The sequence below is a fragment of the Myripristis murdjan genome, chromosome 3 (assembly GCF_902150065.1).
Source record: "Myripristis murdjan chromosome 3, fMyrMur1.1, whole genome shotgun sequence".
In the NCBI taxonomy this organism is placed as follows: domain Eukaryota; kingdom Metazoa; phylum Chordata; class Actinopteri; order Holocentriformes; family Holocentridae; genus Myripristis; species Myripristis murdjan.
Genome location: NC_043982.1, coordinates 10,847,879 through 11,135,594, shown reverse-complemented (window position 1 = coordinate 11,135,594; position 287,716 = coordinate 10,847,879). Strand labels below are relative to the sequence as shown.

The following is a 287,716-nucleotide window of genomic DNA, read 5'->3' as shown; positions in this document are numbered from 1 at the left end:
CCTTCGCTGGGACAAGGAGAGCAGAGGCTGTTTTTGCAGTGGAGATGAATCAGAGCCCGGGACCATGCAGGTCGAGGGAGGAAGGAGGGGAGAGCGCTCGCTGTGTTCTCGTGAGAATGCGTGTGTCTGGGTCCTGGTGTGGGTGCGTTCATGTGTGTGTGTTTGTGTGTACACGTGTGTGTGTGTGTGTGGTGGGGCCCCTATGTGCCTCTATTTGGGGAGAGAGACCAGGGAGAGAGAAAGGGAGCTGGGTAAGCCCAAACTAAATGCTGGAGTGTGCCTGTTCAGTCGGCGCTGCTCCCTATCCCGAGGACAATCTCTCAGCGGCTTTTTAACAATCTTAGCTTCGAGGCAAGTACAAAGTACTAAATGTTTAGGCGCTATCTCTAACACTTCCCCAATCTAAAAGAGAGCCGGTCTAAAGGGCACCGGGAAGAAGACACTGTGAGAAACAAAGGAGGCTCATGAATAAGAGCTGAAAAATGATAGTACTTGGTGGGATTGATGAAACCCTGTTCAGCTTTTTCAACAGGCAGCGAGACACACAAATTCTTCCCCCTCAGGCTACAAGGTGTAATTTCCCCTTCCACTGTGACAAGGGCCATGTAAAAAATTATGTGTCGCTCAGTGACTGACTGCTTCTATTTAACTCAGTATGTAATGTACAACACGCATGTGTGCGTCTATCTATCTATATCCATCTATCCGTCCATCCATCTTGCACATCTAGGCACTCAGAATAGAAGCACTTGCATGCTGCCCTGCTGTAACACACGGTGGGATGCGGATGGAAATGCTGGCCCCACAGGACACACACGCACACACACACACACACACACACACAAACACACATACACACACAAAGAGAGAGGACTGCTGTGGGGCTGACGCAAGACTATCTCTGTCTCACGTGTCTCTCCCCTACAGCCGCCCGCTGCTCCTGACCTTCGAGATGTTTTTCTCTCTCCTTCCCCCCTCTCCCTTTATCCCTCTCTCTTTCACACTCGCACACACACACACACACAAAGACACACACTCCTCCCTTCTCTGCACACCTCCCAGCCACTCAGTATTTTGTCATTAAAAGGCATTGCATTTCAAGCCTGGATCAAACAGATGGGGCTGTGTAAGCATTGCTGCTCCTTCACGCAGCACCTTGGCTTAAGTACAGATAGCCCACATGCATTACAGCACTCTCGCTCAAATGCATGCGCGCGCACGCACACACACACACACACACACACACACAAGCTTTCCTGGAACAGCAGAATCAGAGCTTGGTTGTGGATGGCTGCTTCATGTGGGTACTGAGCACTGTTTCTTTTCTGCCGCGCTGATGCAGTTGAATACCTTAAGTGTGTTTCTCAAGGTGCGCTCGACAAGACAGGAAAACCAAGAAGTCAAAGATATCATTTCTTGGCAGAGGGAACATCCTGGTTAGTCACCTCTGTTCTAATGACTTTATTAGTCTCTTCTGGAGACCAATGGTTCACGCCTTGTGGTGGCAAAACACAGAGAATGTTAACAAAAAGTTCAACTGGGTTCATAAAACACGCACACACACACACACACACACACACACACACACACAATATAATTACATCTCTGCGCTATTATACACGTCTCTCTCTTTCTTTCACTTCTCTCTCTCTCTCTCTCTCTCAACATTTGCATATTCCTTTGGGTGTTTGAGTTGAGCAGCTCTTTCCCTTTTCTTTCTCTTGTCTTCCAAGCAACAAATGTCAGCTAATTACACCATAGCTGTTTGGATGAGCTCCATGTTTCCCTGTGCTCTGCTTGCTTGTTCTCTATGGGCTGCAGGAAGAGTCAGGCAGCCAAGACACCAGTTACCAGCAGCCAGCGACGAGGGTTGTTGTTACAGGCCTGAACCCCCCCCCCACCCCCAGAAATTGATTCCTCATGAGAGTGCAAATCAATATTTTTCACATATGATACAACCAGCGAGCACCAATAGAAATATATCATTCACAGGTAGAGATGAAATAGTGACAGCCAGTGCTGGCAAAATCAGTAATGGCTAAAGTGCGCTCCACATGTTCCGTAAAAACCTTCTTATCAAGGATCCCTTTAGATCTGGTGACACACTGACAGACACAAGGCCGTGTCAGGGAAGAGAGAAAAGTGCAAGTCATTGTCTGTGTGCAGAACAACAAACTGCCACCTTGGTGTGTGTGAAGTGAAGCCTTGAGGACGCAGCCGCGCCCCTAACTAAACTGAGCTCTCACACAGAGACACAGTGAGAGAGAGAGAGAGAGAGAGAGAGAGAGAGAGAAAGAGAGAGAGATCAAAGCTGTGCATAGCAATCCACAGTCACATCTAAACACAACCCAAGCCACAGCTAACCCAGCAACACTGTAGGGCACATTTAACAACCATTTACATTCAGCATTGGCTCTGAACAGATAGCAAACTCAAAAGATGTTTATTAGGCGCGCACGCTTCAGACAAATATTCTGATTAGAATAGGAGAAATCTAATTAATTGCTCGATTCACTGAATGAACCCCGAATTTGTAATGTAATCAAAACAACTGCTTTTCAAGGGGCTCTTGTTAAATTTAATTGGGGGAGAGAAAAAAAAAACATCCTCTTTCACTGAATGAATGGAAATCAAATTAGGCCTGAAACTGAAGGAGTCGGCAAGTTTGTTCTAGCGTGCCATAAAAAACTGTAAGTGTGTGAAGATATGTTTTTTAAAAAGTCAAGCATCAACTGTTTTATAACATGCGTGGCCGTGGCCGTGCCCGCGGCATGGGGTGGGAAAGAGCAGACCTGGGTATGGTGTGTACTCACTGTTACAGATGTCTTCAGCTCTTTGACATTACTGCTGTAACACCTGCAGGAACAAAAAAAAAAAAAAAAAAAAAAAAAAAAAGCAGAAACAAAAGATTTCTGTTATTTGGGTCAAAGATACAGTGTGAGTCATAAGAACACAATTGGCCTTTCCAGTATTCTTTGCTTGATATGACCATGAAATAGTTAGATTTTATACAGTGCGGTGATACTGATGAATGTGTTCCAGTCACTGGCCTGAGGGGAGAAAGCCCCTGAACTACCCGGATATCAAAGTTTCAGTCTCACAGCTCATTTGTGGTCAACGGACACATCAAGCAAAACACACTGTGACGTCGGAAACACAGCTGTGGCTACACGCACACTCACACACACAGAGAGAGAGATATTCATCCACACGAAAACTCTCTTTCTCCCTGAGCCCTTTTCTTGCAAAACCTGTTTGTTAGAAATGGATCTAGACACTGAAGCTTTTAGTGTGCGGATATTTTCCCCCAAACACAAGACAGTTCTTGCAGAGAGAACCAAGCCTTGCCAGCGTTCTCACGCCCATCTCTCATGCATTGTCTCCGAGGCCCTTCAGTGCTCTCACAGTCAGATCTAAACAGTTGGCCATAACAGACACCTCCCTCAATGCAGAATGCTGCTCACTGTGTCACATTAAAGCAAAATGCACACACACACACACACACATATGGACAGGGAGGCAGACACTTGCAGACACTGACAGACACTCGCAGACAAATCGAAGCGCAGAAACATACAGTGTTATAGCACATGTGTGGGCAGCCAGCTAACAAGGTTTTGTTGACAGTAAACACGTCCATCTGGTCAACAGCAACAGACTGGAGTCTGGTGGACGCTGAGTCAGCAAGGATAGGGTCAACCTCTTTCAATTAAACACTTCCAAATTTTTAATTCTGTGATCAAACGCCACACGCATTTAAGGATTCTTGAGTCGACTAATGAATCTTTTTCACCGCACCGCTTTAGCGATTTAATGAAGTGTCGAGGACAAACAGGGATGGATGCCTTAACCGTTAGATTGTAGTTAAAGACTAACTCTGTGTTTGTGTCCCTCTGGATGCCCTGCAGTCATGTGTAAGTCTATAGTGTGTAATGCAATGCACATCTGTCATTACGGCTCAATTTATCAGCAGTAGACATCACCTAGACTGACAGTATTCATAATAAGTGCACTGATCGAACTGTAATGGCTCCCCTCATCATCTACACCTTTTGCACATACACACACGCAACCTCTACACATGCGCCGACTACATACACACACACACACACACAAATACTTTGATTACTCATAGCAGTGATAATGATAACGGAGAGCCAGGTAGGCTGAATTCATCTTCAGCTTTTTCATAAAGGCTTATTAGTGGATGATTAAAGGATCTTTGCTCACAGGGCTTCAGCTCAGAAAATCATTTGCCAGCTACCAGGCAGGTGAATTACACTGGATAAGAAAGCCAATGCTGTCTGCCATCATTTACCTGAGTGAGAATCAGGCGGTTAGTGTATTAACCTCATCTTGCTGCAAGATCTTACCCAGTGCTACATCCATGGCAGATGGAGGGAGACAAAACTACACCTGAATCTAAAGCCCATAATTCAATCACAATATTTCATTGTGAAGAAATGGTGGTAAAGACAAACTTTGGCAGCCTATTAAAAACAAATCAATCCATTTAAAAAGCTGCGAGGCGAAACATCCCTCGACTCTTTTGCAATCACACACGCGAAAACCTGCTCACTTAATAAGGGAGAAGAGGTGCAATCGCCTTTTTTTGAATTAACTAATATAACAAATTATTGCTTTAGGTAATGTTATTGAATTTATTACCTGTTGAGTAGCAAGCCAAATACCGTTTCCTGCAATAATTACAGATTCCGTCTAATTAATGTTAGACGCACCCAAAAAAAAAAAAATAAATAAATAAATAAATAAAAAAGCTAAACAGGAAAACAGGAACGATCCTCAAAGTTATAATTATCTGCTTTTGCACTCCAGGCATGCTTGCACATGGACAATGCACAGCTGTCATGATGTTGTCTCTGAATCATCTCAGCGCCAACCTGTTTGGTTTCCCTAATCTACTCCCCACCCCGGCCACACAGGCGTTGGCTTTACTTTAAAGATAAATACAGTAGCTGAGGCATCTGCGAACGGGGGTTTAAATGCAAGGGTCAGGCTGTTGTTCCAGCCACGAAAAACTATGCCCGGCAAAATATTGTGTGTGACCTGATGACAGAGCTGGGAGAAGGAAAGAAAACAAGGGAGAAAATCACAATCTCGCTGCTCGGGAGCCTTCTTTACAAGTTACTGTGTTTGTATTCAAGCGCCGAAAACAAGTGTACTCGGAAAATACACATATCAAGATTGGCCTAAAATCCCTTTCTTGTTAATATTTGATGGCTTGTTAGGCGAGCGACACTGGTGAGGTGTTTGTCTCTGCTGATCTCTGGCACACGGGGCCTTGTGGGAGTGAGCGAGCGAGACTTGGCCGCAGACATTTTCCTGAAGCCCCCAGAACAAAACAGGCAAGTCTTGACAGTCTGTACGCCACCGAGTCGTCACACAATCAGTTGCAGGAAACCAATCCCTAAATAGCAGTGATTCATCTCTTCATCACACACAATGCACAGTACACAGCACACAAAGAAGCTCTCTCTTCCTCTCTCTCTCTCTCTCTGTCTTACCCTATCTGCCTCGGCCCCCTTCCCCCAGTGTGGTCTCTCATGCTGCTTAAAAATAAGTGCTTCTCCCAGCTTTCTTTGCCCTGTGATTTACTGGCAGTGTTTAACTGCAGGGCAGCATCTTTTATCGTTACATGATCTGGGGCTGAAAGCTGACAAAATGGAATCTGTGTGTGTGTGTGTGTACCTTTGTATGTGTGTGTGTGTGCGTGTGTGTGTGTGTGTGCATTCAGGGCAAAGAAGGAAAAAGGGTGGAGGAATAAAAGAACTTGTGTGTGAAACGTTTGTCTAAGTGCAATCCAAATCCTCCCAGCTTTCTCAAAAGTGATGTGTGTGTGTGTGTGTGTGTGTGTGTGTGTGTGAGTGTGTTTGTCATTCCACTAAATGGTTTCTTCCTTGACTTGATGGAGCAAGTCTCATCTCAAGGGAACGGGTTACACCACACACACAAAGTAAAGCGTTTTGAGACTGGCGAAAAGCTCAAAACATTAGTGCAATCCATTTGCGAGTGAGAGGAGACGCCATGCTCTATTGTGTGTGTGTGTGTGTGTGTGTGTGTGTCCATGAGTGCCTAGCTGTCTCTATGTATGGACGCATGTTTTTGCGTCGCCATGATAATTATAGTGTCATTATGGCCGAGAGCCAATTGCCGTATTAGTCAATCAACCTTCTTTCTTGCTCTATTCTCCATGAGATAAATCTCCGTCACTCGACAAATAAACCCATATGTGCGACATGACTTCCTGGCCTGATTGACAGCCGTCCATGGTCACATTTAGGCTCCATCCACTCTAAGCCAGGTAAATCTGAAAACATCTCTTGGCCTTCCACTCACACTAAGCAAATGTTTTCCATATATGAAAGCTTTCTGAAAACACTCCCTGTCGTGTTTAAAGGTCTCATATCATCAAATGCAATACATTTGTGTTTTGTTTTGTTGTTTAACTAAAGAGGTATAAGAGGCAATGAAAAGTAAAGTAGCTTACTACTGCCATCCCTCTAGCCCACCTACCACCAATTAACCTCACAGCTTTACAAGCCAAGTTTGATCGAGTTGCTACATCCCAGCTAACGCTAACCAAAAGTAACTGAGCTAAAACTAACATGACCCTGCCCCTTCACGACCCACTCCTTCAATAAATCCTGTTCACAGGCCACCCTGTGTGGTGACCTGCTGATCTTGGCATTGCATTTTCTCCTGAATATTAATTACTAATGGGACAGGGAACGGCCTTTAGAATAGCAGTGTAAGAACAAAGAAACATAATTTTTGTTGTGTAGTAGACAGGAATGGTACAAATATGCTTTTAGTTGAAGTACAGGACCTTGTCTGTTGTAGTGTGGACACGGAAAACTGAGCTTTTTGAAAACATGCCAAGTCAGAGTATCACACATGCTCAATAGGGGACATGAAGTATTTTGGGGCATGTCAGTGTGGACGGTGGGCTTTTGGAAAAACGGTCTCTAAGTGTTAGTGTGGATGGAACACCAAAACCGTTTTCAAGTGTACCTGACTTAGTGTTGAAGTCGCCTTAGAGCATTAATATCGGCGCAATATATGGCCAGACCATCAACAGGCCAGCAGAGGCCTACATCACTCAGGTTTAGAGTATCGTTACAGCTTTCTCGATCCATCAAGATGACGTGTGAAGGTCAGAGCAGCCGTGACCAACACAGCTGTCACACCTCTTCCCAGCAACCCCCTGGCTAACTGGCCTTCCAAAACACTCAGCGGCCCCTTTACACAAAACAGGGCCAACTGGGGAGCGCAGGGGCCGAGGCCAACTGAACATGCCTGTAACCCGGGCTGGACTCGGTGTCATGACACTGTTCCCCTCCTAGCAAACAATCTCCAGATGTGGCGAGGAGTCGCATCAGTGTTGGTTTGGTGAAATTACACTGCAACAGTGACAAGGAAACTGTTGGCCAACCTCTGCGTATCCCACAATGAAAGACATATTTTTCTCTAATCAACATTGTTTGTGAGATCAATTAGTATTGGCTTTTCAAAATTGAATTCACTACACAGTGTAACCACAATTCTAAATGACTGCCAGGTCTTTTGTGCAAGAGGAAAAGGCTACAGTCAGTGTAACTGTGTGGAGAGCAGATGTGAATCCCATTTGGTGTCTATGCTTCTGTGTCTGGAGCTTCTATTAAATGGATCTGCTGTCTCCTCGATCAGGGAGTCAATAAAGGGCCAGTCCTGTCAAACCCTCAGGGGTAAGTGTGTGTGTACATATGTGTGCACGTGTGAGTGTGTGTGCGTGGTTGTGGGTTCTGGACAGAATCTGAAGTACTCTGACAGGTGAGTGATTGAGTGCTTTCATTTCCCTCCAGCGACAACAAGACATGCACACACACACACAAGCACGTGCACACGCACGCGCACACATTGGAGGCTGGTGAGAGAGAGATCTGTTGTTTCCTAAAGGATGCTGCTCCTGCCTGCATGCTTAAATTAGCTCTAAATGTTTGGATTACATGTGGGAGCTCTCACAGAGGATTTAGCAGCCATAGCCTAGAGGCCAAGGGATGTGTAGATGCTTCTATCTCCATGCAAAACACATGCACACAAGCACACACACACACACACACACACAAACACGCACCCTCCCCTCACTCATAGCCTTCTTATATAGATAACAAACAAATGTGCAGGCAGCAGTGTCCACATACACTCTCACACATGCAAGTGCTAGGCAAGTATCACTGACCATATTCTGTAAAATAACACAATCACATCCATCTAACTCAGAACTGATGGACAGATGCTGGCTATTCTATTCCCCACAGTCGCTAAAATGAAATCACCAGCTCTCAACAGGAAACACACCCACCATTTCATCAGGTTTCTGCAATGGGGACACAACGCTTTTCACATGGCACTTTTTAGAAGTGCAGTCTTGGCCTCTGTTGGCGGGGTGGGGGGAGGATAGGATATACTACCAGACGCTCGCTGCTCCGTGGAGAGGGGGACAGAGAGGAGGAGAAAAGGAGAGGGGGAATGAGGGAGGTCAGCGCCCCCAGCTTCAGATAAAGGCCTCTCCCTCCCTCTGCCTCGGCTTTCCAAGCCCCTGCCAGGATCGAGAGGCGTCTCACGTTACAGCTGTCTCTCAGTGTCATCGTTCAGAAAGAGGGAGAGCAAGCGAGGGAGAGAGAGAAAGAGAGAGAGAGAGAGAGAGAGGGGGAGAAAGGGAGGGAGGGAAAGCGGGACAATGCCACAGCACAAGGCAAACTGAGCAGGCTATGTTTTCATGGTTGGATGGGAGAAAAACAACAGCAGGTTCAATTGCACGAGGAGCCCTCACTGTGGTTTGGTTACCTGCTGCTGCTTTAGTAGTTAAGTAACTGATGTAAAAGTAATCTAGACCTTCACTACACCGTGCCAGTACTCTGGGATCACTGAAATGTGCCTTGACCTTTTCATGGCAAATTATTTCTAAATGTGCTGCGAATAGAACTAGACAGGGCATTTTCTCCGTGGCACCTCACTGCGGTGTAAAGACTGGCAACACGGCCCGACAATTTCCTAAAAAGAGGAGGGAAATTTAGTTTTCCATTCTCTTGCTTTGTGCAAAGTGAGAACAGACTCAAGCAAACACATCTGACACCTGCTCAAAAGGAAGAGATGATAATGACTGCACTTAGTACAACAGTAAGTCTGTGTGCTATAGTGCTTCCGTGAATTAGACCTACTTGAGTCCCTTCTCCATACGCGGAGGAGCATCGATTCTTAACCTTAAGATGCTAAAAAACATCACATCAGCTTGTCTCATCTCCAAACATGACTAATCTAATGACTGCTCGCATTTCAGCCACCTCTGCTTACGAGGTAAAGACATGTAGCTAAGTACTGAGGGAAGTTCAGCTTAGGGAGTCTGCTATAGCTCTTTCTGGAGAGGAAAGGAAGATGCTCACAATAGTGAAACAAATATTCCATGAATATAAGATGGATAAGGTGCTGTACATGCAGATTTTTTATTTAAGCTGCACTGTGGCACAGACTCGCACAGTTAGAGGTGATTGTAGCAGCATGGTTTACACAAAACATAGCTCTGAACAAATATGCCTATTCTATAGTTCCAGACTGTTTTGCAGTTTGTTTTCCTCTGTCCTTGTCATTTCTCATGGCGTTCTGTAGGAGTTAAATATTTAAAATTCTGGCTTAGCTGGGAGCAGGCTTTGCCAGCACAGCTAAAATAAAAAGCCTTTGTGGCAGCAGTGACCAGATTTTAAATGCTGAAGAAGATCAATAAATGGGGGCTGTCGAGGCACAATCTCATGCATTTGTGTGTATGAGTGTGTATGACTGTGTGTGTGTGTGTGTGTGTGTGTGTGTGTCCTGTCCCTGCCTGTGTGAATGTGTGTTCTGACAGCGAGTATGTGTGTGTGTGTGTGTGTGTGTGAAAGAGAGAGAGTGTGTGTGCGTGCATCTTAACAGCCGCCGAGGCTCTCAGCTCCTCTGCCTGCTACAAGCTTTTCTATACTACCATCAAGAATCCCATTGACCCAGGAGGCACACCAATAGAGAAACCAATATCATTCCCATTCCCACATCCAAAACCTCATTCCCATTTCCTTTCCCATCCCAGTATCCTTTCCCATTTGAGCTGCTAGCATGAGCAAATTCCAGCAAAAGTGTAAAAGCAGGCCCCCTGCTACGGATTGAGAATGTCAAGGTGTGATAAACACCAAACCAAATAGTGGCGTTTTCAGACTTCATTTCCATTATCATAGGCTCCATTATGAAGTTCCTGCCGAACCAAAATGATCGTAATCTAAGCACCAGAGGGAGAGGGCTCACAATGACAAAGAAAAGACATGTTTGATTTCTGAGAAAAACAGAATCACCTCCATCAGGTTCAAGCTGTTTTAGACCCATCCTTGTCTGGTTAACCTTAGAGACCTACTGATTTTTTGTGATGCCATATGACACTGATGTCATTTTTCTAGGCAGAAATGCACACTTGTTTTGGCTCATGTTTGCTCTGCTCTCTGTGACTCAGTTTTGATAAGGCCAAATTAAATGGATGCTTTCAGCTCACATCAGGTGATCGTGTTCTGTGCTTTATCGGCATTGCATGAATATGCGATGGAGAGAGACAGTGAACTTTGAGGACTTAGCAGCATGCCGTACCCTGGCTCTGCCGACCGAGTAATGCATCTGTATTTTCACCTTCTCACTAATGTAGAAAACAAAAACAGCCCTGAAGTGGAAAAAATCATCAGGACCTTTTGAGACTTCATTAAAGAAACTAGCCTAGACTTTCCAAACACGGCATCTCTTTGGAGGGGAAAATCAACCTTTTCACCTTGCTAGTGGAAAAACAGGCATCCCAACGAGACAGCCCATGCACAAACAACCTTGACTTTCATCAAGGAAATTCTCACATTGAATGATAAATAGAGGCCCAGGGGACGAACAGCAAAGAAGCAGCTTATCGCCTTCCCCTCCCAAATTTGGCCGCTCTGTCTTCTGTGTCTCCTGAAAGTCAACATGGGGTGACCCACTTGCACTTTACCATGCTTGTTGTCTGGTAGTTAATCCACCATACGTAATGGAGACACATATTTAAAAAAAGAAAAAAAGAAATACAGTTGTTGCCTTTTTTCTTTTCTATCATATCATTTATATTTGCATTCTACATAGTACAGGAGGCAAGTTTCTCACTGAAATATCGTGTTACCATTCTGATTAGCCCAATCCTAACACCATTTCTCAAAGCGTAGACGCTTTTCTCATTGTGCACATATAGAGAAATACAGACAATGCTGATCAAAGACAACCACGATATTTTAAAAAGGCTCACATGTTAAGTGACTGTGGTTGTGCATGCACTTTAGACAATTATTTGTGTACCCTGATGATTATCAGGACATCGAGCGGACATGTAGTGTGACCAAAATAGCAAGGTAACGTAAGGTTAGGTAGATCATCTGAGAGCTAACCAACTTTCCAAATGAGAGAACATTTCACCTATAAGGCCACGTAAACACATATCAATGTGGGCGCAGCCTGCATGGGCCAGCAGCACAAGACAAAACTGCAGGCCAAGGCGTAGAGACACAGCAGCACCAATTTGATCATCAACAATAAGAGGCATTATCAATCTAATGCCGAGGAGCTTTTAGGGCTTTTGCGAAAATGCTGCTGCTTCTCAAAGGGCCATTAGCCCTTATAGGATTAATGTCTACTTCAAAAACATCTGTTAAAGTCCTTATGTCTTTGGTGCATTATTTCATTTGTCGTCATTGTTTGCTGTGTGTGTGTGTGTGTGTGTGTGTGTTTGTGCGCGCGCATATTCATATGTAAATGAGAGAAGGATGGAGAGGGATAAGGAAATATAAGCAGGACTTTGTCTATCTATTAATTCTTGGATCATTCTGTTAACACAGAGCAGACCTCTATACTTCCTCTGTGAATTTCACAGTTCTGTGTCAGCGCTGACATGGAGAGATTTGTCCAGGCGCCCAGATGGTCATTATTATCAATAGATTGTTTGTAAGTCTAATTAATCTCTGTCAAAATATGGAAAAGTGAAATCAATGCCATCAAACATGGAGAGTGGCGGAGAGATTGAGTCGTAAATGCTTTATGTAGTCTGTGCAGAAATACCTCACTGATAAGAGACAACATGTTGTCCGTTCAGGAAACATGCGATATGGAGTCCTTAAAGCTGCCATTTCCCACGTTTCCTGCAGAGAGGCCTATTAATATTAATGATAATCAGAGACAAATGAAGACTATCAAGCAGATCAATCTCACTTTACATCATTTCAAAAAGTACAAAAAGCAATGGGCTTCCTCCAAAATTGATAGCCCGAAATTCAATAGTAAAGGATTACAGAGAATACAGCCTTGTGTGCACATGGGATTGTCTTCTCAAAAGCTGTCCAAGTTCTGTCAGATTCAGCACCCCCAGACACAGAGCTCGTGAACCTAATTTCACCTAATCAGCTTAGTAAATAGCAACCGTTTGCTGTGACTTTGGTAGACATGCAAATAGGGCTTAACTATGTCTATCCTTAATTCCTGAATGTTCAAGTCAAGCGGAAGTCCTTCTTTATCTCTTCAAAAACAACATTTCCAATTTGAGAGCGAGAGAGAGAGAGAGAGAGAGAGAGAGAGAGAGAGAGAGAATGAAACTCCAACCCAGAGTTGATTTTTTCCCTTGGCCTGGCAAGGAGAGACATCTCTGATTTTAGTGTGCTTGAGGTAGCACAGTGTGCTTTCATTTCAAACCAACATCGCAAACACGCTCTGACAGATTTGTTCCCCCTTTCTCCCTTTTGCTCTTGCTCTCTCACTCAAATTATGAGGAAAACACACTGCACAAGTGTATTAGTCCTTCTCATTGGGCTGTGTGTTCAGCTGCAACACTTGCACATACCGAACACACACACACACACACACACACCCACACACATATTCAATACAAACACACGCAAAGTGAAGCTAACAATAGCGATTTGTAATAGTGGTGGAAAACTGCAAGAAACTGTTCCGTTTCAATTCACTGATACCACTAATGGCTTCTTAGCAGCTCCATGAAATCAAGCAGCTGTCATGTCGATGCATCAGCAGTGAGAGGAGGGAGAGTCATCCCCATAAGGACAGAGGCACCGCGCCTTCATGTTTGGCTAAACATCTGCTCCTCTGCACTTCAGCTTTGCAGCAATAAATGGGCAAACAAAAGAGGTGGGAGGTGAAATTATTAGATTTTCCATCTCAAAGCATTTGTTTGGTTTGTTGCCCCCCCCAACCCCACCCCCCACCCACTTCCTTAAACTGCTTACTGGACATGAGGTAGAAGTGCAGATCAAGTTCAATTCTGGAGGGCAGAGCAAATGGACAGGCTGAAGTAATACAGTTTGCGGTATGCTGATAGAAATTGTATAAGGACACCATATCCCAGTCACTCTGACGGTTTGTTCTTGCAAGAGTCCATCTCGTTTATAAACTCTTGTGAAACATTTGAGTGTTACAGCTCAGTCAGGGCTGATGCAAAACTTGTGTGTGTGTGTGTGTGTCTGCACATGTGAGACACAGAGAGAGAGAGAGAGAGAGAAATGCACGATGTGCTTGACTTCAGCCTGAAAAACAGGCAAATCAAGTCATACTTAAGTTCAATGATCTGTGCACACAAACATAAACGGTTTCTGGGATACATTTTTTTATAATCATGACATTACTATATTGACGACTGCAATTTGCAATTCTTGGCTTATCAACGACAAAAAAAAGTTAGGTTAAAGCCGTATGTTAAAATGACATCCTATTTCCAGGTTTCACTTTAACTGGACTCATTTAATTGGATTCTTGGTAATTAGTATTCCCTTCTTCCTTCCTTCCTTCCTACCTTCCTTCCTTCCTCCTTCCCTCCCTTCCCTCCTACATCCATCCATTCATTCATTCATTCATTCATGGTCAGTTGCACAGATATACATAAAACACAAGTGATCAAGCACTGAAACACTAAAATGATATTCAACATTTACGAAACAAGTACCATTTCGACTCAAAACGCAGCATTGCAAAAATGCCATTTCCACCTGTCCCTCAAAAAAAAAAGCACATCCTGACATAATATTCTACCACTACGTCACTTTATATTTGCTTTTCATGGCAAATGTCTTGCTCACTGTAACACTGACTGTAGCCCCCTATCCCTCCCCTTTCTCGCTGTTTAAATTTGTCACAACTCATCGTTGACTATATATTTTTACCCGGCTTATATTTTTCTCTGTCTACAAACTTCACAGCACGCCAGCCTCCGTGATAGCAACATTTCCCCCCCCTTCCTTTTACCAAGTCTAAAACTTTCTCTCTGTTAAAGAAAGAAGAGGAAAAAAAGAGACATGGATCGCATTCCTTCAAGTTATGTGTGAGGGGGAAACAAGATAGAGAGGTGCTTGGGGGGGACGAATTTAAATCAACCAAGATGGCGAGAGGCTTGTTGTTTTGCACGGGGCAGAAAAAATGGAGGATATTGTAATATACACAAAGGGATAAATTTCAACAACTCGGCCAAGCGGCTGCTAGCCTGCCTGCATGCCTCACGGTTTGAGGAAGCGACCGCGATAGTAAGCTCAGGCTGGCTGGCCAATATAGCAAACACGAAGCTCCAACTCCCGACACCGCAGCGGAAAAAGAAATTAATAAAAATACGTCCAAGTTAATCCGAGTCGAATGGGATATTTATGTATTTGTCGCTAATTGTTTTATTTTCGCGTTGAGGGACTATTAAAGTGGATGTATTTTAACGGACAGCGAGGACCAACGGCAGTCCACTAGCTGCCTCCTAGTTACCCCTTACGATTACAACATCAACACAGATATGCAGCCAAAAAACAACCGACAACCGTACACACCAGCCGTACACAAAAAGCAACAAACAATATCCGTCAAGCCTACGAAAGTTTAATTTCCGAAAGATTAAAAAAAAAAAAAAAAAACAAGTTGATAGCAAATACAACAGCTTAAGTCAAACGGCGCAAGAGACAGCCAAAGAGAGAGAGAGAGGGAGAGAGAGAGAGGGACACAAAGACGATTCCCACTATCAGGTCACCACTCACAAGAGGAAAAAAACACTTCGTTTTACATTAAGAAAAAAGAAAAACTTTATGGATTTGAGCGATTCTACCGCCGCCGACTGCGTGCTAGCGATTGAATGAAACACATCGTAACATTATAACAAGTTACTATCCAGTTGACACAAGCAGAAAAGCAAAGAAACTAGAAATCAAGCCAGCTACACTGCCCATCGCTTGTTCTGTGATGAAAAAAACCCCCACCAGCGTCTGTGAAATAAAACACTTACCTTTTTTTTAGTTTCGACACTTTACTTATTTCCCAACGTTTTAGTTCAAGTATCACTTCGGGTGACCTTCTTCTCGCCTCTTTTTTCCTTGTTCGATTTTGGTTATGAAAGAGGTCGGGGACGAATGATAAAGAAGGGAATTGGGCAGTAATTGAGTCTCGGTGTGTGAGTGTGTGTGTTAGTTACTAACAGCAGATTGAAGGAGACTCTTCTCAAGGTTTATTCAGCTCCACTTCAAGGAACCGACCTGACGTCAGCTCACTACTGCCACACAAAGAAAACTTATTATTTGTGCAGCGGCAGTAGTAAACGGAGGATACAATTATTGACCATTATTACTTTTAATGTGACATTGTAATTAGCTCTACAGCACGGACAGTGATGCAGCGCTAACTTTGATGATGTAGTGGCAACTTAAAAGCATGACCTGCGGTAGATCACCATGAAAACAAATCATTTATATATTTTTACAAACGTTATTATTTGTACACTCCCACCTTCGCCCCCCATAAAAAAACACGTTATAATAACTTTGATTGCTTTACTCTCATGTATTTATAAGGATGTACAGTAGGCTCCGAATTTCTGTAAAAGATTTATTTTATCTCAAAAGGTTGATAAATTGGACTTAGATGCATTTACCCTCAATGGCATCCCTGATCATGTTAGGCTATATCATATAGCCTGACATTATTTATGTATGATATATATAGATACATATAGCCTATATGTATCTATATATATCAGATATATATAGATGCACCAAACATGTCCACCTATACACATTTTTGAGGAAAGACAAGTTGTACAATCCAATATTTGCAAACATCTCTTTTTTTCTTCCTTGTAACTTGATGTGGCATACAAAATAAAGTTTTTGATGTTTATTATTACATCTTAGAAACCTGTTGTAATTTAAACTGAATCCTGGGGTCATGTTGGACTAATGTAGAATCTTCATTGATTTAAGCCATTTTAAAAGGCTATTAGGCATGTAATATTCCTATCCTCAGGCTACGGTATGTAATGAATTAATCACTTAATAATTTTCGTTAGTAAAGTCCTTGCCTTTTTTAATGGATTTCCAGTTTTAATTTTAAATTACTGTATTGTCATGTCTTGATACTGAGGCATGAAAATTGTTTTGCGTAGCTCTCTGTAGCAACTGACCAAATGACCACAGCTACAGTAGGCAATGTGATCAAACAGTATGCAAGTCCGTTTCACACAGTGTCTAAATTAGGAGGCATTTGGTGAACAAAAAAACAAAATGGGACAGATCCTCCTCAGGATAGGATCAATACATTGCCTGGCAAAGACAGCCATCTGTGCCTAATTGTATGCTTTACCTCCTCTTCTGAACACACAATAAGCAACAGGCTGAACGCAGGCCCTCTGACCCAGACTAGCTTTCCAGACGGAGGAAGATTATTTCATTCAACTGGAAAACAACAAGGGGGAGGGGGGAGTTTTGCAGATGGAATGGGCAACTGTTCTTATGCCCCACCCTGTTGAGGATGAGGATGGGTCACAGAGCCAGGGCCAACTGGTGTGTCCCTACATGTCACATCCCCACCAGTTGTATCCATTTTAACAGGTATTACACAGCATTAAGAAACTGCTCACTGTTTGTTTATAGACACCTCATAAATCAAACGCCGACAATGAGCTCATTGTTACCAGAGTGATGGAGCGTTGGTTTACAAGCGCATTCATATTAATGCTTCATAAACATTATAAATGACTATAAATAAATTCTCTATTCTTCTGTGGTTTATTTTTTTCCTGCTTTTTTGTGGCAGTGTCCAGAAGTATCACCATATCTTGACTTAATTGTAAAAGTTGCAAGTTAACAAATTAATTATTTTTTATATAAGGAAAAAAAAGAGAAAAAGCACATAACATGATGAGCAATATAAAAGGCAAGAAATCTGATGAAACATTCATGATCACCCGAGTTTGGAGGATGGACACAGAACCCCTTATTCAGCTTGTGGTGTGCAGTTAAAGCCATTTTATAAGCTTGCTCTCCATGCTCTTTGGTCATTGATTTTTCTCTCTCCCCCTTTCCATTACCTGTTGAGATGGGGGGCGGGGGTGCTCTTCTTCAAAGACACACACACATAGGCGCATACGCACTCGCACACACACACACACACGAGCACACTGAACCTCTCTCTCTAGCCAGTGGCACCCTGGTGTATTTCTCCACCTCCTCCACCTCATGTAGTAGGAATGACAGGCCATGAGGAATGACAGTGGCTGTGTTTGTCATACAGTAGCAGCAAGAAGCAAGGATTTTTAATTGCATTGGAGAATCTTCATTAAAGAGAGCGCATGGGGGCGGGTATTGGGGAGAGAGCTGTATGGGGTGGTGTTGGGGGGGCACACTGAGCATCGTCATTAGAAGAAGGCACTAGCAGCCCTAGAAGGGTGGGCCCTCTTTGCATGCACACTGAGAATGCCTGCCGTACCTCGGTCATTTGTAACATAATAAGTGCCAGCACAATGACTGCAATGCGAGAAAGCACACCACAGGGAAGAGAAGGGGGAAGGGAGACAGCATGTCTGTCTAAGAGAGGGACTTTTTTTTGTCTTGATTAGAAAGTATAATGAGCCACTAAAGAAACAGGCAAAAAAATGATCTCTCCTGAGACTGATGGAAAACAAATTAATCTGGTGATTTGGATTTAATTATTATTTTTCTATTAGTCCACCATGCTAAGACAGGGACAGCCGTCAGAAGCGAGGAGCTGCGCTAGCATTTATTGATTTTTGCCCAGACACATACAGGGAATACAGATTCATCTCCTCTCCTCCCCACACAATCCACTATGTGGGATTCCATTAACACAAGAAGCTTCCAGCAACTCTGAGATGTTTAATTTGAACAACACAAATGGAGCTTAAAATAGTGTTCACACACAAGAAAACTGGCCTAAGGATGTCTTTTTATGCAATTGAATTAGGCCTCACTTATTGTTGTGTCCTACATAATAAGCATTAAATAAACACCCAATAAATTAAATTAAGACAATGTTCTGTTGTACAGAATGAGACAAGCACTGTTATTGTTCCTCTTTGCATCTGACATCTTACAGAGCTATAATAGTTGAGCTTAATTTAATCTTTTGTTTTGGATTAATGTAAGAACCCTGCAACCAGACCATAATTATTCTTTCCATCCGTGTAGTATCTTCTCTTTGTAGGATCCTTTCAATACATCAGTAGTCTTGAACACAATTCCTTGTGAGATGTAACGATTTGCAAAGTCAATTCATTGAACTGCCTGGGTGATTGAAGCACCAGGGACCAATTTGCGCCTGCTATATGTAGAATATTGGTGAGCCTGAAGTAATGCTCATATTCTCTCACTGACATGAAATTCAGCAATTATGCCAGATGAACACAGCTATTGATTGGTATCCCACCATCCTCGGCTGAAAAAGGTTTGCAATAAATGTAATGGCGTCTAGTGGGTACAATTCAGTTGTAGATATTCGGAAAGCTGTGCAAGACACAAGGTGTCATGGGAATCCATGTGGCATTGAAGTATGTATTAACCCTTGACCTTTAACCCCAATGCAGAAACATCTACAGGAGGCAAGTTAGGAGATGTTGCACACCTTTTTGACATCAAGTGTTTTAGCCACACAAATGTTTTTTTGGCCATCCTATCGCACCGACACTACGAAAGAGCTCTTTCCAGCAAAGGCAGGTGAAATTACCTCAATAAACCATGATTCATGGGATCGACAAAACAATATTTGGCATGCAGGGCAGACAAATAAAGCTGTGCATAGGCTAAAATGAGTGTACAAGGCGAGTGTTTACTGTGGAGAATATAAGTGAGCAGAGCCCTCTGTTGTATGATGTAATACACAGAAGGGAGAAATCATCATAATAGCAGAGTAGTACAGTGACTCATTCGTTGATGAGGTACATTCACACTGTCACTCAGTGAGGAGAGGCTGTCTGTGTGCACGTGTGTGTGTGTGTGAGTGTGTGTGTGTGTGTGTGCGCGCAAGAGAGAGAGAGACAGAGAGAGGGCGAAAGAGAGAGAGAGGGAGAGGGGGAGGGGGGAGAATAGAAAGAAAGAGAGAAAAAGAGAGAGGGAGAGAGCACATTAGTATGTTCCTTTTCTGGGAATGAAGAGTCATTTGTGCCAGGAAAGTGGAGAAACAAGTCATGGCCTTACAGTGATGCATCTCCTCATGAAGGATGAGATCACAAGCAAATGTCACCCCAACCTGAGCAAAGCCAAATGACCTTGAATCAAATAAAAACACATCTTTACCCACGTGAATGTGTATACACACACACACACACACACACACACACACACACACACACACACACACACCACACAAATGTCAGCAGATTTTCCATTTGCTAAATCTACTCCTAAAGCACAGAGGTTTACCTAAGGCAAGCAAACTAGTATTTCCATCAAACTTCATAAGAAAACCACCCTGGAGAAACCCATTTGCTGACTAAAATCATTTACGGTTAGCCGTGTATTTACTTTTTAAAAATTCAGTTAACTCCAAAAATGTGGCACGAAATTGGCACGCCCCAAAGGATCAGTGACCTAAAAACTGACAACTATTTTCTGACCATATTCTGTGACAGTTGAAGGTAATGGCAAGTTTACAGGGAAATTACAGTCACAGCTGATGAAATTTCAAGCTTCACTGCATTACTTTATCATTTCTTATATACCTTATTATCAACTTTTATTCTTGCTCTCTGCAACTAGCCCATATATTTGATAATGAACCATACTTTCAAGTTTTCCCAGCATAAATGATGCTCAGCTATTATATATTCTTTTTCTTTTTCTTTTCTTTCCTTTTTTTTTTTTTTTTACAGGAAAATGCAATTATTTTTTAGTTTTCACTGTTCTCATATGTCTGCTCTGACTCAGCTGAGTTGGTGTACGGCATGTTGTTATCACTATTGATATGCCCAGCTGTAAGTCACATTTTTTCTTACATGACGGTTCACATGGTCAATTAAAATGTAAATCTGAGAAATGCGTGTCTTATTTAGAGAATAAGAACTGCAGTCTTAATTCCAGAAAGACTTTGTCCAACTTTTGGGAGATGTTAAATCATCCAGTGGCGATTTGTAATGAAAAGGTGAATTACCTTCCATACAGGGTTCCACTCAAATCGTAAGGCACTGAAATGGCTAAAGATTTGGAGCTCCTGCTGACAGACAGGGCCAATCCAATCATCAGAAATTTAACTAGAGTTCAGTTTCTACAGGGAAAGTGTTTCTTCCCCACGCAACAACTTTTCTAACTTTGATTTTGGAGAGAGTTCCTGAACTTCTGAATCAAAGCTTAGAACAAGGACATAAAAGTGCATTAAACTGGAATTGATGACTGTAATTTCTAATTAATTGCATCTTGCATTTCAGAACACCAACTTTTTATAACTCATGACTGAGGATCATGTCACCTTTCATTTAAGGAACTTAAAGGACCAGATCACAACAACAAAGCTGATGAATAATTTAAATTTAGAGATATGCTGAGTGAGCACCACTGGCCAAAAAAAAAAAAAAAACATGACATACGCTGAAACGTATTTTCAAATGTTTTTTTGTTTTTTTTTTGCACACTATGAATGTCGTTGATTATTCCCACAGTGTTTCATTACCTTTCCTTCCAAGAGCACTTCATAAAGTGCAAAAAGAGTAATTATACAAAGGCGAACCAGCTGCTGATATACTGTATTAAAATGTCACTGTATAGTCTAATTATAGACCTCACAGTCTAATTTAAACGTGGAAAAAATTTACACATTCCTATTGTCAGATGGAGTGTATCAACACTATCAAAAAAAAAAAAAAAAAAAAACATCTTTTGAACAAGCTTTCATATTTATCCTGGGCCTGTGTTTGAAGTGAGCATAAATCCTTAGAGCTATTATGAAATGTGCAAAAAAGCCTCCCCGCAACATCCATGTCAATAACACTTGCAACCTCCATTTCTTTTTAAATAAGCACATGAATAAAATAAAATGAAATGACGATTATTCCTGGCACAGTAATTGTTTCCAAGGCAATCTGATGTTTGTAACTGAGCTAATGTGAGGAAATGTGCTTTCATAAAACTTCATCATGCAGTGGCTGAGAAAAGGTTGGATATTAGACCGAGATTAATGAAGCTATATGTCCTGTGAAAACCACCCCTCAAAAACAGATTAAATAGATTTTTTTTCCAGGCATGAATACATAACATAAGCATTGTGCTGGTTTCTATAATAGGTGCTGCTGGAATATTGGGGTAGTGATGGCATTTATCAATCAGACTAAGATTTGTTTGAGTGAACGCTTCAAAATGAATAATTGCTGGTAAATAAGCCATTAATATATGATGGTGTCAAACAAATATGATGGCATATTTGTTTTAAAATAAGTGATCCTCTGTATTAAGTATGAATATAAATTAACAGTAACATAACACTAAAGGCATCTGTATTAGCCACCAGGCCTACCATTGTAAAATGAAAATACAGACTAAATATATCAAACCATTTAAAAGATCTTTGTGTTTTTATTGATATTTATTCCTATATACTGTTACCACAAATGTAAAGGACTTGTAAAGAACGATAATAAATGAAGTATATCAATTCTGTGGCTGTTTTTTATGATCTTGCTTTGTCCTTAAGCCAATTTCTAAAGACCCACAATTTGTCCCAGCAGGAGGCCTGACACACACAAGCTTGTACAGAGCAGAAAGCAGCGTCTGAAATTCAGGCCTGTTTCCCACATTGGTCCAATAACAGTCTGAGGGATTAACAGAGTACAGAAATACAAACTTGATTTCTATTGGAATCTGTAATCAATGAGCAAAAACATTGTGAGTTAAACTACAGAACTTGACCTCTTCAAAATATCTCTGGGTTTAAAATACATCCAAACCCTGGGCCTGATTTTTTCAACTTAAAGTGCTTATATTATCTGTTTGATGAAATGTATCTGATCCTAGACTTAGGTGGGCCTAAGGGGGCAGTCTAATCACACTGTTTTAAGACTGATGAAAACAGGTCCTGTGTTAATTAATACTGGCAGGCCACTGTTCCTCCCGGGAGCGTGCAGGCAGACATTCTGGACTGCCCTCAGTGACGCCTGGTCAAAAATAGGGCACCACACAGCACAGTAATGATCACAATGGTGACATCATCTCTGTCTTCAATGTGCTCTCCCCTCAGTGCTCTTCTGAACAAAGAGCAGCAGGCATGTAGGGAGGGAGGCAGATGTCACTTTACGTCTGCGGAGCATTAAGACCAACAATGATCCTCCTCTAATGAAGCTTTTAGTGGTTGTAAAACCTAAAATTCTGAATTGTATGTAATTCTGTCACTGATTACAGTACCTGGAAAAAAAAAAAAAAAAAAAAAAAAAAAAAACAGTTTGACTGAAAAATGGATGTCTCCTCTTTATGTATGCATCACATGGCCTATATGTCTTTTTCTTTGTCTGCAACATGTTTGCATATGCCGAATGTAATTTGTGAATTTATGTCATGGAGCAGGAATTTATGTATTTGTATAATTATATATGGATTTGTAATTTGCTGAAATACAGCAGAGCAAACCTACGGAGAATGAGGAATGCCTGTAAAAAGCTCACAAGTGTTTTAGCTGGTGCCCCTCGAACATGTGACCTAAAGTGTTAACACATGTGGCCTCGCTCCATGCCCATTGTTACAGATCTGTCCAGTCCTGCGTACGAACCAGATTCAAGACTTCATCAGCTCGTGCAAACTTTTATTACCGTCGAACTTAGTCATCAAGTAGACAAAGACTTCCTCATCAGAAAAACAGGAATATAAAGCAATTGCTATGCGTCTCTATCTTGTCATTTTGGCCGGAATTTAGCCTCAGGTTTCTTGTCTTATATAATTTTAGAAAATGGCTTGTCTTGGTCAGAGGGTTTCTCAGAGCACCCCTAAAACAGGAAATTCCCTTGGGACAAAAACTATCAGCGTGTGCTTAGTAAGGTCAAGCAACTTTTCTGTGTGTCCATATTCTTGCTTTTCAGTGAAACTTCCATTTGATTTACATGATGTTGCCATTTAGAAATGACACAAAACTTAAGCCAGGATGTTCCTTTCTAGAGGTTTCACGGGAGACATCAGCTCATGCTCTTTGTCCTCGAGAAGACACCAAGCTTGTATTGTCATTCCCTTATAAACCATCCTTTGTGGTATTCATGTGTCTCCACAAAGAGAAAGAGAGAGGGAGAGGGAGAAAGAAACAGGGAGAGCGAGAGAGAGGAAGAGAGAGAGATTCTCAAGACCTGGACGAGCCGTGGGAAAAGAGGGGTCTTGTAGAGGAAAAGCAGAAATGTCTCAGGACATTCCTTTGTGATTACACATCGCTGGAGAAATCCAGACATTCTTGAAGCCATTCTGTGTCTGAAGGCCCACAGTTGAGTAAAATTAAGACAAATTCAATTTCACAAACAGGGTGTAAATGTCCACATCTCCCCTTTCCTATAGATTCTGTTAGACACTGTCACAATTTAGCTTTTCAGTGATTTTATCAAGCCATTTGACTTGGATTAGCAGGAGAATGCACCAACAATTTGTAATAAGTTAGAAAATAATTTGTTTATAGCTCCACATGCCATACAGTGTGCTATCCTGCCCAGCTAGAATGACTGAAGATCAGCTTAGAGGGACAGTTACATGTCCATCTACCCGCTGCAGAGAATACAGGACTCAAGTAAGAGGAAGGCATTGTGTGAAATCTCAGGTTACATGCCCATAAGCTCAGCTGAAAGACTTAGCTACCCCCAATGGAAAATGCATGTTCCTCCCCTGCCACAGCTAGTATGAATGAGAAACAGCTTCAAGGAATGCTCCATTATCATCCTATCAGCAGCACTGGGGGAGGAGAGCTTGTAGTCTCTATTCACGTAGTGGTGTGCAGAATCATGTGTCTGGAGGAGGAACGGGAGTGAATGGCATTGGCCTACAGACCTGCAACTGGGTAGAGCACCCTCCTCCCTTACTCACCAGACCTTGCACTTCCTCATTTGTCTAGGTCATGCGTCCTTTTTGTCAGCAATTAATCTGCAGCACCGCCCCCCTATATTTATCCCTTTTACACTCTCTTTCTCCTTCACCTCTTGCTCTGTTCGCCTTGGGTAGATTTACACTTGGTTTGATCACTGTTCTGCTTTATACATGCAAGGCAATAACAGATCGGTGTGCCTGTCTAAGTGCTACGTTTTACTGAGTACATTGCACGTCTTGTTGGCCGTGGTATTATTATGCACCTGCTGTACAGCAGTAAGTCATTCTCTGCTACCAAATGACCTTTGTGGACTCCAAACATTTAACATGAATGCAGTGTGTATACAGGCTCAACATGACAAGTGTATTTTGTTGATATCACATGTTGTTCTAAAAAATAATAAATAAAATAATTATCATGGCTGCAACAGTAAAAAAAAAACAAACAAAAAAAAAAAAAAAGTAAATATTCTCTGATCAGTGCTTGATGAGGTCTGCCAAGTTAGATGTGGAGTTTAAAACTGCAAATCATATGTATGCTGCTAATCCTGGATTTACTCTGATGGTGGGATCTACGCTGCCTTTCAAAACAATTATTCAAATCAATCTAATTAAACCTGTTGAAACTGCCTTTAATTACCTCCCTGACTAAACAAACAGCAAGTTCTGGCATGCAAATAATAGTGCAGCTCAACCTGTTATGCCAAGCGGTGTGAGCAAAGAGTGAACTAATGCGCCCCCTAGTGGCTGCCAGCTCAACCTTTGCTCTCACAATGACGTCAGTCTTAGACTTTGTGTTTGTGTGGTTGTGTATGTGTGTGTGTGTGTGTGTGTGTGTTTGGGGGGGAGGTGGGGAGAGAGGGATATCTTCTTGTTTTTGCTTTTCTTTCACCTTTCCTTTTCTTTCAGATGACCCAGATTCCAGTAACTTCCCAGTAAACTTGGATCATCATCATCATCATCATCATCATCATCATCATCATCATCATCATCATCATCATCATCGTCTTCCTTATCATCATCATCATCAGCAGCAGCAGCAGCAGCAGCAATAAATAACAGCTGCTAACTAACAACAAACCTAAACCTGCAGAAGCAGCATTAGCACTGGGCAATCCACATGTCATTTGGATGGAGAGAGGAAGCATTTCTGATATAAAACACAGCCATCCAATCACTGGCATCTTGGTCAGAGGCTCTTTAGCGGTCCAGCAGCAGTTAACTAAGGGAATGTCAACAAAGCAATTGACTTTCTAGAGAGTTCAACTGCTGGCCATTTAGATAACATGTTTTGGGTCTATTATCAACTCCTAAGCAGCCTCTAAATTTAGAAAGACACACAAAATCTCCCTAAAAGGAATGGCTTGCCTTTCGATACTAACGAGCTTTTACTTCCCCACTCCACTTTTTAGGAAAGCAGTTTGCTTCTCTGATTTGGTTCATTTTTATCTCTTTCTTTTCCACCACTGCTTTCAGGAGCAGCCACCAGGCAGAACCATCTGTGCTTCAGGAGTGTCTGGCCTGTAGTGTCCTGCCCTCTGTTTGAAGGAGCCAACAAATACACACGGATTTATTTCTTACACAATCTTCAGTCTCGCTGCAGATATCAAATATCAGAGCATAACATTAGTTTAGTGCTACTGGCAGCTGTTTTCCACATATGTGCCCACGTCAGTGTGTTAAAACAAGTTACACCGCTTGAAACTAATTGAAACTAATCAGATTCTGAGGCTCGTCTTTTCCATATGTTTTGAACCGCAGGGCCTATAAAAATCAATGGTAAGAATCATTCTGTACACGCAACCCACCTCCTGACTGTGACTGTGATTTTAAGGGCATTGAGAACAACTTGAAATTTTTCAGCATGATATTCGTTCCTTGATAATAACAACAACAATACTACTACTACTGGTGCTGCTGCTACTACTACCACTACTACTACTACTACTACTACTACTACTACTACTAATAATAATAATAATAATGTATTATATTATATATACTATTATATTATTTATTTCTAGATAGATAGATAAATAGATAGATAGATAGATAGATAGATATACTTTATTGATCCCAACCAGGGAAATTCTGGTGTTCCAGCAGCAACAGTAGAAACATACAATAAAGTTAACTAAAAAAAAGAATAAAAGCTAAAAATATACAATAGAGACTATAAAGACTAAAGACTCAAAAAATACAATAAGGGCTAACCTAAGGAAAGGAGATACGAGATGTGAAAATATACATATGGAATGAGCATGACAATATACAGATGGCGCTGAAGTATATGCATGATTGTATAGATTGTATAGATAAGGAGAGTTAGTATGAAACCAGGAGACTAAGAACCAAATGGCAGAACCTTTAACGCCCGGGACTGGGACAAGGAACTAACCACCTTGATTCAGCCTAACAGGTCTAACAGGTGATTGAGCCAGCCTTACCAAATTTTAATAGATTTTCCTTAATCCCTATTAATGTGTATTGTGACCACCAGACAAGAAAAATACCTTGCTATTGTTAACTTTGCAAATGTCAATACATATATCAAATATTATAGCAAATATCACTACAGGATTGATCACTAAAAGAAATGTTAGAAATTTCGATACTAATGTCTTTCTGACTGATCTTAACCGATGTAACTGGGCTTATATTCTATATGTAATTCTGACGTAGAAGAAGCACTGGAATATGTCATTCACACACACACACACACACACACACACACACACAGACACAGACCTTTTTTTTTTTCTTTGATAAACTTGTTTCTTATTTAAAAGACTCTAAATCAAAGATAGGTTAAATGTCTCTGGAGGCATGGGTAACTGGAATCAAGTTTGGGTGATGAGTTCAGGAATACGGGCATATGGTTAAAGGAAGCAGGATCTTTATTTTGTGTGAGCACATTCTGGTAACACTGCATCTTCACTTCCTCATCAGAAACGCCAGACGTTTTTAATAGCTATTTTCTCTGTTTGAAAGTTTAGAGTGTTATCTGTATGGAGAATCAAATACAAATAAAGATACTTCAAATACACATTCATTTGTCAAATGTGACAGTAGTGATGAACAGATATTTTCATTTCTGCATTTTGATGAATCTGAAGTTCTTAATCTGCTTCTGAACTTTAATAAGTCCAATGGTGATGATCGGTTGGATTGAAGGCTTCTTCATTTTATCTTTCATACACTCACATAGATTTTTGATTAGATTATTATGTACAATCAATTAGATATTATGTACTGAAAATATAATACTTACAGTTTGAAAAAATTAGCACTAATATTGCATAGGGATTGTTATATTTAAATCACAAATATAAAGAGTTACATGTAAATCTCTGTATATTGTACTTTGCTCGGCCAAAGTAAATTAACACTTTGTTATAAAACTGAGATACATTAAAGTAAGATCTTATTTATGACATACTAATGTTTTAAATCCGTATGTCTAAATCCAGTCTGGGTTTGGACCAGACCACAGCACACTTTCTGCTGCCACAGTTGTTCTAAATAACATAGTCTCTTCTCTTGATGCTTATATAAATAATATCTGCTTGACAGTGGAACATGTAAAATTTCATTTTTATGCGGATGACACAATCTTGTATTCTAGTATCCCAACTACAGCCCTAACACTAAATAATCTACAGTTTAATGTCATGTATTACAACAGGATAGTGAGGGCTGAATGCAGAAAAAATAAATACATGTTATTGATAAGAAGTGCGACCGAGTATTGGTTTTGGTAATATCACTGTATGTAGTTCATAGGTTAAAAGGGTATCATGTTGTAAATACTTTGGTCCGTGAGTTGAAAATCATATTATGGCACTCACCAAAAAAACTATTGATGTGAGAAAAACTGTTTTTCTCACATCAATAAATTGCAGATTGTTCAATCTGCTTTTATGGCAGAGTTGGATTATAACGATACTATTTACATGCACGCAGCAGCCACCTCACTCAAATCCTTGGATGTCATTTACCACATTGCCTTGAGATTAATTACTGGTGATAAATTTGTGAAACATCTCTGTGATCTATATAAGTGGATTAAGCTGGCCATTCCTCTGTGAGAAGAAACTTTTTACTTATGAAGCCTCACTAGGAAAATTGCCTTTTTATCATGCATCACTTCTGATCGAGAGATTATCACATAGATCTCAAGGCTGCCTTGCTCTAGAGGTTCCTTATTTTAAAATGGCACTTGACAAAAGAGGCTCAAATGCCTTGCACCCATTAAATGGACTGAGCTGCATTTAATCTGGACTTTTCTTTTGTCACTGACTGAGTTCAAGGTTTTAGTTGCATTGCTCTTCATTGACTGGGCTCTTTCATCGGCATGGATCACTACTGTATGTATTGCTGAAGAAGACTACATATAAATATAAATATGTCTTTGCTGCACGCCTTATTTGAAATTGTTGTTTTTCATGCATATAGAATATTGAATTATGTTACTGCTGCTATTAAGGTTTTTATATACTCATTTAAAAGAGTTTTGCTTTTCTCACTGCATTGGACTATCTTGTATAAATTAAGGTTAGGTCAATAACAAAATCATATGTGAACAATATATGCACTGCAAAATAACAATCAATCAATCAATCAGTCAGTCAATGAACATTATGAAAGTGAGTAGATTTACTTGCTTAGCCAGTCAGAGATGAAAAGGGGGGTCCTAATTTCAGGCCTGTGATGTTAATGAGGTCAAAAATTCCTCCCTGTAGATGAGTCGACGGCATGATGAGTTGTTGGAGATCATTCTTGGTCATAATATTTTGTAGTCGCGTCATATTTTGCTCATCATGCAGGTCCCTTGTGAATCACCATCCTATGAGCACATGACAGAGTAATGTAGTCAAGATAAATGCAAAATTCTTGTAAAAGTTTGAAATATCACTGGAAGGTGGGTGGTTCATGGCACATGGATCTGATTACACACTGCGTGATATTTATTAAGACTGTCATAATGAAATGCAGAGATGTCCAGACTCTCCATCTGCTGTGTTGCCATGCCATGATTACGAGCTCCGTGGGGATGCAGTGTTGCATTGAAATCACTGTCACAGAGAGAATTGTGTAGTTAAAGTGGAAGGGGGAGTGATGAAAATCTCGGTACAGGTGATGCAATTCATATATTAAGTGATGATTGCATTGTTCATGAAGTGATGATTGTGGGCTTCAAGAGAGATTATGTTCACATGATGAGGGCTATGTTCAGGCAGCAGGGTGACAATCCACAACAGAAAACTGATTCTTTAAAACATTTCAGTGTTTGCAGCCTGGTTCAATCTTAACACTGTCACATTAAGATGTGTGTATGAGCCCTGCTGACAGCTGTGTGAGCGTGCTCGTCTTGTGCTCCAGTTTTGTTATTACATTGTGTGAATAGATATGTTTGCAATAAAACAGGTGACTTTACCGGCAGTGACTGACCAAGCTAATACAGTAATCACTTGCTGGGTCAGCTGTCCCAGGCCATGGGCCAAGAGAAGCCCCAAGACAGCCCAACTATCAAATAATCTGCTGCAATACTTTGTCAAAAATTCATATTTGTGCAACCTTTTTTTATTTATTTATTTATTTATTTATTTATTTTTTTATCAGGGATGTAAATGAATACAATGTTAGAAATGCACAATTCATCTTAAACATTATCCAGATGGCAGGCACAATATTACTTTTTAACAATAGCTACAATATAAGGCCAACTATGCGTGTTTCACTTTGTCCACTGCAGAGCAAAGACAAGCTCCCACCCTGCCAAGGCCTTTTCAGAATTTGCGTTGTTTGTTGCTGCTTGTGTTGTAAACAGCTGGGTGTACTTGGTAATTGTGTACACGTGTGGCCAGCTAGCTCCACAGCATGGATGGTTTGGGTTGCGCACATGTGATTTGTTATGTCTGTGGCTCAATTATAGGCCTGCATACGGCTATGAGGCTGTAAGTGGTTGTAAGGGCACCAACAACACTGGATGTCAAACTGTGTATTTATTTGCCTTCTGTAATATTTGTCTGATGACATATTCTTGGTTGCCAGTCCCACCTGTCTGATTTATCTTTATCTGAGTGCAGGTTTCTGGTAAAATCCATGGCGCCAACCACTGATCTATAATAAAAACTATAGTTTTAGTTGTATTATAGACCATAGGTTTAACTAAAGTATAACTATGGTACAGATCATATGGGTGTATAGATATAAAAGGTATATTATAGATCAGAGGTGCCAACCATGATTCTGAAACATTGTTATGATTGAACTTTGGCAGTGGGAGTTATCCTTTTATTTACATTTGGATTCATATCGATTTTGTGGATGTGTTGCTGACATAATAGAGCAATAAGACGGAGACAGATGCTCTTTATGACATTTCTTTTAGATCTTTTCATGGCCATTAACCTGCCACCTGTAAGTACATATTAGTTTGGTAGCCCATATAGTAGGTGGGTTGCTATCTTGTTTTGATACTCATTAACTTGTTGCCTACATTTTAAAATATCTTACTGAGGCACATTTCAAATTATAAATCATTCATGTTTTATTATGTTTCTGTAATATAGTTCAGTAAAAAGGATGAGGATAAGCAGCTTAAATTATTGAAAAATACATTGAAGCAAATATGGGTCATTCTTGACCTGTCATGGGAGAGTGTGGATTCCATGCACTTATGTGTCTAAGGGTTAAATATTGTGTGTGTAAGAGAGAGGGAAGCTCTTTTGTCATGCACAAACACAATACACCTTGTGTGTGTTTTATGGACAGCTGGCAGTCTGCTGTATGTGTGGTTGGGTTGAGGGTGTGGCAGGGCCTTGGAGACCCTCTTGTCCCAGGCATGGGCAAGACACATGGCATGGGATGCCTGTTCACACTTCATCAGTCTGATGGATATTAAAGTCAACTGTGACATAAACTCTTCAACATGGCATATCTCTGCATGTTCTCTTTATATTTACAAATTGGGAATTTACAATTATATATTATAGCCTACACCTTTTTGTATTTTTTGCAATTAGTTTTTTCAGAACTATGTTTTGGCTGCTCATCGGTTTGAATAATTTGTGAAATTTATCATGCACCGGTGTCACCAACTGTTAGTGGTTGTCAGGATTCTCCATCTACCAGTTTTGGACTCGCCTTATAAAATGATCTGACATGATGAGCTGCCAAAGGGTGCCAATTAACAAACTCCAAAATGTCCCTGAATAATTTGACTGCAAATTAAAATGTATTAAACACAAGCATCATAACAAACAGGCTGACCCCTCTGACTTGAAATGGCTAAATCAGCCAATCAGAAGACTGAACTGTTTGTGCAAACAGCAGCGTTATTCACATAAGACAATTATACCAAGGACTGAAAAAGATGACACCCCTCTCCTACTACTGTTGAAATGCTCTTTTATCATATTTATATAACTCCTGCTTTAGTCATGTGATATGCTACCACACTTTAGAGCCCAACTGGTGTCTTCTCTTCTCAGCCGGAGCCATTGGCTGGTATTTTAGGATGCCTCAGAAGCTGCCTTTGTGGCCTGCTGTAATCCCTGAATCCTGAGTAAACTCATAGTGGATGTGGCTACAAATCCATGGCACCCAATTTCCACAGGGCATACTCTGGCACTACAATTGCTGTTCATACTCAGCTGCTAGCTCAGGCTTCTTCCTTTCATAAGCCTCATCTACCATGTCTTCTCATGACACAGTGATTTCTATAAAGCAAGTCCTCCTCTGAATAGTAGGCCATTCCATTCGATTAAAGGTAACGTCTTAGACTGGCACAAAGTACCTCTGGTGGGCCTGTAAATTGTTGTATGTCTCCCCACATTTTTCTGTCTACAGATCGCTCCAACTGCCATTCATGCTCATGTTCACACACAAACCATATTTGAGGATCTCTGTCGTAACAGTTAAGGAATACATTTCTTTTTGTTTACTCTTGGATGCAGGAGTGTTAAATTTATATCCCTTATACAACAGGTCGGGGATATTATAGGTTCAGAATAATGACCTTTGCTGGGTCCACAGACCTAGCTGTCAGCGCAATAACTTTAATACCGTTTATCCAAATGTTCAAATTTGGTGACCCGATGACCTTTCCTCTAGAGCCACCATCAGGCCAAACTTTCAATTTGCGAATGTACCAACATTATTGCTAATGTTACCTAATGTCTTAGCTGCTTTGCATTGTGAAAGAGACTGAGACTGAATGATCTCATTAACGGGGACAGTCATATTTAACACAGTCCCCTATTGGTTGCCCATATGGTTGAAACAGACTGGGCACAGAGTCACAAGGTGTCATTGAGGATGTGGGTTGTTTTGGGGATAAACCCTGCTGTCATTCACTGACAGAAAGCACATGTCTAGCTTGAGAAAAAAATCACAACTTTGAGAATGAGTTGAGTATTTGAGAATAAAGTAGGAATTATGTTTTGAATAAAAACAGCATTTCTAGAATACAATTACATTTTGAAAATAAAGATCAAATGATGTTTTGAAAGTTAAGTCATAAATATCAGGAAAACATTAGTGATCGTAAGTAAGGTAACTATAGGCATACAGGAAAATATTGTTCACTGCAAAAACTCAAAATCTTACCAAGATTATTTGTCTTATTTCAAGTCAAAAATGTCTTATTACTAGTCAAAATATCTCATTACGTTTAAAATAAGACATGATCACCTCAGAAGTAACTTGTTTTTAGACAATTGTCTCTTGTTTCAAGTGAAAATTTTTCTTGAAACAAGTGAAAGTTTGCTTGTTTCATTGGCAAAATTTGTTTCTTGTTTCCAGCTAATTTTCACTTATTTCAAGTGAATTTTCACTTTTTCTACTGGCAAATTTGCCAATGAAACAAGCAAATTTTCACTTGTTTCAGGTAAATTTTCACTTGAAACAAGTGAAAATTGTCTAAAAACAATTTACTTCCGAGGTGATCATGTCTTATTTTAAGTGTAATGAGATATTTTGACTATAATAAGACATTTTTGACTTGAAATAAGACAAATAATCTTGGTAAGATTTTTTTGAATTGAATTGAATTGAAACCTTTATTTATTCTCGGAAGACAGTTGAGGTTTTCCTCTTTTACAATGCCGCCGAGATACACTTTAAAATACATCAACAACAAATAGGATATACCTCATACATTATAATGACAGGAAATACACATAATAAACAGAAGAAAGGGAAATACACATAATACACGTTAATAAATAAAGTTATAAAACTGGCTTATGTAAAATTAGAAATGTGCCTGGACTTCAATTAAAACAGTTACAATTAGAAACACAGTGGCTAGTGATAATAGAGTTAAATTCTGCATAAGTGGGTAGACTTTCCAGTTTTAAAAAGCTTTGGAGAGCATTCCAGGATTTTGGCCCATCATAACAAAAGGCAGTTTTCCCCAGTTCTGAGCTAGCCCGGGGGACTCTTAAAAACATTAAGTCATTGGAACGGGTCAGGTGAGGCCCTGTTTTCCATTCCAATAAGGATGTGATATAGAGAGGTTGCTTGCCAATTAAGGCTTTAAAAATAAACTGAAACCAATGTTTGTCGCGCCTTTCGTTAAGCGACGGCCAACCGACTGCATCATAAAGTATACAATGGTGAGTATCATATTTTGCACCAGTAATAAATCTAAGAGCAGAGTGGTAGACTGCATTTAAAGGCTTAAGGGTGGAAGGAGAAGCACCTCTGTAGACCACATCTCCATAATCTAAAACGGACAGAAAGACTGCCTCCACCACCCTCTTTCTGCTAATCATTGGAAAGCTGGTTTTGTTCCTATATAAGAACCCAAGTTTTTGCCTCAGTTTACTCACTAGATTTTCTATATGAAATTTAAAAGTGAATTTATCATCAAGCCAGATTCCGAGATATTTGTATGCTGTAACTCTTTCAATGCTGATTCCAGTTTTAGTTGTTAAACAAAGGCTATTGTGAGCTATATCTCTGGCCCGAGAGAACAACATGAATTTTGTTTTGTTAGCATTTAATACCAGTTTATGATCAATAAGTGCATTCTGGAGGACGTTAAATGAAAGCTGTAGGTTCTCAACAGCTAGCTGTGGGGAATCTGCAATGCAGTAGATAACAGTATCATCTGCATAGAGATGAGCTTGACAATCACGCAGAGATAGAACAATGTCATTAATAAAAATTGTAAATAAAATAGGGCCCAAGATAGATCCTTGTGGGACACCTTTAGTTAGAGGTAGTAACTCTGAGCGAGCTCTCCCAACTTTAACACACTGCTGTCTCCCTGACAAGTAGCTCACAAACCATCTGCATGCATTTCCATCCAGACCAATACTGTGTAATCTGTGCAATAGTAGGGAGTGGTCAACTGTATCAAATGCTTTGGAAAGATCAACAAAGAGAGCAACACAGTGTTTTTTTCTATCCAGGGCAGATATGATGTTATTTACAACTAGAGTGGTGGCTGTGATTGTACTATGCTTTGCTCTAAAACCTGATTGAAATGGGCTCAGTATAGAGTATTCTGCTAGAAATGCTTTGAGTTGATGATTTACCAGTGTCTCCATAATTTTTGCTAGGCAGGATAGCTTGGAGATAGGGCGATAGTTATTAAGGTCACTTTTGTCCCCCCCTTTGAATAGAGGAGAGATATGGGCCGTTTTCCAGATGCTAGGGACTATGCCTGTTGACCTGGAAAGATTAAGTATATAAGTTAACGGTTCTGTTATTAGTGGTGCTGCTAATTTAATAAATAATAGGTCCAAGTTATCCTCTCCAGTTGATTTCCTGGTATCAATGGATTGTAACAATTCATAAACAGCGTCACAGGAAAAAGGCTTAAAGGAAAACACAGGGAGGTGCCCTCTACTATGTGCAACAAAGGAGGGTCTGTTTTTAACAATATCATCATCACCATCATCATCAGCACCAGCGTCGGCACCGTCATCATAACCATCATCATCACCATCATCATCGTCATCACCATCATCATCATCACCATTACGGGCCTCATCACTAAACAAGTGACCGGCTTGGGCAAAGTGATTATTAAAGGCCAAACAGATCTCAGATTGTTCTGTTATCTGGCAACTGTTTAATCTGACCATTGTAGGCAGAGAGTTAATGCTCTTGGTTTTGTCAGATTTCACTGCCCTCCAGAATTTTGAAGGATCTGAATACGAGCTTGTGACCAATTCCAAGTAGTAATTTATTTTACTATTCCTGACAGCTGATGTGCACTTGTTTCTGATTTGTCTGAATGCCAACCAGTCGGATGGATCACCAGAGTCTCTGGCAAGAGCCCAGGCTCTGTTTCTATCTCTGAATAAAGATGACAATTCAGGTGTAAACCATGGGTTTTGCCTATCCTTCACTCTGAATTTTTTAAAGGGGGCGTGTTTATCAACAATTGAGAGAAACGAATTTCTGAAGAAATCCAGCGCCAGATCTACATCAGGTATTTCAGAAGTATGGTAAATATCACTGTTGAGCAGGTCAAGCAGGAAGGCTTCATCATTAAAGTTCTTTAGATTTCTTTTGATAACTATGCGGGATTTAGTTTTCTTTATTCTGCTATCCCTTATACAAGCTATTGGACAGTGATCACTAATGCCTAGATCGAATACACCACTAGCAGTAATTTTGTCTTTTCTGTTGGAGAAAATTAGGTCAATCAGAGCAGACCTGGAGTTATCTTTGGGATTAGGCCGAGTAGATTCAGTAATCAACTGGGTTAGGTTTAGATTATGTGTGACCTCTTTCAGGTAGCTAGAGCTGTTGTTAAACCAATTGAGATTGAAATCACCCATAATAATCACTTCAACATCAGAATACTGAGATAAAATATCTGCTAGTTTATCAATAGAGTCAGGATCAGCAGATGGAGGCCTGTACACTCCTATCACATTGAGTGAGTTACTGGGCCTATTTTGCGTTTTTGCAGTGTTCTTAGTATATGCCCAGAGGACTTCAGTTGTCTCAGTTAGACCTCAAGTACCTACAAGCCAATGCTACATTTTAGAAGCTAGGGAATATTCTCATGTATAGGTACAATAGTTAGTAATAAACTTTTTTTCAATAAATATTTCAATTATCAGCTCTCCTCTAAAACCTTAGAACAATTGTATTGTGCAGTTTCCTCATCAGTTGTAGTTGGTTCATTGCATAGAGAGATAGGGTATACTGAAATAAGAAAAGTCCCTCAGGTGCACACCACAACACAAAGCTGGTTTTCCTGGTGCTTTACATTAGGAAGTGGTTTAAGAAAATGTGTATTATTATTTCATATCAGAATTGTACTTTATACCACTGCTTTTTAGTGTAATCATTTACTCTGAAAATTGGTACTTTATGCTTGAAATTTCAATTATAATCTTAAAATGCTGACTTAATTAAAAAATGAATACAGAAAAATAAAAAAAAAATAAAAAATAAAAAAAAATTAAAAATTAAATTAAAAATGTTATTTTGACTTTACTCTCAAATGTTCAACTTTATTCTTAATGCTAATTGTGCTGTACATTATTTGGTCAAGACTAATTTGAAATCTGATGCAAAATGCCTGAGTGCTGCTGTTTCCAAAGGGAGGATGTGTGAAGTCCTCACCTGGATGAGGATGAAGTTGTGAGTAAGACAATTCATATCCCAGGACAACGACCTTAAACATGCACTGAAGCTGTATGTCGGGCTTGTTTACAGTCATCAGACCTCAATCTCACTGAAAAACTGTGGGGAAATTTGAAAAGGGAAAAAGGAAAACATTATGTAACATCATAAGACACTCTCAGGGATGCTCTAAAATAGAGAGCTAGGATGATGTGGCTTCTCACATTGTGCAAATGAATGCCAGACAGAATGCAAGCTGTGATTAAGGCGAACAATGGACATAGCAAATTCTGAGAAATTCTGAGTGGATACAACTACAAGCAAACTTTTAAAACATATATATTACTGAGAGAAAAAATCCTAAATTTACTTGTTTGTGATTGATAAATGATGAACCAATAATTTTGAGTAGAGAACTCAGACTTTTTGATACCACTATAGCCAATTTCACATTTCTTGCAAGTAAATGAGCCTGTGCTCCTGGCTGGGAGGATCTTATGTTTTGCTTAGGTGTGGCCATTCTGTTCATTTTGGATCTGTGAGTTGACCCCTCTGGAATGGCATTCACCTCCAGACTCCCCCATCATCATCGGATATTTTAATAGCTCTCTCTAGTCAGGCACAGCCACAGGGGGCGCTGCTTTGTGATAACAAATGTACTATCAGTTTTTATTTTGCTTAGCACTGGCGCTATTTGATGTTGTGTGGGTGGGAAATTTACCATTTATTCCCATCTTTGTTGGGAATAAATATGCTGATGATTAAACCAGGGTGCGTTTGGCAACGGCACGCCCACTGGGTCTACGGGTCACGGGCTCTGGCTCTCGGGACCATTATAAATCACATGACCTTCTCTGTCAACACACAGACGCCATCACCAATGCCGAACGCGAGGAGAGCTGAAATCAAAGGTGAGAATATAAGACGATATCAGTGTTTTGTCTTGAATGTGGCTCATGTGGCATGTCAGCTGCTTTAAATAAAAAAAAAAATCGATCGTCACAAACTAATGCCAGTATCGCTTAACGTTTGTTTTTCAAATGGCAAGACTCCGTAACCTTACCGCACGGGCAGCCCGCAGCTAACTTAGCTGCTGTGTCAATAACCCTAAAAAACAACATCTGAGCTAGCTACTGGAGATCAAGCAGCCAGGGTAGCTAGCGTACGTCGATCCACGACAACAGCCATCCTGTGAAGTAACGTTAGCGGATAGCTATGTAGGTTATAGCTAGCTCGACGTTAGCCGTAACCTACATGCAAATGAGCGTTGTTTTCCTGATCATATTTTTGCTTTGCTTCTAACGAGAGTTCACTAATAGTGTCGGCAACGACCAGAGAAGTTGTGGAAAACACCAAATAACAGTTGACATGGGTTGGAAATGAGTGACTTTAAAGGTTTAGCATAATTGCCTTAGGGCCGCAGAGCAACACGCCAAACTCTATTCAGATATCCGACAGTTACGCGTTGCTTTGCTTATTAATACAAATAATTTCGTCGCAGGGATGGATGGAGGACTTTAACCGTAATTTTATGATCCACTGGTAAATTCGGCATCTAAATAATACACCAAGCAGCACTTCATTTTAAAAAATGAAACGTTTAAAGTTGGCTCCCTTCCCTCGCCACTGTCATTATTTAGTGGAAAGGGCTACAGGAATAGCAGGAGAATCAATCCTAAAGCAATATTTTTATTGGATGCATTTCTTCCCGATGGATCACCTGTATGCCGAATTTACCAGTGGACATTTGGGGACTCGCTAAGGTCTTAAGTTCTGCCCCGCAGTGTTCTCCGTTGTCGAAAGCACAGGCATCTTCAGATTGACAGATTTCGACGTGGACTGTGGCGTGAAGCACTTGCCCTATATAGGGAATGACACGGAAAAGACTAACGTTAGCTCTAAGCTAGCGGTTGTTGTTGAGCAGAAATGACTTTATTTTCAATAAACACACAAAAAACAAGCTAATGTTTGCAATAATAGATGATTTTAATTAAAATAGACGTCTGTTGTCTTCAAATTTGGAAAATATTATAGACATTGCTTGCTAACGTGCTGCAATGCTTGTGTCATCAATGCTAAATGAGGGGAAAAGCACAACAGTGACATATTGCATAGCGGATTTCAAAACATTAACTCAGACACCAAATGGAGGACATTGGAGACAAGCAATACACGTGGCTAATAAAATGTAAAGAGGGAGAGCAATCAACCTGTAGAAGGAGGAAGGTGCCATAATATAGTTAAAATTACCATATCACAAAAATGATTACATTCAAGCATGAGAGCACGTTGGACACCACACTGTTCATAATGCAAACTGAGTGCAAACCAGAGTGAGACATCCATCTCCGGTAACAAGGTACTTCCTATTACAAACTGGTTGCTGACTGGCATGAAGTTAAACCTCACCATGCAGCACCATTTTAAGTGACTGGCTCACACAAACTTCTGCCTATGAACAAGGCATCCTCTATATTATATATGTGACATGCTGTATGTTCTTTATATAGCATTCTCAAATACGTAAAACTGAAGTGGCCTATTGGATAATAAATGATGCTGCAAAGAGGTGCACAAAGGTTAGAAGTCACCCTTGATGCAGCTTCCTAACTTAAAGAAGCGGTCATGTCAACATGTATTGGTTTGCTTGCAGATTTGGTTGATAACCTTTCAGTAAAAATCTGATGTCAGCCAGGTAGGTCTTGTTTAGACTGCCAGCCCAAATTTGCTTTTTGGCATATACATGTTGTATCCAGATTGATTTTGGAAAGACTAGAGAGCCAAAACCCACATGAAATGCTTTTTTTTGCAAATCAGATCCAAACCACATTTGGAGGTGGTTTGAAATGTGATTCCAATTGGATTTCTACAGATGTATCTCAGTCTGGATGGTCTGGACACTCAAATACAATTTCAAACTGTCTTTCGTGTCACTCTCAACACAGCACACAACGACAGTGTCAAATCCAGAGTGATCAGGTGCATCAGAGCAGCTGAGTAGAATCCATGCTGCTGCTAGCAGAGCGGCATGGAGGACAACACAGAGAACAACAGATGCTGAAATAAACTGTGTGCTGCCACTTTGGGGGGAGGCTTCTGTACATTTCCCAATCTTCCGCATTGGAAAGCCACGTCACGAGTGTACGCAGTTAATGACGCCTATGTCGTTACCACAGCAACCGATGCAGATTGGTGATGCCCGGACACACAAATCTGATCTGATCACTTGCAAAGAACAGCACGAACAGTGTCTTAAACATCTGATTTGAGAAACAGATCCGATTTGCCTGCAGTCTGAACAAGGCCTTAGTGGTGTTGACTGCCAATATTGAGGTCAGGGTATATTTTCACTCAAACAGCTTGAGGGATGGCAGCAGTCTGTAAAAACGTGGAATAAAACCCTCCCCACCCTGCCGACCAACCTGAGTGTTGTCTGAATAGTTTTTGTAATTGACAACTTCAGTTTCTCATAGGCTTCCCCAGTGTTTATGCAATAAAAATCTGGAGGAAACTGTAAAAAAAACAAAAAAAAACAAAACATAAATTATAGCCCTAAATAGTAAGGTAAACAGTAATATAGGTGTTACTGATGATATCAAGGTTCCGTTCCATTTAGATGTTAGAGCCATTTCAGTGAGCCAGCATGCAGATCACCAAGGCCCAAGCTCTGTTACACTTACATGGAACAAAACTAAAATTAATGCCACTAGTAACACCTTTGTTTCCACTTCTATCTCATGTCAAAATGACAGCTGTGAAAAATGTCTATGGATCTGTAAGCATTCCAGCTCCGTCAGTTTTGAATGAAAAATGTAAGCCACTTGTTTTTTCCTCTTAACAGTTAATGTTTGTCCACCTACACATTATTTTTTTTTTTGTTCTGAGATTAATCCACACTTGCTTATCTTTGCTATGAAATCCAGCAATGGAAATACAATGGCGAAAATGGGCCTATCAATAGCAATCGGTAACTTCAATCCTGAAATATGTCAGCCTTCAAAATTTGGTATTGGTTGAACCCCAATCCCTTAATACACGGAAATGAGCTGGAAACCGAAACTGCATTTTGTCCTCATCATATTCTAACTAAACCCTGATGCAACTAGCATACCCCAGATATTTTTTGGCAGTTGGTCTATAAACAGCCAACGTGGTTAGGGTGTCTACAGATTAAATATTGAACTGCTGGCAAAACAACTTATCTGCACAGTGCAGGAAGACTCCTCGCATGCTCACGGTTTGCTAAGTTGAGCATCACTCTTGTTTATGTGTGCATGTAGTAAAAAGACATGCAAGTTAACGTGAGACTTCTTTTACACCAGTGAGTCTACCGTAGCTCAATATCAGCTTTCAATCAAAAACACATGGGTCCAAAGGGAAAATATAGCTGGTTATGGATGTTTTGTATGGCTTTTTATTTTATTGATCAGAACTTTGATCTTTCAAGTGATGGGCCATAATGCTGGGCAATAAACACTGATGATTATACTGATACAAATTTTCTTGATTTTTTTTTTTTCCCCAGTAATGATAATACTAGCCTAAGCTTTGACACTAGCGGACTTCCTCTCATGTTCATCAGATAATTCAGTATTTCTGGCATTATGTCAAGTTTTGGCCATCATGACAACTGCATATTAATTATTTACTTTATTTACTTTGCTGGCTCACATTCAGATCTTATCAGAAGAAGTGTTAGAATGGTATTTCATTGCCTTGTTTTGTCATCCTGATTTAGACAATTTAGTGAGAAAATAAGACTAAAGCAGTTTCGTACCATACAGTGTTTTTAAATAGCAGTTAAGTGTGTTGTTGTTGTTGTTGTTGTTGAGTGCAAACATTAAGGAACTTCTTTCAGAGTTTATAGTTATAAAGGTTGTTGAAGGTCAAGCCAGGCTGGTGTCTGGTCTGTTACTTGCTACCTTTGGCTCTGTGATGCATTTTGGTTTCAGGAATCCAGCTTAATAATAAATTATCAGGGCAGCTTTTATAACTCACGTGGATCTGCTTGCTTGCTTAGACACTTGGCTGTCAGGACTGCTTGCTGGCTGCTTGAAAATGTCACACTGAAGTGACTGGGTTCATAGTCCTAAGGACAGACGCTGAGGCTTGATAACCATGTCTAGTAAGCAGCATGCTGGCGGGTTTTACTGTTTGCACACACTGTCCCTGAGCTACATCAGCAAACTCGGGCATGCTAGCACTCCTGCAGGACTGTTACTGACTTATCCGATCAAGATATTAAAGATCCTTATTTGTTTTCGATTGTAGCACCATGTAAATGGCATGCCCTGTCTTTTTGTGTGGTGGGGAACAGAGGATGTGCTTGTGAGAGGGTCTACTTCCTGCAGAGTTCCCACTGGTCATGGTATTTCTGGAAAGTCAGGGAATTGAATAAAGTCCTAGGACAAGCCATGGAATGTTTTTTCAAACTCAATCACCAAAAAAACAAAAACAAAACAGTTAGTTACTCACTCAAGGTAATATTTATTTTCCATTGTGTTCATGTCATGCTCACTTCCCTGGCAGCATAAAATGATAAATTTTTAAAATTTTAGTTAAGGACAGAAATGTCATGTTAATAGGCCGTGGAAATTTAACATTTTCATCAAGGAGACATCAGGGAAGTCTTATACAAAACTAAATTTTTGTTTCTCTTATTTTTGTTTTACAACAGCCAGTCCATGATGGATTCCAGGTCTCGCAGACTTCCTTTTTCTATGTCGGGCTCAAGGTCGTCCTACACGTCCCCCTCATCCTTCTCCTCATCCTCCTCTTCCTCGCTGGGCTCCAGTAGGTTATATGGTAGGGAGAGGGTGCTGAGTAGTGACTATTTACCCCAGGCCTCGTCAGCACTCAAACCAGGCCTAGACCACCAGGTAGGCGGACAACCAAAAACACATGCTTGAAATAGCTAAGGGTAGAAACCATGCCATTGCTATTTTGTTTTGTATCATCCAAGTGGACTACCACCTGGTGTACCGTGTCAAGTGGGGTGGCTATGGATTCAGTCTCACAAATGCAAAGTTATGCAAGTTATTTTAAGGATTTTTTTTGTTTTGATTTTTTTAAAATTATGTGTATCTGATTACGTATGTTAACACTGACTTTATTTTGGTCCATCCCTGATTAGCAAAGTAGTGAAGGACACGCCAAAAGTTATCCAGTCCATTACCTCAACTGCAGTAATGCCGGTCTAACTGGAATAAAATGGCCTGCAAGGCAAACCTAACAGTAAAAAACAATCCAGTTGCACTTATTAGGCTAGAGTCATCTTATTTGGGGTTCTGTTGCTCCAGTGGCTTAAACCATACATCTTTCCACCACGTTGCAGAGGCAAGGCACTCAAGCAAATCCTTTTCTTGGGAGTTCCCACAGGAGCATGGTAGCTAGCCACTTTATGTGTGGTGCCCCAGCAGCAGCAACAGTAACCACTTTAGTGGGTCTTTTAATAGGCCAGCCTAGATTCCTGGGCATACAGTGTGTGTATTTCAGCCTTGCTGCTCGTCAAGGCCCTCTCAAAAGATAGAGTTACTGCTTGGCCTGTGCCCTAGCTGGATGCTCCTGATCTTTCCAGAAGAGTCAGGCTAGATGCAAAGCCTCAACAGATGATTGCGATTGCTCTTCCTCTTTAATTACTGTTAATATTATTAATGAGTTTAGCGTCCATTTAAGTGGTGCTCTAACAGTTGTAACATTTCAGAAGTAAATGTACTGAATATCATTGCTACTCAAGATAGTGGTTTCGTCAGACTTTGGTTTTTGTCTTCTATATTTTAGTTTAACTCAAATGTGTGAGCACATATGTTCTTAGTCATCTGTAGTCATAGGTCACAAAGTTTGATAACTGTCATCACTGCTAAAGAAATGTGAAAAGCCGAAAATAACATTTCACCAAAACAAAAAGTGGGGTGTGATCAGTGTTGGATTTCTTGTATTTATTTATACACTCGTTATTTATTTTTCACACTCTTTCCATTGTAGAGTTCTCGTCACCTGAGCTCAGTGAGAGACTACAGTAGCTCTGATAGCCGCTCCAGCAGCTGGAAGTTGCCGTGTTCTCTGACTCCATCCTCTACATCATATGACCGCCCCTGGGCTGACTCTTCCCTCAGCAGCAGGAGCAAACTGGTACTGAGGATATACTGTGCTCTTTGTTTTAGCAGGCAAAGAAAGCCTGCTGAAATGTTTATTTCTCAAACATCTGACCATTTAGTTTATAGTTAACAATGTTAAATCACGCTGGTGAAATACTAAAGCTAAGTTTGACACTTTGATTGCTGTTTGTATTTATTTTTCCAGAGTGATTCAGAGAGGAGGTTAGGGACACACTCGGGACTGTTGAACAGCAGCGATGACGGTGACTCAAAAAGGGCCAAGCTGTCATGCACCAACAGAGGAGTCTACTCAAGGACGGCTTCCACCTCAGTTACAGGATCCACCTATTCCAGTAATGGGCTTGGCAGTGCTACAGGTACCCAGCTGCAGGCTCTTAGATCATCAAAAACACTGTTAGGCTTGTTCACCTCTCAGGTATTTGATATTGCTCATGTTATGGTTTTAGGGGGTTATGGGTTATCAGAGCCGATAGCTGGCCAAAATGTAAGTGGCATTGGTGAAGTGAGCCAGTGTCAAGAGATCCATTACTGCAGGCTGTGTGAAATGGTAAACACTCTTAGCTCTGGCCTAGAGTGTGCATTTTAACTTTTGTTAAATCCCCAAAATGTTACCTAAGAATCCAAAATGGCATTCAAGAGGTGGCATGTGCAGTTATCTGGTTAGTTAAGATAGCATTGTTGAAAAAGATGGAATATTGGTATATGTAATATGAAGTACTCATAATGGCACTCGGCAAGTACTCTAAATAAATAATTTGTACTTGGTCACAAAAAATGGTATCTGTACACCCTTATTTTGTTTTGACCCTGCCCTAAGTACTTGAAAATCTTAGTTCAGTTACTAAAATGAAACTGGTTGGTTTGAAAATGTATCCAACAAAGCTCTAATGAGGTTTTCCTTTGGAACATACCTTCTTTTAAACAGGTGCAGGTGAAAAACAAAGTGACTCCTGGTTAGACTCACCCTGGAGCTCATGTCGCTTACTGTCTCGGTCGTCCTCTTCCTCTTCGACGTCCTCCACCTCCTCCTCCAAGCCGCTGCTATCTAGGAGGGAGCTGGAGACGAGGCACGAGCCCAGTCTCTCTGGTTTGGGAGAAAGCAGGGTTAGGACTCCTGGACTGGCTTCCTCATTGTGTAGGGATATGTTTTGCTGTTTATACACACACACACAAACACACACACACACGCACATACACCCAATACTTCACTATAACATTTAAGCCAATTTGTAACAAATTGTCATTCTTTTCCCTGCTTTCAGATCAGCCAGACAGGGTAACCTCCACATATGCACAGGGAGCACGACCCAAAGAGACTGTTTACTCTTCTTCCTCCTCCTCCTCCTCTGTTGCTAGAGAAAGCTCCCTAAGTCGACATTATTCCCCCTCGTCCCCCTCCTCCTATCAGTCATCTCCTCTGGTTCGTGATTTCAGCAGCAGAACCACAGGCCGCTCCGTCACCAGCTCCTCCAGCCTTCACTCATCCCAGGAACAGACAGGAAACCCTCAATCGCCATCAGTCATCTCCTCTTCCTGGTACAAAGCTCCCCTGGCCAGACAGGACACCACCTCTCCCCCTTCCCTAAACACCCTTGCACCCCCTGTGCCGAGGCCGGCCCCTGAGGGTGGAGAGTCAGACGGCCGCCGCTCAACTCGGCGCCTTCTGTCCCGCCTCTTCTCACGCCGCTCCAGTCAAGACTCCTCCAGTGGGTCTTCCAGCACTCGCTCCTTTGAATCCACCGACGATGGTCCAGCAGGCGGTGGAGAGGCTGTGGATAGTGAAGAGGGAGCGAGGACCTCCAGCATTGAGCCTGACAGCAGAGGCTCAGAGACGGCTCAGGCCTTTGCCTTCCTCAGGCGTCGCAGACTCGACCTCTCCCCTGTCCAGGAGAGCTACAACGCGAACCATCGTGGCGGACCAGCCCAGTCAAGCCTGGAATCCTGGAGGGAACCTGGCGGAAGCAGTAGTAATAACGGTAGCAGTGGACGAGGAGGCAGCGGGAGCGGCTCCTCTTGGCTTTCATCCTCCTTCCGTAACCGCTGTCCTCCCCTCTTCTCACGACACAGAAGAGAGGGAAGGGATGAGAGTGCACACTCGGCTGCAGGCTTAGAGGACAGCTATAGCCGTCCCCAGCATTTACTGAGGAGATGGGATGACCCTGACCATAAAGCTTCGGAGGAAGATGACGAGAACGAAGAGGAGGAAGAAGAGGATGACGAGGAAGAGGTAGGAGCAGTTGGTGTGGAGGCGCCTGGCTCTGCTGGTGCAAGCACTGTCATGGTGCAGCGGATGCAGGGTCCCCGTGGGCAGCTTGTGTTTACACCTCCCCCAAGAGTCAGAGTGTATGAAGACATATTTGTTGCTGTGGACCCAATGGATGGTGTTGAGAGCCAATCAGAGGCCAAGGAGAAAGACAAACCTGTCCCCTCAAGGGATCCTGAGAGGCTGCGTAAGATCCAGGAGAGGTGTGACATTTTCACTTCTTACACAAAGCTTGCATGCATTTCTCCTATCCCTCTATGTCATACACTGTATGTTTAATGTAAAGGTGTAAGCAACAAATTTTAGCTTCCCAAAACCAAATGGGAAGATTTGCAAATAACTCCTGCATCAAAGTCACAGTAAGATTACAGTGTCCCCCTTCCCTGCTGTAGTCTGCTGCTGGAGGATTCTGATGAGGAAGAAGGAGATCTGTGCCGTATCTGCCAGATGGGTGAGGAATCTGAATCCAATCCTCTGATTGAGCCCTGTCACTGTACAGGCAGCCTGCAGTATGTCCACCAGGAATGTATCAAGAAGTGGCTTCGCTCCAAAATCAGCTCAGGTAAGCGCAGAATTCTCATTAGCATTTTGATTCTCATAAAGCATAGTGGTGATTAAATGTTTGTATGTTTAGCTGATTATAACAGTGTATAAGTTTTCATTTCCATGTCTTTTCCCTCTCAGGCACAAACCTTGAGGCTATCACAACCTGTGAACTCTGTAAGGAGAAGCTGCATCTGAATATAGACAACTTTGACATTAATGAATTATACAGGACACACGTGCAAGTGAGTCACTATTTCACTTTTTTTTTTTTTTTTTAAATAACAAGTGAATTGGAGTGATCAAATTTCATGTCTGTGCTCATGTTTGATATGCTGCACTCGTGGAAAAAAACATAGCTATCTGAAGGGCAGGCTATTCCTCAGCCTTGATTCACACTTGCACTTATTAAGTCAGGCCTTACAGTTAGCCCTGGGTCAAGGATTCACATTTGAAAATCAAAGCCGAGGGTTTATGTCTTCAGAGCACCGGTATAGCGTTTCCCCTACATTTTTTTTTTTTTTTTTTCAGGCCAGGTGGTAGGCCCCTAGAGCTACCATGTACATGGTGTTATCAAACGCCTTGGGTCAGGGTAGTATTGTTGTGCAGGTCAGGGCCACAGGAAGTCATTGTATGCATAGGCAAGGGTGTTGCTAATAAAGTGGTGTATTTCTCTAGTCCAAGATAAAAAGCATTTATAATTTTTTACAATTCAGAACTACAACCTCACATATAATTTAGATCATATATAATGCCTCACACTCATCCAACTCAACTCAGATATTATAAATGGCACTGGAACCATAAACCATTCTATGCCTCCAGTATCACAAAATATGTTTTGTTATTCTTGCGCAAAAAAGAAAAAAATAAAGCATTATACACTACTCACAAAAAGTTAGGGATATTTGGCTTTTGGGTGAAATTTATGGAAAATGTAAAATGTTCACGCTACAGTGATATTATATCATGAAAGTAGGGCATTTAAGTAGAAGCATACACTGGTGATTTCCTCATCTCAAACAATTTCTTGAAACAAAAGCCAACAACAGTGGTGGATATACCACAACAAAAAAATGTCAGTGTCAATAACTTGTCATGTGCCCTTGAGCATCAATTACAGCTTGACAACGACGTCTCATGCTGTTCACAAGTCGACTTATTGTCTGCTGAGGCATGGCATCCCACTCTTCTTGAAGGGCGGCCCTCAGGACATTGAGGTTCTGGGGTACAGAGCTCCGAGCCTCTACACGGCGACTCAGCTGATCCCATAGGTTTTCTATGGGATGCAGGTCTGGAGAAAGTGCAGGCCACTCCATTTGAGGTACCCCAGTCTCCAGCAGTCGTTCCCTAATGATACGACCTCGATGAGCTGGAGCATCAAACACCTGATGTGAATTTTGCCGTTAAACTACTTGTTAGAGAACAGCAACTTCTGCAAAAAGTACTGAAACATTGAACAGTTGGACATGTGCATTCAAAAGTTTACAGAAGGTCACATTAAGTTCACCTGTAAAGGTTATAATGCATTTTAGGTTCATCCTGAAATTTCACCCGAAAGCCGAATATCCCTAACTTTTTGTGAGTAGTGTATATTTTCTTTTATACATTTATCTTCTTACTGATTCTAACTGTTCTTTGTTCTTGTTCATTCTGAATATATATGTTCAGGAGCATAGCCACAGTGAAAACAGATTTTAATGTTCGATAAGAACAGTCTTTTTACTTTACAGTGCTATTGATATGTATAATTTACAGTGGCAGAGAATAAAACTAAAGCCAGAAGACCTGCATTTTTCTAAAAACTATGAAAACATAGTCAGAAAACAGTATAAAAGATTTACTCTTTTTTTCCAATCAGCTGACCCCAGGCGGATCAGCTGAGGGGGGAAATTTTTTTATTTGTACGTTTGGTTTAGAAATCTGTTCACCCGGGTCAGATATCTGAGGTCCTACTGTATGTGCCACCATGGAGGGTCAAGAATCTGCAGGTTTTCCTTCCAATCAAAACCTGTGCCAGGTGATTTCACTGATAATCTTCTTCCTCTGTTTGAAGGCAGAGATTTAAAAAAGCCAGACGGTTCTTCCATGGTTCCATGCTTCCCTGCTTCTGTTAATATTTCTGGAAAAAATAAGGACAGCTTGACGCTGAAACTTAAATTAGGCTGATTGTATTTTTTTTTATACCAATACAAGTCCACAAAGTGTATTTGTTTTAGTAAGTTTTTCTTTTTTGTTTGCTTGTTTGTTTGCCATTTCTGCTTTATTTGATAGTGACAGTAGATAGAGGCAGGAAGGGCAGAGGAGAGAGGGGATGACATGCGGCAAAGGCCCTGGGTTCCTATTCAAACCCGGGCCGCTGAGTCATGACTCAGCAGACGTTACAGTGTTTGAATCTCAGAGTTATTAAACGTTTGGGTGCAAAACAGTTTTCAGTGTCATATATGAAAGGGATGGATTTTCTTGCTGTAATACCAATGCATATTACATACAGAACATTTTAGCTTGTTGAATTTATAGAAAGTAACTGAATTATGCACAGGGTATGAATTGCTCACATTAGCCTTGTACATGAGGTCCACTATGGGCAGCACTTAACTCGTTGAGGACATTGCCCCCTCATTCAGCTCTTAATGGCTGCCATATTCAAAGTGCAAGTTATAATGTTGTGCTATAATAAAGATTGTGCTGCACAACACACTAAATGCATTAAGTCCGCGCTTCTGCTTGAGAGTGAGCATTCCTGACGTTACAAAACTCTAAACCTACCATTGAACGAATTTGTATTTTCCTGCTATATTACTGGTTTGGAAAATGCCAAGAAAATTCTTAGTTACTTGTCCCAAGTGCTGTGGTAAAAAGTAAAATTTATGGCACTAACCTTTATGTTTACTTGTAATGTTGATTTAAATGAAAAAGATGATTTATCCAAAAATCAGTGTTAAATTGAGTTAGAATTTAACATTTAAAAGCATTAAATTAACTCTGATACCTGTAGACACCCTGTAATATATAACATGGGTGTCAGCTGATTAGAGCCTTCCTGATGGGATCCTCCTCAGTTTCCTCACTCAAAGGCTCCTAGAGGTGGAGTCTGAAGCTGCTTTTTTTTCCTAAAGTATCAGGACAAGAGATGCAAGATGGAGATGTCAAAATCGCAAAGGAATAGAGGAGGCAGTGAAAGAAAGTCGGAGGTATTTAAAAAGTAACAGGATCCACTGTGTGTTGAAGGAGTGCTAATCAACAACCTCACCAGCAGCAGTGATGCAGGTGAACCTGCAGACTGTTGGTCCTCCATGGCACATGATGGGACAGGACCGCATTAATTTGAAACTGTCACCGGTGGAATTTGAAACTTGATGACCTCAGTCACCCCTTGAGTCTGTTAGTGGTATTTTCCATCACCTCCGCAGACTTGCCCAGACAAATATTTATACAACAGAGGTGATATGAAACTGGAATAATACATAAATGGAATGAACTTCCGTAAGCTGTTTTACTTGTTTGTTTTTTTTTGTATAACATTTATTTCACAAGGAGGCAAGTTGAGGTCAGCGTATCACTCAGACGGTATCAAATGGCGCCTCCACCTCATCTCGAATGATGCTCGCTCACCTCAAGTTACCTTCTCACTGAGATTTACAAAGGGTGACAGGATTATTTTCGGTATTCCAATGTGTGTTTGTAATTGAATATTCAAAAAAACATTTTTGCCTGCATATTACTTATAATGTGAGGGATTTACTCAGTTTCGAAATTCTAGTAACAGCTCTGACATAAATAGAGAATGCAGTATTTGTGCACCAAGGTGTGAAGAACTTGTTTTGTTTTCATGTAAAGGTAAACGTGTCATGTTCAAGGATTTCTGGTCATATTGCCAAGTCCTAACCTAAATCAGTCTTTGATTTGCTTGATCAGGGTACAATTTGTCCTTCTGCAAAAACGCTTGGTGCATGTGATGTCCCCTGTAACATTATGGACTAAAAATATGTAACAAAATCTCCTGAAAGATCAAATCAGACAAGGCTTCAGTGGCAAATGAAATCAGAATGCTGAACTGGGTGAAGTAGTGAAGTTGATTGCTCTTGATTCACAATGTCTGAATTGGCATTTCCTCCTTAGTCAGAGTACGAGTTCATCAGCAGTGGGCTCTATCTGGTGGTGCTGCTGCATCTATGTGAGCAGAGGTTCTCGGATGTCCTTGGAGCAGCCAATGAAGCTGGGGTGAGGACACACACACACACAGTTCAAGGCAAAAGTTATGATTTCTCACAGCAGTGAAGAGGAATCTTTTTAATTGCTTTGTAAAAGCAAGTTTTCATTGGGATTCCTGTTTAATAGAGAATTGTATTTGCCTTTCACTGGATTTTGGCATAGTGCTAATTCAATTTACCGTTGGTCAAATTAACTTTCATTCAGTGTACAGATACCATATATCAGCAGCATAGTACTGATACTGCTTGATGCAGGGTATTCATGAAGAAAAGGCATTTTTCAACTTTTGTAGTCAAGATTTGTATGTATTTGATGTGAATGATTTCAAATGTGGTAGAAATTCATCCTTTAAAAACAATCAAACAAACAAAATGTTCTTCCCTTCTCTCGCCCAGTTTTTCAACCTGGCGAGAACTCTTCATGAACACATGGACAATCTTCAAAGTACGTTGCACAATCCCTTCTCTTCTGTGCTTGACTGTGTGCATGCGCTGAAAGACTGCTTACCAAAAATGTTTTAACATTTTCATTCGGGTGCTGTTGAAATCAGTGAATGAAATTGACTTGTTAAATATTATTGCCGCTAAATCATAGAATACTGTCTCTACACGTTTGACAAGCACTCAATGGCTGGTCTCCCACAGGGTTTGCAGCCTGCGATTTTGTGACATAATGATCTATTTCTTAGACCATTAGAAGTATCTTATGATGAAGGGCTTTCCATCATAAATTTGAAAAAAAAAAAAAAAATATGTAGTGCCACTCAAGTGATTTTAATGCTTTTGTTGAAACACTAATGGGCTGTGAACACATTGGAGAAAACTGCCCCAATTAGCTTCAAGCAATGAATTTTAACATCAAACTCACTCTGCGAACGCAAGATTCAAAGCAGCCAGCCTTGTCTTAACCCTGCAGTTTACTGTACTTGTTATACCTTTAGATATTCCTTTGACTACAACCCTTACTATTGTTTAATACCTGTTTGAACCAAAGATTACCTTTGTATATGAGCACAATGTGGTTGCATTTTTTTTTTTTTTTAAAACCTTTAACAAGTTTCTCTCCTCTTGCAGGTCCTGAAGGGGAAACAGACGAGGAGGAGGGGGAGGTGGGGGTGCGAGACAGTAGGCCATCGATTGAGTTTTCTGACCTCGATGATGATCTTGAAGAAGAGTATTGACTATGAGAAAATGGAAGCATAAGGATAAAAAAATAAAGTGGGACAGAGGAACAGAAGTTGGCAGGCTACTCAGTGCCATGTGGTAGCTCACCTCGTTTCCACACATTTTAATGTTGTCATGTTAAAACTGAATGCTTGGGACAGGGAGAGGCTGTGGTGGGACATCCTGAAGAAAATTGTTAACAAAACGCCAAGTGCACAGAAAGAATCCTGCCTGTTTTTGGTAGGTGGCTTTCATAGATATGCAAAGTTTTGATGTGAACCGGCGGGGAAATATTTTGGTTTCCACCTCTGTATTTCCCTTCCCCTTTGAGCTTTGAGTGCACTTTAACAATTAAGATATAAAAAAATGCAAGTCTTTTGAACTGTTATACCATGAGTGCTTTAATGTTTACTGGGCTATGGCAGAAATGGCAACATTGTAATGTTCTAATTTTAAGCGGTGGGATTGAATGGGCCCACGGTTATTTGTATTTTAGCTGTGATGGAAGATGGATGCTATTAGGGGAGAGGATATAAAAAAGTGGCAAACAATTATTCCCTTTACAGTCTGGTTTCCTGTGTGATCTTTCCCCTGGAGTATTAAGTATGTGAAGGTACGAGGTGAAAACTGACACCTTTTCACAGGTAATTTGACCACCCCCCTTTCCCCCTCCATTTGTATTGTCTGTGTTGCTGTTGGAGATGCTGTATGCAAGATTCTAGTTTCATGCTTTAATTTTTGCAATAAAGATTTGAATGCAAATGAAAACTGATTTGAGGCTAACCAAGTGTCATCCTTCCACAGAGCTGTTGGTGTTGCAGAAAAGAGACGGTTAGAAAGACATTAACTTTTCCTGCTGCTTTGTTGTTTGAGACTCTATTGAGATTCTAGACTCTGGATTTAACATTTGAGGTTGTATAATTTCCAACAGTGCTCCCTGCTGTTGCTGTTCTGGTTTCAAGTTGCCTGACATTACCTCAGAGGTAAGCTGATGGAAGAGATTATGTTGTTCCCAGAAAGTTACAAATGGAAGTATGATTATCTCAGCTGGGAGAAAGAAATAGTGGTAGGACCAAGTCAGTTCCATTTGGATTTCAAGAAGAAAAATTCAAGTCAGGTGTGTAAATCCAAGTTTAAATCAAAGAGTGAGCACAAGTCCAATTAAATAGTTTTGAAAAGGATTTAGATCTTTTCATTTACACTACACAGTGTGTAAGACTAGTACCCCGGTGTCCAGAATGATGTAAACACTGCATCCACAGAAATACCTTTTGTTGCTGATGAATTTAATGCTACTATTCAAATTAAATGGCCTGTCTGATGTTGGGTGGGCTTTGGTTTTATGGATGGCAAAGGGTCAAAGTTGTGCCTGATCTCTCATGAAATCAGTTGGGGTACCCTACCATCTTATGAGCTACTTCTTTTGTAAAAAAAAAAAAAAAAAAAAAAAAAAAATCAATAAATCCCTTCATTGCTTCCAAGAGTCCTGCCATGTGATGCCAACTCCAGACTAACAGGAACTGCTTAATAACTTATCTAAACCAAAAATATTTAATTTTGCATTAATTTCCATCTTAAAGCTTGTCTAAAGTTTGGATTAAGTCTATATATTTGTCTTTTGAATTTTATTGAATGGCCTTATATATGTTAAATGGGTAGAAGTAGTCTACCAAGGCTATAATCAGCTTTATTATATGCTTGCCTTGAAAAGGCAACACATCTTATTCTCTTGCATACATATTATTATTATTATTATTATTATTATTAAATGGGTCACCATGAGTGGAACTAAACCTGTGTCATGTTAAAATTTTGGTATCTGTTTTAGTTTGGTGTAAAACGGTGCTTTTTTTTTTGGTCCGACTGAGTTCATAATGGGTGTGTATTGCATGGAGTTAGAGTGGGTGACATCATCGCTGGATTGGAGCAGGCCTGGAAAATCGTCTAAAAATCTTCTCTTTAACTTGCTCAAAGGCCCACAATTTTCACTCCACATCCATAAAAATTGATAATGTAGTAGGAAAATTGGTTGTGCTTCTGAAAATCTAACTACAGAAGCAAACCGGCTTAAACTTTTGGCATACTGAGCCTTAACGAGGCAGGAGTGCCTGCTCTTTGCCTCATAGACTTCCATTATAACTGGAACCCCAAATCCGGGGAGCGAAGGAGAAAAACACACTTTTTTACCTTGTTCATATTAGGACATTTTTGGGAGTTGGCACACAATTTTCACACAATTTGCCAATCAAAGCCTTACGTTTCTGCTGATACATTTTATTTTCTGATAGGACTTATAAACTTATAAACTGATTAATAAACATTTATTTGACCATTACTTGGAGGAGATTATCTCACAAGTAACACTGTCACTCATGCTGTGAACTTTCTAAAACATCACTTCTGTCTGTGGGCAGACAGTGACACACCTGCCTGTCATTGGCTACATGGCACACACGGTGGCATTTAGGGTTTCTGTAATTTTCATTTGTGTTCTTTTTGTGCTATGAGTGTATTTGTATGCTGGACATTTCTACAGTGCAGGGGTATCACTTTTACTTTAACAGAAGATCAAAGTATGTCTTTCATCACTGGCATTGTCCATTTGACTCTAGAGTTCCCAAATGTCCCTGAATGCCTCTGTTACTCTGCTGTTCTGTCTCAGTGGCCACAAGTACTGCTGCCACTACATCCCAGCCATTGCCCCAAAAACGAATGCCAGGCCCTAGCGATCACTCCAGCAACAAGTTAGTTGGTTAGGTGGGTGAGTGTTCCACCAAGCCTTCATTAGAAAGAGAAAGCACAAAGCGATGCCAGCAAGTGCGTACGTTTGTTGGTTCTTACAGATAATAATAATTGTTATTAAAGTCACAAATTGCCAAATGGACCAGATTTTAAAACCAGAAAATGTAGATGGGCAAGACATCCTCTGCAGCCAATTGATTTTTTTTTTTTTTTTTTTTTTTTTTTTTTTGTAGCTTTGGTACTGACAAATTTTTAAAATGCAGATGAATGTGGTTAAAAAAAAAAAAAAAAAAACTTTTGATTTTTTTTTTTCATTCACATGCTGTATCTGACCAGAAACAGAATTTAAAAACAGTAATCAGTGCACAGGAGCATAACAAGTGGCACACTTGTTGTTTCTCTCCTAGTGCTGGAAGTAACCACATTTACTCACGTTACTGTGTGGATAGCTTTTTTGTGTACTTGAATTTTTTTTTTTAATTAGTATTTTTACTGTTATTTAAAGGCAGAATGAGCAGGATTTCCACAAAAAAAAAATGTATAGACTTCTACAAAAATAACCCCTTGTCTAAATCATCACTTCTGAAGCACTAGCAGTGTGTGTTGGTGTGTGTGTGTGTGTGTGTCTGCAGAGACACTGCCGTCTGCCTGGACTTGTTTTGCTGAATTCGGGACTCTTCTGGGCATCAATCTTTGGGTAGTGGGTGAGTAGCCTCCAGCCAATCACAGCTCACAGTGTCAGATCAACAGCACCACATCCGATAGGAAGCCATGAAAATCCCAAACATGGACGGAAATGTAGCGAGGCGAAACATCAAGCAGACAAAGCTCGACCCACGATGAGAGTGAATCTGGGGTTGGCCTTCAGCTTTGAACGTGGTTACGCACTGCAACCGACAAATCCTACTCATTCTGCCTTTACGATTAGGGTTTGGATAGGTTTAGGTCGAGTTTAGAACAAAATTGCGGCCTATGCAAGAGATTAATTGACTGATTTCATCAAACAATGGTTTGAAATTTTTATCTTTTAGGAGCTAGTTTCACTGGTTACTGGCTTGTTTTGGTTATCTTTGGTTTTGGGTTGCTCCTATTTTATAAAAGTTTTGAGCGAGGAACATTTCATCACTAGTGTCACCACAAAATCATGGGAGTGTTTCCACCATTTACAAACCACACACTCTCATATGTGGAGGCCAGCTGCGGTGATCAAATCCGAGCTTATATTCCATGCCTAGCTAATTGTGTTATATGTTGCCAGTAACTTCATATTGTGTGATGCATTATACCTGTGGTGGAGGTCTCGAAAGTTGCCCACACCTTCTGTGTTGGCGAGCCAAATTGACCTGCTATGATTGAACTCAGCCCAAAACACTAAAAAAACAATGGTCATTCAATAGTTTTTTTTTTCCCTCATAACTAACCTATTATGAATTCATAAATATGAAATCCCTGTTTTAAGAAATCTCCAAAGTAAACACTCTTCAACTGCCTCTGGTGTTGCCATTGTTATGTTTCAGTCTTAGGGTAAGGTTAAGCTTGCACACATCTCTCATGAGAGTTTTGCAGAGGTTCCCTCTGGCTGCGCCAATCTAGCATCAACCTGGTCACAGGAGGGCTGGAGGCTATCCCAACATGCACTGGGCCGAAGGCAGGAGCTAACATAGACAGACAGACAATCGCACACACTCACATTCATACCTATGGGCAATTCAGTCTCCAAACCTTTTGACTTGCATGTGGACTGTGTGGGTAAACCAGAGCCCCCAGAGGTAAATCATGCCAAAATGGCTCACATGTCATGACATGCAATCTCAATATAGGAAAGTCTCCGGCACAGAATCAAACCCAGGTCTTTGCTGTGAGGTGACCATGCTAATCTATGAGACTACAATAAAATGTCACCTGTCAGAACTGTGAAATAATAGAATTTAAGTTAACCACACAATGTTTTGTGGGTTTTGTTGTTGCCTGAAATTCAGTACCACGGTGAGGAAAACAAAGCCATCACTGAAGAAGATCATGGAGACCGATCTGTCTCTGTCTGTAGCCAGTTAGCCTTAAAATTGAACAGATTTTTTTTTTTTTTAACTTGGTGGGCTAATTGGGCCTATTCTTCAGAAACTGTAGAAATGGCTCAACTATTTTTCTTAGCCAGCCTCACCAATATCACAATTACTGGCTTAACTAGCTTCAAAATAAACTCAATGCCAATCTCAGTTTATTTGATTTTATTTTTTTTAAGTAGAGTCACTGAGGCAAGATCTGGATTCAAGCCGCAGTCAGCAAGCATCTGCTCCACTCGAGTGTTGTTGAGCAACACATTACTCTCGAGGAACTGCTTTGCATTTCAGTTTGACCTCTGACCTTCCTATCAGCATGAGTAGGAGTTTCCCGTCCTAGTTTTGTTAGATTTTCCCCTCTTTTTCTGCCAGTACATCCCAGCACTCACCCCAAACACCAATGCAAGTCCCTAGCAATCACCCCAAACACCCTAGCAACCCCATAGCAACTGCCTAGCAGAACCTTAGCAACCATCAAGAATACCATAGCAACCACCTAGCAACAGCATTGCAACCACCAGTAACAGCATAGCAACTGCCTAGCAATGCCTTGGCAACCATCAGGAACAGTGTAGCAACCGCCTAGCAGCACGTTAGCAACCATCGGGAACACCATAGCAACCGCCTAGCAACACCTTAGCAACCATTAAGAACACCGTTGCAACCACCTAGCAACGATCAAGAACACCACAGCAACTACCTAGCAACGCCTTAGCAACCATCAGCAACACCATAGCAACTACCTAGCAATGCCCTAGCAACCACCCAATACACCATAGCAGCTACCCACAGACATCCTAGTGGCCACTCAAAATTGCCTGGAAAATATCAGAAACGCAATGGTGGCAAGCACATGTAAAGTTTCTTCAGAAACTTTAGCAAAGTCTAGTTTTAAATATCATTGCTAGCTTGGCAAGTTCAACTAATTGCATACAAAGAATTATTTTGCATGCATACTACTTAACACACACCTGTCATGTTAAGTAAATCAAAATGATTATTTGAAAGAAAACCACAGGAATGCGTCTTTGAAGACAGGTCATTTTATTGAAAGGACACTGTACCTGATGTGAGCTGAAGAGATGTGTTTATGACCAGTGTAATGGGAGAACAACATTTGGTCTATGTCTTGATATGAATGGGTTAGCAAGCAGAACCCACCCTACTGAGGCGATTCCTGAAAATCAGAGGAATGCCAAGGCTATCAACATTCAACAGATTCAAAGCATCTTTGGTTCAGTTCTCAGTTATAAAAACATACATCATATATTTACAAAGCATTTACAGCAACCACCAGTGCAATTCCAGAGTCCTTAAGAAAGCAATAATGAAAAAAAAATCATCTCCACACTTCATTGTGCTTGAATGCAGCAGGAACTGTTGCTCCATGACTTATTAAAGTGCTTACTTGCTCAGTAGTTTTAAGTGCATAGGAAAGGCTGATTTACAAAGGTATACATTCTACAAACAGGTGTGCTTCGGAGTCGTCTTGATGCTCAGACGACGTGGTGCACCTCTTAAATCAGCAGGATTACAAATGAAGCTCTTTCAACAATTAAAATTTGACTACTGAATGCCTACCATTAGGTCATTAAGAGGGCAACTGAATGAGTATATGTATATATAAATATTTCTTATCAGAGGAACAATGCACATAAACTATCCAGTGCTTTCTTCTGGAAAGCTGATCTTTTCTGAAATAACAGTCTTACAGTAAAAGGCACAGTCAGCAATATTTTCCATTAATAAGAGATGCTTCACATGCTGTTAAAATGCATGTTTGGAGGTGAAATCTAAAGGAGTTGATGAATAACAGTTTGGATAAGATTTATTGACACTACCTTTTAAAATTTAAAGCAAAACTGCATGATTTGGTTGTCTGATAACAGCCACACAAACATGGGATTTGGGCATAATCAGTGATAAATGAATGGGAGATTTAGTTATAATTTTGACACACTGTAGGCTATATTTGTTGAAATCAACTTAAAACATTTCCTGTATGAGACCAGGATCTCAAAAAATCATGTAAATCAATGGGCTGGATCAGCTTATTGTTGGAGGGGCAGGAGGATAATTATTGGTACCCTCCTATTTAAAAATAAATCTAATAAAATAACCAAACTTGGGGCATATTCACAATTTGTCAACAATGACGAGAGAAACTCAAATAAATAATTACCAAAAAAAAAAAATGGGCAAGCTGCATTTGCTGTTGCTGAGAAGTTCCAAAATGCAAACAGGGCAGGCACGTTGTTGCTTCCTGAGGCTGATTATTTAAGTAAGCTCAATCAGCTTCTGTTATAATACTGGTGGTGTCCGCTTCATCAAAGTTCCTCTTATAGCGGACAGTGGATGAGAAGTAGGCTCTCTTCTTCTTGTAGATGATGAAGCCGATGGCTGACAGAAGAGCGATGACGACCACCAGGAAGAAACCCAGAGCCACCGGAGAGCCTCCAGACCCTGAGAAGCAGAGGATGCAGGTCAGCCAGGGATGAGAGGAAATCTGTCGATCAGGTGTTTTCAGTGTAGCTTTTTTTTATATTATTGAGCAATGAGATGTGCCGTTAAGATCAAAACAAGCTTTAAAGGAATACTCCAATGTTTTGGGCAAAATGCCCTTTTTGCAGCTTACCCAGACTGAGACAAGATATTTGATACCTTTTTCACCTCTGTACATCCACTGGTTTGGTTCTTGTAAGTGGTATTTCATGTTAGCTTAGCATAGAGACTTGAAGTCTATGGGAGTCAACCTTCAAGCAACTCTGACACGTCTTATTTATACAGTGTACCACATGTATTTGAAATACACATGATAAACTGTGTACACATGATACTGCACCAAGTTGAAAATGGTATCGAACATCTCGTCTTAATCTGGGTAAATCGCAAAAAGGGTATTTTGTCCAAAACATATGAGTATTCTTTTAATTTCAGTAACCTCTTTGATATCCAAGTCCAGGTCACTTAGTGGTCATGTTATGCTAAGGCACTCTAATCAGCCTCTCAAACAAAACTTGACACAGCTTCTATCTTGAATGAATACCATCTGCACGTTGTCTGTGTCTATGACAAACATTTAAAATCTCATTTATCCCAGCTGCAAAACAGCCTCGTTGTCAAATATAATTTATGATCTCATGTCTTCTATGGCTGATGGCTGGTGGTTGGAGGTTATGATGATGCTGCATGTGCACTGTAATTTACTGGCCCTCTGATGTCATGTCATGGTGGATGGTTTAGGATTATGGGTTGCCAGAACACACCACATGTGAACAGATGTAATTTTGTGTACAGACTGTACAATATTTTGGTCAATGAAAAGCCAGACAACTTATTTGATTTCTGTATTGTATTCATACAGACAGAAGCCTGTGTATAATCTGATACAAAGAATCATAAAAAATTATGTGTCTGTAAGTCAGTTACGGATAATATTTCCATAAGGTAATATATGGAAATTAAATAAGCTTTCTGGCTCTTCATTGGTCAGTACCATGTGTACATGAAATTACATGCATTATATTTTTAGTATTATGGCCACCTGTAGTAGAGTATAATACTGGTATTTATACTATGGACGATGTGCTCTAGCTGCTTGTACAACTGTAGAGGACCCTGTTATATCCTATTGCCTATTGTATTAAAAATTGTTTATACTCTTCCATTTACTATATGCAGAGCATTACGTATTTTTTATTTTTTTTAAATCTTTTAAGCCTAAAAAGACACATTTAACCTCACTGTCCCTATTGCCTGCTCTGGTGGTTCCTTAAGTGAGGTCTGGAGACCCCTAAGTGTCTTTGACAGGGTTCCAGGGTCTCCAGCAATTTCATTATTTCTTTCATTCTTTCGCACAGCAGCAGTGTAAAACAAATAAAATCATCACAGGTTTCCTTTTCCTTTTACTGCCGTTATTCTTTTCCAAGTCATATCTAACAACCAAAATGGGTTGGTTGGATGGGTTTTGTGAGACAAAATCACAGTCATATTGAATCGGGGTCTGCTCAACCATTACTCTAGTACCTTGACTCTTAAGGTCAAGGTACTATTTAATTTTAACCAATCCCTATGAGCAAAAAAATATGAATTTGCTAAGTGCTCAATATAAAATGAGTTATGAAATCCAAAGGATGCCATTAGCAATTTGAATATTGAACATTAATTATCAGTCCAGTGTAGTTACGGTATGCACAATCAAAAGGTGGGGATGCGCAGTATTTACTCACTTGCTGCGACTTTGCAGACAACACGGCTGTGGTTATCCTTGCAGCTGACGTGATTCCAGACGCCTTTGTCTGCCGACACCATGACAGCGCAGGGAGCTTCTGAGCTCACCTTAGAAACAGCCTCCCCATTCTTCCAGTTAGAGAAGGCCAGAGCTGAACCATCCAACCAGGCCACAGGCTTGCCTGGTTCAAGACAAGGAGGTGGTGATGAAAGGTGAAGAGAGACGAAGAGAAACAAAAAAAGACAAACAGGCTATCATTGCTCACAATAGAAACCTCACATGGTGTGTGCTTGCATGTGTACACAGTTGTCAATTGTCCAGAGTAAATATCAGATTCAAATGAGAAGGTTAACACGACCACAGGATTATACATTAACGGCAATAAACAAAGTGAACAGTCCAGTCATGGGATACAAGTAAATGATGAAAATTGTGTTATCTTACTCAACAGGAGTTAGTGTCTTCAGTCATGGGTTATGTGATTAAATTAAGAGAGGAATGCACCCATGGTCTAATTTCTGCTACAGGCTGAAGGGCTGCCGTAATTACTTATTAGGTGTTTGCATGCATTTGTTTATTTTATTATTATTCATGACACTACTTTGCCTACTGTCTAGCTTGTATTTCAAATTATGGAGCTTACCTTGAGTATCAAGGTCCATACCCAGCCATACTCGACTGGTGATAAGAGGGTTATCGGACATGTACTTTGTAACAAACTCATTTTCCTCTTTGGTGTTTATAGTCAGCAGGTGAGCATCTGTCAGAAAACAAAGGCACCAACCTTAGAAGCCATGTTGTTTCTACAATGGACTACAAATCCACACAAATACTAATTATGGCCCTTCAGAATTCAATTTCTGGAATTCCTACTGTGAACACAACAATAGTGGTCTAAATATAAATAGTGCAATCAGGCAGACTCACCCAGATTCTGACAGATGTTCTTGGCCTTCTCCATGTTGTAGACGCTGTAGTTGAAGAAGCTCATGTCGAAGGCATAGCAGTGGTCCTGGTATTGCACCCAGCTGGCTGCACCACTGCTCTGGGGACAGTTTTTGGTCACTGGAGCTGCCTGCAGTTTGGCCCCTGATTCATAACAACACAGACACAGGTAGAAGACAGTTGAACTTCAACAGAAATAGGTGGAAGGGCAGATACACGACTATTATGACCACTGAAATGCCTGAAGGATTCAGTGGTAGGTGGGTCAACATAATTCAGTGTTTTTCGGATTTTCTATCATTTTCATATCCTGCATGTTGCAAGAGGGACAATGCCAGTATCTTACTCTGGGACAAGGTGGTTTTAGTGGTGTTGTAGCAGATGGCGCCTTCTACCAAGGTGTGGCAGTCGGCCCTCACCCAGCTTCCAGTGTGGGTAATAAATACACAGCCAGTCTGCTGATCCACTGAGCTGGACCCCTCCTGCGAGATGGCACTGTACTCATATCCAGTCCCATCAGACCACTCATAGGCTGAGCTGCTAGCCTGCATGGAGGAAGACAGTCATGTTAGCCCATCTGGTGAACAGGGAAATAGACGAGACATACAAGGTGCTGTGGTGTGTCTTCCACCACAACACTGCATTACAGCCCGGCGGATATACTGGCTGGCTGATGCTGGCTCATCAAGTTCTAGTTTTGGTTTATTTAAAGCCCTTAATCACAGTTACGGTTGAAAAGCTCTTTACAGACCCACAATTCAATAAAACTGACCTGAGCCTTCAAAGCAGACAAGAAACCTTGATTCTACAACTGTTGAACTCAACATTTAGACTTATTTTTTTTGTCAGTATATGTCGATTTCCACCAGTGTTGCCAAATTCCCGGAATTTTCAGAGTCGGAAAATTTCCATGGGCATTTTTGGAAATTAACAGGGATAAATGGGAATAAACGGGAATTTTCAGGGAATTTTCGGGAATTTATATTCACTGCATTCACCTGGTCATACACATGTATACATAATAAACATTTTGGTTTGTTATAAGCAGATATGCATGCAAACATGTTACATTATAATGAATTTCCAGGGAATTTTCGGGAATTTTCATAACTGGTAATGAGTCTTTTACATCGCTGTGGAGGAATTTTGCCCCACTTCTCTTTACAGAAATGTTTTAATTCAGCCAAATTGGAGGGTTTTCAAGCATGAAAGGCCTGTTTAAGGTCATGCCACAGTATCTCAATTGGATTTAATTCTGGACTTTGACTAGGCCACTCCAAAACCTTCTTTTTTTTTTTTTTTTTTTTAAGCCATTCAGAGGTGGACTTGCTGGTGCGTTTTACCCCAGGTGCGCTTGAGTTTGAGGTCATGAACTGATGGCCGGACATTGTCCTTCAGGATTTTCTGGTAGAGAGCAGAATTCATGGTTCCATCAATTATGGCAAGTTTTCCAGGTCCTGAAGCAGCAAAGCAGCCCCAGACCATCACACCACCACCATGTTTGACTGGTGGTATGATGTTATTTTCATGAAATGCTGTGTTAGTTTTATGCCAGATGTAACGGGATGCACACCTTCCAAAAAGTTCAACCTTTGTCTTGTGAGTCCACAGAATATTTTCCCAAAAGTCTTGGGGATCATCAAGATGTTTTTTTTGGCAAATGTGAGTTCAAGGTTCAAGTTTTCACCATTTGTGGATAATGGCTCTCACTGTGGTTCACTGGAGTCAAAAAGCCTTAGAAATGGCTTTGTAACCCTTTCCAGACTGATAGATGTCAATAACTTTGTTTCTCATCTGTTCTTGAATTTCTTAAGACCGCAGCATGATGTGTTGCTTTATCCTACTTCCCTTTGTCAGACAGATTGTATTTAAATGATTTCTTGATTAAACAGGTCCGGGTGTGGCTTGTGAAATTGAACTCAGCTTTCCAAAAAAAGTGGTCAATTACAGTTAAGTCATGATTTAACAAGGGGGGGCAATTACTTTTTCACATAGGGCCAGGTAGGTTTTGATAGCCTTTTTACCATAATAAACGAAATCATCATTTAAAAACTGTATTTTATAGTTACTCGGGTTATCTTTGTCTAATATCAAAATTTGTTTGATGATCTGAAACATTTAAGTGTGACAAATATGCAAAAAAATAAGAAATCAGGAACGGGGCAAATACTTTTTCACAGCACTGTATGTCCCCCTCAGCAACTAAAAAAAGTGGTGATATTGATGCTGACATTCATTTTACTGATTATTGTTTATTTTTTTCCCATTCACCTTAAGTTAACAACAACAAAAATGAAAATTTCCAAATTTCCCAAGCTTAAATTTCCATGGAAACTTTTTAAACACCTCATTCAAATGGATAACAAGAAAAAAAAAACAAAAAAAAAAACGAAAATTCCCAAAATTCCCGAGCCGAATATTCCTGGGAATTTTTGGAAAAATTGGAAAAAGAGTGAAAGCAAAAATCTCCTGAAAATTTCCAATATTCCAGAGTGAAAATTCCCACGGGAATCTTTGGAAACTTTCCGGGAAATTTACCGGAAACTTTCCACCCCTTTGCAACACTAATTTCCACTATAACTGAATCAGTCTACACCGCTAGGTCGTGGTGAATATTTGCAACAAACAGGATACAGTATGTTTCCCGTGGTGTTAATGCAAATATCAAAAGTCTTACAGCAGCAATACCACAAATCCTATCCCAATTCCTGCTGGTAGGATTGTTTTCAAAATTTATTTAAATTCTGGCAGATTACAGTGGGAACTGGTGGTATCAGGGCTGTTCCCATGCAGCACTTGACATCATTTGAAAACTGTGTAATCATTAGTTTTGCCAGCAGACTCCATTGTTTACAATACTTTGTTGAGCATGAGAGTTGGGAGAGTAGCCTGTTACAGCAGAGCAGATGGTGGTGCAGATTGTGTTAAGAAGTTAATACGTTTTTTGTTCAAATGTATGAAGGCTCCACCACATATCTGTTTTACAACTATTTGACTGCCAAAGCTGATTATTCCTTGGCAGAAACATGTGTTTTTGTGTATATGGAAATTAATGGAAATGGATTGAATAAAACATCTGACATTACATCGTTATCCTAAGTTTTTTACATCTCAAATACTGATACTGATTATCGGCCCCAAAAATCCACTACTGGTCGCCTCTACTGTGTAACACCAATGTAAATGGAAACTGAATGAAACATATGACATTACATGTTAACAGAAATGTGATCTGAATGGTATGCCTGTACAGGATCCAATATGTCATACTTAATCAAGTGAATGTAACTGAATCAATTATAAATCAATTAAAGCATTCTGTATAAGAACATTTAAAGCGCAGGTTCTGGTTGAACAGGGGTTCTTACGTCCTGGTTGGATAGGCCGATCCAGAGTGGGAAGCCATCTGTCCTGGCGATGTGCCCCAAATGTGCATCATGCTGGATGTCGTGGACACTTGCCAGGTGCCCTCCACGCCGACCGCACTCCTCCAGGGCCTGGAACCAACTCAGTTTTCTTTTAACAACTTGGTAAGTTAGGCTGCCATAGTTTTGGAAATCCTTCAATGTCTGGGAGTACTGCTCTTTTGACTCTTCAGAGGGGAGGATCAGAGCAAACAAATATGTAAAGGTAAAAAGATGTTAAGTTGATGCTGAAGATGTTGAAAGATGAAATGTTTGCAAAAAAGATAAACTGTGAGGATAAGGAAGACCAATTAACAGAAAAGTGGAGTCCACTGACCATTGTCCAGTTTGCAGGCCACAATGCTTCTCTGTTTGAAGTCCGCAAAATACGGCCTGTATGTGATGAGCTCCCATACACCATCAGGGTTCAGACCCGCCATGAAGTCTCCTTCAATGTCTGGTCTGCCATTTCTCCAGTTGGAGTATTGGACATTTGTATCATCATACCACTTCATCTGGTTATCTACAGCAGAACACAACGACCAAAAGACACAGACAATCCCATCAAACCTTACAGAACTCATTTCAAAAGAGATCACCTGAATTCAAACTTTTAAGCTACATAGCTACACTCATCCACTTGGTATGCTGGCAGAAGTTAGGTGAAAGGTGTTTGAACTGCAGTACAGAGAAATCATGACGTGATGTCAGTAAAGTGCACATAGCACGCCCAATTTTACCAGCCGGGGTGGTCCGTGATGCTTTACACCAGAAGGAGGTGAGAAGAACAACTAACGCTGGTCAGCTGGATGAAGTGCTAACTTGCTGCTGTTCAGGAAAATATTTATATATTCAGTTCTGAGTTTCATTTAATGACATGCTGTGGGAGAGGCAGGGTGTGTTTCTTACACATAGACTTCATCTGGAAAATTGGGTGAATCTACAACCTCTGAATTAGTGGGCATGGGACACTTACTACATACTAGATAGAAAAAAACTTGCCTGGTGCAGCTTTAACTGCACTGAAGAACAGGAAGAGATTGGGAAAGCGAATGTGTCCACTGAAAAATACTGCAGTGTAATTTATTCATTCAACCGGATTCATGAGAGCTTTTTCAGTGAATGTTTGTACTAGAAATATCGTAGATGCCTGTTATTTATTTGATGTTTGGATGTTTGAACTGAGACTCCCAGCCAGCCTGTGACATGGAAATACGTTTTGAAAACTTATTATCCTCAGTGATTTAAATTAATTACTGTTGACCGTGCATTACTTATGATTATCAAATAAAAATAAACAAGGGCATCGCATATAGTGACCACAGATACACATCTACTGGACAGCTTTTTAGTACAAATACCGACCATTGTCATCTTTGAAGAGAGCCAGCCATACAAACTGGACCAGGTTTCTGAAGGGGATGAGGTTCTGCTTGACAAACTCATTCTCCTCTGCATTCCGGATGGTTAGGATTTCTGCTTTTTCATCTGAAACATAAATGCAACGCTCAGCAGCCTCAACATTTTCAAAATCTTGTCTCCTATACATCTCCGTTAAAAATCTCATTAGCTAGTAGTGATAAAATCATTACCTAGATCCTTGCAGGTGTCACGAATCAGCCCTCTGTTAAACTGGTCCCATCTGGAGGAAACCAGCTGGAAGGAGTAACAGTTGTTCTTGAAGGGGAACCAGGTTGGACCGTTGATTTTGTGGGGACACTTCACTATAGCATCTTCTGGTGTAGTGATGGTCTCCTCTATTATAAATAAGATGAACATTTTATTTTTTGTTTGGAGTGCAAGATTTTAACAAAAACTACCAAATCTACCGAAGAGTCTGATGAAAATAAGCAGAAAAAAGTCAGGTTAGAGCATAGGGCCATCCTAATATATGGGAATGTATCTCTCTTAAGACACTACAGCAAGATTGGACAATCACAACCACTAATCACTGGATTAACAAAAAGAACAATCCACATTTATGGAGCATGGCAAAGATACAAAATGCTTTAAAAATAATAAAAATGAACAAAAGATAAACATGTAGCTCCACGGCCTTGTTTGTCTTATCCCAGATAGATCCAAATTAGTTAGTATGAACTAAGAAGTGAAAGAAATTACCAAGTACCAAGCAGTCAATGAAAATTTGTGTGTACCGGCATTTCGACGAGGGTTTAACAGTAATAGGAATTCATATTTTGTTTCCCCCATAAGAAAGTTTGTAGCTCTATATCTACTTGTTGACAGAGACAATGGCCAGGATTGTATAGTATTTCAAGCTTGTGATGTAAACACCGAGCTGAACTAGTATAATCCTAATAAGAATTAATTAATATATAAAATGCTCTGATTTCCCCTATCCAGAATACTTGTTCTAAACTCCTGCACTATCACTCACTGTGTGGTTCGTGGCAGATAGCGCCTCCTAGCTCCTCCTCACACTCAGTAGCCTTCCAGAAGCCATCAGTGTCCAAGTAGACACACGAGCCACTAGTGCCCTCGGAGGACCAGCGGCTGAATACGATGTGACTGTTGTCGGACCAGTGGTAGTGTATCCCTTCCTGAATACAAAACAAACAAACAAACAAACAAACAAACAAAAAAACACACAAATAAGCCAGCATAAATTAAAGAATGTCTGATTCTTTAAAAAAAAAAAAAAAAAAAAAAAAACCTTTGTTTGGTAGACTTACATCTGTACTAAAGAGGCCGATCCACATGGGTGTGCGTGCACGGCTTACGTGCACAGTGAGGACGGACTGCAGGAAAGTATCGCTCACACTTGCCAGATCCATGTTGTTGTCCTTGCACTGTTTCAAGGCCTCGGGCCAGGTAAGATTGCCCTGAAGCAGCAGGATGGAGTGGTTATTGATGTGGAGCAGCTCTGAGGGAAACTTGGGCTCCTCTGGTTTGTCTGACAACAGAGAGAAGCAAATATTCATATTGATTAAGAGCTCACAAGATGAAATTACCTAACCACTGCAACTTTCAAGTTTCACATTTATAAAACAATGGATGGATGGGAGTGAACTGGGGCAAGTTAGCCTTTACTTCTAAGCCACCAAAGCATTAATAACTTATGCACACACATAAGCAACAAATATTTGTGATAGACAGATGATTGTGATTGTTGATGCCCATCTCAATAAATCACATTTTTCAACTTTAGGTAATCAGAGTGTGAAAATACAAATACAGCGTACATATAGAATAAAAACACAACTACTCAAGGATAAAGATTTACCCAGAGAATGTCACATAAAACTATTATGTGACATTCACATCTTAACATCTTAACAGTTCATGTTACTCCACATATGGGAACTAACCTGCCTTTTAAAAACATCTTTCCTTTGATTTAGTTTAACTAACCTGTAGTTAAGATAACCCATAGCCTTATTCCTGTGCAGGTAAAGCTACAGCAACCATTTCTTTAAACTTTAGTAACACACAGGAACACACACTTGACATTGTAAAGTGACCATGCTGAATCATTTCTATCTGACTAGATCATTTCCCTTCATGGTGTTAAACATGGGATTGAGATTTAGTTGTTTAGTTGTTGGTAAAATTGGAAATCTGTAAGCAGTGTTAAATGATTTGATAAACTGTATGAAAGCAGTGCTGTTCTTGTGGCACTAATTACTTAACTAGTGGTCGTGATTTACCTGCATAGTGTTGACAAATGCCCAGGTGCTGTTGTTCACTGCAGGTGGTGTAGTCCCAGGTACCCATCATGGCAGAGTTGTTATTAGTGATCATAAAGACACATAACTCCATGTTATCTGTAAGCAACTACCAACAAACAACAAACAAACAAGTGTGAGCTACCATACACCAGTGCTAAAAGAGAACAAATGCAAATAGACCTTTGTCACAGCAGCCATTTTGACATGAATCAGCAAGGAAACAGGTGTTACTAATGACATTAATAAGATTTTGTTCCATGTAGGTGTAACAGAGCCATTCCAGTGAGCCAGCATGTACAGCGCCAGGGCCCTGGCTCTGTTACACCTAAATGGAACTGAACCTTAATTAATGTCAAGTTCAAGTTTATTTAAAGCCCAATATCACTGTTTACAGTCTCAAAGGGCTTTTACTTTGCTACTTTGCAAAAAATAAACTATTTCTAAAGCAAATCTCTTTTAAGTGTAATGTTTGAATAAACCAAATGAACAAAGACAAAAAGCGCAAGAGAATAACTTCTTTCATATCTGAGGGGATACATGGACACAGCAGTATTTGATATTCAGAAGAAAGGCAGATATCATCTCAATATTATCTGTAAGCCAATAAATCTGTCTAACCCTACTTACTTATTATTAAATAGTAAAATGACTTTCCAGTGATCCATGCTGACTGGATTATGATGCACAGTAAAACAAAACTCCATATTCACTGTCTGAAGTCAGCATGAACACAGTAATAAAAGGAAGGGAAACTTACGTTGACGCGTATCGGCCTGAGCATGCCGTGAAGCAGGGGGTTAAAATTCACAAAGCTGACCGGGGATTCATCCATCCACTGTGGGTCTTCAGTTTTGAGCTTCAGACCAATCCATATTTTCTCTATTTTCTCCATTTCTGGCAACAGTGTGGTGATAAAGTCTAAACACACAAACACATAAATAAATTTTGTAGTGGGTCACTACACACATTTAAACTTTAATTAACTGAAGCCAAAGCTGTCCAGGCACTGCTGTTTTACTGATCAACATGAAAGTTTTTTCTAAGGATTTAAAATCAAAATGTGACACATGCCAGGTAGTCAACACCAGTCATGATCAGCTGGATGTATGGACCAATCTTTATTTAACATAGTGCTCAGAACAGCTGCATAGATGCCCTCACCTTGCTCCACCTGGTCAGATATGGTGACCAGAGTTCCCTTCAGGGACTTGCATTCCTCATTGGCTTGCATGAATGTCCAATGCCGAAAAGGTTTAACCACTGTGTAGCACTGAAAAATAACAAAACCATAACCAAAATCATTTGCTGGGAGCAAAGTCTGTTTAGCTTTAGATACAAAGAGAAATTCAGTATTGCATAGTCCAATCCCTTAAATGCAGATGACCAGCAAAAGCATACCAAAGTGAAGTGTTTTTTGATTAACAGTCTATCTAAACAATAAAACAATTATTGTTCCTGTTAGCCTGCTTGTATGTCATCAAGACCACTTTGCAGTGGGATATCATTATCAGTTAAGGGCATCAATGGTAAAAAAATTTTTTTTTTAACTATTTATTAATTTATTAATTTTTATACATTGTGCTGAAGTAGCAATCCTCATTTCCGTTGTAACTTGTTGTGCAATGACAAATAAACTCATTCATTCATTCATTCATTCAATTAAGTGAGGACTCAAGGGGAAAAACATGTGGAATATGGATGTAATTTGATGACTGCGTTTACATGTTTCTCGTCATTGGATGGATTCACTGATACAATATGTGCTTATTCCATTTTTTGTCTAAAGACCCCTCCATTCAATCAACCTTTGCACAGCTTTATGGGTCACTAAGGAAACCATGGAAAGCTTGTCATGCTACCAGTTTTAGGTATCGACTGTCAGCAATCCAAAATGTGTAATTCTTTATATTTTGAGACTGTTCAGCAATCACTGCCAGGTTTGCTAGTGCCAGCATCCCAGGGACACTGACAGGCAAGTCAATAGCACTGTGTCAACATTTAGTTGAGGCTGTATTATTGGATTATGAAAGTGTCTCCAGCTCCTAGGTAATTCACCAGCAGCCCCTGGATGGTGCATTAAGTGTTTGATAAATTTAAAACACTGGCACTCATGCTCTTTACACTTGTGTGGAAATAAAACATCTTCATCAGGAGATCCAGCTGTCTCTCTTTTTCTGTCAACAACTCTACCGTCTGATGACCAGCAGGTACTCAAAAACTCACACCTCACATCTGAAGCATATATCTCTCTCCTATCTTCTCCCAAAACTCACTCCAGATGTGCTCTTATCATTCAAGACAGATTCCACCTTTCATTGCTCTTCCATAATGTTTGGTGCATTCAAGAACTTATTTTATGGTAATGTGTTAAAGTTTATTTTTGATGCACCCACTTTCCCTCAATCAAAGTGCAACATGTCATGTGACTGCACTGTATTCTGGCCTATTGAAGATACTGGAGAACTGAATGTCTCCTCTTCTTCTGTGATGGATTTATTCCTGTATGATTGTTAAACATCGATGCAAAATGGTGATTCTAGAGAGACACTTGCTATACTATGATATAGTTTAAAAATAAATAAATAAAAATACTGCGATTCATTTTACAGATACTGTGATGAAGGTATGATCCACAATTTTAATAGGAATAAAAATTACAGCTCCCGTGATTGAGATATTTCACTTGGCTGTAGTGCTGTTTTGATAATAATTTTATTAATTGTTCAACGCTACTTGACATTTAACATTGGGCCATTTATCTTCAGAAATAAATAAAAATAAATCAAACAACAAAAGTGGCCCAGAAATGGTACACCACCTTTAGCTGTTTTTAACAATAAACATGTTTCCATCCACCTATTTTAATTCGCATTTTCAAAAATTGCAAAAAAAAAAAAACAAACTTGGATGGAAACGCCAGAAATTCGAAAAATGGCCGAAAATTTGCAAAAAAAGTTTTTACGCTTGGAGGGGGTGGATTTCTCAGCGTATCAATAAAAGAAAATGCGACTTTTTGCTGTGGAAACAGGTTTTGCGAATAAACGATGACTGGACTGGATACCACGTCACACTTCCTTCCATCTATTTCTGACAACACTCTTAACATTAACATTCTTCTATGTCTTCTCTTATTTAGGATGGTTCGGTACGAAGTTAGCGCTGCCAAAATAATAACCAGACTTCTCCCAAGAGCCGACAAGTTCAACAGAAATCTGTCCATGATCAACTGTTGAGTGTCAGCTGAGTGTTTGTTGTTGTTCAGTGGACACAGACGCTATCTTATGATGTCATCTCACAGCGCACTCTTCTCCCAATAATCGCAAAACAAAACTAATGGAAATTAGTTATTATTTTCTTATGCGCATTTTGACAAAATTTGCTCAAAAATTTCGATATATTTGGATGGAAACCTGACTAGTAATAAAGTATTGAGTATGACAATCAATTAATCCTTCTTCATTTCCATTTCTTTTTAGTTTTTAGCAGTCTCTCCTACATGATCATCCCAGGCTTCCAGAGGGGTGTACTACGAAGCAGGTTTAGTGGGTTAGCGAGATATGTTGAGTCTAAAGCCAGGCTTTCCTGTATCACGAAGGTGGCTCTCTTTTAACCCAGTTAGATCACCATGGTAACTTATGCTTAACTCATAACCTGGTCCCGACCAGGTTATGAGCTAAGTTTAACCTCGGCTATAAAAGCGGCGCTGTCTCCCCATTTAATTCTTTTGGAGGTGGTGTCACCATTCATTGATGATCCGGTGGACCTGGGAGCCAGGATTGTCCGTGGAGACAAAGAGTATTTAGGCATCGCGCGGATCCGCTGGCATTTCCTGACGCTATTCTCCATGAATGGTATAGATTTTCATCTGAGGGAATACGCTACATTTGGTCACTTGTTGAGCCAAGTGTCAGGAATGCCACGGATAGAAGTTGTGCGCTCACAGTAGGGCAAACGGTGTGCGTGGCGCTCTGTGTTTTTGCCACAGGAACCTACATGCATTCAGTCGGTGATGCAGAAAATCTGAGTAAGAACACTGTGTGTCGTGCTATTCACAAGGTGGTTCTTGCTCTCACTGAGAGGCTGAATATATTTGTGGTGTTCCCTAGCCATGTGAGCATGCTAACTGTTAAAGATGAATTTTACCAACTAGCAGGTAGTGTGTTTTCATACTTCTCTCTATTATCAGTATGACTTAAGCTACTTGCATAATGAAATCTAATTCTTTATAGGATTCCCCAGGGTTATGGGTGCAATAGATTGCACCCACATCCCAATCACAGGAACCTTGGGGGAGAACGAGGGAGACTATATAAATAGGAAATCCTTTCATAGCATCAATGTGCAGGTGAAATCACAAAGTAATTTTTGTCCAGTGATTGGTGGCACATATGCACAATGCAGGCATACTATTAGTGGTCCACAGACTTCACGTTTGTTATAAATATTCTGTTGTATCAAAGACTTTGTTATAGTAGCCTACTTTTTGAAAGGAAACCGCTTATATTATAACGGTGACTGTCACAGCATCCGAAGGTGATGACTGGACGGGAGCAGCCCGTAGTGATTCAAACGCACTCCAAACGCCACTTATTCTGATTTAGAAAAAAAGATTTAACAAAAAAGGAGCAAACAAACATCAACAGAAATGGCTCCATAATTCTAGTTAAACTTCAAATTATCTGAAACTACTGACAAGTAGCTCTAAGCAGTGTAAATAGTGGTCAAAATTGTCATGTAGTAACCATGGTAACCACCGCCTGCTCTGTCCGACACTGCTAGACTCACCCACACACACTTTCAGTCACCTGACTTAACCTCAGGCTTTACCTCCAATTCCTAGGCAACACTCCCATAAAGCTACTGAAGTTAGATATTTCTAAACTAAAATTCATATTACCGAATGAATATATAGAACATAATGAGAGTCAGTGTTGACTTAGCCTACGCATTCACTCGATCAGCAATTTTCTGCCAGCACTCCTCTCTCGCCTTATTTGCTGCCACAGTGTTGCTCTTAGCGGTAATTTTATTTTAAAAATTTTCATAGCTTTCCATGGGGACAAGCTGCTCCTCTTGCGTGAAATATGCATATCCATGAACGGTCCATTTTTCGTGGAAGTAGAATCATATGATGCCAAAACGGCCTCTTTTATGTGAACGCGCACAGAGCACAAAGCTGACAGCCGAACTTAACAAACCTTGATGATAACCGCCGTCGTGATACCACTTAACTTTGATTGGAGCTTTAGGTTTTGTTGAGCCTGATAGTGAACACAAAGCCTGGGTATGTTGAGCCTCCTTCGTAGTACAGCCCCCAGGTCATAACTGGTCTGCTCCTTACACTCCTTTACTAAAATGGGCAAGTGGAGTGAATGTGTTTGAGAGTCAAACCTTATTTCTGAAGGCAATGGAGCCGTTCTCACAGGCCAGTCCTCCAGCATGAGGCTCCAAAGGGTCTCTCTCCACTGACGTGGTGTTGTGCCTCTCACACACAAAGGGCAGCCGCCGTTCACAACTGTTGTCGTACTCTGTGACCAAACATATGACAGCAAGCATGTGGGCGTGGCTGAGATTTAGTTAATCCTAATCAAACCCAGAAATGTGCATCTAACCTTTCATGCTCTAAAGCCAGATTGGTTATGCCAGTAGAATCAGAGTGATGTTTACTCACCTGGGAAGAGGCTTTCAAGGCTGAGAGAGGTGCATCTGCCCAGGAAAAGTGAATGATAGAAGTGCATCTGTCTGAACCTGGGACATGAAGCGTACATTATTACTGCCACTGTTTGTGCTCATAACATCACATGCTACAAGGCATGAGTGTCATCAATATTTGACTGTTTTTGCACATATGTGAGTGTGAGTGTGTCTATGTTGCTTTACGTCATGGGGTAGAAACGCCCAGGCTCTCTCACGTCGGCCCACCAGCTTTGCTGAGGAGAACTTGACACCTGTTCAACAGCATCAAAAGTCTCAGCACTGCATTATGGGATTAAATTATAAGGGTGATTAAGCAATAATGGAACGACTGGCCCAGCAAAGTTTTTTTTTGAAAAAAAAAAATGTAATCTGATTGTGTTGTAACTTGATTATAAAAACATAAAATGCCATTTTTGAAAAAAGTGCTCTTAAAGATTGATGATTACTAGTAAAACTATTGCACATTTTAGTGTTCCAATATACAAAATTAATTAGCCATTGATGGCCATGTAGAATTATGTTTCCTTTTGCTTTTTTTGTAGGATGATGCCTGAAAGGTAAAATCTTAAATGTGTGTTGCAAGTATTGATGTAAATCATGCTTTAAATAATATTTATCTGAAAATGTTGTCTGTGGTGGGAATGCCAATCTGTGCTGGAAATATCTACACGTGCAAGTGAGTTATGAAACATTTCAGTTGGGTGCTACACACAGCTCCTATCCAAGCTCACTTTACTGTACTGTGATGTTTCAATCTCTGCTCTTCCTCAGACTTGTAGTAAGAAAAGACAATACAGCACTATTATTGTCCACATTACTAAGGCAATTTTGCACCAGGTGTTGTGTACTGGACTATGGCACATGTTTTCTTTAGCATTATGGGCATAAAAGATGGCAAGTCCCTGTTCTGGCTAAAAGGAGGATGAGCAGATTGCTCAAAATGTCACTATATTAAAGTAAGTCTAGACAGGAACTATATGGTGTGCGGCTCTAAATGTCTTCATGCTAACGAAGACATGTATTTTTATGCTTAAAACAAACATAACAGTGCTACATGAAATGTTCAGTGTATTTACAATATTATTTTTTTTACATAAAATTATATTAAAATAAGGGCACTGCATTCAGTTGAACTGAATAAATTACATAAATAAAAACTAAAGGACTGATTGATTGTTATAATTTTATGCCATTCCTGTGAATCTGTCAGGACATGGTGAGGTATCATCTCATTTACCTTTGCCAGGTACTGGTGGATCTGTGTGGCAGCAGTGAAGCTATGTGGTACAGCCAGCTGGCTACCATTTGCACTGCAAAAGAGTCTGGCCTCCTCAAATGTCAGCTTTGGCTCCGACACAAACCAAAACTCCCGGTCATCTACAAAAATCGACGTCTCATGGTGCCCACCTGAAGCACATGACAGACAGCACTGTAAAAACCAGGGTGTATTTTGGACGGTGACAGCACCCATCGCTCATCCAGCCATAAATAAGCACTAATGAAATGCTACTGTTTGTAGCTTACCTGAGCAAAAACAAAGTTGAAGCAAGAAAATGATGGCCACTGATGAACCAAAATTTTGGAGCACAGACTGAAATTAGACTTAAAACACAGATGCTCAAAACAGTTGGGCTTACCAGGATTGTACCAGTCAGGGGTCTTTGGTTTTTTTCCTGTTGAAACACAATCAAAGACTAACTCAGCAGCTGAATGTGACTAAAAGGGTTCAACTAACCCAACCATGTTACATGCTGGAACAATTTTTTGTGGTATTTGTAAGCCTCTTAGGTTTTTAAATCACAATAGTAAAAAAACATTATTTTATCACTGCTACACATCACTACTGCTGTGTTTTATCACTGCGCAAATAAGAGAACAACACAAATTAATTGGATTAAATTATGTGGAAGCCAAATGCCAATGAAATACCAATCCTTTTTTGTTGAGCAGCCTTCATGAGAGATATTACTGTCGCTCTTCACAAACAATAAGCAACAGTAGTGCTTTGGTGGGTAATCTTACCCCGGGGTATTTGGCAGACCCATTCTAGCCTAGCATCACAGTGGAAAGGCGTAGCATAGAAAGGCCTGGGACGAATGTCGTGGAGCAGGAATTCAAACAAGTGTTTCAAGCTGTTCCTCATTGTCTGATGAGGACAGAGAGCATCTGAATCAAAACTTGGAGGGCTCACATATATTATCACACATTAACATTCTCCTAATTCATAACCCTGATTGACCCTGATTGAGATATATATATATATATACACATACATAACATAGCATTGGTCAATTAAAATTTATATGTATTTAGTTGGACCTAATTTATTCTATCTATGCATTTTGCTCTTGTGCTGCGGCAGCAACTGCAGTGCATTTCCTTCTGAGGGATGAATAGAGTTTTCTTATCTTAAAATTGTGGCATTGTGGTTCCTGTTTCTATATAAGTGACACTTTACGAACAATGAGTGCAAGGGTCAAAATCAAGTAAGACAAGCGCACCAGAAAAAAAGTTGTCTGAAATAGCAGTGCCACGGTGTGAGGGAACTGATCCAACAATGTGGTGAAAGGTCATCATGGCTGGAAAGTTACAGTTACAGACACCTAAAAATATACTCATTGATATGAAAATAAAATTTAAAATGAAGTCACTATGTCAACAGGGGCGTATTTCATCTGTAAAATTTCTCAGCAGCTGAGCAAATGGCCTTGATACACAGGTCAGGCTGTGCAGATCTACCCAGTATGCCTTACAAATGCTAAAGAGCACACCTTGGTAAATCTGTCCCAGCTCACCTTAAATGCAGCGCAGTTCCGATTGTATGCATCGTCCTCATGCAGATCATGGTGTAAAACACCCATAGGTACCTGCCGAGGAGACATTGAAAAAAACAAAGTTCTGTTCAAAACAAAAAGAGTTAAATGAAAAAAAAAACAAAAAAAAAAAAAAAACAGAGCTGCAGGGTTGTGTACTGAAAAATTAATACAATCTAATACTGAGTGCCTCAATTGAATATTAAAAAAAAAAAAAACACACAAGTGAAAACTCTGCAGACTGAGAGATAATTCCACTTGGTTCCAATGTACTTTGAACTAGATTCAAGGATTTTGCAGATCCATAAGCCTTAACGCTACTGCTGTCAGGTTTGAAGTGACCGTGTGTGGCAGCCTTTACTGTAAAATGGGCTTCAACAGTAAAATGGATTATATAGTTAAATTAAAATGGGAGCCTTTACAGCACAAAAAACAGACTAAATAATTATGTAGCCTATGGCTAAGCCTGGTTATGGTTGGTTATGCTTTTTTTTTTGTTTGTTTTGTTTTTGTTGTTTTTGTAATTGAGGTGAAAACAATTCATGATATTCCATCAATTGACCAAAGAATTTATTTATTTCCCTGACTTTCCCTGTGTGGGATAGACTTTCCAAAATTCCCTGACTTTCCAGAAGTTCCATGAGCAGTGGGAACTTTGAAACTAGATCTTCTGGGAATATTTTGATTTCCAAAAGACCTATCAGAGTATTAAGGTTTTTAATCCTAGAATGCATGTGATGGGTCAAAAATGACATAGCTACATGTTCTTATGCTGTATCCTGCATATATACGTGGTTTCTGTTTTAGAAGTAATCAGTTCTGATCCTTTTATTAGAGCACAATAAAGTAAAACCAATGGCCAACAAAACTGCAACCCAAAATCCAAGTTATCCTACCTACTGAACAAACCTTACACCCTTATTTCACTTCATCAACTTGCTTGATTCAACTAGATGGCTGATTCAAGAAAATGTTACCTCACACCAGAATTTTGTTTTACTTACAAATTTAAGAAAAATGTGGATTTAAGAGTCAATGCAGAGTTAAATAACATGTTAACAGATATATTTTGCAGTGTATTAGCTGTGTACTCACAGGTCGGCCATCGCTCCACTCCCAAGAGCGGTCTGCTGGGTTCCTCCTGTTCAGGCCAACCCAGAAGAAACGGCTATCACTGCAACAAGGGCAACAAGAGAAAACCACCGTCTTAGCGTCTTTTATTTACTGATCCTGATCTAGATCTCTGAAACCTAAAGAATGAGAAAACGCCAGATACAAGAGGAAACGGAAGATTCTCTAAACTACTGTGCAGTTGTAAAGTGATGTTAGCATTTTGTTAGCATGATCAGATACAAACTGTTGGAAGTTTATGCACCTTTATCCAAACAGCAAGATATTGTTTGTGTGTCAACTCCGCTTCTCTCCAAACAAGTGTGAAGTGCGGGACAGAACATGCTGTGTGTTTATTTCAATGTTCAAGTGGAGTACTGAGTGTTTATGTGAGAGGAAAGCTTTTAGGAGGCTGAACTCAGAGGTTTGTCAGTGAACCCAATCTGCATGTTTAGCATTTATCTGCTGTGGAGCAACTGGCAGGACCAGTGTGAGATGAAATGATTACCACACGCATGAACATAAACAGACACAAACAGACACACATAGTTTGGCAAGGTGTGTGTCAGTGTATGTATGGGTCTAACAACTTTCTGTTTAAATTTTTTGATGTTTTTGCTGAACTAAGGTTACTTAATAAGCATAACCATGCTTTAAAAAAAAAAAAAAAAAAAAAATGGCTTGTGGATCTATGCCTGAGTGAACCTGACAGGTTGCAGTTTACATTCATGCCTGCCCAGACTCATAATATTTGTAGTGAAGAGTTTGGAGGTATTTAATACAAGGTATTTTTTGGTGAAAATGAAGTTATCACTATACTAACATGTATGATTGCAGTGAATATTTTCCAGTGAGAAACATCCTGTCTTCACTTAGACACTATTTTTACAGGGGTGTACAGAGGACTGATCTTGACAATCTTGACCTTTAACCTCCAAGTTGTAATCAGTTCATCCTTGAGTGCAAGTGGATGTTTGTGTCAAATTTGAAGAAATTCCCACAAGCAGCTCCTGAGATATCGTATTCACAGGAATGCAATAGATTTACACATGGATGGACAGACAACCTGAAAACATAATGCCTACAGGCACGGCTGTCGCTGGCATGGAGGCATGAAAACATGGATACATGTGTCTTGTCTGTGTGTGTGTGTGTGTGTGTGTGTGTGTGTGTGTGTACCTGATGGTGTCTCGCATGACATAGTGCAGGGCTGTCATCTCTTCCTGGCGGGTGAAACTGGGCAGGTTGGCACCCAGAGCTTGACAAAACCTCTCTGCTTCCTCCCAGGAGCGCGTCCTGCTCAGACGCTCCTTGTGGAAGACCTGAGGAGGTGAAACACAGGATGGGGGAGGACATACACAAGGCGTTAATACACACAGGCCCTAAAAAGACTTCGTTTTAACATCCGTCTCAGGTCACAAACGGACAGCACCTGGCATTATCGTGCATCTCAAATGTGTCTTCAGTGACCGCTTGTGAACAGATTTCGGCTTCAGACCCTTCAGAATCACCTCTTTTGTTCCTTCTTCCTTAGATTCCTCTGTAACTTAGTAGAAGTCCCAAGAGTGAAGGAGATCTAACACACCTTGTAGCAGTATTTGACGCCGGTTCTGGACATCCATCCTTGAGGACAAGATGTGTTGGAGCTTGGCTCTGGCTCTGGTGCTGGTGGTGGAGTGAGGTCTGTCTTACAAATGGTCCCAGCTTTAAAAATGGTACAGTTCTTCACCTCCCATTTGCCCAGGGGTTTGGCTGTGGACATCACTGCACAGCCTCCATCTCGATCTGAAATAAACACATGTAGATACAACACAAAGAAAATCCTCATATTGTACGAAATGTTTTAAAAAGGTCTTGTTCACATAGAACAAAACACACACAGCTTGTGTTATTTACTATTGATGGCCAAAAACATGATACGATATTATATAATATTGCAATAATATAACTCATATTACTCTATAATATTACTAGCAGGGTTGGGGTAAAAAATAATCAGTTACAAATCACGATTCACAGGTTTTTTTTTTGTTTGTTTGTTTTTACTATTTATATCTCACCATTCTGACCTTGAATCAATTCTTTGTCCTTATTCTAGACATATTTTCATTCAAGCAGGAAACATGCTGTTAAGAATGCAACAGATTCAAACAATCATTTACTTCCAGGTAGGGATGGGCGATATGTTATCGTTTGCGATATATCGTCAAAAAAATTCCCCACGGTAAGAATATGTCATCTCGCGATAATAACGATAAACTCCTGTTGATGACGTAATTACGTGCGCAACGCACTCGCCGCTGGCAGCCGGCAGCTCACACGTGTAGGTGTAGCACAATAACAAGCATGGCGGAAGGCGGGGCTGATAGCGAAGAGCTCGTTGCTAAACGAGGCTCCAGCTCGATTATCTGGAACTGGTTTGGCTACAGTAAGTCTGACGTGGAGCAAACATCTGTCATTTGAAAAGTTTGCAAAAAAGCGGTGATTACAAAGGATGCAGTACAGGTGTACTACTTAAACTTAATTGGTATAGTTTAGTAGCGTATTTGACTACAGTAAGTATTATTTTTGAGCAGTATTTGTGGGGTTCTCAAGACTGAATGCGGTGATAGATTTGTAGTCAAAAAGATGGAGTTGAATTGTTTTATATTTTTTATCGTCACTTTTATCGTTATCGCAATAAATGCCAGAAATTATCGTGATAAAATTTTTAGTCCATATCGCCCATCACTACTTCCAGGTCTCTGGCATAGAATATCACCACAGCAATTAAAGGCTGAAAGGAAAAACATAGCACCTGGCTGTTTGGCTGCATTTCTAAACACAGTATTGCATTATCCTTGTGTTATTATAGGAACTGTTGCCTGACTGTGTTGTACTGTATGATTCATTTGAATTTCCCCAGCCGAACCATCAGCTATTTGGCAAGACAGGCACAGAATCAAATACTCATTCAGCATTTTATAATTCTATAATCCTACACTCTGTCATTTCCATGAGCTTGTCATGACACAGCCAATCCTGCGGTCCTGTGGTACATCTCTGTTTGGTACTGGTGGATTTGTTCAGAAGCAATAAATCGGGAAAGTGTGGTCTGTGCTCACCTGGTTCACTCGAGCCCCAGTTGGTGTACATAACTGGATCCTGTGATCCATTCTGGCTCAGCCACTGGTACTCCCCTGTGTTCTTAATGTCCTGGAGCCCGATCCAAAAATACTGAGTTTCCCTACTGATCTGCTCCACAAGCAGACGGCTGATGAAAGCCTGCTCAAACCTGGAAGAAACAATAAAACTGAAGTGACTTTTCTGCCTGCTCAAACATAGAAAGGACAGTAAAAATAGTGTTTCAATGGCACATTGGAATGAAAGAATCTGTTTTTAGAAACACTGTTCAACTCTTCTTTTGAAATGGCACCACATGGCATGCATTCATGTGGACAACTGAGGGGCAAAAACAAGCAAAGTTTCATCATGAAGACACAGTTTTACCTGTTTCTTATAGCGATGTTACAGCGATCTTTGAAGGACACTTTCTTGGTGTTCACTTGATAGCAGGAGTTACCATGTCTCTTCCAGCCCTGAGGGAGGACAGGAGTTGTTGGACTTGGGAGTTTTTGATCAACCAAATCACTCAGGTCAGCAAAAATCTACACACACACTGTTTAAAAGGTATTGCGGGTTTTCTTAAAATGCACTACTGATCAAAGCATACATGTAAAAATCAGGTCAAAATGACAATGCTTACACCCTCTGGTGGACATCCAAGCTCTGTCGCCGACTCCCTGACCTCTCCTTTCTTCTGACACATGAAAGGCAGTTTCTCTGTGCAGTTTCCTACCCTCCAACCATGAGACTGCAGAGAACAGACACAGATTTGATTTTGCGGATCCATAGACAATCCAAAGAGGACACGCAAACACAATAAAGGTGATACACACACTCCCTAGGTTTCCTAGAACAATATGAGCTGATTTCCAGGGAAAAAATCTCAATACTCTGTAGTTACACACACACACACATACACACCGGTCCAGAATAGAAGACGCAGCCGGGATCCTGGGCAGGCTGGGATGGCTCATTTGGGCCCCAGTAAGTGAAAGTGACCGGCATCTCGTCAGCCCACTTAAAGACAATGGAGTCCATGCCTGTACCTATCAGACCGATCCACACATCCAACACCTGGCCCTCTGATGGAAGACGAAACACATACTGTAAGTGCAAATCATGTAATGGAATTTTTAAGATGTGCAACTATATAAAACAGTGCAGCCAAAATACAAAAAGATATTTTTCCTTGGGCAGTCTATTCTGCCAGTTTGTGTGTGATTGTGAGGTTTCCTATCTACTGTGATTTCCTCTGGCTTCCTTCACCCCAAAACAATAAAGCTGGATAGATATTCATTTGTGGAGTTCAGAACCATCAAAAATTTCAGTGTCAAAACAGAACAGCTTTTCCCAAAAACAAAGACACAGACAACCACCATAATCCTCAGCCCTGAGCGGCAAAGAATTTCTTTGGGAACTATTTCCTTCTGAAGAACATGGGCAAAATGTATCTATCCTTCCTGAATTTGTTTTGGCATTAAAGTTAAACTGTTCCTTTAAGTCATAATTTTATTTGGTGTCATAAAACCCTCTTTTGCTCACAACTGCAATAATTTCTCATGTTCTCATTTCCAATGCAAATCAACATATTTTGAGAGTTTTCTAGAGTAGGGTGGCATTGTCTCAAAATGGGGGAGTAATCCGCCTTTTTTCAAGCCAACGGTATTTCGTTCTACCAAATTCTTGACACACTTGCAGATGTTCCACAAGCTGTATGACAAAAAAGGACTGAACACTGGGTTAAATGATTTGCCAGGATGGATTTGTGTACATCCACATGTTAAGGGAACTGAAGGGGCCTGCAGTGAACCAGGATACGGAGGAGACACACCTTGCTGGAAATTTGTGCTCATCATCTCCTTGCTGTCCAACGAGTGGAAGCTGGCCAGAGAACCTCCCCCTCCGCCTTCGGTGTTGTTACAGTGCAACTGGGCATCTACAAAGTTCTGGGGCTCATCCTTCACCAGCCTGTAGCACCAGCCACTCCACGGGACCCAGCCATCTGCACATACGGTTTCTTTATATGCTGTAGACTCTGGAGAGCCAGAGAGGCAAAGAGAGAAGAAAAGGCCATTGGGCTAATTTTGAGAGAAACAAATGCACAATATGAGTGTACATCAACATTTTTTTTTTTTTTTACTATGACTTTGAGGACAGCAGCAGCTGACCTGTTGTAGTTGTGTGAGAAGCATTGACCCTCTTCTTGCAGACATACGGCAGCCGCTTGTTGCATGACTCAGACTCATAGTTCTTCTTAGAGTTCAGCACTCCGCAGTCTGATTCAACAAGTATGGAGGTGTCCGGACTTCCTGTCAAACACAAATGCCAACACAAACACACACATATACACACACAAACCCAGTGACTGACTGCGACAACAGACTACTGCAACATTGAGTTAAAATTTCAGACGCAAAAATAATGCTGAAAATAAACTCTATTTTGAAATAATGGTTCACCATGTAATGCTGAGACAATGCGCCAACTGGCCTTTGACATACTGTGACTAATGGCCATCAAGAGCTTAAATCAGTATTGGGTCACATGGATGCAGTTACCTTGTAGGTCACAGAGCAGAACAAGGACAACACATCGCCTGACACAGAAAACAGCATGACAAATTACAATAGCTAGAAGGCTTTATAAAGCATTCCATTCAGTAACATTAATGGATTATTCAACAACAGTAACAATCGCAATGCCACACTGCGCCCAATAACCGGCCACAATGAGCTTATTGGCCACACTGGCCTCATTGTTTCTCTCACTGACACTGACTGTGCTGAAAGAAGGGACAGCAACAAAAGCAGAGCTCAAAAGGGCTGAAAAATAAATTGGAAAATAAAAAATAAAATATATGAATTAATAATCTTTAAAGAATGCAATCTTAAAATGGGTTGCTGCAATTATCAGATTGAGAGCATATGAAGTTGCTGTTTTTTTATGGGATATATCAATTCTCTGACCTGCAAATAAAACTGCATGATAAATAGAGGGTAGTTCAGTAACACTGTACAGACAGTAAAAGGAGAAAAAGAGTGACTGCACCATCATCACAAACATATAGGTCTCACCTGATTCCCAGCGCAGGTAGGAGAGAGGCGAGTCATCTGACCACTGCCAGCCTTGAGATGTGTCCAGCTGGTGGAGTCCTATCCACATCTTGTCAGGCATTTTGCCCAGACCGCCCATGACTACACCATGCAGACATCGCAACACACAGGTTGCGCAACAGCACAAGCAGTTTTGTAAGGGATAAGAAGACAACATTATGAGTCTAAGACAAAGTGAACAAATAAAATCATTTTCTACCAGCAAATGTAACATAATAAAATAAATCTAACACAAATCATGCTGTACATAGACTAAGATGGAAACATAATAATAATAATAATAAAAATAAATAATAATAAAAAGAAAGCAAAAGACACCAAGACAAGACAAGAAAGAAAGAAAGAAAGAAAGAAAGAAAGAGAGAAGAGCAGCTTTCAAGGTGTGTACAGCAACAGGACAGCTGCTGACAGTTGAGTCTAAACTAGAACTGTTTAAAAACCCTAAAATCATCTCAGTATCCTAAAATGAAACTGATCAGAGTTATTTCAGACAAAACAATCAGACTGTTGGGGTTATTTGAGAACTGCAGCTGCTGTAACCACAACAGCCACTCTTGACATGTTGACAAGACGGTTGACTGTCAAATAAGGGAAGCGAAGAGAAACTGAAATTTCTTTCCTTGTGAGGCAACAAACATCAACAAACACTAGTAACCAGTTCTTTACTCCGATGAGGCCCAGCAGGCTGAAACATGTTGGCGTGAGTTTCAATGTTCGACTGTGAATTAGACATTTACTAAAGGCTTTTTAAAAAAATGTATCTACAAGGAGTTGTCTCGGTGCAAATTTGTTAAATGCAAAGAGCACATTCTTCACTTGTTGGATAACCAATGACATTTAAATAACTTTCAAAATGGGTGAACTGTCCCTTTAAAACAAGAACATCATAAGCTCTGAATGCAAGGCATGTGACATTGTCAAGACACAACTGAGGTCTAAGTTCGGCAAACGCCCACACATTCTCATCAAAAGATTAGATTATTATCACTAGTATTTTTGCAGCTGGTAGACAGGTTCTCTCGACTGTGTAACAGCCTCCATGTTTACAAACCTTTCTGCCCTCTCAATCGCTACTTTTCAAAAGTATCTGACAATTCAGCTTTATTACTCTGCCTTTGAGTCTGCATGACTTCACATTTGCAAGCACTGTGTTGCTGTTGTGGTTATAAGTTGCAATGTTGGTTTTGACACTGTATTGTACCCTAACTCTTTTCATCTATGCTACATTATGCAAAGTAGTATTGTTTTTAAGCAGGCTTCATAAATAAATTTGTACAACTTGTACAATACTAGTCAGCACAGGGCAGTCAGTCAGTCTTACGGGAGGTGGAGAAGAGCTCTTCTGGACCAGAGAGACTGAGAAGATCAGCTTCCTGGCTACGACATGAATCCAAAGCTTCATACCAGGTCACTGCTGCACCAGGAACAAACTCATAGCAAGTTCCCCCCTCCTGTCCTGCAAACAAGGTTTGGCAACCTTCCTCTGTGAAGACAAGGGGAGAGTGTGAGAATGTGTATTAGACAGTTCTGTTGATCATGGATGGATTTATCATTATTCATTAAAAGTAAACAAAACAGCTTACATGCATTCATTTGACAGCAGATATTTTACATCACTGTTATCAAAGACTGTACTGTGGAAAATATCAGGCCATGGCAGGAAAATGAAAGACATATTTAGATTCACATGGCCTTAACATTAATGCAAATCAGGAAATCTGTTATCAAATTCAAACTGGCTCGGTGATTGTCTCCATAGCCACTATCTTAAAACAGAAAAATGGGTCGTGTCCACATGGTAACCATAGATTTGCCAAAATCATGCACCTGTGCACTTGATTCAGCAGAGCAGCACTTGACTCTGCCCTAATCTTAACATTAACCAAACTTGCAAGAGTTCAAACCAAGATTTGCAAAACTAGGGTTACCATCTAGACAGGACCAGGAAAACGGCTGAGAATGCTGGGAAGTAATGAAATACAACATGCCAGGTATTAGACAGTGTCCCATCTTTTTGTCCTGGTCATAGTCGGAAGTGGTGGCACACCAGGACATTCCGGGGTAATCTTCAGCTGGGAGGCAGCCGTGATGCCAGCTCCCATTGTAGAGGAAGGGGAAGTCACAGGGAGCGCCGGCAGAGTTCCCATGGGTGGTGTGGACAACTACACAGAGCAGACACAAGACAAAAGACTGACCTTTTAGACTTATTACAAAGCTCTGGCATCCGTGTCAATTTCAAGAAAAGCTGAAATCATGTCACAACAGTGATTAGATGCAAGTGAACTGAGAGGTGATGTAGTGTTACGTAACACCAAACTGCCTCTCAGTCTTATGACACACAGACACAGGCCAGCCAGAAAATTTCCATAACATGAGACCAAAATAAAATGAGTCATGGATACCAAATGAGGTGAGCATTTGTTTAGGAATGATGTTTGGCAAGAAAGACTTGAGATCCTTTGATTTAGGGCAGAAATAAAAAACATACAAAAAAACAAACAACAACAACAACAACAAAAAAAATCACATGGACAGAAAATCGACATTTGCGTTTTTTAGTTTTGGTTCTGGTTTTTCATTTTGGTTTAGTTAAGTTGTACTACATCTGAATCACTCTCCATTTGATATCAAATCCATTATTGGATATGGACAATGCCTCTAATATTTTAGCAACACTAATTGATTCAACAAAAAGAGAGATATTACAAGTCATATCATATGTCAGATCATCTTTAAGTCTCTTAACCAAACTCTGTTTTTTCTGTTCATTCAGAGAAACTCCCTAAAATGCTGACTGTCATCATTAGCCATCCCAGCCCCTCCTCCCAGTTAGGACCTACAGGTTCAAAGTGCGATTTTTATGGAGGAGGGTGGGGGAAAATTTTTAGGCAGGCCTGTGTTTACATACTGTATGCTGCATAAAACTGAATTGATTTAGCCTAATAGGTCTGTTTTACTCCACTTTGACAAACAAAGCTTTTATTCGACTTTATTAGAGACCCAGGTTTGGTTGCTGTCTAGTCCTACATTAAGAGTCATGTAAATAAGTTTAGAAGTGAAAACTGTTCAGCAGTTTCCAGTCCTGTGTTTTAAATTTGGCAGCAGGATAGTATTCCAATCACAACTGTGTCAAACCCATGTCTAACAACAGGGTTTGACACAACCTAACACCATTTTGGCAAGTAGAAATTCAGAATCGCTGGAATCTTTTAAATTCAGTAAAACAAACAACTGCATCTCCAGGGTGTAATTTTTTTTTTTTTAATCAGTACATTTATTTATTCTTTGGCTTAGAATCATCTTACACAAATGCAACAGTAGGGTTATAAATTTAACTACCACAGACATTTCAGTGATGCAGTTAAACAAGGAGCAAATAAGAATCCTATAGACACTTAGTGATTTAGGCAGATTGAGGGGGATTTTTACACAGATGATTTCTCTGTTGGCAAGCAAAAAAAAAAAAAAAAAAAAAAAAAAAAAAAATATTTAAAAAGACAAGATGTGAACTTTGACTGTCGCTTGTGTCTGTTGATATAGTTTGGGCATGTCATATCCAAAAAAGACGATGACAGAGGGGATTTTTTGAAATTCTTCCTCTTTACAAAGAACAGGCAGACTTTATGTTGAAGCCCCAAAATATTTGCCAAAGCAAGAGGGGTTGAAATTACCTGTAACAGGATAGTGTTTTGAACAATGACTGTGAAACAAAAGTGAAAGCAATATTTATGTTGCTCTTAGCAGTGTGTTCTGTGTTTTTCACCTGACAGGCCCTGACAAAGTGATGCAATTACTGCCAATCCACAGTCATAAACCAGACAGGCAGGAATTCCCCAAAACTCCCAAGGCACAAACACACATGGTTCCCCTGTTTGCTGTTCTGACGGGTTCAGCTCCTGAGACGTAAAAGTAGAACTGTTCCTTCAAATGTAACCTGACACACTCCACAATTTACCGGAATTACCATACAGGGCTAACCACACAGAGAGACAGCAACTAACGACCATGTAAGCGCTGTTCACCGCACACAGGAACTACTGCAAAAACCAGTTAGGGCACATGTGACAAAAGCCAGAAGAGGCTGTAAATCCAGGGGTGTAAAGCATCACGAGGTTGGAGTAAATTCAACGCCAGTTCAGGGAGAAGACTGATTCCCTGTCTGAATTTAACGCACCAGGCTCAGCCCTTTGACTGATGCCTGGAAATCCTCCTGATCAGACCTCAGTAATGGACTGCTTGAGGCACTTTTCATACTGCTGACAGCTCTGTAAGCAGTCTCTCCCTCCAGTAAAGTAAATGGAAGCACACTTACCACGGTATGGCCTCTGGCAGATGTTGTCCTGGGATGCATCTCGTGTCCAAGCATCTACAGAGTCCCGCTTGGCACCGACTTTGCCGTTGTTGACCGACAGGCCCATCTGGTACACGGTGTAAACAACCCCTTCCATACAGCGCCACTCTAGCGATTGGCTGGCCCCCCCGCAGTCAAAAAGGGACAAGGTTTTGGACTGGACCTCCAAGCCCAGGCAGAGGGATGTGTCTGTGTGGAAGAGCCGGTGACCCGAGCCCCACTTCCACCACTTGGACCCGCTGGTGCTGTTACAAGGGGCGAGGTCCACACCTGCGGCCTGTGCCACCATACACTGCCCTGTGTCCGTGTGCCGGATGGTGAAAGCATCCTGGTCTGTGACAATACAACAAACAGAGAAAGCATCAGTGTCCAAAAAGGATCACTAACTTTACCCAGAAATGTCTTCTTTTTTAAATACCAACTTTATTTATAGAGCACTTTCCTTGAAACACATTACCAAGTGTTTTACAGGAATTAAAAAACATAAATTAATAAAATCAGCAAGAGTAACGGAAACACAAGATAAAAATGAATTAAAAAAAAAAAAAACAGTGCACATCATGTAGACAAGGTGGGGTGCAGAATAAAATTAAAATACAAGGAATACAAGGAGCACAACATGGGTTAATATGCCAGCAAACGGTGTAAATAAATAGGTAGGATTAAAAAGGTTCTTCTTTAAAAAAAAAAAAAAAAAAAAAAAAAAAAAAAAAAAAAAGAAGAAGAAGAAGTCTTCACAAGTGTTTTAAAAGATGACACAAAATATCTGGAGTGTTCTTGGTGTCCAACCAAAGCTAAGATAATGTCCTTTTTTGAAACTACAGCCTAAATGGCTTAAATTTAAGATACTCTAGCTATTTATGCCAAATTTGTGCAACTGTATGGTCTTATGCCAGACTCCAGAACAGACTACAAACTAAAATCCTTGATAAATAATGACGCAGCCAGTTTTACCTGTACAAGTCCACTGAATCTTTATAAGCACAGATGATCATATTGTGTGTGTGTGTGTGTGTGTGTGTATAATAGGTATTAGGCCACACATGGCATACAGTGGACTACAGGAGAAAGGGAGCGGGACGGAGTAGCGATGAGTATGCAAATTTATTTGTCCTGTCAAATGTGGCGTGGTTTCAATTTCACTGTGCGGTGAAAGCAATAACAAATTATACTAAATATCCTTCAAGTTAAGGCTCTCTTGTGTTTGAACTTATTGTCTGGCGCATTTCGCCTACATACTGCCCTCGGTGTGGATCTGAACCCTGGTCCTCCTGTTATCCAAGTGAGCCGAGTTGGGAAAGGAAGAAAACTCCTTTGTCCCGACTGAAAACGCAGCACATACCGCATGAGTACACAAGCAAAACCAAAAAGCTGGCGTACTTACCAGAACTTCCAGCGTGGGAGAAAGTTCCCAAGAAAACTGTTGTCTCCCACACAAACAACAAACAAAGGCAGTGTGTTGCTTTGGATAGTTTCAGCATGGCGATGGCAAAGACTCTCCGTCGGATTCATACATAGAGCATATGCCTAGCGCAGGGCCGAGCTGTGAATATAGGCCGATCAATGGTTGAGCTTCAAACCGAAAATGAACATCTAACCCACTTCTCACAACTGTCAGCTGCAGCCCGGACTCCTCTGACACTGCCGTCAAGCCAGAGGCAGCCACAAACACAGCTTCCGGTTGGGAGTTTAAAAATAAAACGACCGTTGACGAACCTGTGACCCAGCTAGATTTAACCGACGTACGCTTAAAACTGCCTGGCTAAGTTTAAGTGTAATTTCTTCAAATGTCCTCCGTTTTAGTGATGTTGCACAATTTAAATCGTGTAATTCCTTCAAATGTCTTCCGTTTTGGTGACTTTGCTCAATTTAAGTCGTGTCATAACCCAGTTTTTTTTTTGCTACTAAATTAGCCTACAGCTGCTCCAGGCCATCAGGGTTAGGTTTTATGGCCGTATAAGGCAATATGGACTGGCTTTCCCCGCAGTTATGGATTAAAGTAGTAATTTAATACAATTAAGTATATATTATAACTTGTAGTACAATTTTTACACTCTACTGCACACGCTGGCTCCAAAACTAGCAAAAATATCAGTTCCTACGTTATTTTCTGTCGTCGCCGTTGATCAAACAATTCAAATGTAAGTTGCAAAGTGAAAACAGGCATTACACTGCGCGATATATTTCTTCCTGACATGAGAGTCTGCCAGGTATTACTCAGGACTGCACCTCAACATGACACGTCCAGCAGGCCTGTGCTACTTAAATTTCCCAGACGTAGTCAACTGTATCTCTTATCATGTGAAAGCATGCCATTATTTGAAGGAAAATCATTCAACTTCCGGTGTTGTTCTCGTTTCTGCCGCTGACTTGATGCGCCCCCCTTGTAACTGGCACTTTGTGTCCGTGCAGACTGACGCATGTTACGTCGCAGCGTGAGTTCCCCACCCCGTCCAACAAACAGCAACAGCTACACCGAGCACTGTCGTCAACTTGCCAGTCATGTTGCTCTTATGCGTTATTAATGATAATATTTAATGCACCGGCATGACCTCCATTTAGCCAGCAAGTCAAATTATTTGAAGAGGCCTCTTTGGTTCGACCAGAGAGCCTACCGAGCCCTTTGTCAGGCAGTGTAAAGCAAATAGTCCTGGAGTCTGTTTTCATTTTCTGAGGTGCTGATTAGATTCATTTATCGCAAACATAAGATGCGTACAATCTCTCTCTACTTCGTCCTCAGAGAAAAGATTGTCCTGTGCTTTTATCAGTGACATCACAGCCTCGTCTGGAATAAATACAGAGGAAAGAAAAAAATTAAGGAACTGAAATGCTTCTCTTTTCAGGAAAAGGGAACTCCTCTGTAATAACAAAACTAATTTGATCCATAAATATATGACCCAAGAGTTCACACAGTCACTGAGGGCTAAATACAGGATGTCGTCTCTGCATCCACTAATGGAGCAAGTACACGGTGAGCATAAATGAATAAGTTCAAAAACATACTGTAACTTTGATATGACATTTAGTAGAAAAACACGTTAAAGAGGACTGACCAAAATTGTAGCTGGCCTGTTTAGAGTCAATTTTGATAGTGGCACAGCACTACCCTGCACTATGAATTCTTCATTTTCTGATATTTTCTCATTAGAGAGGGTTTTCCGCAGTCTTGTGTGGGAAATAATGACTAAAGTTGCAATCTTATACTGACACTGATGATGTATCTATATGTATCTACATCGCTCTATAGATAGATAGATAGATAGATAGATAGACAGATAGATAGATGGGTTTTTTGTATAAATTGTGTATGATACATCCTACCAGAGGTTTTTGCTTTTGCTTTTTTCCATTGTTCATCATAGCGGTTAATGAAGCACCCACACACTGAGAGGCTGTCTCTGCCTTGGTGAGTCACCACCACAAAAGAGAAATAAATCTGGGTCTGTTAAGCCTACCTTCAATTTATTGACACAAAAGACAACTGTGCAAAATACATCACAGAATCTGTTATGCTGATTATGCATATAATCAGAAACAGTGAAGAAATCCAATCATCAGTGATGCTCCTTGTGTAGTTTCTATTAATAGCATAGAACTTACAAATAATTACAGTATCAAATATACAGCATGTGTACCTAAAAAACAAAATAATAAACTAAACATAAAAATGTAATACTGTCAAAAACAACTCTACCATATGAACTGGACAGCTCATATGACCGAGTCCTTAATGCTGAATCAAAATACAATTGCATTATGATCACTGTCTGTGTTTCTCTTTTGCCACCACTTTGTTTCCTGTCTCTCAGTGCCTTTGCACAGTATGAAATGAACACAAATGTTCCTGACCCTGACGAGTACATCTAGACTTTTCCTTGCTTACAAACAGTATGAAACTATTTTAATACATAAAACTTCTCTGTATTGTCCAAAGTATTTTTCATAGAAATCTCCAATCTCTCCAATTAGGTGTGACTAAATCATTCTCCTGGACAGAATGCCTCTTTTCAGGGCTCTAACAAACATTTAGTGTTCTGCACTTCTTTATTTCAGGATTAAAGCTCTCAAGAGTCCCTGATTTAAAGTCTCTTCTTAGTGAACCACAAAAAATTCACCCAAACCTCCGTCACCCTTCTTCATATAACAGAGATCCCACTGGCTGTGGCTCTTCAGTGCCAACAAAAGAACATCAAAATACATAGTTTGGCCCATTTCATTCATTTAAATAAATGAAATCCATCCAATCATTTAAAAAGGAGGATTACAATAATGGTGGGTGCCAATGGCAACCTTCAAATATATTTCTACATTTATGACAAAACTGTTTGCTCTTATCATCTCACCACTGTCCTGAGGAGTCAGCATTTGCAGCTTTAAAATGCCATGTAGCATCCATAACTAAAATGGTGAGAGAGAGAGAGAGAGAGAGGGAGAGAGAGAGATTTAGTATCCTGCTATTCTCCTGAGTGAGCCTCCAGGTCTGTGATCAGCACGTTTCCATCGGACTCTGTGGCCTGTGAGCTGGTCTGTCTGTAATAAGCACTGCCAAGAGTTGGGAGCCTGTGAAAATGTGCAGCGTTCCTCCTGTACACAAACCACACAGCTCCAGCCAGCAGGGCAAAGATCAGTATCGCCACGAGGACTGCTGCGGGGACGACGTCGTGATGTATCTCTGGAATACACAGACGCATGATACAGATATGATATAGATTTCTGTGTTTGAGTTTTTATGTTTTACGTCTGATGTAGTGTTCACTCTCAATGACATGTATACACAACATCAAGATTAGGACTGGGTAATATTGGCACTGAGTTCCTGAATCGATTTGATCCCAATTCCCAAGATTAACATCGATTTCAGTCCAGTTCAAGCTTTACTTTGTCCAGCTCTTCTTTACCATCGTAGCTCTTAAATCGTAAATGCATCAAGACTTTCACCTCAAAACATGTCATTTGATCAACTGAGCTTCCATAGGCTACTAGTTCAGCAGAAGACATCTACAGGATGGGTGGCACACTACAAATAACATTTATTAAAAGTCTTCACTCATCCACCGAAATAAGGCAAAAATGGAGAGATTCATGTTGGGATTTTAAGAATCAACACTGGATCAACATTGGATCGCTCAGATGAAGATTAATTGGAAAAATCTATATTTTTACCCATCCCTAATCAAGATATACTGTAAATTTGAAACATGCAGTATGTGATACAACTGAGCGCTCCAGAGGAAGAGTCACAGTGGCTAATCATATGCACTGTATTCTCACTCAGCTTGGAGCAGTGCATTATCTAACGTCTGAATTAAAGTGCTCATGCTCATGGCACCCACAGGATGTTTTAAATTACACTAAAGCGTTTAAGCCAACAAATGATAGTGCACTTTACCATTTAGTGGCTCCACTTGCACCTCAGTAACTACATCTGCAAAGAAACAAGTGTAGAAAAACATAATGTATTAAACAACAAACCCCAGATATTTAAACCATGTGCAATGGGTCAAGAGATGATTCTGCAATGCTGATAAAACTTATTGATACATGGCTATTGAATATTTGGCCCTGGTATAACTTTGTCCAAAAATGGTGCAACAGCAGTGATTACAAGTCGCTTCACTTACTGTCTACCAGCCCTGACTTAGACATGGTCATGCTCACCCTGTGATTTGAATCCCACACAACCTGAGTGTAATTCAGACACACCGCACTCATGGGCAATTTACAAAATGTGAAATTAATGGGGACTAGTGCTGGGCAATAATTCAGCATTATTGTTTCTCATCTTTTAGTATAATCATATGGTGATAATATGGCCACTGTGGGACATCATAACACAGAACTGCTGCTGATGACAAACAAACTGTTATTTAAAAACTCAAAATTAGGCATACAAATTTTTAGGAATATTACTTGAAAATTTTAGAGCTGATTGACATCTCAGATATGATTCAGTGGGTTGAATTTTAATTTGATTATTTAACCTGATTTTGCATACATGAGTCATATTGTGATAGATTCATATGTGTATATATATATATATATATATATATATATATATATATATATATATAGTACAGGCCAAAAGTTTGGACACACCTTCTCATTCAATGCGTTTTCTTTATTTTCATGACTATTTACATTGTAGATTCTAACTGAAGGAATCAAAACTATGAATGAACACATGTGGAGTTATGTACTTAACAAAAAAAGGTGAAATAACTGAAAACATGTTTTATATTCTAGTTTCTTCAAAATAGCCACCCTTTGCTCTGATTACTGCTTTGCACACTCTTGGCATTCTCTCGATGAGCTTCATGAGGTAGTCACCTGAAATGGTTTTCCAACAGTCTTGAAGGAGTTCCCAGAGGTGTTTAGCACTTGTTGGCCCCTTTGCCTTCACTCTGCGGTCCAGCTCACCCCAAACCATCTCGACTGGGTTCAGGTCCGGTGACTGTGGAGGCCAGGTCATCTGCCGCAGCACTCCATCACTCTCCTTCTTGGACAAATAGCCCTTACACAGCCTGGAGGTGTGTTTGGGCTCATTGTCCTGTTGAAAAATAAATGATTGTCCAACTAAACGCAAACCTGGATGGGATGGCATGTCGCTGCAGGATGCTGTGGTAGCCATGCTGGTTCAGTGTGCTTCAATTTTGAATAAATCCCCAACAGTGTCACCAGCAAAGCACCCCCACACCATCACACCTCCTCCTCCATGCTTCACAGTGGGAACCAGGCATGTGGAATCCATCCGTTCACCTTTTCTGCGTCTCACAAAGACACGGCGGTTGGAACCAAAGATCTCAAATTTGGACTCATCAGACCAAAGCACAGATTTCCACCGGTCTAATGTCCATTCCTTGTGTTTCTTGGCCCAAACAAATCTCTTCTGCTTGTTGCCTCTCCTTAGCAGTGGTTTCCTAGCAGCTATTTGACCATGAAGGCCTGATTGGCGCAGTCTCCTCTTAACAGTTGTTCTAGAGATGGGTCTGCTGCTAGAACTCTGTGTGGCATTTATCTGGTCTCTGATCTGAGCTGCTGTTAACTTGTGATTTCTGAGGCTGGTGACTCGGATGAACTTGTCCTCAGAAGCAGAGGTGACTCTTGGTCTTCCTTTCCTGGGTCGGTCCTCATGTGTGCCAGTTTCGTTGTAGCGCTTGATGGTTTTTGCAACTCCACTTGGGGACACATTTAAAGTTTTTGCAATTTTCCGGACTGACTGACCTTCATTTCTTAAAGTAATGATGGCCACTCGTTTTTCTTTAGTTAGCTGATTGGTTCTTGCCATAATATGAATTTTAACAGTTGTCCAATAGGGCTGTCGGCTGTGTAGTAACCTGACTTCTGCACAACACAACTGATGGTCCCAACCCCATTGATAAAGCAAGAAATTCCACTAATTAACCCTGATAAGGCACACCTGTGAAGTGAAAACCATTTCAGGTGACTACCTCTTGAAGCTCATCGAGAGAATGCCAAGAGTGTGCAAAGCAGTAATCAGAGCAAAGGGTGGCTATTTTGAAGAAACTAGAATATAAAACATGTTTTCAGTTATTTCACCTTTTTTTGTTAAGTACATAACTCCACATGTGTTCATTCATAGTTTTGATGCCTTCAGTTAGAATCTACAATGTAAATAGTCATGAAAATAAAGAAAACGCATTGAATGAGAAGGTGTGTCCAAACTTTTGGCCTGTACTGTATATATAAAGTGTTCTGAGCATTGTGATTTCAATGTGATGGTTTTCTTTTATGAAAGAAAGCAAATTTTGTTGTGTGTAAAATGCTATGTCAGTAAAGGCATTCAAACTCAAATGGTCTAAGGGCAGAGAGTGTTGTATAGCTGATGTTGTAAAGCCCCTTGAGGCAAATTTGTAATTAGTGATACTGAGCTATTTAAATAAAACTGACTTGACCTGACTTGATTTCAACAGTATTGCTCAGTCTTAATGAGGATACTCGTTTAAATTAATATAGCATGAAAATATGCCTCAAGTGCTGTACTAGACAAGGCGTACAGCAGTGTGGTCTGAAAATATTAGTTTGCCAGCGTGATTCAAGCTACCTGAGTGGGTTTTGCAGACGAAGCCCAGTCGCTCAGTGCACCGTGAGAGGTACCACACTCCATCAACCACCCGGGTGGAAACGCAGACGTCCGCAGTCAGAAGGTTGGTGTCTGGGGCTTTGAAGCGCCAGTTGGTATAGTCCATAGGGGAGCCATCCACCCAGGCCATGGAACCAGCTAAAATCAAACAAAAAGCATGTTTAAACAGCCGCCACATGGTGGGAGGGCATCATGGGAAGTGGTGTGGGACGGTCAGAGAGCTCTTACTGTCAGTCTTGAAGTGCATCCCGAGCCACACAGTCTGCTGAGGGAACCCGGACGACCAGAGCTGCTCCAGAACGAAGCGGTTCTCTGTCTCACTCGCAATGGTCAGGACGTCTGAGGTGTTGACTGGAAAATGAAAACAAAGCAGCAAACTTTACTATTTCATGTGGTGGAGCTAAACCATCAACTGCTGTGCAGCATAATGTTAAAGGCAGCGGGTGGATACAAAATATTTATGCACACTGAGAATGTAACAGCAGAATCAGTATAAAAGAGGTTAAACAGGGTAAAGGTTTGCTGTTTTGTTTTTCTACTCTAAACTTCATCAGTGAGTCACTTCCCTAAGCATGAAGGGCCGAGTGTTTTTCCAAATCCTGCTGCATTTCAGCAACAACTCTCCCATTTAACCTGTAGGGGGAGTGTGCATACCACCCTGCAGATTACAGAGACAGAGCAGGAAATTCCAAGAAAGCCGTAACAGAACATGTTGAAAAAAAAAAAAAACACCTACTTGGCATATGGTGCTGAAAAAAAGAATGCAGTATGTACTTATTTATTTCATTAATATATCGATGAAGGCTTTCAGTCAACCAGGTTATGGCATGTCTGTGAATAATAGGTCAAAGGTAACTGGACTTTCCCTGGCATGAAAAGCCTGTGGGTGGTTAACACCATGACATCATGTAAGAATTCTATGTTAGTGTGTTCTTTTTAATTTTAACACAAATAAAACCACAGTAAACAAAAGAAAAAATAAAACTATGTGCAGGTGGGGGAGAAACCCATAGGGCTTATGTAAGAACCTCACGAGAAAACATACATAAAGTTCATCCTTAGTATATTCATGTACAGTAATACAGCTGACAGTTTTTAATACAGTAACAAAGCAACAGAATAAGAAAAGACATAATACAAATCAATCAGCCCATGTCTGGCAGCAGTGTGTCTGTTTTTTTCCAAATTGCTCTTCAGGATCGTCAGAGTTGGAGACAAGTTAACCAAGAATTAATTTTGATGGTTTTGGTAGCATACTGCAGCAAACTGTCATCAGCAGTAGTCCCAATAGTGTGGTGGGAATTCTCCATGATTTTTTTTCTTTCTGGAAAATCACCAACTGGTGAGTTCCAAGGGAGGAGGAAATATCTAAAACACCTGTGAGAAAATGCTAGAATAGCACTAATAAACTGCACAATTCATTTGAGAAGAATATACCGATAAATTCCCTTCATTTTTCAAATGTGATGAATCCCTACCTTTCTGTCTGCAGTGCTCTCTGGCTTCCTCCAAAGTCAGTCTCTGCACCACGGGCTCAAAGTTGTAACAGCCGTTTTCAAATTTTACCCAAGTGGAGGGACATACCACTTCGTACGTGGCAAAAGCATTACTCCCTGTCAGCCAGACACACAGAGGAAAACAGAATATCTTCCTGTATGAAATCATTGGGTGAGTTGCGGAAATCATGCAGTTAAAAAGACGTTAAACAGCACTGACTGGGTGGGGGTACGTGGCACAGGGCTCCCGGTAGCGGCGTCTCACAGTCAGCTCTCCGCCAGCCTCCGCTCACATCCATATACACACAGTCTCCTGTCACAAAGTCCTCGTCATCGTCAGCTGCATCCCAGTGTGTGTACACAGTGTCACTGCCATCTGACCACTGGTAGTTGATACCATTCTGTAGGGAAACAGTCAATACATGCAACACAGTTTGGATAAAACCAGACTAGATGACACTTTTAAAAAAATATCCTTAATAAAGGGTGAATCTACCATTCTTTATCATCTGTTAATTGTTAATTTACTGTTATCTATCAAAAAAAGTTAACCTTTTGTTGTGGTTATTGATTGAATAGGTTACTAAGGCTTGGTTAAGACTAAAAACAAACTTATTTGATCATTAATTGATTAAATAAAACCTTATTATTTTTATTAACAAATCGTATCTTAGCTTATAAGTGATGATCGCACTGGCTTTGTGATTGTATATTAACAGGTTTAATGTTATTTTCCTGATTTTTAAAAAAGGAAATGTGCGTGAAGTGTTAATGATTAACAAATTACTAATAAAAAAGCAATAAACCTTTTATTGAGAAGGGAGGAGGGGCGGGTTGCTACTATATAAGTGGAATGTATGTTTGTGTGTGTGTGTGTGTGTGTTGACACACTGAAATAAAATATGCTCCAAAGATTTTATATAAATCCTCTCAACATGTTCACTCTTTATCAGGATGAAGATATGTGTGGGAGTGAAACGCTGATCAGATTGATATTTGTTGGGAGCATATTATATTTCAGTGTGCAGACTGTGTTTTTCATATTCCCTTATCCGTCTGGAACCTGCGCATCTGATTTTGAATTTTAGCGTTTGTTATCCACTCAGATAACCTAAAGTCATCAATAAATTATCTCTCCAGCCGATTATGCATAAAGACTGATTGACACAATATTTTCACACATTCAAATCCAATTATTTGAGCCCATAGTTCACTGAGGCCTGCATTAAATAACATTTTTTTCCTGTACATTTTTTCTTTTAGAAGAAATGGCTGCATGCTTCAGTCGCGGAAGCACAAAAATATTGGGAAGAATGGTATCTGGCCAGTAATTCACCACAAATAAACCTGACTCAGTGCAGCAGAAAACTACATAGGACTGAAATATCCATCATTTGAATGATGAACTGTTTTTTTAATTACATTAATTTATGGTCAAATAATCATGATAAGTTCACCATGTATTAGGGATGGATATTGACTGAGCTTGTGGATGAGTCATGTTGGCAAGACAGAACGAGGCGAACAAATTCAATTCCCTCACTTCTTGTCTGCATTTCACTCCATGAGTAAGACGCTCCATGGGGGATGAGACATACTCGGACTCATACTCAGACATTCACATTTAAAGGAACATGCCACAGTTTTTACCGTCTTGTGTACGCCACCTTTGAGCTGCTAGTCATCTTGCTCAAACAAAAATGTGCACTTAAAACAATATTCAAAGTTACTCCTATCAAGGAGTGACTGAAGATGAGAGACATCTCTATAATTAGCATTACATTAAATCAAATATTATGGTTTTCATGCATTTGAAGGAGGGAGGCAACTATGGGGGCATAGTCCTTCAAAAAGCCCTCTGCTCTAAAAGGTCTAATGATGGACTAGGGAGAGATTGCTAGGTTTAGGATGCAGACATGACCACAGGTGAGAACAAACTGCATACGATGAGTAAAAAATGATCAAAAAAACAGCAACAAACAAACATGAGTGGCATTAAAGCATCCACACAAAGGACTATATGATGTAGACAGACATGCACTTCCTGCAACTGAACTTAACTAAATAAATGCAGACACTACACACACACACACACACACACACACACACAGAGTCCTAGCTCTGATGCCACCTGTCAGACAAAACACAGAGGTGCACAGTGTATACTGGGTGAAGGGATACCTACGTCCTGACTATACAGACCAATCCAGTGGGCGACTGCCAATCTATTGACGAGGACTGTGAGGAACGCCTGGTGGTAGGGATCTGTAATGCTCGCCAGGTCAGAATCATTGTCTATGCACAAATGCAGGGCCTTGTGCCAGCTCATGTTGCCAGATATAACCCTGTAGTTGCGGCTCCTGTACTCAATATTGTCAGGGAGAGGGTGGTGGAAGGAGTGGGTGGGGGGTTTGGATGTATCTGAAACAGAGAAACAAAAGAACAAGAGGGAGGAAAAAATGAGAGGCTAGTGTAGAATGATTGCTTCAAGATGTTAAATTGTCACAAAAAGCTGCTGACTCTTGGGTCCAACGGAAAGTCCAATAATTATGAATCAGGAGGTCTTACAGTCTACAACTACTTCATGCTCAATAGTCCATAAATCTTGTGTTTGGCTCAAACAGTGGAAGTCTGGAGAAACATCAACACAATAGTTGGTTAGAAAAGAGTTTTCTTAATCCAAACAAGTCTAATTTTACTGAGCCGGAGCATGGCACTCGTGGGTGCTCCCTGTCCATAAATATTGGTTATATTAGTGTGTGAAGAAGATACTTTGATGGTTTAGAAGTCAAGGCTAACTTAACCTAATTCACTTCCAAAAAATGTGGAAAAACTGCTCTGCAGCAACATCTGCTACAGCCCAGCATACACACACACACACACACTAAGCAGCTCGGTCCACCTAAGCCACTTACAGTACGTCTCACTGGAGCAGTCAGGAGCCAACAAATGAATCCAAAACCTCCTTCAGCTCTGAACACGGAAGACATTTGGTATTAATGTGCAATTTCAAGTGATTATGCCAGAGTAAAACCAACCTCAGTCTTGACTTCTAAGCTACCAAAGAATACTCTGTGCACTCATTTGTTTAAAGTCCTCCTCCAGCCATTGATTAAACCCCTAAAAAGTCATCCCTGTTCAACGGCTTAGAAATAAGTCTACACCTTGCACTCGTTAAGTATGCCCAGATCTATGAATATGCAAATAATCCCTGCCTACCGCTCTGCCTGCTTGCACACCAGCTCATAACTTGTATCATATTTGATAATCTATCTATGTAAAAAATACTTTTTTCAGCAAATCTCTTAATTACTAGTTATCTTAGTTATTGTTCATGTGGATCAGCCATTCCGAGTTGGTCTTTTGAACACCCATTCGTAGCTGTGTGGGACAGCTAAAGGAATGTGGAAATACCTTGCTAGTGACAAACTTTGCATAAACATAAGTCAGTATGTTAAGGTCATAAGGTCAGACATTTTAGGGGACATAAACATCAGAAAAACACATTTCTGTCTGATATTTGTAATGGGCAAATGGGCAAAGACTGTCGATGACAAGTCAAAATAGGACTGTCACTGTTCTTAAAATGATGCACAGTGGATATTACCCCAACAAAATGGACTGCAAAGTCAAAGTAACTAGTGTTGAAGGTCTACCTGTGCAGAAAAACAAACTAGAGGCACCATTTCCAGGGGCTCATATGAACATCCTATTTCAATCTCAGAGCAACTAATCGGTGCTGCCTTCGGCTCATCAAGGCTTCATTGTGCTGTGTTTTATGATGAGAAATCCTCCAGACCTCCCTTTTCTAGCATATTGGATTGGTGCTATACTGCTGTAGATGCCTAGTGGTTGTCACGAAGAGAAACATCTGTCACCACTGATGATTCCACTTTAGGATGACAATGATTATTACAAACTGCAGAGAGAATGAGCTGCACACAAAGAGAAAAATAACAAAAGTATAACAGAGGGCATACAGCATTGGGAAAATGGAGCTGACAGCCAGGAATACAAACAGACTGACAGCAGGGCAGAGAAAGACTGACAGGCTGCCGCGTGTGTAGTGACACAGAGAAACACTCACACACAAGAGATGAAAAACAGACCATGACAGAATAAAAAAAGGAGAGTCTGACTGAGGGAATCTTACCTTGAGGTTTTTGACAAACAAAGCCGTACCCGCTCTCTGTGCACTTCTCATCAAACCACTTCCCTGCCAGGTGGAAGTTGTGGTTGTTGGACAGAACTGTACACAGAGGCTCGTCAGCAGGTTCACTGAGCCACTCTTCCTCCTGTGGGTACACACACACACACACACACACACACACACACACACACACACACAATAAGGATACAGACATTTGGCACTCTAATCAATGCCATGGTGACAATTTAATTAGGATTTATTACAATACAAAAAAACCTGAGTCATAATTTTAACATTGTGCTTTAGACTCATCACTTTGAATGTATTTGTCACTGTTGTGTGACACTGACACGATTTAATACTTAACACAAACAAAATTATCTTTTCTTATCAGGCTCCATAGTGCAAAATCTTTTCAAATTGAGTTCTGCAGCTTAGTGAAAGTCAACTTGGGCATTGGGAAGATAAAAGACAGAGCAGAGTATTTTTCTAACACAGGTGCCCCGCTGGGCCAACTGGGGGCACAGGAGGGACACTCATGGGATCACCAAAGTTGACAGGCGTCATCCTCTAGGCAACATGAATGTTGTCACCGAAATTTCATGGCAATCCACCAAATAGATTTGGAGATATGCTGCTCTGAACAAAACTGATGACTGACTGACCAACAGACCAATACAGTGACATACAGGCTTCCAAGTGCAGCAAAATGTGAAAACCCCAGGGTAACCTTGTGCAGTCGGCAGCTTACAGTGAGAGAGCTCTTTGGTTCAATCGGAGACCAGTTGGTGTAGCTGACTGGTCTCCCATTGGTCCACTTCATGGTGTCTTCATCCCGCAGACCAATCCACACGCCAACAGCGCTGCCCTGAAGCAGCATGGTGATGTAGGCTGCAGAAATGACAGCGTGACAACAGCAAAAATGAGACAGAAAAATTATGTTATTATGAAAACAATACAATTATGCCCCTGGTTTTTGTTGCAATCTCTTATTGTAAATTATTATTTTATATGGTAAATTGTACCATATGAAATGTTCCAGTCAGCGGACGATTTGTACAATTCGCTTTCCCTGCTACCATTACCTTGTTCGATCTCGTCCTCTATGGCGACCAGTGTGCCTTGGAACGAGGAGCAGATGGACTGGGCATCCCTCCAGCTCTTGCCCTCCTCAGGAGTGTCAGGGAGGTGCAGCAAGAGACACTGCCAACATGCCAACACACACACACACACACACACACACACACACACATCCCACACATAACATGGACCTCATTTTGAAAATGCAACTCTTTATGTCTCTATTGCCAACCAGCTCTGCACGACTCCTGTTTGAAAAGGTCGGGTTACAGGGTAAAAATAACCTGAGAGTGTTGTTTTCTTTGATAGGCAGTGCTGGGGAAGCGCTTCAATCACCACTCTGTCTCTAAATCCACCATAAACTGCTGTGAGAAAATGCTAAAATCACTCCATCCTATTCTCTGATTACATTTAATGCATCAGTTGACACCCTCTAATTCTTACTATGAAATGTGAGGCAATCAGACTGCATAAGGCATCATCAGATTTCCAATATTCATATCTCATGAAGCTGACATCATGGAATGAACAATAAAGATGATTTATACACAAAACTGTGGGCAAATACTCTAAGATACCTATGACATCATGTAATATCATATCATATTGCTCCAGTAGAGGACAGGCTCTGAAAGGACAAACATTCTGCTATGATCATGATAATCCGGCTACAGTCATTCTGTAGTCACTCTGATCCTACATCTATCACAACAAAAGGCCCTGCTGGTGCACAGCTGTCACCACCTGCTTCCCTAAAACAAATATCCAGCTCAACAAGTCATTAACGTAGTCTAGTGCTAAATGTAAAAAGATATTATTTTCCATAAAACAAGTGATAAACTCAACTGCCTCCACAAGAAATCAACTCCTTCTTGACTATTCTTGAATACGTCAAAATTACATCAATACCAGTACAAGTGACCAGCTTTATTTCAGCACAGTGTAACCAATTTCTTGCTTGTGTTAAAGAAAACTAGATTTTGAGGCTTTAAGAACAGATAAAATGAATGGTTAAAATGCATTTTTTTTTTTTTTTTTTTTTTTTTTTGCAGGAGCCGGCAATATAAAAAGGGGATCAGCTGGTTTTGTTGTTTGTTGAGGTTGACCCGATTTGACCGCTGTCTGTGGGAATTCATTTGGGGGGACAAGATAGCTCACTTTGGGACAGAGGATGCAAACATAAACATCCTGCCACAATCATAGAGGCAGTGAGGAGCTCCAAGACGGAGGCTATTTTCAGATCGAGTTATAGGGGAGGTGGAGGTGAAATTAACCACGTTTTGCATGTCGTGGTTCCTACAGTGAAATAAATGTGTGTTCATGTCAAACAATATCTGCTAGGTATACCTAAAGGTGCACTATGTAAAACTGCCAAGAAATGTGGACCTTTTCCACTAAATGGATGAAAAACATGTAATAACCACAAAATCTGATGGCTGGAGGTTTGAAGGGGTTGCTTGCTGCAGGTATACAGGGTATGCACGATATCTTCCACCTTTTCTTGTAATTTTAGAGTATACTCAGCGATTAGCATAATGGCCATTCAAAGCATAATGGCCTGCTCAGTCATCTACTCAGCTATTGGTAATACATCCGCCTTTTCAAGTATCACCGCAAGTTTATATCATCTTTTTTGAGCTCACTCTCTTCCTCCATGTGCTCTCATGCATTCTCACGCACAGATTCAGGGATTGCATGATTTATTTTGTGTGTGATAGCCTACATTTAAGGGGTTTGTAGCTGTCTCCCAAAGGCATGTCATTAGGATTATTTATTTCATATGTTTCTGTCAAAAATTCATGGTCATTTGAGTTCCTCCAGTGAATAAAAAACGATTCAAAATGTAATATAAAGAAGAGGTTAAAAGTGACAAAATTGATTTAAAAAATTATCTAAAATATAATGTCGTAAAATAATGTTAAGTCAGCCCCAAAGTAACCTTATTCTACAAATGGTCCACGTTGGCGCACACTTTTTCATTTGCTTTGCTATTTGTGTATAATGTTTGTTTTTACATGGAAAATGTGATATGTTTTCAGTAATTTTATATGATTTTATCACATTTCTGTTGTGCTAATGTGTTTGGGCCTATTGATCAATGGACACTGGTTTGAGAGACTTTGAAATGACTGAGTATATTTTGAACTTTTGTTGTTTTTTTTTACTTGTGGTTTTCACAGTGTCTGCTGATGAGAGAGAGAGAGTGAAGTAGAGAGAGTGAGAGAGAGAGAGAGAGAGAGAGAGAGAGAGAGAGAGAGAGAGAGAGAGAGAGAATAAATCTTCAAAAGTCATCTGTATGATGCATACTCATTATGATTATCTCATCAGTGTTACCCACAGACTCCATCCACCCCGTCTTCCCAATGTGTCATTACAGCCTGGAAAAAGTGATTTCTCGTAAAGCTGGTGAAGTGTATACGTTTATGTGTGTGTGTGTGTGTGTGAGTGTGTTTGTTTGTGTGTGTGTGTGTGTGTGTGTGTGTGTGTGTGTGTGTGTGTGTGTGTGTGAACCTTGTGACCAAAGTACAGCCATCTCTCCGGACAGCCTCCAACGTAGTGTGGCTCCCTGGGAGTCTCCACCACAGACACAGTCTTTCTCTTGCACACGTAGCCGTGGACGTCACTGCACTCACCTACCGACCACTTCCCTGTAATATACCAAAACACTAGCGTCACTGCTTGTTGAGTGTGTGAGTGTGTGTGTGTGTGTGTGTGCGTATGCATTCATGCACATGTTTACCGGATGACGAAGACATGGTAACACACATCCTCCGTTTCACAGGTCCACCATAGCCACTTCCCTCCGCCCAGTTCTCAAAATCTAGCTCTGTCTTGTCACTCCACCTGCGTCACACACACACACACACACACACATGCACACACATGCACGCAATGTCTGTGCCCAAAAGTGTGGTGCTCTGTACTGGAATCAGTACCCATGACAGGAAATGTTAAAGAAAGTCAAAACGCACACATACCTGAACTCTCTGGGCAGATCGATGGTCAATCCAATCCACCAGTCAGTCGGGCCCAAGGAGAGCTGAAGAGAGAGAGAAGGAAAACTTACTCACTTTTTCGGCAATCCTGTCCTCACTCAGCTGGAAGATCGGCTTTTCAGGGCCTCTCCATCATGAGTAGCCCTTCAGGCACTCTCCCTGGCGCATGCCGCTCCTATTTCATTATCCTATTTTGTTTCCTCACAAGCCTCGACACCACAAGAGAGTCATTCAGTCTGGTCCAAAAGTCTGTTGTTGAAATTGGCCTTTTCCTATTCCCTGCTCGTGGGGGCACTCAAGCACGAGGGTGTCCAAGGTTGAGGTATGTTTTAGCTTGTGTGCATGTGTGTGAGTGTGTGAACTGTCAGGAAGGAAGGGCTTAGTGTGCCACCGGCTGGTGATGAGTGTCTGGGTCCACTTCTGTCCAACAAATACAAATTCCTGACCCAAACATCAGAACATGCCTAGGAACATGCCTTTGTGCAGATTTACATGCAGTGTTTGGTTTGTTACTCAAAAGCAGCAATCCGGAACTAAGTTATTATAATTATTTCATTACATTTATTTTTTTATCATCCCACAAGGGAAATTTAGTGTGCAGCAGTGTATAAAAGTATATACAGCCCTATTGGCATGGGACTAGTATTTGCAGAGGTCGGCTGTGATCTTAATCCCATGAGATTCAGCCATGACTGTAATTTGTAAACTAAAAATTGCATCAGAAATTTCGTCAAACACAGAGGTCTTCTGATAATATTAGTCCCGTGCAAATCATATCTCACTAATTTGGGGGATTTTTTGGTTTTCTTTGTGCCTTTTTTCTGCCTCTGACAGCATTTTGGGTGTAAATTCATGAGCCTCATCTCACTGCACTGCATGGAGCTTATTAGCAGAAAGAGCAAGCTCAAATCCATCAGAGGAGCAAAACCTTGAAAGATGACGAGATGGATGACATGCATACGTACATATATACATATATGTACAGGAATTCGAGAAAAATACAGACAATGGGTGGTAATTTCAAAATCACATGAGGTAAAATTAGTCCTATGCGAACAGGGCTTAAGATACTGCAAAAGTCACAAGACAGCACAAGGGAAATGAATCAATAAATGAATGAATAAATGATGTTTGCAACCTCCTTTATCTCTAAACTTTTGCTTTGCATGTCTGTGCGTATATTTATGTCCAGTGTTCTTAACCCTATAAAGCCTGAACTATGAAAGAATTGGCAGAAAATTCCAATTTTTGGAAATTGAACCCTTTATTGAGTCCTATATATATATGTTATTACACAACCTTTCTGGTGTATGATATAAGATATGTACTTGAAGTGCCAATGGTCCAGGGTGAATAGGGGAAGTGTTCAAAGGTATACAACAGTATTTTGGTCAAGTATTGATTAAACTGAAAACAAAAAACGGAATTGAAAATGGGTATCATATATGACACAAATGGCTTTATATGGTTAAAAATAGTTTTGCTTGATAAAATGAAGTGGAGAGAATAATTCCACTAGACAGTAAACTCCACTGCCCTCTCTCGTCTAATGTAGCTCTTAGTGTTCTTGTCTCGATTATTTGTATTCTCATGTTATTTTCATTTTCTGTTTTATTTTAATGCTTTGATTTGTGCAATAGAAACAGTCTTCCTAACCTGCTGTATGTCAGTAAGCTTGGTTATTTCAAGTATTAAGGCGTGTGCTCAGACATACAGACCCTCCTCATGCGCTCCTTGACAAAGTGCAGCTCCCCTTTAGAGTGAATGGACAGCAGCTGAGCTCCCATCATCTGACAGGCCTGAGAGACGGCCTCCCACGCAAAAGACTGCTTGGCCAGAAAGTACTCCGCTCCACGGTAAAACACCCAGGGCTCGCTCTCTGGACAGGAGCAGCAGCAGGACACACAGTCAGTCACTCTCCTACTGCTTTCCATCATATACAGCACAATACGATACAAATTACACACCGTGCAATTTCAATAACACTGTAAATTTATCAATAAGTGAAACATGACTTTGTTTCATGATAAAATCTGATTTTCCAAGTGGTAGTGGCAGTGTTGTTCCTTTGTTACTACACTTGGCTAGCTGAGCTTAGAAATGTGGAATATTTTTCCAAAACTTACTTTTAATTCATCTGGACAGAAAAACTGGTTTCTGGTTAGAGGCTGGGTGGCAGCCTCACTGATTTACATTTATGTGGTTACAGCTCTGTGACAGCGTAGCCATGGAGGTTACAGAGGCTTTAAAATAATTCAGCTAGAAATAAAACTATTTTGGGGTCATTCATGTAAAATAAGCTCTTCCAGTGCAACTGTGTCTTGATTCTCCCTGCACAGGCCATTCTGTGGCCTCAGGCATTAAGACAGAATATACATGATTTTGTTTGGAAAGACAGAATTATGTTTTGGTCTATTATCTTTTTCAACCATTTGCTGTTATTTGATTAGATTTAGTAACTTGATTTAAACAGATTAGAGCTAATAACTGCCCACTCAACACCCACTGCACTCCTTGCCGGCCTGGATGGGACTTCCCTCTCTCTGTGAACCTTCCAAATAGTTGTGCCATTTTCTCCCCTATGAGCTTCTGTGGTTTTGTGGGATTTTTTCCTGCCCACTATGAAGGTTCAGGTCAGGGGGTGTCATTTTGTTTTCGATCAACTGTGGGCTTGTAAAAGCCATTTGAAACTGTAACTGTGGTTAAGGGCACTAAATAAACTTCATAAATTTGTAAATAAACTAAATAACTTGACCATGAACATGTCTCTCCAAAACAAAAATATGCCCTGCTTGCAAAAAGCAAAGAAATATGCCTTGAATGTATTCACGCTACAAATGCAACTTACGTTCAGTGTACCAATATGGTTTTTTCAGTTCAGTGCCTGCAAGAGAAATTAGAGTTAGGTAAATTAGATGGCTTTGATGTTCCAATGCACGAGTGGGGGAGGGATAGGTCAGGTGGCAGATCAGGTCTCACTACCTCTGGAGGTCTTGCAGATCCACTCGTGTTTGGCATCACAGGGCTGTGGCAGGAGAGCATTGGTCAGGTCACTGTACACAGCGCAGTCACGCCTGTCATCCTCCTCGTTCTTATCCTCTATGAAGGATGACACCACCTGCACACACACACAGCAGGCAAAACACACAAACAGCCATTTACCCGACCTCAGTAATACTAGCTGAACAGATGTCCACACATCAATGTGCACATCTTGTTGGGGATGATCAAGAGCTCCAGTCAGACAACTGAATGTGTGTGTGAGTCGATCTGGACTTACAGGAGAACCGTCGGACCATTCCCAAGTCCCAAGCTCCTCTGGGTCTCGCTTGTTCAAGCCTACCCAAAACCAGCGACCCTCTGTGCTAAAGAGGAAGAGCAGAACACAAGCGCACTGCAACACAAACCCAGACTTGACAAGTTTTTCAATCTTGAACATAAAAGCTTAGTTCAAACCAAGTAAAACATTTGAGATAATTTTGCTTATTTACAATGCAAATGAACTCATTTACAGATTTTTTTTAAAAGAGATGATCAGTGGAGGTTTTGATAGTCACACATTTTCACTTGTTTCTAGAAAATGCATAAACTGGTGTAGCACGTGAGCACAACTGAAATTAACTGACCATACTGGCTGATTTTTTTTTTTTTATTATTATTATTTTTTTTTTTTTACCTTTTTTTTACCTTTCATTTCATTTTGTAACTCAAAAACAAACATTTCAGGACTCATACTAAAATGATGTTTTTGCAGCATAGAGAAACTAAAAAACAATCTTATCTTCAAAAGCCAACAGCAAACACCTCTGCAAAGATAAACACCTCAACTCAGCCATTTATCAACTCCCAGAGCACTGCTGTGCTGATGAGGCCCAGAGGGCTGTACCAACCCTTCAAACATGGTACTGAGGAGCCGCTTAACAAACACCTGCTCCTCATAGTGGTGGAAGCTGGCCAGCTGAGCGCCCAGGGCCTGGCAGAAGAAGTCTGCTTCCACCCAGGAACGTTTCATCAGGACTTTCTCGTCGTGGAACACCTGGAGGAACCGACACACTGTCAGCTCCAACACATAATGATGGATTTCATCAATTTATTGTTTCTTAGTAAGCAAGCCTTAAGTGATTACAGAGTTCCCCCTCTTTGTCAAATGTAAAAGCCCCTGACCTTACCATGACTTTCTATGACAAAAATGTCGAATTTCCATGACCTATTAACATGATTTTTTTCCTTGATGACACTGTTAAGCACACTTCGGATTCAGAGGTTTCATCAAAGTTTATTATCATTTTATTCTGCCAGGGAAGTGAATATAATATCATGTAACTGAGGCTGACAATTTCTGTGATATTAGATATTAGATATTATTTTATTCTCTGACTTTCTCTGTCTGGGACAGACACTATGACTTAAGCGCTTTTTGATTAGTAGTATGCATGAGGGCGACATAAGTGAGGAAAGTTGATGGTAGGAAGAGAGACAGGAAGTAATAAAAAAAGAGATGACACACAGAAACTGAATCATAACTGTGAGTCAGGACAGAGGAAAACCACAAAGACAGCCTGACCTGACCTTGAAACAGTGGAGCAGCCCAGAGTGTGATTCCCAGCCTGGTGGACAGGGGGCGTACACATCAATGTGGTGCTCCGGCAGCTGGACGTCCTGGTAACTGCTGATGCTTTGCTTACACACTGACAAGGCCTTGTGGGATTTGCAGTCTTTCACCTCCCAGTGACCCAGGGCCGATCCACCTGTCATAGCAACACAGCCTCCGGCACTGACTGAGGAGGGAGGGAACAGGAAATAAATGGCGAGGAGAAGAAGAGAGGTGAACGTTAAAGAATGCAACATGGGAGAGAAACACAACCACAGAGTATAGATTCGCAGGCAAAGCTCTGACCTACCTGGCTGGTGTCTGTTCCAGTTGGTGAAGGTGAGAGGCAGAGTGGAGCCGTTTTGGCCCAGCCAGCTGTACTCTCCTGTCCTGCTCTGGTCTTGGAGGGCAATCCAGTAATTCATGCTGCTGTTGGCGCCCCTTTCATTCAGCAAACTGTTGACGAATGCCTGCTCGAACCTGTCAACAGGGGAGAGGAGAGGAGCCGGGACAGCACGAGACGGGACGGGACGGGATGGGAGAGGATGGGGACAGGAGAGAGCAAAACTGAACAGAAAACAATCTGACAGAATAGGTTGAGGGCAGCGACTAATATTCACTGTCATCAATCTGTTACATTATCCTTTCAAGAGCCCAAAATGATGCCGGAAAATGATTGATGATGATTTACTTAGTTTGACCAGCAGCCAAAAGAATCCCCAAGTATTCCTTTTACAATGAAGAAAAGAAAAAAACAAAACAAAAAAAAAAAAAACAACATTTATGAATCTGTTACCAGCATATTTGGTATTTTTACTGGATGATGTCTAAAAGGATTAATTGGTCATCAAAATTATAAATGATTCACATTGTGATAGTCGATCTATTATTTGACAGTTTCAGCAAAAATGTGTTGTTCTTAGATCAACTGTGCAGTGTGACGTCTCACTCAGTACCTTAGGTCATGTGTTACTGTTTCATTCACGGTTTTATATTGTAATACTCCCACTCCCTCTCATTTCATATAATTTGACTTCCTGCCAGTGTGTGTTCCTGCCACTCTGATAGTGTAGCCACGCCCCGATTAGTTTCACCTGCGTTCCATTATGTGTGTGTAGCCTCTGTGTTTCCCACACCTCATTGCCTTTGTCCTAGCATCAAGCTAGCATCAAGTGTTTTACCTCCAAGTGTGTTTCAGACCTCTGCTTGTTTTCCTGGACTTTGCCTTTGTCTTCTCCTGGCCGGACTTATTGCCGGCTTATTCACCTGTTATTTAGACGCTGTCTGTCACGCTGTTCCTTGATTTTGCCTTCTCCTTGCCAGACCTGTTGCCTGATTACTCCCCTATGACTTTTGTACCTGTTCTGCAAGTAACAGACTGAGTTTAATGTTATCCGGTGTTGAGCACTGAGTCCCTGCCTGTTGTCCTTCAGTCGGGATTACTAAACAGGTTTAGTAATTCAACCAGCCAACCTGTTTTCCACAATCAGGAGCGGAGCTGTGCAGTAATATCCCTTCAGTGCGTCTTCGTAGCTCTGCTCGTGGCTGGTCACCATGTAGCAGGAGTGGCCATGGCGCTTCCAGCCCTGCACGCACAAACAAACAAATTGTGAAAACCATGAATTCGACAGACCCCATTCACCACCGAGAATTTGGTCACAATTTTCTGCAATTTGGAAGAAAACAGTGTCATAAAATGTGTTTTCGGAGCACTACAAACATGAAGACACAAGGACTCGAGAGGGCTAATTGCATAATGAAGTTACAGGAGAAACTTTGAGCCAAGAGTCCGCTCTGCAAATTTAATGTAAGACAACAGTGGCTACTGCAGGCCATGAAAACATGCACACTGCAGGAGCCAAGAGTCACTGTAACAGAGAGAGCAAGAAAGGAAGACAGACATTATTTGTGTGAGTGTGTGTGGGGAGGGAGGGGTGTTGGTGTGGTGTTGAGGATAATTCTTCAGCCATTCATCTCTAACAAAGTCTTCTGTGACACGAAACCCACGCTCTGGTTATGAGTGTGTCTGTGTGCCATTTTATCAAATAAAAAGTGATGCCACCTGACCTGCGCATGTGGCGACACGGTCTACGCTCCACAACATTTTACAGAATACAACCCATCCCTTTCACTCCAGATTCAGGTCAAAACAAGTAGATGCACTTTTACATCACTTTGATATCACTGATTTGGACTGACTGCTTTTATTTGATTATTGTTTTTATTCTGACTCAATGTGATCAAATATGCTTTAGAATGATCATGCTGTGGTCTTTCATGTGTGGTGCGCCGGACCAAACAGATTTCCCCATGTTGGATAATAAAGCTCATCTGCATCTGAATCTGTGTATTAACGTCTTAGGCTTACTATCACATAACTAATGATTATTTAACAAAAATCTCTTTTGTAAATAATTTGTGAGAGCACCAGCAGTACACAACATCCTCCCAATATCGATATTGAGGTATTCGGTCAAAAATATTGTGAAATTTGATTTTGTTCATATGGCCTTGTCCTGGTGGGGGGTTATACTGGTACTGGAGTGTTTTCACAAGTGGTATCCATCTGCCCCCTACCCCCACCTCCTAAACTTGGGGACCAGAGTCCTGTGTCTCCTTTTATGACTGTTCACACATGGCCTCACATGCAGGTAGAGCCACTTCATCAGCGTTACCAGACCGCAGTTAAAACCAGAGTTAAAAAATGTAAAGTGTATATCTGTCTCTACAGTTGTGTCAAGACTCTTCAGAGGCTGCTTGAGCACGGCCAGTGATCCCACTGCCTTCAGGGCCATTTTTGACCTTACGTTCCAGAGTATCGACGAGCAGCCCTGTGAGTCAAGCTTTGATATTCTTGTAAACAGTGTCAGAGAGCAACATGAATGCCAGACAATACGTCAGCAGTCGGCTGAATGAGTTCATTGTGCTTTTGAAGGCACGGAAGGCCAAATCGCCCACAAGTTGAACTCCAGCGGGCGTGTGGCTCCTCCTGCTGCCTGTCGTGACATGTACGGAGCTATTCTGACGAATAATGCACAGGACAGATAATGTCAGCATCTCTCACTCTAACAGAGCCACTTACACAACAATGTGTCACTTATAGATAAGCAATTATATATGTGATAAAATCTGAAGGGAGACTGAACATTGATTCCAGTGTAGATGGCAGTTTTGTTAATTCATTTGTTGCATTGTTCATAAATTCTGCAGATGTAATCAATGACTCTGATTTTGGCATGCATCAATATGAAATGCCTTGAACTGAATCATTCACAATTCTTAAAGACCTAACCTAACAAGGGATAGTGTTACATTTTTGCATGTGCTTATTTCATAGATAAAAACTTTTTGGCTGAAACCAGCTTGTTGACTCAACCTGTAGTTTACAAACTGAACTTGAAGTGACATGTTGAAAACAAAAATATAAGACGTTCTTTGAATCACTTACTGGTGAATCATCAAAATGAATCTCTGTTACGCCAAAGATTCACACCCCCACGCTTCTTATTTTGTGTGTGTGTGTGCCTGTACACGTGTGTATTTGTGTTCCTACCTCAGGACAACCCTCATCCCACGCTCCAGTGTCCTGAACGGGAGTCTGGCTCTCTCTCCGGCACACAGCAGGCAGTCGCTCATCACATGACGCTAACAGCCAGTTACCATCCTGTGGAAGAGTTTAACTTTATTCTCATAAGGCCTAGACCTGATGGGTGCAAAAATGCAGTATCATGGGATCAATTAAATTTTAATCCACTCAGTGAAGGAGGGAAACTCACTTATGCATCTTTTGCGATACACTACTGCAATACTGATCCACTAAAACCCTTTATAATATTGCAGAACAGTCAAGCTCGACTGTTCATGATGGTGGTAGGTTGGCAGACATCTTGATTTTCCGGGGGGGGAATATTTATTTACAGTACAAAGAAAGTGGCTCATCACAAAAAAAGGTACATGTTTGTGGCAGCACGGCCTCATCTCTCCTCCCAAGGAGCAAAACCCAGCTGACTATAGAGAGTTCAATTCTCACCAAACCCACTACAGCAACCACCATACCATAGAAGGTTGACCTACACTGTAACCTTAAAATGAAATCAAATAACATTCTTGGACTCACTTACAAGCTCATTCACATTACTATAAAAAAAGTCAAGTAATCCTAACACATTACTTTAGACTGTCCCAAACAAACAAAAGAAACATTCCTACAGAACTGAAAACCCTCCATTTGGTTTGGCCCAGTGATGTCAGCCACAACCTCACCAAACCCATAAAAATCAGGAAACGCTCCTTCCAAAGGTCGTGTCCAGATGGTAACCCTAGATTTGTGAAACTCTCACACAATACTGCTTGACTCTGTCCTAACTTTACCCCAAACCCTAACCTTAACCTTAACTGCACTCGTGAGAGCTCAAACCTAGATTTGCGAATCTGGGGTTACCGTCTAGACAGGACCCCTCCCAAAGACTTGCCCTGCATGTGATATTTTACCCCTAGGATGGTGAAGTCATGACCTTATTGACTTATATTCATTTTCTATGGCCTTTTCATAATCTTAGACATAACCAATTTCTGTCTAACCCTAACCTTAACCAATAAGCCAAAATGACCATACAAATGACTTCACCATCCTTGAAAAAAAAAAAAAAAAAAAAAAGTTGGCATCCTTCATGGTGGCTCTGAACAAAGGAACAAACAATTGAACAATGTTCAACCCTGCAACATAATAAAAGTAACTGAAACTAACTTATGTGCTTTGGTGTGACATGTAACATAACACTAACACAAACAAACCCAGAATAGTAAATGATGCAATGTTATAATAGCCATGGTAAATTACAGTAAATGCACACATGTAGAAAATAATATGGTGCAATGTGTAAGATGAGCGTGTAAGGCACAAGTGGTCAGTAAAGGAGAGCTCTCACCCACTTTGTCACAAATATAATAAGAGGTTCTGTGAGCGTCATAAGAATTTTTGCACAAACGCAGGGTTTCTCACCTTCCTGCTTGTCTTGGCACAGAGGGTGGCATTGGTCAGGTTGTGAGGAGGGTGGTACTGCTGCCACAGAGTGAGGGTTACCAAGGAGCCATCAGACCACTCCACAGCCGGAGACGACGCCCTTCTCTTCAGACCGATCCACACCTCTGGACTCTCTCCTGAGACTGCAACACACACGGCAAAACATGCACACACACATTAACAACATAGAGTTTAGTATCCACTTGGTGCATCCCTGGAGCGTTCACTGCAAAAATGTCCCCCTTAACAAGTCATTCAGCCTCACAGTCAATTTTAACATCTTGTTTTTCTTTAATTAAATGAAAAAAATCTGCCGGTGGGATGAGATAATCCCTCTTGTTTGCAATACAGTTTCACTTTTCAAGGATTTTTCTGGGAACCACTGCAAATACATTGTAACAAGGTGAAAAACATGGCAGATCAGTCCACTAGTATGAGGAAAAACACTTGATTCAAGAAAATACTGGAGGCCAGTTTATTAGCATTGGAAACAAGTGGGATTATCATATTCCAGTGGCAGATTTTTTCACTTGTTTTACATAAGATAACATTTTAAAAACATAATAGGAGACTAAATGACTTTTCAAGAGGCTAAACTGTTGCAGCATTCATAATAAACAGAGCTTCATGTCTCACAGTTGGCCAGGAGGTTGAGGAGCAGTTCCACCTCAGACAGTGTGTGGAGGCTGGTGAGGTTCGACCCGTGAGAGACGCAGGCCTGAGACGAATCCTCCCAACTTCTTGCGTCTGCCAGCAGCCGGTAGCAGAAACCGTTATGGGCCAGCCAGTCGTCCGCACACACTGTGTGGTGATACTGCCAGTTCTCTGTGAGAGGAGAGGAGAGGAGAGGGGAAACATGTTATTACATCACCTCCAACAAACACTGTTTTGGTGTAACAGCCAACAGCAGTGTGGGGAACAAAGTCAAATGTTCACTTCCCAGGTGCAGTGCAGCTGTTGCGGCCTAAAGCTTCAGGAGCTGAAAAAAGCTTCTCACACATTCATGCACTTTGACTGTCAGTTCAATCCTGCTGCAATCTGGGACACATCTGGAGGAGGAGAGAGACGGTCTGCATGTCGGGTACTCACACAAGCGCCCTGTAATACTGTGGCTGTATTAATCAGATGTTTGGGGGCACGTGGTTTCCATCGTATCCAGGTACGTATGCAGACAAATCCCGATTATTCATAAATCGGAGTCATGCTGGGGACCTCAATTATCACAAATTAACATAATGGCACCACCTCTGAAGTTCCACATCAGGCAAAGGGGAACACCCACATTCATAATCTTCCAGACTAAAAAGGCACCAAAGGGACTGATAAATAAGAGCTTCAGTGATGCAGAAACTAAGGTAATAAATGACGTTTTTTTTTTTTTTTTTTTTTTAAAGGCAATAATTCTGCAGCAGTGGGATTACAGCTCCATAAAAAGCTGACATATGGAAGGAAAGCCAGGTGAGACCTACCCTGTCTGAAAACTGCGCAAGAAGGTAAATCAAAGTGTTTTGTTTTAAAAGTGTTCACTAAAAGGGTGTCACAGCCAAGCAATGGAACATAACATGAAAAGAGGCAAAGGGTACAACTGCAGCCGCTCTCTCCAAAACTGACGAGTGTGTCAGTGTAATCACCGGGGTCATGTCCGTCTCTGGCACTGATCCAAACGGGTACAGTGACAAGGCAGCAGACCTCCTCACACTGTGGTCAGAAAATGTTTCTCCTTTGCTTTTCCCTTCCTGCTGAGTCAAGATTACTTGAGATTTTGCAGCATTTTTAGCCCTTTAAATAGTCTCTAATTACAGAATAAAGAACATCAAAGAGTCATACAAAGACCATTCTCTTTAAAATATTGCTCTCTATATGCTAAATAATAAATAAGGAAAAAAACTGGCATAGGTCTATGTTCAGAGTAGCTTATTTAAAGATGCACTGTGCAAACGTGCAGAGGGTTAATTTAAGTGAGAGCCTTTATACGCAGCTGACGCAAAACTTATGGAATGAGCATGCAATTCATCAGTGCATCAGGCTGATGACAAGAACCGTCTAAAATGAGACATCAAATGACATCAAATGAGACATCAAATTTTTTTTTTTTTTTTTTTTTTTTTTTGTCAGAGAGAGTCTAAAGGGTCCTCACTTCAGTTAACCATTGGTAAGAGTGCAAAGTGAATCTTTAATGTCTAATTTCATCAAAAAAGTGAAACACCTTCCATAAAATTTACACACATCTTATGCTTGATTAATGAGAATTAGTGTATGTGTGTGTGTGTGTGTGTGTGTGTGTGTGTGTGTGTGTGTGTGTGTGTGTGTGTGTGTGTTCTCACTCAGCGGCTCGGCTTTCCGGGTGTCATTGGGTGTCTTCTTGCAGATGTAAGGCAGTGCGGACTCACAGGAGAGGCTCTGCCAGTGACCCTCGACGGCTGAGTTGTACACTCCACACTGCCTGTTGTCCTGCAGGGGGCTGGGAGACAAGGCTGATGGGAAGAGGCAACAGGGAGGCCTTAGATTCAGGAGCGTGGCTGCACCTCCACCTTTTAGTTTCTAATAACCTAATAATCTGCCATTAACCCTGGTGCTTCCCTCTAATGATCAATACTAACCAATTTATTCCACTCAAATTTTAAATGGAAGATTTTCCCTTTTTTAATTATTGTTGCTGATGGGTCTCCATGGACTGGATATATGAAATTTTGCTGTTCTTTTGGAAAAGTAACTTTGAAAATCCCAAGTGCAGCTATGTCAGTGTGTTACAGAATAATTTTTGGGAGGGAAAAATGATTGAAATTGGATTTTTCCCACATTTGTATCACAACTATGAAATCTCAAAAATTCAAAACTATGCTTGTTATATTGTCAAACTCCTTCATGAATGATCATTCTTGCACTTAAAGGCAAATACCACTGAATTAATTCATTCACATGCATCACATTTTAGTGTTGAAGCAGTTTAATTAATATTTCTGTATGCAGTGAGTGTTACTACTGTTACTATTGCACAGTACTAGAACATTGCTTGAGAATCACATATCAGACCAAGATGAAATGCTAAATAGTAATAATAACAAACTGCTATAGAAAATAGTAAATCATCTACCAGCCACCTTAGCAGGAAAGCCAAAAAGTTAATTACTCTTCTATATGCCCAAGATGTAACTGTTGTATAGATCAGCTTAGTTTTTTACGTATTCATTTTTGGATATGTTGCCCACCATGCACATAAATCCTACTGCAATATTATGGTATACTGTGTTAGAGTATACTGCCATTACAGTGTACTGTAATAAACAAATATGATAGACACTCATGTACACATTATGCAGGGTATTGTGCATGCAGATGTGAATAAATGTGCATCTATACAACAAGAAACAAATACATAAACCAACACATACATGCATGTGAAAATCACATTAAGAGAGGCTTCACCCTAACACTCGGCCTTCGATTGAACACATAAAGGCTCAGTACCTGTGGTGAAGTTGACCAAAGCTAGCGGCGCTCCATCCGACCACTGCCACCCACGACCATTCTTAAGGTGGTTCAGCCCGATCCACACCATCACCCCGAAATCAGCCAGTCGATCTGAGGCAAGGTAGATTGGTGCATGAATAGTGTATGAGCTGTGAAAATCAGCTAAGACTGCAACTTCACAATTTCAGAAGCAATTAAGTCTGGCAAATGACTAAAAGGCCTCTAGTGTGCAATAACTGAACAAAGGATTCAGAGTGAGAGATGAACACTGTTCAACTCCAAAGCTCTGCGGTGTTCAGATGAGAGCTTCACTGCATGTGACAGTGATCAAAATATTGATCATATTAACCCAGATATATATATATGACAGGCAGAGCCAAACACTATTATCTGCATCAGCAATCAATGAAGTCATATTGTTCAACAGACAAACACCGTGCCTGCATTTCATCAGGTAGAGCGCCTGCTGTCATTCTGGCAGCTGCAGGGTGCCTGTATGTGTTCTACCAGCATGGATGCCTACCTCTGATGTACCTGTACTCTGCCAGGCTGGTGATGCTCAGCAGATTGCCACCTTGGGCCTGGCAGGTTGAGAGCGCCTGACTCCAGGTTAGGATGGTGTACAGGTTGAACTGGTAACAAGCCTGCAGCTCCTGGTTGGAGTCCCAAAACGTCTCGCAGCTTGAATCTGAAGAAGTAGAACAAGTGTGTGGGCGTGTGTGTCTGGGTGTCAGGATCGAAAACTGTCGTGAGCTTGGAGCAAAAATCCCCTTACAAGTTTATAAAAGACCACTGAAACTAAAAAGGGAGTAAAAACTGCCTTTGATAATTGGGTATGGCAAGAATATGTCAAGAATAGTGTCTTTTGTATTCCTGACCTGTTGAATATTCTTGCATGTCCTAAAGCAGGGACACCATTATCTGATGGTTGTCTGTTGCATATTATGTTGCAAAATGTAGTACAAATTGGGTGTTTATTTGTCAGTAATTTGCAATGTATTAAAAATGCCATTGGAAAAAATCTAATGTCTTAGCACTGCTGCATGCATGTTTTACCATGAACTGGACAGAAGCCCCATCTCTCGGCGTCGTCATAGCGGGTGGTGGTAGCACACCACTGATGATGGTCCTCACGCCCCTCGTCTGTGCACTCTGAGTACCATTTGTTGTTGTATTTAAACGGCAGAGCACAGGGCATGCCGTGTGCATTTCCCAACAAAGTATGGATATCTGCATGTGAAACACATCCAGCATGATTTAAAAACATTAGCTATAAAAAGAAGATAGATAGATAGATAGATAGATAGATAGATAAAACTTTATTCATCCCCAAAGAGAAATTCAAATATCCAGTAGCTCATCAAAACATAAAAACAACAACCACACACAGGATATAGAGAATATCCTGTGGAAAAAAAAACAGACAATAACCAAGATGACAATTTTGCTGTGCATAACGGCGTCAAATTTAGGGTTGGGCAATGGGTCAAAATTATATCAGCTCAGCTATATTTATAGCTATAAGCTATATTTGATCATTTGGATATTTTGATATTTGATTCTGTCCACGTCAACCTGCCCTGGTCAAATTTGTCAATGAACTGTTTTAAATCGTCAGCCAGATTTGCAGTCACCCATCTCCATTCCCTCCTCCCTCCCTTTCCCCCTGTCCTGTGCATGAGCTCCAACACCGACTGTTGCTGATAAGCTGAAATAATGTTGAGTGGCCCGGTCTGAGCCTGTGCACGAACACCGGCTTTTAGGGCTACTTGAGATGGTGAAAAAAAAACATATTGTGATTATTTTGATAGATATTGCTATTGGGATATTGTCATTTTAATGAGAATGATCATTCCCTTACCATTACTTTCATTTTAACTGGAAAACAACAGTAAAACGAGGATGATGTGATTTTTTTCTGGAGTCCACACCAAACCGTCATGTGATTTGTAGGCCACAGCATGGAGCTCCACAATACTTCCAATTATAAAGGTATACTGTCACATATATCTGTTATCAAAAAATTGGATATTGCAATCATCAATATTGCGATTTTGTGCACACACAGAATGGAGAGCTAGTGGACCATGAGGAGATGTTTGCTGAATTCATTAATTTCAAATATCAATGATCTTTCTCTCGCTGACTCCCAGACACAAAGGATATTTTGTTCTCAAATCTGCCTACCTTCATAGGGGTACGAGCAGGGCCCCTCTCCAGGGGTGTTGTACCTCCTCCACTGGTGGTACGAGGTTTTCTTCACCACCACCAACCGGCCAGCCACAGACAGCTTCATCTGGGACGCCCCATACAGAGTGTTCCCATTGCAGAGCCACCACAGTGTACGGAGGGCCATGTCGCATTCAAACGTCCCAAGCGGCTGCGTCGTATCTGAGGTATTGAGGCCGAGACACATGCTGGTCCCCAAGTTGAAGAGCCGGTGTTGGGACACCCACTTCCACAGCATGCGACGCGTGGGACGTTCACAGTTCTCCAGCACCAGGTTGGAGCGATCCACGGTGATGCAACGCTTTAGCTGAGAACTCTCCAGGATGAACAGACCCTTTTCTGGAGAGGGATGGAAGATGGAAGGGGAGAGTAGATGACATGATGAGGGGAGGAGGAGAAAATGAACAGGAGGTTGAGAGACAAGCAAAGTGCAAAGAGAGGTGAGGGTAAGAGAAAAGGAGGAGATAAAAAAGAAAGTAAAGAAGAGGGGATTTATGCGTCAGTGACGCAAGGTTAATGCATGGAGGACGGGATGGACTGTGGATGGATGTGAGGGGGGTGTCTTGTGGAAGCAGAGAGGGACAGACGGATAAATCAAAAGGCCCCATTTTAAAAATCGGTTAAGTGAATATCTGAACTAACAGCTATCACACAAGCATGCAGAGCCAGTGGACTATTGGACAGAGTCTTATTTTAGATGCCTTTCCCCCAGAATGAAGTGATATTCGAGGCCTGTGGATGAGAGAAGAACCTATGTCTCCTGAGGTGAAAGGGGTCATTGGTGTAACTGGATATACTAAAGACAGATTGAAGCAACTGAGCAGACAGTTATGAAAACGTCTAAGGATATAACTTCTTCCTTTATGTCACTCATGCATGCCAAGAGGGAAAAAAACACACTGTGTGTACTAGAGCAATGTAAAATGCCCACATTCCCTATTTTTGGCAGTATATACTAGAAGCTATTAGAGCTCCACAATTAAGCAAAATTATACTGAAATCACAATATGGATAGATGCAATATTCAAATAATAACCTAGTGGCTGCAATTTTTTGATAAAGGTTAAATCTAGATGTAACCAAAAAAAAAAAAAAAAAAAAAGAAAAGAAAAAAAAAGAAAAAAAAAATCCAATTAAAATGAAAATAATGATACAATAATGAGAAATGATCAGACCCACTACAATCGCAACTATGATTGCCAGTATTTGTAAGAATAATCTCAATATGATTTATTTACCATATTGTGCAGCCCTAGAGAATAGACCATATCTGTATTAAGGTGTAAGCCATTTAACATATGTATACATTTGACAGGCAATATGTGCAAACAATAAATAATACTACATATAATTAATACTATCAACAATCACAAGAAATTATTTTGATACTGCTACCTGATACCTGCTACTATGTGCAACATCGCTCGTTAAATAATCAAATACATGTTCCTTCCATATAAAAATATTCAAATAGTCTCTGATTCCCTAACATGTTTATTATCTTATTTTGTGAAAGATTTTGAATTATTTTTACTTGTTATCATCAATTTAGACAACACAATTGTATATCTAGCTGTCTTTATTATTTCATCACGATTATAAACAACAACACTAAAATATATTATCTTGTATCTTAAAATGCTTAATCTATGCAAAAGCATGAACATATGGCATAATTCTCCGCCCAAAAAAAGAAAAAGAAAAAACTTCCAAAGGCATCTAATATGTTCTTAATGCCTATGGTCATGCAAAATGCAATGAAAGCTTGATCAGGACAATAACTCTTTACAATTGGAGGCTCCTCATATTAGTATTTGTCACCACTGACAGTTTTGCACAAGGAAGGACAGCTTTTAGTTTCTAAACTGTTGTAGTTTCCAGATTACAGGAGAATAAAAAAAAAAAAAAAAAAAAAAAAAAAAAAAAAAAAAAAATCAGCAGCAACATGAACCGGCGCAAAGCTGCAGCTGTGGGACTTAAAACTCGGAGCTCGGGTCTGGTAACCACCAGGGGTCCTTGAAAAGGTTTCAGGTTTTTTTCCCCTAAGCAAGAAGAATAGTTGGATTTCACTTAGTTCATTCACTAGACAGTCGCACAGTGAGAGAGAGCATGCATTATAATGAGTACTGTGCTTAGAAGTTTCACTCTCCCCTAACTCCCCCTCCAGCAGAGGCACTTACATAATTCTGTGCCATGTAAAGAGCATACATTTTCTCAGCTGGGACGCCTTGGATCAAAATCCTATCAAAATGCCGACAAATGCAGGAGAGGGAGGCTCTTTGACATGAAACCGTGTCGGGAGGTTACAGGGGCTGGCTGCAGCGGGAGCCGGATGACTTACTGTAAAACTCCATGAGCTGGTTTTTCTCCAGGACTTCATCTTCCTCATTCACACAGACGCAGCTTTTCGCCAACAACACGGCGCAAATAGTCGCCACAACAGCCACCGAGTCGATGCAGCGAGGCAACTGTACCATCATTTCGACGACGAGATGCGGTATTGAGGTGCAAATGTGCGCACATTCCGAGGTCCTCAAAGTGTATTTTCGGGTTGTTGTTTTGCCCTCATAGGAAAGTTTCCACAAGTTTTTAGGGGGGAATCGCGACGTCACGTCTGACGGAGCCGCCGCTCTGCTGTCTGCATCTCAGCGGGGCAGAGGCACGCATTCCTCAGGACAGTTTTCAGTGGGACAGGGTTTTAAAAGACAAATGTCAATAAATAAAATTGACAAGCACTTTTGCAAAAAAGAAATAAATAATCCCAGATTAAAGAGGTGTAACTGACTATAATAAATAAACCTCCAAATGAGCCCACTGGGGCTCCTTGAGGGAGGTCCGTGGAGGGCAAAATGTATAGTGGTTTATTTTACTTTCATTTTACCCCGCAGAGAACGGCAAAGAGATAATGTATGGGAATGAATGTTATGATGTTAGGTTGCACAGTTATAGCTGCTATACTGCCCCACCTACAGCACAGGCTGTATCTAACAACAATCTTCTGGTGCAACTAAACCTAATCCAACAGCAATTCATCAATGAGATCAGTGGAGTGTCTTTTGAATTAAAATGATATAGGAATCCTTACTTATCATAAGAGCCGAGCACATAATAGGTACAACTCAAAATGAAACATGAATCCTGAAAGCATCATTTTACAATGCAGCAGTTCAACTTTATTTATGTGCCATGCAACTTAAAGACACTCAGTAATCAGCAGTCTCAGAAATCACTGTTCAAGGCTCAGCCCCTATTTATAATAAAACAAACACAACATTAAAAAAAAAAAAAAATCAAAATCATGGGATTTATATATTTACATTAATCAAAAAACCTGTTTTTTCAGTAGTAGATAACTCATACTGCAGAGTCCACCTTTTCAAGCTGCACCATGCTGCATATGTTAAATCAAAACTTGTTGGATCATATGCAACAGGAAAATACAGTGTTCAACTGTGCATTTACACCTTACAAATCTAGGTGAATGATACACATTTACAGCAGCAAAACAATCAAGAGTGTATGCCTGTCATTAATTTCTGGACATTCACAGCATTGTCTACTCTTAGTACATCTCTGAACAACACAGAGATTTGCACAATGTTCATCTCTCTCTCTCTCTCTCTCTCTCACACACACACACACACACACACACTCACATACACACACACACACACACACACACACACACACACACACACACACACACACACACGCACACACACTCCCACATACACACCCACATCCATCCAGTGCACTCAAATGGTGGTTTGCATTGCCTGCACACTACAGCATGCTGTCCCTTTATTATCAGTAGTGATTCATCGTAATGACCTTTTCTCTCCCTGTATTTTTATAAGTTACATTTTTGAAGGTTGACGTTGAGCTTCTGAACAGAGGGTTGGTTCCCTGAGGAGAGACAGAAAACATGAAGCGATCAGCAGTCATAATCACTTCCAACCAACAACCGGTTCCATACAAGAAAACATTTGAAATCTTGTCGCGGGCGCATTAAGCTGCTTAATGAAAATCGCGTGTTGGTAGGACGCCAGACAGACAGCTCAAGAGAGAGAAAAGATCTTACCGACTGCCATTTTGCCTTTGCTCTCTCAGCCTCAAACTTGGCCACCTCTCTACGATCGTGGACTGATACCAGCAGCTTCCACACAACTAGTAGAATCAGGCCGATGCACATAATGGAGAGGGAGACCCCCAGAATAATCATAGGGATGTTGGGGGGCTCAGGGCAATCTAGGGAGGGAGGAAGAGACGAAAACAGGAGACACATTTGTATTAGAGTCATAAAAGTGGCAATTACATCTTTTCACATAATTTCACACATATCAAGCTGTACGGGAAAACCACAGATGGCTGGCATATTGACATTTTATGTGTGAATACATATAAAGGTTATATAAATACTAGAAAGGCTTTTGCACGCCTACATATTGATAGTTGTGTAGGGTAGGCACAAGGAGAAAGAATTCTGCACCCTGTCTGCATAACCAAACTACATTATCTGTTAGATCTGAGGGTTAGATGACGTTTCCTGGAAGTGAGGACAGTGTGCATGATTTTTTTTACATGTATTGCTGTAAAACCTACCATACATCTGGAGATTGTGGGCCATGGTTAACGTGTCGCTGGCTACCACAGTGAACGAGATCAGGCAGTCATTCTCGCTCTTCAGGGTGCACTGCTGAGAATAGCTCTTGTTGTATTCTGAAACGAAATGTGATCATAAACATCTATAAGGAAGGAATGAAGACATGAATCTAGCAAATATCGACTTCCCTCTTGGCATTGTGCAAAGAATGTAAGAGGATATACTTGCTTCTTTTTTTCTTTTTTTTTTGCCGTCAATGTGATTTCCATATCAAAGACTACAATCTGGTGTGTGTGTATGTGTTTTTTTATGAGACTGCATGTCGGTGTGTATCTCTCACACCATTGTATTTCACATCTGAAGCCTGAAAATCTAATCAGATATACCTCTCAGCTTCCACAAGTGTAACTGGGTTCAAAATAATCCCCTCTACAAAGGAGCCCAAGGTCCTTGGCTATTCACTCACACCACAATAGCGCTGTCTGTACGACAAGGTAAATAATATGTTCTCCATTGTCTGGCATTGGGGGAATGGACATGGACGGTGCTCTGTTAGTAAAGGGGGCGCGAGCATGAAAGAGACACCTGAGTCGATGCAGGTCGGCATTCCTCCAAACCTCTGACCCATGGGCAAACTTAGCATGGCTGTCTGTTGATACCAATATCACAAAAAACTGTGCTGGGAAAACAAACTCCAGCGACAGCAGACGTTTCCACTCCAATTATATTAAGAGCCTGGTCTCTGTAAAGTTGTTGCTGTTACAGTGGGTCGGGGTAAAGATTTTCTATTATGATTAAATATCTTTTTATTGGTGTCAGCAAGTAACAAATACAGTACAATCACTCAAATATCACCATGGGGTAAAGACTTTCTATTAAAGAAACCTGAAGATTTTGCCAAAAACATCTGGTACTGCAAGTTAGACAAACTGCAAAGAGTGCATCTTGAGCTTCTTTCGGTATGGATCACAGAGTTTCTGGAGGAAACAAATCCAAGGCACTCAGTAAAGTTTAAAAGTAAAGTTTATCAGCTGATTTCTCCAGATTCAAACCATTATTTTTTTGGAGATTCAAAGCTACTTTCACATGTGAGAGTGGCGCAATCCAATCAAGACACAACGATTTTTATTATTTATTTTATTTCTCCTGTCCCCAGTTATAGACTCTTCAGCTGTGCCTGTTATCTGCCACTAGGCTCAACAAATGGTTAACAGTAACTGTTAGCTTGTTAGCAAGGCATGCCAATTTTGTGCTGTTCCTGGACATAAATCCACCTCTTTATCAAGGATTACTCTAGCAAAGTAGTGTTATTAGCAAAGTGCTTTAATCTGACATGGAGGGGAATAGTTCCTCTTTGTTGGGCAGTTCGTTGATCTTACCAGAAAGGACACAACATAGTTACCCCTACAAGGAGAACTAAAGCCCCCCAGCCCTTCTGGGGTGGATTACTGCAGAAAATACAGCATCAAAAAGTCAATTTTATTTACATTTTAGTTACTGAGTTGTAGGAACTCAAATCTTGGTGGATGATGAAGATCATCCACCATCAGCAACAAGACCCCGTCCTTATGCATTTAATAAAAGGCTTTTTAAATGTAATCCTCACTCATGTGCCTTGGATTTATTTGATTATCAGTTTGTTGGGAACATTTGGTATTGTTTGAGAGTGCAGATAAGAAACAAACTCATCATTTGTAGAGACTGCATCTTATATGTCAGGTAGCAGCGGTGGTTTCAAATCCCAGTGAAGGTAAAACAGGTAGACTCAGAAGACATTCACCTGTGACTGGGTTGATGGAAATTTTCGATATGCTGCACCTTTGGTCGCACGCCTCAGTACTCTCCTTTTCTTGGAGGTGGCACTCCACACAAGACCTGAGGAGAAAACAGACAGAGAATCAAATGCTCCGTTTTTCGTTGGGTTCATTCTCTCCTGGGATGGAAAGGGATTGATGAGGCTTTAATCACTGATATGGCAGGTACAGAGAAATCAGAGTCACGGCCAGTTATCAGAGTGTTCCCAAGGCTTCACTCGCTCGCTATCACCCATCCCACCTTTAACGGTGGTGTCAAATGCACCAGCCCTGACAGCTGCTTTACAATGGGGAAAGGAAATCTTTTAGCCCTGTGTTTGGGGACATTAGTTGTCTTTTGATGTCACCTGTAATGTGTAGACAAATGTGGACAAGAGGCCCAGAACATGATATGCCTGTTCTTACGAGAACAGACAGATCACGTGGTTTAAGGAAACATATTATACCTTCTAAAAAAACGAAAACAAGAATGATCAAGGTAAAGCGGACAAAAACCTCTACAATACACCATTATTCAGCTTTAATAGTTGATAATATGAGGGTGTTCTCACCTTGCAGAGCTGCAGGCATCCCCACATGTTGGGCACTTCTCACACTGGTCCCCAGAAGCTCCAGATACAGAGCACACACACTGGCCGCACTCGCACTTCCCCCGGCCGCTGCAGACGACTCCATCCTCCGATGTACACGCCTCGGTGCTGGTGCTGCAGTTGCAATACTCCCCTGTCCAGCCACTATGACATACACACTCCCCGCAGTCACACTGTCCATGGCCTACAAGCACAAAACCACACGTAACAAAATATAATTATACCTACCATATCATCATAATCAACATAATTACACATACATGGCTCACTAGAAACACTACCAAATGCACTTGTACCTGGGAATAGTTTGATCTAGGCTCTCTGCAAAAAATCTTCTTCCTTACAAATCATTTTGTCTGAAATTCGGTCTTATGATTTTGTTTTTCTTAAAACAAGTGGAAAAAATCAAGTGATTTTGGAAACAAGTGATCCCACTTTCCAAAATTTCCCTGAATCAAGTGTCATTTTCTTGATACCAGTGGGATAATCTGGTTTATTCTGCCTTATTTGAGCATATTCTTTACACTTGTTCCCAAAAAATAATCCTGAAATACATGAAACTACATTGGAAAAGAGGGAAATTATCTCCTACTGATTCTTTCACTTGTTTTAACGAGATGCTCAGACTGAATAAGAAACTAAAGGACTTGTTAAGATGTTTTTTCCCCAGTGTACACACCTCCACAGAGCTCCCCACGGAAGCGAACACAGGAGTAATCATTGCACTCGCAGTGCGGTCCATAGACGCGTCCAAAGCTGGATGTGTCACACACACACTTCCCGCAGTAGCACTCCCCCTGACCGCTGCACAACTCATCCTCGTCGGCGGCATTGCAGTTGCTGATCAGGGCGTCTTCCTCACTGCATTCACACTGGGGTCCCATGTACCCTGGCTGACACACGCACACACCACACTGCAGAGTCCCTTGGCCCTGGGTGCAGAGGCTGCTGTTGGCCTCGGAGGAGCGCCGGCAGGCACAGGAGCACTGGGACTCCATCTCAACCTGCAGAGTGTCCTGCAGACCCACTGGCTTGAGGAAGAAATGTCGTGGACCTTGCAAGCACTCTGCCACCTCCACAGATACGTTGAATACCACCTGAGCAAAGAGGGGGCAGAAGTAACCTGTTTATTTCATAATGTGTTTTCATAAAGGTGACTTCAATCCATCAGAATCATCCAATTGTCAGTTTTGATTTGTACAACAAACCGTGTCTCCAGTTTTGATGTTGGAGCAGCGTTTTAGACCAGGGAGGACAGTCCCATTAGGGCAGATGGCTGTGAAGGACATGTGGAGGTCCTCCGTGTCTCCAAGAACCTCCAGCTCAATTTCTGAACGTAGTTCCTGGAAAACAGCACAGGCATATTGTAGGCTGGCGCAGGGGAATTCATTTGAAAACTAAGGCGTGGCTCTGAGCAGAACATGTCCCGCCAAGATATGCTCCAACCTCACCATACCAAGAGCGCTTTCCGCATGGGTGAGTCATCGTCCCAGGTGTGCAGGGGTGTACACAGCACCCGATGGAGGAATGATAGCTGGCTTGAGCCCAGCTGGAGGATTGACTGACTGTTTAACTGACTAACTGACTGACTGACTTGCTGACTGACTTGCTGGCTGCGTGCTAGTAGAGGTTGTGTTTCCCTCCTGTTGTGTTGTGTTGCCTCGGTGTTGCCATGCATGATGCTTAGAGACAACAGAAACATTTTTGGACTCCCTAAGATGAAAGTGCTGCAGAATTCCAGCGCTCTCATCAAAGGCGCAGCACAGATTCAATATATTTAAAGGAACAATTCACACAAAATGCAAGGAAAAAATATCCCATTTACCCCTAGACTATTCATCCAAATAGTTTCTGTATGATTTGGTGAGGTTTCCAGTCTGCTGTAATCTTCTCTGTCTCCCTGCAGGCATGACACACCAAACTGATGACCAGCCAATGTTTGGCTGTCGGTGGGCATCTGTGGCCCTAATTTTTGCGTTGACCCCTGTTGGCAGTTCTCTGGCCAATTGGACATGTTGAATTGGTGGCAGAGCTGATCTGTAAGGGAGATCACTCTGATTGGCTGTTTATCTTAACGAATCAGTGCCTTCCTCCACAACCAAAAGACCAAGGACTGAAAAAAAAACAGTGCCATTTGCAACTTCTTATCAGACATATTGATGATTATGAGTAGCTATATTACGAAACTATCTTTGGTGAGCGAGACTAGTGTGAAAATGGTAAGCAACTGCTGGTTTGTTGATGGTTTGAATGACGAATACAGACTACTGCCACCTGCTGGGATGGAGAATTATTTCCTCTCATGCAAAGTTTCAGCAAATGTACACTACCAGTCAAAAGTCGGGTCGGGTCGGGTCGGGTTCGGGCAGAATATGAGAACTCTAGTCCCAACCCCATTAAGAAGGCAAGAAACTCCACAAATGAACCCTGACAAGGCACACCTGTGAAGTGAAAACCATTTCAGGTGACTACATCATGAAGCTCATCGAGAGAAGGCCAAGGGTTTGCAGTGCTGTCAACAAAGCAAAGGGTGGCTACTTTGAGGAATCTAAAATATAAAACATATTTAGAGTTATTTAACAATGTTTTCTTTGCTACATAATTCCATATATCTTGCTTCATATATTTGATGTCTTCAGTATGTATCTACAATGTGGAAAGTAATAAAAATAAAGAAAAAACATTGAATGAGAAGGTGTGTCCAAACTTTTGGCTGGTAGTGTATCTGTACTCATTAGGATAGATCATGACAAACTGGAAACCTGACCAAATCAAAAAAAAAAAAAAATCTGAATGGATATATTGCACAAGCCGTAAGTGGGGAAATATCTTTTTTTCTGTGTTTTGGGTGAGCTGTTATTTTAACTGTTTTTCACTACACGGTAGTTAAAAAGTGTCTAAAACATTTATCAACAAAATAACAAGCATGCATCAAAATTGCACTGAAGTTGCACCGAATTGTACAAATACCAATTAACTGTCGCCCATGCTCATTTTCTTAAACAACACCTCTAATTGTATTCAGTGTAATCAAAGGATCTCTCCTCAGTGTAGGTAATGGTGGTAGAGCCTAAATGCGGGTGTAAAGGATGTATCTGATGAAATGATTAGAAGACTGTAGGCCTGCCACCAGTCACTGCCGCCAGGGGGGATTTAGATGAGAAGAGGGGGAGTGTAAGAGCCAGAGACAGATGTAGAGAGGGAATGAGACTGAGGAAGAGAGAGAGCAAGCCTGAGTTAGAGGGCTGGGGAGATCAAACAGCCGGGGCAAGCGGGAACTTGCTGTTAAACATACTGATGCAAAGGCCATGAATAGGGTTGGCAAGAAAAAGAAAGATGGGAAGAAAGTATGAAAGGGGAAAAGCAGGAGCGTAAGAAAGACCAGAGGAGACACGGCTGAGTCATACTGACTGTGCAAAGAGAAAAAAAATTAGAGAGGGTTCATTGATGCATGCTTTAAGTTTATGTGTCATGTTTTTGTCTGAATATCCTCCTATGCCGCTGGCTTAACTTAGACCCACCCTAAAAAGAGAAAACAATTATTTCAGGTGGACTACGTGGGTTAAATTAAAAATATAAGGTTCGACTGATAACACGATGACAGAAGTTAGGTCTTATGTCTTCCAACCTCCGTCTGCACACACAGCATAGCCACATATTCAGACTCTATGAAGAGTGTTTATTTACTTTGTATGCTGTTACAATCAGCTCCAGGATGTTCCGCGAATCCGTCGCCAGGACTCCAACAGTGGCGCCAGGTATGAGATTTGCATAGTTCTAGGAGAAAAACACATAACAGCATAAAAAAGTCTCACAAATGCGGGCAGACTTGGCTCCATCTTGTAAGGAACAAGACTATGGAAAGGAAAGGGAAGGGAGGAAAAAAAAGGGCTTGTTCAAACAGGTCCAATGAGAATGCTGCCCAGGGAATCAAATATGCTAACCTAAATTATACTGCGCTCCGAGAATGTTTCTTTTATTTTACACTTTTTCAGTTTTAAACTATATTTCTCGTCGCTCGGTTTTCAAATTTGAAATCGACACTGCCATGGTGGGGATCTCTCACCTTATAAGTGTGCTTCTGCCTTTCTGTCACAGCAAAGATAAGTAAGATGTTGTTTTCCGCCAGCTTATCAGACAGCTGGCCAAGAGTTGGGTACTCCTGCAAAATTAAATAAAATGTCAGCAATGACAAATGAAAGGCAGTGATTTTTCATCACAGCTGATTCTAAAACCTAACACCATGTAGAGAGCAATATGAAGGAATTATTGTTTGAGGAAAATGCGCAAATTAAAAAAAAAAAAAAAAAAAACCACATACACACAAAATTAACTGTTACTCAATTAAGCAGCATAGTGAAGTGCATGCTTTACAAAAGAATAAAATCAGCTCATGAACCTCTGTGAGCGTACCAGCATTGTTGACATGGAGTATTCATTGTTAATGTCCAGATGGCACTGCCCATCATTAGGAATCACAATGCCAGCCAGCTTACTGTCCATCCCAAAGTGTGAGTCATTATCGCTGACAAACACCAGCAAACGCATTGAATCATTCCTCCAGCCGATCTTGTCCTATCAAGAGACAGTGAATAACTTATTAAAAGGAAATCCGGGAAAGCCTGGAGGGATATCTTCGGGATATCTTCGTTAACTGGCAATGAGACGCACGGTATAACTCTATATCATGACACAAGGCATAAATAAATGAAGCATAAATTTACATCATAACTCCCATTGCGTCCACAGAAAACAAAATGACATCTCATGACATGACATTCTGATGTGGTGCGTATCTTACCCCACAAACGGCTGCTTGCATGATGGCGTCAAAGCCGCACTCTGGATCATCATTATTGGCGGATACCCACTGATCACGAATTTTCTGGTTGAACTTGTCAGTGCTGCTCGTCAGTGACAGGACATGTTTGTACCCAAAAGTCGGCAAACAGGTATTATCTACACTCCTGTGACACAGTGGAGGCAATGCATGAAATAACATTTTCCAACTGCAACAACGGCTGATATTCTGAGACAAGTGCACATAACATCGCTGGAAGTGCCAACGTAAAGTCTACAGATGATGTGCCAGATAAGTCACTGTCTCTGTGTGTTGTTTGCCACGGTTGAACTGTACCTGCAAGGGTTGGCCAGCTCTTCTTCTGTGATCCTGATGTAAGGCAGGGTGGGTTTCTCCACAAAAGAGCCAAATCCCAGGCGGAACTTGCTGGTGAGTTTGGCCATCTCTTTAGACAGAGTTGAGCCCAAGTCCTTGATCATCTCCAAATCATCAACCATGGACGCTGAAAGGTCCATCAGGTAGTAGATGTCCACAGGATAGTCCTCTGTCTGTTGAACTTTGACTTGGATGGTCATCTGACTGCCTGCGCATAAATAAAACAATCAGCTTATTTCTGTCTAAATATGAAGAGCCATCTGTGAAGACAAAATAGCAAAATGCCTCAGACTGCATACCAGGCCGTAGCTTGAGGGCCATTTTCTGAGGGGAGATCTGGGTGCTGTTCGATTTGCTTGTCTTCCTCCCAAGAGGGAGATCCTGGAGGATTTGGCTGTTTGAAACAGGGAACTCCAGCCAGGCCTTGGCACATCCCTTCTCCTGTAGGCTGTCCGGCGTGTCACATCTCTCACTAATGGAAAACCAGTCTGTGAAATTCTGAAAGAAGAGAGAGAAAAAGTTGCAAGTTTTGCTGCTCACAGGCTGAAGACTGAGGTTGTGTTTACTCTGCATTGTTATCAGTATTTAAAGTATAATATGCAAATATGAGGTGCAACTTCCCAGCTACATAAAATTGACAGCTAATTTGTATACCAGTGGATTAGAATAGTAATAACCTAATACCTTTATTTACAGTGAGTTGCAAAGTGATTAACACCCAAATATTACAATAATAACATAAAATGAATAGCAGAAATAAACAAAAAAGACTAAAAAGGACATTAAATAATAAAAGACAACACAAATAGAACAAAACAATTAGGAAAGATCAAGTTTGAGAAGAGCAACTTCTTCTGAGGCAGGCCGTTAAGGCTCGTGCAGGCCTTCACCATAAAGCTCTGACTCCTTTGGTCAACTATTTCTGAACTGACAATCACGGTCATCTTACACATGCGGTTTCATAAAGACATAGCCGCCTACCTCCTGTGTGCACCAGGCACAGTGTGGACTGAGCTGGAGACACTCGTCACAGCTCATAGCGCTGCCTAATGAGCATGATCCTGCAGCACATGGGAACACAGGGGTGAGCAAAACAGACAACAGTCATATGTGGCCAACACGCATGGACGTCTACAAATTTCCTCATGAAGTCCTCGCAAAGTGGCGGAGAACACCATGAAAATGCCTCTAGTATATCATTAAAGCATGCTGCTGTGTGTTTCATTCATAATGGAATGCATTTATAGACATGTATGATAATTTTATGCCAGTGATAAAGTGCAGCAGTCTATTTGTACACATCTTATGAGCAGATTTAGTCTTTTTAAGTACATACAGTCTATTTAGATATCAGTGTTCCTGTGTAGTGTTTGCTAAATTTATTTGTACATACATATGTATGTATGTTGTCCTGGGAAGGAATGGGGAGAGGGGTTAGGGGGTCATCAGTAACTTTTCGCAACCTTCTTCTGAATGGGAAAGTCACAATTAAGCCTATTTTAAATATTATGGAGTGCAGAAAGAATAAATTAGTAGATAAACAAACAAATAAATACATACATAAAAACAGGACTTTGGTTTACAGTGTTGTGAGCCATACAACTAATTGGCCAATCACAGAGGGGATTATGGGCTGCTCTATGATTGATAAACTCATATGAGATAATTTAAGGACATTGTAAACCTGTCGCCCTTGACTCACTTCACTGAGGCAAAGCAAAACAAAACGGTGCTTACCCTCCACGTTGTTGATCCAATACCGGAGAATTAGGCTCAGCAGTACAAGCCCCATTAGTCCGCGCGGTTACTGGTTCTGAGGAGAGATAATGTCAACAGTTCAGGTTGTCTCATATTTACAGGGGTCTCAGTGAAAGACAGTCTCCTAGCCTTGCCGCCCTGACCGACAGCAGGCGACGGGACAGTGCAGCAGACTACCTGGACGGGAGGAGGTTACCTGCCCTGCCTTTTATGTTCACTTCCGCACAGGTGAGAGCAGCGGAGGGGCGAATGGGGACGGCGCGAAGGTGTGTTGGATATAAAAGCTATGACCAGTGCGTTGTATTACTTTTACCCAAATTTTAAAATCCATATCCAACAAGTAATCAAGTAACAAAGCAAGCAAACAAATAAATAAATACATATTTGAAAAAACAAACAAACAAATAAATAAATAAATAAAAAATAAATAAAAATAAATAAAACAAAACAAAACAATGCAGTCTATTATGTTGAAGACCATGGGTGATTTGCATAAAAATCACTATCCCTATAATGTTTTTCCGCAGGGAATTGAGTTAGTGTACGCTACTATGACTATCTCCAATGGTGTGACCTTAGCATTTATGTCATAATCTCATTGGTTCATATTTATGGATATATGTAGGGTTTATATTGTTGCTGCTACCCTTGTTTCGTTCCAAAATTCAGGTTCATGAGTCATTTTGGTAAGGGAATACGTTTTTTTTCTTGCGCTACAAGGGGCCAACGGGGAATTTCCCCTCCTTCCAAGTATTTTATCTTGTTCTTCAATCAGTGCAGTGGGTATGCACGTAAGTATCAGTGTAATAAGATGAATTCTTGAACAGTGAGATATTTAAAAAAAAAAAAAAAAAAAGGGGGGGGGGAGGGGGGTGCATCAGACAGGCCACGCCATAAGTAAATATAGGCTACCTGCATTACCCAGACACCACAAGAGAAAATGTGTTAATCTTTAACACAGCACACCTGATCATTGTTGTTTCTCAGCTTAGCGATTGACACAAGACGAAATGTAGGCCAGTCTCAAGATATGAATCAGGAGATTGCTATTCTTCCCGTTATTCCTGTTAAGTGAGCGTTTTATGCTCAATCAGATGTTGTTTTTTCACTCAGTGTGTTGCAGATAGGGACTTACAAACGCTATGAGCTCGAAATGGGATTATGGACTTCAGTGTGTGTGTGTGTGTGTGTGTGTGTGTGTGTGTGTGGGTGGGTGGGTGGGTGGTGCAGAAGTGTTGAGCCATTGACAGCTGCTGCAGTACAAACTTCCCTGCTTGTCCCAGCTCAATGGCATCTCCTAATTCAGCACCACACCCCACCGAATCACAGTATGCAAAGCCCCATCTGTTACCCCAACACCCCCTCCACCCCACTTCTCATCGATCATTGCCTCTCCTCGTTCTTTATCAACACCCCTCCACTCATTTTTTGTGTGACTGCCTTTGCTCTTCTCCTTTCAGTCACATCCTTTCGGTTTAATCCCCCCCCATCTTCTGTCTGGAGTGTACCTGTGTTTTCCTCCACAGGCACATCCTCTTCTGCTCTCCTGTCATCTCTCCTCTTTAAAATCCCCTCCTCTCTTTTCCCTCTCCTTCCCTTTCCTTCACATCGTACTTCTCTGTCTGCACAACAGCAATTAAACACAAAATTATTTTGCATGGGCTGATGACATTTCCAGTGGTATGACTGTGTGGGTTAGATGTTGAAAGTCTAATAAGATGCCTTTCACATCCCAAAGCTGAAAGTTCTCATTTGACCCCAGCTGCTATTCTAAATTTTAAATCACTTGCCTTTCACTCGTTGAAAAACGAGAGTTTAACATTGACAAAAAAAAAAAAAAAAAAAAAAAAAAATCTGTCAGTCGTGTTATAAATGTTATTCTCCATCCTTGCATGCACATTTGAATGGGAGAGCTAAAACATTTTCAGTTTTATTAGTAATCAGCAACTCAGAAATTATTCTTTGTGGTCAAGTATCTTCCCCACTGCTCATCAAGGCATTGCTACACATTTACTGGAAATGGAGCAATAACATTAACCCTGCAATGAGACAACTCACCTTCAGGGGCGTCCTCTGATACCATGCTGTCCCTCCTGAGTCTCTCTTCCGTGTCACCAAGTGAAAAATGGACAAAAAAGGAGAAGCATCAGCCCACTACATTCAGTTATATTGTGTCTCCGCAGCTAGAGTAACAGTAAACCTACTGTAACACAGCCCTTTATGAAGCATGGCGCTAGGGTGACCCCACTGCTCATGCTCCCTGGCTTGTGCGTATGCGTGTGTGTGTTTGTGTGTGTGTGTGTGTGTGTGTGTGCTCGTTCATATGCATGAATGCGTCTGACAGTGGGTGAGTGTATGTGTAACCATTTGTATGTGTATATTGGGGTCATGTGTGGGTGCTTGCACAAGCTCCTGCTTGTCTGGCCCAGTGTGGATGTGCGTGCATGTCTGTGTGTGAGTGTGTGTGTGTGTGTGTGTGTGTGTAGGAGGTAGGGGGAGGTTGTGATGATAATGAGTGACAGTAACAACTGCTGGTTGTGAGACCTCTACAGCAGCCAGCTACTTTATAAAGGGACGGCCTGAGTGATCTGACCGGTGTGCGAGTGTTGCACTCTAGAGGCTAAAGCTGGTGTGAACAGCAGTGCAACTCTCCTGTGTGTAAATGCAAATCTTAATGATTGGTTCTCTATTGGTGTGTGTGTGTGTGTGTGTGTGTGTTGTGTGTACCAGGAACTACTAATGTTGTTTACACATTCATGTTGTGGGGACTCGCCTTCCTTGGGACAAAAAGCAAGTCCCCTTAGTGAAAATCTTTAATTTTAGGGTGAGTACTTGATTTAAAGGTAAGCTGACTTTAGGCTTACATCAAGGTTAGGGATAAGGTTAGGGTAAGTCTCCAGAAAATGAAGTGATGGAAACACTGTGTGTCAGTGTGTGTGTGTGTGTGTGTGTGTGTGTGTGTGTGTGTGTGTGTGTGTGTGTGTGTGTGTGTGTGTGTGGATGCGTGTTTGCATGTGTGTGCGTGTTTTGTTTTGTTTTTTTGCATGAATGTGCATGTGTGCAAGTGTTCACTCAAGTTTAATTAATTTCTCCAGTGAGGAGGAGGCTGGCAAGGCAAGTGTCCTTGCTGTAATACAGCCTCCTCTCTACAATGGTATGACTGGAATGAGTGTGTACACATGAATATGTGACTGCAGCCAATAAAAGAGCATAAATAACAGAATAATAGAATGATTGAGGATTAAAGGTGGACAAACAGAGAGAAGGGAATACAGAGAATAAATGGACTGACATGAAATGGCCTCAATATTTGTTAACATGCACCACCTGGCAAACATTCAGTAAGTTAAAGGGACTGATTAGTGAAAGCTGCACAATGTTTAAAGCAGCTGAAAAGCCAATAAATGTCCAGCCCCTTGTCATGCAGTGATCCAAACTGTTTTCTTTGCTCAGAAGCACGTTGGCTAAAAGATTTTTTTAAACCATGCAGTGGAGATAACACAAAGTGGCTGAGGCGTAACAACATAGCAAGCACACTGCAAAGGTAGTGTGGTAAATCTGTCTGCTTGACTTTCCATCTGTCACCCTTTTTCTTTTTTTGTTTCGTCATCAGAGACCCTATTAAAAGACTGTCGGTCATTTAATACTGAGAGAAACCAGCAGCATAAGCCAAATACATGGATCTACATGGAGTGACTGTTTGCATCTTATATGCTGAATTCATTATTAGAGAACATCATAACTAGAGTTCACAGTATTATTATGTTTCATCTACTTACTGCAGTAGTTAATAAACACTGTGCAGTCACTGGCATTTGCTGTGGCATAGCAAATGAATGAAATTAGATACTAGTGCAGGCCTCCTCTATTAAAGCGTGTGCCCTGAATATGACCTTGGAGTCTCTCAGGGGATACTGCCATGTGTCTCCTCAGCTGTGGAGAATTAGAAGAGAAAGAGGCAGAGAAAGGAGACGGAAGCGAGAGATTGTATAACTCCAAGCATGTATCTTATGTTCAAATGGCTGGTGCGCTTACTACAGGCATTTGATTGACATCTCTGTGTGCATGGCCCATGTATGTATATTCCTGGAGGAAGCAATGGAGTGAGGGGGTGTCGTAGCAGTGGGTGTGATGGCTAATCTTGCACCCCAGCCGTTTTGATCCCCTTGACTGGTAAGAGATAGGGCCATGGTGCCTTTATGTCTCTGGGATCAGCTGCACTAAGTCGCTGAGCTTAAGAAGGAAGATCCAGTGTAAGACTGAAACTACAAAGGCTGTGCGCTGGAAATAGTCCCAGGGAAGGCTAGGTTACATCTCACATATTGCACTTGTTATCTTAATCGCTCATCTGATCTCATTTCATACATTGCATGCATACAGTCATAGTGCAATCATACAAGAAGACACCCAAAATTGCAAATAGAGTCTGAGTCAAAATATGCTGCACAACTTTGACTAATACTGCCCTCTGCTGCCAATATCAGATATTTAAGGGTTAAGGAGACGCAAGTGTGTTTTTTTAATTTAATTTAATTTTGGACTGGGCTTGGGGTTTAGCCTATTTTCAATTTACTATTTTTTTAGTGTCTGGATGTGTCTCCACAGAAGCCCAGCCATCATTAGGGACACATTGTCTTGAAAATATGCAACTGTAATAGCAACTACAAAGTTGGAATAAATGAAAAGACTTGTCATTTACTTCTCCCCTAGCATCGGTCCATCTTCTCTTAAGCTGACAGGATTCATGTCTGAGAAAAACAAGAGTGTTGTCTCAGCACTGTTTATTCTGATGTTTTCAAAGGAAAGACCAAGGAAAAGATTGAGAGAGAATCAGGCGAAAGTGACAGGGAAAACAATGAGGGTAACACGTACAAGAAAAAAAAATCTTCATTTTAAAGATTTTTTCATAAAGAAATGTTCACAATGGGAAGGCGTACGCAGTAAAAAAAAAATCCTGGTTATTGCGCATACGTCCCGATTGTGAGCAGTTATTGACACTATTGGTTTGGGAATGCACAAATACAGCTTTGACTGTTTCTCTTGAGCGCGAGGTCTCGAAATAGTGTCAATTTCTCACATCAGCCAGACATGTTTTAAAAAAAAAAAGCAAACATAAAAAGTCATTTTTTTTCTCTTTTGCCCATAAATTTATATAATTTACATTTCTTGTTTTTAACCACCCAATGTCTGATAGACATGCTGTCATTCCTGCCCCTGTTAAGGTCAGGCATCAATCAATACACATCCACATCGTGACTGGAATTCTATCAGTGTCCCATCACTGCGTTTCTCCAACCGCTTCATTCATTCATTTTTTAAAAAAAAAAAATCCTACATTTTTATACATGTGGCAAGAATTGAATGAAAGTAGATTTTCTACTTATCAAAAAACAATATTGTTGTTTGTCATTTGTTTAAGCTGAGGCATTATCAAAGAACCAAAATGAGTATTTGGTTAAATCCCAGCCTTATTTTGTCTAGTGACTTTTTTTTTTTTTTTTTTTTGCCTTTTCAAAGAAAACAGAGAAGAGGTAAGGGGCAGTGGTGTCTCATCCTAGATCTGCCAATGCAGGAGAAATGCACCGTACTGCATGTAGTTTGCATTAAAAATTTTCAAGCACCTTGTAAAAAAATATTTAAGGAGAAGCTAGGTACTTTTCTTATTTCTGGATCTCTAAAATGGAGCAGCACAACAGAACAACACTCAGCGGATTAAAAAAAAAAAAAAAAAAAAAACTACTATGAACAGAGCAATGACAAATAAAGATGAAGCAAAGCACGAAGTTTCTTTGAAGACCAAGAAAAGAAATATTGCATGTGGGAGACATAAAAGTCCTATCTAGCCAGCTCCTGAGCATGGCTTTTGTTCTGCTTCATCAGTTCTGGTGAAAAGGGATGTACCTGCAAACCCTGCAACACCAGCAGACACAGAACCATGAGGTAGATCACCGGTCATATTGACCCCTAGAGCAAAAACCTCCTAAAAGATGCTCGTCCTGTCTAAAACTTCTAATTTCATAAAAGTACAGCTCTTGCTTAATGTCATGTCTTGAACTAAACAAAACAAAACAGAACGAAAAAAAAAAAATCAGTCGAAAAATATGGAATCACCTTGTTGTGAGCTTGTCACAGTTCTTATTTTTCCACTATTGCAGCTGGACTCTCATTGTCTTTATTGCAACTAGGAGATTAGATAGCGCAGCATTCTTGAATATCTTCATGATTTCACACACACTGTGGTCAATCAAGTAGAGTATGATAGCTAACGCTCCATGAAAAAGGTAGAAAGTTTGATGTGACATAAAGAAGGCACCTTTTTCCAATAATAAATTCATTAATTTTCTAATGACATGGTCGTCTGTTATCACTTGTCAGCGTGGTTGAAAATTAATCGACTAGGCAAAAGCTGCTTCATGAAAACTCCGAAAACCAAAATGAAGCCATTTTGAAACGTGAAACTTCAGTGCAAGCAAGGTTTTCATATATCACAAATTAACTATAAAATCATAGAAACCTTGGGGAAAAATATTTCAATCTCATGCATTTTGAATATCACATCACACTTGGAAGTCCTCTGACATTTGTTTTGAGAATCCTTGGAAAAGAGAAAAAAGAAGTATACGTTGTTTCTTATCAAAATAAATCTTTTTTTTTTCTTTTTTTTTTCCTTTGCTGTGATTAGCCAACTGCATTTACTCCGTCCTCATGTTCCGTCACAAAAGTTGGGGCTGTGCAAAAAGTTCATGTGTCTGGTCCAATCAGAGAAGGCGATGACTGTTACCACTGTGATGTCGGCAGCAGGTGCCGACGTCCTCTGGCTCCCAGAGGAGGAGTTTAAACTGAAAATAAAAGCAGAGCAAGTATTAGCATTAAAGTCAAGATGGCAGCCTGTTATAACTAGCAACATTAGGATCCTAATATTGTTAACATGAAAGTTACACTGTTTATTTTCAGCGACAAATGTGTGCCATGTGGTCTTAATAACAGTTCTATCATATTATAATTAATAACATTAGTTGCTGCTGTGTCCTCAATATTTATTGTGCTTGGCAAAGTGTTGCTGATTCTGAAAAACACACTTGGTGATAATGTTGCTGCTGAAATACTCAGTCAAGTGACATTTAAATGTAGAGACTGAAGTGTACCTATGATTACTTGCTGTGTTGACTGTAAGGAGACGAGTTGTTGGATGAGTCCACCTGCTGCTGTGTGCCATTTTCCTGAAGAGCAAAACAGCAGCTCTCATTCAGAGGTTACATAATGACTATCATCATTGTTTGCACTGTGATAATTGATAGTTTCACAAAACGAACTGTTCACAAAGGGAAAAAAGAAAAAGAAAAAAATTGTTGAATTGTTGAAGTACAGGAGGCTCAGTGCACTTACAGGTGCCGTCTGCATGGCAGGGTACTGGGGCATGTAAGCTGCTTGCACGGCAGGGCTGGCTGCAATATACTGTTAAATTGGTGGGAAAAAAAGAAGGGAAAAAGAAATACATTTTTATATTTAAAAAAAAAACTACTGCTTATTTATTTAAATTAGACTGAAAGTCTTGTCAAACACTCCTTTTGCCCCCGGGATAGATATAAATCTAAATATCAGTATTACAGGCTGTATAGATAGTGTGAAAAATGCTGTGTCATTTTGTTAATAAAAAAAATAATGAATTCTTTAGCCGTGCATAGTCAGTGTTGTGTATTTAAGGATATCCCAGAATTCTCCTCACCGCTCCACTATTTCCCAATGACAGATGGCCCATCTGCTGAGTAATCATGGCTGTGGGGTGCAGTGACATGGAGGGATCCACAGAGGGAGACATCACAGCAGCCTGCAATAAAAGGGAGCTTGGTTTATATCACATTTAGACAACAGAGTTGCACAATGTCCGTTATAGTTTCAATCCACAAATTCTGGCAAACACAAACAGAACAGGTAGTCTGCAAGAGCACTGGCAAGTAAGTGAGAGTGTAACTATAGCGTGACTTATAGATAAAACAGCAGGTTCAGATGAAAAAAAAAAAGATTTTCTCATGGAGAGCTCTTAGAAAATGCAATTCTGCTCATACATAGTGCTTTTGTAGCTCAAACCGTGTATTCTAATACAATAATCTGAGGTAAACATCAAGTATTTTCTCTGCTCCTGGTTTGAAAAAAATAAAAAAAGATGTGGTTAGCTTTTGCTCCACTTTCAAATGGGGTGTTCCTTCAAACACAGTGCCTTTGGGGAATATACCATTTCCTAGTAAAAGCGGGGGAGGGGGTGAAATCAGCACAGACACTTGTTCTACTGGAAACCATCTGTTGGAAGAGTCAAACAGCCCAAGAGTCATAAGACTGTCTCTGCTCCAGGCATTTCCTGCTCCAGAGAAGGAGGGGGGGGGCAGGAGGCCGATGACTGTATGTCATTTAGTTGTTCCATTCCTACAGTCTGCTGGCACACACACACACACTCTCTCTCTTTCTCTTTCTCTGTCCCTTTCTTTCTCTTTCTCTCTCTCTTTTACACACAAACTTCCATGTACACACGCAATGTTTCTCTGAACTGTCAGCTCTGTCCTCGTCCTACGTAGTGGGAAGTTTTGGAAGTTGTTGATTTAACTGTGTCAGCAGACCAGGCTGATTAAAGTAACATTCTCTGCTTTGCTACAACCCAGGAGCTTTAGCTGTACCAGTAACACACGCCCATTTCCTTTGCGCAGAATAGGAGGTGGTTTTTTTCCCCTTACCGGGTGTTGCATGAAATATTGTGGATGTGCCACCCAAGAATGACCCTGTACCTACGGGAAAGACAGAAAGAGAAAGAGAGAAATAGACACAAAGGGGAAGAGAGAAAAGTGAATCTGTGACTTTGGCTTAGTGAAAAATCTCACTCAACAACTACAGAGAGAACCTTAACACTGCACAAGGCAGGGTTAAAAAAAAAAAAAAAAAAAACACTGCTTACTAACCAAAATCACAAACTGGGGTTGTAACACAGAGGAAGTCCCTCTCCCACTATAAAAGAATTGCTGCATGTGCCCAAATTAATTCAGGCACCAAACATGGTCACCAGCGGGAAATGTTCTTTGTAGACAAAAAAAAAAAAAAAAAGATGAATCCCAATTTAACAGTGAAAGAAAAGACTATTACCAAAAGAGCAACGAGTGACCACTCCACTCAGAGAAAGAGCTTGGATCCCAAACGACAGGCGAAAATGTTGCTAGATTTTGTTTTAGCATCGCCACCCCTACTAGCCACTGGGAAGAAGTAGTTTTGGCCTGATGAGTGTGCAGTTTATGGCATTACTACTGATCTCTGGATAATGAAGTCCCTCGAACATCCTCAAATTTGAACATTTGTCTTCCGCTGCCACTTGCCCAAGGCACCTTTAATACAGCCAAGTAGAGCCGCGTTCACACCAACACAAGCCCAAATACATCCACAACATGCATACAACCAGTAGGCGCTTTAATGGGAGATGTTAACCTGGCATCTTCCCTCTCTTTCCTCTAGTAGCAGAGAGAGTGCAGGGGCAGAGGGGTTGTTTAGTTGAAAATGTTAGTCTCGTCTGCCTGACTCATTGATCCTCTATCTGACTGAGGTTTGTGCGAGGTAGCATCTGTGGCCCGGACCACGGCTCTGAAACATCGGCAGTGTCACTGTGCTGTGTGTTGGTAAATCCATGGCGCTGTCCGTGGTGCTGAAGCTGCAGACGGATTTGCGCTTACATCTTTTTCTCTCACTCCTGCCCTTCTATCACTTTCACTGTGGATCTGTAATAATCTCTAAACTACACACATAATTCCATACAATATTGTAGTCTATATACTTTGTAGCGTAGCGTCACTGTCATGATCAAAGTGACCAGAAGCAACGTGTAGTTGTGGAAAAACAAGACAATCACAGTGACACACTGCTGCCTGTATAATATTCCTTTAATATTTCTACATCTTCTATGAATATTTCTCTGATAATGTTTCTATGGGGCATTAATGCAGCAGTGCATCTAGTGGAGGTCACCTGACACGCATAAGCACTCTGCAGTGGGGGGTACTCCCACTGCAAAGTGAGAGATAGGATGATGTAAACTCAATTCCAGCTCTTGGACATGTTTACCCAAGCACAGTGCAAACAGCACGACTAGTTTACATAAGTACAGTTACAGACCAAATGAGTCCTATCGATTGTGTCAACCAGCTTCTTAGGGGAGGGATCGTCCATCGTACCTGGTAGGCAGAGACCGGGGACATGTAGGGAGACATGGTGGGCTGCACAGTCATCATCCTGTTGGCCACAGGATAAGGAGAAGGATAGAACCTAACCAACAGAGAGCATTTCAAATAAAGCTCGCACAAATTATGAGAGACTCTGAACCTAGTAAAAAACAACAACAAAAAAAAAAACCATTAGCCATCATCCATGTGTGACTTACCCATTCTGCATAGCTACTGAGGAGGGGTCATAGGTAAGAGTCATTGCACCCTGCGGGGAGGAGATACACAGAATTAAATTACACATATTACATATTACTGCTGCCTCACAGCCCTTGTACCCACCATACCAAACAAATCGGTACTATTAGAAACAATCCAAGCATCGGATATAACAAGTTTATGAGAAGAACATGAGTTTGAAGTTCACGAGAAAGTGAAAATGTTGTCATTGTTAACTCTCCCTTATGCCAGCTGGAACACAGATGAAGTGTCAGTCCAGCCAAAACAAAAAAAAAAAAAAAAAAAAAAAAAACAGGGAGCAAGAAAGCACAACTCCATATCAGCATTCATCAAAACTATTGGTTAGTTTTTTTCCAAAATGGGAAAATAAAATACAAGAAAATTACTTAAAACAGAACATAAAAAATGAAAACAAAAGTTTTAAATCTTGCGCTGCATGATAGAATTCTTCCAAAGCCAAATGACCAAATTTGAATGGAGACGACTTACATGTACACCATTACTTAGCGCAAATCTTCACTATGGCCTTTGAAAGCAAAACAGTTCACAATAAAATGCACCAAATGTTCTACTTGATGGGAACTAGTGCATGCTTCCTTGTAATGTGTGAATTCACAGTAAATTCCTGTGTTTACCCTGCTGCTTTACACACAAAAGAGTTATTCTGTTAGCAGACTGTTGTTCCCTAGTGCCGCTATACTGAACCTGCGCTTTATCTGGACGCTCGACTAAAGATATCATCGAGCAGGACCGGGATGCGTGAAGCTTGGGTACGCGATAGCACCAAATGTTTTTATTTCAAAGAAAACAATTTTTGCTAAATAACAGTCTTCATAAGGCTTGAGTCATATTGCACCTAGAGCCGACAAAGTAATTTTTTGTCATTTGGCTCAATATCCATGGACTTCAGTTGTTTTTGGAGAAGGCTGCTACGAAGACACTTCACCTGTGTTTCAACTGGAGCAGGTGTGCGAACATTAAGAGAGAAAAATAATTCGGAGTGTACTGATCCTTTAATTTATTGCTTTCTCTCAATTTTATGACAGTATCAGGTACACAGACACTTAGGATTAGCACAGATGTAAGACGATAGGCGGACACGTACCACTCTCAGGTCCCCGTCTCTGTTCCATGTCCGTCCGTTAGGAACAAACGCGCCGTGAGCGTGTTTCTTCTTCTGACCGTCTGCAAACTTACACAACAACGGCTCAGATGGAGCTGGGGAGAGAGCATATGACAGTCATTGTTACTGACGTATTAATGATCATTTTCATGACCACCCACACAGTCTTCATCACAGAGAAATGATATAATAAATTCATTCCTACCCAGAGCCCCAGAAGCTGTCTTGATAAATTTCCCATTGAAGTGGGAGATCACTGTGTTGCACTGCTCTGTCGTGTCCATCCTAGCCAAGGAAGATACAACAGCCATGACTAAATCATCAAACACGGAGAGATGCATTTACAAGGCACCACTTTCTTTAATGTATGATTCAACCAGCCGGCCTCCCTGAAGAAACACTGCCACTTGCAGAATTGACTAATAAACCACAAGAAGCCCTGTGGGTTTACAGTGGTTTTACAGCAGTAATGTTAAACACGACACAAAGTGCAGTAAAGCCTCCTTTTCTGTTTGGAGCATCTAGTTAGACTCTCCAGAAGCTGAATGCGTCATTCACATGGTCTCTGAGCAAATATCATGGCCCTGTGATACATAGTTATTAGGAAAGAACAAAAAGTAGCTTTACTTGAAAAAAGAGAGATTTTGTGTGAGTCACTTCATTGTCAAAATGGCAAACTTTAACTGATGTACTGCTGTTTTGACATGGGCTTTGGAGTCCCATTTATTACACAAGTGTGTGATGTGATTTAGCCAAACAGAAATGAGTGATTCCTTCTCTAATTCTCCTTTAACTGACCTGGCGAAGCCAACGCCTCGGCTGTTGCCGCTGTAGTCTCTGAGGACGCGCGTGGAGACGACCTGGCCGAAGGGCTGCAGCATGTTCTCCAGCTCCTTCTCATCCACGGACAGCGGCAGGTTGGAGATGTACAGGTTGGTTGGGTCTTGCTCCTGTTGCTGCTCAAACAGCACAGAACGGAGAGGAAATGTAATGACAGCCATGTGTTTTACAGACAGTGTTGTGAATGTGATGTAATAGATAAACTGGAACCAGTTACGTTGCAAAACTAATTTCTTGGACATCATGCAAATTTGTATAGTGACACATCACAGATGAAAGCAGTTTGAGAGTTTTCTATTCAAAATGCCTTGCGTTCAATGAAGCCAGGGCTTCTGTGGGGCTTGTTTCATATTCTGAAGTCAGACATTCATGACTGTTTCAGTGCTACTCTAGTCCTTTACACGCAGATGGAATACATGGTAGAAACAAAAGACAGTGTCCTTGTCCTGATTCAGGTAAGACTACTTACTATTTAAGGGTCAAAAGAGGGCATTTAGTTTAGACAGACAGACAGACACACACACACACACACACACACACACACACAGAGCATTTCTGCTAAACTATGCAGAAGCACAGTGCCTTTAAGGCCCTCCTTAGTAACAGCAGGAGGGTGATGTAGCCTAGCTACCACAACACACAATCTGTGTTCTGCTGGTCCAAACAGCACAGCTAGACACAGGCCTCCAGAGAGCAACCCTTCATCAGTGAACTCCTGCCTGGGAGTTTAAGTACAAGAACACAGGAAGAGCTGGGAAAGGGAGTCAAAGAAATGTGATGATCCAGAGAACAGCACCTTTTTTTCTCAAGAAATATCTGGAAAAATACACATTATTAAAAATAAGAGGATGCCCAGAGCATGGTAGTAGGGCTGGGTGATATGGTGACAGAATTGTAGGGATGCTAATCGGCACTTTCATAAGACACTGACACACACAATCATCAGAAATGTGGATATGTTGACCAAGCAAGTAGAGACAAATGACAGAACAGCTTTAATAAGTTCAGAAAATTGCATTCCGTTACTGTAATGCAGCCTTTAAAACCAGGAAGACAACACTTATGCCATATCAAGATATTACAATATCCCAAATGTTATCTCATATTAGGATGACATGATATTGATATATTGGCCAGCTTTATACACTTGCTGTAGTGCAGATATGCTAACCACAATTATCAGCAATGGTAAAAACTAACACTAACAGAGTACTGCTCTGTAGGCTACCTATCTATACAGCCTAATCAAAATGGATTGTGGTCCCATGTGTAATGTGCAATGTTGACTGACAGGTTACTTGGCAGAGAGAGACGTGACATCTGGTTTCTACAGTGAATGTAAATGGGGTCACGGGAAGAACAGCCAGTCAGCTGAGGCCATGTGACCGGTCCAATGTCTCTCTCTTGCTCACACACAGACACATGCATGCACCAGACCAAAAAAAAAAAAAAAAACACACACACACACACACAACCCACAAACCCCATCGGGGCACTCACAAACAAAACAAATATGTGCCTACACACACACACACACCCACACACGCACCCACACGAAGGGTATGCCTACATCAATCTCACCTTGGCCATCTGGGCTTGTATACCACTGGTTTTGAGAGCATGTACTGCCTTTAGAGCAGCTGCCGGGCTGTCAAAGTCCACAAAGCCATAACCTGTGGTTGGCAGAAGAGGGTTCACAAACAGCTCCACTTAATTAAACATGTCCTCCATTTTATCTTGTCATTATTAATGCCAGTCGACGAGGCTCCCCTGAATGAACGGCCGTACTGACCTTTACATTTGTTGGTTGTCTTGTCCAGGATTGCCTTTGCTGACTGGATCTTGCCATACCTGAGCACACAAAGAAATATTTCTTCATAAATAAGAATATACTCTCACTGCCCTGCATTATAATACTGATAATATCCCCTACTATATATCCCTTCGAATATGAAAAGCAGATTAGTTAAAATGGTGAGAAAGGAGCATCTAAAGTCATGAAGATAACTGGTGATTTTTGAGTCATGTAAGTGTATGATGCACCGATATCTAGAGTGGGCTACATCTTTCTTTGTGTTCAGTTTCAAGGCTTTAGTCGGTGATTCACCTCTGACTTTCTACACAAACTGAGCTGTGGTGCGAGCAGCGTTTGTAGAACTGGTATCTGAGTACACACGCCATACAGGCTAAATGCCTAGCTTACATCACCATTCAAACCTTGTTGCTATGAAAAGCTCTTTCATTTCTGCTTTGTGCTGGCAAACACCATTGGGAACGTGAACAAAACACAAGCAAACATGACACAAACAGCTGCTGCTGCTGGTTGCATGGTTGAATGCCTCCCCCCATATGCTTGTAATTCCGAGGAAAAAGAGAGGAGAGAAAACTCCACTAATTATGGCACACAAAGCACTAACTAGAATAGGAGTGCAGCCTATAGTATAAAAACTTAATCGCTGGCCCCTTTAAATGACTGTTGTTTCAGAGAGCAAACATTTTTACAGGCTGTTTCAAATACTACAGCTGGATTATGGCCTTTTACATGGATGTGTGTGTGTGTGTGTGTAGAGGTGGAGGTCAAATAATCTAAATACCGATAACAATATTTTTGTACTTAAGTTGCCAATATGGTCAAAATTATGTCAATTAGAGATGTCACAATTTTGATTCTAAATCGAAAAACAATCAGAATGGGTGCCCGAATTTCAACCTTTGAATCACAAGCAGTTTTGCGATTCTCCCAGTCAATTTTTTTTTTTGTCTCCACCCCTTTTTTCACCAACCAGGAGAAGGGACAACATGGCGGCACTGACTGCATATCTCTCCTTCTCCAGTGCTCAGACTTGCACAGAAAAACAGTGCAGGAAAACATTAACTACGACTTTCTTAATGTAGGGCAGTCTGTGCGGTACGCCCCACCAAAAAATATGGCAGTTATATCACCTTTGATACAATGTAGCCTATCTTTATAAAGACGAATTTGAAAATGTAAACTATAGTTATCGGGGAATAAAACCGATGATCTGCTGCCAACTGGTTTAAATCTAAAATCGAATTGTGACTTTAAGATCGAAAGTCAAATCGATTCATGGATTTGGAGAATGGTGACACCCAAAGTGTTGATACTCTTTTTTATGTCATATGCCGGTTTTTATTCATTCTTGTTGGTATGAAAACCCTTTTTTAAACAAATTGCACGTCACTGTCAGACGCTAAAGCGCTGGTATACATTACTGCCTTTAAATGAAGGATTCATTTACAAAAACATTATTGACATATTCAAAAAATATCATTGTCATTCATTATCGATGACACCAATCATGCTGGAGGTATATTTTAAGAGATAAGATATAAAATTCTATGAAATGTACAAAGAAAATAAAGTGTCACTGGAGATTTTACAGACTGTGTTTACGTAGCTGTGGCCAGGAATCTTTTGATATTTTATAAAGGCCCATTATCAGCCTAATACATCAGCACACCAGTATATCAGTTTAACCCGAGCGTGTACACACTCGGGTTAGCACGCATACAAGCTGTACTTGTTTGCTCATGTGTGAGTACTCACTGCTGACAGAGTTTGACCAGATCCAGGTCTGTAGTAGCAGGGGGGAGGCCGCGGATGTACAGGTTGGTTTTGCTGAGCTGCTCCCAGCCTGTGCTGCTGCTGTTGCTGCTGCTGCTGGGACTGGACGGAGTCATGGGATAGGACTGCAAACAGGAAACCGACTGTTAGGAAGTGCATGGACTGGAAGCTACAAAATCTAATCGAGGTTTGAGGTCGATACTGATCACAGTCTGTCCTTAAAGAGTATCTGATGTGTGTGAACAATAGCACAGATACACACACACACACACACACACATGACACAGCTTCATTACATTTTTGGGCATTGTTTATTGTACGTGCTGCGTGAGCTCAATACGTGCAAGAATTGTTGTATTGTCCTCTTGCCATTATCTGAGAGCTCATCAGAAGGTGAGGAGCACGGGATGTCATTGATCCACAAAGTGAACAGTGTTTATGTTTGTCTGCATGATCTCTACAGCGCCTGGCTCTCAGCAGCAGGTCAGCTTTGACTCATGCTCCCGGCTGCTGTGAAGAAGTGATCCGGTAAGCCAGGTTTCCATGTAGTGCACTCAACACATCTATTCTTACATTACATGCAAGCCTTTAAGAATCACCATGCAATTACATTTGTGTTGACTTCTCACTTCCTGTTTTCCTGTTCGTCAGAAGCTTAGGCTTGCGCACATTTTAATTTTGAGCCAAACCACCCAGCACAACCCTGCCAAGCATTTCCTTCCCCCTTGCTCATTCATTTAAATAACTCCCCATTCACCCAAAATCCACTCCACAACACATCAAAAACAAAATATAACAGCACGATCGCACCATCTGCCCGTGACCAGAGGACAAGCCGTTTCAAGTATAGGGCACATAAAGCGGCAATGCCATAAATACATCCATAGCGATGCCCACAAGAACACTAGAAAATTCTTGCATAACCGTGTGATGTTGAAAGATTTAGACCGGTTATTTTTCTTTACAGAAGGTTTGATCGCAGTGCCAGGGACATCTGTGGGGCTTTTACAGCTTAAAGTAGAGCCCTTAGATTTATGTTGTGTACATTTACTCCTGCAACTTTTTTGGAAGCCAACAGGGTTCACATAAGGACTCAGAGACACCTCGCCCACAATGGTAAGAAGCACCCATGGGCAAGCTACACTGGTTACATTTCAAAGTCGTCATTGTGGCAGAGGATACCATTATTACAGCTATACTATGACCGGTTTCCAAGCAAATATTCATGGTTAGTTCAAGGATCTCTGCTCAGTGTTACATTCAGCTCATTTCCACATGGCTACTCTTGCCAAATGCAAGAAAAATCCAAGTCAGCTGTGATCCTAATGGTGAATATTTGGGTTTCTGTGGGCTACAAGCTCATCCCTCCCAGTGGCGAAATCCACAGCCCACTTTGTATAAAGGAGGGGTCAAATACCTCTTCTAGTTCTCATCAGAGGTTATACCAGCAATGGCCTCTTACCTCTGCCACAGGGTACCATTTTTTTCCCCTCACCCAAGAGGTCAAAATAAGGATGCAGCACTGATGAATAGTTAATTAAAACACACTGGTTTGCCTTAAAGGAGAACTAGCCTCTGGATTGACTCAGGTGACAGCCTACATTAACCTATAAATGGATTACAATGGGGAAATGCAAATAAATAACTGCATGGAGAGACAAGGTTACAGCCCCTATTTACATAGGTCAGCATATTGCAATCATCTCTATCATCTAGCCCATCGGTTTACCAGTTATATTCCTGTGTGACCACTAAAACCAACGATTTCTAACCGCAATCGTTGATAAGCTGTCTTCATTTGAGATAAGAGGCGATGTGAAAAAAAAAAAAAAAAAAAAAAAAAAACACACACACACACGCACACACACATACACAGGCCCTATACATTCCATATGTTAGCCGAGAAGGGCTTCCCAATGTCACGCTGGCATTAAGTTGTTGCTAAATTATTTACAATGTATCGAAAGACAGTTTGACATGTTTCAAATACAGACGGGGTGCGAAAAGTCGGCAAACCCAATGCGCTTAGATCCTTTTTTTCGGCCTACCTGCTTTCGATTGGCTGTCTTCAGCGGGTTGCCTGTATTTGCAAAGATCATCCTGGAGGTTATAGTTAGCTTTTATTTCCTAATTTGAATCCGAAATCGCAACACGGAGCCACTAGACGGAAGCCGAAGGGTGTGCGGAATAGCCAAGTGGGTCTAAAACATCGGCATACTGGAGAGGATGGTTAACAAAAAAAGAAAAAATAATGCGAGGCTGTAATGCGCTCCGTCCTCTGTAGCCTACATAGATACTGACACATCTATACAGTCAGATGCAAACACCCAGGCGATGGACCAGCCCTCCGGTCCGGTTCATTGATCTACGACGTCCTGCAGACCGCTCGACGTCCCACCTACTACAGACTAAACCATCTCCGCAACTGCAGGGTGTGTTAAAATCAAATAATCTGCGTGGCTGCCTCATAAAAAAAAAACCCAAACTCTCCGTGTGTTTCTTTTTATTTTAGTAAAGCAGCAAAAGCAACGACTGCAATGTGTCGCTTCGTGGTTGAATCGGACACAGGACGAGTTGTGCCTGATCTTGCTCGCGTATAATCAGAGTGGCTGAACCGCCGCCTTTCATGTTATTATCGCCCGCACATACCAAGCATTCTTTACCCCCCACCCCCCAAACCACCCCAAACCACACACACACACACACGCTCATCTACCAACCCCTCCCCCTACCCAACACACTGACATGTCAAGAGAATCAGGATGCGATGAAATATAAGCAGGGACTGGCCTGGGCTGGAGGTCACCGCATCTTTCAGAGAGTCCATGTATAGAATGCAGGCTATATAAAGCTGGGAGACAATTTGATTTCTAAACGTGAACAGAGAACTGTTATGTCTACATAATATCTGCCTTTGACGTGATTCTGCATACTGATGTGGAGCCTGTAACACTGGCTCCCTCAAAAACCCGACGCTGTTTAGAGCTATAACGTTACAGATGGCCGATAGATCATGACACAACGGTGGCATTTTAAGAGCTCAAGAACAAAAATACCAAATCCTAAGAGGATGTGGAAAAAAAAAAAAAAAAAAAAAAAAAAAAAAAAAACAGAGACACAATGACTAATTTCTCGTTTTCAGTGTATTCAATGTATTTCCTGTGTTCAAGGAGATGAATGTCTTTTCTATGCAGTGTTTAAGATCTAAAAAATAAGGATTTCCATGTTGCATTTTCAAAACAAAAGTCCTAACCATGTGTAGGATGCAATGAAATATAAAGCAAGGGCTGGCCTGGGCTGGAGGTCACTACATCTTTGTGAATCCACGTATAGAATGTAGGCTTATATAAAGCTGAAATTCAATTTGATTTCTAAACATGAACAGAGAACTGTTATGTCTACATAATATCTGCCTTGATGTAATTCTGTATAGCTACTGATGTGGAGCCTGTAACAGTGGCTCCCTGAAAAGCCAATGTTATTTAGATATATAAGATTACAGATGGAATTCAATGAGATTAAGTCGTTTTTACTGTTTTTAAACTGTAAAAATAAAAATTTCATAGACACATTATCAAAACAAAAGTCCTAACCAGGTGTAGTGAGGGAAACCTAGAGAACAGTAGAGGGGACCATGTTACTGCTTTGTTGGCTTCTGTTCCCTGGCACCCAGTATGTTTGATAGTAAGACTCTGATCTGTGTTTTAAATTGCCCGAATGGGTTTGCCCCTTATATTTCTGATCTCTTACATCCTCATTTGGCATCAAGGGCCCTGAGCTCATCAGATTCATTTTCTTCTCCTATGGACCAACAGCCTTGCAGCAGGTCCTACTCAGTCACTCCAAACCAGAGCAGTTCACTCCTCTGATTTTAATGTTTTTTCTCCATGCTCCATGTCTGCATTTTTTTTTTTAAATCCCATGCTTCGTAAATAAACTTGACTTGGCTTGACAGTGTGTGACACAATGCTGCACAGTGCCATATGATACAATATGATGTTAAAGGACGTTTTGAGTCCATATATGGTATATCATGATATGACTTCAAGTGACATAATCTGATGACAACAACTGCACTGTTTTGGATCTCTCTTTACCATGCATATCTTTACATGTGTACATTAACACTGATATTAATAGTCAGTAGGCCACATTTTTCTTGAGTATTATAGTCTTGTATGCCTTCTTACATTAAAGGTGCATATTATTAACCTGAAGGCCTATACCTCTGCCAGCCACACCAGGTAATATAGCACATAAACCACTTGGTACAATCCTTTCTTTCTTTCTTTCTTTCTTTCTTTCTTTCTTTCTTTCTTTCTTTCTTTCTTTCTTTCTTCCTTTCTTTCTTTCTTTCTTTCTTCCTTTCTTTCTTTTTTAAGTAAAATAGGAAATCTACTCATATTTGGTGTTTTTAAATATATTCAGTCAGCTGGAGAGAAGAGAGGGAGACAGAATAGGGGAGGTACAGGAGAGATCAATCTCAGGCCAGAAGGGGCACATATGTGCCCCCAGAGGCAGCGGACAGAGCTATTTGCCTATCTGGTCACACTTTCCCCCCCCCCTACTTTTACCTGTTTATGCTCATTTTGTATTCACATGCAATCAGACAAAGGCTCACAGCAGTGCTTGCTAATGGCACCCGTCCTGCTGCAAATAGTCCTGGAGATTTATAAAGTGAAGCTAAATCCAAATCCCATCAGGATGCAGGGCAGCTCTTAAAGCATCAAATTTCTCCTCCTTATTTCCCCTGCTGGTAGGATTATGGTTTCAGGGTGGTGTCATGTTACAAAGCTGCCTGTGGTGTTCCTTGAAAAAATGTAATGTTCAATCCTATCTGAATAAAAGGTAATTAGCTGCTTCAGGGGCCTTTATCTAGATGTTGTCCCGTACCCAGTTTTGCAGTTAGAGATTAATAAGCCTGCATTCCATCAACTCTGTAATAAGTCAGCCTTTGGGTGAGAGGCAGGGTTTCCAGAAATGCATTTATATGTATCAAAAATGATCACTATCACTTTATTCTGTATTTTCTACTGTTGTCCATATTTTAATTTAAGCTGTAGGAGGCAATTCAATTTAAAATGAACACACAAAACATATACTTTATATGTGTGCTTCACTTTCACATTGGGTCCAAAAGCATGAGGCCTGGCATTCTTTGTAGTTCAAACTTGGAACATTATTGTGAACACATTTTTTTTCTCCCTCCAGGATATGAATCAACTCTGAAACTCTTCGTCAGTCACAGAGTATGCTGAATTCAGTGAATTAGCCCAGTGACTAACTCAACCAGGAAACACCTTCCAGTTCGAAGGAAAAATACTGGCACTCTTGACTAGTCTAATCCAATCTAATTCATCTTCATGTAGTATGGACATTTACATAAGATCCTTTATACTGGTAGATGCATAACTTCTGAACTGGCATTATGTTTGTGGTTATCAACTAGAAAGGAAAGAAACAATCTGGGAATGTTTCTGCAAATGACACAAGGATCATATATATCTCTAACCCAACCTGGACCTGGGCAGCCACAGAAAAAGAGCATATCATTTCTAAAGTATGACAAACTGTTAGGGTACAATCTGATGGATTATGCTCACTGATGTAGGAGGAAGAAGGTCCTGTTGGTGTGGAGAGGGAGGGACGAAAGAATGACAGATTTTACCTCATCCAGTAAGGGATGAGAGGAAATCACAGTCTAGTGGGGCCCCCGGCTTGCAGTTGACCTGCTGTTTGGATGGACTGCTAGACGGTCACTGTCCTGCTAGAATATACAGAAATGAAAGAAGAAGCTTTTTCATGAGCTAAGCGAGGGCTGACTCAGGATTCACAGCTACTCTGGGAATAATGAAATGCTTGCAATTTTCTTTTTTCATCAAGATGAGGCAGGCATGTGCTGGAAACGTCTGGATGAAACTATAATGCAGTTGCATGTTATTCAAATGAAAAATGTACAGCTAATTATATCTAAAAAAAAAAAAACAAAAACAAAAAAAAAAAAAAACTTGGAGATCAACATCCCAAATACAAGGGATGTTAATTGCACATGCTATTCCAAGTGCACCATGAATGAATGTGGTAAAATGTACAACTCATTTTATGATTATCATCATTTAAGCTGGATATGATGACTATAATGAATTACAGTTCCTTACATTTCCCCCTCAGAAAGGATACACTGTCCTACAGAACAAACACTAAACAAACAAATGGACATACAACCTTAACGACATACTGGAAATCATATTGCTTAAGTCGTGCTCTTATTCGGCTATTCTGTATCATTCACCAGAGACAGTGGCTGTGATGCCCCCCAGCGTGTAAAACGTGTAAGTGCCAGAGGGGCCCCACATTGACAGACGTCATCAGCGCGACGGAAGAGGACGTTCAGTACGGGGAGATTTCTGGCTGATTCATTGTAGTCAGTTGGTCCGAGTTGTTAGCACGCAGCTAAACTACTAGTATTTTAACTACCCGGAACATCCGACAACAGGTAACACACATGAAAACATAGGATAGGTTATGGCATTTTTAATTCTTAAGGCAAACCAGGTGAAACGGAATCGATTTAAATTATTGGTTGCTGCCTTTGTCATGCTAGCGGGCACAAGCTAACATCTACACGCTAGCAGCAGGCACCAGTTTGGCTCGGTAATGTCTCTGAACTAAACTTCAGCTGCAAGGTAGTCTAACATTTCTGGTAAACAGATAACGTGAAAGTAATATGCAGCAATAGTTTGAGCCAGAAATAATTGTTGGGTTTTGAATATGTGTTTGTTGTGTTTACGTGACTCAGGCTCAGCTGCTAAAGTGGACTAGCCTGCTAACTAAACGAGTGTTTTTGACTGTGACTTTTCTGTTTTTGTGTTTTGTGACAGATACAGATATGGACCGGCTGCTGAGGCTTGGAGGCGGGATGCCGGGCCTTGGTCAGGTAGGATTATGTGTCAGATTTATCAGTTAAAATTAAATTATAAATATAATTTAAAAACTGATCACGCTCCCTGTGTTGTTGGCCATCTGACGTCAGTGCCAGTAGTTTTGACAAGAGGTGTCTATTTCAGTGTCAGCGTTAAAATAATGTTTGTGCTAGACGCTATTAACTATAGGGGTAAACTTTCATACCTCAATGTTTATGCGAAATATCTCGATAGCTGCTGATACAAGACATGACTTTTGGTTCACCCTCAATAGATTTTAAGTGTAGCAAACGTGAAAATTAAGTGTTCTTCTAAAAACAGCATAATAATACCAAATGGACATAGAAAACGCAGTTACTTCATGAGGAGCTTTATTTATCAGAACAGACCAGTCACTGTATTAGGATAAGCCTAACACTAAATTTGACACTGTCCACATTGTTGCCTTCTGAGATATTGATATTTCGCTTGTTGGTATTTAGGAAATGACACATTGTTCAGCCGTATTTAATTGTGGCTTATGAATAAATAATGTAAAATGTATAGGTGAACTACCACATGTATGCATTTGGTGGCAACTGAACAACCAGTATAAAGACTGTTTGGGAAGCACTTTTAAATGTTTTTGTTTTTGGAAACATGTTTCTTCTGGTTAAAAAATCAAATCTTAATGCAACCTAGGCCAGTTTGATACTAGTTACATCGACCCTCCACTATATTCCTGTTCATTTGCTGGATTGCACAACATTTTTTGTGTTACAGTTCAGGATTCACCTTTGCATTATTGAAAAAATGTTTGAAAAATACAAATACACAGTTGGTTTGCAATTGTCCTGAGCCGCTCTTTGTAAGACCTCAAGTGGTAAATTAACAGCTGTTTTTTTCTTGGTTTGACTTGAAGGGCCCTCCGACAGACGCCCCTGCTGTGGACACTGCAGAGCAGGTGTACATCTCCTCTTTGGCTCTGCTCAAGGTAAGGCTACACCACTGCACTGTAACATTTTTGAAAATGATCATACAGATTTTTGCATTCTCAGTTTTCCCTGTAGTGATGTGGCTCTTTTTGATGTATTTGCTCCATGGCAGATGCTGAAGCATGGGCGTGCCGGGGTGCCAATGGAAGTCATGGGGCTGATGCTGGGAGAGTTTGTGGATGACTACACAGTGCGAGTGATTGATGTGTTTGCCATGCCTCAGTCAGGAACGGTATGTCGCTCTCTGATATGCAGGATTACTGACCACTGTGGCCCTGCTTCAGTGAATGTTTCAAACTACAGGCCACCTGTATGTTGTTAATACAGTTAAGGCAAATGACCAGTTATATCCCTGATGTATTTGGCACTGACAGCTGTGCTTCAGAGTGTGTAGCGCATCCATGTGTATTTCATTTTTACGTCATGTCCAACAGCATTAGTAACGCCACTCTTCACAGGTGAAACTTGGAAAGGTATTAGTCTCAACTCTTCATTGCTAAAGACTGCTCTCTACCTTACAGGGTGTGAGTGTCGAGGCAGTGGATCCTGTCTTCCAGGCCAAGATGTTGGATATGCTGAAGCAGACTGGCAGGTGAAACCTCACTTAGGATGCAGAGTTTGAAGAATGTCTATCATCAGTATTTGCACACATTGTCAATGAAATTCCTGATGCCCCCAAAAAATTGGTCAAAGAAATCTAACTGATTTTTTAAAAAATACACATGAGTTTTGGTTTTTCAATCAGAAGACATCCATTGTTTTAACTTTTTCAAGTGTTTTTTCATTGAATTTACACACACGTATAAGAAAACGTAGGAGTTTTGTTTTTTCTGTAGTAATCAACCATCCCTTAATCCTCTATAAACATGTTCACTATCCTCTGCTCATTTCCCTCATCAGGCCTGAGATGGTGGTGGGCTGGTACCACAGTCACCCTGGTTTTGGCTGTTGGCTGTCGGGGGTGGACATCAACACACAGCAGAGCTTCGAGGCCCTGTCCGAACGAGCTGTCGCAGTTGTAGTGGACCCCATTCAGAGTGTCAAAGGAAAGGTAGGTATATGTGAATGCTCCAAATAAGCGTTTCACTTTATTCTGTATCTCTTGGCAGCTCTCGTCTGTCTTCACCCACAGTTTACCATGTTTAATATTAACAATTAAATTTGAATCCCAACCGGATTATAAATAATCTGTTTGTTGTATCTAAATGGGTTTCATGATCTTCTACAGGTTGTAATTGATGCCTTCAGATTGATCAATGCCAACATGATGGTGCTGGGCCATGAACCAAGACAAACCACATCAAACCTGGGGCATCTGAACAAGCCCTCTATCCAGGTAACATGTTGTAAATACTGACACCGTGTGGGTAAATGTGAGTTTTCTTGGCTTAGATGGTGGTGATGCCTCCCACCTCTGGAACATGCACTCCTACTAGCATAGGATTGAATCACGACAGCCTTTTCTGTCCTCCACTCAGTTTCCCCGCTTGGATCATTAAGGTTTCATCCAAATATTTGTTTGACCTTGAGCAGAGACTCGACTTTCGCAGGGTGTCTGGGACTCTTGAGTGTCTTAATTTATTTGTCCCAGCCAGGCTTGATCAGGAAAATGTCATGAAGGATACGAATGTTCCTTTCACTAATTCAGATGATGATGAACATGCAACAGCAACATTTGCCGTGTATATTGTGTTTAGTGTTCCTAACTCTGTGCTGCTTATGTTTTCAGGCTCTGATTCATGGACTGAACAGGCACTACTACTCCATCACCATCAATTACAGGAAAAATGAGCTAGAGCAAAAGGTTTGAATCATGCACCTTAGGGTTACAGAGTCATCCAGTGTTTTAAACAGGACACGTGTAACAAGTTTGATTTGTTATTTTTAGATGCTGTTAAACTTGCACAAGAAGAGCTGGATGGAGGGCCTGACCCTGCAGGACTACAGTGAGCACTGCAAGCTCAACGAGACCATTGTCAAGGAGATGCTGGAGCTGGCTAAGAATTACAACAAGGTAAACCATCGAGGAGAGTCAGAGAGATTTTAGATTCTCTTCCACAACCATTTTATTGGTCTTTTTTTATTGAATTGAAACATCTTAGAAAGGAATTGAAGATACCCAATGTACTTTACCTTGTAAACACACTTGGTTTTATTTACACTCAGACTTTCACACCAAAACTCAGTGTGTGTGTGTGTGTGTGTGTGTGTGTGTGTTTGTGTGTGTGTGTGTGTGTGTGTGTTCTTGTGGCTTTATTTTGTAATGTTTTGAAAGTTTCATCATTTACACTGATGTGTGTAATAGGTCACTCCCATGCTAAATGGGGGGTGGATGAATGTGCACTGTAGTGCCACTAGTGGTCACAAACAATGTCAGGCTCCTTTGAATATATCAAATATGTGCAGTGTTGCTTTCTGTGTTGAGTGAGTTGAATGGTGTGTAATTGTAATGAGTGGAAGTACACTGATGGGTGAGTGTTGTGATAGCAGGGCGTTGCTGCAACTAGGAGAATTACTGAGAAAAAGATGTAATTGATGCTTATACTTTGCCACTGCCGTTAGAAAATTCTGAAGCTACTTTCTGGTATGTAGACATAAAGCAACCCTGCCTCCTGTGTGTTTATGCTTATGTGCGTTCTTTGACCATAGTGTCCAGTGTAAAATTAAACTCTTTATTTACGTTATGCAGGGCTCTGAAGGCTCAGTGTAGCATAAAATGTGCTCATTCTAATCAGCTAAAGGAGCATTACATATCCACAAATGAATGTGCATGCACATATACATGCTCCTCCTGAGTACCTAATTAAAAATGTTCTCTTTCTACCCCAGGCTGTCGAGGAAGAGGACAAAATGACCCCAGAGCAGCTGGCTATCAAGAATGTTGGAAAACAGGTAACAATAAATTTCAAGCCACAGCAAAAATGCTTATGCACCTTGACTTAAATAGCACTGGAAAAACAACGCCAAAACCTTTCAATGCAGATTGATGTGTCACTGCAAAGCCATGTAGATCAGAGGGCTTTCATTTTGTTAGTTGTAGAACTTTGTCTCGCTTTTGTAAAAAATTTGTCTGAAAGAAAGAAATACTAATTTTGCCTGTCTTGGAAATGTTTATTTTTTTGTCCCTTCTCTAATCTTTTGCTCCTCTGTCACTCCTGCAGGATCCCAAGAGGCACTTGGAGGAGCACGTAGACGTTTTAATGACATCCAACATTGTTCAGTGCCTAGCTGCCATGTTGGATACTGTGGTTTTCCAGTGAGGGCCATCTGTGTATAACTGTTAATATTGCAACCCCTGTTTTCTTTTATATAAAGTAAATGTATGTATGAAACTGGTGACTTGTGTCTGGTGTGGATATGCATGTGTGGTATGTGTGTTGTTTCTTACTATCCCAAGAGCAATTTACAAACCTCTGGCAGTGCAGCTGTCTTTTGAACGATTTGAATTAAAGTATATTTCTACAACATTTACCCACGTACATTGAAATTTTACAAAAATTGTGAATTTACATTTTTAGCTCCTGTTTACACTGGGCATTCAAGTGTATCATGAGCAAGCAAGTAGTCCGACTGTCTCTAACCATTAAAAATATTTAATTGGATAACTGTCTGACTCCTCAATGCATTTTTTATGCATTGAGTGTATTTATGTAAACAGTCTAATATTATCAATACATAATGTTGGCCTACAAGGATGAATTACTGGCTTTTAATGCAGTCAAATCATAAGGGGGCTCATTTGGTGTATTGCTGTAATACCACTGCTAACCACTAAGTGGTGCCCTGTGTGATTAGTTCATACTAGTTGAGCAATCTTGAACAGAGACATATTTTAAAAGCAGGGATCAAGGTGTACTATATAATGATTTAACAGGTTTGGCAGCTTCAGTTGTAGATAAAGTTATTTGAGGATGCTTGTCAAATACAGCAGCTGAGTTACTGTCTCAGTAAAAGCACACTACGCAGACTTCAACTGTTCTTTTATTCAAAGTACAGAGGCTGATAGAAGTGGTAAAACTGTAAAGGTGACAGAAATCACTAACTTCTACAATATGTCACTTTTTTTACATCTTGTGTTCTGTGATCTGCACTGTAAACTACAGTATATCACTACTTTGATTCATTGTGGTTTTCTTCACCTCAACTTAACTTGACCCCTGTATCTTATGTGTTATAGGTTGAGGATGAAGGCAGCTCAAATAACAGGGTGAACTTTTGCCTTTTGTTCCCTGCATTTCACTTGCGTCTGTTTCTGTGCAATGTACAGTACTCTGACGAAAAAAATATGTAAAATTAGGAAGTGAAAGAGGAATTACATTTGAAATCATTTCCAGTGAACGAAGCAGTTTTTTGTGGAATGCCACATAACTCTGTGTCACTTCTTAGAGGTGGACGGATCGGCAAAAGACATCGTAGAATCTCAGACTTTGCTTGCATCTGCTTTGGCTTGATTAGCATGGATTGTAAAAACAATATACTGTATATGACAAGGCATTTGAGTTATTACATTTGGACCGAGGAGTGAGACTCATATCCTTGACCAGCAAGTGAAGAAACATTTGAGGTGCATCAACATTATCTTATCCATCGGGATGTTCTCCTCTTGTGCGGGGAGTTATGTTGTCATAGCTGGAACCGAGCCGAACAGCCAGTTTCACTCTTAGTTATTGCAGTATGGTGAAAACAGGTCTCCATGATGGGTTTACAGGATCTCAGCCAGAGGTACCAATGGTACTGCATTAACTCAGATGACACCAGAGGACTTGTAGCATATGGTTTTTCTCACCCTGCCCAGTGTATACTAACTAGACAGAGTGTTTTGACTGAATGGTCCCCTGCCAACACATGGACCTTTAGGGTCATTGGGTGACATCATTTTGGTGCCTGACCAAAACCAGTGCAAACCACAGAGGGGGAAATTGGCCTTCCTCCTTGAGAATTCTGTAACAACTGTGGAAGTCTAAGGCTGTTCGATGCAATGCATTCCTTTTGGCCAATTGGGAAATGTCAGAGTGGGCCCCACTACAGCGCTTACGGTAAATTCATAACCCAAATGTTCGCGAAATGAGCTTTTTACGGAAAATCTTTAGAGAGGAACTGCCAAGACACATGTATGTTACTACTGACCCAGGTCAAGTCAACATGAATCCAACCCCCTTCAGCTTATATATCATCCTTACAAAAGCTGTTCCAGTGGAGAAGTTGTATGGAATAATTGTGGAGATCCTTCTAAAAAATGTAATTGGAGTATCTATCTGAAATTATGAAATTGTGAGCAAGGAATCTAAAAAAAAAAAACGCTGCAATTATTTCACATTGCTGTTAGAAGATGCTTTTTTTGAAAATGGTAAATGAAAACAGCCGATTCCCAAAGATGGTTTGTGTTTTTGCATGGTAAAAGCACAACTATGATCTGCCTCTGTGGATCCATTGTTTGTAAAATCAAAGTCTGAAAGGTCAAGACATGGAAGGGGGCCATATTTTCCAAACGGTGTGTTTCTGTGAGCACGCATTTTCATGTATGTTTAATCTCCTTTGTTTTTTTAAAAGGCTGAGCCAAGGTATTTTCATTCTAGCCAGCCAAGACCACGGAGACCTTTGCAGACTTTCCCCTGTCCTGATGGAGAAGCCAGGAGATGTCTCATGGAGATTACAGACTTAAAAGTGGTGGGCGTGCTTGTCCCCAGACACATATGCATGCACCGTGCATAGAAAGCGTACGGGACAGTGAGTCACACAATGTTATCGCTTAAGAGCCGTGATAACAGACTTCCCCTCAGCGCATTTAAGTATGGCACACAAGTCTGAACCAGCTCTCTTTTTGAAAATAGTCTAAAGCAGGTACAGGAAATTGTGCCATGGAAGGCTCGGTGTGTGCAGGTGTTCATTCAAACCCAAAACTAGATCACACCTTCACCCGGAGAGGAGAAACAAGTCAGCAAAATCAAGTGCTGTTGCCTTTGGTTGGAAAGAAAACCTGCACACACTCGACACACAATTGCGCATCCCCAGTCTAGACGACACACAGCTGCAATCCTTCTCTGTTATAACTTCTTGCAGTAATTTTTCCATGTGTGTCTCAGGACGGTATGATAAATTCCCTTAGGAGCCATGACGGAACATGTGGAGACTGATCCGCTGGGGTTGAAGAGAGCTGGAGACACTCTAAGTGATAAATACCGAAAGAAAATACTTGGGGTTGAGCCATACAGTGGTCAAACAGCTGAACGCCCCCACTTCTCCCTATCTTCCATCTCTTCGCCTCATTGTATGGAGGCCCCAGGGAGAGCCGACCTATCCTTTGCCCCTTCCTTAGTCTGCGATTCAAAGGAGTGTTTTGTTGCTTGGTTTGTGTCCTCCACCTTCCTCACGTTGCAAACCGCTTCCAAACAGATGTGCTAAAGGGGGAGTGAGTAAACAAGATGAGGGCTTCAGTAAATGTTGGTGCCTTTTGGTGCGGTGCAAGAGGACAGATCACTCCCATAAAGCCACAGCCAAGTACACAACTCTCTGCTCAGCCTCAGTGGAGTTAATCCAGAGGATGACATAAGAAGGCTTTGTAAGGATGAGTGCATGCAGATGCACAGTAAAGGGTGTTAGAAAACATGAACAATTATTTAATGGAAAATGTACAAACACAAATACAGTTTCTTGTTCTTGGGAAATTGCTTGAAATCCTTGACGGCTGAGACAAATGTTGTGTAATGAGGTTTTGGGACATTATGCACTTTTATTTTCCTAATGATTCAAGATCCGCAATGAGGTATCTGAAAAGAAAGAACTTCTTTCTTGGTGTTGTCTTGTGGGAAATAGACTCATCTACTATGCAAGCTCTTTTACCAGTCCACTGGGGGGCAAACGTGTGTATGTGTGCATACTTGCTTGCATTAATGAGCAAGTGTGAGTGCTTTTGCATGTGCCTTTACCATTACATGTCCATCTGTGTGTGCATGTGTACACATGGGTGTGTGTTTACATGTGTGAATGGTTGTGCTTTACACATCTGGAGGTGGACCTCTTTGGGGCTATAACCTACTCACCCATCAACCTAGATCTGCTTTCACATGGCCTCCCCAGTGCGCAGTGCTCTGTGCTGCTCGCTCTTTTTCTCTCCCAACTGTATTTCACCTCTCTTCACTGACCATTAAATATGGCTAAGCTCAGTTAACAAAGACCATTTGGACATCTTGAGTGTAATGCAATCTGCCAGACAGCTGTGTTGTATCAGGTTGGAGCCTGACTCCCTCGGTGTGCCCCACCATATCGGTCAGAGTGCCCTTAACACAGAAATCTTCACTCTCTCTACACATCCCTGCAGCCAAGCAATAAACAGTCCACCACTTCTCTCCACCCAGTTCATGTTCCCAGCCAGGATAAGACAGATGGGCAGGGTGGCAGGGTGGTAACTGCACTGTTTTCTGTCCATTGGTTATGTATACAAGATGTGAAAAATGGTGCCTGCTACTGTAAGAGGCAGCAAGGCATCTGTGCTTGAGATGTGTGGAGTGTGGGAGGTGTATTTGCATTTAGCTCTGAATCAAACGCAGAGCGGACAGAGGTCCTAAATCAAGGTTTGCAGTATCACTAATTATCTGCAGAATGGGCCGACCCCATGCAACAAGCCGCAATGAGAACATGCCGAATAAATGAATGGCAGCCGTGGCAAAATAGTGATGCTGTTTCTTGGACTTTAGCATACAAGCCTAAGATGGCAAGTCCAACCGCGGTTCACCTCAGGAAAATTCACCAGTGCTTGTGGTATGACTGCATTTGCTCCTTATATGGGTGAATGAAAGAGAGGGTGGATTCCTTTGAGCGGTGTTACCAGGCAGAATATATACTTATTACACAGGGTAAGGGCAAAAATAAATGAGAAACAACATGAGAAGGAAATCAAGGGCGTGGTAGTACAGTGATTGTTTTTCTTTCTCTCTTCCCTTAATTCTTTGATAAGGTTAGAACAGCTGATATGTAAGGGGTTAAAACATAAACAATTCACAAAGACAACATCAAATGATTTATTATGTTTATGTCTGATAAACTTCCTGTCCATTCACTTGATTTCTTTCTCGTGCTCTCTCTCTTCCTCTTTACCTCCCCCTCCTCTCTCTTACATAAAAATACACACATGCTTGCATGGGCACACACACACAAAAAAGTTGTGGTAACCCCTGATCTGTATTTAGCACTCAAAACCCAGCATAAAGCAGCATGACAATGGGTCCGTTCCCTGGCCTCTCTGTCACACAGAGCAGACTAGAGGGTGTGATAGTCAGGGTGTGGAGAGATGAGAGTCTGCTAGTCTCTCTTGGTTTGTCCTTATAAGTCAGAGCGACCTTCTCTGAACTCCATCCGTCAGCACAGTGACTCATAGGTGTCGTCTGTTCTGTAGACTCACCCCTGGCGCTGCCTCCAGCCTCCTGAGGAGGGTTTTCTGTCAAGGAACACACAGACAGTGCTATGATTTTATTAATAGTTTTGTCTGAGTGAATGTGTGTGTGTGTGTGTGTGTGTGTGTGTGTGTGTCTATGATACACTGGACTTGTTAATTATGGGTAATAATATGAATGGGGCTTTTCCTGTGCTCTGGGCCATGTCATTATTTAAAGGAACAGTTCACCCCAAGTACCAAAAAAAAAAAAAAAAAAAAAAAATCAACCCTATCTGTAGTGCAGCCTATCTGTCCCGATAGTTTCTCTGTGATTTGGGAAAGTTTTCAGTCTGCCACGATCTTCTTTGTCTCTTGGCAGTCCAATAAATGGAGCTGAATGGATATGTTTTTAATGGAGCTCAAACAGTCAAAAATGTAAATGTGAAAAACTCAACAGCAACACATCTTTCCAGAAACAATGACATGAATACTCAGCATAGCCTACAGTTGTTGAAGGTGTAGAGTTATGTTGAGAACTATCTGCCTCTGGTTAGTACTTCTTGGGGGTGAATCGATCAGGTTCGTCAGTGCAGTTTTTCTCATGTACATTTTTGACAGTTTTAGCCCCACAACTCATCGAGTCCCATGGTATCAGGATGCCGGGAGATCAAGAAGATTGCAGCAGACTGGAAACTTCACCAAATCACACAGAAACTATCGGGATGCATAGATTGTCCTATGCATATCCTTTTCTGTATTTTGGATGAACAGTTCCTTTAAGTCCTAAAGCCTGGGGGCAAAGTGCAAGTGCAAGTGCAAAGTGGAGAGGAAGGCCAACAGCTAGACAGATTCAAACCTGTTGCCACACAGGGAGTCTGTCGTCAAACCACTTCTTGTAATTAATGAAGTCATTTCCTTCTCGTTTGCCCTCTTAGCCTATGTTATGCAATGGGGCCATATGCTTCCAATCCATGGGAAACAGTCCAGAGCAAATAAGTACAAGAATTTACCAGAACCCCTAATTTTCCAAAACATAGATAAACATATCAGGGAGCAGACCACCCCCCCTCAGTGTGTTTATTTGAAGGTGATTCCTCAAATGTTGAATAGATGGATGATAGCAGGAAAGCACAGATAAAAAAATACACAGAGCTCATCTGAGGTTGAGCAGTAGGTGATGTTCCCTTCCTTAAAGTCTTAATCATGACTTTTAAATTTGAAGGCAGAGAGAAAATTGTATAAATTAGGGCTGTCTCTCTTTTTTTTGGTTTGTTTTTTTAGAGAGTGCTTCAATTTGCCCTGTGTGTGCGTGCGAGCTGTAGTACAGTAATGACAATAACACCACAGTTGATGTTGTGATGTTGTTGTTGCCCGGGACTACATTTCCACTCCGCTCTGTAATATTAGTCAGTGGTCTCGGAATGATGATGTCACCGTCCACAGAGTTTCCACAAGCAGAGGGCCTGTGGAGATGGGGCGAGTGGGTGTGTGTGAGTTTGTGACGTGAAGTCAGCCCGGCTGCGTTTGCACGGGGAAGAGGACCGTGTTGAACAGAACCGCAAAGGAGAGGTGCTGTTTTCATTGGTCTGGTCTTCAGGGACTCACCGTCTGGGTCAGTGTTATTTAAGTCAGCAGTGAACTCTGTAGCACACTTCTGTATACACACACACACACACACACACACACACACACACACACACACACACACAGACACACAAACACACTCTCTACAAAGTAAGTTAAAAGGTGCCAAAACATTTCAGAGGGAAAATGCTACAAACTGCAGATGTCCATTTTAGAGGAGACTCTATACTTACTCTCTGTCCTTTCATTGATGGTTATGTAAGAGATTTTTCCTCTCACCCTCATGGCAGGAGGGTGGAGAGAGAGGAAGACATGGAGAGATGAACTGCAAAAACAGTCAAGATTGAGATAAACCCTTGATGGGACCACATGTTGCTTTTATATTCTATAAACCACACCGTTTTGGGAAAACCCAGGCCTTTCCTCTGTCGGAAGTCCCATAAGGCCTCAGAATGTGCAAGATGGTGATTGATTAACTCCAGACCAAAATAACGCTACCATACATGGTCACACCATAGATCAGGTGCTGAGAATGCATTGCTATGTGAACTGTAATCCCACCTGAATAGAAAGTATTGCTGTGAAGTTGAGCCAAAGGGCCCTTCTGACTTGCCTCTACCTCTTTCCTATGATGCAAATAGTTGGAGAGCAGCACTAATCTCACTGCAGGGGAATTCATTAACAAAGTATTTCTGTCCAATAATCATGATGTTTAGAGGTCTGACTCACTGGCCCTAATGAGTTTTATGATCTGGAGAACAAAAATATCTGTGCCCTTTTTTGATACAGCTATTGTAAGAAAAAGCAACAATCTCAGATGTATTGAAATACCATCAAATTGGAGATGTTCCTATTCCAGTGGCTGAAATATCAGCCACAAATTCCTGATTTTGCAGGATTTAAGTGATATTATGAAATTTAAATCACACACTTCATGCACTCAGTATCCACTTTATGAGGTGGACCTTCCTGAATTTCAGTTACTGTTCGAATGAATGTTGAAATGGGCAAGACACGTAATTTAAAGTGAATTTGAACAACTGCTGGTGTGAGAAATGCTGATGCTTGCATCACAGAAATGACAACTTCTCTGATATTTTCATGCACTTCCCTTCAGTGACTAGAGTTTGCCAAGAATAGTGTGATTTAAAAAAAAAAAAAAAAAAGCCAGTCAGCAGCTTATGGGCAAAAACATCTTATTTATGAGAATAGTCAGAGGCTGCAAGTCTCTAAACAGCATCTTGTGTGTGTAAAATGGTAAATGGACTGCATTTCTATAGCGCTTTTCTAGTCTACTGACCACTCAAAGCGCTTTACAATGTTTTTTGCCTCACATTCACCCATTCACACGCTGACGGCAGAGGCTGCCATGCAAGGCGCCAGCTGTCCATCAGGAGCGGTGAGGGGTTCAGTGTGTGTGTGTGTGTGTGTGTGTGTGTGTGTGTGTGTGTGTGTGTGTGTGTGTGTGAGTGAACAGCCGTCAGGGTCTATCTTGTTGTTGTTGAAGACCCTGGATAGGAGGGAGTTCAGCTTTTAGGGCAACATAGGCCGAACCACCACTGAGCAGCACAGACCTCAGATGAATGTTCTCACCATGTAGGAGAACATTTTAGTTCTGGCGGTAGAGGCCTGGTCCTCGGGAGCAGCCAGGTTCTCAGCAGGAACCTCCTTCTCCTTCTCCTTCTTCTTGTTCTTGTTTTTTGAGAAGACTTCGCGGATCCACCTGAAGCAGCTCTTGGTCTTGCGAGCCTGCTTGGCGTCTTCCTTGCCTTCGGCTGGAGATTCTGTGGGAGCCTCAGCCGTGGCGATCTGGCTGAGGGTCTGGGAGGGCGTCTCAGAGGCGTCATCTGAAGTGTCGGTCAGGTGATGAGCCGGGCTCTGGCACAGGCTCAGAGGAAGACTAAGAAGCCGTTTTAAAAGCTCGTCTGCAAACATCTGCCTGAGGTCGCCGGGGTCATCCCTGGATGTGCCTGGGACTTCCAGTTCCGCTGTCTTCGGGAACACAGACTCGGAAATTGTTTGACTGGCCATCAGGAACATTTCCTGAGTCTGCAGGTTCTCGCCCTCAATCACAGAGCAGATTCTGTCAGTGAGCATCGCTGAAGAACAGCGAATAGCTCCACTGGACAGCAGCATCTGCAGCGTCTGTGGTGAGGACGCCTAGAGGGACGCCAAGAGGGACCAGGCAGTTTAGGCTGCCAGGTCCCTAATAACAACAAAATTGCTAGAAAATTTGGAAAAAACAAACAAACAGAAAAGAACCATATCATGAGTGGGTTAGGGTATTTAAAATTATTTCAATTACATATTTAAAATGAAATTACCACAAATGACAAAAATGTAAAAAAATGAAATGAAATAAAATGAAAAGCAAAAATGCCAGAAAATTCCTTCTTAAAATTAGAACAACAAAAAAATACAGTAATAGCAACAACACAAATTAGAGTGATAAAAGTGATAATTAACAATTAATTTGTTCAGACAGTGAAATAAAATCTTTCAGAGTAAAAGCCCACCCACAAGCTGCTGGTTTCCACATGTGTGACACTGTGCTGCTTTTTCTGAGTAAATATTTTGCCTTATGCATCATGAGTCTGTTTCATATACACACGTTCTACTCTGTAGATATGCTGCAGGTAGATTTCGTCATACACACTGTGCAGAGGTTCAGTGAACGGTCTATGATATGCTATAGATATATTTTAGTGGATTTTATTTTTTATTACTCTGATAGGATATGCAAAGGTTTTTCTTTTTTTTGATATTCTTTTAGTTTTTAATGTTTTTTCTGTAGACATATATTTCTCTCTCCAGGTGTTACCTCTCAATGTATATGGGCGTTTGGGCCTTGATGTGTACAAACCTCAAAGTAAAGCAGAAGACCATGTTGGCTTCCACTCCTGTCAGCTAGGAACAAGAAGATGAAGCTACATCATCCACCAAACTGGCATTGCTGAAAAAAAAGGAAAAATATCTCCCATCAAAAGAATCAGTATGAAATGGGAGGGACACTGTTTGCTGTAAATAGCATGACTCCATGAATCATCCTGTTTGGTATCAGCAGCACAGGCTGACAGTGCTGTTGATGGTGTGGAAACGTTTTCTTGGCACCCTTAGTACAAAACAGAATCATTTGAACACCTCAACCCAATCAAGCCTCTAGTGCGGTGGAATTAGACGTTCACAGATTGATGAAAAAAAAAAAAAAATCTACAAGAACTGTATATTCCATCAGTATTCCAAGTCAGCATGGATGAAGATGGCTGTGTGACGTGTCCAGCACCCGACTGAATTCAGACTGGTCTGAATACAGGAGGTCTTGTCTGGTTTTAGCTAGATGTAGCGAATAAAGTGGGTACCAAGCACTGGCTTTGTCTTGTAAAAGAAATGCACAATGATTGTTATCGTGTTGTATTGGGAAACCTTCCATATGTATGTATGTATGTATGCTCCTTACAGTGGTTAGTTCAGCCATAGTTCAACCTGATATTATTGTATAAACTTAACTATCAGATCAACATAACTATCAGCAGGGAAACTTTTTCTCTAGAGGTTTTGAAAGGTATGTAAGCACTGACATGTCACTTCCTCCACCTGTGTGTGTTTGGATCTACAAATGTCTGTTCCTGTCGGTGTTTGGTCACAGTCTGCAGTGAGTCAGATGAAGAACTGTGAGCACATCCCACATCCACAATAATGTGGAACACGTGAGAAGCTCCATCTATTCACCTTTAAATAAATAATTGGTTTGTGGTCAAAGCACAGTCTGTTACTCTGATGTCATCTGTTGGATGTCCTGAGGGGAGGATGAGCTGTCTAATAATAGTAGGTTAGCAATAAAGCAAAGCATTACACACATATGCACACATGAACATGCACATGCATGCACATGTGGACATCCACACATACACAATACCAACGTCACTGTCTCACATATGTCATGTATCAGCTATGCAAGGCTCTTCAGAGCTGGTTTGGGTAAGGAAGATTATCCCGAGTGGGTAGCTGCTGTCCTGTGTGATGTGTAATTACAAAGTCACACAATGTGGAGGCCAGGGATGGCTAAATGGTGTTAACCCCTTCAACTCTGATTTGCCCTCCAATTTCCTTTTAAGTAGCTTCAAAGTAAATACAAATATAAATAAATCAAACTTCAGAAAAGATGTTTTTTCTATATTGTATGACACTATCACATACACATTCTGAATCTGCTAGTTGTGCTTCTTTGAAGCTTCATGATGCTTATACTGAGTGAAATATTCAAAGCCAAGATGCCATTGTGATATGGCTGCAGCAATACATCATATAGAAAATACAGAAAATATCCGGATATCTTGTGCATCATTTTACCCACATTTCACTGTCATTGCATAGGAAACCTTGGGATATGAAGTAGAATTTAAAATAAAATTTATTTATTTATTTTAAGACATTGGACATACTGGAAGCTTTTTTCATAAAAGTGTCCTAGAATATATCCAGTACTTGCTACATGCCAGATGATGGCATGCCCACATATGGCAAAACATATGCCATGGCTGGCTAACATGTGCAGCGAGTATACCATAAGCCTACAATTAAAGGGCCTGGAGGTCCTTGTGATCTTTGTGCCTCAGTGTCCTTTCTACTCTTCTGGTAATTTTTGTAGCACAGCCCCAAATTTCAGTGCCTGGCACAGCTGAGTAATACACTCCAAGAAATATACTGAACTGTTCTGGGGTTATTACAGGACTGCTTTGTTTCCACGAGTGTACGGGTGTTTTTTAATATGCTTGTTACTGTAATTGCAGCAGTGGACCATTACATTTTGTATCTTTTGTGGTTTACCGGACAGGCTTTGAGGCAGGCAGAGCGTAACTCCTTACAGTTCTTCCTTAATGGGTTCTCCATGTAAAAAGTATTCTGCTCGGAAATGATTCTAACAGGTTCTGTCATTGTGCCCATCCACAGACTGTGAGTCATGGCATAGTCTAGTTATGATTTCTTTTCTCTGTATTGCCATACATGAACACTGCTGTTTTTGGTGTTGTTATATAGCCACAGCCAAATGAGCTTTGTAGTTTTCTGGAACTTTTATGTATTTGTGCACAGATGAGTGTGTGTGTGTGTGTGTGTGTGTGTGTGTGTGTGTGTGTGTGTGTGTCAGCCAGTATGCCTGAGAAGCAAAAGATGCAGTCCAGTAAACTGTTAACAGTCACATTCAAATAGCAAGCACTCTTGGTGTGGTTGTGGTGTCTGACTGTGGCACAGTTATAAGACCCTGGCATTTCCCTCTGAAAACACCACGATGGCAAATGGTCTGAGAAGGACTGGAAGTCAGTCTGCCATGTGGCCAAATTGAGACTCATTCAGACACAGACCAAAAAAGGTAGTGGAGAGGTAAATCAAGTGAGGGGGTGGTGAACTATGAAGCAAAGAAAAAGGAAAGGACAATGCCAGACAAGGTGGGAGTGGTATGCTCACCCACGTAAAATTATTCTTTGATGATACTAATGTGACGTAGCTGCTTCCATTTTTCCTCTGCCTCATCATTGTTTTGAACTTACAGGACCATTTAATCCAAAATACAAAAAAAAAAAAGAAGATATTTTCCCACTTACCCTTAGAACAATCTATCCATTCAGATTCTGGTTCTCAGTTTCGGTACGATTTGGTGAGGTTTCCAGTCTGTAATCAACCCTGTCTTCCTGCACCTCAGCGCAACAGGGCTGGATAGGTATTGTTTTGTGGAGCTTGAACCATCAAAAATCTCAACAGCATCAGCTCTTTCCAAAAATAATGATACTTGATATAATCCACAGTGATATGGGGGTGAAGAATTTCTCTGGGAACTATTTCCTGGCAAAGAACGCCGGCAAACAGAATCTATCCACCCCCAACAAGTACAAATTCAGGGCAGATACAGTTTGCTGTGTCATTGCTTCTGGAAGGAGCTATGACTGTGGAATTTTTCATGTCAATTCTTGACAGCCTGGGCTCCACAAACAAATATCCATCCAGCCTCATGGTGCTGGGGCTCCGGGGATGGGGTAACCGCAGCAGACGGGAAACGCCACCAAATCACACAAAACTATCTGGATGGGAAGCTTGTAATAGGGGAAAGTGGAAAGATTTTCCTTTTTTGTATTTTGGTTGAGCTGTTCATTTTACATGAACTTAAATGTCCTTCTCTCTGTTGGAGTATTTGTCTGTCTCTGCAGGAGAGATCCCGATACAGAGCCCCACCATTATCACCAACCTGCCACTACCTATCATCCCGTCCTGCTGGCCACTGGAAGAATAATTGTCTGGGTGTGGATGGTGAACCAAGCTTTACTCAGCAGAGGCAAGAGACATTGGCTGCTCATTTGTCACTGGCCATGCTCCCACCCTGCCCTGCCCCACTGTCTCACCCCCTAAGCCAACTCTCCCCAGGCTTACTGTGCCCACGTTGGCATGTCTTGGTACCGGGATGTGGATATCAGGTCTAGTTGTGGTGTCAAAACAAAATCTTACCTCAACTCTGTCTGCAAAGCCATGAAAAGGAAAGGAAGGCCCAGGAGAGTGAGATGGGGCCATCTGAGAAGGTTTGGGGTAGAAAAGAAATAGAAAATGAATGTGAAAGTGATTAAACTTACAATTACAATGACTGTTTGTGATTGGCACAACACTGTCACCACGTCATTTTCTCTCCAAACTTGATATTAGCCAATGCAATATCAATGCAATGTCCCCGCAAATGTAGTATTTTCTGCACGTGTTCTACAATACTGCTGGTATTTGTGTCATTTACAATGTCCTGAGTGGCAGACGCACATGACCACATGCAGCAGACCGACATACACGCCCACAGGTGGAGGAGAGTGAGAACAAACCAAACCTTGCAGACTGTGTTTGCTAAGGTGTCTGTGTACTGTATATGTGTGTGTGTGTGTGTGAGTTTGTGCACGTGTCTGCACATGTGTCTGTTTGTAGAGGTGTCTGACTGTGCGCATGCCGGGAGGGGGGGGGGGGCATGTGGTGGTCTGTGATGGTCTGACACATAGCATCCAGTGCCTGAGCGCTTTAATTATATCGGCACACAGGCTTCTGTCAGTGCAGTAGCACTTATTTATGCTGAGTAGACCTTCTCGGGTTCAGTGAAAAGCCAAGCCGTGGCTCTTAGACATGTATCATGAATGAGCGAAGTTATTATCTTAGCCGAAATGCTCAACACGTGGCAACACAAATTGTTTACAGAATCGATGAAAAGCCAGACTTACGGGACTTATAATGTCATTCCCAAAAACGACTCACTTCACCTGGGGCGGGGCAGGGGGCAGGTAGGCCTCCTCCTCCACAGCCTCAGGTGAACTGGCACAGCTAGGAAGTCTAGACGGGAATGAGTGAGTAATGGTGATGCTTACAGCGTGCAGTTTTAATATTTCCCTTCACTGCTTTGGAAAGAGTGTTTCTGTGGCTATATTCTCTGAAAGCTGAACAGGAATTGTGTTTGTGCGTGTGTTGATGGCACACACAATGGGTGATTTGGAACAAAGGATTGTTTCCTTGGCAAGAAAATAGTTTTGTCTTTAGGTCTTAAAAGCCGACATTGGCACAGAGGGGGAAAAAAGGGGTGGGACATTTAAAAAAGCACTAGGCAGAGGGAGAGTGAGACTGAAAAAAATGCATTTTGTTACTTGCAAGGGTCTTGTAAAAGCTACAGCCTGTTTTTCTCTTTGCGGCTGACACGGTCAAAGTCTGCTTTACATCAGTGATGTGGTCAAGACGTTTTAGGACGCAGGGAAGTGCTTGGGTTCCTTACCAGAGTGTTTCACGTTCTGTCTCACTGCGTGCTGTGGACAAGTTGGTCTGCTGAGGTCTAGTGAAAACAACCCATTGTTTAGCTGTCACCATATAAAATAGGAAGTGAAACAGATCATAATGGAAACAATTTACTCATAAAGGCTGAACATTTAAAGATGAGGAAAGAGTGTGAGTAAACCAGCTAGGGCAGTCACCCAAATTGACACATAGTTTGTTGTTTTGCCAAAACAGCTTTTTACTGCAGAGTGGAATCTATCTATTCAGTTTGCAGCGATGTCATCTCTGCGTGTTTTCTGAACACGTTTTGATCTGCCTTTTCAACTACCAAGCTGTCAGCATGCTTGTTTCTATCTACCTGAAGATGGGCTGTTTCACCTCTCCTGCAGGCTAGTGAAAGGCCTGGCCACTCAAAGCACCTCTTTGTCTTCTTCCTCCAGGAGCTTTTGAGGACAACTTGCTCAGTGAGAGAGGATGAGGCAGGTTGTGGTGAGGGGGGGCGCGCTCAAGTGCACGTCTCAGACACACACCAAAAGTCTGAGTAATAGGACTGACCAAGGTCAGGGCAGAATGATTCTCCACCAAGCTTCTTTTGGAGGTTACTGGAAGTCCGTTGGAAAAATGCCCCGTCTGTGCGAAATATCATCACCTTTCCACCGGCGACTTAATCAGGGATTCATTAACGTGATGAATTACAGCGTCTGTTTTATGAGACAATCAGTCTTGGTTGGAGTGACAGCAGGAAAAGGGACAGACCTTTTCACTTGGGCCCCAAATTCTGTGCATGTCTGCGAAGCTCATTTTGCAACACTAACAAAGCAGCTATTTTTTCATTCCAGCGAGTAAACAAGATGCAGACAGTCTCCTCCACGTCTCCCATTGCCCTTATTAGCGATGGGGACTGCTGGGGAATGAACCCCATACGGCCAATTCTTACTTCCCACTTAGACGGCATTCACCACGGCCAAACTGTGGCACATGTGTGAGAAAACACAACACTTGTACACAAGCATGCAGATGCACACACGCTATGGCCTTAGTGAATGCAGGTCAACACAAAAAGTTGGAGCTTATTTTTGCAGGCAAGTACATATATATGGAAGAAGACGCACCTTTCTTCTAATCTCTCTCTCTCTTTTTGGTGTCCGCACACACATCACACATCACACACGCACAAATAGAAACACACACTGCCTGTTAAGGGTATGTTTATTTACACCCGGTGACATGGTGTGAAAACACAGACAGGGTTTCCACATCCCTGTAGGAGAAGTGGTAAGAAAACCTCCCTTCCTGGAGATGGCTGTACATCTAATGTCAAGTCTGACTGGGGAATGCATAAACTGTGACTAAACTGAGGACAAACAGCAGTCTGCGGAGGTGGAGGGCCGGGGTCAGTATGTACAAAGCTGCACAGTAGGAGTGTTGCTCTTGGATCAAGACCCTAAAATAAAAGGCCACAGAGGTAGGCCAGGTGGGAGAGAACTTCCTCATATGTAGTGTTGCGTTACAGCGCTGCAACACTGAGCAAGTCAAGATTGCACAAGTGGTGCAGACTAAAGACAAGAAAAGTGAATCAGTGTCGGTCATATAAGTAAAGAGTGAAAGAGAGAAAAAGGCGAAAATGTGCTGTTCACAAATATGTTGAGTTTATTCACTCTCCTTCTGGGACTCTAAAACTGAAGTTACCTCATCACAAGGGTGTGTGTGTGTGTGTGTGTGTGTGTGTGTGTGTGTGTGCAGCTCAACATGTAATTCAGTCAATAAAGCACCACCAACTTCAGCTGTCAAGTCAACCACTCGCTGCCAGTCTCCAAGCAGACACGCCTATTCTGGTTTCCACGGTAACTCTATACTGTAGCACAGTGTTGTGGAATCTTTGGGAAATGCTTCGTCAGAATGCTTCACTCAGCGCAGGGCGCCTGCCTTTAGCGACCTCTAGCCCCCATCGTGACCAAACCAGCAAACGTTCTTCACACTCTGCAGAAAGACGACTGATTCAGACTTGAGCGATGACGAGGACCGGTGAGAATGCTGACACCCTCAAATTATGTTGCTCAACCATTTTTATACCCACCCTGTGGCATTGGGTCAAGCTCAAACTTCTGCATCACGGTGCGTTTTCCATGTCATATATGAGTGAGCCATTCCTGTCTTCATATTTTACTGAACACTGAGTAGGCTTTGACTGGATACAGTGCAAAATCATGCCTCTTGTGTACAGATCCCCAGGCAGTGAGCGAGAGGCGAGCAGCCAGACATGGGTGTGACAGCCTGTCATGGTCTCACTGCTGCTCATCCAGCTCTCCACCTCTCTGGTGCACAAACTTGCAGCCTCACCGACATACCCTCCAACTTTTTACCTCTCCGCCTCCTCTCTCTCTCCTTTTGAACCCCCTCAACTCTCCCTCTGTTTCTCCCTCGCCCCACTTTGTCGTCTCTCTATCACTTCATTCTAACACCTGCCCCTCCCACATGCACCCCACCCCAGGGCTCGTTTACTCTTTACAATCCGCAGGCCTTCATCCCTCTCATCCAGCTGTGGCCATCTGGCTCTCACTATCCAAACCATCCACAGTTTGGTGAAGCAGGGGTGGGAAACCGCAGATTAAAAACAAGCACTCCCAAAGCTCTGCATGTGCTAACTAAAGTTAGAAACGTGCGTGTGTGTGTGTGTGTTTGCAGCAAGGGCCGAAATGGGGTGAACAATGGACATTTCCAAGGTATAACAGACTTCCCTGTTGGTTGCTCTGTTCACACCCGATTTAATGGACTGTGCAGTTTCTCTTAATCTCTGCATGCAGGCCTCCAAATGCAAATCATTCACACAATGGGCCCAGTGTGAAAGCAACCACAGTGGAGACAAATAACCGAGGCGATATGGATTATATATATAGTGAGAGGGATAAAGAGAGAGATGAAGCGAATCACTTTGATACAACCCAGGCTGACTTCCAGAGGCTTACAGAGAGACAGGCCGTAAATTTGATAGAGCCTCAGAATGTGACCTGGCTGCCCAGGAAATTAGCTCATGCTCAAATACTCGAGGGGACGCACCAGTCTAGCACGGAGTCAACGTCCCTTTGTTTGCAAATGTCTCTTTGTTTACACCAGCTCCTTCCGTGTAGTGCGCACAAGTGTACATTGTTGTGCAACATATATTAACATGTAAGAAATGCTATTTTTTTTAAACAGCTACTTTGCGACCCTGCAACATGAAACTGCCCTGTGTTATGACTCCCCACAACTTGGCGCTGTTTCACAAGTGGAAAGTATGTGGAGACTTCATCGACATGTGAGACACTGTGGTGACTCAGTTTCTGCTAAAAAACAAGGATCATGTCTTCACTGTTTTCTTCCTCAGTTTCCCCCAGAACTGACGGCTGCTTCTTGGCCCCCTTTAGCCCTCCGTCCCATCTTGTTCCACAACAAGACCAGAGCCTCACATACAGAAGCCACACTGCAGACCAGACCCATGATGAGTAAGGCTGACAGAGCCGTGGAGCTGCTGCTCAATGCTATGCCAGCTGCTCACATTGAGCCAACAGGCTACTGTGACTTACATGGCCAAAACAGCAGACTTTGACTGTGTTTTTCCCCTGTTTTTCTTCTCTTCTGTTCTTGAAAACTTTCCAATCCCAGGCAATTAAATTAATTCAACATTAATTCAAAATTAATTACACTATTTCTTTTAGCTGAAATTCACAAGTCAAGTCAGTACTAATATTCTACCAAATACAACTAATTCTGTCCTTATAAACCTAAGAATTTCCTCTTCTGTTATGTCCAAAACAAATTTCCTTTGGGATGAATAAAGAAATCTTGAATCCTGGATAATTGTATTAGTAACTCATGTTTATTTACCCCATATCAGCAATCCTTTTGTCAGAGGTAGCCTTAGTTTTTTCAAAACATGATTATGCCATTTTGGAATTAAACTCTTCATGCTACTTTGAGAGAACTGCAGAATCACAGACAATATATGTCAAATCTCTGCAGTCTTTGAGATTGATGTGCACAGCTTTACATGAACACTGAAAACCATGGAAACACTTGGTGGAAAAATAAAGCCCAGCTGGAAGAGTGAAGTAGAACATTTCTAACGTAAGAACAAAGAATTTTTTTTTTCTATTCTCCCCATTCCTCCCTTTTTCTTTGCTCACCCTTACCCTAACCTTAACTTAAACCTAATTCTAACCTTAACAGTAACCCTAACAAACAAGTCAGAATTTGCCTTTGTACTTGTGAAGACCGGCCAAAATGTCCTCACTTCCCAGAAATGACCCCACTGTGTTGGTTAAAATGTGTTCTACACACACACACACACACACACACACACACACACACACACACGACACACACGCACACACACACAATGTGACTCAGGTGAAAGCACACAGACGCCAGGTTGAATCAAGCCCATGAAAAGAGAAGCTACAGCATGATGGATGTGTGACAGAGGAAGAGCAAACAGGGAGGAAAGGCAGAGGAAGGTGTGTGGATGAAGGGAGACAGTGTGAGGTGTGAGGGCGCACAGATAGTCAGAGACACGCTGGTTATATATTAACAAACTTTTGCACAACATGGCAAAAGCATTTTTCTGTATATATTACAAGTCAGTTCCTTTGACTAATGTTTAAGTTGGGAAAGGATGAAAAACTGCTGGTATGCCATGAATCAAGATTTCTTAGCTGGCAAGGGAAAACATTTCAGACTACTCCTCTCAGGACACAGTCTTGTGAGTTATATTCTATTACCAAATAGCCACGTTAAGCCCAAATATCACTTCTCTTCACTGCAGGACATTCTGCTTTTACAGGCTCTATCATGCAATGTTCATTTCACCTAATAAAACATCACTATCACTTTAGGAATTTCTGGTGAATTTAGTGCACTTCATTGTATTCTGTCTTCCATAATGTAAATATTCTTATCATAGTCCTACAGGTTATAGATACATTTTTGCAGTGATTCAGTCAGTTTATGTAGTCTATCAGTCTTTGATGCCATCTCAGCGGTCGTGGCCAGGTTTTCACCTTTGGAATGACTAAACACACTTCAAATGCTCCCTCACCGTCCCGACTTTATCTGCCGGGATGTTTTTTTTTTCGTGATATAACATCTTTCTTTGCTTGCGGTTCAGTGTCGGGTGTCTGCGTTGCTCACGCTCGGGTGGGTCATCCATGCTCCAAGCCCCTCCCCCAACTAATCAGTCAGTGCGTTCAGGTATAAAAACAGTGCGCACCCCTCTCCTCGGTCTGGCGCATCAGCTGCTAGGCGGCCCGACACGAACCGCCTGGACAGGCAGCAGCAGGGATTTGAATATAAAGGGAAACACTTTGGCATCTCCAAGCAAAACCCCAGTTCTGCACTCGCTTCTTATTCCACCCTACTTTACCTCTCAACTAACTATTTTAGTTATTGTCTAGTTTAGTCTTATTTTTCTACAAAATGACTGGTAGCCCGCTGACTGGGTTGCTGGTTGCGCTGTGCGTAAGCAGCGCAGTCCATTGTTTGCCCAAAAATCATGTGAAGAGCAAAAGACACGTCGGGCAGCAACAAGTTTATCCCGAGCTCCGGGACGCAGTACCCGCTACTCAAGGTATGTATGAACAATGAGCTCTATTTCGAGCATGTGCGTTCGGATGCTACAATTTTCCAACCCGTCATTGCGTAAAAACGCAAACCTGAGTTTCTTTGAAACGGGTCTCTGTATTGTACTAACAAAAAAATATATGATGCGACTCATGTCATTAAATATGATATGACATGAGACTTACAGTGTGTAATAGTGAGTTTATAGTGTCTCTATCGTGATTTATGGTACAATTTAAGGATATAGTGTTCCCAAATATTATATTTATATATCTTAGGAGCGGGATAATGAGTTTACCGTGATTATTATGCTTTTTATTTTTATTATTTCGCATTATTTTATTCGTTTATTTATTTTGGTTTACTTTATATTTCTAATATTCATGCTACGTCATGTCTCCTTGAAGACGGCTGTGAAGAGAACGGCCGCTCATACAGACCGAACGAGCAGTGGGAGAAAACCTACCGTGGAAGCACACTGGTATGCACCTGCAACGGAGCAGCAGGGATCAAATGTAAAACAAAGATTGAGGGTGAGTATATGAGTTGCCCGAATGTCAGTGGTTCAGGAAAAATATTGAAATGGAATTGGAGACTGTCAGTGCGCCTTGACGCACCGGCGCAGTCTCGATAAGTTCACAGCAACAACCTCTAACCTGTTTTCCCGTAACTCTGATTTTTTTCCCCGCAGAGGAGTCCTGTTACGATAAGTACAATGACCGCACATACCGGGTTGGAGAAACCTACGAGAGGCCGAAGGACGGGATGATGTGGGACTGCACCTGTCTTGGTTCTGGTCGAGCCAAAATCAGCTGTACCATCGCTAGTGAGTTGCCTGATTAATATGCCTAAACAAAATGCAAAAACATCTAGCTATCTCAAGTCAATAAGCATGAAGGCATCATCATATTTTTCCCAAAATAAAAGAAATAGCATGCCAAAGTGGTGTCCAAAGCAAACGGAATATTTCTCTCATGTCACTGTTTTAATATAAGGACATTAGCACATCATTTAAAACCAAAGAACGTAAAATAAACTCTGATTTGTTGTGCTATTCTCAGACCGTTGCCATGAGGGTGGGAGATCCTATAAAATTGGGGATACTTGGCAAAGGCCTCATGACGTTAATGACTACATGCTGGAGTGTGTGTGTCTCGGGAATGGCAAGGGAGAGTGGACCTGCAAACCTGTGGGTGAGTATTCATGTCCACAAGGGCACCATTCTTGTTTTATTTCAGTGAAAAGATGGGAGCACAGCCAAACATGTCATGTAAACTATGGGCAGGCAGGGTGTTATCATATTCCATATTAACTATGGAATGCAGATAAAAATGAAATGTCATACCTTAAACATGCATGTATAGACACCCAGCTATGCATACACACACACACACACACGCACACACTCACACACATACACAGAGGTAAGTTCTCAGAACTATGACTGTGTTTGATTGCATTGTAAATATTTGACAGCTGTTCAGACAAACAAGGTCTGAGCAAGAGAGCATGCCTCTCTTCTTTGCTCATCGTATGTCACAACTATTGATTTTCACTTTGTTAATTGTGCCCTGTATGTCTTGAGAAAGGTCTGCTGAATGAAACCCTGACTCAACATATATGCAGTCATCTGCCTCCTTGTCCCCTTTTTTTGCTTTGCTTTAGGCCTATTATGGTGAAATTTAATCAAATTCTACGGAAGACTATATGCATGTCATGATGAACTGGAGATGCAGTTTAATTAAGGGTCTAATGTTTTCTCTGTGAAGCTGAGCGCTGCTATGACAACTCTGCCGGATCATCCTATGTTGTGGGGCAGACCTGGGAGAAACCATACCAAGGCTGGATGGTAATAGACTGTACCTGTTTAGGAGAGGGCAATGGGCGCATCACATGCACCTCCAGGAGTAAGTAGGGCATACACACATGCACCCACACACAAACAGATGCACGTCCACACTGCACTTTTTGGTGTCAGCTGTTGACCACTGCTGCTGTTGTTCTCTGAACAGACCGTTGCAATGACCCGGACACCAGGGCGTCCTACCGCATTGGAGACACATGGACCAAGGTTGACGCACAGGGACACCCTCTGCAGTGCCTGTGCACAGGAAATGGCCGTGGAGAGTGGCGGTGTCAAAGACACACTTCCAATCAAGCAGGCCGTGGTGAGACTTAACACCCTCACTTTACATTTTTGTGCGACCAGGGTTTGATTTCAGTTTGCAGATTGTGGTAGTGGCTCTGCAACAGATTTGTTGGAGAAACATCCACTCACTCCTATGAGTTCTGATGAAAGCGTTCTCTGAGTTCAGTGTTTTCATGCAGCGACAAAACAGCAGTTGCTGTTGGAAAACATGCTCAGGTCTTCATTATCCTTTCAATCCATTTGAATGTGCAGGTACAGCTCCTGTTTTGGTGACCCAGATCCACCCCGTGCCCATACCCCAGCCTGATGCCGCTGCTGAGGGAACCTGCCGCACAGATTCTGGAGCCACATACTTCGACGGCCAGCGCTGGATCAGGACCCAGGGCAGCAAGCAGATGCTCTGCACCTGCTTGGGCAATGGAATCAGCTGCCAGGATTGGGGTGAGTGTGTGAGGGAGGAGGAGAATGCTTCTGGATGAAGCAAAGAGGTTAGCATGGAGGCAGAGGGGAAATGAAGAAGTATGTGGTTTCCCTGTAGGCCATAATTTAGATAACAATGCTCAAATAACCATCAGTTAGGATGTACAAACTTGTTACCCCTTTACGAATGTTTTTTTCTCTTCTCACCTTCCTATCTGTGTAGAGGCCCGGTCTCAGGTATATGGCGGAAACTCTGATGGCCAGCCGTGTGCGTTCCCATTTGTCTTCATGGGGAAGACCTACTACTCCTGCACGTCAGATGGACGCACAGACGGACAGCTCTGGTGCTCCACCACCTCAGACTATGAAAGAGATCAGCAGTACTCTTTCTGCACTGAGAAGAATGGTGAGGCACTGGAGAGAGGGGGGGAGAGAGGATGATAGGGGCAGTTGTCGTCGAGAGTTTTGAAAATGGGAATGAGAATGTTCAAATAAAAGACATCAAATACTGGTAACTATAGTTAGTATGGGACAACAGACAACCAGATCAGAGATTTAACCCTTGTGTTGCTTTCTCATCTCCAGCTTTGGTGGCGACACGAGGCGGAAACTCCAATGCCGCCCTGTGTCACTTCCCCTTCCTCTACAACGGCCGTAACTACACCGACTGCACCTCTGACGGTCGCCGTGACAACATGAAGTGGTGCGGCACCACGCACAACTATGACGGAGAGCAGCGCTTTGGATTCTGCCCCATGGCTGGTGAGTGCATGTGTGTGTTGGTGGGGTGGCTGTGGGGGGTAAAGTAATGGGACTGTGCTCATAATGTGATGTTTAAAACATACAATCAAATCACAGACAGTTACTTTGAAGCTTGTTAGTTAATGTTGCGCTGTGTTAGCCCATTTCACCACATAACTGCTGTGTTAAGTCTTTATTTTTTCTTTCCTTTCATCACTTGTCAACTCTGTAGCGGACAAGTGCAGAATTGCTTATAGTCGTCACATTCATACTAAACAGATGTGTTTCTTTGGCAGGGGCATAATTCATATACATGTACGGGTCTTTATCTAATCTTGCTCTCATAGTGGCTGTCGGGCTGCATGGGTCATTTGCAGTTAGTTGGGGACAAAATGACTGCTCTTTAAAGGCAAGGGAGCTCATGGTCATGGGAGAGTGATGTGTCTTTGAAGGCTGTTACAGAGTCTTTATCCTGGGCTTAACTCGGCTGAGGACACACACACACACACACACACACATGCACACACATGCACACACACCAGCATTTTTACAAAGCCTTCCTTGAGGAAAAAAAGGTTTGGCACAAATTCAGAGCAGGTTGCCCCCTCTTTTCTCTGACTCATTGGTAACACTTTACAATAAGAGTACAACAATTAACGTTAGTTAACGTTAGTTAATGACATAATGGTTAATTAACTGTTAGTTAATGATTATTATGGCATTTAGTAATGTTAATAATATCTACAATAACCCTTAAATAACATATAAATTAATACCTTCGCATGAACAGCATTAGTAAATGATTCTTAGACACATTAGTTAACAGTTTGTTAAGTGTTACTTAATGTTCATTACCTGTTACTTAATGTTTATTACGGCATTAACTAACGTTAATTGTTGTACTCTTATTGAAAAGTATTACCGACTCATTCACTTGCTCACTAAAACTGACTGCTCTTATGATCTTATTTCTGTGTGTGTGCAGCTCACGAGGAGGTGTGCACCACCAATGATGGAGTGATGCACCGTGTAGGCGACACGTGGGACAAACGCCATGATGTCATGGGTCACATGATGCAGTGCACATGCCAGGGCAACGGCCGTGGGGAGTGGAGCTGCATTGCTTACTCTCAGCTGCGAGGTCAGAGCCATTTCACAAAAAAAAAAAAAAAAAATGCATGCTGTCTTTTCTTTTTTCATCTTAGAGTTTGTCTTGATGTGGTTCTGATGTATAACCAGCAACAAGGAGTTGCATGTTCACTGCATCCTTCTCTCCCTCCTCCACATGTCCAGACCAGTGCATTGTGGATGGTCTGACCTACGAGGTTAACCAGGAGTTCTCCAAGCGCCATGACATGGGCTACATGATGAACTGCACGTGCTACGGTCAGGGACGTGGACGCTGGAAGTGTGATGCTATTGGTGGGTTCATGGCTGGTTGGCTCAGCTGTTTGGAAGTGACACATCGATGACGCACTGCTCACATTGCAACCCCACCTCATTCTCACATCCCATAACCAGACTGTGTTTTTCTCTCTCCCAGACCAGTGTCAGGAGCCAGAGACCAGGACGTTCTATCAGATTGGAGAGTCCTGGGACAAAGTCATCCACGGCAACCACTACCGCTGCTATTGCTATGGCAACGGGATTGGTGAGCTGAGCTGCGAGCCCCAGCAGACATTCCCAGGTAGGAAATGTCGCACCAGTTTAACTATTTATACTTTTAAATACTGTACGTTAAAAGAACAGAAGCGATGTGGTGAATGAGCTTCCTGGGACAAATGCAGGACTTTGGCTTGCAAACCACAAATCTTTGGGCTTCCTCAGTCACTCTTCCCTCACGCCTTCCCCCTATGTTTACCCATGAAACGAGCAAACTGCTGGTAGTTAATTTGTTGTTGTAAATTGTGTGATGACCCTCCACTTCTCACCTTCCCATCATACATAGGCCTTTGAAATGACACAAGAGGACGGCTCGGTTCTCTTGCCAAACTAGCAGGAGGGGGTTGATTGACTTTGAAGTCCAGCAAATGGAGCGGGGCGGGCCCGTCACGTCACCCTTGTCCTCCCCTGGTCTTTGTTTTTGGAGTTTTGCCTCCCCCACCTGCTGGGGGGTTGAGTGTTGTTATTCTGGCCTGCAAGGGGACAAGGGAGGTGCGCACTTCCTGGTACTCAGTCACGCCAGCACAACTACACTGCAAAAACTCAAAATCTTACTAAGAATATTTGTCTTATTTCAAGTCAAAATATCTCATTACACTTAAAATAAGACATGATCACCTCAGAAATAACTTGTTTTTAGACAATTTTCACTTGTTTCAAGGGAATTTTCACTTTTTCCACTGGCAAATTTTACCAATGAAACACTACTTCTGAGGTGATCATGTCTTATTTTAAGTGTAATGAGATATTTTGACTAGAAATAAGACAAATATTCTTGGTAAGATTTTGAGTCTTTGCAGTGTACTCTTTTGCAGTGTATTTTTAATGACTCATCGAAAAATGCAGTTGCCTGAGTTCACCTGACCCATTTATCATGTTGTCACCAGCAGTAGCCTCTGCAGGTCAATGGACTTGTAACAGTGCTTTAGGTTAGCGCAGCTCTCTGTAGTCTGTGAAAGAGGGTGAACGGCTATGTGTGTGTTTGTGTGTTGCAGGGGGCAACAGGAGGGATAAAGTTTGGTGAATATGATACTGTGGTGTTATTTCAGACTGTCAAGAGGGCAGCAGGTGTTTGAGTTGGGCTTAGCACTCAATAGCAAACCCGGCGGTTGAGCAGGACGTCTGGTGGTTTGGTTCTGTCCCAGTGAGACAAACCTCTGGCGAAAAAGCAGCCAACTTCCACCCACGCAGAGTTGTAGTATATTGTTTTGGCACTGTGTGAACTTATTGCACAGTGTGCCATGCATTTTGTCTCTCATCATGAGCCTTATTTGTCACTGCTAATAGCAGCTTTGTTCTTCCCCTGTCCCATCTGCTCTCCTCTCTTCCATCCTTTTTGTACATGGGTCATGTCAACCCGCCCACAGGTGGCCACAGACCTGTGCAGGTGATCATCACAGAGGCAGGAAAACAGCCGGACTCCCACCCCATTCAGTGGAACCCCCCCGCCTCTGCCCACATTACCCAATACGTTCTCAAATGGAGAGTGGTGAGTCAGCAATTTGAATATAAATTCACATTTTTATTTTGGATTTAAGATTTTATCATCCATAGACATACCAGGAGTTTAGTATTTCCTCATGTTTTTGTAGTCATAGGTTCTCACAAATTAGTAAGTTTGTTGACTGAACGTGGACAAACATGGTGATTCATAGGGTACATGAACTCTGTGTCTACAGACAAACGCACACACATTGACACAAACGTTGCTTTGGGAGAGAATCAAAGGAACATGTCCCTTCCTTCCCTTGTTATTTTTTTGTCCCCACACACATCTCTCTCCCTCTTTGAAGCCCTCTAGATCTGACAAGCTGTTTCACATGTTTATGACCCCCAATTACAGTCAAATACATTTCCTCTTAAGTGGTTTGTATATTTTGGACAGCAGAGCCACTCTCACTCATCTGTTACTCTCAGTGAGAAAGTGTCTAGGTTTCTGACAGAATGTGTAGCCAACCTAAACCTCAGCTGCTGTGAAGGCGTCTGAGCACCCAGTCCAACAACATTATTTGACAGAAATCACTGTTACACAAAGGGCTCCTTTCCTCGGCAACTAAAACCAAACCTCCTGGCAATTTTTTGGCACAAAAAACAGCAACGTTTAGAAGTGCTCATTTTCTAAATGGATTTTATAATTTGGAAAAATGCTTTGAAGTCCTAAACTGATATTAGTATTCAACTTTAGCAGTCAACATGGCAATTAAATTTTCTTTGCTGTATAAAATTTCAATCAAGCATACTCCACAGCTGAAGAAACCTAATCTATTGTATCTGCCATTAAAACTTTGTCTAAATAAATTAATCCTCTAATTTTGTCTTCTCACACCCTCTGACAGAAAAACACCCGTGCCCCCTGGAGGGAGGTCACCATCCCAGGCCACCTGAACTCATACACCATCTCTGGGCTGCGGCCAGGCATCACCTACGAGGGTCAGCTTATCAGCCTCCTGCGCTTTGGACGCCGGGAGGTCACACGCTTTGACTTCACCACCACCTATGGCTCTCGTGAGTCGAGTAACCAGATATTCTCTCAGCGGCACAAATCTAAATGAAAATTAGAAACTATGAAACGTCAGCACTGCTGACATGGTAGTCCACGGTTGTTCCTGTAATTATAAAGTCAGTGTTATTACCCCTTCTCTCTCCAGTGGAAACATCAGAGGGAGAGACAACCCAGCCTCCTCCAGTCGTGGACACTTCTGAGTCAGTGACAGAGATCACCTCCAACAGCTTCGTCGTCTCCTGGACTTCGGCCTCTGACACCATCTCTGGCTTCAGGGTGGAGTACGAGCTCAGTGAGGATGCGGCTACACGTAAAGTACTGGGTGAGAGTCTTCACTGCTGCTACAGCCTTACCTGTGTGTTGGAATTAGCGAGACAGCCTCCATTATAATGAGTTAGTGATGTCTCTGCCTAGTGGGTCTTGTTTGTCTGTGTTTGAAGTTGAAGTATTAACTAGTGTGTGTCATGCCTCTCCAGACCTGCCAAGCACAGCCACCTCTGTCAGCATCAGTGACCTGCTGCCAGGACGCAGATACAACGTCAACGTCTACGAGCTCCCCACAGATGGACAGCCAACCCTCATCCTCACTACCTCACAGACTACAGGTAAAGACGTCTGTCTGCCTTTTCCTCAAGAATCAAGAGGGGGTATGGGTTTACACCTGAAATATACCTGACCCATTTTCACTCCCAGAGTCCAGCCTCGCTAGTTAGTTAGTATCCCATCACTGCTAAATTCAAGACATTGTGTGTGTGTGGGGTCTACTCCATAATCCCATGGCACTATTTAGCCTCAGTGTTATTTATTCAAACTAAAAAAAAAAACATATTCCATTAATCCTGTGTTCCCTCAACATTAAATAATAAAGTGTGTTAAATTAACAAAAATCAGTTTGAGAAAAATTACATAATAGGTCACGGGAGCTTAGGAACATGGGACCCTGGGACCATAGAGGCTGTCCCATGTTTTTCGGTGTGCCTGAGATTCTTAGCTAAATTGATAACTGTTAGATGTAGTTTTACTGGATGAACTGTGTGGAAATAAACAGCAGTGAGTCATTTAATCAGTTAATCAATTTAATCAATCAATCAATCATTTTCCTTACTCAGCACCTGATGCCCCTACTCAGCATGCGGTTGGTGAGGTAGGAGAGACCTCCATCCAAGTCAGCTGGTCCAGGCCTCAGGCCCCTATCACTGGTAAGTAACCACCACATCTGTGTTGATGTGAATATGATTCAAATTAGTGATGATAATTGGGCATCTGAGATCTGATTTGTGACGGTCTGTGCCTTCCAGGTTACCGTGTGGTGTACACTCCATCGGTGGAGGGCAGCAGCACCGAGCTGAACCTGCCAGATACTGAGACCTCGGTGACCCTGGTTGACCTTCGCCCCGGTCTGCTCTATAACATCAGCATCTACGCCGTGGAGGAGGACCAGGAGAGTGAGCCTGTTTTTGTACAGGTCCACACCGCCGGCTCACGTCTTCCAGGTACATACACAGCACTGTGGATGTGAATAACACATACCATGCAATTCAGTTAAAAAGACAGAAAAAAAACCCAGAAATATCCTTGTGGCAGAATGTGACCCAACTGTGCGTTTTGTTTGGACAAATCATAATTTGTCCCAGACTTTTTAACATGATAGATTTTTTTAAAAAAATTTTATTCAACCTTCACAGTAAATTATCCTTTGTCTCCAGTAAATGGAAAAAATGTTCAAAGTGTGATTGACAGCGAGCAGATTAAGCTAGTACTTGGAGCTGAAGTTTCCTTGTACGGCCAACAACTTTTGGAAAGGGCTTCCCCTGTGTTTGGGGCCAAGACTGAGCTTGTCATAACACTGCTTTGTTAAAGTATCTTTGCACGGCCCTTCAAACCATCGTAACATTGGTTTCAGAGGTTACTTGTCTGTGTCCTAGTCTGTCCTGGCCTCTGAATGACCTGCTAATGACCTGCCCGGACTCTAGAGAAACAGACACACACACATACCTACACTCAAATGCCCACTATATCTGCACTTGGATTTTCATTTTTGCCTCTTTCCTCCAGGTACAGCAAGATTTATTTTGCTTATAAAGAGCAAAACCAAATACGTAGGACTCTGAATTTCCACACAACGGTCACAGGTTTTGGCTTTGTATTTCTATTTTCTGCAAGATTTGGGTCATTGTTTGTTGATGTCTTACCGAAATGAATCAATCATTATGTGTTGGTCCGATTTTATGTATGTTCAGTTTTTTCTTGTATATTCTAATGTGATAAGATTCAGACAGGCCATAGCTTAAGCAGTTGTGTCATGTTAATATTTTGTCTTTTTTTGTAAATCATAATAGAGAGAAGTACCTTAATAGGCATATTCAAAAAAAGTGAACAGTGCAGCACATCCCAAGTTGTCAAATCAAGAGCAAGAGCACACAGCCCTCTGATCAAAGTGCTGTGCCAAAACACATAAGCATTTTTCTAATGTGATGTGAGACAAATAAACAGATGAAATTACAGATGAATAATTTTGGATGTGCTGCCTTTTCACATTTTTTGAATATGCCTATTGGATCTTGGGTTTAACACGGCACTGAGGATCATTTTGTTGAAGTGCAACCTTCTCCTCCAACACCTTTATAGACTATTGATCACTCTTTTGTTACCCCTTTACTAATGATCCATAGTTGTTTCATGCACATGGTATTGTGACAGTAACTTTGACTCCTCTTCATTGTACATGATAGCATCTGTTACACCACTAAAGCCTTGTAAATTTGCTCCACAGCGGAGGTCCTGCCCCCCACAGACCTGCAGTTCTACGAAGTCTCAGATGTGAACATGGCCATCACTTGGACCGGCCCGCCCAGTGAGGTAACTGGTTACAGGGTGACCTTCACCCCCGTCGGGCCTGACGGCACAGAGCAGAGGCACCTGCAGCTCCCCGTGTCACCCACCGCGTACGCTGAGATCACCCACCTGCAGCCCGGCACGCTGTACCGCTTCTACATCTATGCCATCAACGGAGGAGTGGAGAGCAAGCCGCTGGTGGGAGAGAAGTCTACCAGTAAGTATTGAGCCGAGGCGCAGAAATTGGACCTGGAAACCTTGGACTTGAAATGTAAAACACAACAGATTTGGGCTCCCCACCTTACATGTGCTGTATTCGCTCCCCCACCCCCGCCAGAACCCGATGCCCCCACCAATGTGCGTTTCACTGACATCGGCCCAGACAGTGCGATAGTCATCTGGGAGGTTCCCCGCTCGACTGTCACCGGCTACCGTCTCTTCCTGAGCTTCGGGGGCTCCAGCCCCACCCAGAAGAACATCCCAAGTGGGGCTTCCCAGTTCCCTCTCAGGGGACTGCGCCCAGACACCCCCTACACTGTCACCCTGCACTCTGTGCGGGACAACGTGCTCAGTGAGGGTGTCACTGAATATTTCACCACCAGTGAGTACATGGAGAAACAGAATCCATCATTATTGAGCAGAATAATGAAAAGGTTTATGTTTATGTTATGAAAATGTTTTTTTTTTCTCCCTTTCTTTCCTCCTTCCAGTTCCACAGATTGGTAATGCGCCTCCCTTCAGCACCGAGGTCACTGACACCTCCATCATCATCACCTGGATACCCGTCCGCAGATTCAGCTACAGGGTAGACACCTGCAGCAGTTCACCACATCTAGAAAAGCAGTCATTCATGATTAAAGTTCAAAGGTTCCTGGTCTTGGCAGGGGGATTTTTTTTTTCTAAACTCTGTGTGTCTACTATGTGTCTTCCAGCTGTCTGTACGCCCCAGTCTGGAAGGTGAGGCACCCAGAGACGTGACCTCTGACTCCGGAAGTATTTATGTGTCTGGCCTGACCCCCGGGACCGAGTATACCTACAGCGTTCAGCCCTTGTTCAACGGACGTAATCGTGGAAACCCTGTCACCCGCACTGTTGTCACTTGTGAGTCATTTTAACGATCCACCTTTTGACTCAAAATCTAAGATTGCTTATAGAAAACACTAGTAATGAAGACTTTTGGAATTTGTTTTTAAAGCACCGATTTGATTCAGCTGCAAAGCCACAAAGCACTACACAAACCGTTTTGCACGAGCCTGTATCGGAAGTTACTGCTGTATCCCATCAATTTATCTCTGACACACTTTTTTAATTGATTGATTAACCATTTGAAACCCGAGCAAACTTGTTTCGTTTGAAAAAGAAAAAAGAATGAAACAAAATAACCTGAAAACTGAATTATTTTCTTTTTCTTTTCTTTCTTTTCTTGTTTCTTCTAAGTGTCAGTTCATTGGCCTTTTTTATTTTATTTTATTTATTTTTTGCTAATTATTTCCAGGTTATTGTCTTGTGATTGTTTTAACTAAATTATTGCTAATTTTTAGGTCATTTTTTTGTTGAGCTGGTCATTGCCTTTTTCCCCATTTTTGAAAGAAATTAAATGAATCTGTTCAGGTTTTAAAAGGGTTCATTTATTTGTCCATTAGGAAATTCATATTGCGTCAGCATTAGAGTCAGATGCACATTTGACTTACATTCTGACACACACTCCTTCCCAACAGAGTACCCACTGACATAACAAGCTTGAAACAACAACTTATACAACAGGACTGCATGCTCCTGTTTGTGCCGGTTGGGCTATAATGTAAAGAATGAATGGTCTACGAGCTTGAGACTTTTTCATACCTACACTTGCTCATTCTCTGTGTCCATTATTTTCAGCCCTCTCTCCTCCCACTGACCTGAGTCTACAGTCCAACACGGACACAGGAGACCTCACTGTCAAGTGGGTAGGCGCCAAAACACCAGGTAAATATTGACTGTTCTCCCCACGCGCCGCTTGCCCATTGGATCTCTGGTTTAGCAAAGTCTAGACTATGGCCTTTCGGTGGTATTTTTTCACCAGGACAAATGTTACTGCCTCTTGCCAGTCTTTTTGTGTGTCTCTCTGCCCTCATTTTGTCACCATGATTTGTTGCATAAACATCATACATCAACACGGTTTTCCTTCTTCCATGCTTCCTGCAGACATCACAGGCTACAGGGTGACATGCACGCCGACCGACGGTCAGCGAGGAAACTCCCTGGAGGAGTTTGTCCAGCCTGATCAGAACTCGTGCACACTGGAGAACCTGAGTCCGGGAGTGGAGTACAACGTCAGTGTGTTCACCGTCAAAGACCATATGGAGAGTGTACCCGTGTCCACCACTGTCACACCAGGTAGGAGCCAGGCTCAGGGCAGCACATAAAAACAGGCCTCTGTATCACTTAACATTCACATAGCCACCTGAAAGATCAGAGGGAGTGAGAGAGTGTGGAAGAGTGGGTCAGAGAGAGAGAGAGAGAGAGGGAGGGCTTTGCCAGGAAAGGTTGGTTGTGAGTCAAAGTGGAACCGAGTCCAGGTTTTCCACCTCCTGCCATTATTTTCATCATTTCCACCTTCAAGATTTATCCGTCTTCACTCTGGAAGTCTTTCCACACAAACATTATTCCTGGAATTGGCCTACATTGGCCTTCATATTAAAAACAACTATTCAAGTCACCCTAGTAAGTGATTCAGCCTTCAAAACAGTGTCAAAAACACACAGTTCTTTCTTAACCTTCAAATTTCTGTTTGCTGTGATACTGTAATTGCACAGTCCTACTAACACAGTCACTGGCTAAATGATCCTTTTAGCCACATAGCTGTCCATGTCTCGTTATGCCTTAGTGTGTTTGACCAATGTATCTGCATGGAGATAATATCACTGCTCATTAATTATTATGCTTTTTGAAGAATGCCCAGGGTGTTTGTGTTAATCATTGCTTGAGTGGTTTAAAAGTAATTTTTGAATGTTTTATTGATACTGTTAATTTGTGATGCCTCTGTCGCATGGCTACTGTTCCTGAATCTCTGGAATGCTTTCATTGGGGGTCAAATGTCATGTGTCTCACATAATTATGTAATTATTATAGCTTTGGAAAATATGTGCGTGTCTCTCTCTCTTTCTAATTTTGCCTGCAATTTGCACACCGCTTAACCCTTTCAGACATACCACCACCAAGTCATGTTGACTTTGTCGACATTACTGATACCACCATTGGCCTGCGTTGGATCCCTATGAACTATACAGCCATTACCGGTTACCGGATAACGGTGCTAACAGCAGGCGAGAGCCTGCCGATCATCCACGATACGGTGAACGCATCTGCCGGTTATTACACAATTCGCGGTTTGGAGCCTGGCGTGGACTATGTCATCAATATCTACACACTTACAGAGGAGGGGGAGAGTGAGCCGACCACACATACAAAGCAAACAGAAACTGGTGATTTAACTCTTTCACTTGATCGGTGGGGAGGGTTGGGGTTTGATAAGAGAGAAAGATGAAAACACTTCACCCATTAACCTGTTTCTTTGAATTACATGTTGAACGTGCTAAATTTTTTACAAAATAAATATAAAATATAAATAACAACCACCAGTGACAGAATGGAGTCATTAAAGGTGCAGTTTGATAGCTGAGGATACACATTCTACGTTGTCTTTTTTCTTTTTCTTTTTCTTTTTTTTTTTTAGTTAAGTCTAATGCAGTATTGCACAGTTTACCTTCATGTCCTGTTGATCCTTTTGCGATTCATTTGTAAATGCAGAAAAATGTTTATCTGGATATATAGGCCTAAATGTGAAGTAGCTCTGCTTTATGAGGAAAAGACTAATGACTCATGGTTTTTGCTCTGTCTTTGTTTTCTTTTGCTTTATTATATTGGTTGTGTTTAAAACTTAAAACCCTTGCTTCCAGTCATTCCTGCTCCAACCAACCTGAACTTTGGAGGGGTCGGCCCTGACCACATAAGGGTCACCTGGACAGTCCCTAACGTCCCCTCGCTGAGCGACATCTCGCGCTTTGTTATCCGCTACCACCCTGTAGCCACTGACGATGATGTCAAGGAGGTTAATGTGGGCGGAGCCACCAACACCTTCCTGTTGCAGAGTAAGACTGATGATATCATGACTGCACCACAGTGAGCTTGTTTGAATGATGCATTCTGCAAAGCACTGGTTAGCAAACAAAATGCAGGACAGTACTACACCCACCAGAATGAGAAAAAAAAGACACTTTTTTGTATTTCTCTTTCTCAAACAATTGTTTGCCTCCGTACAGACCTACTGCCCAACACAGAATACCGCATCAGCGTTGTTTGTGTGTACGGGGAAAGAGAGAGCTCACCAGTCAGTGGAACTCAGAGAACTGGTGAGTATTTGGGTAAACCAGCCATAAATGCCACATATATTTGCTATGCTAGGACTATCATTGAATGTGACTGTAAATGTCTCTCCATCTGTATCTCTGCTACTAGCTCTGGACTCTCCTACTGGCTTGGACTTCTCGGACATCCAGACCAACTCCTTCACCGTTCACTGGGTGGCCCCGACTGCTGTTATCACCGGCTACCGGATCCGCTATCAGAAGACAAGTGGTGGGCGGGCCAAGGACGAGAGGCTGCCGCCAACCAGGACCCAGTACACCTTGACTGCACTGACACCAGAGACAGAGTACCTGATCTATGTGTACGCTGTCAATGGCAACCAGGAGAGCCAGCCTCTGACCGGCACACAGGCCACCAGTGAGTTTCTGTGTGACTGCCTGCGGATTTTGGGTGTCTCCTCTTCCTTGTAGCAGCTAAACTGTAGAGCTCCTGATCATGATTGTGTTCTTCTTTCTCTCCTTTATTCGTCTACCAGTCTCTGATGCCCCCACCGACCTGGAGGTGACATTAACCACTCCCACTAGCATAAACATCCGCTGGGATGCCCCCTCTGTCACAGTGAGGTACTACAGGATCACCTATGGAGAGACAGGTCGGTACATTCTGATGTAGTACGTTCTGGCCTCTAGCCTGTGGATAAACCTCGACCGTACTCTGGGTTTGACTCTTTATCCTCTGCTTCGTCTCTCTGTCGCTCTCCCTCTCTTTGCACCAGGTGGCCAAACTCCCGCTCAAGAATTCACAATCCCAGGCACCCAGACCACTGCCACCATCAACAATCTGAAGCCCAACACTGATTACACCATCACTGTCTATGCCATTAGTGGAAGAGGGGACAGCCCAGCCTCCAGCACCCCGATCTACATCACACACAAGACCGGTACAGCACCATGACAGAACTGGACCAGAAACAACATGCATACGTTCCAGACTGAATTAAAATGGTTTGGCTAATGTCATGTATCCGTCTCTCTCTTCTTCTCTGATGCCTTTAGACACTCAGTCCCCCTCTGACATGACGGTGACTGATGTGAAAGACAATGCCATTACAGTGCGCTGGTCCCCTGCTCAGGGTCCCGTCAGAGGCTACAGAGTCACCAGCGTCCCCAAGAATGGCCTGGGACCCTCTTACTCTGAGGTGGTGGGCCCTGGTAAGAAAGGCAGAGGAAAGAACTGCTTAGAAGCAGGCGTCCAGTTTTATTTTACATGAGTTTTATAAATAGCTGGTATAACATCGTCTGTTGTTTGCTCCATCTGGGTCTTACCTTTACTTCTCCCTGTTCTCCCCTGTCGCCTTCCTGCCACAGGTCAGACGGAGATGACGTTCACAGGCCTGATGCCCACTGTAGAGTACGTCCTAAGTGTTTACGCCTTGGGAACCAATGGAGAGCCCTCTTCCCCTCTGGTGGAGAATGCTATCACTGGTAGGTTTGATTCAAATCGACTGAAAATGACCTAAGAATGCTTTAAGATCTTTCTTTCGCTTTAATCAGCAGGGAGATGGATGTACAGACCTTAAATGAATAACCCTCTCGTCCTTTCCTGCAGCGATGGACCGTCCCAGGGACCTGACGTTTTCCGACATCGACTCCACCACTATGCGCATCACCTGGGACAGTCCAGACGGCACGGTGACATCATATCGCGTTCTGTACGCCAGTCCAGAGGAGGGTGAGAGGGAGCTGCGTCCAGCACCCAGAGGTGACCAGGACACCGTGGTGCTGACAGGCCTCCGCCCCGGGACAGAGTACACTGTGAAAGTCATTGCCCTTCATGACCGCACACCCAGCCCCCCACTGGTGGGAACACAGGCCACAGGTGGGGACTTGTGCCCAAATGAATGGTTCGGGCGCATATGCACATAGAAAACATCAACACATACATGATTTGATTCATGTGCTTTGACTACACTCAAATTCTAAATGTTTGTGTTTGCTTTCATTTCTACGCGATCCCCAGTAATCCCTGCTCCAACCAACCTGGACATCTCAGAGGTTCGCCCGTCCTCCTTCATTGTGTCATGGCGGGCACCCAACGCACGTCTGACAGGCTACCGCGTGGTCGTCAACCCTAAGAACAACAACGGCCCCACCAAGGAGATGAACGTTGCTCCAGACACCACCCGTGTCACCGTCCCGGGACTCATGGTAATAAACACATCTCTGCCTCGTCTCTGCATTGATATGGACCATGTTCTGTCAGTCATGTGGAAAGTAACCAAGTATATTTACTCAAGTACTGCACTTAGTACAAATTTTGAGGTTCTTTACTTGAGTATTTCCTATATGAGCAAGTTCATACTTTTTAGTCCACTGCATATTAAAGGAAAATATTGTACTGTTCACACCACTGCATTTATCAGACGGCTGTGGTTACTAGTTTGCCAGGAACTTTGAAATATGAGCTTTTGGATGCAAATCATGATAGCTCATAAAATTTGATGCATTGTTTGAGTTTAACTATCTATCAGTATATAGAGTACTGACCTAGCACCACCTCATTAAACTACAACACTAAAGCACTTCACCCCAATAATTAATCAGTGTGAAAGGAACTATTATTTAGATTGACTACTTTTACCTCTGATACTTGAGTACATTTTATTACTAATACTTTTATACTTTTACTTAAGTGTTGAATACAGGACTTTAATTTATAGTTGGGTATTTTTCCATCACGTTATTGCTAATTCTACCTAAGGATCTGCATATTTTTGTACCACTGCTTTAAGTGAGTTAATATCTATTGTGTTTATGTGTATTGTAGGTAGCGACCACATACCAGATACACGTCTATGCCCTGAAGAACTCTGTCACCAGCAGACCATTGGAGGGAGAGGCTACCACACTGGAGGGTACTTAACTTAAACACCACATCCACACACTCATGCACACACACAGCAAACACACACAGTATATTCATCCCCATTTCTATCTTTTTTTTTTGTTTTGTTTTGTTCCCCTCCTCCATGCAGATGTAAGTCCTCCTAGACGGGTGCGTATCTCTGACGTGAAGGACAGCTCTATTACACTAACTTGGCGCTCCAAGGTGGAGACCATCACTGGCTTCCTCATCGAAGCCACGCCCCTCGGTGGCACACGGCCCACAATCAGAAGGACCATCCCAGGAGAACAGCGCACCTACGTCCTGACAGGTAAACTGGACCAACCTCACCAGTACCTTCCATATATGAAAAAACAACTGAGGTGAGATGGATAGAGAAATCTTGCTTTAACTTGTCTTGTTTGTTCACTCTTAGGTCTGGAGCCAGGCACCACTTACACCATTCACCTCTTTACCCTCAACGGCAACACAAAGAGTGATCCCTTCACCCTCACTGCTGAAACAGGTAATCATACATGCACACTTTAGTCTGACTAGGCACCTTTTTCAATGTGATTTGTGAGATCTGATTTCAATAAGTCGAAATGACAAATATCATTGTAGCCACTGAATAAAAAACATTGTAGCCCTACATACACAAACAAAAATAAAAGGCAATCAGATGATCTAACCCAGTATGCTTTCTTTGCAGCTAAACCTGCGGTCCAGGCTCCCACCAACATCCAGTTCACATCTTTGACCCCCAACTCCATCTCCTTCACCTGGCAGCCGCCTGCCACCCGCATCACAGGCTATTACATCACCTACGAAGAGTCAGGTGGAGCACCTCGTGAGCTCATCCCACGCCCGCATGCAGGCCAAAACTACGCCACCATATCTGGTAGGAATCTCATTTTTTCAACCTCCAACAAAAAAACATTGTCATCGGAGGGATTTCTCAAGAAAATCCTGCTTTTGACTATAATTTCACTCCTTTTCTGTTCTCAGTGATTTATGGAAGAATTCAGTTTTTCACCAGCTCATTCTCTTGTATGATAATGATCCTTCTCCGCAGGCCTGAGACCAGCCACAGAGTACATCATCAAGATCATCGCCCTACAGAATACACAGAGAAGCACTCCTCTGGTGGGCAAAGCCAGGACTCGTGAGTATTTTGAGTGTCTTATACACACACACACACAGCCTAATACACAAATGAAAAACGTCTGCCCTGTAGAGTGACTCAAGAGACTGCAAAAGTGATATGCTGAAATGACGGGTAGTGTGACCTATGGGTAAATGTGCAAAACCTTCTTTCACTGAGCCGAAGGTTTTGAACGGCACCATTTGCCTGCTCACCTGCAAGAAAGGTATTGCTGTAACAGCCTTGCGCCTTAGAGGCCTTGAAATAAACTGTGCAGTCAATCAACAGCGGACTCTGCCTTTTAAAACAATAATATACATATATATATTTTTATATATATCTTTTTATTTTGAATGCCGTCAGAAATGACATTCAAAATATTACTGGTGTGTCAGTAATTCTGCATTATGACACACTTTGCCATGGAGTAGTAGCAATGCCGCATATCCATTGCCTCCTGTTGGCTGAGATATGCTACTGCAGCCCCGCTTTCCCCTTCTCCCCAGTCTAACCTGCTTGCTTTCCTAACCCCCTCTCTCCCGCCCAGACCCGGACTCTTTGCTTCCGTTGCCTCTGCCCAGCCGCCCCGGGGGCTCTGGCCACAGGCTGGATGTGCCTGAGACTGATACAGACAACAGTGTCCAGGTAGTGGGCACCAATGGACAGGATACGTTTGGTGGTCATGGCCAGCATGTGGAGTACACAGAGTACAACAACAATGGAAACAATGGAAACAATGGAAACAATGGAAACAATGGGTATAACGGGTACGGGAATAATGGCAGCCCGCAGTCGCCCTATGGGCAAGTGCGTGAGCCGCTGGTCATTGTGCCCCTCCCCGACGCAGAGGGCCAAAGGCTACCTGTCGTGAAGCTGAATGTGCCCGTGGGCTCTGCATTTGGTTTTCCAGAGAACGAGACAGGGCTGCCACAGGAGGCACAAACGCAGACCACCATTTCCTGGCAGCCGTACAGGCAGAGCAATGCATACTTGGTCTCTTGCCATCCACTCACGCACCTCAACGAGAAGATGTTCCAGGTAAGACACAGAGAAGCCAACTCCTATCTAAAGCCAGTCCATTTTTTTATTGCAGTGGATGCAGCATCTTGTCCAAGTGCAATGTGCAATGTGTGCGTTGACAAACTCTGTCTCTACTTCTTCCAGATGCGCTTGCCAAATACTGCTACCAGTGCCACTCTGATTGGGCTGACCTCCGGAGCGTCCTATAATGTGATTGTCGAGGCCCTGAAGGGGGCGCTCAAACACAAGATACTGGAGGAAGTCATCACCGCTGGGAACACAGGTAACGATACAGCAACTGTAATGTCTGAACTAGGATCATCTTTGCTCACCCACCAAAACTGAAAATCCAGCATGACTTAAAGGAACAGTTCACACAAAACACAAAAAAGAGATATTTTCCCATTTACCCTTAGATAGTTTCCAGATAGTTTCTGGATGATTTGGTGAGGTTTCCAGTCCTGTGACCCCAATACACCACGGCTGGATGTGGAGCTCAGTTGAAAAAATTCAACAGAAATAAGTCTATGTAAAAACAATAACATGAATGCCCAAAATAATCCACAACCTGAGGGCTGAAGAGTTTCATTCAGAACTATTTCCTGCCAAAAAACACCAGCAAACTGTGCCTTAACATCGTATTTTTGATAGATACAGGAAAGATTGCTACAGCACTCATTATGGGTGCATGGGAAGATATGGTCTTTTGTCTTTTTTTTTTTTTTTTGTGGAGAGGGTTAACCGTTCCTGTATGAGAAGTAGCTGTGAATTCAAAAAGGGCAGTATCCTTGTGCCTCATTACACAATACAGTACTTTTTTGGAAGTCACTAATGGCTTACAAAACCTTTCTCACTCTCCTGCTCCTTCAGTGACGAATGGAGTGTCCTCCAACAAGGACGCATGTTATGACACCTTCACTGCAACCTACCATGATGTCGGTTCTGAGTGGGAGCGCATGTCCGAGACAGGTTTCAAGCTGTGGTGCAGATGCCTTGGACTGGGAAGCGGCCATTTCAGATGTGATTCCTCCAGTAAGCCTTTTTTTTTGTTTTGTTTATTTTGTTTATTCGCCTGCAGTGCAAAATCATACATTGGGAGTTCTGAGTGAAATGCATCTTACTCCTCGTCTCTACCTTTTCCTCCTTCCATCAACAGAGTGGTGTCATGACAATGGCAACAACTATCGCATTGGAGAGAAGTGGGACCGCCGTGCAGAGAACGGTCACATGATGAGCTGCACTTGCCTGGGCAACGGCAAGGGAGAGTTCAAGTGTGAACCACGTAAGAGCTCTTAAGCCCCACAGAGGACTGTCTAAAAAAAAACTTTTTTTTTTTTTTTTTAATTTTTGAATTTTGAATTTTAATGTGCCTGTATGCCCATGCAGATGAATCAGTGTGCTACGATGATGGTAAAACATACCAGGTGGGCAACCAGTGGCAGAAGGAGTACCTGGGCGCTATCTGCACTTGTACCTGCTACGGAGGACAACAGGTTAGACACATCAGGCTCTCGACGTCAGTGGATGGTACATAACGACATGCAGTGGTGTTCAAGAACTCAAGTCAGTGTGTGTAAATGTGTGTTTGTGTGGTGCCTTCAGGGCTGGCGATGCGAGAACTGCCGCAGACCGGGTGCTGAGGTGGACGCCAGCCTGCTGCAGCCTGTCAGATACGGAGACAACACACTACGCAAACTGGTGAGCGGGATTAGAATGATTTTAATGTTAATTTAATATTTTTTTTTTTGTACCATAAATGTGAATGGTTCAGAAAAGAGGGTTAGGGTTAGGGTTAGGGTTAAAGTTTAAAATAAAGAGTATGGTCTTATTACAGTCACAGCTTTGACCTGTTCTATGTGATCTTGCAAAAATATTGAAATTTTCCCTGTAATTCTTCCTCCAGAATATTCAGTGCCCCATCGAGTGCCTTCGACCTGAGCTGCTGGCAGATGCACACGTTCCCCATAATCCTCGGGAGTAAACTCTCACCCATCCGTTATCTGCTTTGCCCTCCCCTCCACCGTCCAAAAGCTGTAAAGCCTCGCCCTACAGGAGCCTCCCTGGGACTGAACTCAACTAAGTGCCTTATAAATTTGTGACACAGATCCAAAATGTAACACTGCCCTGCTGCCTTGACACATTGCTATTGTTTGCTGGTTCTATTTCAAATGCCAGTCTTCTCACTGTTCCAATGTTGACTGTCAAGTCTTTGGATCTGTGCTCTATTGGGAAGTGGCAGCTCCTGTCATCTTCGTTTCCTTTACACCTTAATGTCACATTTCCTCATGCGGCTTTAAGAGAGTTAAGACCCTCCCTGTTACATTTGTGCGTGCTCCAAGGGGAGTTTATTTACGACTTGTTGACCTTCAGACATACATACTTTACAAAATTACTGCTAAATGTTGCATTAAGCCATTTTCAACACCTCTTCATAATCAAAGAGTAGAAACTGTCAGAAATTAAGCACTGTGTTAAAAGAATGTTATTGTAGCGATTAACAAGGTTGTTGATAATGTCGGTGAAAATGTGTTTTTCTTCTGTGGCCCCTGCTGTCTCTAGGGGTAGCACTGTGTGCAATTGTCACTTACTGAATTCTAATTTTTCAAACTTTTGTTTCTCTAATTTATCCCTTTAATCACAATGTGTGAGTGCTTGAACTGGAGTGTGTGTATTGGAACTGTTTTTATTTTTGTATGTTATTGTTCATGCCAAAGTTGTTTCTCCATTTGACAAGAAGAATCCCTTATTTTAATAAAGCTGGAGAGAACCTCACACTTGGCTTTCTGACTTTGTACTGTGGCAGCAATTCAACCCTTGTGGACGGCAACTAAATAGACAAGCACCAACCCAAGGGACTAAAAGACAGGCTTTTGAATAAAATAGGTTTGTAAAAGAAACCAAGAGACCCCACTTTCTCATTTTTGTTTTAGACATGCTTATTGTGTTACTCCAGCTGTCAATAAATCAGACAAAACACTCAAGCGCCAGAAACAGTTTATTTGATGCTGAAATGTCCATAAACAAACAGTTATGTCTCAGTAGTCCAATCACAAGACAGGAATGCAGTTAATGAGTTATAAGATTGTGTATTCTGACCTCTACCTTTTATGCATCACATTAGGACAGGAATGTTTAGTTATCAGTAACATTGTTTTCCTAATCGTACAACAAATTCAGACATGATGCAAAAATTGTTATTTTAGTACAAAAAGAAACTGGGAAGGCACTGAGGTGCTTAGTGGTGGAAGAGACGCAGGTTGGTGTGCACCAGAGTGATGCCTTGCTCGTCGCAGGCGTTAATCACGACCTCGTCGGCAGTCGAGCCCGCCGGAGCGGCGATATACTCAACACCACTCTACAGGCAGGACAGAGACAGGAGGAGGAACAAGTCAGGAGAGATGGTTAGTCAGTTTGTCAGCCACCAAGCCACTCTGTTCAACCGCACATTTTAGAGTTAATGAAAGATCCCAACATTGACACTGAAACTACAGTAGATGTGAGCAGACCAGATTCATGCAGTTTCCTCATATAAAGTGCATGTGTACCCATGCTTGTTAGCTGGTGTGCAATTAAGGAGTGCATGTGTGACATTTACCCATTTGGCCCGATCTACGTTGTCTCTGAAGGGGAAGAAGGCATCAGAGCTGAGAGCCACCGCCTGCAGGGAGCTTATCCAGTTCTTCCTCTCCGTCTCTGACAAAGACTCAGGCACTTCTTCGTACATCGACTTCCACACTGCCAGGTCCGGGCCCTGCCGCGCAAAACAAGCCGAGTCAGGCTTCTCTCATGCACGTGGACATCAAATTCAAGGACTTTTCAATTACTTTCAATGTCTTGTTTAGTGAAATTAAAGATCAAATTCAAGGTAAAAAAAAAAAAAAAAAAAAAAATCAAACAGTATAAGGGCCCCATTTTATTTATGGTTTTCAAGTCAATAAATCCCAGTGAGGCCATTTATTTTTAAAAGTGATATATCAAGACAAATATCCATCACAGGGTAAAATACTGTATATTGTTAAGTGCTTTTGTGGGTTTTGTCAGGAACAAAATATCTTAAAATATTAATTAAATATTTTAAGAATGGTGTACCTAGTTGAATAAAGGCTTTCTAATAGTTTTTGTGAGGAGAGTTGCCTTGGAAGTTTTTTTTTTTTTGCTCTGCTGCATAACCATCACAGGTTTTTCCTCACAATGTGAAACTGATCTTAGAGTTGAGAGAGGTCCAGGAGGCTAAGGCTTACTAATTCATTTCCTGCAATGTTTAAAAGGCCATCTGCTCATTGTCAAGAACTTCCAAAAAAAAAAAAAAAAAAAAAAAATAGATCACTTGTATTTTCTCAAAACCAATCTTTCAAGCATGTTTAAGGCCTTTGGGGTTCCTATCAAGTGTTACACACAGATTTTATATATTTAAGTATGAGAAGAAATCCCGGCTTCCATGTTGTTCCATCTTTACACTGAGGCAGATGCAACCTCACATAATGCAATAAGCTGCTGTCAAAGCCCATCATGTTTTTACCTTGATGTTGTCTATTGATGTGTGTTGTGACCCCTCACCTCTCCAATGGTGCCGCTGACAAACTGGTCGATAGCGTTGGCCATCTCGGCCCGTTTCACACCAGGGCGGAACTTCATGCCCAGGACGCAGGGGTGGTGTCTCAGCCACCAGTTATCAGCTTTGTCACCTGCCAGTCGTGTGCAGTGGATACGGGACTGCTGGCCTGCACCGATGCCTATGACCTAATAACCACACAACACAAGACAAAAACTTTTAATGGCTCATTTTGACACCCATCTCATCGACTTACTCTTCTCACCCCATTGATTACCTGTCCATTTTTGGCATAGCAGACAGAGTTGGACTGGGTGTACTTGACCGCGATGGTGGCCACAATGAGGTCCCGCACAGCGTCTGGAGACAGCTTTTGGAAACAGAGGCAATGTAAGGGTTAATCCTTGACATTAAGAAGGACTGTAGTGATGATGAGGATTGTGAAATATCTAAAATGAAGATAGAGGGTGAGCTGGAAATAAACTATATTTCTATACTAGTGTTAAGGGCAGAGGAGACTCACCGAGCCCTTGGAAACAACGTTGCTGAAGAGCTGCTTGTCAATGAGAGCTCCGTTCCTTTTTTGTTTGAGATAGAGACCGAATAACATCCTCACCTCAGTCTCATCAGGCTCATAGTCCGGGTCCATCTGGGAGGAAAAAAAACAAACAAAAAAAAACCCACATGGTCACCTCCACAAATCAGATATAATCTACTTTCCCCATAATCATTCCTATATAAAATTTGTCCTTTGTGCCTCCTACCTGAAGCACACAGTAGTTGCCATTCTTCTTTTTGGAGAGGATTTTCAGGGCTTCCTCGTCATAGCCGGGAGCAATGATGCCATCAGACACCTGAGAGCCATCAACCACAGTTACAGTCAAAGCAGGTTCCTGTTAGGAAGCCCACTTTCACCAAGTTCTTTCATCTATCCTAATTTGATCTGTTCGGCGTGTTGTAGTCTGTCTTTCTATAACTTTAGGACACCAGAGACATGAGATCCTACCTCCCGTGATATGATCTTGGCTGTGGGCACATCACACACATCTGACAGAGCGATGAAGTCTCCAAAAGATGACATTCTGTCAGAACCTATGAAAAAAGAGAGACAGAGGGAAAGAAATGCTGAAAACGGCAAACAGAGCTCCTGTCAGTGATCCCTACTGTCTATAATAATTCAAGCCGTCTGACCTCTCGCCCTGGCATAGGCTGTGGCCAGAGGGGTGAGATCCTTCAGCATGTCGTTCACCATGCACACCTTGGCCTCCTCCTCACTCAGAGGAACTCCTACTGCGGCTCCTTAACAAGAAAGTGAAAGATTTGTTGGAACATTTAAGGTTTTTGCATGCATGATGGCATTTTTAAGTGTGTGTAGGCTTTTCTCTTACCAGCAGGACTGACATGTTTGAAGGAGGTGGCAGCCGCCATGCCCAGGGCGCTCTTCAATTCTCTGACCAGCTGCCAGGCATTCAGAGCATCACATAAATTGATAAATCCAGGGGAGCCATTGACCACTGTTAATGGGCAGGGACAGGAACAGAGATGAAAGCCAGAAAAGTGTCACAGAGGAATGACTAATTTTGAATCAGAACATGCGTTAAATCAAAAATAATTTGGGTGTATTTGAGTTGTGGGGAGTCTTGGGGATGACTGACTTGGTTTGGTACGCTAAAACTATTAGTAATACTCTTTTTGCACTTGTGTTTTCCAATGAGGTAACTCACATGACCTAATCCCTGGAGAATCATTTCCCCTCTCTTCTAATTTATCCATCCAGAAAAATCCCCTTTACCTCATTCCCTGACTCTTATTTCATTTTTCCTGGCACTTGTTTGTGTACTTAAATTATTTTAGGGCACTACAATCAGAGATAATGTAGTTTAAAAAGTGAGATATTCCACCAAGAAAAATATCTTGAGCCACCTCCAGAGGGCGACCTTGAGCAATAAAACTGAAAATTTTGATGAATACTGGATTTTTACTTTAAAAATTAATACAAATGGTTTGAGCACAGATCTGTGCATACACACTGTCTGTGAATGGGGAACATTTATAAGTTAGACTGAATAAGACCAACAGTTAATTGCCTTAAAAAATAATCTCATATATGGCACTTGAGTAATTCAAATCATGGAGCATCAACACTGAAAACAGTGGCTACTTCAAGTGATGTGCAGGCCTACCTTGGATGGGCAGGGTGGGGCGCAGGGTGTAGAGCTGGGCGGGGCGCCTGGTGGGGGTTCATGCCATAGCGAAGGGGCAGCTGGGAAACCCCACGGCTGTACTGACCACGGAAGTAGTCCGAGATGGCGTCATCATACTGTGCTGTGTGTGTGAAGGCCTGACAAGCAAAATATTAAACACTTTGATCAGAAAAAACAAACTGACACAAAATATTACATAATGTCCAAATGCTTTGACTTATCAAAGACAGGGCATTTACAACTTATCACTTATCACAATCACCATCAGATATCAAGGTTGACAGTTAACTCATTACACAATTACCACAGTTGAATCTGTAACATTTATGTAGGGATCATCTCTGGTGTGAAACAGCACAATGTGTTCTGAGGTAAAACTCAATTCAATGTGTGTCAGACAACAGGGTCAAAGTTCAAAGATCATCCGGGAGGCACTAAGCTCTCATACCCTGACACACATGGGCTATTTCAACACTTTTGATAAAAAAAAAAAAAACCCTATACTGGACTTTGTCTTGCACTGGCCCTCACCCAAACACAACATAACAGAACAAATAGGCCCAGTGACCGAATTTCCTTGGTGACATCCCTGATCAACTCTTGTTTCTGACACCATCAAACCAAACATGCTGAAACATCAAGTTTTACTTTAAAACTGATGATTTGGTAGCAAGAAGCAATTATTACCTAAACTGAATGATATAGTCAGCCATTTGACCAGGAGGATAGTGACTATAATCAATGAGTTGACAGATTTTTGACACAGAGTGCAAACATCACAGCAGCTCTGGAAATCTGTGTTCGTGGTTGAGGTTACATTAGGACAAGTCTGAACAGGGACAGGGAGCGTGTGTGGCTGGGTGGAGACGGAGGTGATAAAAGGCACAACAAAGGCTGAGAATGAAACACTATCCCATCAAGGCCTCTTATTTTTGAGTAGAAACTACTCATTTTTGTATTTCTGTTCCCTGTATCAGGGCTATTTTTGAGCAAAGCAGAAAATTATTTGTCTCACTTTTCTCTTCTGGGCTTTAACAAACCAGTCATTGTTCTTTGGTAAGTTAAACTTTCAGGAAGTTAAATTTAAGAGAGACAATTTTAATACTAGATGGAATGATATTAAAAACTAGAACAGCCCGAGCTGTGCTTGCCCGATCCCTGTCCCTAACAATGTTTAATAGTTAGTATGTCAGTGAGTGGCATACCAGTTTCTAACCCTTGAGCCCATACTGGGGGTCTGGCTATCAACTAAGACAAACAACACAAAATGAAGAAATAGCTTGCAAAAAAACAAAACAAAACAAAACAAACAAACAAACAAAACAAAAAAAGGACAAAAAGAAATTACTTGTTAAGGGATATGATATCCAAAGATTTTAAGTTCTGTAGCTACATTGGGGGAAAACATCTTTTGCATGGTGTATTGCAATCTCTGTACAATATTAACATTTGAGTGGACATGAAGTAACAAATTTTGTTTCTACAAGGTCAAAAAATAACTTCAATAACTGTGTTTACTATATTCAAATATTCTAATGGCTTTAATTTAGAATGTTTTAATAATCCTATACCCTGTTTATAACTGCACTGATAAGAGTAAAATATAATATACAAGCAGCAAGCAATGATAAAAAGAGAATAACACAGAAAGTAACGGTTAATCTTTTTTGCTGTTACTTTGAGGGCCAGAGTCTTGCGTGTGTCCAAGGTCGTGTCTTTGCCCTCTGAATTCTCCATCTCAGTTGCGACCAGTGCATAGTCAGCAGGGTCACACACAATGGTGACACGCGAATGATTTTTGGCAGCAGCTCTGAGCAGCGTTACACCACCTGAAAACACAAGGAAACGGCAGTTATGTAGAAAACAAGCCCATTCGAATATTCTACAGAGAGGTACTTGGTAAAAAGGTGGAAAACACCAAGGGGCTGGGAAACTTGGGGGAGGGGACTACTGCTAATGTGATATCAAGCCTGGCTAAATTTTCATACTTTCTGCATTACAAATAGATGTCCTCCTCCGATTATTTTCCTGTATGTTCTTACAATTCCCAGTCACCATGACTCACCAATATCAATCTGCTCCACAGCATCCTCTACTGTAACATTTGGGGTAGAGATGGTCTTCACAAAGGGATAGAGGTTGCACACCACCACTCTGGATAAGAATGGAGATAAACATTTAATACTCAATCACCCTGACAACCAGATTCACTTGTTGCAGATGCATTGTGACGTTTTGTTTCATCCTCCTTGTTTTTGAGGTCATCTGTCACTGTGATCTTGTTTTTTCTTGTTGTTCTTCTCCCTTTTGCAGTGTAATTGCACAAATAAGACTTACAAAGCTAGGTTATATTAAATATCAAAAATCCCTTAGGCCTATTTTGGGTTTTACACTTCAACTTCCAAAAACAGCAACAACTGTGTGCAACAGGCTGGCTGCACAGCTGAGGACAAAGGCGGGGGGGAATCTCTATTCAAAGATAGCCAGGATGTTATATCATCATGAAACATTTTGTGCAGCTGCCTCACTGACAAACAGACCAGTGTTTCTGAACTTCTGAAGGCAACAGGCAGCAGTACAGTGCAGAAACTATGAACTTGGGTGAAAAACTCAGCTGTAAAAGTTTGAGTACGAGGTCATTATTTGACAACAGAGCAGCTCTAGAAAATATGTCTCTTGGCGACAAAGACAAGAGGTTTGCCTCCTCTAATTCTGGCTTTGATGGTGCTGTTCACACTCATGAATGGTAAACTCTCTGTGCTCAGTGAGGTAATGTATGGACTAATTCCACTTCAGGATTTATTTCACTGTCAACTGAGTCTACTTTAAAAACAAACAAACAAAAAAAAAACAAATCAAAACATATATATACACATTGGTTTAGTAAATGGGCACATCTTTGTACAGAATGGCTTGTGTGCCATCATGAGGATCCATGTGCTCAAAATTACACGAGGAAGTGACTGGCCATTCATTGCTCATTACAGAAGACATATGGTTCCCCACACTTTTTTCCCTCCATCAGGATCTGTAATCCTGCCAACTACTCTCCTCCCCATCACGCAAACACACCAATCACAAGGCAGTGCAAGGTCCTCTGTGAACCAATTAGGTTCCTCTGAGCGTCAACAATGAGAGTCACAAGATGAGCTTGCAGGAGCAGCAGCTTTTCAATTATCCAGTTACTAAATCAGCTACACATGCTCTAAGGTACAACCACAACTTGCACTCTGGCCAGCATAATATAAGCCTACACAGGTCACATGCACTCTGCAGGGCTACAATTAAGTTATTTATTGTCAATTAATGCATCAGCTACTTTTGGCTTGATTGATTAGTCAAAAACAAACTCAAATGCTCATGGGAAGATAGCAAGACCCTTCCTTAAAGCCTGGGCAGAGCATAAAAAAAACCTTAAGTAATTATTTCATTTTTGAATTAAACTGAAGCTGATCAGCGAAAATGTTTGATTTTTTTCACTGGATAAATGATTGAAATGTTTGATCGTTTATGAAAACTGTGTATGACTTATTTTCCGTTTCAGCACTAATTTCTCTGAATGAACTCCACTATACTCCAAATAACACACCCCTATTTTCTATATTCACCTCAACCTTTTTGACACTTCTCAGAAATGTGAGTTGCTGTGAGAAAATGGGAATAGATCTATAAGAGGCAGTGGACTGGCTGTGACCTGAAATCAATTTTTCAGATCATATCAATACTTGGCCCTGCTGTTACGTGTCTTACCTGACCAGGCTGTAGCCCAGCTTCTCCATGTCTGCGGAGTCGGTGGGGGTCTTCCTGGCCAGGATTCCTCCGTGGACGGCGGGATGCAGAGTCTTCACCCTGCCTCCGAGCATCTCCGGATGTCCCGTCAGCTCGGACACATCCCTGCCGCACAGGAGCCACACGGGCGGGTTAGTGCAGGCCCACGGTGCCGAGCTACGTTTATTTGAACAGTGTGGAAGCCAAACTGGACCTATACGGAGAGGTAGTCGGGCACCCACCTGACAGCCAGCCCAGCATCGCGCAGGGCTTTGGCGGTGCCACCTGAGGCCACCAGAGACAGTCCCACGTTCACCAGCCTTTTGGCAAAGTCCAGCAGGCCGGTCTTGTCCGACACACTCAAAAGTGCTGCGAGGGCAGATAAAACATTTCACTCATTTCACTTTTCAGCCATTTCATCCAAACCCAAGGGAACAGACGTAATATGGCGATGCCATGCTCACCACGTTGGCTAATGTTAGCCGACGAGCTAGCTAGCATGATGCGACATCGCAGGTCCATGTGTGATGTGAGAAAGTTGAGGAAATGTCAGGAAGACACTCACCGAGCTCTGAGCAGGCCATGTCCGCGGTCACAAACACACTCTGCAGGTCCTCCGGATAGCAAGCAGGGCTCTGCTGACTCCTGTCTGAATTTATCAAACAAGAGATACTAGTGCAAAGGAAGACTGTACAAAACAAGGAGGAGGATGCACACTTCAAGAGACGACTCGCGCTTCACAAGTAGAAAGAGCCGCCCTGCTGCGGCCGACACGCCCCTCACCTACAAACGCACCCGAGAGAGCCATGCGGCGCAAACTGTGCGCATCCCCACACCCAAATTCACAATCCAATCATACTTAGTGAGACAACTGTGTCCCACACATTGACATGTCATTTAGTTCCAGTTTGCTTGCATCTTTACATGCCTGACTTTTAGAAATACATCGGTTAATTAATGAATTAATCGCTCATTAATTATTTATTACCCCTCAAATACCCTTTAACAGAAGTTATGAATTTTGCTTGGATAAAATGTACATATTTCCTGGTTTCAGTTTGCATTGTGTGTGTGTGTGTGTGTGTGTGTGTGTGTGTGTGTGTGTGTGTGTGTGTGTGTGTGTGTGTGTGTGTGTGTCTTGTCTAAACGAATTCAAGCAGCTAATCAGAGCGGCTGAGAGTCCTACAGGGGTGATATGTGTGCCAGAAAGTCCCTGATGCTCAGTGCGTTGGACAATCAACATGCCATAGCACTTATTTATGAGAGCCAATCCAAAAGCTCATGCAATCATAAACCTTTAAAAAGCATTAGGCCCATTAGACCTGAACCACTAAATTTCTGCAACTTGATAAGTGAAAGTCAGATGGTCTAGGTGCCTCATTACATCTGGAACACGCCTTTAACAAGAAGTGACAGGTAAATAAGATGATACAGTATTAGGGGCTCATTTGTGTAATATGTAGGCCACATAATAAACTTCTTCTATTTTTTTTTTTTTTTTTTTTTTACCAAACAAAGGCAATTTCATTGCAACGAGCTCCTTTTGCTGGTCCATCACTCTCAGGCTAGTAGTGTGGGAGATGTGTAATCTTTTTCTCTGTCACAGTCGGACACAGTAGTTTGTTGTGAGTGTATAATTAATAACTCTAAATAATGTTAGGCTTCTAAATGTGCACATCATACACACAGCGCGTTGTGAAAGTATTACCTAGGAGTCTAGGACGTTAGGTGACGTTAGTTCATAATCTTCATTTGTGGCAAAAAGGCCACGAAAAAACGCTGTAGTAGCACTGAGAGTACACTAGATGGCGCTGCGTTCTTGCGCCTCAGCCCACGACAGAGACTCAGCAGCTCTTTCTCCGTTATCACCTTATAACTAACATTTTTGTTTCATTTAATAATAATAATAATAATAATAATAAATACAATTAAAAAAAATAGACTCCCAAAATACACGTCGAGCTTTTTGACTCTACGACTGAACATGCTCGAGTTTGACAAATATGATATAGGTTTAGGGAGGCTCATGCCAACAGAACTGAATCAAACCTTACGATAGCTAACCGCTGCTGGTGGTGGTGAAATTCAGTATCTCTGAGTATGACCATTTTTATAACATAGCCTATATGCCATATCGCATAGATAACAATAATCTAATAACAATAAAAAAGCAGGGTAACCTCCTCACCAGTTTCGTGGTATGGGGGATTTTGGGATACATTACTTCCTTTAAAAGAAGAAAAAAATATTGTCAATACTTGGATCAAAAAATAAACTTTTCAAAAATAATGTAGTTCCAGATTTAATTGACTGTTTTGATTTGGTCAGAAAGAATGGGACACTAAACCTTTAATAGGCCATGAGTTAGGATAACTTTATGCCATTCTCCCCTGCACTTCTGTAATTGCGAATGTTAAAATTGTATTTAGCTACTAAACGGGGCGTGAAACCCCGTTTAATTATTAAAAGTTACTGATGATTTCTGTAGGCTATATGTTCAGCAAATATCGCAGTTTAAGACAGGAAACCTGAAGCGGGTTGCCTTGAGAGCAGAAAAGATGAGGTGAGAGACTGTCTGCCGTGATCTGCTGGACAGACAGAGAGGAAACTCCTTTTCACTGTAACCATCATGTTATTTGTCAAATGTTTCCAAGTTTCCGTCTCTCTGTCTGTGTCGCCTCTGTGATCCAAAAACTGAAACCAGTTAAAGTAAGCTGAGTTCCCTCGTCAGCCACAAGGGGGCGGACTCGGACCATGCTGACTGGTGGTGATGCCTCAGCAGTGTGTTTCTTATGTGCAAATGAATATTTAAATGACCACCTCTCTCCAGCTTGTTAACTATATGTGCATTAACCAGTGTCATGGCTTCATTTTTTCCTCCGTATACCTTGAGAAACTTTAAGGTTTACAGCCACACATTGACTCCTTATCTATCAAACTATTTTGCAACTTCTATTTTTTAATTACTAACTTCAAAATAGGCCTATAAGTCTTTTGCTGATGCATTGTTTGAATCAGTTTTCTCTGCAAAGTGATCCCTTAAAATTGGTTGACCATGAAAAATGGCTATAATAAAATAGCAAATTTTAAGACTCATAGTCAGCCCTGAAGTCTCCTTTTTGTGCACTGTTTTAACGAGTCTACAGTAAAGGGTCACGGTGAAGAGCAAGACTGATGTTTTTACTTGTGCAAGAGAAACGTGGCTCGGTGTCTGCGGGCCTCACGAATGTCACCGCCCCAAGGAGACAGTGACATTGGGCCCGGCAGCTTCGTGCTGATCATCGCCTGGGTAAACACCTGTAACATACATTTCCTGCAACAATAAACGACTCTCGTGAATACATTCCCGGGCCACGCCTTTTCCATAAACTTTATTGGGCAAAAATCTTGGCCTTTTTCATGCTTTGGAACAGCGTTTTAAGTCGGACAGATGTGAATTTATGGGGCCCCGTCACTCATTCCCTTACTTAGCCATTAGTTAAGTGACAGGACAAGGCCGGGGGAAAACCTAAACCAATACGCGTGATTACGTTAAAAGATCGGACAATCTGTTCATATTTCCGTAATGAGCTCGACATTTTGCTGATTGATTAAACTACAGGGTGTAAATATTTTAAGGGGTGGTGCCGCTTAAGTTATTGTCCCTGATTTATAATCCACCGGAGTGAAAAGAGGCCTGTATATTTATTTATTTAACTATGAAAATGGGGGTTTTCTGGTAACCACTTTGTGTTTGAGGACTGGAGTGGGCCGGGCTGACATTTCAGGGGCTGACTTGAGTGATTGTTACACGGCAATAGACAGTGCAACATTCTTTATAGAAAGTCACAGGCTCCGTCAATATCAGGTGATTGCGTTATTGGTTAAAAAAAAAAAAAAAAAAAAAAAAAAAAAGGAAAAAAGCAAAAGGCCGTCAGCATTTCTGTCAGGCCGGCTGCTGAGAAATCTGACAGCGTTATCACCACTGGCTGGAAATTTATGCAGAGAATTTTTAATCAACGTGACAGGTGTATTCGGATTAAATTGGAATCGAGAAACGGAATCAATGATCTCCATATACTGCTCCGCGGCCTTATCAATTAGCTATGATTTTTGTACTGTGTCAGAAGGGGCCCGTGTCATAAAACAGAGCAAACCGCATTTGTCATACAGCTGACAAGTCACACAACTAAATGAGCTCCTATTGATTCACATGATTTTTCATCAGCCAAATTAAAAGCGGCGGTTTGATGGGCATTCAGGCTGCAAGTTTATTATGTGTTCTATTCGCCCTTATTAAATCACGGCTAAAAGTTCAGCGAGCAGTCTGTTTAAGTCCTCTGGAAGTTTGACATGTATGGCCTGTGCCTGTTTGTCGGCCCTGGCTGTAATGTGAAGGTTTGAGCAGGGGATATGAGGTCAGTTTTGGGTTTCAGGAAAGCAGCTTCCTTGGACAGAGACTGTGGGGGAAAAAAACAGGTTTTCAGAGACAGGGATGAAGACAAACGCTGGTCCCAGAAATGTCTTTGAGTTGAAATTTCCACTGAAATAAACTGCACAGGTGATGATTAGAGGTGCAACCAGAGAAATGACTTCAGAAAATTGATTTTTTATTTTTCATTTTATTTATTTATATGTGTATTCATTCATTCATTCATTCAAATATTTCCTTCACTGCTCATTTGAATAGTGACTGTTTTTACTACAGTCACATATAGGCCTAGTGGTTTGAATTGCATGAATTGCCACTGTCCCGTTGCCATTAGAAATGTCAATACCTGCATAAGAAAAAGTGGAACCACATTGCTTAGTTGCTTTTAAGCAAGGGAATCTCACTGATTATTTGTATGAAGCACTGGTATGTAAGACCTTTTTTTTTTTTTTTTTTTTAATGTGTTGCCTTTTTAAGACACCTGTCTTGGTTTGATGTCTATTCAGCTATAATTTATGACTCGTAGACGATCACTATCAAAATATATGACCCAATGAAGAAACCTCACTTTAACAGGTAACAGCAACAACAACAACAACAGCAACACACAATAGAATTTATTCATGTTGGATTGGTTCATTCTGTAAGCTGCAAATCAATTGATCTCCCCTCAGCTGTAAATTGATTTGGTCATGCTAAAGTGAAAGTCATAAATCCTGGTTAAAACCTGCAGAGCCTTTGGAGAAAGTTGCTGCTCCACCTAGTAGTTAATTTCTCTCTCATGAAAATTTGATGACACAGTGTGCAGATGTGGTAGTTACCACCCCATACTGAATTACCTGTGAGCAAAATTTTATTCGCCTAAATAGTAACACCTTTATTGAAAAAAGAGAATATTTTTTAAAACCTGATCTGAGCTGACTATAATAACCATGAGAATCCCTGCAGTCCCAAAATTTTGTGGACCATCACAACACAGTCTCCAAAACACTTCCAGTTCTCTACAACTGCGCCTGGGTTTCTCTCAGAAGACGAGCCTGTGTCTTCCCAGCCAGCTGAGAACACATTTAATCACTGTATAAATATGTGGCTGTGGTCTGGGAAGGGCACAACTTATACCAGGCTGCATGTCTGTATTTAATGCATGACCCTTACAGGGGTGCCCAATAAAACGCCCTGCTTCGGTTACACACACTCATCATCCTATTTCTCTTGGAAATTAAAATGGGCCCGTGTGACATCACCATAAGGTGCTGATTGCTTTACATCCCCTTCATTAACTTAATTATTTGGCTATCAGTAAACCCAACCCAAGTAATTAATATCTGAGAGCCTTCGCCATAAATTAAAATTATGAAATGGGTCTTACCATGCTGCTGGTAATGTGCTGTGGCTTATATCTTCTAGCAGAGGCAGTGAGGCGGCCCTGAAAGAGGAGGGAGGGTTAAAGGAGATGTAGATGAAAAAGAAATGAAAGAAAAAAAAACATCATGTGGGGCTGTTGAGTGACACATTGAGCCACATCACCTTGAGTGAGATTCACACTTGGACATTTAGGCCATTCTTCAGACCTGTGCACTCAACTCACAAGCTTTTCTTAAGATCGTTTATGTAATCTGTTTCTCTTTTTTAATATATATTTCTTTTCCACTTCTTTATTCAGTTTAGTTTAGTTTAGTTCTCATTCTCACCTTTATTATAGACCTTTTTTTTTTTTTTTTTGCCTGATACCTTAACCTGTCACATTTCCTCAAATGCATGTCTTCACATAAAAAAGGAAGAACAGCAGAAAAAAGAAAAAGAAAGAGAGAAAAGCATACATTTTACGTTTTTTTTTTTAAATTTAACTTTTACTTTCATTTTATTTCACAGTTACACCACAAACAAGTACCACATAAATACATTTTACAGTGCTCCTTTGCAGTCGCCTCCTCATTCAAATAAATTAAATGCATTTACACGTAAATAACAAGGACAAATCCATAGATGCCATCATCACCAGCAAAAAAACAAATAAGCCAACATCACATCAATTTTCACATTAAAATGCACAAAATACATGTCACAGTTCATGAGATGTGTCTGCAAAGTCCAGAACAGAACAGATGTTACCAGGTTTGAATTGTTTTTACAGTCACAACGGCCTGCTCAGCTTTGTCTCTGTTGTCTGCAGTGGTGGCCAGCACCTGCAGTCTCACGCTGTCTGATACGCTACACCTCACAGTCCGGTCGTGTGCATCCAAGGGCTGAGTTTCATCTGCCAGCGGACGGAGTCAAGACAAGATGGCCAGAAGGTGATGTCAGCTAAATAGCTACAGCTGGAGAGAAAAGCAGCACCTTTTTTTTTTTTTTTTTGGCATGCTATGAAATGTACAGCACTCAGAAATGTTTTTATATGTATTTTAAGTGACGGTCCTATGTGTGTTTGTGTGTTTGACAGTGCGCACACACACACACCCGACTGTATAGCTTGCTCTGAAAAAATGTGTAAATAACCCAAACACTGCTATTAGTAATTGCATAACAAAGTAGGCTTTTGAGTCCAGCCAGTGGGAACCAGTTTAACTCTGTCCCAACTGGTACACACACACATCCCCTAGCAGACCATCACAGAGTTCACACCAAACACATTTCTTTAAGTTTGGAAATGTTCAGTTTTTTTGTCCTGAAATTGTCTGTTCAAGTGACCACGCGGGGAGTTTCTTAATGTCCTACAGAGAGCAGAGCAGCCTTTTTTTTTGGGTGTAACTGTCTTCTCACAAGCCTGCTCCTATCTTCCTGTCACTTCCTACTTGCACCCCGTCCAGCTCCTCGTCAGAGAAAGGGCTGTGAGGGTTGTAACCGAGGTCAGTGGTGCGCTGCAAGAAGTCCGTGGATCGTGGCAGTCCAACGCCGCCACCCATAGTAACAGGGAAACCGTGTCTGGGCTCCTCCTCCTCCTCCTCCTCCTCTTCCTCCTCCTCCTCCTCTTCCTCCTCCTCTCCCTCCTCCAGCTCAAGGTCTAACCCTCTCTCATCTGGATTAACAGGCCGCCTGCTCTCTTCCAGTTTGTCGCCGGCTGGTTTGCCCCCACTGCGAAGCCGCTCTGCCTCAGACTGCGCCGAGGCCGAGGCCTGCTCTTTCGCCTTGCGGCTGCGCTTCCACTTCATCCTCCGATTCTGGAACCAGATTTTGACCTGGCAAGAGGTGAAAGAGAGAGAGTGAAGGAAATGTAGTCCAAGGCTGGTCAGAGTTGGGATCAATTTTGCATGTGTGTAGATTTGAATATACATTTTTTGCTATTGCATCAACAAAAGAATGGAATTTGAAACATAATGCACCACTGGAGAACAAGTCATTCCAATTTTCTATTTTTTTTTCCTTATTGTGCCGAGTTACAACCTCTCATCACAGCCACAACAATTTGCATATACAACAAACAGGGAAAGAAACACCTGATAAATTTGCAGCAATAAAACAACATTTGAATCAAACTCCTAACTATACACAGACCCAGGTCAACTCAAGTCATCCAGTTCTTTGGGAGGTAGTTCAAATTCAGATTGTTGGCAGTGTGTTGATATTTCTACTTACAGCATAAAGTGGAGATGTGTCTCTTGCTCAAAGCATGTAGGTCTTATGCCTTAGCATTCTGAGTTCAGACATTGTTATATCTAAATCCACATGGGCATTTCAGCAGGTCACTCGCATTTGACTGAGTAAATTAGTTTTCCATAATGGGGGTATTCAAATGGAGCACTTCCTTTTTGTCACTGGGTTACGCTGAATAAAACAGCAATGGGGTCTGTCACTGTTGGGAGTTAATCATTGGAGGCAAGTCTGAGTTACTTGTCCAAACACATTTAGTTTTGTTTTGACATTGGCTGGGTGAATTTCTATTACTGGATGACCTGTATGGTCGCAGTGCATTCACCTTGCAGCTTAAATATTTGTGATGCGTTCCTGTGTTTTCTTCTTGTTTCTCAGCTAAGCATTGCCTTAGGGTTAATTTCAACTTGAAATGAGCATATTCCACTCTGCACTGACCGTCTCTCCTACCTGTGTTTCAGTCAGCATGAGCGAGGTGGCCACCTCAAAGCGTTTGGGTCGGGACAGGTACTTGTTGAGCTTGAACTGGTTCTCCAGCTCCAGCAGCTGCTGGCTCGTGAAGGCCGTCCTGGGTCTCCGGCACTTTCCTAATAGACCAGACTGAGGAGTCGCTGGAGAGAGAGCAAGGGAGGAGAGTGAGGCAAACTACCTTTCTGCCTAGGTAAGTGCTCCAGTCATTTTACAAAAACTCATCTCTTATTTGATACATTATGGATGCATCAGAGTTTGGAAAGTGATTTCTTAATTGTATATAATCCTACTTTTTTGACAGCAGTGTTGTTTTTTATTGCAAAATGTCTGGAGTAAAATCAAAGTGTTTTTTTTTTTTTTTTTTTTTTAAATCCCAGCTTTAGGGCAAAATAAGCCTCCAAGGGTTTGCTCTGAGACTGCCAATTGTCTTCTTTATATAATACCAAGGACATAGGAAGTTCAATATAATTTTGTGGAAGGGAACACGCACACATATGCCCGCACTCTCTGGCCATCATTAACTATAATAGCTTTACTCCAGTTTATTGTTGACGGGGGGACAAGGCAGAAGCGGGCACAAGGGCCATAAAAACACGGGCATGCCATTAACTTAATGAAAATTCAATGAAGGCTTTTGGGATTTTATTGATGAACTACAGAACGTTTTAGGTGTTTGTTTATAGTTTCTTCGTCACACAAAGACAATTTTCATCGGGTTGGCGTTTATAGAGAAATAAATAGACCAAAATTAAAACATGACACACATATGCAGTAAAGCGAGAGCAGCGTGCGGGACAAAGTACGCCTCTGTATATAAAATAATAAAATATTCTCTGTATGGTTTTCTCGTTGAGTACGGTATTTTACTAAAAAGGCTTGGACAGCTTGCCTCGAAAACGAAGGCAGTAAATTATTTTTTACTGGCAAACTGAGTTATGTCAGTTTGGCTTTGGGCCTTTTGTCACTGAATACTTCCACTGATTGAATAACTTTTTTTTGTCAATATAGGCAATTAATTATATACGCTCATATACCATACACCTGGCTTTTATCAACGTGGTACAAATGGGATTAAAACTGTTGATAATAAACTGGTTCGGTGATAAATAAGAAAACATATTTTAAATAGGCTATAGCATTACCGAAACAGCTACAATTCTGAGAAAAACTAAACGAAACAACGAAACAAGCCTAAATTTTTATTTTTTAAATAGCCTATTCACTCATTCATTTCATTAACTTTGAAAAAAGCGATTTCATTAACATTTTTGATCGCTATCGATAATAATAATAATAATACTATAGGCCTACTACTACTATTAACAATACTACTACTACTACTACTACTACTACTACGACTATTACTACCACTACTACTACTAGCCTAATAATAATAGCCTAATAATAATAATAATAATAACAATAATAAGTAATGGCTAAAAGACTCTGCACACCATAACAGAAAATATATTTCATTATTGTTAACTATTCACTCAAAAATTAACTGTTTCATTTGTGTTTGTGCGTGCGTGTGCGCGTGTGTTCAACGAGTTTATAACAGCGGGCGGTTGAGTTCATGGCGATAAATGATCTGACTAAACAATCCTCTCCCTTCCTATAAAAGTCGATAAGCTGTCTGTGGTGATAAAGGCTTGGGCCCTATCTGTGAAGGGAATAAAGATATGCTATAGTTGCATTATAGACTCAGTTGCATCCCAATAGACCAACATTAACAGGCCCACATGAATTTTGGAGTTTGAATAGTTTTTGGCCCATGACATAATTCAGTATAAAGAGTGATAAGTGATAATGCAGTTGGCCACTTACAGCTGTAGTCTGGAAGTCGTGGCATCATGATCCCAGCCCGGATCCAGTGCTCCAGGGGGATAGATCCTGCCATGGCAGCCGCCTTCAGGTGCTCTGGATACGGTTGTGTTAGCTGTGTGAAACCGGTGTATGCAAAGGCAGGGTGCTGGCCACCCAAAGCTGATAATGGGTACATAGGGGCCGGATACATGCCGGGAATTGTCCCTTGAGGAAGTGAAGCGAGTCCTGGATGCGGGAGATTTAGAAGACCCGGTTTAGGTATTATTCCGGTCTGAAGTTGCGCGGCCCGGGGAGATGGGGTGTCCGCACGCCGGCAGGAAACGGGGCTACCGGCGGGGCTGTCGCTGCTCAGACCCGGGGAGAGCTCTCGGCTGCCCCGGTTGGTCTCATCGGCAAGCAGGGCGTCAATTCTGAAATTTTTCGATTTCTCCATCACGGCTTTCCTGGGGAGGAATGCGGTGCGCTGCTCACACAAACTGTGCCAACCTTGCAAAAGCACACCTGTGCCGTGCGTCAACGCGCATAGACAGCAGATCCACTTCCAGTCACGGACTCATAAGTCCCTCCTTACCTTCTTATAAAAGTCCTGTATGGACGTATCAGCGCAACCTTTATAGCCTAACCAAAAATAAGCAATTAGATTAATACATCATCAACTTGTAGCCTATCAGCTGACCTGTTACTGTCCCAAAAAATCAGGCCGACATTACATTAATTAGGACTGCGTGCTGCACAGCCTTAAGTGTATTTCCTTTAGTTTGTGGTGTCTAGATAGAATCTGTTGGGCTGCAGGACTGCGTCCCTCCTGGTGTTAATAGCAACTTAACAAAGTATCGAGGTATGTGCACCACTCCATCAGCCGTCCATTCTCCACCCCTGTAGGCCTGTGTGAGACGGGATTGGCTGGAGCTGAGCTGCTCTGACGGGCCTCTAATCAGCTAATTACTCGCTCGTTTCTCCCCCCAGAAAGCATTCTGAGTGAGGTAATGTCCAACCCTTGTCCCGCCTGCAAACACCTTCAACTGCATCAAAGCTTTGAGGTACATTAGAAGATTAGGCAATTGTATTTTCAGTATCTATCTTACTGCCAGCTCCCCTGTTCTCTCCTTTCCTGTTACCACAGATTGAAACTACCTTGCAATAAACCGAGAATTATATATGCTGCTTGATTGTCCAAACTAATTATTACTGTTGCAAATAGCCTCCATACCTTTACACCGAATACTGGCTGGTTTTCAATGCTTAATGTTATTGGGTTTGTCTGTGACTGACTGGGTGAAGTTTAGAAAAAAAAAATGTTATAGCCTGTATTTAGATCAGTAATATTAATGGCTTGCTTCATTCTCATACCAAGGCCATACCAATGTCATTAAATTTTACGAGTAAGAATTGCACACAAACCATATAAAAGTGTAATGATTTGGCATCCAAGGCTATAAGTTAATTGGCCTTTTGCTTAGTGTGAACTTATGGCATTCTCTTATAGACCCTCGGCATAAAAAGGTTACAGGCTAAACTGAACCAGTCTCTAACTGATTAGGCTATGTTTTTCAGCCCGCCGATTGCTCGCGAAAGTGAAATGCAAGGTGTGCAAATGCAAGAGGCCTATATCATTGTTATTGTTTCACTGACAGTGGATAAATCCTGACAGAGGTGTGCATGTAAATTTATATGATACGCGCTTAAATAAAATGCCCATTAATCTTGTTTGCCATATCTTTAATAAAACATTAATTAAGAAAGTGAATGTTTTAGCTGAAATACTCGAACACAAGGACAATATAGGCTACATTACAGAACTTCTTAACTGATTGAATGTATAATAAACATAAACATTAGGCTGTTGTCCAGGGGATGCCGGCCTAATCCAAACTCCAGCTCTGTGTAACCCTGATCCAAGAGGCTCTAAATCGTCTGTCAAGGAATTGAAATCAGTTCTGAGGAGATGAATAAAACACTTAAAGGGGGTGTGTAGGGGTGGGGGGGATTTTCAAGACCCCCACTCAATATGATGCCGACCGTTTTCATGCGCATGTATGTGTGTGTGCGTGTGTGTGTGTGCTGTTACGTCTGACCTCGAGAAGATTGGAGCGGTGACACACTCCTGCAGGCCTGCCTCTCTCTCCCCCGCCATCAGCACTGTGGCGCTATGTCTCTCACCCTCAGCTCCCCATCAGGCAGATTACCGCCTGTCGCTGCCTCTGATATAGAGGTAATTTGCTCCAGGGAAATCAGTGGTGCTTTCTGCCTGTTTCTCTCAACCTCTTACCCCCTTGCCTCGTTTCCTTGCTTTTATGATTTGAAAGTAATTTAAATAGCCAGGCCGCGGGCAAATCCGTCATCCACGCCTGTTGACAGAGGCGCACAAATTAAATTGAATCAATGCCTGAAACTGCGCTGTTGCCTCCAGTGTCCGCTCCCGGTGGTCTGAGCGGCGCTCAGCACACAGCCGGTCTCCTCCAGTCTGCATCAGAGATCAAATAAGCATCATTTGGTTAAAGCCTGTGCGCATAAAATGTCTTTAGTGAGTCCACATTTAATAATGTAGTTTATTTCCCATTATCATAGAGGACAAAACAGTCAAAAAAGTCACAAATCAATCTGTAATGGCAAAGCCTATAAAGCCTGTTTACATCAAGACAATGTTCTGTAGTTACAGCAAACTCTGACCAAATACAGCTCCACAGGCCGGGCTCCTCGTGGCCCTGAAACTGAGCTGACATTGCATGGACGTTTTGATCGTAAACAGTAGGCTATGTCAGGACAGGCCCATATGTTTTTATGAATTATGCTAACGTTCATTAGAGAGTTGAGAACCTTGGCAACTTGCTGGCCGAGCTGAGCATTTATGTCCGAATCCCTTAATCCTGTGAAGAAAAAAAAATGCAATGTGCATAGTTAGCTACCCTAATCTCGAGTGAATAGTTAAGATAGATTTAACAAATTACATAACATCAGACGCTGCTGTAATTTGCACCTGAAACCTAAAATTTGATCGACAGATTGCTCAACCATGAGTTCCAGCATATTTGAAACTTTTGATTTATTTTATTATTATGCAAAGTTATGTAAGTCAATCATTTTATTCTTTTGGTTAATATTAACGAAAATAACAAAGACAGTACACCCCACAAGGGGGTCACAGGTGAGGGTCAGCTACAGTGCAGCAGCCCAGGCCCTGTTCTGCTTCACTACATTTCAGTGTTAGTTAGTGTCATACCTGAGACACAAAGCATACACCAAAATTTTGTGGTCTTATAATTTATCCTAGATAACCAGGTTGCAAGTAAAACTTGGGTGAAAAGCAGTAGCCGTATATTTCTCAATGACATGGCTCTCAAACTTGGATTTGAAAGACAACCTAAAACTTAAGAGCATTTAGTTCTGTTTGTGTATGCTTGCATTTCACTGCAGTCCAATAAAAACCATGTACATCCTGAATGTCATCTTTGCAGAAACTAAGACAAACAGTCCTGTTTTTAGCTTGATAACTGTGCATTTTTCAGATTATCTAATTAGCTTTGAGAAACTAAAATTAACCCAAGTTAAATTCTCAAATCAAGCTAAAACACGAAAAATCACCCAAATTGGAGATAAAAAGGTGTTCACTGCACAGCAATGATATGTGTGTATGACAAGAAATATCACTGTATCTGTCTTGTAGTGGTAATTATATACATGATACACCATATACTGTTCTGTGCTGCCAAAGCATTACTTAGTGTTTAATTCTTCCCTTCCATTCCTCTCTTAAACATGCACACACACACACACACACACACACACACACACACACACACACACACACATACATGCACACACATGTAAAACCTCTGCTGAGAGCAAACACTCAAAATGCAGTGTTCACCCTTCACACCAGGACAGTTTAGTTCAAAGAGACCGCAGCGACTTGCCGCTGCACTACAAAGTCAAGGTGTATCAATAAATTGTGCCCCAGTAAACTTAGTGGCCAACGGGAGTTTACTGAAAGATTAAAGAGCTTATCAGCAATTACAGGCATATTTTTCAATCATTACCACAGCTTTGAGACAACTTGACCTGTCATATAACCCATCAAAGTGTGTTCTTGTGCGCTCTCTGTGCTTGTGGCTGGCCAAGTCAGCACTCTGTGGTCACTGATCCTCTGTGGTTTATTCAACTTGCTGATAAGGCCCTACTTGTCTTTGAAGGGGAAGACAAAAGAGCATTCAGGAGCTGAGGGAAAAAAGTGATGACGGGGGCTTCTGGAAGGTGGTGGGACTCATTGTTAAGATCTTGTGAAAATATATCAATACCTGGAAGCCCCACCCCCTTGAGACAGTGTGATGACTTTTTTTTGCATATGACACATGTTGAATCATACAGGCTTTCTTTGGTGTGTGTGTCTACTTCTGTGTGTAGCCCTGTCTCTGTGCGCCTGTGGCTGTCAGGGCTCCTGTGCCCTGGCACCTGAGTTTTCCCATCAGGCCTGGCATGCAGAATACAGGCTCTGATAAATGATTCGGGCACACAATGGGCTCTCTATGACGTGAAAATCAGCTCTCCATCTCACCGGTAATTAGACTAATTCCCACACCGTTAGGGGAAGACGATAAATCAACTTGCTTTCCCCTAAGCCTTGAGACCCAAATTAATGTTGGCTCATTAAGGAGATAAAGGTAATTTATTAAAGTTTCACCTCTCTTCCCAGTGTCTTATTCCCATTCCCTATCATTTATTAACTAATATTGAGCTTTGCCATATGACATACAGCCCACTGGATGTGATTCTGTTTTTGTCTGTCTGTGAGTTGGGGGTATTTTAATTTGCCTTGGACATTTCTTGTGTCATTTTTAAATATGCCAGATTAATTAAGTGGTGTCATTAATAAACCATAATTAGGTCAGAACACACAGCACAGGTTCAGAGTTTGCTGGGAAACAATTGGTATCTAAATTGGGAAATTCCAACCTTGTGACTCTCCCACCCAAGGCTCACCTGTTTATTTTTTCCACACTGGTAACAAAAGCTCCCTTTCAACATAATCCAGACCAGTGTGAGTTTTATGACCATTTAATGGGTCCTTCCATCTAACAGCCCTGTGTTTTACTGTCCCCCATACAAGGGCCCCATTGTGCACAACCATGGGTGAGAGAAGACAAACAAGGCTTATCAGCCACAACAAGACATCATTACTTTCACCCTGCTATCTCACTGGCCCTCTCCACCATGCATTATCTGGCCACTTATGAGGATATTCAGAACCATCAAGTGCTTTGAAGATCTCCGCCAGCTGGTTCTGTTTGTCCGTCTTTCTCTTGCTCAGACGTATAGACTTACATTACACAAATAGCAACAGATCAATACTCTTTTGATTGTAAATCCTGTTACAGATGCGCTGTGTCTTTCTGGCTTTCTTTCCTCCCGTAAGCCTAAATTCAACCTTGAAATTGAAATTTCAGTCTGTGTCTAATTGCTACTTTGAAGGCGAGGGTTATTGCCCATGATAGCGTGTCTTCTGCTTTGTTTCCGCTGTGAGGAAATCACCCACTGTCATTAGCACTCAGGTAATGTCTTCTTATTGCCCAATTTACCTCTTAACACTAACCAAAGGTTACCAAATAGAGAGAGGCAGACAGAGGGAAAGATAATGAGAGCAAGATGCAGACTTTTTTTTTTTTTTTTTTTTGTTAAGTAATATTTCAAAGCACCAGTCTGGGGCAAATAAAGCCACACACACACACACACACACACACACACACACACACACACACACACATGCACTGGCTGGGAGAGGCATAGTGATGCAACTGCTTCACTTCAGTTTAAAGGATGAACTGTATTAAGGAGGCACTTGTAGACAGAATTGCTGATCACTGCTAGCAGATCTTCAATTCCACATCACTTCCCGCCACATTTCAACTTTTGAACTTGAAGTTTCACTCAAAAGTAGCTGTTACCTGCCTATCTCTTTTGGAGTTCATCATACACACCAACACTGGCACAATATGCACATACAGACACACACAAGCGTGCATGCACACAGGCACACACACACTTGGGACAAAAGGCAACCTTTCTTGCGTCATTATTCTATGGGAAAGCATTAAAGATGGGACCAGTATGGCAAAATTAAACACAATAAAAAAGAGAGATCCAGAGCCTAATCATGCCCCTTTTCCACCAGAAAGAACCTGGTGCTAGTTCGGAGCTGGTGCTATAGCCGGTGCTTAACTGGTGCCAACGAAGAACCGGTTTGCTTTTCCACCAGCCAAGAGCCTCCGAACCAGCCCTGGTGGAAAAGGGGTATCAGAGGGAATGAAACAGAGGGGAGGGGAAGCTGTGTTTATCTGACTGAAAAAACACAAGTCTTATTATTTCAAGCAGTTACTACAAGTAGTACACGATGGGCCATGCTGACAATTACTTTTGGAAAACAGCTTAAATCAGACAGAAAACAAATCTTTTACACAAATGAATCACTATCTGGTAAATGCTACTGCTGCCACCCGCTATCTGGTAATTTCTGTTAAGGACAGCGAGTCGATATTCCAAAAATTGAATTGAATTGATTAGTCACTTTACTTTGTCAATAGAGTAGCCTAATGGAATGCCGCTAACATTTGTCGATTAATAAAATTGTTGAAGGAGTAAATCACAGGATTGGGGTGTATTTTGATGTCTTTCAATTGATCAAAATGTCACCAAAGGTGTGACAAAGTGCGGTCACTCTAGCTGCTTCAGCACTGAGCTCTGCTGAAACAACAGAGTGAAAGCACAGAGTACGCAGCCTGTTTGTGGACAGATGTCACTCCTCATGTCGTTTCTCTTCACAGTAACATTTGATACAGTTGACGAGAATCAATTTAGATTTTTTTTTTCTTAGCAATTTAGGAATTTCTAAATTAGGGCTAACTTTACATGATGATTTCTGTCCACTGCAAACAATAACACTTTACATGCCACATAGTGGTAGTTACTGGATGTTCTTAAATAAGGATAGCCCATTATTGGGGTGTTATTTTGCTTCATTGCAGCAGGAAACGTTAAGGTTACAAACTTGACATGGTTTCAAATGCAATCATTTCTACCTTCCACTATCCACTCATCTTTTCCTCACTACTTGTTCATTATATTTCTTGTGTTTACAGCTACAAGGGTAGAGAGGTCAGGGAGCTCATCCCTCTTTGTCATTGTGTCTAATTGGTTGAAATAGGCTGCCCCTCCTCCTGATAAACTAGATGTGCTCAACCTGCGGGTTAGCCCACATCATTTTTTCAACCTGTCACAAATGACTGGAGAAGCAACGCCATCAACAGACATCTTTGAATCTCACAGAGGACAAATTTTCCATTGCACTTGGATTAACATGACGCTGAAGATATCAAGCAATCAGTCAAGCGTCGAGGCTCATTTAGTGCTGGTACTGATGCCCTTGTTCTTGTAATTTGTTTATCGTGCAATTCGATGAGGTACAATAATAAGGTGATACCTGCAAGCATTTAAACATTCGTAAATCACTATCATGCCAATTTTGAGATAATCCCATATCATAAACAAACAAGATCATTGCCAAAAATGTGTGTGTCATCAGGTGGGATTTCACAGGAAATCTATTGGATGTTACTTTGAAAATAAAACACAACTTTATTCTAGTTCTACTCATCTAACAACATAGTCTCAGCTTCATGTTAGGGAACCAAAGTTGGCTCAGGAAAGAGTAAAGTCTGTTGTCAACTCATTCTTCTTGTACTTCAAAACACTGAATAATTTTTAAACATTTAAAAGATGTCTAATACCTAACCTAATGAGGTATAAAGCAAAAAAGCTTAAAGTGTTATCTTGTACATATGAACTTCTCTGGCACCTGTGCTTGATATTGAGGTGATATCTCAGATTCTTACCCATACAATGTTTTTTTATACAATACAGTGGCTCGATGTGAGTATGTTTGTTAAGTTTGGTCCATTAAATGCCTCCCAGTCGCGAAAACGAGAGCTTCACCAGGAGTGTACTGCTCCAACATGAATGAAGTAGGTACAGAAAGACAAACAAGCCAAATTTTAGGGAGAACACAACTAGAAAAACTGTTTTGAAGGATGCACTACAACACACGTTTGGTTTGGTTATGACTTTCAGTGCTTTTTCCAGCACCCTGGCTTCCAAAATGGTGTAAGTGTTTGTTGTTGTGCATTCTTCAAATCAAATTTCCAACTGTACTACTACTCAAAATCATGTTGATCTCCTGTCTCTGGCCACTCCATGCATTTTAGAACAGCATGCTTTTGGTGAAACTCTCATTCTTGTGATAGGGAACGATTTAATGGACCAAACTTAGCGGATGTATTACACTCACACAGAGCTGTAAAAACTACTGAAAAAAAAAAAATCTGAGCTATCACTTTAGCAGCCTTATGCTACTTATATATGTAATAATTATGACAGTAAACAGCAACATTTAAATGATGTCTAGTACCAAGTGGAATGCAGAGTCGTGTGTGTGTGTATGTGTGTATGTGTGCGTGTATGTGTGGGTTGGAGGTATTTGGTATCACCCTCTTTCCGCCACAGGAAGCAACAGGATTTATGGAAAATGATTTATAACAAAACAAAATGCTAAATCTTTAATATTTTATTTGTCCAAGCAGGCTCTGCTGTTTCCACTTTTGCGCAGCTCTGTATTCAGATGTGTTGAGTTTCGGGAAACGATTCAGAGCTGCCAAGACGGGACTGGCCAAGCGCAGGGTAACTGAGGAATTAGCAATTCGATAATTGGCCATTCTGTCAGAAGTTCTGACAAGCTGAGAGGTTGCAGCTGCCACAGGGTGATTTATCTCCTGCCCTGTCTTACACTGTGCCCGACAAAACTTCATTCACTAATTAGAACCCTTATCCGCTCTTTTTTGCAGACTGCAGTTTACTCTTCTTCACTCACATTGTCTATTTATGTCAGATTGTCTGTGGTTCTCCTGAAAGGCCCAAGCTCTAATCTGAATGCAAAACCTCTTTCATTGTCCTGTCTGGTTTCTTGGAGCCACTTCCTTTCCTCCGCCTCCCCCTCCCTGAGGCTGTGTGCTTGCAGTGACAATGCAGCATTATGGAAATAAATTGTTCCATTAGGTGCATTGTGTTCTGTCATCAGGCCAACCACACTGCGTTATTAATGGACACGGCCTTCGCTTTGATTAAGACGGAAGATTTATGAAAAAACACGCACTGGTGGCGTATCACCCTCCGACACACTCCTGCTCATTGACGTGTGCTCTCTCAAGGGGGCACACACACACACACACTTAGACAAATACACAGTACCTCGCTGATTGATATTGTGGCCCTTTGAAGGTCATCAAATTTGGAGGCTTCTTGCATATTGACAGATACACAGAAAACATTTCTTAAATTATTTTTTTTCTACTTGTCTAGTTTCTTATCTGTACACATATATTGTGTGTGTTTGTATATAATGTGTGTATCTATGTATGTTCATGCTAAATATTTCTGTCTCTACATCAGTGTGGTCTTATTAAAAATTTGTTTGCTGGCTTACTGGATGGATGGATGGATGAATGAATGGGCCAATAGATGCCACCTAATGCCCAGTAATACTTGACACCTCTGAGAAAGAGATGAGGAAGTGAGGATGTTCACAGGAGTGTTTTTTTTTTTTTTTTTTTTTTTTTTTTTTTTTGAGAACATGGAATCAGAGCCAGAGGTGGGTACATCACCTCAAATCTAACCTGAAGGTAGGTTTCAATTTACGTGCAGCCACTCAATGTAATGGTGCCAAACCTGTTTCATTAAGGCTTCTGCCCAATCAAACACGTAACGAGTGCTTGTTTGGGTTTTTTCAATTGCCATCTTACAAATATGACCTCTGCAAAACTTAATGTGTGTGTGTGTGTGTGTGTGTGTGTGTGTGTGTGTGTGTGTGTGTGAGTGTGTGTGTGTGTGTGTGTGTGTGTGTGTACGTGCGTGCGTGCGTGTGTGCGTGCGTGCGTGCGTGTGTGTGTGTGTGTGTGTGCTGATCCCATTTATCAGGCCAGTTAACCCTTGGCAGCAAGTTGTAATATGGAGCAGGGGACCAGAAGGGGATGCAGGCACTTGCTCTAATTAAATCCCCCCCAACACACACACACACACACACATACACAACCATTCCTTGGGCTTGGAAGACTCTGACCTCCCACTCCCCCTTCCACCCAAACCATCTCCCATCTCAACTGTGCAAACGGCAAAGAGAGACATGGAAACAGATTCCAGCTCCATCGTCACTTCTCTGTCTTGGGTTCAAACAGTTAAAGTCAAGAAAGTAAAAATGATCCGTGTAGCACTTTTCACAGGCGTAAGTGACGAAGCGCCTCACAACAGCATTGTATAACATTCTCTCTGGCAAATTGTACATAATAGAGTTGTATGAGGTGTGGTAAGTGTTTTACCAGACAACTTTTATGTGTCCTTCACTGGATCAAACACACACTGATTCACAGAGGCAGTTCTTGCTCCTCTCATCATCCTAAGTGTTGATGCAGTTTCGTCATTATAATGCATTTCGTTATTATAATGAGATCAGAAATAAGCACAACATGAAATATTTCTAGGAGTATAATGGTGCATGCAATTTTCTGGTCTGACTGTAAATATGGTACAATGAGCACATCCCCACTGTCCAGCAGAAACCACTTACATCCAAAATGTCAACTTTTCAGAAACTAAGAAACACAGCCTCGTTTTTAGTTTGACAGCTGTGCAGTTTATCTAATCCATTTTTAAAAATCTTTAACCAACCCAAGGGCTGAAAAACTTTCTGAACCCATAGAGGAGAGGGTGAATCAACCAAATTAAGTAAAAACATGAAAATGAAACATGAAAACTTAAAAAATTCAAAGGTGGAGGTAAGTGGTTTTCACTGGACAACAACAACATGCTTATACATTTATGTTTATAATACGATACTATAATGTGATGTTTATAATCTGATGTGATGATGCTTCACAATGCACTTCAAGATAAGTGTTACAGAAAATCTGATTAAGCCACGTTGGACCAACCTGACTCAAGAGCACACACTGCTTTATAGAGCAGCCTACTGCTTTAAGAATCTGCACCTCTGTTGCACCTTGACTGGTGGAAAAAGCACAAACTATGACCTCAAAGCAACAAACAAAGCTATTTTATTATTTGAAGGACAGGAACATTGTGCTCAACTCACTCAGAAATGCATTACCAACATTGATCTTTTTTATGAGATTTAAAGTTTTGTAATTGTATTTGCTTTCCCAGGCTTGTCGTGCTAATCGACATATGATGATGTTCCTTTCCTCCTTTCAAGTATGTCTACATTTACTGAGCTCTTGACCTTTTCTAATCCAGGCTGTTTTTACTGAGTGCCACATGAGCTTAATACTGGGTCAAAATAAATGTGTGCTTCCTTCACCTGTTAAGTAATGACAGTGAATAAAGTGGCATTAATGTGAGCAAGTGTTTGCATTGGTATGAAGGCATACAGCTGGCTTTTGTGTGGCATACTGGGTTGAAAGGGGGGTTAAGAGCTGGGCAATATGTCTGGCTGACAGCATCAAAGGGGCTGGCATCATTAATATGGACCAAGGCTGAGGCGTTGTCACAGCGGCTCCATCCACTGTTTGCTGCGAAGGTTTCACAGGCACTTGCAGTGGCATGCTTGCCTGTGCTTGTGTACTGTTCCTGCATGTGTGTGCACACAAATATACACACAAATTCAAGGTAAATGTGGTAAAACAAATTACAGCCTGAAACACACTGATACTTTTTAAAACCTTGGCTTGGCAAATTTGATTGTGATTCTGGTGCTGTTTTGTTGTTTGGTGTTCTGCTTTCGTAACTAGACAGCTACTGAGAGATGTTTAATAGGCGGGAAAATTAGCTGTCAGGTTCAATGTCCCCTGAAAATAAAAAAAGAAAGGGCTTCTTTTTTGACTAAATCGATTTGCAGCATGTTAAACAACACACAAGCAGAAATCCAAAATAGAGGAGAGAGTGCTCACTTTTTTCTCCCATTAAGCTCCTTTTGGCTGTGCAGCTGCGTGCTACAACTGCTCTCTATTGTATGCGCATTGTGTTTGGTTAATTTACCCATGAAAAACTGAAATTACACTTTTAAAATGACTGGAAACTTTACGTTGCTTGGTCCTGTATTTTTCTTATTTTTCTTTCTCTTCTGTCTGCTGTGCAGCCACAATGGAGTTAAACCTCAGCTAAATGTCAAGTTGTGGGTGCAAGACCTCAGAATCAAAGAACAATAGCTTCTTTGTAGACCCACCATTTTGCAAAACAATCACAGAGAGAGAAATCCACTGTACAGGAGGCAGAGATACCAACTTTCCCACTGGCAGCAGCCTCAGTAGACGAGAATGCACTTCAGCTACGCGGACTGCAAAAATTCCAGCTCTCTTGTTGTTTCTGCGCTATGGTCATCAGTACCACTCTATCCATCTACACATGTTAAATGCAACAACTTCATGCACTTTCTCTGAGGCATTCTGGGATAAGAAGGAAAGCACTACCTGAAAAAGAATTGAGGCAGGCTGTAAAGGGGTACACCACAAAAGTAAATTACGATGGTTGAAGCTCTTAATTATTCCTGATATTTAATGGTGTGAGAGTAGCCTGTCTTTGAGTAAATATTGGATTTTGCTCTGAAATCAGGCCCACTGACTTGACTCGGGTGAAAACAGGACATTAGGTTTGGATGGCAATCCAAACCCAGTTTTTTTTTTGCACTGATTTGACAGGAAAAGACCTATTTTACAGTATCTTTTGGATGCACTGCATGTGCAGTCTGCACAAACATTCCTCGAAACCCTGGCCATGAGCGATTCAGGTCATTTGCAAGATTTGTATTGTGCCTTGTAGGTTATTATTTATTTACATAAAACTATGGAGATACCAGTGTGTGTGTCTGCATCCATGCATATAAAGAGGGTCACGTCAACATCTCATTTATGTAATGGCTCCACATTTATCGCACCGTGACATGACTGACAGGTGGAAATGACATCACTAACATTTCAATCGTCGCTCCTCTCTCTGCAGGGCAATACATCCTAAGTGATGCATATTCCACCAACAGGCCATTTTTACTCTCATCTACTTCCTCTTTACTTCTCTCTCCATCTTTCTCTTTCTCTCTCCAACACACACACACATGCACACGCTTTCATCCCGCTTTTACTTTCTCCCCTCCGTTTTGTTTTACTGTGTCTACAACCTTATAGTGTCACTGCACTATCCAATTGGCATAATTGAGGCAGGTCAGATGATAAAGGGACCTATAACAATCAATACAGGTGAAATAAAAAACAGCTTTCAGTTATTACTTTTGTCCTTTTCCAGCGTCAATCAGGGCCCCTCCCCCCTACACACTGACACTTCAGCGCAACACACAAATTATTGTAAAACAACTGGGATTGCTGCATTCGTTCTGAACAAATTTAATGGTTTGATATCTCCGAAGGAGGGGCAAGGAGACAAAAGGAGGGGGGCGGGAGGCGGGTTGGGAGTGGGGGGGGGGGGTGAGGCTGGTCAGCAGTATCAGTGCGGAGACAGATGAGATGTGACAGGATGCCACTCTTCTCAACACCTTCTCATCAGCCTGACACAGCTGTCACAGCCCTATTTCAGGAAAATTAAACAGCCTTACGGTAAACTGGGCTGCCCGGGGGGAGGGGCTGGAAGTGGCAGCATGGAGAGAGGGAGTGTGTGTGTGTGTGCTTGTGTGTGTGTGTGTGTGCTTGTGTGAGTGTGCTTGTGTGTGTGTGTGTGTGTGTGTGTGTGTGTGTATGTGTGAGGAAATGAACTAGCTTGTCGTATAGAGATGGCCACTCTGTTGCTCTCCTCCCCTTATCTGTTCCCCTCCTTTAAGCACCATCCTCTCCTTTTGACATGGTAATGGCTCCAAATTGATGAAGACACTTCACTCATTCAGTGACAACTCCACTGGCAGGCTACATAAGCACTTCCCCTACGCCCCCTCATCCATCACTCACGAGTCCCCTCCCTGTTGCTTGCCTGGCATTGTCTGGGCGGGGACTTGTTTAATCAGTTAATTCGCTCTTCTTTGGTCACTGCTAATGACTGTGCCACCTCTGGATTATCTTGTCATCCCATTCTCTTAATCTGCGTTGATGAACTGCTCATCAAACTATTAACCTACTGCTGTCTGCATTACACTGAGCAAAGGTTAGAGGCCTGTACTTACGTCTAATCTGCTGGGCCACATTTCTCTTTAATTGGCAGTTCCGAACTTTTGTGAAGTACATAAATTCTATAATTTGCATCACATATACTTAATTTATTTTACTTTTTGATAAGGTGATATCATGCTATTGTGATCATAGCTTGTGAGATGGAAAGATGGTTAAGAAAAAGTTGAATTTCCATCCTCTTTTGGAAAAAAATCAGACATCTATATATGAATGTCCATAAAAAAAAACAAACAAACAAAAAAAACATTTTTCATTGTAGATTTTAATGCCATTACAGCATTATTTATTGGCCTGTTTTATAGTTGTTGTTTTACTTTTTCCGTTTGTTTGTTTTGGGGTATTCAAAGGAAGTTGGAAATTCCTTCTTTGTCTTTTTTAATTTTGACTTCATGTACTGTATGTTTTGACTGATATAGTGGAGGATTATTGCCTTTTTATTAAACATCAGACACGGACCAGTCATGTGGTCCACTGCTGATATGATGGAGGTTCAAGTCTGAAAAACAGTCTGTAAAACTTGCAATGAAATTTTATTCTTTATCCATACTCCAACTCAGCTTCATTTTGTCTTATTTATTCACCCGGCACAGGGGTTGCAGTTTAGTGTGGACCTCCTTTTCTTCCCTCTTTTGTGAGCTGACATTGGTGTACGCACCAGCCTGATCTGTTCAGAAGAGCGCAGTGATTGCTGTTTTTTTTTTTCTTTTCGAGAACATTAATCCAAATGTTCAGTAATATGCTTTCTCTTAATTTATAAGTAGGTCTGCTTATTTATCCCTGAATTTCATTAGTCATTCAAAAACTTTCATTAGGTTTCAGTGAAGACTGGAGTCACATGATGGTCTAAAGGCATCAGAGACTTTTCAACCCTGGATGCTTGCAATTGTTTCACATGAAAATGGAAAAGTTAAATGACAGTGGATATTGGGAAACAATATCCAACAGCTATAATCAGGTAAAATATTGTTATTGGCATCACGGCAGTCTTCAAAACCCTTTTTTTTTTTCTTTTTTTTCTTTCTTTCTTTCTTTCTTTTTTTTTTTTAGCTCTAATCTGGTTAAAATTTTGATGAAAATCCTGATGCAGCCCATGCAGGTACCCTGAGGCAAAACAAATCTTACAGAGAGACAGGAAACATGTGGGGATGAGCTCTTAGTTAATTAACCCTAAAAAAAAAAAAAAAACAACCTCTAAGAACTCTAAGAAAAATAGGGTGGAACTGGAGGAATTTGTCTCTGCTGTCTAGCCGGCGTGTTGTGGACAGGGACAGACCTGGACCGGCCCACTGCATAGACACGCCTTTCAGATTCTCTACAGCCGCTAACCTAAGCACTGTCACACACACACACACACACACACACACACACGTATACACCAGCCTTGAACACTACCATCTGTGTGCATCACAGAAAATGCACATAATGTACAAGCTTACTGAACAATATTAGGCACAGACAGTGAGGCCTGCAAAGATGCAAACGAACTCTCACTGACCAATACAGCATCATCATACTTCATTCAAGAGCAGCCCAATTTGAGATCCAAAAATAAACAATTGGGAAGGCCAGCCACCACCAACAGAGACATTTTCATTCTTTTAGCTGTGTGACTGAGCTCTGAATCCAAGGAATAACAACAAAAGTAACAAAGATGAAAAACACATGACAAGAATAACTGTGCTTTAATTCAGATGTTTCTTTGTAAGTCTATAAGATTTGAAGGTAAAAGCTGTGGTACTGAAGCTAATTCCTATAGTTTACAGGGCAAAAAAAAAAAAACTTCCCTCAATTTCTTGTGGGCTTATTCTCTCTCTGATGATGGTTTTAGGATTTTCCAACCTTAACATTACACATGGCTAAGTGATGTTAGATGATAATGGTTGGAAATGGAAAGGCATGAGTCAAAAACAGGCAAACAGGCCAAACAGGTGGCAGAACTGGCGGGCTGACAGGTGATTGGATAATGAGCTGATCAGGAGGCAGAGCAGGAAAACTGGCAGGAGGAGCAGGTGGACAGGTGGGATTTCAGGTGGGCGGGAGCAACAGGAACTGCAAAGAGACTGCAGACAGACAAACACAAAATACAGAAGAAATGCACAATGGAGAGAGAGAGAGAGAGAGAGAGGGAGAGAGAGAGAGAGAGAGAGAAAGAGAGAGAGGGTAGAACTAGACGCTCCAGTGGTGTCCATGACACTTTAAGTAAACTCTTCAGTAGTAGCCTAGTCATGATATAATCCAACTGCCTATAGATAGATAGGTAGATAGATATAGTCTGCTGAATACATCTGTGAGGAGGGCGGCTGCCTGCTGGGTTGCCTTGAGCAGCACAGGTGGGGGTGATATAGCCTCCTCAGATATTGGGCCATTATGGTTGGGTCTTTCAACACCCTCCTTATCTGGAATAGTGGGCCTAGTCAAAAACAGTCATTAGTATTAGTAGCTAAGTAACCAAAAAAAGAAACTTTGTGCTCTGCCCTCTGGAGCTCCAGATGGCTGGTCCTTTTTTGGTTGTAGATAAACTGAAGCTGGCCAGTGTGCCTGTCTGTGGCTTGCGGTGGAGCTATGTGCTGATTATCTTGTTCTGGTTGCCTGTTTATGCCACTTTCTTGCCATTTCAGCACAACCATGCAGTGAGGTGAAAGAGATGTGATGCCTTTAAAAGAATGCATAACATCCAACCTGCACACTGACCTTATACGGCAAATAAAAACTATCGATCCTGCCTCACCTCCTCTCCAACTCCCACTTTAAAAGACTTATTGTGGAGCTCCATTTCATCTAATCACTTGGCAAAACAGCCCAGGGTCTAAATAAAGAAGGAATAAATAAAAAAGTCTCCGGGCCAACGTGTTGCTCTCACCTTTGCAGATGAAATTACCCGAAAAGCTGTTACAAATCAATATAATCAATGCAATCAGCTAACTGACACAGGCAATCTCCTGCCAGTAAGTAAAATACCCCCGGCGGAGATCTTTCAATCTCTAGCGCCATAATTGCCCCCGAGGGCGACGTTAGTGTGTAGCATTTTGTACACTTAATTAAATTAGCGAGCTCTGTGGACAGGATAGGTTGCCGATCTCACAGAGAACGGACAGGTCTGGCCCCGTGCCAGTAATTAAGGCAATACCTTTCATGATTACGCCAATCCCCCTTAATGAACTCATTATGCATTTTAACCCAAACACTCCCTGGAATTAATGAGCACAAAGAAAGCTCTTGGGGGGGAAGAACTCCCCGATCATAAGCACAAGTCATAACTCATCCACTCAAGGGGGTAGACGTAATGTCCATATTTCTCCGTCTCTCAGTGCAGCCAAGGCTAATTTGGACTTGAGTGACAGCAAAAGTTCCAGGTCCATATGCAGAAAGCATCAGAGAACAGCAGCACTCAGGATCTCTGGTCTGAGAATACAACTCCAGAAACTCCACAGGGCTTTCCAAGGACGCCTGGCCTGGGAGCATCACCTCTTATCTGACATTTCTCTAAAATATCTAAATCTTTATGCACACACTTACACACACATACCATAACATCCCAACAGTCACATGTGCATGCACACACCCATGGGGTGTAATGATTTAAAGAGACCTGGGAGCACTGCAGGGTGGGAGCAGCTCAGCACTGACCCATAATGCTTGGCTAATTAAATAATTCACTAATTGATTCATCGCCAAATCAATAAAGCTTGCAGATGGTTTATGGTGTGAGAGCTGAGGTGTGTTTGTGTTGAGGGGGATGGGAGGGAGGAGGACAATCAAACACACACACACCACACACACACACAGACACAGACACACAGAGCAGCCGAGTTGCTAGAGCATTCCCTTAACTGAATGACAAAGACAAAAGCGCATGAAATTGGGTGCTAAAATGTGGGTGAACATGGAGTTGACCTTGCACTTGTATTGTATGACATCATTTCAAACCCTTATAGAAAGATGATGGTGAATATAAAGGTGGGGCACTGTGTGTGTATGTGTGTGTGTGTGTACCAATAAACACAGCATTTCCATCCTAAACCCAGTCCCAGGGGAGTCTGTGGGCCTGGGAAGACATCAGTTGGGGTATCTTTAATTAAAGTGTAATGAATCCTTATCCGGGATGTTTTTGTGTTACTAACTGAAAGGGTATGTGGGCTGTAAGTTTGTGGTGTGTGTTCTGTACACTATGATTGGCCATTTATGTTCATATGTGTGGAAGAGTAAGAATTACCTTCAAGAATAATTAGGACAGGGAGTGAGACAAGGCATCTCATCAAGGTGAGTGAACACAATAAATGCAGCCACGAGCAGTTTATATTTGTTTCCAAGCATGCACACACTGATATACACCTTTAAAAATGGCCTTCTGTTAAATACTGTCAATAGGTGCCAAATTACGTGTGTTTGCTGCAACTGGCCCATTAATTTGAGCCTCAACTACCAAAACAAGTTGTGAATTGCAAAAAAGTACTGAATTTCACTTTCTCAGTTGTGTAAATGGAGGTCAATGAAAAACACACTTGCCCTTTCTTAAGCTTTGATGTTGCACTAAAGGCAATAAAACCATAACCTATTTATCAGTGCTAGATCAGCTCCCTTTTATTCACAACTCGTATCAATTCATAAATTTAGGGACCTAGGTACGTATTTCAGTGTATTTATTAAGTATGAATGACAAAAGTCACAGGCCTTTTTTAGTGCTCAGTGTTGTGGTTTGCTGACCAAGTGCAAGTAATGGTATTTAATTTTGTGTAGCAAATGAAATACATCTCTTGGATGATAATGCAGCTTTATTCAACAGAAAATTGTATTACAAACTGTACACAGAATGCTACAGATTCAATATATTTAAGGTTATTTAATCAAATATCCTCTTCTCCCATGAAGTGAAAGGTAAAACAGGAAATCAACAAAATTTTGCACAATCAAATAATCAAATAACACACTCTTGCTTCTTACTCTGCTCGTACAGTACAATTATAAATTCCTTCAATTGTTAATGGGTTGATGCCACTAACTGCACACAATTTACAGTCTTTTGACAAAAAAAATTAATTTACCATTAAAAACATATTTGTACATTGTGTCAATTTACTGCTCCAGCAATAAACAGTATAAGTTGCCAAGCAAATAAAATGCATTAAGTCCCAATGTAGTCTAATAGCAACTCATCAAGTCACAAAACAAAGCATTAATCTTCATCTAAATGCCCAAAGTATTATTTAAAAATAATTTTTATAGTACCATTAATATCTTCTGAGATAGACTATCAGACCTTTTGAGATAACCAAGTGAACCCTGAGAGAACGAAAATGTTATCTTTATATTAAACGCTGACTCATAACAGGCAAGTCAGAATAAAATACAAGCATTATGCAACTGTAGCTGGAATGGAAAATACATGAGTGTTTAAAATATAATGAATACAGTGAAAAGTGATATAAAAAAGATTAAACTGCAGTAGCAGGTATAACAATGATATCAATTCTCGCTTAACAAAATATTTCTTAAACTGGATCTCAGAGAGCAGGCAGGATGTCTTCATTAAAACTTTGACATGGTCGGAGTTCATTTTCTCATTGGGCCTGTGTATATAAACAGCACGCCCCTTTCTCTTTTCATTTGTTTGTGAATAAACATCTGGTGTCTCTTTGCTTTGTTTTACAACGAGCCCATTCAGACATTATTCAGCTTGACAGACAGAAAGATGAAAGTACACGTGGCGACTGTGGTGGTGGAGCACCTCTGTGTGTTCAAATGCAGCATTGCGGATGAGGAGAGCTTTGCTTCTCAGCTTCATCGAGTAGAGGCATATGGTGTGGGTGAAGGAGGGGAAGGCCAAGTTCTAGGTAAAACTACGATAGCTATACAGCACACAGGTGTGACCAAGATCTTACACAGACCAAAAAAAAAAAAAAAAATCAGTGTTAAGGATAAAAATAGGAGAGGTTCAGTTTAAAAGTAGACCATATTTTCTGCCTGGAGCCAAGTCAACCTCTTGGTAGGGAATGTAATCTGTCTACTGTACTCAGGGTAGCTTCCTTCCACTGGAAAGTTTGGCAATGATGATTTGGTATTCCTTTTTTCACCTAAAATGCTCAACACATTTTGGGTCAACAAACAGTTATATTATACAGTATAATTCAACCATTTTCATAACAGGAAAAAATAAACTCTCTTCTCTGCAGACTGCACGGTTAAGCGTATCTTATTATCTTTTGCAATCTTAGAAACTAAATTTTGCTGCGTCAGAAGCATTATAACTTTTCACTGTACTGGTCCTGTAGACCTGGCTGTAATTGTATTTGAGTCCTTTCAAATACTTTCATTATTTGGTAAGCCTATAAAGAATCAAAAAGCCGACTGTGATATGCAAGCCCTGAAACTGCTAACTGAAAGCTAACCATTTGCCAAGCTCCCCAAATCTGGATGAAAGTCTGAACCCAAGCCATTATTCTAGACGTCAATAAATAAAAGTATATACATACTATGTTCAAGCTCAAATAAAGAGATGCTCCATTCAAGTGTGCAAAGTTCTCATTCCAAGGCTGTTTTAACCAATGTGTGTTGGCCAGTCAGACCATGTTGGTCTGGATGTCGGGGCTGCGACTCTGCAGGTCCTGGACCTGGTCGAGAACCCAGTTGATGTCAGGTCTCTCCTGGGGATTGGACACCATTATGGAGCTCAGCAGCATCTGCAGACCCTCGGAGTAACTGGGTATAAAAGAAACACCAATAGTACTCATTCAGTGAGTCATTATCAGAAACATCATCAGCAGTCTTAATTCTGTTTATGCTTCCCCAAATACCTGATAAAAAGGATAAAACAAGGGGTATAGGACTGCCAAGACAGGACAGGATTCATGTACAATAATAAAAAAGAGCTATACAGAAATTAATTACAATGTTTATGCTAATGTTGTGTACATTAGCTACAGTTGTAATACTGAAATAGGTACTATTCCCCTAATTTCTTACATAGCAGGATTTATCATCATTTCCTTCTCCCGATCACTTGTTTGTACACAGCAGACCATTAGAGCTCTTTTCTAGCTGCAGAAAACTGCCACCAGAGGGCATATATGAAGGGGAAGGAGAAGGGAGACGTAAAACTGGAATCAGCTGAAGACTACAGAATTATGTTCCAGCATAAGCTATGTGTCAGGGGAAGCTTAAAGCAAATACTCTTTCAGCAGAGGACTTATATGTTGGTATATATCTTTGAACCAATCACATAAGGCCATGAGGGCACTGAACATGAGAAGGCACATCATGGTGGCCATCACGTTCCAAGATATTCCAGGCACACACAAAACGATATCACAGTTGATTCAGATGTCCCAGTAAAAGTCAGAGTGATAATGGAGAGTCATTGCTCACACAGTGTGAGAAGGCCGGCACGTCATGCTCCGATTTCCTGATGCAGTCTGGAACCATTTGAGATATCCAGATCATTTTCAAACATGTTTGATATTTTTTCTGTACTCCTGTAGAGGGTACAATGAGCCAATTTGTCACACTAGCCAATTAGATTGCAGCAGGACATGTCATCACACTGTTTACTGCAATGCAGACAGACAAGAAGATGGAGTGTGCATTACTGTAACTTTTACGATGTAAACTGTTTCACTTCTCTTTGTAAATCTGACAGGCCTAAATATATACACACCCCAACACCAATCTTCTCCTTCTTTACATCTGCATGTATGTGGAGTCAAAACCTGTGGCCAGATGATCCATGGTAGGAGTTGTTAATGCCCAAACATCTACACTAGTGACCCATCTGACTATGAAACTTCAACATCTTGTTGACTCCCATTTTAAGTCTGGTCTGCTAAAAACCCTGCAGTCCCTAGCTGTGCACAGCAGTAACCCTAAATCCTAAACTATTTTGATGCATGATGAGATTTGGTACCTTGGTTGCTTGGCATATGTGAGATGTCCTGCAACATCATCACTGTGTAAAGTGCTTCTGGCATTAGCATTAGCTAGTCAATGCAGCAATACAGGATGTAAAGGGCCAAGAGAAATGAGTGTCCCAAGGACACAGCACAAAAGAGATAGAAACACCAACAGGAGTTGTTTCTACCCGCAGGGAAAAACAGAGAATGAACCCTCAAAATGAAATTTAAGTTAAGTTAGACGGGCAAGGTGCTACAGTCTGCTGACTTACCTGCAAGGCTGTGGGATGGCCACAGGATTCTGGACAGCCAAGGCAACACTGTCCCCCTTCTGAAATATCAGGTCATACGGTCCCTCCAGCATCATCATGCAGTAAAGCACACAGCCAAGTGACTGGGGGAAGGAGGGGAGGGGACAGTGAGCAAAAGAGTGAGTGGAACCATTTACTAAAAGGTTCACAGCATCAAGTGTTAAAAAAAGATGTATGATTTTCACTTGAGGTTTGAGAGAGCTACTCTCACATAATGTTACAAATGAAGACATCTTATACAACAAGCACAAGCCAGAAGAGCTGAATAATACAAAGCCTTACCCAGATGTCAGTGCGCTCATCAATAATGCAGTGGCTCTCTACATTGAAAAGTTCAGGAGCCCTGTAGGAAATGGTACACCTCTGGGCTGCCCAGTCCTGAATGGTCATTGCCTCCCTAGTTCCTCTCACCTGAAATCAGGTCAAAGATACCAAACTCATCAACTTAATGCTCATTTAGAGGATCCACTATTCATGGAATGAGCACTGAAAACACAGATAGCTGTTTGCACCTACATTTTGACAGGACATTATAGTATTAGTCTTCATTTGAACAGCACTTCTGAAAATACTGTTGCTAAGCCCTTTATAAAGAACCAAGTACAAAACATAACAAAACTAAATACATCCAAATAAACAAAAATAAATCAATTAATCAAATAAAAAGCAAGAAGCAACAAATCAGGATATGATCCCACTCATTAGTGTTAAAAGGTCTAGGATGCAGCTGAGTGTCAGACTTATCCATGCAAATCTAAAAAGAAAAACTAATCTGCAGGACCAAGGTCTTTACCTCAATCCTGGCTCTGTTCATAGAGCCCAGATCCATTAGGACCGGCCTGTCATCCTCCTCCAGGAGCACATTTGTCGGCTTCAGGTCTCTGACATCATAACAGACAATGTTTATGTGTATGTCAACGTTACATGAGTGTGTGTTAAAATCAAAATGTAGGGAAAAAAAGAATTGGGGGTGGGGTGGGTGACTGAACATTAACATGACTCTCCAAAGTGTGGCTTGACAGACACAGTGCTACCTGTGTTGACGTTGACAAAACAGGCAAGTCAGTGAGCCACTGTTTGTTTTACTGTCCATAACCATTTTGGCTTTGTATTTTACTGAAGACCTGGTAAAACTTATAAATGTGTGTTTACACACATTTAAAAATAAAAATCATTGTATACCTTTTATTTCTGATGAATTGACTGTGCAGTTTTAATAATACATTTTTGTTGCAATAAAGACCATAGGTGTATTTTCACCAGGTATTTGAACTGTGCACACACAGTTCTATGTATGAGGGCTGGGCGAGATGGCAAAAATCAAATATCACAATATCTTTGACCAAAGACCTCGATATCGATATTGTCATAACACTGCAGGAATGGCTGTTTGAGATATTTACACAGACGATTTTTGCTAAATAACCATCAGTAACGTTGATATGCTGTCCATGCAGGTAGAGACAAATAATAAAACTAGGCCAGCTTGGACAGTCTAATAAGCTCAGAAAATTGCATGTATTTACTGTAAACCAGGAAAACACATTCCTTATGCCATATCATGATATTACAATATCTGAAATCCAAGACAATAACTAATTTCATATCACAATATTGATATATTGCCCAGTCCTAATATGTATGTGTAAGTGTGTGTGTGTGTGTGTGTGTGTGTGTGTGTGTGTATGTGTGTGTGTAGAGGGGGTTACCTGTGTGCAAAGCCTCTGTCATGAATGGTCTTGAGGCCTGAGCAGATGCCATGCAAGATGTGCAAAATCTGTCTTTCAGGCATGAAGCTCCCCTTGTCTCGAAGCTTCTCCAGAACTGACCAAAGGCTGCCTTTCTGTACACACAAGAATACAAACACACCAGCCTTTCAGAAAAAAAGATTCTAAGGACGTTACATCTGATACAAGAAAAATGCTGCACCAACTTACTCGAATAAAAGGAAGAAGTAACCAGGCTTCGCTCTTGCCCCCACGGTCTACGAAGGTGTGTGCAGCTAAGCTCAAGATGTTGGGGTGATCGAACATCTGGTGCATCTCCACCTCTGTCTGTGCCTCCTGACGGCCCTCGCGGTCATGGCACAGGATCCTCTTCAGGGCATAGAAGCGCCCGTCTTGCACTCCCTCTACCAAATCCACATAACTGAACCCACTAATATGATGACAGAGAGAGGGATCAAGAGTGAAGGATCAGCAAGAGGCCATGAGAGCATCTTAACCTCTGGCTAGCCTTGAACTGTGCCTTGGATTTTTGATTTTGTCATCTTACCCTTCATCTAGTTTCTGGATGAAGTAGTATCTCTTGTTATCGATGGTGATGGACCCACGGGAGCACATACACAGGGCCTGGCCCATCTTGTCTGGTACATTGCTCGGCACAAAGCCTCTGAGGAACTGACAGACACATGAAATTAGGTCATTCTGACTGCGTGAGACAGACAGGGGAGGGAGACAGGTACATCACTAACACAATTAATTACAATATTCAGTTGATGTTAACTACACGTCATTTGTGATATTTCACTTCGGTGAGTCGTTTGCACGTTGTTTCCCGTCAGTGCGGGCAACAGAGTAAGTTATGCCTTGTATAGCATTTGGTATAACAACTGGCTAGCTATCAAGTACCGTAGGGATGCATAGCGTTGACGCCAAGAAACCTGAACCTAACGATACTGCTGGACGAAAACTACAAACATTATCGCATAAATGTCAACATCCAGCCGGAACCTCTGCCTGCTTTTAATAATGCAACTGGCTGCCAATCATATAACCCGACATACATCGTTTCTGTGTTGGATGTGGTTACCTGTTCGCTAAGTTAGCTTGGCATCATGTTTCCCCATTTCTTCGTCTTCTTCTTTCTCTCTTTAGTTTGTCGCACGCCGCGCTTGGTAAAGACTAGCGACGCCAACAGGATTAGCCACGCTGCAGCTAGCTTGCGAGTAGTATCGAAATGATGGCGGATTACAAGCAAAACAGCGAGGACTGCACCAGCGACAGAGGTGATATTTGTGCAGTTTTAATGTCTTAATTGATGTTGAGAGATTGTCATGATTTAGCTCAGCCTGCCACTTTTATGGTGGCAACAAAGTGGCTGCAAATGATGCAACGAGGATACATTCACTAACCTTAAGACCAGTTAACACGATGCTAGCTATCGATGGCTAATGCTGATGTTACCGCGTTAGCTGTTTAACTATGGCACACTGGCTTGTTTCTACTAAAGTGAGCTAGTGGACGCTACTAGTTGGCGCTGAACAGCAGTTTCAAAACAGGCTGACTCTCTACACGCTGGTGGGCTTTCTTCTTGCTAAACTGCTATCTAGCTAGCGTAATGTTAACTCACTAAGTAGCGTTACTCAGCTACGTTAGTAGTCAACAGCTAGCTTAAGGCGACGTCATCCCTCTGTAGAAATTATTTTCTAGTCTGCACTACCCCTGATGTTTTACGTGGTTCTTGCCCACACCGTCCCCTGGCTGGCAACTAAACTAGTAAATTGCAGTCCAGTTGAATGTAATGTTACCTTCAGTTCATTGTGGCTCGAAACTCAGCCACCCAGGTAATAGTGATAGCTCATTCTCGATTTCCCAGACAACAGTTGCTCACCTTGGTAAGTTGTCTTGCCTCAAGCAGGGCCGGAGGAGGAGGGAGGCAGAGTGAAAAATAAGCCTGTCTCTTCTAGCACTGAGGGAGAAGGAGCGACTGCGGCCAAACGCACTGCCCAGCATCTCACAGCTGAAGTCGAGGACGAGTCCTCCACAGGCCCCCCTGCGCCCCCCAAAGTCTCCAAACTAGGCTTTGACAAGATCAGCCAGCTGGGGAAGAAGGCCAACCCGATTTCAATCAAACTTGGAGCAACAGTGAGTAGATACAGTCATTCAGATTAGCTGTGGGAGTGACCCTCAACAGTTAGGGTTAAGAAACAATCACACTAGTAGTGGCTGCAGTTGTAACAAGAGGTCGGTCGATTAATCGGTTTGGCCGATTAATCGTCACCAATGGGACAATTTTAAACGACCTGTACTGGCAGAACTTGGCTCTGTTTTTTTTTTCTGACGGAACTAAAATTACTAACCCTAACCATACACAAAAGTTACTTTGTCCTAAGGCAAAGGGGACATAACATGAATAAGTAACTGAAATGTTTCACATATGAATAAAATAAAACGATAAACGATAATGAAGCAATCTTATAAAATAACCGACTTAAATCTGCAAAAATGCACAGTAGTACAGTGAAATTATTCCAACTGTAAAGTTCAGTGTTACAACAAACTCCATTTCCTCAATTAAAACATCAGACTTGTCGACTGGAATTACTGACTTTGTGGGAAAGAAATTGCTCAAAAAATAAAAAGAACTCCCACCCACTTAGTTACTTTACATATGAGATTTGTTTCTACAGCTTGATTTTCAGTTTCAGATTTATTTACAAATTACTTTGAGTTTGAGGTTTAGTGATCCAGATTTATTTATGTATTTATTTAGAAATGTATTACTTCGACTTGGATGTTCAGTTCAGCAGTTTTCCAGTTTCTAATGAAGTCAAAGATAGTTAATTTCCCACAGTGTCAATTTTTTTTTTTCGCGCAGAGTGGTGTGTGGGGGTTATATCAAACCATTAGTTGGCTGTCGGCTTTTTCCTGTCCCAAACAATCATTATTATATCAGTCTTTAAAAATCCACTACCATTTGATCTCTAGTGGAGGTGGGGTTTTTACTTGCCTCATTCACTATGGACCACCTCAGAGTGATGCTGCTCGGAGTGAATATGATATGTCATAACACACTGCCCTCACAAACTACAAAGCCACAAAAGTTGTAATTGTAAACTTGTGAACATATTCAAACTTACGAGTTTAACACACAAGAGAGGGAATACTGTGCAGTGTCAGCCACGTTTTTCTAGCTTACACTTCCTAAGGGCCTACATCACTTGTGTGGAGAGTAAAGTGTGCCTTCCTTTCCTTGGTTTTACACAGGCGGTGGCTTTGATGACGGCTTAGACTAGGTTATTATGTGTAAATTCACATGCGGTGAACGTACAGCTGTTTCAAAGAGCAAACCCTGACTAGTTTGACCCAGTCAGCAGGTTTAGACAACTTTGGAGCATTGGAAGGAAAAGTCATAAATACATAATATAGAAGGTTTAAAATGTTTCTTTAGATGGTGGATTTCCCTCAAAAAATAAAGACAGACAAACTCTTATGGCTCTTTTCTACTAGTACCTACTCAGCTCGTCTCGGCTCAATTCTACTCGCCTCGACACAGTTTTGGTGGTTTTTGATTACAATTGAGTAGCACCTCACCGTGGGTGGAGTTGTCATTGCAAGGCGGCACACCATCCAGCTCCCTCTGAACTCTTTGGGCCGCCACCAAGCTCAGAAAAGTCTCCACCTCTTCATTTGACCAAGGAACCGGTTTGCTTGCCATTTTCCGACTTTGCCAACTTCAGTGATGATCAATGCGCACTGTTGCTGTTTTTTTTTTTTTTAAATGCCGGGTTTGGTTTTCGTGAAGGAGCCACTCATGTGTTGTCACTGTCCAACCTTGTCACCCTGTCCAATCAGTGGCCTGCACGGCGTTTACGTCACATTTCGGCTCGACTCAGCTCGCTTGGAACCCCGGCTGAGTAGGCCCCAAAATAATATCTGCTACCAGGTACTACCACCTAATGGAAAAGCTCTCAAACCGAGCCGAGTAGGTACTGGTGGAAAAGGGCCATTAGTATCTAATGAGAAACTCCCCAGAAAGCAAAGTGAATAATTGTGGTGCTGGTACACCTTCATCATTATTGTTGTTGTTGTTTTAACAGTTCCTGTTTTTTTCCCTCCCCAACCTGTTTTAGAAACCCAAAGAGCCTGTACCAACGCGTCCTGCTAAAAAGCTAGCGCTGGCCTCTGTTTTCAATGAGGATGACGATGTAAGTGCACATGCAGGCATGAGGGTATGAACACATGTCAAAAACAAAAATGCACAGAGTAGCTAAGTTTCTCTTCTTATGCAGAGTGAACCTGAGGAAATGCCTCCAGAAGCTAAGATGAGAATGAAGAACATCGGCAGGTATATACACACACATACTGTACATGGGCGTGACCAACTTTCTGAACCCCACCTCAGCTTTTCAGTAATTTGAGGTTTTCAGTAACTTAAAATTGAAATTTGAGCATATGTTCTGAACTGAGTTTTAAATTCCTTTCAGGGAAACTCCAACATCTGCAGGACCCAATTCTTTCAACAAGGGCAAGCAAGGTTTCTCTGACCATCAAAAACTTTGGGAGAGGAAGCTAAAGGCCCAGGCAGACCAATAATAAGTGATCAGCGTTGTGTTTTTGTCACTATGGGATGGTGTTCTATTGGTTAAACCATGTCAGAAAGATCCATGGAGGCTCAAATTATTCCCTAACTTTAGCCCATGATTTAACAACCTTTGAGTATGTTCTTCCTGGAACTTGTTAGTTTTTTGGACAGGAACCATTCAAGCCTTTTGTGATTTTTAGTGACTCAGCTCATGAGTATGATTCTAATTACTATCAGCTGATGCTACGTGATAGGAGCTGTGCCAGAGAGCCATAGCTCTGGGTGGGGGGTGCAGAGATGGAACATGCAAATTAGCCAGAATAGTATTTAAACTGTGTAAAATGCTAGTTCGTTTGTTTGGGTCTGTTAAAATTACATTTTAAAAAAAAGAAAAAAAAAAGTACTGATAAATTGTTTGCTGGCTATTTTGACAGTCAGGTATCTTTAAATCCCCACATCCCTCAGTTCAGATAGCACATGCTTGTTTCTAGTTGAAGCTGGTTCTATGTGGTCCTGAGAAGGTTTTTTTTGTTTTGCTTTTTTGGTGTAAAAATGTACATAGAATAAACCGTGATAATGTTTTATTTTTAAATTCAATGCTTTGGATGTGTCTGCGTGTATGTTTATGTGTGTGTGTGTGTGTGTGTGTGTGTGTGTGTGTGGCAAAGTATGTATTAGAAGTAGCCTAGACACAGGATTCATTAGGTTTTATCTATTTTCCCAACATAAATGTACAACTCCAATTTGTTTTTCACCTATTGTGCCACTACATAGGCTGTTGTTTTTTTTTTTCTCATTTGTATGAGCGTCAGTGTTTCTGGTCTTGTTTACCCAACATGTAATTCCTCTCTGCTCCATTGCATCTGGCACAGTTAAGAAATGTCATCGTGCTGTTGATCTTCAAAATGAAAGGACTGATACTGTTTTTGTATCAACGGTCAATAACTCTCCTGTGGAGAACAGCATAGTACAGCTGTGATTTGACTACCAGGATCCTGGTATCTCAATTATATTTTGTTGTTTTTGGGAGGTTGTGATTACCGTCTGGAGTCTATCAACCTGTCTTAGTAATGATTGGGAACATTTACATAACTTTAGGCTTTTGATTGACAGTGTTTTCACTGCACCTGTCACATCAGAAGGCCCACCCCTCAGCAACATTGACCAAATCCATTGTTTGCTCAAATAATTGAAAGAAATAATTGTGATACTTCACTTTCTCCTGTGCCTGAAACTCCTTTTGAAAAATGCTTTGATCATAAATAAAGACACTGAATTCCTCTGTTCCTCTGTTTGTGTGACTGTTGTGCAGACTACCCAAATGAATCATTTTGATACACACTGTAATGTCTTCTGTAAACATACCTTCTCTGAATTCATACTTGATAAACCAGATTTTGGATGATGTTTATTGTGTAAAGCATTTCTCGCTGGTAGGTCTGTAACAGGATTTATGAGGAACTCTTCCTCACAACATGAGCTGCTTGCACTGAAACTCATGCTTGAACAGCTTGAAAGATCACATGACTTCAGTTCAACTATGCATGGTTTATTTTCGAATCGCTAAAAAGATTTTAAAAGAAATATATGTATTCAATTTACTTCCAAAATACAGTTACAGATTTTCCTTTCAAAGTATTTTCCCTGTGTATCGTTTTTAGGACCTTATAGTGACTGAAACTGGTTATTCTGTGTGCAGCTCAGAGTACTCTGCCACTAGACTGATACGACTACTGAAATGTTACTATTTTTCATACATATTTGGAAATAATATGTCTTGGCACTCTGACTCAAAAGCTTGGTATATTTTTAGATGATTCCACTTGGCAGTCGAACAAGCAGGATCTCTGTCTCCATAAATAAATCTTTAAATACATGATGCTGTCCTGTGCACCTTATGAGGAAGGAATGTGTTGATCAAGTCTGATTCTGCACAAGGGAAATAGGCGTAATTCTGTGAGGCAATGCCTTCCTCAGTGAAGTCCAGAAGTTACTGGTGGCTCTTGGGGGATCACCTGAGGCCCAGGTCAGAGTAGGTAGTACCTTCAAGGCCCTCCGGACCAGTGGGGGTAGAGGCGGGTCCAGGTGTCCCAGTGATGCTCGGGTTGCTGTGGTCCAGATCAGCAGCAGCTTGAGGTGGGAGTCTTGCAGGAAAGCCTAAAGACATGGATAAAGAGCGTTTTTAGACTATTATTAAGCAAAAAACCACGCAAACAGACAATGCAGTGTGTTGCAACTGTCAGTGTAATAACTTCCCACTAGTGTAATAAGCCATTAATATAATAACAAGTTGCATTGTGTAACATAATCCAATGAATGTAATGTAATAAATTCCCTGCAAATTTACAATTTTAAAAATGCAATAGACAACTTAAATCCATTCACAGATATGTATGCAACAGTGTAACTCCTATGTAACTCCTTTAATGTAATAATTATTACGTTAACAGGACAAAAAAAAAAAACAAAAAACAAAAAACTGCCATTCTGTCAGTTTATATTATACAAAGTATTATAACAATGGATTGTTATGGACTATGAACTGCTCAATGATGTTACTCTTTTTTAATCTAATGACTTTTGAGCCTCTGAAAATGGGGTGAAAATGTATAAAACTGGCTAATGCCATATTTTTTGTTCAACCTCTTTAATTAAAGCCGAAATTCTCCACTTCAGCCACGTCTTGATTGCTCCATTTCAAATCCACTGTGGTGGTGTGCAAGGCCAGAATTATAAATATTGTGTCACTGGCCAAATACTGTATACAACTGTATACAAAATATGTGGTTATGTTCACAATACAAGCTGAAGTGACTCATTTCTGACATTTTCTCAGATCTGAACTTTTTGCCTTGACTGGTTGCATTCATTTTTGTGTGTGACCCATATCTGACATCAGTGTGAACAGATTTCTTTGATAGCCATGCTTGAATTGTTTGCTGTATTAACAGATGGCCAGCTATTGAGGCTGAGGGCAAGAAGGCAAAAAAAAGAGGTTGGATTGATCCATCTTCCCATATATCTGTTAAATTTGCAACCTCATTGTCCTTGTGCTGTTACCATCTGTACGTTGTTGTGTTAAGTGGAGGCAAAAAAATCAGATTTGGTTTACCTCAACTTTCTGCCAATAATATTGATCAACTTGAGCTGTCAAAGACAATCCTTACACCTTAGACTTCAGGAGGGTATTCTGCAATATTACTGATCATGCTTCTAAGGAAATAACTGTTTGAATACAGCAAATCTTTAGCTGAAAATTACTAGTACATCTTCTGTGCAGACAATAGTCAACTGTGTAGTCTTCAGTTGTACTTGACTTTGCATTATAAAAGCATTGCTCAGGTGACAAGTTGTAGCCTGTACTCCACCTGGATGCCTGATTCCAGCACAAACACAGCGTTGCTGTTGGAGAGGTATTCAGCAGACAGGAGACAGATCAGCATCCGGCTTCTCTTCAGTGCACATGCCACATCATCTGCATATGCTGTAACACATCAAGGCACATCAGATACCAAAGTCCTCCTGCTCGCTTTTTCAGGAGGTGGAAAGTAACCATGAACATTTACTCTGGCGCTTCAGAAGGCAGAAATTTGTACCGTAACAACAGTAAATCACACCAAGCAAACTGAATACATACATTTGCACAAGAATCGCTTGCTAAAGTGAAATAAAGCATATAAAGTTTAATAAAACAAACAAACAACAAAAAAGCCAAATTCATCACTGTATTCTTGTAAATATTTATATATTCAGTTTGCTGGACCTGATTTATTGTTCTATATTTAGTGTTGGCATTTCACTATACATATATGACACACACACATATCACATCTATGTGATAGATAGATAGATAGATAGATAGATAGATAGATAGATAGATAGATAGATAGATAGAAACAGACAGACATCACCTTCTTCATTTCATGAATTTTAACCAGAACCAGCCAACAGAAGTAGTTAGTCTGACAAGATTAAAGCACTTAATAATGTAATGATTTTTACTGCTAATATTGCTGTAATTTTAGTAAAATAACATTTTGAATGCAGGCCTTTTAATGGAGTATTTTTTTTTCCATTCCGGTGTTGTTTCTTCAACTGAAAGAGGACTTTTTGCACCACTGAGTTTTTCTGACCTCCTCCAGGCAGCAGGTCCCTGTCCAGCAGGCAGAGGCGGTAGCCCCAGCGCTCTTCCAGCACCTGTGGCAGCAGCACCTCCAGTGGCCTCTGGGTGGCACACCCCTCCACTGTGCTCAGCCGGGCCATGCTGGATAGAGATACTGCACAGATGTTTTGATGTGGTTCTTTAGTGCCTTTGTGGGATTTTTTAATTTTATCTTATTTTATTTTTTTACTGTTAACAAAGACCGGTGACACATAATATGAAAATGAAACCTGGGTGTAAAAAAAACTGTTTTTAATCTTGAGGCCTACCTTTTTCATTAGTTTCAGTCCCACATGGGGAAACTAAGGCCAGACCTTCCACCGCCTCTTCAGACAGGGGACTCCACACACAAGACAAAAATATATCAAACTCCTTCTCATCTGCTCAGTTGCATTGGATGAGAAAGAAAAAAATTAGACACCACAAGAAACTTAAGCCTGTGTTCTTTTTTTTTTTCTATATGTGGTATTACTTTGGTTGCTTGCTGCACTGGACTTATTTCAGCCCGCTAACCAATGTAGTATTTACAGTAAAAAGTAAAAGCAGAAGACAACAACTCTGAAAATGCTCTTCACTTCTTACCAGAGGGTAACAAGTTTATTTCTATACAGCAATGCACTTTTGTACAATGTACTTTTAATATTTTTCCATAATTTAATACAGTAGAATTTGGCCATTTTTAAAATGTTACCATAACCTTTTACTAAGTGGAACATGACTATGAAAAGTGAGGTAAAAGACTGAGCAAAAAGACTGTGGATTTTCTCAGAATATATATATATATTTTTTTTTAAAATTTTTTTTATTTTACAGAGAAAAAAAATCTTTCCTATTGTGGTAGGGTTTTACCTAGAAACTAAACCACATCCTGTGAGAGCTAAGCACAGTGGTTAGTGGAGCTAGCCCTGAAATGCACAGAAACGGTCTCTGTAGAAGAGATTAGATTAGGTTATCAGACAGGATAATTAGAGACACTACCAATATTATCTTTCAGATCCAAGATGTATCAGGTCCTAAACCAAGACCTCTGACATCATGATCACTTGTGGTGATGTAGTTGTACCAATGACAAGCATGAAACCCTGCACACTTGCTCACTCATCACCACAGGGACAGTACTGCATGCACCGTGGTGCCAAAAAAAAAAAAAAACACCTCTCATGTACAGACTCTTGTTTCACATTTCATAAATCGAGACATACATTATATGCTAACAGAAAAACTCTGTCCAATGAGAATATCAAGACCAGTTCTATAAATTCTTACCAACAAGGCACTGAAATTTAATTAATTACAATTTCAGTGCACCGATTCCTGATTAAATCCCTGTGCATGTGTGTGTAAGCACCTTTGTATGTAGTTATGTAAGCCTAGTCAATACAAAACGTTTGAAAACAATACCAATACTTGTGTTTTTAGTGTCAGTTGTATTGACACAATACAGCACCTCACTCTATTACCCATTATTCTACTGCAGCTTTTGCCTGCATGTTTAAATCAAGTGATGTGTACAGGACTGTAACTCAAAATATCTGCACCAAATCATTGTATTTGATGTTTGCAGTGGACATTTCATACAGTTCCTCTAATCTGGATTGGAAAATGAGTATTTTGTTTGAGTTTAAATACTTGAAACATACACCTTTCTGGTGATGTGTTATGCAACATTTTTAAATAAAGTAGTGTATTGAGTGTTTTTTCTGCAGTATGGATTCAAGTATCAAGAATTTCGCTAGTATCGGTATCAACTACCTTTGTAGTGTATGTCTGTGTCCATATGTGTACATGTTTTGTGAAATTCTCACCCTCTCCTTTGTTTGAATGTTGCCAACGGGATCTGTAGATCAAAGACAACTCCAGCCGTTTGACGCGCAAAAGTATTCCCACTCCAGCTACCAGCAGGAAGGACACAGCGGGAATCCCAACCACTACTGGCCACTTCACTGAAACACAGACCAGCGCACACTCATGTCTTTCAGTGGAGACGGGTGTCCTGACAAATAGAGCTACCCCTCAGAATGACCAACTAATTTCAGAGGACACGGCCATAATTTTGAGCTACCCGTGATCTATAAATGTAGTTATAAGTAAAGTAGCACATTCTGTCAGGTAGGAAATGTCTATCAGAATCGACTAATACCTCTATAAATGTGGTTATAGGTAAAGTAGCACATTCTGTCAGGGTACTATAATCATGTTCAAAGTAGGAAATCTGTTCCTGCAAACATGCAAAGAATAAATAAAAAAAACTTCTTGAGGAAAACTTGGTGGTGTGCACACTTGGTGTGCTTGTGATATAGCAAATAATAATGAAAAGAGTAAAGTTGATAAATGTGCTGGTTGCTCATTATAAACTAGTCTTTTTTGAACATGATTATAGTACCCTGACAGAATGTGCTACTTTACTTATAACCACATTTATAGAGGTAGTAGTCCATTCTGATAGACATTTCCTACCTGAGAGAATGTGCTACTCCACTTATAGCCACATTTATAGAGGCTGTATGTCTGCTTTTCACACATATCTGACCTGAATCATTACTAAACAATGTTTTTTGCTAGAGTAGGTCATTTCCAGTGAGAAGCTTAGTTAATCAGACTAGTCTGACAGGATGAGCTACTGGAAGCTCATCCTGAGAGGGTAGCGCAAATTTTCAGAACATCGGACCAAAACATAGCTTATTAAAATAAAAAATTAAAAAAGAGATTTTTGGTAACAGCCAGTGCCTGTATTTTTTATGCTACAGGTATGAATGACTGCAGTGCCCTTTCCAGATGCTCAGTTTAACAGTATCATGATGTTTAGATTTTATGTGCATGCATCAGCAGCTGTCCCAGGATCTGTACTTGTCTCAGCATTTAAGCTTTTTTTCTGACCCTTTAAACACCATGCAAATCAGGTTTACAATTAATACTTCTAAAATAGTGAAACAGTTCCTGATGAGATGAATATGGACGTATGAAAACCTTTTAAAATTTTAAAGGATCACACACAATGAATTCATAAATCATATGGAGATATACAGGAGGACGAAATAACAAAAAGACCTCACCTGACAACATAATACAAGGCAGTCCAATAGCTCTGCTTTAAAATGCAGTTTCTGTCAGTTTTTGTACATTTTTGTTGAGACTGTGACCCACAGATCCAACTCTGTTGTCATTTCTGAGGCCACAGGTCGGGTTGTTCAACATCCTTTTTTAGTGACCTTCAGTCACACTCATCTTTCAACAAAGCTTTTGCCTGTTTGGCACATGTTGTAATGAATACTGAGACTTTTCCCTTTTTTCATGTTACACAATTTTGCAGTATTTGTGGCTGACAACCAGCAGCTCAGACAGCATCAAATGTGGCCTCTTTGTAGCTCTGTATGTTGCCTGAGAAACTCAAAATAGTGATTGTCCAGTCTCTTTTAAAGCTGACACAAACTGCTAATTGGTTTTCCACTGAATATAACCCACTTATGCAGCTACCTTTGTTATAGTGATTTAATGAATTCAATGTGCCTCTTTTTTATGTGGTATTTCTGTTATTTTGTCCACCCCTTGTAAGGAAAACAGGAGCTGAGGGTAGAAACAACCGTACCTCTGATTTTCTTCTTGAGTCTGATAGTGGCGCTGCTGTTTCCCACGGCATTACCAGCAATGCAAGTGTAAGTGTCTTTCAAGTGCAGTAATGACACTTTGTTTATGACTGCTCTCCGAGTTACTATGAACTCTTTGATGTTCCGTCTTTCTATTCTGAACCAGGGAAAAGACCGTTATCATCAACAGCGTCATCACACAATACTTTACAAAATCATAAAGTAGAATGACAGACATGTGGCAGTGGCAAGGGTTGGGAACAGGACCCCAAAGTGTAATATCTACACAAATCTGCTTAATGAAATACAGAATTAGCTTGAACAGCATCCTTAACTCACTCTTGACTCTCCATGTGTAGTGGAGTCATGTCCTCCTTGTTTCCTTGGATATTGGTGTACCATTTGACCAGTGGGGAAAAGTTTCTCTGGAAACCAAACTTAGCCTCACATGTGAGAGTGAGAGGCTGACCTAGAACCAATACAATGAAAGCAAGATAATCAAAGTGTAATCAAAGTTTTATATTTACTTTCACATATGTCTCAGTTTCATGGTGTCATAGTTGACCTCTCATACTTAATAATGGTTAACATGATGAACAAGTTTTTCAAACGTCAGTGCATTAGTCATGTCATTATTAGGGCTGGTGTAGTTACAATATAATTATGCCATTATACACTAGAACTGTGAGTGTATACGTCCACACCCATCAGAGTTAATTTAACTGGTTTTGAATATTTGCCTAAAGCCACAACAGCTCGGAGATTACACAAACAGCATTCCAGCTAACGTTTCAACTGCATGTAAATATCACAGAAAAGTCAGCACTTACTTGGAATATTAATTACTTTTAGGCTCATTACCGCCACGGTCTGGCATCCTGACTGATTTATGGCTGTTCAAAATGATCTAAAGGTGTCATATTAACCACTTGAACTCTGATTTTCCGTTTAATTTCCCCTGAAGTGACTTCAAATATTTTTCCATTATACACATCAGTGGAAAATACATATTCTGTATCTGCTCATTGCATTGCTTCATTGAAGCTATGTCACACTCATACTGAGGGAAATATTCAAACCCAAGTTGCCGTTGTTTTACTAGCTGCATAACAGAAAATATCTACATGTCTTGTGCATCATTTTGTTCACATTGCCCTAGAATTATATATATAAGATATATAGATATATATCTTTGGAAGCCTCGGGATCTCCAGTAGAACTGAAAATATGAACTGAAAATTTAACTGGATTGGATTATATGCTGTAGCACATTTGGATGCTCATCTTACCTAGCTCCACTTCCTTGAGCTTGTTATCCTGAGGAAGGATAATCAGTGGACCTTCACTTGTGTCCTGTGCTGAACGAGTCACAAGAATAATGTCAGATGGTATGATTTGCTCTCAATTTTATGGTGTGTCTCAAAACACACAAACACACACACAGTTACTCTCAGGCACTTACGGATGACGATGACATTAACTGCCCTCCTATTGGTCCAAATGACCCCTTGATTATTTATGTATGTGTCACAGAAATATACATCGGTGTCCGTCAGGTAGACCCTGCAGAGCAGCAAGCGACTTCCCTCCTCACAGATCTGTCTTGTCTTCTGCAGAACAGACACAGCTGTGCGATTCTATGGAAATACACTCCAGTTTAGTCCGGTGTTTGGTCAGACTTTATTTGGACAGTCTCATGTTGATCCTCAGCCTCCTATCAGTAGTTTATCAGGTTAATATTCAGGTTGGGGTGTTGCCAGAAAAAAAGGTCACACTTAGGGTTAAAGCTACCAAATGCAAAACTGAATGAGTCAAAACCAGCAGAAAACTTCTGCTGCAGTGAGCCTCCATGGGTTGAACCTTTCAGGCATGTTGCACGTCTGGCCACACCTGATCAATGATGTAACTGCAGGTACCCTGCCACTGACAGCTGCTAAAAATATCTGCTGCAACATCACTGATGGGGCGTCAAGAAAATGTGAATTTTCTTTGTGGCAGTGGAGTGTTAATATCCTCACTTACAGGCAGAATGAGTTGAATTTTCCAAGCAATGTGCACACTCACAATTATCAGTCAATCAATCATCCCACTATGAGTCACTAGAAGTGTATGTTGGTGTGTGTATCTGCAAAAACCCTGCCCTCTGCCAGAATTTTCTTCTTTGCTGAGCTCAGGACTATTCTGAGTGCCGGCCTTTGAGCAGTGGGTGTGTCGCTACTAGCCAATAACAGTTTGGCCAGCATCCTAGGGAATAAAAACTCAGGTCAGCGGTTAGCTTCGCCAGGGGCCAGGGGCCAACTTTGAATATTGTGTTTACAAACTACTCATTCTGCCTTAAAATGAATCCTTGGAAATTTTGCATAGTGCACCTTTAAATGGCCTGCAGAGACTATTTAACACATCTACTTTTCGTCATCTGATAGTTGAGTATCAACACTCGGCAATCCAAATAAACTGTTACCTGCTTTTCCTATAAGTCTAGTCACATTTTTCATTTTGAAATAGACTTTTTTTTTTTTTTACAGGAATATGATGCCACCTTGTACCAGATGACGGCTGTGTTAGAGGCCTGGTCACTACAGTTGAAACCTGGGCAGGGGATCTCTCCACCCGTGTCCAAGATCAGAGTCACGTTGCTCTCCGCAGGCTCAGCGCAGCCCAGACTGGATTTATCCATCACCTCTAGATGGAAGAACAACATCTTGTTGCTGCACAACAGGGACATGAACATGAACACTTATTGCAATCACATGCATTATGTACACATAAACGAAAATGACAGGAACAGAAAATATCTACTATATCTCTTTAGTATTTTCTCTAATGAAATATTACAAAGCAAAAATCTTAGGTTTAAAAATTAAAAGTGCTATCATGTTGGTATTGCAAATTGAAGTGTGTGTTTGGAGGGTTGCTGTCACTGACACTCATTCAGAAATGGATGCATGTCCTAAAAAGGGCAACTAGTTCTCCATGTTTCTAGAGCAGAGAAGCAGTCATGCTAAAAATGGAGCAACATGATGATTTACCCTGTGAAGCATGTGTACTTTCCAGAGTCTTTTGCTTCAATCGCCCGGAACTGGAGAACGTTGTCTCTACTGAGCACACCTACTTCATCTTCATTTTGCCTCCCTGTGGCAGCGGATGAGTGATTATTTTCATCTCTTCCTTCTCCACACTTGGACCACACCACCTCGTTGCTGTGCTGTGCAGAGTTTCCACACTGCATCATGAAAAATTCCCCCTCCACGGCCTGATAACGATAAATTGCGGTTTCTTGTGGAAGATCTAAAAGCACAGATGAAGGGATTAGTGAGCTGCTTGTTTTACCCTCATTTTAATTTCTGCTTTAATTTAGTTCTACAGTTCATCAGTGTAGGACACACCATGCGTTTACATGCACACCTCCCTCCATACACATACAAATGCACAAGCACACTGGTTTAAGGATGCATCTCTGATAGCAAAATACAACTCTGTGTATATGAATGCAGCATAAAGCTAGAGAATGAATATTTTGTGTACAACAAAATGTAAATGGGATACCAATCTTTTCCTTGTGGAGCTTTTCTACACAACATCCCTCCAAAAAAACAGGGATGATTGCAAAAGCCAGAGTGTATCCAGGTAGCATCTCGTCCAATTATTGGATTAGCTTGTTGGTTTCAGCCACGGTGCTTGTGTGGAGAAGTCAGTCGTCATCAGTGCCTCCTCCTTCCTTTTTCCTCGTCACTTGGGTACAATTCCTCCAAACGTACGACAGCATTTTCTTAAAACATCGAATGCATGTTGTAGGTGGTTACAAGTAGTTTCCCGTTTGGTTAAGATGTATATTGCACTGAACACGTTTTTCACTTGACACCTGCCCTGTTCCTGTTACATCATGCAACTGCTGAAGGGTGCAAGCCACTTCCTGTGAGTGAGGAGTCAGGTTTTTCAGAGCAGTTATTAACTGGCCACATTTGCCCTGCCAAATTTCTTCCCATGTTTTTTGTTTGTTTGTTTGTTTAACAAAAATGGGGCGAAAATACTATACATACAGACCAGCTGTGCATGTGTTGCATGAGAGCTGCATGATTGGAAGGGGGAGTAGGAGACAGCAACTTTCGGGCTTTTAAACACCACAAGCGGTGCTGCGCAGCCGTTAAATACCTTTTTAAATGTTCAATAGTAATAATAAAGATAATAATTCTGATAAATCTCCAAGTGCTATAGAGCATGGGATTTAAAACACATTTTAGATGTTTAGCTGGTGCCGAGTTGAAACACTAATATCAGTATTTAACTTTGAACTCTATATTGAGATTTTGAACATAAAATATGGGTATTTTTAAAGCTAAATGCATTGCTCCCCTTGATTTATGAGAACCTCATCAATAGCTCCCCTCTATTTTAAATAAGAGCACGCTGCAAAATCTTTCGCTGTGAATTCACAATAAATTATTGGATAAGTTTTGCATGGCTTTCACAGTAAGGATTACAGCAATATACTGTGAAATGTACTCACAGCAATTTACTGTAAGTTCACATCTGTGATATTACAATGCATTGCTGTACATCATTACAACAAGGCCCTGTACTTTTACAGTGTGTACTGTGAAAGTAATGCACAAGTTGACAGTAATTTACTGTGAATTTACTATGTATACTGTGGAAATCATGCAAAAATTGGCCAGTAATTTACTAAGAAAGTAACACAGATGAAGTTTCCATTTACTGTGAATTTACAATCATTGTACAATTAACACACCAACAAACAACTCTGAGGTAAAGTCAATGTTAGCCCAATGGCATATTTATTTACAAATAAAGGGTTATTCAACATAAATGCCAAGAAATTCAAGAATTCAAGAAATTCAACTTCCTAGTCCTAGTCAAACTTTCCAAAGCCATCTTACTGTGCAGAAACTTGCCATTCAACTACCCAGCTGTGTCACAATAACAGTAAGAGGATGGGAATGAGGCCTACATGGCAAGGTAAGAGAGGAAGGGAGAGAGCGATGAAGGGATGTCGTGAAGGGGTCAGGCGCTCCTCTCAGTCTCAAACATTCTATAATCCACACGCAACAGCGTTGTACAAAAATCTTGTAGTTCAAAGTTGTCTTCAAAAAAAAGTACAAAAAGAACTACTCAAAACTGAGCCTGACAACTGCTGCAGCAAAAAACAAACAAAAAAAAAAAAAACTATGATGCCCACTCAAAGTCAATTAGTTTCGTCAAAAGGTGCTCATATGAGGGTTCATTGTTGTCCGCTTCCTGGTCTTTGAGCCTCTTTCAGCATTGATGCCCAAGAAGTTAATAAGCAAAAATAGTTTCAGTTTTAAATAGACTTATGTATTGCAGGCAGCAATTATCAAGTTGAGTCATCATCCTTCATAATCTTATCATATGCACACTCAACAGTTCAGTAAAAGCATAATATACAGTATTTAGGTAATTCAAATTTAATAAGATCGGCTGTGGTAAATAGCAAACGCTAACATTAGCTAGCGTTAGCTAGCCTATATCAGACCACACGGGCAAATGCTACAGCTAGCTAACGTTAGCTAGTTAGCTGATAGTGCTAATATCATTTAAAATACCATGGGTGTACTGCAAACAGACGTTATGCAGGCAGCTCACCTTCTCCATTCAGCCCAGAAGAGAAGAGGGAAATGGCCTCTTCAGATTCAGTGCTGAGTTTGGGGGTGGGGGGGTGGGGGGGTAATAGGTAATAAATAGGTAATAGCACTGCATACAGTCCTATGCCTGAATTACTAGCCTGCACCTTAGTCCAGTCATTTTATGAAAAACTTAGGGCAAATTGCAAGAGAAGCAAACTCAACTGATTTTGTATCCTCAGTTTGTCCTGAGTGAGGGAAAAAAAGTCCCAAGAAATCCCATTGGTGGAAAGTTTTGAAAATCACCTATTTATGACCACATAGCTATTACTAAAAAAGTGTTACAAACAATATGTATAGTAACCTTTTAATTCAAGGTTACTATATATATATATATATAGTAACTTTTTAATTTACTGTTTAAATGTCTCTTCTGGCATTTATTCCTTATATTCCTTATTAGCGCATAACAAATCAGATAATGTGTGATATGCATGTGTAAACAGAATAATTCAAAGAACTTGTAATTGACTTTTTTTCTTGTCTTTGTGTGTGTAAATCATCTTGTGAATTTTTATAGTGATATCTGAAAGTAAAATTTTGAACCCCTTTCCCGTGTGTTAAAAACAGCATTTTTTGGTAATATGTGGTCATAAATAGGTGATTTTCAAAACTTTCCACCAATGGGATTTCTTGGGACTTTTTTCCCTCACTCAGGACAAACTGAGGATACAAAATCAGTTGTTTGCTTCTCTTGCAATTTGTCCTAGGTTGACCCCAATTTTGGCCTAAAATTACTGGACTACCTCTTATTTTTCCCGATTTCCCGAGCATTTATATGGGCTAGGCAAACTTCAATCCACATGATAAAAATTAATCTATGGACCACCAAAGTAACGTTTGACTGTTTAATTAAATCAACTTAACCACGGTTGGAGGGGGTGTGCTCCAGTACGGTACGGGCGCTCATGCACGAGCACATGCACAGTCATGCACGCAGCGTGCGAACGTGGATACAACGTAAATCATGCCGTCCTCCTGCTTCCGCAAAATAGTTTAATGCGCGCAGCGCGATTAACTGCGAGTCGCGGCATTGCACAATCAATAATCAACTAATAATAATAATCAACCAGATCCAGCACACCTGACCGGATGGAGTGGAAAAATTTACAATAGAAAACAAGTCAGATTTGGCGTGAGATTTCTCTCTCGAGCGTGAGATTGAGGCTGAATGCGTGACTGTCACGGCCAATGCGTGAGAGTTGGCAACCCTGCATGTGATTTACCAGGGAATATTTGAATACAAACTTTCACTGTAATAATACTGTTGAATGCTGTGAAATCCTTGCATTTTTTTTACTGTGTTGTTTTTTTACTGTCTCTTGTTTCAAGTGAAAATTTGCTTGAAACAAGTGAAAATTTGCTTGTTTCTTTGGCAAAATTTGTTTCTTGTTTCTAGCTAATTTTCACTTATTTCAAGTGAATTTTCACTTTTTCCACTGGCAAATTTTGCCAATGAAACAAGCAAATTTTCACTTGTTTCAAGTGAATTTTCAGTTGAAACGAGTGAAAATTGTCTAAAAACAAGTTACTTCTGAGGTGATCATGTCTTATTTTAAGTGTAATGAGATATTTTGACTAGAAATAAGACATTTTTGACTTGCATGAAGGATTCTTGTAGAGGGAATGAATTCTGGTTATCAAATCACCAACAAGCTACTAGCTAATCAATTATTGTTATCCTTTATTTCTAGCTGTATTCATTGTTTTTTATTTCATTTTGAGAAAGAAACTTTTAGCTTTTCCATTGTCTACCTGAGCGTCACCAAAAGGACTTTTATGTCTTTATTGGACAAAGAAAATAATCACTCCAATAGAGGACATCCTGTTTACATGGTAGACATGGTACATACTCTTCTTGTTCGTGTTAACTGGATGACAGCAAATGTCAGGTTGACGTGAGCAAGTTGAGGTGTGTTTCCTGCATTGTTCTGTTTCGTGCCTCCGTGAGCTGTGCTGCAGAGGAGACCAGAGTGTCCGGCGCAGCCAACAACAAAAGACATGATTTTGGACTGTTGTATTACATTTTTAGTGTAATTAATATGTAATCTATGTAACTTGAGATCTAGATCTATGGCACCAACAGCCCCACTTTCCTTACTTTTAAACGAAATGTTATAGTTTGGCCCCCTATAACATTTGGGACAGCTGAGTCAGGAATGACGAATAAATAAAAATGCATTTAAATGTCTTATTTTCTTTTGCCATTTGTAGTAATTAAGGTAAAACACATGATACCTAATAAGGAGCTAAACTATAGCTGTGCTGCTTCATGACACATTGAAAAAAAAAAAGGATTAATGCCAAGTATCAACACAACACTGGTGTTTGGATTGCATGAGAAGGAGGATTAAATGTACTATTATAGTACATATATAGTGTTCTCTGGAGTCACATAAAGTTAGTGATCAGAACACTGTGGTAATGTCTGGATTTCATCAAAGTCATTGAAACACCTTTAAAGTTGCTGTCAAACTACTATACTGATAAAGATATGCTCTCCAGCCATCACACTAGGGCCTGGACTCCAGATTTTGCAGACTTTTGCAACACTGTGTGGTCTCCCTCCACTTATTTATCCTATTGGTGTACATTGGTGTCTGTGCACAGCGTTGTGTGTGAAAACTGACGTCAGTACCTCAGTCCACAGAGTTCAAACATTCACAAGAGAGTGTTTTGCAACACTGTGTTTTCTGGAAGTAAGGTCATTAGATAAACAAGATTTCCTATCCACTATATTGGTGGTAGCAGAGTTGCTTATTCTGGGGGTTCAAAGCATTTTCTTCTGTCAAGGTACGTAACAGAGTATAATCAAATACATTACTGAGTTCTGAGGAACAAGAGACACATGAGCAGGCTGAGCAGATTACGCAAGGCATGTTGCACAACATAATATGCAGGTGACAGTATAGAGAAAGGTTACAAATATATATTTGTAAGACTAAATACAGGGCAATGGCCAAAATTTCAGCACTGAGTATACACAGGTTCATATGTTTTACTGTTTCAGTTGCTGTAAGTAGTGCAAACCTAGTAGTGGTTAACACCTCAGTTTCTAGGACACATTTTCACTCTTGATGCTCTGTTTTTTTTTGATTCCCCATAACTCTCTCTTCTGTGGCTTCCATCATCCGCAGCCTTCATACTAAGACAGTGAATCAAATAGAAACTTGCACAACACTTTAATTTTCTGAAAGGACATTTTAGATTTAGGAAGTGTTGTCACACTGGACAGTATTTGAGAGGAAACTATGTTAATAAATGACTAAATAACACTTTTTATTACTAAATTATAACACAATATATTTACAATCATGTGAACAGTATCATAAATAGTGATTATTGAAAATATGTGGATAGAGTCAAGTTAAGTTAAGTTCAGTTCTCTTTAGAGTTGCAGAGGTTTCCTCCTCTGCAATATATACATTTGTATCTTTTTCACTATAACTTCTAAACATAGATCACATGCTTATATTACCCATTCAAATGCCACATTATGTGATAACTTGATCTATTTAGGCCAGATCCACCGCATCCAGATTCACAATCATAACCATAAGGGCTTACTGTAGTCGACACAGCTGGAAAGTGTTTTGGATGGTAAAATCACTGAATTCTGTGTTGCAATGTACAATTCAATATGCAATATGCGAAAGAAACCAGCAAAAATCCATCAGTTACCTAAGTATTAATTGTCTGATTTGTAAATATTTAAAGAAATTATTATTGTCTAACTTAAATTTAGTTGCTAATGTTTCAGATGAGTCTATCCTACCATTTGTGATCATCTGTGCATATATTTGTAACCCTTTTCCTGCCCATTGTTCTAGGAGTTTATCCATTTTATTAGGTAAAAAGTCTGGGTCATTCGCCATCTCTCTCAGATACACTACTCACAAAAAGTTAGGGATATTTGGCTTTTGGGTGAAATTTATGGAAAATATAAAACAGCTAAATGGAAATTAATAGAAAAACAATCAACATCAGTATCAATTGGTATCCCGGAAAAATAGAGCCCATTGTGATAAAAGTAAAATCTCAGAATTATATAAAATCCTACAGGAAATAAAAGAACATGTGGATAACACAAAAGAGAGATGGGAAACAGAACTGGCTATAACAATCTCAGAGGAGGAATGTACAGAATCATGTAAAATAATCTTTAAAACAACACAGTCCAAATACTGGAAAGAATTTGCATGGAAGATAAATATGAGATTCTTTGTCACACCAAAACTCAAATCCAAATACAGTGTTTTAGGTAGTGTTGAATGTTGGAGGAAATGAAATGAACAGGAAGCCAGGAAGCATTGAAAGAATTTTGGAGTGTAAATCAGAGGAGAATCACAAGCATATATAATTTAAAGAAATTATTGCAACCGTCAAATATCCTATTAGGCTTCATCCCAGGAGAGATCAAGAAGGAAGGAGATAAATATCTGTATTCAATAATGCATATAGCAGCATTAAAACAAATCTCGCGAAACTGGCTAAATGTGAAACCACCATCTGTTAAGTCTTGGGAAAAAAACAATCGAAGAGATCAAGGAAATGGAAAGAATAACATAAATTGAGAAATAGAGAGGAGGAATTCGAAAGAAACTGGAGTAAATGGGTCGTGGAAATAGGAGTGGATCAGTAAAACAGTAAAACTGTAGAACCAAGAGTACTGCAAGATTATAACTCAGACCCCCCTAACCTACTCCCCCCCTTTCCATGGGTATTGTTATTGTTTCTTTTTTTGTGTACCGTTGCTGCTTTGTCTCACATCTGTAGTTTTTATTTCTATTTTGTATTTTTAATTTTATTGTCCTTTCTCCATTTCTGTTTTGTCTTGCAGGTGCACTGTAAAATGTATAAATGTAGCAGGATGAATGACATAATTTACATAATTTTCATGACATAATAAAATCTGTGAATTTCATGCGGGATGAATAAAGTATCTATCTATCTATCTATCTATCTATCTATCTATCTATCTATCTATCTAATTGATGAAAGCAATAATTGATGATGTGAAAACCTGCAATAAAATAGTAAAAAAAAAAAAGTATTAATTGTCTACTATAAATCCATCCTGTTGCATGCTATCGATGAGTTAACATTGACAGTTTTTTTTTTTTTAGTCAGTTTTACAGTTGTAATCAGTGCAATGTCATACAGAAACCAGAGATGTAAAAAAATAAAGGCCTATTTTTGACATGGTAAGTGTTTTGAGCTAACAATCTGATGAATTGTCTATGGAAACAGTGGTGGGTTTTAAGTGTTGTGGGGCTGGAAGGTGATAGCGTAGCTGCTTCCAGAAGGAGGAGGAGAGGGCCAGGGAGCTCAGGCCTTTCCAGGTGACAGAGCACCCGGTCTTGCTGAGAAGATTTAAGGCCTCGGGTAAAGAGCTAGCCGGTTGAAGCTCTGTACACAGCTCCTCTTTCGTCTCTGTACACAGCTCCTCTTTCGTCTTGGTTTTGATCAGAACCAAGCGAGTCTGCCGCTCCACTAGGGCTTCATGGATGGCACTCAGTAGGCCAGAGCCTGGACCAGGATCTGGAGAGCTGGGGATCAAAACAAGCCTGCGACTCCGCTCTATGCAGTCCAGCACAGCCTCGGCTACAGCTGCAACCCAACAGAGCTCACTTCAGGCACAATTTCATCACGTTACATTGAAGGTCGTGGTTGCATATGCGATAACTTGAATACCCTACCATTTATACATTAAAAGCTTTTCAAATTTGCTGTGCACAATCACAATCCCTGGAGGAAGAACTCAATTGCCTTTAGTGACCTTTTCTGTCGTGCCACTGTCGAGCCAACCCTATCTTTTCGGGGATATGTTTATCATGGACAGCATGTTTATTGACATGATCACTATTGGAGTAGATTACGCACCTTCCCCTGGTAGGACATCACGATCAAAGAGACAGAGATTGTAGCCAAATTCGTCCTCCAAAGTGTCCTCCAGCAATCTTCTGTCCTTTTCATTTAGTCCTGTGCTGCTCGCGTAACACATTAAATAGGCATCGTAGCTCTTCCCATCTAAGAAACAAAACATAACATTTCTGTCACTGCTGCCCCCCTGTCTGAGGAATCAGTAGATCACAGTGATGCTGCTGTCTTAGTCTTGCTAGCAGACACAACACGGCTCACCTGGAGTTTTCCTGTAGCAGCGAAGAGTGTCTCGCAGAAAGAGAGTAATGTCGATTTTCAGCTTCACATAAATAACTGATAGTGTCACGGCCATCGTCACCATGAAGCCCATGATGCCAAGAATCACACAGAGGGAGAATGGGCGAGCTGCGGAGATATAATGAAGAAATCATGTTAAAATATTAAATAGCCTGACAGTCATTCAGACAAACAGACAACAGGAAGGCATATCAGATCAAAATCTCATGTCACTTGTATCTGTGTGGATCTTACAGAGAGGATAAAGTTCACACATAAAGGGAAACTGATCACTGTTAAATGACTGCTAATCAGTGACTTGACCCATCAGCTTGCATTCTGTAATGTAATAATCTTACATACCCCTTTGTTTCAGGATGATGGTGACATGGGAGCTCAGGGAGGGGGAGTCCAGTGTACAGGTGTAATTATATGACAGGTCCTTCTCTGACACTTTATGGAAGATTAGAGATGCTGTGGTCAGGTTACCTAGTATCTTTCTGGAAAGGAGAGGAGAGTTTGAGGGCTTTAAGTTGTGTGTGTGTCCATGTGTGCATGCGTGCATCGTGTGCTCATGTGTCTATATGTTTGCCAACGTGTGTGTGTGAGGTGCTTACGGTGTAGAGTTGTAGTACACTGGTAAGCTGTCATTCTGATCTAAAAATGCGTTTGCTTTTAACCACAGCACCTCGTCAAGGTCGGAGTACATAATAGCTTTACAATCAATCACCTTTGGTGCACCTGGAAACGAGAACATGGGTTTATGAGTTTGCACAACCTTTTTTAGGAGCAGTAACTTTGAAAGGTATATCCACATGCACCCACAGAACAACGCTGAAGCTCACCTAAATCTACATAAAGGACCTCCCCGTTACGTGGATAGGTGATGATTGGAAGGCCTTGATTGTCTGTGCAACAGAGAGAGACAACAGATTACAGTTTGTACAGGACTTTCTACGAATGCATTTCTAAAAAAAAAAAAAAAATGTATTTCTTACTGTCAGACACATCCAGCGCTGTTGTGCAGGTCATGTTATACAGCTGACCCTGATATAGGTAAGACCTGGTACACGTGTACACACCACGATCATGGTCATTTACACTTTTGAAATAACCGTTTTTAAATGAAGCTGGAAGTGACCCATCTTCCTAAAAGTCAAGGAAAATTAGAAAAATACAGTTAAACTTTTGCAGAGCACCTTGATCTATTTTGTAAATGAGAGCAGGAAACAAGTGGAGACAAAAGATGTAGCACCTTTATTTTGGAGACCTTATCTACTGTATGTAAGTGCAGCTATTGAACAAAGAAAACACTGATATTCATGTTTTGAATATCTAAGTGTCCCTCACATGTCATAATGTGACATAACCTAAGACTGCTTGATTGCTGGGCATCAGTGAGGCAAGCTCTGCTGTTTTTACATGATGATGCATGGAAAATATTGCCAGGCTTAACCCTGAGAATGTAAGAGTTTTGATACCTTGTTTTGAGTACATCAAAACAAGAGTGTTCTGCCTCAGCTCCACCATCATTGGACATGTCAAACCATAATATTGATCTCAGTTGGACTTTGTCAGGTCAGTGCATTTTGGTGCAGTGGCACACCGTTGTACACTCTATTATTCTGACCTTGCTTTGCCTCACTTGTATGCACATACCACTTTTTTGTCACTGGACAAATTAGTCTCCAAATAAGTGTCACTGAAAAACTGGAAAATTTGCTGAGTACATGAATAGTACCTTGTGCCATACAGTGCCGCTGCTCTGAAGCATTGGGATATATAAGTCAGTAGGGCATCCTAAAATGCAGGCCTTGCCAAGATTGCACCTCTCAGTGTGTCGGGCCATCTCTGAATCATGTTTGGACAGCCTTGGGCGCACCGTCAACTTAAACCAAACAGCTGTTGCATTCCTGTCATGTCAATGAAACACAAGGACATTGGTAAGGTTTCACTTTTACACTGACTTTGTGGGTATTTTATGAGGTGCTTACCTACAGCCACTAAGTATTAATGCAAAAACAAGTTTGATGTAGATGATTTTTATATTATTTAAGATCAGTTTCCTCAATGTATACATGACTCATGACCATACCTGACAGAGCATGAGTAGCTCCCTTCATGACTCAAGGAAACACTGAGAATGACAAGCATCCTTCCATACATTAACAGAGACCCCTCTCTCTGCCCACCAGATAGCAGACTGTTGGTCAGAACCGTCTCCTGAGCAGTGTGATTGGTCCAGGTGACATTTTTAAGGCCGGGACTGCACTTTAGCACTGTAATCTCACCCTCCCTGGCATTCATGGGTCTCACCGTCAAAAGGCACACACCTGCAATTGAATTGAACAGAATTTAGTTCATCTTAGCATTTATTGCTTTAACATAAAGTGCTTTGTGGACAGGGTACAAAGAGGAAAAAAGTAAACACACACACACACACAGACACTCACACATATATAGTGCTAAACATAAATAAATACACACGCTTTGAAAATTGAGACTTTATCCATTTCTCAGTGAATATGATAACAAATCGTTGCTTTTCAACCAAACGGACTTTTATTAAACATTTATTTTATTAACATAAGAGTGTGGTCACGTTACATCATTAGGATAAGAAAATAATTGCCACTGTTGCCATGTGCTTGCTCGTGGGGAGGGCGGGGGGGATTTTGGGAATGAACCATAACTGTTGGGTGTCTGTAACGCACCCTGACATAACTTCTGTTATGATTTGGCACTATACAAATAAACCGAACTGAACTGAATACTGCTATTGTTAACCAAATTTCCACAACACTGATAGTTGTAATAGTTTATGTAACCTTCCATTAAAAACCCCTTGTGAAAAAAATACCATGTGATTCTTTTGGCAGTTGATCTTTAAGAAAATTAACAATACAGTGGAGTAGGACCACATCTTTATTTAAAAGGTGACTTTAAGTCAAGTGACTTAATTTTCATCGGAAATGAGTGACTTTTTGGGGAAGTATACATGATCATGGTGGTAAATATGCTGTTTTTTTTTTTTTTTTTTTTTTTTGGTCACTCAGCGGCAGTGGCGACATGCTTGTCTGCTGTGGTATAAAAAAAGAAAACAGTTCTGATATTTTATGTAACTTGCGTGTGTATGGGCTATGTATCCCCCCTGCCCCGGTTTGCATGTTCACAGTCAACAGTATCTATCACAATAATACTGATAACAAAGGCAACAGCTACTACACAAAATAGACGAAATCTACCTTTGGCATTGTTAGAGTTTTCTGCTCTTAACCCTTATTGGTCTAAAGCAGGACACTAAATCCTGGGTCCGGGTCTTGTAGTCACTCCTGATTTCTGGACTTCAGGATTTTACTTGAGTCCACAAAGACACAAAGACCACTTAACGCACTTTAATCGTACAAATTGTGTGGTGCCGCGGTCTCGTGTAACAAGATTTTCTGCGTCTACACTTTGATGATGATAATGATGATGACAGGGAAAAAAAAAACAACAACACTCCACGCGACACTGAACTGAAATAAGCATCCTCTTACCTTTCAATAACAGCGAGAGGAGAAACAGAGGCAGAGCGACGCGCATCATGTCTTCCAGCACCTGACACCAAGGATCCTGCTGTCAAAGAGACCTTCACTGGTTTACTCAGGTCGGACTGTGGCTCCTTGTTCAGAGATGACTGATTGAGGGGAACACCTGTTTCCCTCTACATATCAGTCAAACCAACGTCACACCCTCCCTCGTGATTAAAAAAAAAGCGAAAGCGAACCGAGGAAGCTACACGTAGCCTATGAACTAGGCGATAGGTCAGTTTCTATGAAATGGGCTGAGCAAGGCGGCTGTATGCTCGTAATACCAATTAAATCCAAAAGAACACTAAATCATTTTTAGTAAAGCCTGCATCATATTATTATTAAATTATAGCCTATATTCCGCATAACAATAATATCAACACAGGCTAGTACAACATTAGAATTACTGTAATGTATTAGGCTATATAGTACAGTATCTTAAAGTATTAGGTAATTCATACAAATTGAATTCCACTGTAAAATTAAGAATACTGGATCATTAGCGTGTAGGCTATTTTTTATTTCCGTGTGTGTGCGTGTGTGTGTGTGCGTGAGACGGGCTCATTTACACCTTCCATCCTCTGTAGGCTGTGAATGAGTTAGTGTCAGCCAAGTGTCTCATCGTGATTCAGCACCCGCCAGTGGACACTTTTCGTTTTGCTTTGCAACAGCACCATCCCCTCAGTTCAAGAGGTCTACCTGTCCATCCGAAAAAAGAACATCACACACAAACATAATCAAGCCTAAACAATCGACTACCTTTGGGCTATATAAATTGCTGGAGAAAAGTGCTGCTGGTGACTGCGAAAATATACTAATTCATACATTCAATTCATTTTTATTTATTCCTTTATTTTGTATTTATGTGTTTGTTTGTTTGTTTGTTTAACTTTCTGGCATATCTCGACCCCAATGTAGGCTAAGTAGGATCTGTCCTCGGTGGCCCCATGTGCATTTTTAACTACAATGAGCAACATGTGAGTAATGTAACTACGGGGTGTCTCATGATTTTGCGTGATCTTTGCTCACTATTATAAGCTGACAATGCCAAGGCGTCCGCCAGTGGAAAGCTGGACTTGTCATTACATGTCCTTACTTGTCCTTTCATGTCACTCCTCGTGCTAATGTTGGTATTATGACGCATCACATTCCACGGCGGGAAGTGAGTTATCAAGGCCTCGATCGTCACTTTGCAGCTTCTTCCGGTCTCTGCACTCGTCCCTGGCCGCTGCTCCGCGGGGGGTGAGCAGCGCTTCTATTGTGTCATTGCCAATAGCAACCGGCCCTAAGGGTTGGTCTTGACCCCAAGCAGTGTTCAGCCAAACCGAGGGGAAAGGATCTGTACAGACACACTCGCAGTTTACTTGACTGAGTTTCGTTTACGAGTAAACATCACCAAGATCTCCAGGCCTGCAGAAATGACTGACGTGCTGTGTCTGCTGTCAGAGGCGGACAGGACTGCGTTTCCAGCGCTCTCACAGCTCTCGGAAAACGGTCGGCAAAACGACATCATTATCATTTTTTTTTCTCTCACTGCAAAATATGACACATTGGTGCAGATTCTCCTGATTAGTACACTAGTGTTTACCTGTGCATGTGTATCACAAGCCTACCTTTAAGTATACATGGACATATTCTCGTGTCTTTTAGATATGGACAACATTTGGTCTTATGTGTCCGCCTACATTGAGCGTCAGATGACATTACAGAAGGTGAGCGCCTATTTGCAAGCTGCAGGTTCATCATATTTCATCATGAGACATACTTTTGGAGCCTATTTTATAGCAGCTTGTATTTGGAATGGAGTACCTACACATTTCATTATACTTGTAGTCTACTCAGTAGACAGATTTATGATTGTATCTATCTATCTATCTGACTGACTGATTGATTGATTGATCCATTGTGACAGGGGGTCCACCTGGCAGGGTTGGGGACCTTCACTTTCTCTCAGCAGAAGCTGGACATAGGAAACAGGTTTATCATGATCCAGCGGCCCATCTTCCTCCTGACAGAGAAACTGTCCCACTCACAGGGCCTCAAGCAGGTCAGGCCGCTGGCTGCAGGTGAGCTGAACAGGGCTACTAACTTGAGAGAAATGGAGTAAAGCACAGGCAGGGCAAAACACAGAGAAGGAGGAGATGTAGGACAAAGGAGAGGAGTTAGATAGCTGCACCAAAACAGATTCAGTTGAAATACAAGAGGTTGACATTTGAATCTTATTGCTGCGGGTATCTTATAACAGAACTTTTTTAAGTTTTTGAATTGCATTGGACACAACAGCACAAGAATAATCTCAAGAGTAAGAGACTGGTTCGGTGTTGTTGTTGTGCTTGCCATTTTAAAGTATATGCTGAAGGGCATTTGTTGCATTTGTGTTTGTGTATGTGTGTGTGTGTGTGTGTGTGTGTGTGTGTGTGTGTGTGTGTGTGTGTGTGTGTCCGTCCCTGGTAGCAACTCACATCCCAGTGGTGCAGCTGAACTTTGCAGCCGTGTCAAAAGAGTCTCCTTTCAGCCGTGACGTGGTGGAGGGCTGCGTTAGAGAGTCTCTGCTGCTCCTCCTGAGAGCTCTGGCCTCCCAGAAAAACGTGCTGTTTACCTTCCAGGGAATCGGAGTTCTGCGCTTTAAGAACAACAAGGTGTCTCTCCTTTTCTAACAGTTCCACCTCACATTCATTTGGTGTTGACTGAATTGCCTTTAAATCTAAACTAATTGAATTCAAAGGTGCGGATGAAGTTCAACAGAGACTTTATTAATGCCATTGATACAAGCGGAAGACTCCTTTCAGCCTTCTCCAAAGTGAGTAGATGAAGCTGGGCGAACACACAATTTGTGTGTGTGTGTGTGTGTGTGTCACGCATATGTATCAGTGGATGGGCATGTGTATGGAAGTATGCCTAGCATCTGTATTTCTTTCCATTCCAGAGACTTGGAAGCAGTGCCTCTTTAATATCAGGGAGAATGTCCAGGCTTCAGACGCCACAGACCGCTGGCTCCATCACCTCAGCCAGCGTCTGCTCTCCTGAGCCAGGCAGCAAAGCTGATAGCAGAGATTCACAGTGCATCTGGCCAGCTCCAGACCAAACACATGCAGGAAGTAAACCGGCTTTTTGCACGAGGCCGACACTCAGCTTTCTAGATGGTAATAAGAGTCAGAGATAAAACAGAGAGCAATGTGGCAGGATCAGTAATGAGAGATCAATTTGAAGGTACTTTGCAGAAAGCCAGATAAGTACTGTCCTGATTGTTTTCAACTCAGAGTGTTGGGTTTCTCCACAGACAGAGTCCAGCCACCAGGCTCTAAATCCCATCAGACACTGCAGCCTGCCAAGATGGAAGCTGTCAGCCTCTCTGAAGAACCCAATCCAAAAAACCCCATGGAGGCCACTGACAAGTACTGCACACACAAACAGAGACACACATACACGCGCGGACACACAAACACACACAGAGCTGTTGTTGCAGGCAGATGAGACAGTGTGAGCTGAGAGCCCAGTGGTGGTCTTGTATTGTTACTGGCCTGGGGCAGCATCCAGCTCCATCAATGATGTACAACCACCTGTGGGACAGATCCTCTTCTGTCACCAGCTATCTTCCTCACAAAACACACACACACACACACACACTGCAGAGGAAACAATGTATATTGTATGTGATCTGGGTGTTATTGAAGATCAGGTTACCTTATTATTCTACTGTACACTGTGTGCATGCACACACGAGATCAGATTATTGTAAATAAGCAGGTTAATGCAGGAAATTGGATAACGTGTACATGCTGCATGACTGAATGATTATTACTGTGATGTTTTGAGATAGCGTTACAAACTGGTGATGTGTTCTGTATGTGTAGGGCTTAATTTATTTGTGAATCTAACTGACAGTATGTGAGTCTCAAGCACTTTGTCTTGCAAGCCTGTATAAACTATATTATTACATAATATACAGAGAAAAGACAGCAGAACAGTCGTACACTTCTCTCTTTTAATTTGAAACAATTTATTGGACCGCCGACATGTTTCAGCTGCTGCCTTCAGTGACGACATTTCTCATTGTTTTTTTCTATGCCTTTGGGAGGTTAAACTGCACCTTTTTATGAGTGCATTCGTATTTTTCAAGTTTATCATATGATGTACAGCATAGAAATAGATCAAATAAATCAATTCACACACACTCATGCACATAGTTTGATCTCATTTACTTTGGTACAATATCCAGTACAGTAGTAAAGAATCTGTCCTCTCTCCCAGGGCCACCGTCTCCATCTCACCACCAGAGGGCACTCCGAGGGTAGAGAAAGCTCATGTGAATGTCAGCTGCCAAGGCCACACCCGTGCTGGACAGGTGTGTGTGTGTGTGTGTGTGTGCGTGTATGTGTTGGGGCGGACAGCAGGGTGCAGACTCAAATCTGGCTTTCATGGACTTTGTCTAAAACTGGAGGTGTGGTATGACAAAATGTCATACTCACATATGTGACATACAGTACTGGATGTCTACGTCAGCAAGGTTGCTGCACATCTTAAAGTACCAAACAAATATTGCCTCTTCTACATGACATTAACACATATACATGTAATCACACCCACTCATTCAGTGAATGAAGGTAGCAAGACAGTCAGCTGCACTCTACCTGTTGATTTGAGATCAGTAAGAAAGCAGTACTTGATTATAATGTTAAACCATCACCTCCTCAAAATTGAACTTATGTTGCTTTTTAGGGAGTTCAGGTTTCTTTCAAGGGAGCTGAGCTGCCTCCGGCTCCCCCTGTAATTTGAACCCTGTTATTCATAATTCGCGAGGATCATGTCAGCTCCCTGTGGCCTTGTTCCTACAGGAGCTGTGCTACCTGTGCATGCAGCATGCTCAAAGAAATGTCCCGGTCTACCTGAGGGAGCAGAGGCTGGCAGAAGAGCAAGCTCAGGAAAGGCTCTTACTGCTCCAACAACAGCAGAAAGACAAGGTGTACATGGAGAAAGAGCAGGTGTGTATGTGTTAATGTGTGCAGCTGTAGGCATTTGAGTGTGTGCATGTCTGTAAGATGTGTGTGTGTGTGTGTATGTGTGTCAGCATGTGACAACAGGAACCTGGGGAAAAATATGACTTTGTAAAATGGCCCTGATAGCTAAGAGTATCTTATTTTTCCATTGCAAACTGTTGACTTAGTCATTGAGTTGTCAAATATTCATGTGTGAATGCAACTACTGTCTCCTGCTGACCGCTGTAGGGGGTTTGTGGGGGCTCTCGGGATTTTTTCCAGTGCGTTGTGAGTGTGAAAATTTGAGGTTTTTGTTTTTTTTTTTCCTCCAGAAAACAACCAAGCATGCAGCCAGCAATAGAACGTATTGACACCACACAGCCAGCAGTACAATCACATTCCAACCCCACACAAATCACTATGTCAACAGAGCCAGTAAAAACTCAGCTCATGAAAAAAAAAAAAAAAAAAAAAAAAAAAAACAGCAGCTGAGAGCGGTCAGGTGGTTAGAGACTGGATGGGCACAGAGAGTAGGGAAAGTGGCACCGTTCTCTTCTGCAAGGCCTGCTGCTAGTCTGCAGCTTTTGGGCAAAAGTGCACAGGTTAGGGTCAGACAGGTTACGGTTAGGGTTCTGATTAAAAAATTAAATTAAAAACAAACCAAGAAGATAAATACAAGATAGAAGACAAACACCAGCATCCCAAATAAGCACCTAGAGCAGATTAAACCTGACAGAACATAAAAAAAACATGTCCAGATAAGAAGAGGGCAATAAAATTAAGAATTAAAGGAAAAACAATGAAAACATATCTTGAACTGTTTCTTAAAAAAAAAAGAACAGAGTCTGCTGACCTGTGGTTAAAAATAGGGCAATAACCGACTCACAGTTACCAGAGTCGGCTCAGTCGACCTTTCAATAACACAAATCGACTCTTTGTCGTTTTTTTCCTCAACACATTAATATAAGACAGTTTTAATCCACAGGGACAATCTTATCATTATTCTAGTGAAACATTAATTCAGTGCTCTCTTTCTAATTCCAAGCCCTGCATAATCAACTGCATTATCTCGATAATATAACTTAAAATATGTGACATGAGTGCGACCACTGGAAATCAAAGGTAATAGTGTAATATTTGGTGTGTGTTAATGTGTGTATGCGTCCATGCATGTGTTTGTCTGGCATAGGCAAACATGGATGAGCAGCGTCAGCGTGACAAACAGTTGGCGGCATGGAACCTGGACGTTTCAGAGGCTCTGAAGAAAGAGAAAGCGTGCTGTGCTCCGTTCCACGTGAGTAGAAGCAGGAGGTCGGAGGGCAGAACTGACTCTTCTCACTCTGTCTGTGTCGACGTCTTTTTACTGAAATGTTTTTGTAACTCGTGCTTTGTGGCACTTTGGTGGCTTCTTTTTAGACTTCCTTCGTCTTTCCGGATCGGCCCGTCACTCCTGCCAGGCAGATCAAGCAGCGTCACTACAAGGACGAGCTGCAGGCCCAGGTGGCAAACAGGAGGCAACATGACGCCCAGGACGAGCACAACCGACTTCTGCTGGACTATCTCACCCAGGTTCAGCTGGTCCAGGAGTAAGTCTGGTGCAGCCCTACTGCTCAGTCACTGCATCATCGCTTGTGTTAGCCAGTGTGTAATCTGGTGTGTGTGTGTGTGTGTGTGTGTGTGTCTGTCTGTTTTAGGATTGCTTCGAAGAAGGAGCAGCACATCCAGCAGAAACACGAGAGAGCTAAACTTTATAGAAAGGCTCTGGACACACAGGCAAGAGCTTCCTCAGAAACACACCCAGAGATATTTGAATGTCCTATTTACCAGTGTCCCATATCATAGCTGACATTTGTATGTGTGTGTGTGTGTGTGTGTGTGTGTGTGTCTCAGTCTGTCTGTCTGCGTGCATGTGTGTGGCCAAGAATTTGCATCTGTTTTATTTTTATTTATTTATTTATTTTAAAAAAGTAATACACAAGCAGAAATAGTAGATCATATTAATATAATATTAGAATATCAGGGATGACCAGACATTTTGTTTGCATTGCCTGGAAGTGATATGTTCTAGGCTCACTTTATTTTACACACATTTGGAGTAAGTCATTGAATTAAATTAAATTTAAGTTAATTAAATGTAATTTTTGTTATAACTGCAGAATGATTGCTAAATAGTATTAGTTTTAAATCCTGCAAGTATTATTATATATTTTAATTATTATTTAATTATTTATTTATTGTTATTTGGTGTTTGTGGCTTCTCTTATCTCTACTCTTATAAATTCAGAATCATTATTAAGCAGATGTGAACAAGAATTCAGTTTTTTTAAAAATGTATTTTAATCAGGTTACCAATGTTTTTGTGAATTTCTAACCATTATAGTTAGGTTAGAGCTTTCATCATTTTTTTCTGCTCTGGAAAATCTTCTTGTTGGTGTGAAGATTTTAAAATTGAGACTTTCTGACAGACAGAGGCTTTTTTAGGATTCATGATGTTGACTTTGACTCTGCCATGATGTCACTGGGAGTCAAGAGGATCCCAGCTTGGCTTTGAGATGACCGATGTCCCGTGTGCTGTTGTGTTGTGCAGGTTGAGGCAGGGCGTAGATCACAGGAAGGCAGGGGAGTGAAGTTACCAGCCATCCATGAGAAAAGCAGCCAGTCAAGGAGCACAGTGCAGGCAGGCTGTCATAGACAAGTCACTCGTAGACAGTTTTTGCATGTTGCTCTCACAAACCACAGCAGGCACCATGCTGGAGCTCATAGCTTTTCACCTGAATCTGTTTCCAAACAGGTTGTAATCTGACCTTCTGTCTTTCAGGTGGAAGAGGGGAAGGATACTGGCCTTCCTGAGTGCCAGTCCATCAACCTCAGGTCTGACCGCTGTGAGACACCAGCCCGCAACGCAGAGGCTCGAGAAAGGGCTCAAAAGGTTACCTCTATTTTTCAGTTCTGCACTTAACTGGACTGATATTGCTTTTCAGATGTCTGTAGTACATGTGCAGGCCTCGGCCACTTGGCAGAAATGTAACTAAAGTCACAGCTGTGTTATCACCTTTGAGGTCTTTTCTGTTGTTGTTTAATCTCAACTTGAAGGATTGAATTTTGCAGCAGATTGAATGCCCTATATTGACAGTAGTCTACAGTGAGCTGAATTTAATGTGTTGTTGTAAACGGGCAGGTCTCTCAGGAGCAGTTGATTGCTGCCCATCAGAAAAGAAGGGAAGAGCTGTCCAAACGCCAAGCACAACAGATGAAAGAGTCCGAGATGCTCAAACGCAACCGGAGGGAGTAAGTGCAGAAAGACAAAGAGAATAGATAGGGAAAGGAAGATAAAATAAAAAGGATATGAGCAATCAATAAAAGGAATAACAGTGAAGAGGTGGAGAGAAACACCATAGCCACAGTCCAGAACAGGTCCTTCCTGTGGAGTTTGGGAGGCTGACCGAGTTTCTCTGTTTGTGTTGTGTGTGTGTGTGTGTCCCAGCCTCATACTGGACCGCCTCACTCGCTTTGAGAGGAGGCAGAACGTGAGAGCGTCACTGGAGGACTCGTGGCATCGCAGCGTCGCGCTCAAACACCACCGAGATGACGAAGAGAGGAGGTTCCTCAGGTGGGTGCAACATTATCTGTCATACATTCATTTGCATCCATTCATACATTCATCAGTTTGTGATCGACTCATTCGTCCATAGTCCTTCCATGCAATGACACAGGGGGACTATGGATAGGACTGTGCCCATCTGTCCTTCACACATAATAGACGGAAAATTGCTGGAGGGGCGGCACATCCTCACACTGTGTGAAGCTGTGTTCCAGTGATTTTAGTCACACAGTAAATCTACTTAATTTTAAATCACCAACACAAATCTAGCCATCCTTACAATATTGGCTTATAAATAAAATTATCCCAAAGTTTGAAGTTTTGACCTTTAACTATAGTGTCCGCATTAGACCAGTCAGTAATTTGTTTTTGTCAAAACTAGAACAGTGGTGTCACTGACTAGATTTGAGTAAAAGTTGTTTTTTTTTTTTTTTTTTTTTTTTTTTTTGTAATGTTTTTCGCATTCCTGTGTTCAGTGTTAATTTATAACACAACAACACATTGCCAGAATGTCTTCAAATTTCATCAAAACCACACCAGCCCTGTCTGAAATGACCACATTAAATTACATTTTTATCTTTAACTGCTGCAACACTGGTTCAGTTTTGATGACACTTGAAGGGTTAAAGGAATACTCCAATGTTTTGGGCAAAAAAACCCTTTTCTCTGGCTTAGCAAGACTGAGACAAGATACACAGTACCATTTTCACTTCTGTGCGTCCAGTGGTCAGGTTCCTGTGGGTAGCATTTTATGTTAGCTTAGCATAAAGACTTGAAGTCTATGGGAGTCGCTAGCCTAGCTCCGTCAAAGTGAAAAAATAAAACCTTACAGCAACTACAAAGCTCTCTTATTTACACAGTCAATCATATGGATTTGAAATACATGTCTTTGGATAAAAAACAAACAAACAAACAAAAAAACTAGAGTCATTTCAGGAGAAGTTAGATGGTGGAACTGTAATCGCTGAACACATTTATCCTTTCGTCTATAGCAGTGATCTGCACACCACTGAAGGTACTGGAAGATCAGGCACAAATGAACTTGTCCTACACTTCCCCTAACTTTCCTTTGTTTTTGTTTTTTCCTTTGCGGACGTACAGATGTGAAAATGGTATTGAGTATCTTGTCTCAGTCTTGCTCAGTCAGAAAAGAGGTATTTTGCCCAAAATGTTGGAGTATTTCTTGACTGGTTCAAGGGATGCCAGCAGGAGTGCAACTACCTACTTTCTGAGGGGTATGCAGACACATTACAGGCGCCCCCCCCTTTCTTTTCTGCCTCTCCATCATAAACTCCCTGTCATGACAACACGATTGAAATGAAAACACTCGTGCTCCCTGCGCATGCTCGAGGGGGCGTGCACTGGAGCGCCTATTGTGTGTGTGTGTGTGTGTGTGTGTGGGTGGGTGGGTGGGGATGAAGGAGCGGAGGGGCGCCTAATCAGTGACGTGCCGCTGTTACTGATCGTATCATTTACACATGCACAAACAGCTGTTTGTGCATGCTGTGAAAATTTTCCCTCCATCGTTTTAGCGCCCCCTCTAACGCGGCGCCCCTATGCCCCGCATATAGTGCATACCCACTTTTTGCGCCACTGGATGCCAGCTTCATTCATGGGTGATGACATGTTTACCTGTTGATTGATCCGTCCTCTCCTTGTGGCCAGGTCTGGTGGTCACCTCCTGATAGATCAGTGTGAGCAGTACAGACGCTGCTCCCAGTGTAAGAGGAAAACCTCCAACTATGGAGAGAGCAACATCTGGAAAGACTCGTGCTACTCCTCTGGCTCACGGCTGATGAACTGATAGTCAGCGTCGTTTAGCCAAGCTCGAACTTCCTCCACATCCGCCAGCCTCATAAGCTCATCTTGTGATGACCATCGCTGATTAAAATATTAAAGTCAGGCACCTGTGAAGCATACTTGGATGTGATGGCTTGCAGTTTGTGCTGTCCTTTGTGTTAATGTGAGACTTCCTCTGCCGAGAATAGGACCTGATGTTTTATACTTTCCCCCTCAACAAAACGCTTGTTTGTTCATATGATTGACTGTCATTGACATAAACAAATAATGATAATATTAATGCCTGGTAGAAATGTCTGTGGATGTATTTTATTTTTTCATTTTTTTTTTCATTAAAAATACAGAATAGAAAAAGATGAAGTAAGCACTCATATTTTTGCTTTTTCTGCTTTATTGTGTGCAGATGTGTGTCATAGTCAGCTGGCTATGACACACATCAGCATGCAACCAGGCCAACTTGTGATTCTGGTGCAGAGATACAGAGGCATCACTAAAAGTCAAAGCAAGGAAAAGAGAAAGGAAGAATAATTATGATAGGATAGGGGAATACATTACTTACACAGACAGAATATGAAATGTACAGAGATGACAGACAGTCTGTAGGAACAAGTCAAAAATAAAAGCACAAATCGAAGAATTTGGTAATCAGTAGAATTTAGATTTTGAAAAGTTTTGAGAGCACATCTGAACAAAATGTTTAGCAAAGAGAAAAGGGAGGAGAAAGAGGGTCAAGATAAGGGTGAAAGAAAAATGTAGCGTGAATATGGGAGGATGAGTTCATGCACTGTGAATGTTGTGTTGCAGGATCACAGTGACATGCTCCTGGCTTTAATCCCAGTTCTCTGTCAAGCCTCTACACTCTCAATGAACTCAGAGTGGCATTTTGAAAGTCTTTGTGCTAAAACACATGCAACAAATGTGGCATGTTTATGTTTCGGAAAAATTAGTGAGCAAATGGCTCTGCCATGCAAAGCGGTCGAGCGTCTCTGTTTGGGACAACCTACAGCAAAACAGACTGTTGCAAAGACTCGGTTCTGCTCTAGACTGACTGACCCAAACCTGGAAAACCAGCTGCAAATAGCATCATCATCATCATCATCATCATCATCACTACCATGTGA

The 287,716-nt window shown here is 41.3% G+C and overlaps 15 protein-coding genes and 1 long non-coding RNA gene across 29 annotated transcripts in view; 6 read left to right on the top strand and 10 right to left on the bottom strand.

Annotated features, from left to right (window-relative positions):
• baz2ba (bromodomain adjacent to zinc finger domain, 2Ba) overlaps nt 1-15,522 on the bottom strand; it is a 73,289-nt gene extending 57,767 nt beyond the window's left edge. For 2 of the 3 annotated variants that reach the window (XM_030080012.1, XM_030080004.1), the window contains exons 1-2: nt 15,351-15,522; nt 2,814-2,858 (exon numbers count right to left, since the gene is read on the bottom strand). The gene's annotated coding sequence lies outside the window, so the exon portion shown is untranslated. Of the gene's footprint in view, nt 1-2,813; nt 2,860-15,347 lie in introns of all 3 variants that reach the window. The other variant, XM_030079997.1, reaches the window with a different exon arrangement.
• Nucleotides 15,523-37,757: 22,235 nt separating this feature from the next.
• On the top strand, nt 37,758-53,057 carry marchf7 (membrane-associated ring finger (C3HC4) 7). 2 transcript variants are annotated; one of them, XM_030048367.1, is made up of 11 exons: nt 37,758-37,894; nt 42,661-42,862; nt 43,968-44,114; nt 44,286-44,457; nt 45,027-45,236; nt 45,364-46,567; nt 46,757-46,926; nt 47,049-47,152; nt 51,030-51,131; nt 51,518-51,566; nt 52,196-53,057. In XM_030048367.1, the coding sequence occupies exons 2-11, from the start codon at nt 42,668-42,670 to the stop codon at nt 52,300-52,302; spliced, it is 2,460 nt and encodes an 819-aa protein (XP_029904227.1). In that variant the 5' UTR covers nt 37,758-37,894; nt 42,661-42,667; the 3' UTR covers nt 52,303-53,057. The 2 variants fall into 2 exon arrangements, with proteins under 2 accessions (XP_029904227.1, XP_029904228.1); XM_030048368.1 differs by having other exon boundaries at nt 37,830-37,894; nt 42,665-42,862.
• Nucleotides 53,058-58,116: 5,059 nt separating this feature from the next.
• ly75 (lymphocyte antigen 75) lies at nt 58,117-91,258 on the bottom strand. The gene is made up of 35 exons (XM_030048365.1): nt 90,930-91,258; nt 89,507-89,878; nt 87,183-87,356; nt 86,516-86,677; nt 85,156-85,275; nt 84,250-84,390; nt 83,913-84,116; nt 83,003-83,163; nt 82,722-82,829; nt 82,466-82,554; nt 82,081-82,250; nt 80,562-80,761; nt 80,156-80,298; nt 78,962-79,040; nt 77,849-77,920; nt 77,076-77,199; nt 76,691-76,726; nt 76,291-76,460; nt 75,237-75,304; nt 75,028-75,104; nt 74,748-74,884; nt 70,518-70,626; nt 70,114-70,274; nt 69,336-69,462; nt 68,361-68,581; nt 68,066-68,228; nt 67,260-67,424; nt 67,033-67,155; nt 66,005-66,190; nt 65,632-65,855; nt 62,610-62,808; nt 62,246-62,407; nt 61,962-62,078; nt 61,317-61,499; nt 58,117-59,550 (listed from the first exon to the last, which is right to left on the bottom strand). Exons 1-35 carry the CDS (start codon nt 91,024-91,026, stop codon nt 59,375-59,377), a joined length of 5,220 nt encoding a protein of 1,739 aa, XP_029904225.1. The 5' UTR covers nt 91,027-91,258; the 3' UTR covers nt 58,117-59,374.
• Nucleotides 91,259-92,986: 1,728 nt separating this feature from the next.
• pla2r1 (phospholipase A2 receptor 1) lies at nt 92,987-125,267 on the bottom strand. The gene is made up of 30 exons (XM_030048366.1): nt 125,024-125,267; nt 122,641-123,021; nt 121,510-121,683; nt 120,977-121,141; nt 120,451-120,564; nt 119,307-119,456; nt 117,619-117,807; nt 116,962-117,125; nt 115,513-115,623; nt 113,433-113,545; nt 112,270-112,439; nt 111,938-112,146; nt 111,259-111,404; nt 110,649-110,733; nt 110,351-110,486; nt 110,217-110,252; nt 109,087-109,247; nt 107,351-107,412; nt 107,113-107,216; nt 106,884-107,020; nt 104,378-104,495; nt 104,044-104,183; nt 103,296-103,437; nt 101,328-101,563; nt 99,363-99,543; nt 99,125-99,259; nt 97,875-97,997; nt 97,608-97,784; nt 94,935-94,970; nt 92,987-94,217 (listed from the first exon to the last, which is right to left on the bottom strand). Exons 1-30 carry the CDS (start codon nt 125,160-125,162, stop codon nt 94,000-94,002), a joined length of 4,452 nt encoding a protein of 1,483 aa, XP_029904226.1. The 5' UTR covers nt 125,163-125,267; the 3' UTR covers nt 92,987-93,999.
• Nucleotides 125,268-125,964: 697 nt separating this feature from the next.
• itgb6 (integrin, beta 6) lies at nt 125,965-136,784 on the bottom strand. Of its 2 annotated transcripts, XM_030048369.1 has the most exons (15): nt 136,603-136,784; nt 135,847-135,926; nt 135,165-135,363; nt 134,827-135,073; nt 134,491-134,656; nt 134,103-134,264; nt 133,756-133,851; nt 133,377-133,466; nt 130,898-131,032; nt 130,369-130,786; nt 129,651-129,873; nt 129,066-129,160; nt 127,285-127,401; nt 126,764-126,930; nt 125,965-126,588 (listed from the first exon to the last, which is right to left on the bottom strand). In XM_030048369.1, exons 1-15 carry the CDS (start codon nt 136,655-136,657, stop codon nt 126,490-126,492), a joined length of 2,349 nt encoding a protein of 782 aa, XP_029904229.1. In that variant the 5' UTR covers nt 136,658-136,784; the 3' UTR covers nt 125,965-126,489. The 2 variants fall into 2 exon arrangements, with proteins under 2 accessions (XP_029904229.1, XP_029904230.1); XM_030048370.1 differs by lacking the exon at nt 135,847-135,926 and having other exon boundaries at nt 136,603-136,652.
• Nucleotides 136,785-141,387: 4,603 nt separating this feature from the next.
• rbms1a (RNA binding motif, single stranded interacting protein 1a) lies at nt 141,388-155,164 on the bottom strand. 2 transcript variants are annotated; one of them, XM_030044984.1, is made up of 14 exons: nt 154,654-155,162; nt 152,588-152,730; nt 150,812-150,870; nt 150,601-150,692; nt 148,978-149,135; nt 148,385-148,464; nt 148,162-148,274; nt 147,035-147,084; nt 146,829-146,919; nt 145,350-145,400; nt 144,350-144,451; nt 144,010-144,078; nt 143,769-143,843; nt 141,388-143,462 (listed from the first exon to the last, which is right to left on the bottom strand). In XM_030044984.1, exons 1-13 carry the CDS (start codon nt 154,702-154,704, stop codon nt 143,775-143,777), a joined length of 1,128 nt encoding a protein of 375 aa, XP_029900844.1. In that variant the 5' UTR covers nt 154,705-155,162; the 3' UTR covers nt 141,388-143,462; nt 143,769-143,774. The 2 variants fall into 2 exon arrangements, with proteins under 2 accessions (XP_029900844.1, XP_029900852.1); XM_030044992.1 differs by lacking the exon at nt 145,350-145,400 and having other exon boundaries at nt 154,654-155,164.
• LOC115354599 (uncharacterized) lies at nt 149,998-169,717 on the top strand. The gene is made up of 3 exons (XR_003927785.1): nt 149,998-150,113; nt 157,878-157,881; nt 169,706-169,717. It is a non-coding gene; the product is annotated as an uncharacterized LOC115354599 (long non-coding RNA).
• Nucleotides 158,954-163,839, top strand: psmd14 (proteasome 26S subunit, non-ATPase 14). Its single transcript, XM_030045005.1, has 11 exons — nt 158,954-159,101; nt 159,487-159,542; nt 160,430-160,501; nt 160,615-160,734; nt 161,024-161,094; nt 161,403-161,553; nt 161,731-161,838; nt 162,232-162,306; nt 162,391-162,516; nt 163,332-163,394; nt 163,664-163,839. The coding sequence occupies exons 2-11, from the start codon at nt 159,495-159,497 to the stop codon at nt 163,760-163,762; spliced, it is 933 nt and encodes a 310-aa protein (XP_029900865.1). The 5' UTR covers nt 158,954-159,101; nt 159,487-159,494; the 3' UTR covers nt 163,763-163,839.
• Nucleotides 169,718-183,513: 13,796 nt separating the features above from the next.
• fn1b (fibronectin 1b) lies at nt 183,514-206,310 on the top strand. Of its 5 annotated transcripts, none has more exons than XM_030079070.1 (46): nt 183,514-183,841; nt 184,242-184,367; nt 184,526-184,660; nt 184,896-185,027; nt 185,604-185,741; nt 185,847-186,002; nt 186,236-186,424; nt 186,627-186,809; nt 186,989-187,165; nt 188,130-188,285; nt 188,438-188,566; nt 188,688-188,831; nt 190,174-190,295; nt 191,143-191,311; nt 191,455-191,631; nt 191,786-191,914; nt 192,419-192,508; nt 192,608-192,802; nt 194,083-194,361; nt 194,482-194,745; nt 194,855-194,949; nt 195,077-195,245; nt 196,023-196,109; nt 196,329-196,520; nt 197,330-197,608; nt 198,083-198,274; nt 198,446-198,535; nt 198,642-198,908; nt 199,027-199,143; nt 199,267-199,431; nt 199,547-199,702; nt 199,859-199,975; nt 200,100-200,369; nt 200,511-200,698; nt 201,318-201,405; nt 201,526-201,705; nt 201,811-201,900; nt 202,087-202,275; nt 202,450-202,539; nt 203,066-203,556; nt 203,683-203,821; nt 204,409-204,570; nt 204,695-204,820; nt 204,925-205,031; nt 205,141-205,236; nt 205,442-206,310. In XM_030079070.1, exons 1-46 carry the CDS (start codon nt 183,691-183,693, stop codon nt 205,517-205,519), a joined length of 7,461 nt encoding a protein of 2,486 aa, XP_029934930.1. In that variant the 5' UTR covers nt 183,514-183,690; the 3' UTR covers nt 205,520-206,310. The 5 variants fall into 5 exon arrangements, with proteins under 5 accessions (XP_029934930.1, XP_029934954.1, XP_029934920.1 ...); XM_030079094.1 differs by having other exon boundaries at nt 196,326-196,520; nt 203,429-203,556; XM_030079060.1 differs by having other exon boundaries at nt 196,326-196,520.
• A 204-nt stretch (nt 206,311-206,514) lies between these two features.
• Nucleotides 206,515-214,808, bottom strand: atic (5-aminoimidazole-4-carboxamide ribonucleotide formyltransferase/IMP cyclohydrolase). The gene is given in 16 exon segments (XM_030079105.1): nt 206,515-206,893; nt 207,134-207,289; nt 208,096-208,278; nt 208,368-208,460; nt 208,614-208,739; nt 208,855-208,944; nt 209,097-209,182; nt 209,282-209,389; nt 209,479-209,604; nt 210,274-210,316; nt 210,318-210,431; nt 211,972-212,123; nt 212,360-212,448; nt 214,045-214,188; nt 214,305-214,431; nt 214,628-214,808. Coding segments are annotated over 16 exon segments (1,776 nt in total). The 5' UTR covers nt 214,647-214,808; the 3' UTR covers nt 206,515-206,773.
• A 6,421-nt stretch (nt 214,809-221,229) lies between these two features.
• mnx2b (motor neuron and pancreas homeobox 2b) lies at nt 221,230-224,792 on the bottom strand. Of its 2 annotated transcripts, none has more exons than XM_030080230.1 (3): nt 224,312-224,792; nt 222,512-222,672; nt 221,230-221,649 (listed from the first exon to the last, which is right to left on the bottom strand). In XM_030080230.1, exons 1-3 carry the CDS (start codon nt 224,790-224,792, stop codon nt 221,230-221,232), a joined length of 1,062 nt encoding a protein of 353 aa, XP_029936090.1. The 2 variants fall into 2 exon arrangements, with proteins under 2 accessions (XP_029936090.1, XP_029936097.1); XM_030080237.1 differs by having other exon boundaries at nt 224,360-224,792.
• Nucleotides 224,793-243,331: 18,539 nt separating this feature from the next.
• Nucleotides 243,332-250,513, bottom strand: stk16 (serine/threonine kinase 16). 3 transcript variants are annotated; one of them, XM_030080261.1, is made up of 8 exons: nt 249,587-249,691; nt 249,050-249,174; nt 248,713-248,932; nt 248,485-248,618; nt 247,569-247,656; nt 247,058-247,186; nt 246,737-246,858; nt 243,332-245,277 (listed from the first exon to the last, which is right to left on the bottom strand). In XM_030080261.1, exons 2-8 carry the CDS (start codon nt 249,133-249,135, stop codon nt 245,139-245,141), a joined length of 918 nt encoding a protein of 305 aa, XP_029936121.1. In that variant the 5' UTR covers nt 249,136-249,174; nt 249,587-249,691; the 3' UTR covers nt 243,332-245,138. The 3 variants fall into 3 exon arrangements, with proteins under 3 accessions (XP_029936121.1, XP_029936107.1, XP_029936114.1); XM_030080247.1 differs by lacking the exon at nt 249,587-249,691 and adding an exon at nt 250,388-250,513 and having other exon boundaries at nt 245,139-245,277; XM_030080254.1 differs by lacking the exon at nt 249,587-249,691 and adding an exon at nt 249,475-249,495 and having other exon boundaries at nt 245,139-245,277.
• pcnp (PEST proteolytic signal containing nuclear protein) lies at nt 249,655-254,367 on the top strand. 2 transcript variants are annotated; one of them, XM_030080282.1, is made up of 5 exons: nt 249,655-249,782; nt 250,415-250,641; nt 252,630-252,704; nt 252,789-252,844; nt 252,984-254,367. In XM_030080282.1, exons 1-5 carry the CDS (start codon nt 249,734-249,736, stop codon nt 253,090-253,092), a joined length of 516 nt encoding a protein of 171 aa, XP_029936142.1. In that variant the 5' UTR covers nt 249,655-249,733; the 3' UTR covers nt 253,093-254,367. The 2 variants fall into 2 exon arrangements, with proteins under 2 accessions (XP_029936142.1, XP_029936134.1); XM_030080274.1 differs by having other exon boundaries at nt 249,683-249,782; nt 250,412-250,641.
• A 441-nt stretch (nt 254,368-254,808) lies between these two features.
• LOC115379510 (interleukin-18 receptor accessory protein-like) lies at nt 254,809-264,567 on the bottom strand. The gene is made up of 12 exons (XM_030080221.1): nt 264,374-264,567; nt 263,857-264,115; nt 263,367-263,535; nt 262,290-262,464; nt 262,117-262,185; nt 261,167-261,296; nt 260,830-260,984; nt 259,049-259,186; nt 257,513-257,623; nt 257,215-257,358; nt 256,450-256,565; nt 254,809-255,238 (listed from the first exon to the last, which is right to left on the bottom strand). Exons 1-12 carry the CDS (start codon nt 264,459-264,461, stop codon nt 254,999-255,001), a joined length of 1,794 nt encoding a protein of 597 aa, XP_029936081.1. The 5' UTR covers nt 264,462-264,567; the 3' UTR covers nt 254,809-254,998.
• A 7,017-nt stretch (nt 264,568-271,584) lies between these two features.
• Nucleotides 271,585-276,308, bottom strand: LOC115356867 (interleukin-18 receptor 1-like). The gene is made up of 10 exons (XM_030048156.1): nt 276,186-276,308; nt 274,742-274,979; nt 274,388-274,559; nt 273,645-273,795; nt 273,492-273,554; nt 273,264-273,387; nt 273,010-273,146; nt 272,629-272,775; nt 272,371-272,517; nt 271,585-272,097 (listed from the first exon to the last, which is right to left on the bottom strand). Exons 1-10 carry the CDS (start codon nt 276,232-276,234, stop codon nt 271,706-271,708), a joined length of 1,620 nt encoding a protein of 539 aa, XP_029904016.1. The 5' UTR covers nt 276,235-276,308; the 3' UTR covers nt 271,585-271,705.
• A 1,328-nt stretch (nt 276,309-277,636) lies between these two features.
• LOC115380761 (coiled-coil domain-containing protein 81-like) lies at nt 277,637-286,951 on the top strand. The gene is made up of 17 exons (XM_030081972.1): nt 277,637-277,712; nt 277,869-277,930; nt 278,131-278,287; nt 278,679-278,857; nt 278,944-279,018; nt 279,145-279,361; nt 279,499-279,613; nt 280,470-280,563; nt 281,054-281,200; nt 282,384-282,488; nt 282,611-282,780; nt 282,889-283,007; nt 283,747-283,871; nt 284,013-284,123; nt 284,373-284,482; nt 284,679-284,804; nt 286,461-286,951. The coding sequence occupies exons 1-17, from the start codon at nt 277,637-277,639 to the stop codon at nt 286,597-286,599; spliced, it is 2,127 nt and encodes a 708-aa protein (XP_029937832.1). The 3' UTR covers nt 286,600-286,951.
• The last annotated feature ends 765 nt before the right edge of the window (nt 286,952-287,716 follow it).

Excerpts from the sequence above, each read along its gene's own strand:
- marchf7 (XM_030048367.1), top strand. The coding sequence starts at position 42,668 with ATGATGGATTCCAGGTCTCGCAGACTTCCTTTTTCTATGTCGGGCTCA. Across the intron at positions 42,863-43,967 it reads AACCAGGCCTAGACCACCAG|AGTTCTCGTCACCTGAGCTC; the intron begins GTAGGCGGACAA and ends TTTCCATTGTAG. Across the intron at positions 51,567-52,195 it reads ACACATGGACAATCTTCAAA|GTCCTGAAGGGGAAACAGAC; the intron begins GTACGTTGCACA and ends CTCCTCTTGCAG.
- itgb6 (XM_030048369.1), bottom strand. The coding sequence starts at position 136,657 with ATGGGGCTTGTACTGCTGAGCCTAATTCTCCGGTATTGGATCAACAAC. Across the intron at positions 135,364-135,846 it reads GTGCCTGGTGCACACAGGAG|AATTTCACAGACTGGTTTTC; the intron begins GTAGGCGGCTAT and ends CTCTTCTTTCAG. Across the intron at positions 133,467-133,755 it reads GGCAGAAGCACACTTATAAG|AACTATGCAAATCTCATACC; the intron begins GTGAGAGATCCC and ends TTTTTCTCCTAG.
- pcnp (XM_030080274.1), top strand. The coding sequence starts at position 249,734 with ATGATGGCGGATTACAAGCAAAACAGCGAGGACTGCACCAGCGACAGA. Across the intron at positions 250,642-252,629 it reads CAATCAAACTTGGAGCAACA|AAACCCAAAGAGCCTGTACC; the intron begins GTGAGTAGATAC and ends AACCTGTTTTAG. Across the intron at positions 252,845-252,983 it reads AGAATGAAGAACATCGGCAG|GGAAACTCCAACATCTGCAG; the intron begins GTATATACACAC and ends AATTCCTTTCAG.
- stk16 (XM_030080247.1), bottom strand. The coding sequence starts at position 249,135 with ATGGGCCAGGCCCTGTGTATGTGCTCCCGTGGGTCCATCACCATCGAT. Across the intron at positions 248,619-248,712 it reads TACTTCTTCCTTTTATTCGA|AAAGGCAGCCTTTGGTCAGT; the intron begins GTAAGTTGGTGC and ends TTGTGTGTACAG. Across the intron at positions 247,187-247,568 it reads TGAACAGAGCCAGGATTGAG|GTGAGAGGAACTAGGGAGGC; the intron begins GTAAAGACCTTG and ends ACCTGATTTCAG.
- LOC115356867 (XM_030048156.1), bottom strand. The coding sequence starts at position 276,234 with ATGATGCGCGTCGCTCTGCCTCTGTTTCTCCTCTCGCTGTTATTGAAA. Across the intron at positions 272,518-272,628 it reads CTGCTACAGGAAAACTCCAG|ATGGGAAGAGCTACGATGCC; the intron begins GTGAGCCGTGTT and ends TTTGTTTCTTAG. Across the intron at positions 272,098-272,370 it reads TGATGTCCTACCAGGGGAAG|CTGTAGCCGAGGCTGTGCTG; the intron begins GTGCGTAATCTA and ends GTTGGGTTGCAG.
- pla2r1 (XM_030048366.1), bottom strand. The coding sequence starts at position 125,162 with ATGATGGTACAGTTGCCTCGCTGCATCGACTCGGTGGCTGTTGTGGCG. Across the intron at positions 123,022-125,023 it reads CCAGCTCATGGAGTTTTACA|AAAAGGGTCTGTTCATCCTG; the intron begins GTAAGTCATCCG and ends ATCCCTCTCCAG. Across the intron at positions 94,971-97,607 it reads CGTCTGCAAAACCCACTCAG|ATGTAGTTACTGAGGTGCAA; the intron begins GTAGCTTGAATC and ends GTTTCTTTGCAG.
- fn1b (XM_030079060.1), top strand. The coding sequence starts at position 183,691 with ATGACTGGTAGCCCGCTGACTGGGTTGCTGGTTGCGCTGTGCGTAAGC. Across the intron at positions 200,699-201,317 it reads TCACCGTCCCGGGACTCATG|GTAGCGACCACATACCAGAT; the intron begins GTAATAAACACA and ends TGTGTATTGTAG. Across the intron at positions 203,557-203,682 it reads TCAACGAGAAGATGTTCCAG|ATGCGCTTGCCAAATACTGC; the intron begins GTAAGACACAGA and ends TACTTCTTCCAG.
- LOC115379510 (XM_030080221.1), bottom strand. The coding sequence starts at position 264,461 with ATGCTACCTGGATACACTCTGGCTTTTGCAATCATCCCTGTTTTTTTG. Across the intron at positions 262,186-262,289 it reads AGTTAATGTCATCGTCATCC|CACAGGACACAAGTGAAGGT; the intron begins GTAAGTGCCTGA and ends TGACTCGTTCAG. Across the intron at positions 255,239-256,449 it reads TGCTGGAATCAGGCATCCAG|GCTTTCCTGCAAGACTCCCA; the intron begins GTGGAGTACAGG and ends CCATGTCTTTAG.
- rbms1a (XM_030044984.1), bottom strand. The coding sequence starts at position 154,704 with ATGATCTTTGCAAATACAGGCAACCCGCTGAAGACAGCCAATCGAAAG. Across the intron at positions 150,871-152,587 it reads CTGGTCAAACTCTGTCAGCA|GTATGGCAAGATCCAGTCAG; the intron begins GTGAGTACTCAC and ends TTGTGTGCTCAG. Across the intron at positions 143,844-144,009 it reads CTGCCATGCAGACGGCACCT|GAAAATGGCACACAGCAGCA; the intron begins GTAAGTGCACTG and ends TTTGCTCTTCAG.
- mnx2b (XM_030080230.1), bottom strand. The coding sequence starts at position 224,792 with ATGGAGAAATCGAAAAATTTCAGAATTGACGCCCTGCTTGCCGATGAG. Across the intron at positions 222,673-224,311 it reads CACTCTTTATACTGAATTAT|CGACTCCTCAGTCTGGTCTA; the intron begins GTCATGGGCCAA and ends CTCTCTCTCCAG. Across the intron at positions 221,650-222,511 it reads TCATGCTGACTGAAACACAG|GTCAAAATCTGGTTCCAGAA; the intron begins GTAGGAGAGACG and ends ACCTCTTGCCAG.
- ly75 (XM_030048365.1), bottom strand. The coding sequence starts at position 91,026 with ATGCTGAAACTATCCAAAGCAACACACTGCCTTTGTTTGTTGTTTGTG. Across the intron at positions 80,299-80,561 it reads GCGTCAAATACTGCTACAAG|GTCTTCCACAAGGAGCGTCT; the intron begins GTGTGTTAGATC and ends TCACCTCCTCAG. Across the intron at positions 62,809-65,631 it reads TCGGCCTATCCAACCAGGAC|GCTAGCAGCTCAGCCTATGA; the intron begins GTAAGAACCCCT and ends TCCTCCATGCAG.
- LOC115380761 (XM_030081972.1), top strand. The coding sequence starts at position 277,637 with ATGACTGACGTGCTGTGTCTGCTGTCAGAGGCGGACAGGACTGCGTTT. Across the intron at positions 278,288-278,678 it reads CAGGCCGCTGGCTGCAGGTG|ACATCCCAGTGGTGCAGCTG; the intron begins AGCTGAACAGGG and ends TGGTAGCAACTC. Across the intron at positions 280,564-281,053 it reads GCCACACCCGTGCTGGACAG|GAGCTGTGCTACCTGTGCAT; the intron begins GTGTGTGTGTGT and ends TTGTTCCTACAG.
- psmd14 (XM_030045005.1), top strand. The coding sequence starts at position 159,495 with ATGGACCGGCTGCTGAGGCTTGGAGGCGGGATGCCGGGCCTTGGTCAG. Across the intron at positions 160,502-160,614 it reads CCTCTTTGGCTCTGCTCAAG|ATGCTGAAGCATGGGCGTGC; the intron begins GTAAGGCTACAC and ends GCTCCATGGCAG. Across the intron at positions 160,735-161,023 it reads CCATGCCTCAGTCAGGAACG|GGTGTGAGTGTCGAGGCAGT; the intron begins GTATGTCGCTCT and ends TCTACCTTACAG.